Source organism: Caretta caretta, chromosome 5 (assembly GCF_965140235.1).
Source record: "Caretta caretta isolate rCarCar2 chromosome 5, rCarCar1.hap1, whole genome shotgun sequence".
Taxonomy (NCBI): Eukaryota; Metazoa; Chordata; order Testudines; family Cheloniidae; genus Caretta; species Caretta caretta.
The window spans coordinates 102,358,718-102,592,960 of record NC_134210.1 but is presented as its reverse complement, the minus strand read 5'-3'; the positions used below and the strand labels follow the sequence as shown (position 1 = coordinate 102,592,960).

The 234,243-nt window shown below is 41.5% G+C and overlaps 1 protein-coding gene across 4 annotated transcripts; it reads right to left on the bottom strand.

Moving 5' to 3' along the window:
- Positions 1-1,804: 1,804 nt before the first annotated feature.
- SMARCA2 (SWI/SNF related BAF chromatin remodeling complex subunit ATPase 2) lies at positions 1,805-188,997 on the bottom strand. Of its 4 annotated transcripts, none has more exons than XM_048849469.2 (34): positions 188,858-188,997; positions 175,533-175,793; positions 168,668-168,797; positions 153,636-153,965; positions 152,009-152,116; positions 149,951-150,200; positions 135,126-135,252; positions 133,445-133,618; positions 133,010-133,183; positions 129,806-129,976; positions 120,856-120,909; positions 119,499-119,629; positions 119,240-119,300; positions 117,051-117,151; positions 116,723-116,870; positions 114,417-114,580; positions 111,661-111,727; positions 110,913-111,023; positions 107,085-107,327; positions 106,638-106,751; positions 102,625-102,732; positions 101,463-101,549; positions 99,993-100,039; positions 87,816-87,982; positions 83,875-84,038; positions 74,445-74,672; positions 66,977-67,054; positions 53,887-54,105; positions 34,578-34,795; positions 12,295-12,400; positions 11,079-11,180; positions 5,153-5,285; positions 3,487-3,629; positions 1,805-2,716 (listed from the first exon to the last, which is right to left on the bottom strand). In XM_048849469.2, the coding sequence occupies exons 2-34, from the start codon at positions 175,755-175,757 to the stop codon at positions 2,681-2,683; spliced, it is 4,719 nt and encodes a 1,572-aa protein (XP_048705426.1). In that variant the 5' UTR covers positions 175,758-175,793; positions 188,858-188,997; the 3' UTR covers positions 1,805-2,680. The 4 variants fall into 4 exon arrangements, with proteins under 4 accessions (XP_048705426.1, XP_048705428.1, XP_048705427.1 ...); XM_048849471.2 differs by having other exon boundaries at positions 152,009-152,110; XM_048849470.2 differs by lacking the exon at positions 188,858-188,997 and adding an exon at positions 186,944-187,118.
- Between the last annotated feature and the right edge of the window lie 45,246 nt (positions 188,998-234,243).

The window sequence follows — 234,243 nt, the reverse complement described above, 5'->3', positions numbered from 1 at the left end:
CATCCCCAACAGTAATTTTCTGGTCTGGGAAGTACCGTAAGTCCCTTCCTGCAGCTGCTCTGGAGTTCCTAAAGATGTGAGCATCATGCACCTTTCCTGGCCATCCCATGCTGATGTCAGTGAAACGTCCCTTGTGATCCACCAGTGCTTGCAGCACCATTGAGAAGTACCCCTTGTGGTTTATGTACTGGTTGGCAAGGTGGTCCGGTGCCAAGATAGGGATATGCATTTCGTCTATTGCCCCACTACAGTTAGGGAAACCCATTGCAGCAAAGCATCCACTATGACCTGCACATTTCCCAGAGTGACTACCTTTGATAGCAGAACGTCAGTGATTGCATTGGCTACTTGAATAACAGCAGTCCCCACAGTAGATTTGCTCACTCCAAATTGATTCCCGACTGACTGGTAGCAGTCAGGTGTTGCAAGCTTCCACAGGGCTATCACTACTTGCTTCTCAACTGTCAGGGCAGCTCTCATCTTGGTATTCCTGCACTTCAGGGTGGGGGAAAGCAACTCACAGATTTCCAGGAAAGTGGCCTTATGCATGCGAAAGTTTCGCAGCCACCTGGAATCATCCCATACCTACAAGACTATGCAGTCCCACCAGTCTGTGCTTGTTGCCGGGCCCAGAATCGGTGTTCCACTGTATCAACCAGCCCCACTGCCGCCATGATGTCCCAATTGCCACAGTCCGTGCTTTCAGGAACGTCTGTGTCCATGTCCTCATCACAATCATCCTTGTGCTGGCATCTCTTAGCCAGGTTCTGCACATACTGCAGTATAATGCGCGAGGTGTTTACAATGCTCCCAACAGCAGCGGTGAGCTGAGTGGGCTCCATGCTTGCTGTGCTATGGCGTCTGCACAGGTAACCCAGGGAAAAAGGTGAGAAATGATTGTCTTCAGTTGCTTTCACAGAGGGAAGGAGGGAGGGGAGACTGATGACATGTACCCAAAACCACCTGCAACAATGTTTTTGCCCCATCAGGCATTAGGAGCTTAACCCAGAATTCCAATGGGCAGCGGCGACTGCAAGAACTGTGGGATAGCTACCCACAGTGCACCACTCCGTGAGTTGACGCTAGCCACGGTAGTGAGGATGTACTCCACCGACTTAATGCGCTTAGTGGGGACATACACAATCGACTGTATAAAATCGATTTCTAAAAATATACTTCTATAAAATTGACCTAATTCTGTAGTGAAGACATACCCTTAGTCTGGTGTTGAAACATCTCTGAGGAGGATCAGGCCTGACAGATAAGGAGTGCGTGGACAGGGTAAGGCAAAAATATCCTCCCGTGAGGTAAAGGTTTCAGTCCTTCCCAGAGTTCGACATACAATCTTTAAACTCAAAATCTATAGCTGAAATCTCCAGGTGACATATGGTGAAGAAAATGAAGAGACATCAATGGCTGGATTGATTTCTTAGGAAATCAGCGAATTCTATTTGCTTCCACTAGACATGGACATTTTTTAGAAGAAAGGAAACAGCGTGTTTATTTTATTGGGCATTATCACGACAAGCTTTGTCGCTTGAGTCCTGGTTAGCGTTTTGAATTACACTGATGTTTTACGTTATGTTTTTTAATATACTGTATTTCTTTATACAGATATTTCTGCCTAATGCAAATAAGCTCTCTTATTGTTACCTGTTTAGAACAGAGTAGCTTAGGTCTAAATACTGGGAACACTCATGCAACCATAGTAAAAAGGTATTTTTATGGTCTCCTGCACTCATAACACAAGGCACATATTTACAGAGCTAAATTATTTCTTTATTATGAAAGCACCAACACCACATTCTTCAAAATTACTGGAATTTTATTTGCCTCAGGCTTATGACTTGCAACCAAAGACATTGTGCAAAGAAAGCAAAGATTAAGTACACTTTAGGGAAAAGGTGATAATCCACATTGGTAACATAAAAGGTCAGTTTGATGAAAGAAGCCATCCATTACACTACATAGATTGCAATATTCAATAGCATTTTTCAATCCAACTTTTTTTAAAATCGAGAGAGAGAGAGAGAGAAAAGCAAAGTTTACAATAGACATAAATTTTATAGAATTTGAAAAGCATTTTTTTCTCGAGATAGAGCATAAGGTGGAAAAAATGCATACGGACAGGGTGGGGTGGAGGCTAACTATTGTACATTTATAAGCTTTTAAACAATGTTGCATATATGTACCACAGTGTAGAAAAAAAAAACAGAACAAATAAAAACCTTGAAAACTGCCTGATGAAAAATAAAATAACCAGCAGCTTTTCATGGTTTCTCCTGGTTATCAATGCTACAAAAGACATTTTTTCGTCTTTTTGATGCCATTCAAAAGCATCTCATCAAATGATAAAACCAGGCACAATCAAACCATTACCAAGCTAAACCCAAACCCATAGAAATATACTATCAACCGACATTTTTCCATCAAAAGCTTTTTTTTTTCCTTTCTTTTTTTTTTTTTAAATCTTTTGAGGCCCATTTGGTCACAATATGTTACAATTTTTTTTCCTTTTTTACACCATGATATCCTTGTTTGTCTGGCACTATCCTAAAGCTAGTTTATAGAAGATGAGACTACAGAAACAACCCAATGTCTATCTGACAAAATGAATTCACTGGGTATAAAATGACAGAAGGGAATTGGGGGCGGGGGGGAAGAGATTAAACCCTATGGATCACTCATCGTCACTTCCACTTGCTTCTGACTGGTCCTGCAAGTAAGAGACAAAAAAAAGATCAGAGATTTTTTGCCAGCGATTCTTTGGATTGTGATACAATAGGAAGAAGAAAAACAATAGTTAAATTGACAAATCAGGATTGCCTTAGGAAAGGTGCCACAGTGTGTATATTTCTGCTCCATGACATTTCATGCTCATTGCTGTGAGTCTCTTCAGAGGAGGGAAGAGCTGGAGAAAACACAGTGTCAGGAAACATTAGTTCCTTTCTGTCTGCCCAGCAAACTTGTTAAAAAAGTTTGGCAAATGTTGCCCTAGTGTCTTGGAATGAATGGAAACATCTATGGTAAATTCATAATACTTAGCATTTTGGAGATACGGGTGAAAGTGAGCAAATCTTGTGTGCCCCATTTTTGAATTTCAGAAGTGCGAAGGAAAGCCTGAACATCTGAAAAACAAGCTCCAAAACTGCCTGTGTTAAGACACTTCTGTGCCTTCATTATTTAACACTAACTCCTATTTCCAAAGGCTGGTTAAAAGAAAAGTTGTAAAGGTCTCCTTTGCAAGATTCACAGCAAAGTTCTTTTCCCCACTACAGAGGTTTTGTATAAGAGTGTAAGTTCTTTGTGGATTTCTTTCAAGTCTTTTTAGAATTCAGGGGGCCCAATCTCTCTCAAGCAAACTTTGATGCACAAGTTTGCTTAATATTTCTATATACAAAGAATCGAAAGTCATAATAATGGGTAGAATGGGGGAGAAGAGCGATAGCTGCAACTATTTCCACTGCCTTAGTGATTAAAACTTACATTTTCATCTTGATCTTCATCACTGTCATCATCACTCACGACAGGCTTGGCTTTTACCCGGCTTTGCCGCTTTTTGCCTTTCCCTTTGTCCCGGCTTTTCTCATCCTTCTTATTCAGTTTGATTTTCACTTTCACAGATTTTGCTGCAAAAATTGACATGAATGTAACCGCTGTTATTACAGTAGAATCTCAGAGTTGTGAACACTGGAGTTATGAACCTCATTTGGAATTGAAAGTACGCAATCAGGTGAAGTTTAAAAAAAAAACATTTGACAAAAGTAAGGAATCTGTTTCTGTGCTTTTTCATTCAATTTAAGATGGTTAAAAGTACCATTTTATTCTACATAGTAAAGTTTCAAAGCTGTATTAAGTCAATGTTCCGTAGTAAACTTTTGAAAGAACAACCATAACGTTTTGTTCAGAGTTATGAACAACCCCATTCCCGAGGCATTGATAACTCTGACGTTCTACTGTATTTTCTTCTCTCTCCCGTTTCTCATTCAAAATACAGAAATTAGTTGTCTAGGACCACTACACAGCTTCTTAACACAATCTCTCTGTTAATGAACATTCTCTTCCTGTAACAGCCTGAAAAGATCCCTTCCCCTCTGTGTTCTTTATCATGCCTTTAGAATATCTGAAGTAGAGATATTTGCTTGTATTTGTATTTTTCTGGGTAGTTCAATAAAGAATGGCATTTCCTTGAGCTGATAAGCTTCATCCTCACTATGCAATTAAAGGGAGTGGGGTAGCTGCAGGCTGCATTTGGTTCTGGGATCCCTCTCTGAGAAACTCCTGTGCAAGAGAATGCATTTTATTTTTAAAATATTTTTTCTTGTCTGTGGATAGAAAGTATCTGCTTTTAGTTAAAGCCAGGTAGTGCTGCTTTAAATTACACAAATACCAGATAGGGTAATTGGCCATCGTCAGGTAGGTGGCTTTCTGAATAGAGCACTAGGGTCTGATTCCAAAAGATCAACTTATTTCCAAACAGCTGAATCATCTCCTTTTATGTACTGTAAAGTAACTGGTTGTTGCTAAAGGCAATGTATTCTAAGTAATAAGGGTTCTCTATGGTTAGCAGAGCTGTGATCAGAAGATGTGAGAAGAGGTTTGTATGCAAGCAGTAGCCACAGGGACATGCCATTAAAATGGTCTCCACCAGAAGCTGGCAGTTCACTAATCATTTTGGAAGTCATCCAAAAGTATTTCTGCTGAGAGTTTCAACTCTGCTTGGGTCTTCCAACAGAAGTTCTGGCAAGGAGCATATGTTTACAACCAATGTAAACAGAGAAAGAAGAGCACACAAGAAATACTACAAGTTAGTCAGTGGCAAGCTGGTTCACAGTATGGGTAAGTCCTCTCTGGGCAGGTAGGAAAAATGAACATTTCTATAATTTTTGTGGGTTTTGGGTTGGGTTTTTTTTTTGGCCTAGAGATGCTTGAAGTCTTTGGCACAGTTCTAAGAGATGTGGCCAGAACAGAGCAGCCAGCCAACGAAGTCAGGGTTGAGAGAACCAATACAGCAAATTTGGTAACGAACTGTTTGCATTAAAATGGCCAATGGAAGAACGAAAGCCTGTAACCAGTTTCCACATACAAACTGGAACGACTGAATACCAAGTGAAACCTCCTTCCCTCTCTCAGATTTGAACAGGGGACTTACATTCTGACTCTGACTCATCTTCCTCCTCATCTTCCTCATCGTCGTTGCTTTCATCCTCGCTCTCATCCTCTTTGGCAATCTTCTGTCGGGCACTCTTGAAGACTGACTGGAGAACAATAGAATCCTCATAAATCTGCAACATGAAAGCAAACCTATGTCAGAACTGAAAGCCAAGCTTCACCAAAAATTCACAGCATGGAACATTATTTTCTCTGCAAACCCACAGAGAGTGTGGCCCTTTTTTTTTCATGACGAGTAACGAAGCTCGTTGCATGAATTTTACAAGAAATGCCAACGTTGAATTTTTCATGATCCAAATGAAGAAACCTGCCGACAGTGCATCACAAAATACAAGTCCCTCAATGTATTAACTTTTAAATGTCCAATTAGAGGGAAAAAAGTCCATCCTAGTACGCATCCATTTTTCTTTTGATTGTGTATTATCATTACTGCTCTAACTATAGTATATTTCCATTAGATCATAACTATTTTGGAAGCATTCAGAATGAGCCTTCAAAGACAAGCTTCCTAACTATGATCCGAATTATAGTCTAACAATATATTTAATAGTGACAAATGTACCATCCTGATACTAATGATCTTTAATGGTTAAGAAGTCCATTACTAATAGAAAGAATCTGTGCTAAGCAGTTTACTCCTTCCGACTGGATACAAAAAGGCTAAAACATCAATGCTTATTCATAAAAACGCTCCTTTGTTAACATTTCTGAGACTGCTAAGCAACTTTGGTCCATCAGTGTTCATCTTAACCTTGTCGATGAAAGAGAGGAGTACATCATACTTGTAATATATTTATCAGAGTAACAACAAAAATATCAGTCTAAATGGCTTGCAAAAGAAGCACTGAAACTTCATAATCATCTTTGCAAATGAACTCGTATATGCTGCTACACAGAACTTAGGAGTGATGTATATAACTGAATGTATATTTCTACACTAGCTTGGATTATTCAGATAGCTCAAAGGTACTTTAGAATCACAAACAAATTTATCCCGACCAAACTTAATACCAATTACTATAAGATTATATATACAAACGTATCGTGGGGTGTATTTGGTTTACTAATCATAATGATTGAGAGCCTTAGCACTATTACTAGTTCACTGTATTATTTAACAAGTCCCTCTTTATTGGACATAGACAGTTTGTGAGCAAGACAAAGAGCAGACTTTGGCAGCTATCACAACCCCCACTGTTTATGAACTGCATCATGACACAAAAGATCACCAAAGCTACAGAATTCTCCTCTGATGCCTCAAATGGTTCTGATGCCAAGTGGTAAGGACAGCCTGGATCATAATCTGTTATATGGAAAGATAAAATTAACCTTGCTTCAAAACAAATTACTACCTTTGGGCCAAATTCTAAATCCCCTAAAGTCAATGGCAAAACTCCCAGGGAGAGAGGAACCAGATTAACTGATTATAAAGCCAGAAGAGACCAATGTGATCATCTAGTCTGCCCTCTTGTATAACACAGGCCATAGGACTTCCCTGAATTAATTTGTGTTGGAACTAGAACGTATCTTTAGTAAAAGATCCAATTTAAATATTTCCAGTGATGTAGCATCCACCACAGTTGTTCCAACAGTTGTCCTCGCTGTTCAAAATGCGTGACCTATTTCGAGTTTGAATATGTCTAGCTTCAATATCCAGCCATTTGATTTAGTTTAGACCCGTGTCTCCTAGATTAAAGAGCCTTCTATTATCAAATTTCTATTCCCCACGTAGGTGGTTACAGGCTGACCAATCATCCTTTACCCATCTCTTGGCTGAGCTCCTTGGGTCTATCATTATAAGGTATGTTTTCCAATACTTTAAATAATTTTTGTGGCCCTTCTCTGGACCCTCTATCCAATTTATCAACATCTTTCTTGAACTGTTGATACCAGAACTGGACACAGAACTGTTGACACCAGTGCTAAATACAGAAATTACATAACCTTTCTACCCCTTCTCAATATTCCCCTGTTAATACATCCAAGGATCTCATTAGTCCTCTTAGCCACAGTGTTGCAGTGGGAGCTCATGTTCAGCTGATTCCCATGACCCTCAAGTATTTTTCAGTTACTGCTTCCCAGGATAGAGTCCCCTTACCACGCTGCCTGGAGCGCTGGTGGCTGTTGGCGTTACAGCCGCGCCACCCAGAACACTGGGTCAGGCCGCGGCTCTGCAACTGCGCTGCCCGGCCGCCCAGAGCGCGGCGCGGCATGCTGAAGCTGCGGGGGAGGGGGCGAGCCTCCCAGGCCAGAAGCTCAAGGGCTGGGCAGGAGGGTCCCGTGGGCCTGACGTAGCCCGCAGACCGTAGTTTGCCCACCTCTGCCCCAATCTGTAAGTATGGCCTGCGTTATTTGTGTCTAGATTTAACACTTTACATTTGGCTGTATGGAAATGTATATTGTTTGCTTATGCCCAGTTTACCAAGTGACTAGATCGCTCTGCATCAGTGACCTTCCCTCTTCAGTGACCTTCCCTCTTCATTATTTACCACTCCCCGAAACTTTGGGTCATCCGCAAATTTTGTCAGTGATGCTTTTATGTTTTCTTCCACATCACTGATAAAAATATTAACTAGTATAGGGCCAAGAACTGATCCCTGTGGGACCCCCCCACTAGAAACATATCTGCTCAGTGGTGATTCCACATTTACAATTACATTTTGAGACCCGTCAGGTAGCCAGTTTTGAATCCATTTAAAGTGTGCCAGGTTAGACAGTACCAAGTCAAATGCCTACGAGAAGTCTAAGGGCTTGTCTACACTGGCACTTTACAGCGCTGCACCTTTCTCGCTCAGGAGAGTGAAAAAACACCCCCCTGAACCCTGCAACTTTCAGCGCTGTGAAGCGCCAGTGTAGACAGTGCACCAGCGCTGGGAGTGGTAGCTATTCCCCTCGTGGAGGTGGGTTTTTCTAGCTCGCTGGGAGAGCTCTCTCCCAGCACTCTGCCACGACTGCACAAGCCACGTTAAAGCATTGCCGCGGCAGCACTTTAACGGTGCTAGTGAAGACGTGCCCTAAGTGTATTTCATCAATACTATTCACCTTATCAGCCAAATTTGGAATCTCATCAAAAACGTATCAGGTTAGTTTGACAAGATCTATTTTCCATAAACCCATACTGATTTGCATTTATTATATTATACTTCTTTAATACTTTTATTAGTTGAGTCCTGTATCAGCAGTTTCATTATTTTGCCCAAAATTGATGTCAGGCTGACAGGCCTTTAATTATAAAGGTCACCCCTGTCTACCCTGTAAAATACTGGCATAATAATTTTCTTTCAGTTCTCTAGAACTTCCCCAATTTTCCAAGATTTGTTGAAAGTCAACATTAACAGTCCAGGAAGCTCCTTGGACAGCTCTTTTAAAAACTCTTGTATGCCAATTATATGGACCTGGTGATTTAAAAATATCTATCTTTAGAAGCTGCTTTTTAACATTCTCCTGAGTTATTGTTGAAATGGAGAGTATTTAATCATCATCATGACATGAATACATCCTACTTTTTGCCCAAATACAGAACAGAAATATTTATTGAGCACCTTTTCTCTTTTTCTGCATTATTTATTATGGACATTTCTACCATTTCCATCTATTTATGGACCAATACCATTGTTAGGATTTTGTTCATTCCCAATATACTTAAACTCCTCCTTATTGTCTTTAACTGTGCTAGTCACTGAGTCTTCCTTGTGTCCTTTTTTCCATTTGTTGTTATATATAAACAAAAATATATATATAAATTTATAGTTGCTTTAACTCTTCCTCTAAGCTGGGATGACTTTTTAACAGAGTAGCCTTCTTCCTTAATTATGGTTTTTTGGGCCTCTAGTAAAATATTCCTGAACCATTCCCAATTTTCACATTTTTCTCTTTAGATTCTTTCTCCCAGACAATTTGGCTCAAATCCGTTGTTAGCTTTGTGAAACTGGCCTTTTACATATATATATTTTACCGGTTTGGACTTTATTCTGTTTGCACAAAACAAATGTAAACAAGTCATGATCACTAGCATCTAAGCACCACTAATGTATAGATCTGAGATCAATTCCTCTTAATCTGTCAAGAATAAACCTAAAACAGAATTTCCCAGTATTGGATGCAACACTTCTGAGTAAGGAAATTGTTATAATTTTCAGAAATTCCAGGGACATTTTAGTGCTGACAACACAAGACATCGAACATTAGACCCTCACATTGTAATCCCCCATAACAATGCAGCTTTATCAGTGGTGGGCAACCTGTGGCCCATCAGGGTAATCCACTGGCAGGTCACGAGACAGTTTGTTCATATTTGCTCGGCCGCCTGCACCACCCAGTGCCCATGGTTGGCTGTTCCCAGCCAAAGAGAGCTGCGGGAAGTGGCGGCCAGCACGTCCCTGCAGCCTGCGCCGCTTCCCGCAGCTCCCATTGGCAGGAAACGGTGAACCGCGGCCACTGGGAGCTGTGGGCGGCCGTGCAAACGTAAACAAACTGTCTGGCGGCCTGTGGGCTGCAGGTTGCCTACCACTGTTATAGATAGACGTTTAAGGAGCCAGTGTGAATTGGTGGCCGCAGCAGACACCAACTTGTACCCCATATTGTGCCTTATCTATTAGGAAACTGATCCACAAGCATGCAAGATAATTGGCTTCCGAGTTGTCAGTGACTTGGAAACAGGTAATGCTATTTTGATAGAATGCCTTTTGGTCTCCTTTTCTGCCCATCTGATCCTTCCTAAATAGGAAATAGTCAGTGATTAACATTTCAGTCATGAAACTCTTGCCGCTAGTTTCAATAATACTAACTAGGTCGAATTTATGCTCACAAATGAGTAATTCCAATTCCTCTTGTCTCTTACCCAGGACCCTACAGTCAGTGTACAGGCAATTAAAAATTTTCTTCTCTTCATGTCTCTTGGTGCCTGGATTAATTCTCTTCTCAAGATCTTGAAATTGTTCTAAACAAGTGCTCATCTCTTACCCCCATCTTCCCCTTTGTTATTTGTTTAATGCCCTCCTGACTATTCTAGCAAGCCTTATCCCCTAGAAGATTGGGCCCTTATTGTTTTATACGTGAATTTCACATAGAATTAATGGAGTATTTCAGTCTTCTCATCTGTCACCCAGACTTTCTGTATTCTTTCTACTAGGATCACCATTTACCTTTATGTCTTGCATTCATTGGCAGAACACAGACCTATGCATAAATCCATACCCAGCCAAATCCCGCATACTACACCTGCCTGAGATGAGAGACCTATAGAATTGACATAAGTGATCCATTCTCTGGACTTTAGCAATTCAGGGGGAATTCATTAATACAGTCTTTCAAAATGGATGTCCTTCATCAACCAGCAATACCAGTAAGGGAATATCTTCACAGCACAAATGGACTGCAATGTACAGAGACCACAAAGCACATATCTCCAATGGCACTAAGTGGCCATAAACTGGTTTTCCTCAGCAGAAGATTCTTCCACTAGAGGGGCGGGGGATGTAGTGCCCAGCTGGCAATGAATCAGCTGCTGTACAATTCCTCTGCATCCTCGCTGCACTCTAGTGATCCCAAGGTGATAAAAGGATCCTTAGGACCACAGCCATTTAGTGTACATTAGAACAGGCCTGTGACTGTTCTAAACTATGCCAGGGCCAGCACAGAACTGTACCCAGAATCAGGGAACTACAACCAGCTCCTTTGTGGCCCTTTTCCTCCAATTGTGTCCAGTGCATACTATATGCAGAAGAGCATTTGGGCCTTTGCGTCTATCACAATTCAAACAGAATTTTAACAGAGGTCTTATACACAGAGTTATCACTGAGCAACAACAGAAATTCACAGATAAAGCACTAAACACAATGGAAAATAAATGAAAAATACATGTATGCTTAATTTTAACACAAATGCATATGTGATTTCAATCAGACCTGCGATCCCTCCAAGTTGAATGTCTGAGCATTGTGACACAGCAACATGACATCTTTTTCCAAGTCACCAAGGCTACGGTACTTATGGTTACGAATTCTTTCCTATTGTTTTTTATTTATTTTTTTTAAAAAGGGGAAGAAAAAGAGACAAGAAAAAGACAGGACAGTTGGTTAACACTGCATTGTAATCTTGAATACAAATATGAATGCATTAATATTAGAAACCTCTACTAGAAATGTCATAACTATGTGGAGTGACAGATATTGCCTGATTTTATTTATTTTTTTTAGAAAGAAATGTCTAAAATAGGACACAGTTCTAAGCCGTGTAAGGACAAAAAGCAAAGTAAAGTTATGCAACTGCTGTGTGGAGCTGAAGGGACAAAACCAGCAGAGAATCTGCACTGCTGTGTGTAAGAAAAGAGATTAATACCAGGTATCTTCAGCTCACTAGGGAGATGGGAAATGGGGAGGGAATTTGTGGGAGTGCCAGGGGCATGGATACAGTATATGGATACAGCATGGATCCTCCTGGCCACAGAGGTTCAATGGATTGCTTACACTATCTCCCCACATACCTAACAGTATCTGGATGTAGCCCGGCTACTCCAGAAGTTGATTCAGATTTAGAAGGATGATATTCCAGAAGGTTGCCAGTGTTCCACAAGAGGAACAGAGATAGCTGATTAAGAAGGGCTGCTGGCTGAGACTGCGAAGCTACAAGAAGCGGGATTACCAGAGAACCCTGAGAGGAAAAGCTGTGAAACCCTAGGACAAAGGGTGACCTGAGGAACTGTTTTTGTCTCTAATATGCTTATGGTTGGACAAATAAACCTACATATAGGCGACCAGACATAGCCATGAGTGCTTGTTCATCTGAGAAGAAGCCCTGGTGTGTCATGTATGGTGGAGAACAAAGTCACCTCAATTGGCCCCTGAAACAAGGGTGAGGTGGATCTTTGGTGCCCAAGGAAGAGGGGGGAAACTGAGGAAGGGTGCTGCAGAGCAACCGTTGGCCACAAGATTTTGGGCACTCAGGTTTTGGCCATGCATTAGATGGTAATTCCGTGTTTAAAATCTAGGCTTCAGAACATATGCAAATTTGTAATGTCCAAACAGATCACAATTTGGTGGCGATTAAATGGACAGCCCCAATATTTCTACGTCCAGAATGAAAAGGTATGAAGAAATGCCGTCTCCCAATTAAGATGCCTACCTTTATTTTTTTGAAGTCCACTGGCTTCCTAATTAACTCATAATATTCTGGCAATTCTTTCCTAGATGGGAGCTGAATGAAGACTTCACTTAGTTGCCGTCCTGAACTGTTGAGAAAAACAAAGACACAAAGCAGACAATTACTGTAGCTTTGTAGTGAAAGAAAAATGTTCACAATAGCGATCACCAACCATAAAAAATAAGCACGCTTACTTTTCTTTCAAAGGATCAAGGATCAGTTCTGTTCAGAATAATCACCAAGTTCAATCATCATGGATTCGTAATCTGTTACTATCCCATTTTTATGTTTTCGGCCATTGTCACTTTACAATTACAAGAGTCCCTGCCCATTGTGATGTTAGAGGTGACTCAACCAATCACCACTTTTACTCTACAGCTAATGAAACAATTTAATTTGCTGTATGAGGGAGACTACACAGATGGTAGATTATTACTTGGCTCATCTGCCTCACCCATGCAACATAAAATATCCTAAACACATGTAGCCCTTTGCCATAGCACACACCCACCATTCACCACCCACGCAAATCAACACTATCTCCCACCCTCCCACCCACCCTCACTCCTATTTTCCAGAAAGCCAGAAACTTGAGCAGCAAAGCTGCAAGTCATCACTACTATCTATTACGCTTCTGTAGTTATTTGATAGTGAGGTCAGGGTGTAGCAGCTAGTCTTCATAGGACAGTCTTCTGCTAAACCTAAAGCTATATCTCTCAAACAAGTCCACTGCAAGTTATTCTGTCATGGAGCTGGGGAAGCGACCCAGGGAGGAGGACAGCTGGGGGGAAGGGGAAGAGATAGCAGGGCCCAGTCCTCCTTTGATGCCCTGTAACCAATACAGATATCTGAACATCTAGATATCTGTGGTTTTGGGGGTCAGAGGATAGAATCTGTTGGCTAGGGACCTCATGTTCTAAGGGAATGATGAAGAGTAAACAGTTTCTCACCTCTGCTTACTTTTCCCACATGGTCCCAGATTTCTTAATCACAGTTTGCTTTCCTCACACTTAATGCTCTTATATTGTTCAACTGTGACACCCCTCCCCTTTTATATGCTGAATTTGATAGAAAGAAAAAAATAAGAGATATTCCAAGCACAACTTCTCATACCATGGAAGAGAAAAGAGCCCAAGACTCCACCAAGTCTATCAGGAACTTTACCAAGCAGACCTAATTTACCTGAGAAGCACTTAAATACTACAATGACAGGCACTACAGAAAATCTTAATGGACAGAGAGATAATTCTATTCCAAAGGCTTGTTTTGACTTTGCGAGAACAACAGTGAACTGTATTTAGCAGTTGCATGCTAAAGGGTACTAGTCTCACTGTGATACTCAGGATGGGAGGAAGAATTACATACATTTATAAGGGTTATGAACATAAATCCTCTATGTGTTGCAGCCACCTATGGATCCATCCAATGAAAGCTGACTTCTTTGATGAGGACAAAGGGGGTAAAAATGCACCTACCAACAAAAAAGCAACCAAACAAAAAATACCTTTTAGGTTATGTGTAAGGATTTTTTTGGAGGCAAAGTTAGAGAGATTGTAATAAAAGCTTGACTGATGCCTTACTGTGGGGTTACTACTACGTTCTCATGAAATAATATGATGTAATACAATTAATTTACAATTATTTATATACATGTATAAGACCCTGGTGAGGATCCCTTAGAGGGCCTGGGACAGGCTGTACGTGCATATTATGGGCAGCACTAGTAGCGCCACCTATAGTTCAGCCGAAACGGTTCAACTGTTTGAGACTGAGGATAGGAAAGGCTATGTTGTTTTTGCCCATGTTAAAAAATATTCTGGCAATCTCTTCTTTGAAGTGCTTTTCTTCAAAATTTGGTAGGGGGTGGCCTTTGTGTCAGAGGTACCTTTACTGTCCCCATAAATATCCAACCCAATTTGGCCAGGTTATAAACTTTTTGGGGAAAAATCATAGTTTGTACCTGCTCAGTAGACACTTGCCGGAGCTTACTAGCTAGAAACCTTGAAAGAGTCTGTCCTCACTGAGCATACTTGAGCCTCTCATAGTTCCTAGTATTGACCAGACAATACATGCACCATCCCCACAGAGTGATGGAACATGCTCCAGCCCAGCGGTATGGGGGTGCATAAGGACATTCCCTGTAATGGCTGCTCTGGGCTGGGTGCTGGAACTGAATGCAGGGAGCCTGTCCCTTCTGTGCTCTCAATGACCTTCCTGCAGGCTTCCAGGCAGCATGGAGGAGGCAACAATAACAAGATTCAAATGCAGGACCAGCGGGGAAAGAAAGGAGTAGATTGGGACAAGGAGTCTACAGAGACTGGGAAGTGGATTGGTGTCGATGGTGGTGGAGGAATGGAAACGGCAACTGGGAGTTTGGGATGTAGGGAAACTGACATTAGCTGGGCAAGGAGATTGGAGCTGGCATGGAAGGCAGGCTGGTTTGGCAAGGAGGCTGGACATGGAACTAGATGCCTGGGGGGATAACACACTGACATTGGACAAGGAGATGGCCTGAGGGGAGAGACTGGAAATGGCGAGGCAAAGAGACTGGGACAAGGAGCCAGGAAGAGGGAGGGGGAATGGGAGAGACAGATTTGATGAGGAGCGCAGGGAGGGACACTGGGAGCCATCATGGGGAAAGGGAAAGAGCGTGGAAAAGGTGCTTGGAGGAGGAACTGATACTGGCTGGGGAAGGAGACTGAGACAGGTTGGACAAGACAGGGCAAAAGGGGTCAAAGCTTGAGGGAGAATGGTAAGAGTCTGTGCTCCCTAAAGCACACTCCCCTCCAGAGCCTAGAACGGAATCCAAGATTCCTGAGTCTCACCAGTCCTCTGCTGTGAGCAAGTATTTGTGTACTCCACAGACAAAGTGACTCATTCCCTCTGCAGCTGGTCCATATAGAGAATGACAAACTACTAGTGCCATAAGTTACTCTGTTACTCCATTAGCTCAAGTGGTACAGGTCTATGTGAAGGACCTAAAGGTTCCCACCCTGCTGATGTCCCATGGAGGTGTCATTGTGATACCACATGATAGAATTTATAGTTTTTCCAGTTTGTTTTTATACACCTAGGAGGTTACACACACTAAAACCTACGAAATCTTTACAAGTGGCCACAAAAAGTGTATTCCTCATTTTTTTGGGTGCTTGACTTAAAATCCTGGTGTCTGATTAATAAAAGTGCTAAGCACTCAAAGCTGCAAATGAAATTAATAGGACCTGTGCTTTGAACATATAAAATGCTATATAATGCTAAATCATGAAAAATCATGACCTAGTGCAGAGACAGTCAATTATTTTTTGTTAAGGTCCAAATTTCTTGGTCAAGGTATAGTCAAGGTCCAGACGCCAGAGAAAATAATAATAAAAAAATTGCAAAAATGATAAGTAAATAGAAGTATTTTAGGGCCCAATCAAAAGCACCTGGCAGCCGGATTTGGACCGTGGTCCACCTATTGACTACCCCGTCCTAATATCTCAAATTGAGCACCCCAAATTAGTACATACTTTTGACCGTAATCAATCTGTGCCAAAGTTCCCCAACTGTAAAATAGGATAATGTCACTCTTCTCATAGAAGTGCTGTGAAAATCCATTATGGTTTGTGAAGCACTAAGATACTACAGTGATGAGCAGCACAGAAAAGCTCATGAAGAAATTAAGAATTCTGTCCTCAAAGCAGGGTTTGAATAGAGTGCAGTAAATAAGTCCTAAGGCCAGACATTAAACAATGAGGAGAAAAAATACTGAATAGCTAGCTCATTAATTGAGCATAATCCATCCTGTGCGGAAGAAAAAAATAGTATGTGATTACATAATCAAAGACTATTATAATGCATATGCATAAGGGGGCTCAATTAAAGTTGCACAGGCAGCCTTAATACTGGCACATGCCTGTATGTGTGTGTAAAATATACATATACTGCACAGTAGGCTAATTTTCAGAGGATGCAACAAGTTGCTTGCAAAATGGCACGTAGACCAGATAAAAAGCAAACAGAAACCTGCAGTTATATGTACAAAATTACTTATTGTGTGTAAACAACTGTGCGTTTTCACAAGTTAACAAATGTGCGCCATTTTACAGACATACTTGTTATATTCTTGTTTAAAAATCTAGCCTTTTCACTTAATTACTTACACATACACAATACATATATGAGAGAGAAGGAGAGAGAGGGCCAGATTCCTTGTTGCAAAATAATGATAAAAAGTTAATAGCTTTAGCATCAGATGTCACCACAGCCACACAATTACATCATACAGTGAAATACAGTCTTTTAAAGTGCTGAAAAAACCTAAACAGCTATTATTGCTAGCAAAGCATACCTGCTGTTCTGTAATTTAAAAGGTATGGCAAACCGAATTCACAACTCCTACCACTCCTCAAAACTGACATCCTGGATGAGCTCCCCAGAAGGAGTGAGTCTCACTGCTACGTTTGAAATTTTAGAAGCTTCAATAGAAAAAAGTCTATTTGAGCAGAAGCAATGCAGTCCCGAGTTCAAAGTGAAACAAAAGCTGTTTTCATAGTGGATTGGCCCCCACTGTACTTCAGATTCTGACAGCAATTAAAAACAATTTGTAGTGATATCCTTTAAATATAAAGCAAAAAACTACTGAATAATCTGTGTTCTGTTCACATTTTAAACCACTCAAGCTTCTCTCTCACTACTGTACATAAGAAAAGCCCCTTGATGTCTGTGTAGCTTTTGTATGTCATGGCTACATAAGTATATACATAGATGGCCTTATATTCTCTAATTATGAAACTAAATAGTAATAAAGTAAAATCCAGCATTTTGAAAAATAAACCAGGGCAGAATTTTATCTATGGCTTTGGTCATAGATTCTATTTATCAGGCTAAAAATGCAACACAAACAATGAATTCCTTTGCAATTTGGCACAACTCATTACTGAAAATTATTTAAAGCCATGAACAGGAAAAAGCATTAAGGATTGAAATATGCAGCAGATACAAATGACTTAGTCTACTTAGATCAATGAGAGCACAGAGTTTTACCATTTTTTACTGAATCTCCTCTCACAGAAGGATTCCGTCTCCTATTCCCTTTGTGCATATATATCCATACCATAAATGGACAGGTTTAGAATATATTACAAAACACTTCTTTTCTAGAGAAGCCTCAAATGGCCATGCTGTGGGTATGTTGGAAGAAAACTGTTAATTATGAACGACAGACTCCTGTTTTAATCCATATCCCCCCACTTTTATAATTAAAAATAATAACCACGACAGTGTCCTCATAGAAAGCCTGTGCAGTACATCACTCCTGGTTGCCTAGCAACTAGCAGGATACATGCTGAAGAGGAAGAGGGACCTGCATACATTAACAGAATTGACTGTGACAGAAAGAGGAGTGATAAGTTCACTACTACTGCACTAGGCCACCCATTTTTGTCCATGTGGGCACGCATGCAGATACAGATCATATATCATTAAAGCAGCGGTTCTCAAACTTCATTGAACCGCAACCCCCTTCTGACAACAAACAATAGTACATGACCCCTTGGGAGGGGACCAAAGCCCGAGCCCGCCCAAGCCAAGCTGCCCCAGGCGGGGGGCCCAAAGACGAATGGATTTACCGCCGGGGTGTGGGGGCCTGTAATCTGAGCCCTGCCGCCCAAGGCTAAAGCTCTCAGGCTTTAGCCCTGGGTGGTGTGGCTTGGGCTTGAGTCCCGGGCAATGGGGCTCCGGCTTTGGCTTCAGCCCTGGGCCCCACCAAGTCTCATGCCAGCCCTGGTGACCCCATTACAATGGGGTCCCGACCCACAGTTTGAGATTAAACTTTGGCTTTAAAAAAAGAAAAAAAGTCTTTCTGCTCACTGGTTGTTTTATTTCCATTTACCTTAGGAGGAGACTAACCTCCCTTCATTTTTTAATTTGGTTAGAGAGGTGTTTGTATGTTTATGTTTGCAAAGTTATCCTCAATGGAGTTACGTCAAGGAAGGATTAGGTCCTATTTGTACGCATATATTGTGCCAGTTTATTTCTCGTGGCAGTACGTTGCCTGTTCTTTTTGACAATCTCCCTTCCTTGACATGAGAGATAGAAATGATAAGGTATTGACCTATCAAATTCCTCATCATTTCAGATATCTGAAGTTGAGGAAACCAGACAGGAAAACAAAAAAGTTGAAACTGCTCATATTTCTTTGGAGAATTTCACACGTGTTGTCCTGACAGAACAGGACAACAATGACATTCTGTTTATAGTTGGCAGAATAAGGAGTCCTGAATGCTTGCATTGTACCCTGGAAGACCTCAACACGCAGCACAATGTGCTAATTATAGTTGCCTTTCAAGTGTAGCTCTGCTTATAGAGAAGCTGTTCTTATAAAAATAATACTTCATGGTAAGAGCGCTCCTCTGTATTTTATAAACTCCATGCATTAGTCCAGAGAAATAGATAGACTATGCATTTTTGTGAAATAAGTTTTAATTATTTCCTTGCAGACTTTGACTTTTTCCAATAAACAGTGTGCTTTCATCTATTGCTGAAGCAGGAAGTAAGATTTAAGAACCTAAGAACATAATTTCTATTCATTTCCATTGTTGTCATTTGAATATTTGGACCACAATCTTGGTCAGAAGAGCAGACAAAGTGGTTTCGGTTGTGTATTTGAAAACTTCAGAATCCAGTGTGGTTGATTCTGATAGGCTGTTCACATTACAAAACAGCTAAAATTCACTCAAAACAGGTAATACAAGGAAACTCCTGAAGCAACATGCATAAAGTCTTTCAATTTAAATACAAAAGTTTCTTTTCTCCCAAAGCTGAGTCCTGCTAAAACTGGTGTGCTAAAAGCACTAGCAAATATTTTAAATTTTTTAAAATAAAAAGCGGCAGTGCTAAAATGTTTACCAGGTACCAAACACAGGAAGAGTCCCCAGCACAAGCAGGAACCATGGGTAGTGTAGAGAGACCCTACCCTCCAACTTTCATATCAGTCTTGGTAAATGTGGTTAATAACCCTCTGCGGAGAGAAGGAAGCACTATGAAACTGCCAACTAAAGCCCTGCACTCACTTCCACCTGAACTGCACAGGCTGATCATCAATCACAGGAGCCCACTACTTTATACAATGGATGTGTACTGTGGCAAGCTCTGGTAAGAATCCATCCCTGTTTTCTATGACTCTTCTTCTCTAACATGCGGCTGCTAACACACAGTTTCTGTCACACAGTTTTTCTGTCCCAACCACTAAGAAAACAAAACACCCTGATACAATCTAACACAAAAGTAGAAGAAACAAAACATCTGATGTCCTTAGCAAACCCCTCCAAAAGTTAATTTGTCTGTAACATGGGCTTGTAAAAGGGCCTGTTTTTCTTCAAGGACAGTCAATGTCAATAACAAGCTCATCATTAAAATATAAAATAGCCCAGGGGAGAGTTTCAGATTCTCATATTTTTTGTTTGTTAATACACAGAACTCTGCAACCTTTGCCATTGCCTTGCCAATGTAGGAAAAAAAGGGAGAAAAATTGCTCTGAAGCTGTAGCTACTTCCTGGTGACAATACATTTGTGAGATTTTATACACACTTTCTGTAATGGATCGCCACTTCAGGCACACATGTAAGTTACATAAGCTAGTAACAGATGAGACCAACTCTTAGCCACTTAAGGCAGTGTGGCAGTGAGTTACAGCATTCATTTTTCAATTCTGAAGATCATGGTTTAACTCGTTTTAAGTAGCAGGTAAAAAGAAAAAAGTAGACATGTATTAATAAAATAATAGTTATAAACAGCAATGATAAGGATAGCCTACTTTCCATTCACCTACATCACATGTTTCTACATAATTCAGAAAAACTGGCAGTCTTCATTCAGGCAGGGTCATTGCTAGAACAGGAGAGTGTTCCAGTCCAGACAGTACCTGTCATGGACCATGATGTCCTCGTTTTCAAAAGTTTTAACAGACACGACGGAAAAATTCTTCTCTCATTAATACCAGTGTAAATATGGAGTATCTCAACTATTACAGTTGTCCTACTGCCAGTTAACTGGTACAACAAAGCAGAATCCTCCCCCATCCCCCCCACTTCCCTCTGTAACACTAAAAACTAAACATTTTACACACATAATCCTTCATCAAAGGATAGATGAGCTCAAGGATCAGCCTTTCACAGGTATGTAAGTCACAAGTGGCAAAGAGGATGAGGCCTAAGTGAAAAAAGTTTGCCTCATGGCCCACTGCTTGAAAAATCCACTTGCCCATAGCAAGTAGAAAGCTTCCCTTGGTGAGTGTCATCCACTCTGCAGAACACTTTCAATTAAAAAAAAAAAAACAACAACACAAAAACTTCTAGCCCTTATGGTTGCAAGAAAACATTTCAAACGTGAAAAGAGCAGAAACCAGTCCAGTGCTATCTTTCCACATCTGCAGACAGACAACACCAGTGCCTGGGCTGCTGTTCAGAGTCCGGCCAAGCTTCAACCACGTGAAAACTTGACACCAGCCAGTGTGACAACACATTTCCAAAGGAAATTATATACCTACTATTATCACAAATACCCTCTATCGTTATTGCAACTGAAATAAACTAGTTTTATTCACTGTGTTTTTCAGTTTGTGCACTTGACAGCACTTGTGCAAGATTCACTGCAGGTGGTCAGTTGCACATCCTGACTCAAGCACTAGTATGTTAGCGTCCCTCTCACATACACTCTTCCCCAAGCCCTGAAAGAGGATATTTACAAATAACAAAGCAGTAGCGTGGCAGCGGTGTCCAAGTTTGGGTGTGGGAAGGAGTCTTTTTCGCTGAGCCCCAGCATGGGATTGGGTGGGGTGAGGGGGGGGGGGAAGGGTGGTATCAGGAATTGTTCCATGAAAAGGGCTGAAGAGTAGAGGGATCATAGTGGAGGTGCCAAAAGAACCTCTCTTCACCCTTCAGAAACCTGCAAGGGGCATGGGAGCCCCAGGAGCCTTGACGGCGGGCCAAAGGAGCCACCCTCTTCACATCTCAGGCCTCTGCTTGGGGTCAAGAAGCGTGGAAGCCTGGCAAGGGGTTGGTGTTACACTTGATATCTATATATTTGCAAAGGAGAGGGGAAAAATTCTCTCTAAATGGAAGTTTAGAATTTGCAGAATATGGTACAATGCAGTGAAAATTGCCAGCAGACCCCACAATTGCAGGACAGACGGTTTATTTTATTACCTGTCCCAATATTTTTAGTGGATTTCATTGTGCACATTTCACTGAGAATCTCCTTCGTGCAAACTGCCCCAGCAGTAGCTTGAGAGCAGTGCTCTGAGTCTGCCTAGCCACTGCTCACGCTAGGCACAGTGGACCAAGATGATGTCATAAAAGGAGTAGGAATTTATTAACTGATATTCATCATAGATTCCCATAAAGCGTGTTCAGAAGTGATTTCTAAATAACCTATAACTATTTTTAGTTGTTCCCTTCAATCTGTTCCCAATCATATAAAGGCACTAGTCTTCACTGACAACTATGTCCAAGCAGGGTTTCCAACTCGAACTGTAATTTGCCATAGTAGTGTTAAAAAAAGGGGATGGGGGTTGGGAACTTACCTTTCTTACTTCACAGTACTTTAAAAACCAGCAGAAACAAATTTGCTCAAACTTAACTACACTGACTTTAGTGCAGTTATACTAGCTGAAATTTGACTCTCACACATGTGCACACACAAGCACAGGACAACTCAAATATGACATTTCTGTAACAATGCCAATTTAAAGAAACAATAATATTGTGTGTGTGTGGGGCTGTGATGGGAGAGAAGAGATATACAAATTCTTAAAGCAAGAACACCACAAGAGAAACAAAAGCTACCTCACATTTCATTTCTTTTTATGCCAACTGGACCCAGACAACAATTTTAAGGAAAAGTTGGCTTCATTTATTCAAAATACAACTACACAATATATTAGGGGGTTTGTATTCAAAGGCTTCAAAATAACCCAGAGCACTGCTAGCCTCCTATTACATCTTTAGCAAGCTCCACTGGATAAGAGATCTGTTTTTTAATACTCTGTCAGGGGACCAATAACATTATTAGAATTTTATTATGCATAAAGCCAGAGGGGAGTATTTGTGCACTACTCACATCACTCATCGCTGTAATTAAGATGTTCAAATTCTCAGTCCTGCTACTCTTATTTTGGTTTGGCAGAACGTACAGTGAAGGCAGTTGCCATTGATTCACTTCTGGGATGACACAGTTCATGGCAACTGGAAGCCATTTATATCCAAAGGAAATAATAATTAGAGATATTAAATCCTGTATCCATAGTGAAGAGCATGGGGCTTAGTGGGTCTGAGCAGCACAAACACTGAGAACACGTACCTGAAAATGTACATCATCCATATCTGTATTGTTGAATATCTGCCAATATTTTTCTAACTATTTTAAAGTTCAGATTACTCCAAATGGGAAACTATTTTAGATAACAAATACTGCAGTCTGTTACAGTACAGCCTTACTTACATAGAGGATTTGGGAGACATGCAGTTCTCTTTGAAAAAACAGGGTTTCAGATAAGATGGTAATGGTCAGAAAGCCCAGAACACATTAGAGATAACTCAATGGACATGCATGCTCAACAGCTAGCTTTACAGAGGTTGTGCTACTTGCAACTCAATCCCTGTGAAGGCAGCAGGCAAAACTTGACAGCACTCTCATCCAAGATTCTAAAATCTGTGTATTTATACAGCCCCGATAACACAACTGGGATTTATTGGGTATTGGCTGGACAGTTAACTTAGTGAGGGTGCATGTAATGGGACATGGAAATTATGATAACCTGTGTATTCTCTGGTGTCACTTCTCTTCCTTAGCGCTGCTCCCTATTGTCTATGTAGTTAAACCAACACTGAAGATGAAAACAGCAGCTTATTTTAGGGAGAATGGGGTGATTAAAGAGGCAGAGAAAGGGAAAAGCAACTGATTCCTTGGATTATCTTGGGTAGTTAGGTTGCTGCCTGCTCTGGTTATTTCCTGCTTAAGTGCCATGACTAGGCTTGGATAATGTAAAATAATTTATAGACACCCTTAATAGATATTAAAGTTCAAAACAGGATTTACTGTGTTGAAATTTTTCCAGGTTTTGTGATTAATTATTATTATTTAAATCTAGTACTTTCTAAAACAAAGAATTCATACAAACATTTGCCTATGACTTCCACTAAACACTTTGTGTGTTTTGTGGTCCTTTGATGGGTTAACAAAAACAAAACAAATCAAAATGATGTCACCAGGACCTTGAAACAGGAGATGGTGGGATGCTTCTGTCCCTGTATTCCTTCTCTTGGAAATAATGAATCGTTACTCTATATTCTAGATATGAGAAGGGTTCCTATAGGTCAGAAGAACTGATCATTTCTTCTGCCCCAACAGGGAACTCAAAAAAGGGGAAACGCCTATATTGCTAGGTGGGTAAAGGAGTGCATTAGTGAGGCTTAAAGATGAAACCCTTCCCTTTGCCATAAGGGCCAATGCTCATATTACCAGAGCAACAGTTACATCATGGGCAGAAAGGAGATGAACATCCCCACTGGACATTTGCATGGTAGCAAGCTCAGTCTCCCAGTTTAGTGTGCAAACTTCTCAGGATACCTTTGTGAAGAAGGCTCAGTACGCTGCCCTCAAGTGAGTTGTTCTACCATCCTCCAAAGTGCCTCTCGCGGCTTGCTGTGTTAAGTCTGGGGTAAGTTTTGCTTTGAGATGTCCTAGATACTGACCTTAAGAAGGTGTATAATAAGAGAAAAGAGAATTTATCACAGATTTAATTTCTCCTAGTCCTTACCAAATCATCTTAGACATCCACCTGAGTAAGGAGGCTGCGAATCACACAATTGCTCCTCACCTGTAGGTTTTCCATTCCTTCTAACCATCACTTAACCTGCCCTTTTAACTGTCTAGCTTTTAGGACATTTGAACAAGCAGGCAAACATCACAGGTGTTGATTCCGAAACAAAGTAGGAGGGAAAAAGGCATGCTGCCTTCAACTTCATTAAAAAAAAAAAAAAAAAAGGAATATGGCAGAGCAAAAAACAAAAAACCAGAAAACCCAAGTACAACCAAACCCTAAAATAAACACCCCAAAGACAAGGAACAGTGCATACCAAGCAATGCAAAAGAGACATTGATGATACTACAAACAATGGAGAGCAGCTTAAAAAACAAACTGACATTTAAATAGCATTTGATAGTGTCTCTTTATTACTGCAGTACAGGCATTATACACTGCAACGGGCTATTATCCAGCTTAAAGAATTGTATTTACTTCCAATTAAGCTCTTCTAACAGCTAAAGCTCTTCCCACAAATAGAAAGATTGGAGAACGCATTTCCTGCAAGAATGGACGGCTGACAGTAGAAAAATATGAAGAGGGCATTTGGTTTGAAGCACAGGAGGCCAAAGGGCACCATTAAGTATTTACAATAGGTGAAGTAAGGGAAATGACATAAGAAATTACAAGTGCGTGAATGGTATAATTTGTGTTAGTATTTCCATTCTATAATCCTCTCACAAAACAGGTTTATAGAACTCAGCCATAAAAACAATTTGAGGCTAGAAACTGGAATTAGCTGACCAGTTATTAGTCCATGTGCTATTTAAAAAACAAATCACTTTTATAAAATACCACCCATTCCTTCAAGGAGTTATTGCACTTGGAAGCCTGGAAGAGGACAGTGATATCACTTACTAACTTCTATTCACAATACAAAGCCTTTCTCCAAATGTGGTAGGTACATATGCAGAGGTTGGGAATCAGGGAAGGAATCTTGGAAGCCAATTAATGTAGAGAGCAATAGCTGAAATGGAAAGTATTCTCAGGAAGTCACAGGTTTATTCTCTCAGTACATATGCTTAACTGTCACTAAATACACTAAGGAAAGATGTATGTGTGGATAAGGCAGAAAACTGACCCTCCCCACCCTTCACTGCCCCACCCCCGTGTACATGAATCACAGGAACACCCAGTCTTGGCTTGTTCAATGACATTAATAATGTTGAAAAGCCAAACATCACCATCACTTTCATTCTGCCTTAATAATCTAAAACATTTTTCAACCACTTGAAAATATTGTTTTAAAAAAAGATATGAACTACCGATAAAGATGAATAGCTGAAAGAGAACAAACAATAAAAATCCCAAATTAGAGTTCTAGGGAAGTGCCAGCAACGTGTACAATGGAAGGACTATTTAAGTAGTTATTACTTAAATACCGAAATTTATCCAAGTTCTGCCTGGGGCCTCATCCTGATGACTATAGCAGAGGAGCTCTCTGAACCATGGAATAAGAAAGGGCTCATATACCATAAAAACAGCTTTGCGACCCTGGTAAATGGAGGTACTCTCAAACTCTTCACCTATCTAAGCTGCAATCCTGAATCACAGGCACTGGGAATCAGAGAAGGGGGAAACTGAGAAACGAAGTGGCCGGTGGAGCAGTCCATTAGCTGGCTTGGAGTTAGGAGCTGAAGCTGAGTGCTGGCCTACAGGGATTGTGAATGACAAGAAGAGAGGGAGAAGGATCAGAGAACAGTCTGGGTCGGTGCAAACGAAAAATTTTTCACGGAAAAAAAGAGCACTACAGATTTCAAACTGACAATTCTCTTCTCTGACTTTATAAGAGGCATATAAAAAAATGTAGTTAGAATGTCCATTTCAAAACCACTCCTGGAAAGCTCTACACCAAGTGAACCTTTTGCTTTCTTTTTGGGATGGAACTTTTCAACTCCCAGTGTTGAGGATTTATCACTTGTCAAATTTATTCAGAGGGATAAGTAAACTGATTTTGTTTTTCATGTTTTAAATGAATGACACTCTTATTAGCAGTTATCAGTTTATAATACAGTATATTAATATCCTAAAAGCAATCAAAAAGAGTCAGGGCCTGCAGGTGAGGTAAAGAGACAATTCTATTTTGACCCCTGCATGTGCAGATGGAGTTTGGGTGTATAAACACTATTTGCCCAAATGGATTTGTGCATGCAAATGGAGAAGAACTGAACATTCAGAAATGGAAGCCAGCGTCTGTGAAATAAGGTTTTTCATTCCACGCTTCTCTTCCCCCCTACCTAGAATGGGGGTGGCACTACTTACTTACTTACCCTAAACCCTCTGCAAGGTGGAGGAGCAGTAAAAAGCACCAGGCAGTGGGGGACAGCAAACATGATTCCTGTATCCTAGCTCTGATGTGTCTGACAGAGTCTGGGGGAACACAACCCATCAGACACAAGACTGACAAAAACAGTACTTAATTTGTAATGAAAGAGGTGCCGGGGCTTAAGCAATTTTTTTTAAATTCATAATTAATGCAGCAAGCCCTGGCACAAATTAAGCCCTGGACAAAAGAAAGTATGGATTAGTGGAAGGAGTAAGAACAGGGCTACAGGCACATTTATTTTGATGTCTCACTAGTTGGAAGACAGTAACCCTTCATTGTCCACAGTGAGGCCATGAGCCGAGGGGAGAGAGTAAGGAGCTGGTCAAGCATTCATCTAGGGTTTCCTTCACCGTGTACAACAGTTTATGCATGCAGTATGTGGATTATGAAAACTGTATGTGCACAGTGTGGTTTTCTGTTAGATGATGCTCCAGCATTAGTTCTTCTCCACTTCTCCCTGTCCAAGTGTTTTCTCCCAAAGGCAAGGAATGCTCAAACCCAGGAAAATCTAATGAAGTTAATATCAAAACCAGCTGCTCAACTGGCCCATCCCCCATAGAAACCAATGCTTTCTTTTAGAAAGCAAAACAGACCATAGATGTTCACCGGGGAGGGGGGCGGGGGGGGAAGGATGAAGACAAAATCAGAAAGAGGAACACACTTTTCTGACAAGTTGGTTAGACAAGTCCATAACACCACACGTTATCTCAAAAGCTGCTGCCACAGAACTAAATAAAGGGAGCGCACAATGCTACTACACAATCCTGTGACCACTTCCACCCATTTTCACATTTCAACAAATAGCTCAAAATAGTTAATGGGAACAGCCAATTATTCTTTAATATTTGGGAGACTACTCATTCTCCCCATAATGGTTCTGACCCCATGTTTCTCATACATAGAGCTTTGATGCAGGTTCAGACAAATTCTTCTGAGCTAAAACTGCCAAAGGTGATATGGCATGTCAAACTAGACAGGTAATTTTTTTTTTTTTTAAAGAGAACACTTATCCACTGGAAAACAAGCTGAGACCATACTGTAACCTTAAAACTATGTCCGATTGTTACTCAAGCAGAACTACACCCGACGCCCCAAAAATTCAGTTAATTTAATTTATCACAACACTGTAGCCCAGATGTTTCCAAAAATATTAATTTACTATATTCACAAACAAAAACATGTACAAAGGACTTAATGTTGAAATAGTGTTTCAATGAGTCATGCTAATACTCAAAAGTTAGATCACATTTCCTTTACAAAAATTCTACATCTTTAAAAAACCCTACACATTAGACTATCCAGAAATAACCTGTCAAGGGATCCAGCCAGTTCCTCACTGACATGTAAATCTTCACCATTTATTATCATCTTTAGTGACTTACACCACACACTCAAACTTAACTTTGCTCCTTTCTTTGGTCCATAGTGGAAATATGCTGTTGGACATATACATATAATTTTATACACTGTTTACTGAATGTTTAGTCAAGATTTTGAAATGAATACAGTCCAAAGGTCTGTTAAGTTATGGTATGTACTAGTGGAATAGAGGAATATTTTAATGAATAATGACTCTCATGGTCTTATGAAATGTCTTGACTATAGCATTATAATATACAGAAAATGGGCCCCTTGGATAAGAAATGGACTTTTTCAATCTCCTAGTACTTTATTCTGGCCTTTCTACGTATATTTTTGCAAATGTAAGGGGACAATATTAAAGTTAGGTGTACAACGTTAGCCAGCTAGGATGACAGTGACGAATGATTATGAAACAGTGGGAGATTCACTGGATAACTTAACCGCACACTGCCGAACATTCTAAAACACCACTAACCTACCTGTACTGTAACTGCTGTTCTTTGAAATGGGGGGGCTGATGTGTATTGCACTCAGGTGTGCATACACCCAGCACACTGAAGCTGGAGATCTTTGCTCAGAAGTACCAATGGGGAGGTGCTTGTGCCCTTCTGGGCCTCCCATGGTCATTTAAGGGAAGTGCTGCCTCATCCACCTCAGGTCCTTCAGAAAAAATGTCAAGAGTTGAGACTCTGATGCAGAGGGGATGGATGGTAGATCATGGAATATACATTTGCACTCACATCTCAAAGAACAACAGTTACAGTACAACCAGGTAACAGTTTGATTCTTGAGTGGTTACAGACATGTAGTCCACTCAGGTGACTCACAAGCTGTACTGGTAGGAGGTGGGGCTCAGAATCTACTTCAAGAATGGCAGAACTGCCTTTCCAAATTTTGCATCTGATTTAGATACAACCATAAGAGCTTAGTGTTTGGTAAAAGTATGTAGGGAGACCAAGTAACGGCCCTGCAAACATTCAACATAGAAATAACACTGAGGAATGTGATCAATGTTGAATGAGCTTGTAGTCTCCGTGGAGGCGTGATTTGAGCTACTCTGTATGCTGTTGTAATGTAGGAAATTATTCACCTGAAGACTGCCCTACCCTTCATCTGATCTGCATAGGAGGGAAAAAAAAAAGTCAAGGCAATGAATGAAATAGTTTAGTCCTCTCCAAATAGAACATGCATTGTCTCACAATCACCATATGAAGGTGCCGCTCACCTGTGGTTGAGTGTGGCTTAGGAAAGAGTACCAGTAAGTACATTATTTCGTTAAGGTTAAAACTGTGAAACCATTTCAGACAAAAATTTTGGGTGCAGTCTTGGGGCCCATTAAGGCCGGTTGCTCAGTTGCGCTCTTTGCAGATTTCATAGCAACAAGAAAGGCCATCTTTTGGCATAGGAAGGACAGAGAACAGGTTGCCAAGGGCTCAAATGGAGGTCCCACAAGGGCAGCCAGCACAGTATAGAGGTCCCACAAAAGAACTGCCTCTCTCACTGTGAAAAGAGACAAATGAATCCTCTGAGAAATCTCACTACCATAGAGTTGGAGAGGGGTGACTTCCCTTGGATTGGAGGATTGAACACTAACATCACTATTAGGTGGACCCTCACTGAACTGAAAGACAGACCAGAGGCCTGAAGATGTAACAGATACTCCAAAATGTCTGGAATGCGGGCTAGCATTGGTTGAATTTTCCTGGCTACTAACCAAACTGAAAAACATTCCCTCTTGGCCAAATAGATAGTCCTAGTGGAGGGCTTTCTATTATTTAGTAGTACTTGTCAAACAGCTTCTGAACACCATTTCTCTTTATCTATCCATGCAGCATCCACACTGTGAGATACAGACTGCTCAGCACTGGATACCAAATCTGACTCTGGTGCTGAGTCAGTAGATCAGGATAAAGAGGAAGATATGGGAGGTCAGACTGAGAAGGCTGGAAAGCCAACGTTGTCTTCGTCAAGCTGGTGCAATGAGAATCAGTTTGTCATGATCCAGCTTCAGTTTGAGAATAACCTGAGGATAGAGTGAAAGGGGGAGGGAGGAAGGCATACATCAGCGTCAATCCCCAATTCAGATAGAACGCATTGGTTAAGGAGCCTGGACTGAGACCTGATCAAGAGCAAAACTGATGGCACTTCTTGTTGTCTATCATTACTAACAGGTCAATAACCAGAATGCCCCATTCTCCAAAAATGGAGCTCAGCACACTGCTCTTCAGAAACCACTCATGATTCTGTGAGACATTCTTGCTGAAGTTATTCACAGCAGGACCCTCACCCCCGCCAAGTGAACAGCTGTGGAAATCTTGTTCTTTTTGATGCAGTACTGCCAACATTTTATTGCCTCCTGACAAAGCTGGTTGAAGTGGGCTCTTCCCCATTTGTTCACAGAATACACTGAAGTGGTAGGGTTGGCAAAAATGGCTCAAAGTTCCTGGAGATTGATACGAAGGGAAGCTTCTTGTTCTGTTCTCAGATGTGCTCCTCAACATATTCTGAAGACATCAGTAAGTACAGTTCTGATCTGAACCAGTCATTGTGATTCAAAGCAGAAAGAACAGCAGCTAGGGTAATCACCTGGAATGCCATGTATCTGATGTGCTTGTTGAGACCTTGATGATTGAGGCCTCACACTTCCCTTTGATTTGTGGGGGTCAAGAAATACTGTGAGTAGAATCTGTTTTCTTGATGCTGCAGGGGAACATCCTCTACAGCTCCCGAAGCCTGCAGAGTCTGGACCTGTTGGAGGAGCGGTGACTTGTGAGAGAGGTCCCTGAGAAGGGACAGAGTAGGAGGGTGGAAAGGAGAGAGAGACAGAAATTGAATGACATGACCTGATCCCACAGTGCTTAGGACCCACTTGTCTGAGGTTATCATTTTCCAAGCACAGCCTGTCCCCAAAAGGTGGAGATATGGCCAGGAGGTTCACAAGTGGAATGCTGCTCTAGATCTGCCCATCAAACTGGCTGCTTGGCCAAAGGACAGGCAGGCTGTTTAAAATTGGACCGAGAAGGCCTTCTCTTCTGTGACTTACGTTCCTTCCTGGGGAAGTCTTGCTGCTCAGCAGGCTAGGATGACTGTCAAAAGTACAGTGGGAATGGTACTGTTGCTGATCTCCAAAAGAGATGTCATTTATTGTTGAGGTGTAAACCCCCAATGAGGTTTTAGTGGCCCAGCAGTCCATAAATGAGTGTAATATCTCATGAGCTTTGTCATTAAATAAAAACTGACCATGGAATGGTAAGTCCTTTATAATCCACTGGACTTTAGGAGCTATGCCAGAGTTCTGCAACTATGAGGCTCTTACTGTACTAGTGGAGGCCATAACTTTGGAAGATGAGTCCATCACATTCAGTGCTGATTGCAATGGCATCTTGGCCACAAGACGGCCTTCTGCAATGAATGCCTTAAACTCTTCATTGAAGGATTGAAGCAAGTTATCCACAAATTTGGTCATATCTAAATATGATTTTGTAAATTGGGAGGCTAACAGAACCTGCTGATTCACAATAAGCATTTGTAATGACAAAACTGAATACATTTTTCTCCCCAACAAATCCAGCCTCTTAGACTGTTTGTCCTTAGGAATGGACTTGTACCTTCCCTGACAATCTCTCATTTGTTACTGTTACCACGGGAGAGTTTGGGACTGGATGTGAGTAGAAGCTCTCAAAACGCTACATTGGGACATAATCCTGTTTATCATTATGTTTTGCTGTGAGTAGTAAGGAAGCTGGGGTATGCCAAAAAGTCTTTGTAGGTTCCAAAGGTGCTTCATTATAGGGAAAGTTACTCTCCCAGAAGCAGAGGACTGGAGAATGTCTACCAATTTATTCTCTCACACAAACTTGGCCTGAATGCCCAAGGCTGAGGCCAAGCACCTCAGGATTGGGCTCAGGACTGGGACTTTGCAGATCAAGGAACATTCCAGTGGTTCCAAGGAGGCCAGTGAGAATAAGGATATGGCATTGATGGCCCATAAGCACTGGGCCAAGAGCCTCTATCCCTTCTGTGGGAGCAGTGCTAATCTCTGTATTGGTGGTGATACCCAGGATGTCTCAATGACTGAAGAGCAGTCCCTCAAAACCGATGGAGGGGAAAGATGTCCCCAAGCTTGAAAAACCTTCCAAGTTGTCCAGTGGCAATGAAGCTGCCAAAACAGAAGGAGCAAGCAAATGTCCAGACTCACTGAAAAGCCAATAGGCAGGTTGTACTGGTGCCCAGGATGACACCCTGAGTACTGGAAGGGGCATCGCACTCCCATTCAGCACCAGAACAGACCTCTACATCAAAGCTGCTGCTGGCACTGATCCCACAGATGTGGTCTGCACCAAAATCATCGTTGGTACCAAAGGTATTACATGTGCAGACAGGCCCTTTGGTACTGAGGAGGTGGCTGTCTTCAATTCTGCACTCAAAGTTTAGACAGTGTGGAAGATGGTGCTGATGACAGAGAGAATTCTGTGACCAGTCCAGGAGGACTCAGCAGAAAAGCCAAAGCAGCTGAATGCTCCTGAATTATTGGAGCATCAGGAAGAGAGGCAGAGCAAGTCCAATGAGGCCTGGAATGCAAATGGCATGGAGAAGCCTGTGCCAGTGCTAATGTTGTCAGTACCGGACTCAGTGGTCACCCCCCCACGTGGTACCAAAGTTGGTGGTATGGTGTTCAATTGATCCCATCTTGGAACCAGAGAGTGGTCAGACAGCCCACATCAGAGGGCTATGGGATATTCTGGGATGGGTTTCTCTCAATCTTTCCTGTTGAAGCTGTTCCACTGCAGATAAATAATTAAAGAATCATTGGACTTGAACTTTTGTCTTCCATAACTGAGGGGACTGCCCCAATAACTAGGCTAGAGAGTCACTCTCTGGCCCACTATTGAATACAAAGTGGAATGGCTTCAACAGGAGAGATTCACTCAAGAATATCCCATAGCCCTGTAAGATAAGAGATAGGTATTCAAAATACATTTCAGGCAGAGGAGGGACTGAACCTGAGTTTCCCACACACTGGGTGAGTAAGCTAGTCACTGGGCTAAAGGTTATAAGTGCAGTGGTGGGATTTCCTTCATTTTTTCTGAGAAAGGGCTTACACTTAGCTCCAGAAGAGGATTCATGGCTGTGAATCCCAAGTGGAGATAGGCCCCTAACTCCCTTCGAAGACAGGGTTTAGCTCATAGCCCTTTCCTCAGCGTTTCTTATTGGCTAGTGTAGGTAGCTCCCTGCTCAACATGCTGGTTTTTGTGTATCCAATTCCAAGGTGCCTAACTCTCCCCAGGCATTGAACAGGGTGGCTGAGTGCCTAACTCAGGGCTGTGGATTACATTAGGCGGCAGGGAACCAAAATACTAGGCACTGCAACAGTGAGTTGAAGTCCCCTTTGTGAATCTAGCCCTCTTAAATAAGTTTGACAGTGCTTTATATTGCTATAGTTTAAGTTAAATTCCTTACAGATTTAAGATAAATTGATACAAAGCATTAAAATCGAAATCAGAGCATCTACACAAGAGGGCTGCACTTATTTAACCAAATCGCAAAACCTTTGGTTAAATATTGGTACAACTTCCTCAGACAGACACTGTCTAACACACAGGTTCTTTAAGCAATATAGCAAGATCGCTGGTTTTCCAATTCTCAGCCAAAACCAGACATAGGAAACAGAAAAAAAAACCACTTCCTCTTTGCCTTAGGGCTCTTCTGCCTTTCTGTGCCTTCTATTCATATCCCTGCTCCAATTACTCTTTGTTAACCTCTTCTTCCTATTTTAGCATGCGGTTTATATTAAAAAGCTATTTCTATTATAAACCTTTGTAATTTCACTGCAAAAACACTATATAAAAGAAAATAACAAATACAAATCTGGAATCTGTAGGCAAAGCTAGTTTGAAAATCTGAATAAAAAGTGATTCTTATCTTAGGAGGAGGTGTTATGTGAAATTTCAGGGCTTTAGTTATTTGCGGCAGTTAACAGAGATGGCATACTGAATACTAGCTTATAATGAGAAGCTAGCTTCAAGCTCACTGATGGTTGGTTATAGTACCATATAATATTTCTACAGCATATTCTTTGTCAGTTCAAGTGCTCCTCATTCCATCCCTAAAGAGTTTGGAGAATGGTTTTAAGTGCCAACATGAGAACCTGTACTAATAAAACAGTAGCCATGTGTTGGAAAGATTTATATCTAAATCATTAAGGCAAGAGGCTCCATTAGGCTAAAGGAATAGTCTGAGCCATCAGGAAGACTCTTCTTTAGACCCCCTGGCTTCGGGTAGGAGTCAAGAAGTTAGGACTGAAGAGAGAAACAAAAATTAAGAGAAGGGAGACGGTCAGGGATGCAAATGGAGTATAGAAAATGAAAATATTTTGTATCTGGTTTGTGCTATTTGATTATTAAACAAACAAACAAACAAACAAACCCCTGCGGTTTTGCTGGGATTATCTACCTCTGGTTAATGGAGCACATTGTACTAAGAAATACTTCTCTTGTACAGGGCAGTGGAATTTCCAAACAAAGAGATTATATGCCTCTCTTGTAAATAAAATTCTCAACAAGTCCCAGTGTGTACCAATGGAAGTTATGTACATGGAAGACCAGCCCCAAAGTCAGATCATTTTTATTTACAGTTAAAAAACAACACACTATTGAAATCCTAGAAATGGTTTGTCAGCAACCCTAAAAAGACTGGGAAACAACAAAGAACGAATCTACAAAATTAAGAGCTCACCTGTCCTTATAGTTTATCACAGTATCGATAATGGCGTTCATCTGTTTTGTCAGTTTTGGTGGGTTGGGTGACAATTTTTCTGCAGGAGGTCTGCCTCTCCTCTTCTTTGCCTTCTCTCCATCTTCTTTGCCAGAATCCTTATCCACATTTCTTCGTCTCTTTCGTTTTTTAAGACGGACTTCCTCTTCCATTTCTTCCAAATTGCCGTCTTCGATTGCCTGTCAATCATGGATTCAGAAAAATTATATTTAAAAAAAACCAAAGATGCAAAGAAAATAAATCACATTTTAAAAGACCAGTCAGATGTAGACAACTCAACACAATAAGTGTATTTATAAACAAGAGTTCAACAGAAAAATCCGTGAGTGGCAATCAATAAAACATTAAACTTAAAAGTAATTATAAAAACACCTTTACCACAGATGGATTCATATTAAACTGAACCCTCAGTTCCATCTTGCAAGTTACAAGTCCATATCTGAGGGCCTATGCCACTACGCGAGTAAGTACACAGCAAAACATGCATTAATTTCTTTGTTTTAGTAACAGTTATGTTCTAAAAAAGATTTTAATGCGAGTGTTTGCAGACAGGACAGTCCACATTAGGTATCAATGTAAGAAAGTAACACAGCTTTTTCTATACATTCTTTTTAAGTAGGAGCATACTAGATTCAGCCTTCACTTCCAAAAGAATTTTCAAATTAATTTACAAATCTCCTAAGAATTAAAACCACCTCTAAAATGTTGTGTAATTTTCATTCAGTATAATAACAAGTGAGGAGGCAGAAGCGGTGACAATATGATGTTTTATAGTAAAGAGCACTTGTATCATGGCATGGAAAAAGAAAAACAAAAGAACAGTCACAAACAATAAACACTAGTTCCAATTACCTGCAAATGTGTGCTTTTAACCAGAGCCAGCAGCACTATGCAGAGAGATAATAAAGTGTCTACAAAAACAAATCAGGTATAAAGAGAACCTGCTCATATACTGACAGATCCATGTGACAAAACAAGCTGAACTTTTTTTTGCTTTTGAAAAAAACTCAAAAGCCCCCAGAAAACAAACCCCCAATGGAGAGGGGGAGCGGGAAAATAACTCCAAAATATCTAAACATAAATCGGTTATAAGAAAACTGAAATTAGTAAGAAAGTATAAAGAGACTACAAAAAATATTCAAAATCTTAAAATTAGGCTTTAGGATTAATGCTCTCTCAGAACGTAACTGATGTTGATATTTGTCTCTCTTGCCTCTCAATATTGCCTTGAGTACATGCAAATGCTAATCAATTCTTTCTTGTAGCTGAAAGAGCTCTAATCATAAGGCAATTACCTTCATTTTTCCACAGCACCAAACATGGCTAATATTTATGATCATGTGAGTATAACAATCAATATTAAAAAAGTGATTACAGCCCAGACATAATTTCTTTCACTTGTGTACAATGTATCTTGAAAAACGTTTTGTGAACAAAACCTGGTGCACAACACAAAACAACCTGGCATGTTAAAAACGCCAGTGGGATTTCAAAATCTGTTTCCTATGCATCCTCCGATGTGCAAATCCATAGAACAAACATGAACACAGAATCCTGAGGGACAGCCTGAAACTAGGCCTTAATAATCAAAAGACAATTTCCATCATGCTTCCACAGCGTTCAGATAACCATTATGAAGGAGGCTTGATCTGATGAGTTAGGAAGAAAAAGGAAGGAAAAAAAATCTGCACACAAATTCATTAATATTCATTTGGCTAAAGCAGGACACCCACTATATACCACTGCATCTAGCGAAGATTACGAAAAGGAAATTTCTCCGTAAATCTTGGAAGCTAGAAATGCTAATAATAAATACAGCATGCAAGGCTGTCAACAGTTAATGTTATTGCTCTCCTTAAGCACTCAGTTGCACACAGAAATACGGAGAACACCGGCTTTTGATGTGTTACACACCTACACATGCCTGTGATGTAGTTCTACTGAATCTTCAAGACGGCAATGAAAAAGGATATTTACCTTACCACTATCAGCAGGCCGGCTATCGGAAATCACAGTTAGTGGGGATAAAATTAACAAGCCAGCAAAGCAGCGAGCTGCTAGTCTCTTCATCAGCTGATCAGGAAAAAAAAGAGAGCTGGGGAAAGGCTATGTTTTCATATACAAGTAATTTTATTTTACTGAAAATTTAATACTGAAAGAATTGTGGATACTCAAATCTGCTGTTTCATTCTACCTGCTACAAGGCCCGAAGCCTTCTTCCTTCAGCCTGCTTTAATATTGACAACTACTTATCATATTTTCCCTTATTATTCCAGGCATCCAAATAGATTTTTAGCTGGGCAGTTATTGATTCTCGTAATAATTAAAATGCTAACTGAACAATTTCATATATAATTTAAAAACAATGTGCATTTTAAAACTGTACTTAATACACAATGCAATTTTATTGTTCTTTTATGAACAGATAGGTTCAGGTTATTGAGACAGATTACTATGAAAACTACTCTGAATTAAAAAAAAAAAAACAAGGTAAATATTCTAATTTAATTTGCTTTAGAAAATGGGCATTTGTTAAAAATGAATATTTTGCTTCTAGAACAGGACTTTGCTTGCCAATCCTTCCCCCCCTCTGCCCTCTCTTAAAACCCCCCAAACAAAAGCACTACGTCCATCCCAGAGCCTCCACATACCTCACTTACCCTGAGCAACAATTAAAGGCGCAAATGTATCTACTGTTACTTTTTACGGGCCGATATAAACGGTAACGTTAAAAAGAACATTTCAGTATATTTAAAGATACATTTTCAATCCCATCAAAACCAAAAAATAAACACACAAATAAGCCAGCTGACATTTGCTCTTATGCGCTGTAAATCTGTGATTAGCAGACAAATGACAGCAAATTAATAGCCAGTACATCACAAGTCTGCAAATGAATATTAAAAAATTACTTCAGTACTAATGTATAGACATATGTTATTAAAATTAGTTCTCAAAATCATGTGCAAAGACATGTAAATTCAGACACTCTTTCCCTTAATTTCAAGCTGCAGTGCAGGCACCAGGAAACCAGTGTTACACTCAGAACAGTCAAATACTGTCGTTAACATACAAGTGACAGCTAACTTTAATTTACAAATGGTAAATTAGTATCTTGGATTATACAGTAAAATTCAAAGCTAAAATTATGATTTATGCTGCCCAAAAAGTTGAATACAACTACACGTAAGTCAAATATCAGAGATATTATAATCTTTTAAAATATATATTATATATGAATGAGGACAGATTGATTAAACCAGTGCAGCTGACTGAGTTCTGTGCTAAAAAACCTTACTACACAGGGCTAGAGTGCCACACCAAACAGAATGCCCTTCCAAACCTTTACCAGCACGGTAATGAAACAAATCCCAGAAGCAAATCCCCAGTTTCTGACTGATGACGTGTTGCGCAAGAGTGCAAGACACAGCACAAAGACATCTCCCATGCTCAACTGCCTCTGGATTAGTGAGTTAAGTAGAAAGGGAGTCAGGAAAATAGTGTACAAATAAGAGTTTAACACTTTCCTTGCCTAAAGAAAACGAGATGTGTGACTACAATTAAGCTTGGACCCTATTATCGTAAAAGAAAGCTGCACCAAGCTCATGTAGATCCCAACGCTGCAAAGAGCTGAGCACCTCCTGAAAGGCACAGGGCGCTCTTAATTCTCAACGAAGCCAATAGAAATTGTGAGGACCTCAGCAGCTGGGCTCATACCGAGGAAAAACCTTTCACTGTTATTAACCATGTACTTATTACAGCAGGCGGTGCATTTCTGAAGTATATCGGTTCACTGCATACTTATTATACTAAGGCAAGAAACATTTCCTTGTTAGGGAGCCAAGACCCTGAGACTGCTCAGGCACCAGAATTCTAAGGAGATATGATGTTGTGGATGTTGAAAGTGAATGAAAGGGAAAAAACTTAAAATTGTCCTTTATGGAAAGTTTGGCCAGATACTTCTGTCTGGTTGCCTTCAGAAAACACTGTGAGATGTGAGTGCTAGAAGAGTGGGCCTGCCCCCACAAATGGCCTACAAGCAAAATATGGAAGGTCAAACTAGTTTACATTTTGTTTCATCCCTTTGGACACTATGAACATTATAGATGTATCCTCAACATTCACTTAGTTGAGAGTCTGGAAAATTTGAACATGTGAAGTGTGCTGAGAAAAACGGGTGCACGCTTTCACTTAAGTCTTATGGCACCAACAGCCAGTAACATATATAGTCCTGACGCCTTCCTTAGGTCACCTCCATAATATTCAAGGGAATCCTGCTATAACAAGATGCACCCATCAGGCAAAATCAGAATTTAAAAAACAAACACACACCATAGGGAGACTTATCAAAAATATTACATTAAACAAATTAAAAAGTTGTATCTTATAACAAAGTGGGTAATGACAATACCAAATATTTTGTATTTACATAGCACCATTCATGAAAGGCTCTCAAAGCACCATACAAATTAATTAAAACTTAGAGCAGTAATTTTAGGTAGTGGTTAGACTCATTTTAGGTCAAGCACAGATCAGGTAACTTGACTGAAATCACACAGTGAATCAAAGGCAGAGTTGAGTATGAAACTCAGTAGCTTGACTTCCAATCCCTTTCTCTCATCATTAAAGGACACTACCTCATAGGAGATTTGTCATGGACCAAGATACATAGTAACTTCCTTTGCTCTGAGATCACCATTAGGCACAGGTACTAGAAAATTAAGTGGCACAAAAACACATGACCCTAATCTGAAATGGTGAGAACCTTCAAAAGTCTACTTCAGTCATGGCTAAATACCACTGTGATAAGACTCTCTGATAATGCTGAACACACTGATCATCAGGCAGCCTTTTTGGGATTACATGAGAAAACTGCAGGGAACAGTATCTCTTCTAATGTCCCACTCTCATTTACTCTTAACCCTAACCAGTCTCTGCCAGGAATGCTGCTATAGTTGGCTCCTTTCCCTCCAGACACAGTGCCCGACATCTCTTAAAACCACATAAAGAAATCCTGCTGCTATGCTAGAACGTCAGTTGTCCAGTTAAATATTTTCACTGAAGGTGCCAAGTATCAGAGGGGTAACCGTGTTAGTCTGTATGCACAAAAACAACAAGGAGTCCAATGGCACCTTAGAGACTAACAGATTTATTTGGGCAGAGACTTTTGTGGGTAAAAAACCCGGGTTTTTTTACCCACAAAAGCTTATGCCCAAATAAATCTGTTAGTCTTTAAGGTGCCACACCAGGCTCCTTGTTGCTTCACTGAAGGTTTACCAAAGGACAGGCAAAACAGAAAAACTGTCAGGTCCTCAGGCCAAAACCAAAAATCTAGCCTGGAAGCACAGGGAAACCCTTCCTTCCAAATATCGATATGCCAATGATTGACTGGTCCTAGAGATTCCTCTTCTGCTGTGGTCTTAATGTGCTGCTTAAGGTATTTTTTTTTCTTCCACCCCATTAAAAGCTTCTTTTCTCATTTGTTTGTGTGTGGTTTTGTTAATAATCCCAACAACCTCTAGGATGCCAGGAAGTAAGCTGGGGTACTAAGAGGACAATCTAATCCAAGGTAAACCATTGCTGGCCAGGACACAGACCCCCCCCCGGAGTGTTAGTTGACTGACAAGGCACACTAGAGAAACTCTTCATAGAACACCATTTTAAATAAAGCCCCAAAATTAAAACTTTTCAGAGGCCCATCAGAAATCTGATATGATCCTATGTTTCAATTAATAAGAAATTCTAGGGTTTTGAATTGGGACTTAGAGAAAACTGAAGACGTGACTGTTCAACAAGAAAGTGGGATATTAATGGGAAAATATCCCACTTGAAACCCTTCACGGGCTTCCCCTGTTTTTTCTTATTAAGTTTTCTAATTTATAATATTTTAAAACAAAATAAAAGGGTATACCATCCATAAAAATCAGCTATTCATGGATTATATACTTTGGTATATTCTGACAGTAAATGAAACATCAATCAGAAGAGTGTTTCAGAGAAAGTACCCAAAATAGATATTTAAAGTATACATCAATAATCAGATAATATAAAAGAGGTAGGTAGGATCTTAAAACTGTCTGAGTTAAAGGGTAAACCCTTCATAAAAGCAGAGAATGCCTTATCCATGTAAAAAGAAAAGGAGTACTTGTGGCACCTTAAAGACTAACAAATTGATTTGAGCATAAGCTTTCGTGAGCTACGGCTCACTTCATCGGATGCATTCAGTGGAAAATACAGTGGGGAGATTTATATACATAGAGAACATGAAACAATGGGTGTTACCATACGCATTGTAACAAGAGAGTGATCACTTAAGGTGAGCTATTACCAGCAGGGGAGCAGGGGGGGGGGAGGGGGGGAGCTTTTGTAGTGATAATCAAGGTGGGCCATTGCCAGCGGTTGACAAGAACATCTGAGGAGGGGGGGGGGGAATAAACATGGGGAAATAGTTTTACTTTGTGTAATGACCCATCCACTCCCAGTCTCTATTCAAGCCTAAGTTAATTGTATCCAGTTTGCAAATTAATTCCAATTCAGCAGTCTCTCGTTGGAGTTTGTTTTTGAAGTTTTTTTGTTGCAACTTTTACGTCTGTAATTGAGTGACCAGAGAGATTGAAGTGTTCTCCAACTGGTTTTTGAATGCTATAATTCTTGACGTCTGATTTGTGTCCATTTATTCTTTTACGTAGAGACTGTCCAGTTTGACCAATGTACATGGCAGAGGGGCATTGCTGGCACATGAAGGAATACTTCCAACACACCTCTGAACAACATACTAACCCACAGAGACCTTCCTACCAAGACTACAAAAAGAAGGATTCTAGGTGGACTCCTCCTGAAGGTCGAATCGACAGACTGGACTTCTACATAGAGTGCTTCCGCTGACGTGCACGGGCTGAAATTGTGGAAAAGCAGCATCACTTGCCTCATAACCTCAGCTGTGTAGAACACAATGGCATCCACAGCCTCAGAAACAACTCTAACATCATAATCAAAAAGGCTGACAAAGGAGGTACTGTCATCATCATGAATAGGTCGGAATATGAACAAGAGGCTGCTAGGCAGCTCTCCAACACCACTTTCTACAAGCCATTACCCTCTAATCCCTCTGAGGGTTACCAAAAGAAACTACAGCATTTGCTCAAGAAACTCCCTGAAAAAGCACAAGAACAAATCCGCACAGACACACTCTTGGAACCCCGACCTGGGGTATTCTATCTGCTACCCAAGATCCATAAACCTGGAAATACTGGACGCCCCATCATCTCAGGCATTGGCACCCTGACAGCTGGATTGTCTGGCTATGTAGACTACCTCCTCAGGCTCCACGCTACCAGCACTCCCAGCTACCTTCGAGACACCACTGACTTCCTGAGGAAACTACAATCCATCGGTGATCTTCCTGAAAACACCATCCTGGCTACTATGGATGTAGAAGCCCTCTACACCAACATTCCACACAAAGATGGACTACAAGCCATCAGGAACAGTATCCCCGATAATGTCACGGCAAACCTGGTGCCTGAACTTTGTGACTTTGTCCTCACCCATAACTATTTCACATTTGGGGACAATGTATACCTTCAAATCAGCGGCACTGCTATGGGTACCCACATGGCCCCACAGTATGCCAACATTTTTATGGCTGACTTAGAACAACGCTTCCTCAGCTCTCGTCCCCTAATGCCCCTACTCTATTTGTGCTACATTGATGACATCTTCATCATCTGGACCCACGGAAAAGAAGCCCTTGAGGAATTCCACCATGATTTCAACAATTTCCATCCCACCATCAACCTCAGCCTGGAGCAGTCCACACAAGAGATCCACTTCCTGGACACTACGGTGCTAATAAGTGATGGTCACATAAAAACCACCCTATACCGGAAACCTACTGACCGCTATTCCTACCTACATGCCTCCAGCTTTCATCCAGACCCCACCACACAAGCCATTGTCTACAGCCAAGCTCTACGATACAACCGCATTTGCTCCAACCCCTCAGACACAGAAACACCTACAAGATCTCTATCAAGCATTCTTACAACTATAATACCCACCTGCTGAAGTGAAGAAACAGACTGACAGAGCCAGAAGAGTACCCAGAAGTCACCTACTTCAGGACAGGCTCAACAAAGAAAATAACAGAACGCCACTAGCCATCACCTTCAGCCCCCAACTAAAACCTCTCCAATGCATCATCAAGGATCTTCAGCCTATCCTGAAGGATGATCCATCACTCTCACAGATCTTGGGAGACAGGCCAGTCCTTGCTTACAGACAGCCCCCCAACCTGAAGCAAATACTCACCAACAACCACACAACAGGACCACTAACCCAGGAACCTATCCTTGCAACAAAGCCCGTTGCCAACTGTGTCAACATATCTATTCAGGGGACACCATCATAGGGCCTAATAACGTCAGCCACACTATCAGAGGCTCATTCACCTGCACATCTACCAATGTGATATATGCCATCGTGTGCCAGCAATGCCCCTCTGCCATGTACATTGGTCAAACTGGACAGTCTCTATGTAAAAGAATAAATGGACACAAATCAGACGTCAGAATTATAACATTCAAAAACCAGTTGGAGAACACTTCAATCTCTCTGGTCATTCAATTACAGACCTAAAAGTTGCAATTCTTCAACAAAAAAACTTCAAAAACAGACTCCAACGAGAGACTACTGAATTGGAATTAATTTGCAAACTGGATACAATTAACTTAGGCTTGAATAGAGACTGGGAGTGGATGGGTCATTACACAAAGTAAAACTATTTGCCCATATTCATCCCACCCCCCACTGTTCCTCAGACATTCTTATCAACCGCTGGAAATGGTCCACCTTGATTATCACTACAAAAGGTCCCCCCCGCTCTCCTTCTGGTAATAGCTCACCTTAAGTGATCACTCTCGTTACAGTGTGTATGGTAACAACCATTGTTTCATGTTCTCTATGTATATAAATCTCCCCACTGTATTTTCCACTTAATGCATCCGATGAAGTGAGCTGTAGCTCACGAAAGCTTATGCTCAAATCAATTTGTTAGTCTCTAAGGTGCCACAAGTACTCCTTTTCTTTTTGCTAATACAGACTGACATGGCTGCTACTCTGAAACTTATCCATGTATTGCACCACCTACTGGCATAGAAGAAAAGGAGTACTTGTGGCACCTTAGAGACTAACAAATTTCAGCATAAGCTTTCGTGAGCTACAGCTCACTTCTAAGGTGGCACAAGTACTCCTTTTCTTTTTGCGGATACAGACTAACACAGCTGCTAATCTGAATACTGGCACAGAGATACTAAGCACTTGGACAATGGTTTTAAAACACTTATTCAAAAACAGCATGACAAATGCCAGCATCAGGCATGAAGGTACTGAACAAGAAGTTATTTCTTCAGAAAACAGAACTCACATTACCAATTTGGAAGAGGTGGCAGGGGAAGAGGAGCTAGTTTCCTAGCTATGGGAACGCCCTATGCCAAAATATAAGACCACCCTGTTTTTCCACATCAAGTTTATATCACGTCTTATCTTCCAAGCCCAGTGCGGCTTTCCCAATGCCTATACCTCCACTCTTTCCCCTATAGGCCCTTTCTACTTCCCCTCTCCATTTATGTCTTTGTTCATGTTGTCCTCTATGCCATATAATGACACCTCCAGCTTCTTATGTGCCAAATGGCTCTCTTCTCTTTAAAATCCACTTCTGTTACTTGTTCTCCCAGATGATGTCTGCACCCTTTTCTGTGCTTAATGTAATTGTTTGTATATTTCTGAATTCGTTAACTCCTTGGGGCAGTGCCCTTGTCTTAAGTGTTTGGAAAATTCTATTTACATATATGGCACTATATTAATACATCAAATGAGGGGAGTAGTGACCTCAGAAAGTCACCATATTCCAGGCACAGCCAGACAACACAACACACATAAAATATGCTGTTGCCTAGTACTATGAATAAACTTCTAAAGTTCATATAAGGATTGAAAGGATTATTTTAACTGAAATTCACCTAGGTTGCCTTTATTGTTGAATGGCATCCTGCAATGACTAAGTAAGACTGATTTTGCTGGGAGTAAATTAACACAATATTGCTTTAATTCTATCACAAGCAAAGTTTTGATGGATGAACCTAGGCTTTTCTTGCTTCTACTGCTGACCCCACCCTTTTGTGGATAAGCTAAATTGAGCAAAGACATCCCAGATCACGGAATTGCTTAAGAAATCTCCTTCCAAAAACTATGGTAGGTGGGGAGGAAAGAGTTTGAGGGTTTTTTCCCCCTTTACAAAGACAATATTGGTAAGCAAATGCATAAGCTATATCTGTAACCCACATCATCTTCTTCAAGTATGCTGAACTTTTAGAAGTCAAGAAAGCTGAAATACTTCACCCAGGCTATACTCTACCATCAGGTTTAGCAGTTTCAAGACAATAGGACTTGTGCTTCTATGTTGTGTTTGGGGGTTTTTTGGTTTGTTTTTTGGGTTGTTTTGCTTTTGAAAATTCCACCAACAGGTGCCTAAATATGGGTTAAAATCTAATTTTAGGCTCCTAAATTTGTCTTGTGTGTACATAAAAGTTCACAACAACTTTATTAGTGTACTGAAAGTTTAAATAACTTTTCAGTATTAACGCTGAAGCATTTTGCTTTGAAGTGATAAAGATTTTATACCATGAAGAGAAAGTTTTTAACAGAGATACAATATTAGCCCTCGGTGCGCTAAACACTTATGCACAAGCTTACTTTTAAGCACGAGTGATCCCATTAAATCAGTGGGGTTAACATAAATAAAGTTACATACCCACTTAAATGGTTGCAGGATCAGGGCCTTAAATTTTCAATATTTTGGTTTTGTCTAAAACAGTTTTGTAAACGGCAAACAACAAACCCTCTATTAGTTGTGGCACAATAAACAGCATTTATAAGTTAGTTCATGATAAATTTTAATCTTAAATTGCAATAGCACAAGTTTTCAAGTTAATTTTACAAAGCTCAACCTAATTTGATTTTTTTTTAAGTCATGTGATTTAAGCACCGATTTTCACCATGATTTAAATCACTCTACCCTGAGCTAGCAGCTGAAAGAGTCATGCAATATCCATTTAAAATTTTGTCCGAGTTGGAGAGAAAGAATAAGGTCAACGTAAAACTAAGCAAATGTTTTAACCGCTTATTAAAAATAATAAAGTTAAACTCAGTGGACCATTTCATTCTCAAAGAGGAAACAGTAAGAGAGGAATTAATTTAACCACCTAATTGCAACATTCTGCAGTTATTTTGAGGGCTTTCAAGCAATTTAAAAAAATTAATTGCGATTAATCGCACTGTTAAACAATAATAAAATACGATTTATTTAAATATGTTTGGGTGTTTTCAAATATATTGATTTCAATTACAACACAGAATACAAAGTGTACAGTGCTCACTTTATATTTATTTTTATTACAAGTATTTGCACTGTAAAAACAAAAGAAATAGTATTTTTCAATTCCCCTATTGCAAGTACTGTAGTGCAATATCTTTATCATGAAAATTGAACTGACAAATGTAGAATTAGGTACATAAAAAACTGCATTCAAAAATAAAACAATGTAAAATTTTAAAGCCTGCAAGTCCACTCAGTCTACTTCTTGTTGAGTCAATCGTACAGACAAACAAGTTTGTTTACATTTTCAGGAGATAAAGCTGCTCACTTCTTGTTTCCAATGTCACCTGAAAGTGAGAACAGGTGTTCTTGTGGCACTGTTGTAGCCGTCACTGCAAGATATTTACGTACTAGATGCGCTAAAGGTTCATATGTCCCTTCAACCACCATTCCAGGGGACATACATCCATGCTGATGATGGGTTCTGCTCGATAACGATGCAAAGCAGCGCGGACCGACACATGTTCATTTTCATTATCTGAGTCAGATGCCTCCAGAAGAAGGTTGATTTTCTTTTTGGTGGTTCAGGTTCTGTAGTTTCTGCATTAGAGTGTTGCTCTTTTAAGACTTCTGAAAGCATGCTCCACATCTCGTACCTCTCAGATTTTGGAAGGCATTTCAGATTCTTAAACCTTGGGTCGACTGCTGTTGCTATCTTTAGAAATCTCACATTGGTACCTTCTTTGCGTTTTGTCAAATCTGCAGTGAAAGTGTTCTTAAAATGAACAACACGTGCGGAGTCATCATCTGAGAATGCCATAAGATGAAATATATGGCAGAACGCGGGTAAAACAGAGCAGGGGACATACAATTCTCCCCCAAGGAGTTCAGTCACAAATTTAATTAATGCATTATTTTTTTTAACGAGCGTCATCAGCATGGAAGCACATCCTCTGGAATGGTGACTGAAGCATGAAGAGGCATACGAATGTTTAGCATATCTGGCACGTAAATACCTTACAGTGCTGGCTACAAAAGTGCCATGCAAATGCCTGTTCTCACTTTCAGGTGATACTGTAAATAAGAGGACAGTATTATCTCCTGTAAATGTAAACAAACTTGTTTGTCTTAGCGATTGGCTGAACAAGAAGTAGGACTTAGTGGACTTGTAGGCTCTGAAGCTTTACATTGTTTTGTTTTTGAGTGCAGTTATTAACAAAAAAAAAATGTACATTTGTAAGCTGCACTTTCATGACAAAGATTGCACTACAGTACAGGTATGAGGTGAATTGAAAAATATAGTTCTTTTGTTTATCATTTTTACAGTGCAAATATTTGTAATAAAAATATACACTTTGATTTCAATTACAACACAGAATACAATATATATGAAAATGTAGAAAAACGTCAAAAAAATTTAATAAACTTCAATTGGTGTTTAACAGTGTGATTAAAACTGCAATTAATTGCGATTAATTTTTTTGAATTAATTGCATGAGTTAATTGACAGCCCTAGCTATTTTCTGTTAGTCAGATAGTGAGTTCCACATTGCCAGGCCCTTTCTACTGCTGTGTTTCTCAATAAGGAACACTGAGAGAGGCACAGTAGATCTTATTCCTTTAATGATAGAAGTATCCAAAAGATCCTACCACTTTACAGTTAATCCAGTCAGGTGCTGGGTGAAGAACAGACAGAGCAATCCAAGATGCCACAGGCTCAATGGCCTATGAGGAGTTTAAACGGGGTTGCTTCTCAGAGGAACAGAGAGCACAGTGCGATGAAAAAGTCCAGTAGGAGCACCAACGTCCTTGCACTAAGCAGCCAAAAAGGAGCACCAACGCTTTGAGCTCCATCTTGTGATGTCTCATTATGTTTAATCCAGAGGTAACTAAAATGAATGTCCAACACACTAGTCTTCCATTTCTCCACCATTTCTAAGATGTTAGAAGTCTCTCAATTTTAATTACAACATAAAATTATAAAACTAATTTTGCTGATCTTTGGAACAACTCGAGGAGAATTTTAATTCTTTATAAACAAAACCACATTTCCAGGGTACAATAGACAGAACATTCTATTCATTTTCAGTACTTCAAGGTGAGTTAGAGGTTACATTTTTAAGAGCTCTCCCAGTTTTTACTTGCCACCAGATGGATACAATTGGCAAAACCATCTTGAGGAGTCCAGTTTTTAAACGGTGTTTATACATGTTTGCCAGTTGTGTCTCTTTTATTGTTATATACTAGGACAAACAAATCTTGTTTATATTTAAATTACCCAGTAAGGCCTTGATTCTGCAAAGTCTCAAGAATGTACATACTTTTACAAATGTTTGTATTTTTCAGGTTTCACTGAAGTCCATAGGGTTCTGCTTGTGCGCAGAGTCCCACCCACGTTTCCCGGTCAGGAGCCCATGTGTTCTGCTTGGAAAACAAAGGTATAAAGGGTGTCTACTGCCTATTTTGGTCTGCTTTCAAGACTCATCCCATTAAAAAAAGAAAGCCATAGAAGTTGGTACTAATGGTGAAGTAAAATATTGAACGTTTCTCTTTTTGCTACAGACTGAGGCCTTGTATTCACTGCTGAAAGAGTGAAGTTTTTTACCTCCAAGTAACTAATATGCATGAGCTACTCTGAGATAAAAACACAGAAGACCAGGCACTTCAGTTTTCCATGAGATAAACTCAGAAAGGCCAAGCCTGGAGGCTTCTAGTGCTGTTTATCTTGGGGTAGCTCATGCGTGGCAGTTACCTCGAATAGAAAAACAAAAACAACACAAAAAACTACATCTCTCTTTTGGCAAGGCCTGAATGAGTATTTGTGGCCAAAACACATGACAAGCTGCTTAGAAGGTTATATGTAATCTTTGTTAAAAATTCAAATCCAGCCCAGGAAACCCATTACTATTCAATCACTGTTCAGAACCCTAAGAATCGGTAGTGACAGTTCTGATCCTATTACATTATAAAACCCACCACCATAATTATCAGTACTGTTTGCAATCTCAGAGAAGCAAAAGATCCAATGATACAGAGAAAGAGGAAGCCCTCCTGTATTGATCAAGGTCCATTTGCAGACAGAGTGAGGCAGCTTGCACTGCCATTGCTTGTGCTGTCATTATTCTGCAGACACATCTTAATTTCCAATGCCATAAACCCAGCACTTTTCACAAGCACGAAGATGAACTAATTAAAATATTTTTTAGAAGAGTTTTGCACATATATTCTGGAAATCTAGTTTTCAAGTGTTTGTTTTTTCTGACTCAGATCCCAAAATACTATTCCATCTTTGTGCTTTTTAAGGTTTTAACGCAGATTTTCTCTTTATGCAAGTCTGGGAAAGGTTTAACAATAATTACCACTGTTTCAGTAACTGTTTTGAATTTCAGTGTAAGCAATACCATCTCAGTAACTTAACCTAAGGCTTAGATAACTGAGGGTTTCAAAATTTTGCCTGAGAAGAACTGACAGTGAAAATCTTGTCATTGAAACATAGAACTTGTAGTTTCAGTTCACGTTGGCTGGCTTTTGGAAATTCATCTTAAAAACCTTGTTCTAAACAGTATGCAGCTCATTTTGGCTAAGGGTCCTCAATGTTGCTGCTCACAATGCTGTTGTTAAAAATACCAGCGGATGTTTGTTATTGCGCATTCCTTACCCGAGCACCTCCCTGTGGTGTTGTGCAGTGTAGCAGCCACTCAGCATCAGTTTCCCAGTTGCTCTTCCACTGCTCTGCCCAATTTCCAGTGCCCTCTGGCTTTGCACAGATTTAGCCCTCCAGCTAGGCCTCTTACAGTTCTACCCTTTCTGGGGCACTCAAAGTCAGAAACAAGTATACAATAACACAAATTTAAACACTCCCCTTGCTCTGGAAGATCTGCTGGGCACTAGTTTTTAAGTTCCTAGACCTAGCCAGCCTTCTCTCCCAGTAAACCTTCCACATCTGCTCTCCACCTGCTCCCCTCCAGCTGGAGGGTCGCCTATTTTTAAGCCCTTCCCTGGAAGCCTGCTTCCTAATCCAGGGTGTCTTAATTTTGATTAATTGGGCCTTCAGTAGCCCATTAACCCCTTCCTCCCTTGCATGGAGGCTTGTGTGCCCCATTACACATTTATGTCACATTATTAGCCTAATGTTTCCTAGAGGAGAATGTATTCAAGGCACCAGTCGAAACTATAGTCATATTTGTTCAGATATTCTTTAAAAATCTTTGGAGAAACAGACCAAAAATAAAATGGAAACAAAATCCCATTAACAAACCATAAAATGTTTTACTGCTTTTTGTTTCTCCTGAATGGTCACTCAGAACTTCTCTTTCAAGACTTCCCTCCACAAAACCAATTCCTGGGACTCTTGATCTGTTTCCTGAGAGCACAACTTAAATACAAAGCAGTATTTCAAGGCTTGTTTGTTAAGTCCCAACATTTTTGCTTTTGGTACTGCTTCAAAATACTTACTACAGAAGGTATCCAGCAGACAGTTTATTTGCTTAAAAGCCACTACTGGGTGGATAAACTTCTCTGGCTCTCATTCATGCTTCAAACTCACTATTTTCTAATGAAGGAAAGCTCGCTTCATCTAAAGTGTATCATTAGTTTTAATTTCATTGTAACTTAGAAGTAACAGCCAGGACACCTAATTTTCTTTGATTTTCTTGAATTTCTTTCAACTGCAGCTAGACTTCAGTACAAGTAATATAAACAACTATTCAGGCTTTATGCAAACTTGCAAGCCATGGGCTAGCTTAATTTCCTTCCTCAATCTGCTATCGGTAGAACCGTAATGGGAGAAGACCTGAAGTACTCTCCACCAGATCATTCAACATATCATTCAATATTCCCTTCTGCCAGTGGGAAGTAACTCACACCCAATTTCTGCTGCTCTGACAGATTGTAGTCCCACAGGCAAAAGGCTCAGATTCCTATATAGCAAGGCAGGTTTGGTGCTTGTGATTTAGTGACCTTTATCATGGAGTAACTGGTATCCATGGATTCAGGACGCTGGGTCAGAGGGATACATTTTTGAAACACAATTTTTTTGTAAAAAGGTTAAATTCAATCGGATATGCAATAAAGTACTTCACAGCACTCCATTTAGTTTGGAATGCATTTTTCTTCCAGTGCCCTGGGCAAATAATCACTTATGTGACTATTAAGTAGATATTCAGCAATTCACTGAACTTTGTGATACAAAAGAAAGTTATGCTCTAGAACTAGAAAGGAGAGAGGAACAAGGAAGAATGGAAATCAGAAAAAGATTCATGCATAGAGTGTGAGAGGATTCTGCATATAACAGCTTTTACCCAATTTTACAGATATCTATCTTTTATCTCCTATATCACAACCACCAACAAAGCTTGGGTAAAACATTAGGATTAGATAAATATTCAGATTAGATAAATATAAGAGCCATTAGAAGAAAGGCTAAATTGGAATGAATAATGAATATAAGGCAGATACCCCACTGAGCAAATCTGTATTACCTAATCAAAACCACTATAAATCAAATTAAGAGCCCTGGCTACAAAATGGCTGCTGGCCGCTGGCTACAAAATTATACCTTAAAAATACCTTATTCTGACTAAATGTAAAAGTAACCTATACAAAGATCCCACATAAAAATAAGCCCTTGCACAGCCTGATTTAAAGCAAGGGTGATCTTGGGGAGCCACACCCATTGGTGAGGCAGATAAACTGGAGGGAACTATGGGGTATTCTTCAGCTGCCAGTGATTGACATGTCTAGTTCTGCCCCCATACTGCAAGCAGACTGAAGTATTTATTGTAACAGATCTGTGAGAGGGAAGAATGCCATGAATTAAAGACAAAATGTTTTTCTTAATTTAGAATTTACTGGATCGTGAGCATTTTTGGAAAGCCTTAGTGCTACTTTAAAGCAACTTATTGTCCACATGTTCTCATTAGCAAGAAACGGTTGATCCAAAATTTTTGTCCAGTGTGCATGTGATCATGTTACAATGGCAATGCCTTGGGGGTAAAGCTAATTATAAACTCTGGTAGTTGTATATATTTAAAGATTGTCATCTCATCATCTATAATCCCCTAGGTACTCCAATGCACAGATGTAGGAAAACTTTATTGCTCAAGTAAGAGGCAAAATTGAGTGGAGAACACAACGCACCTCTCTCCCTGCCATCCCCCACATGACAAATAGTAACTAGTCAAATCAAAACTTGTAGTAATGAAACACTTGAGAAATAAAATGTATCAAATGTCAGATGATTCAGTTTCCCAATATCCACCTGATGGCAAAGTCTTCTTACCGTGCAGCAGGTGCACAGGTGTTTTGCTATGCCATAAGTCTGTCAGAATAGTCATGAAATCATTACCAGAGTCTACATGTCAGCCTTGCCTTCTAATACTTGCAGTAACTCACTTCCCCAGGTGTGCCCTGTTGTAACCTAACTTTTCAGGTTGCAACATGCACTCCTGAGATGAAATGAAATCTGGGTGAATCTAGGGGAATCTAAAGGGAGGCTAAGATGACATTATGTTCATCTTCCTCTAATCCTCTCAATGTGCAATTGCCATTAGATTTCCTTAACTGCCTAGATTTACACTCATTTAGCAACATCTCCTGTAACTTGCATCCTCTTTGCACACCACTTCTGAATTTGGCTCTGCTCTTTAGCCTCATGTCTCACAATGAAGTCTAGGGGCTTGTCTACATGAACAAACGGTTTACTGCAAAGTTGGATGTGAATCTACCCCACGCTAGCCTGCCATGGACTGACTGTCCGTGTGGACCCTGCTAACACACATTAATAGTTTGTGGAAGTGCTTTGATCTAGTCCTCTCAAGTGCATCAGCAGGGGCCACATGGACAGTAAGTCTACAGCAGGCTAGCTGTGGGGTAGATTCACACCCTAGATTGCTGTGAACTAAGTGTTCATGTAGACAAGCTCTAGCTAAAACCAACATGCTTGGATGGAGGCCATGTAGGTCAGCTGGGTCTGTCCACGTACCTACCTAGTGATTGTACACCACAATCTCTCTTTCCTCTACACACTCACGCTAATTGGTTAGCTTCTGAATATATGTTCATGCTGGCAGTGTCCACTGCTGCTCTTGTCCATCATAGGTGTGCAATTTTGATACTTTAATAGATCACCACCTACTTATTCAAGTACAGTAGGTATGTATATGCAGATTGCTGAGTAAAATATACATTTTAGCAATTCTTTCTGGAAATTCTAGTTGAGAAAAGAATGCTAAAAGTCTCTTACATAGTTTTGGAAACACTTTCTGAAGATTAAACGTCAACTTCCTACCACCCTCAGACAAATAATAACCTACTGAAAGGCTATATGCACTGAAGATTATTAGTGTGTGCACAGGATGATAGGGAAATCTCAAAAGAATCAGAAGTTTGGTGTGAATAACCAGCTAAGTTTGGCTTCTTGAGTCAAGGCTCTCTTGCCTGGACATCTTTCCATGAACAGTCTCTTTCGGAAGTTTTCTGATCTCACTGGAACCAGGAAATGCACAGACACATGGAAATGAAAGCGTGAGAGAGAAGACTTTTCCAAAGTTTTCTAGATTTCTAATTAAGCTCAGTGTGTTTTTGTGTCTTGTTTTATCCCACAGTAATCAATGGTTTGATAGACAACATGAAAAAGCATCTGCATCACTGAAAAATTACAACAGTATGTGAGTAAAAAATAGCTAGATCTATGGCAATAGAATATTTGCAACACAGAGAGGAATAATGATTCCAAGTCTAGCAAAAGTGCCTGGCTCCAGCAACTTAACTTATATTTTTAATTCTACATTCCTCTAACTCCAACTTTGTAATCATCACTGACAAACCCCCACCTCCCCCAAAAAACCAAAACTCCCACAAATACCAGCTGTCAGAAAGGAAAAACATGGCACATACCCTGAGCCACTGTTTCTCTGTGAGAGCATCACTGTAGTCCACATCTCTGCGCTGACGGGACCCCCTCCCAAATATTTTTTCTTCCTCTTCCTCACAGGTGAGCCTTTCCACTTCAGCATCGTCTTTAATAATCCAGGATGGCAGATCATCCTCCTCCATCAAGCGAGGCTTGCGCTTGGGGTTTCGGGCATCCTCTCTGCGACGATCCATGTCCATACGCTGCAAGGGCAGTCAGTACAGTTGTTAAGACCAGTGTGGGAAAGCTGGGTATTTAATACTGTATTAAGTTTTACATAATGTTCTTTTTAAATCAGTCTGACTACATTTCGTCCCCAGTTCTCCATACTTCTATGGAGTATTTAAAACGAGGAATATCCCATACATGATAATTAGTCATGAATCTTTAATTCAGGTTTGTTATTACACAGTGGCTTCTATTTCTGAGGTACTGAGAACCTACAGTTCCCACTGAACTAAATGGGAGGAGCAGATACTTAGCACCCCTGAAAATCAGGTCATAACGGTAGTGGGATAGTTACAGTTTAAAATGCTGTCTCTACTTTTGCACATATTTTTTAGTCTATTATCGCTGATATAAGTGATTTACAAAAACTAAAATTATTTGATAACAACTCTTTGAGGTTTTATTCCCATTTTACTGAAGGGGAACCTATGCCCAAAGCCGCAGAGGGAATTCTCTAAGATGGAATAAAGAAGTTCCTAAACCTCAATCCTATTCAGAGGACACCTTGTCTCTTTGTTATCAAAGCCTGAATGCTATCCACTTGGAATGTTGATAGCTGTTTACTGGAACACCACATACACATTTTAACCCCCACCCCACAGATTATGCTACTTAAAAAGCTAAGAATCCTAGAAGTATCAGATTGTGTTACAGCACTAATGTTTTTATGACTCAAAGAGATGTCTGGATTATTTTCATACTTGACAAGTGATTATTCCATAAAATGGAGTACACTGCTGAGATTTTTCAAAGCTGTTTATGGGATTTGGATTCCCAATTCCCATTAACTAAGTAGATGACCATTAGGTGGTTGCAAAATTTGTGGACTTCATATTTTGAAAAAAACAATAAGAAAAGTTAAAAACGCCAAGATACTGTAACACTGAAAGCTGCTACAGCTGTGGTCACTGACTTGTTACAAACCTTTTTACTCACAAACAATCCATTCTTAATTCTGTTGTGGCTACACACTGTACTATATCTAGTGCAAATTGAAGAGCATCATCCTTTCACAGCTCTAGGATAATCAAAGCACAAGTGATCAAGTTGCTGTCTTGAACCTCCTTACATTGCATGCATTTTAAATATAATTCTATATTACACCGACTTTTCTATTCCCCTTTTAAAATATGACAATTTCTGTATTAACTAACTGGCAACTGGGTTTGAACTGTTGGCAGGTCTGGCAAAGAATGTACAGGTATAATCGGAGAAAAGGCCTCAACAGGCCTGTTTTGATTACTTAGTAGCAAGGATTAGTAAAGTACACCATTTCCATAAGTTGCATAGATCAGCATCCTTTAAATAATTAACTTTTTACCCTTGTAGAAGTGTTTGATTTGCTATTTGCAAGACATGGATTGAAAGGCTAAGTCAAAATGCATATTAATAATGCTTCTTTCCTGAGGGAAAATGAGAGAGGAAAAAAGTTAAGCCACTCTCCTTGAGCCTGACTACAAAAGATTACAAGTTTGGATTCTGTTTCCCCAAAAGTTACTCATAAAAACCCTTGTATTACTGGGATACCTGTGATCAAATCTTCCTATATGTCAGTGACAGACAGATAAAACAATGAATGATTTTACCTTGTTTCACTGTAACTCTGGTACTATACAGAGGTTATACACATGCACCCACAGCAACGTCGATTATGCCTGAAACTAATCTAGTGACTTAAGGCCCCTATGCTGCAAACACGTCCATGTAAGTAAAGTTGAGCATGTACTTGTTTGCCTGATCAGGGTCTAAAACTATCAGCTTCAAAAATATCCTGTATTGCTGACATATGAAACAGGCAGCCTATACCTTCTCTATTATAACTGTGTTGGTCCTAAAAAGGAGCAACAAGGGGGATGGCTCTCATCTGGAGCTTACAACTACTTATTTTTAGCATAAGGATAATAATATACTGCCATTTTGGTTTTGAGGAGGAGAATTAATTAAAATAGCACAAATAAAGTATCAACTCAAACTTTTTTGGGTGCTAGGATCCTATTTCAAAGGATGATTTTAGATTAGGAGTCCTTACTTTAGTTAAAAAATAGTACTAGACACTGCTTTATTTATATTATACTTTAACAAGAAACAAGTTTATATTTTCCCTTATTTTGTTTATCAAGTAAGGCAGGAAAAGTTAAAGATTTGTTGCAACACATTAATAAACATTTTAATGACATAGCTAATTTTCACTGTTGTGGTGCAACCAGAAAATAAGGTTGCTAACACTTGCAGCAAGTCACAAGAAAAGTCAATAATAGCTGAGGGTTAGGGGTTGCCCACAATATTCACAATTGTTAACTATCACTACGCATCCAGTGATATCATTTGATAGGGCCAGAGTTATTCCAATTTAGGTAGAAAACGTCCATTCCCTCTGTGTTGTTTCTCCTCCCTAAATTCAGGGCAGGTTTGGATCTGATTTAGGAGCAGTTGTAGTGAATGGGTGGGTGGGAGGGAATGAAAGAGTTATTTTGAAAGTTAAATAACTGGAAAGAACTGTAGGGAATGCAGAGATCCAGTCATTTAGTTTCACAGACACCTGTCTTAAAGGCTGGTCAGACCTTCAATGAGTACTGCATGTGTGTATCCATTTATTTATTGAAATGGTACACACGCAAAAGCAACAAGACTTTGGGATTATTATTATTATTTTAAATAAAAAGATTTCCGGCTGACACCTTGCTGGCCATAAACTCCAGTTTAAGAACCACTGCCCTAGGCAATTTCTTTAATATCTAATGCCATGTCTGAAAAGAAATCTGACAAAATGCTGGGATTTCTTTTTATTTGTCCATACGTACAAGTCCTTTAAATACCTTTGTGTGACAGAATTACAAGTAAGCACCCAAAAGCAAGAAAGAATTTCAATTTATTACTACCTTTCAACAAGAAGCAAGCATTTGCCTCGAAACCTGCCTATAAATCTTTATGCTGAACACTGAAGGAGGATTAAATGCAATACTTCTTGGCCTAGAAATGGGAAGTGCTTCCTGCTGCTGACTAGGAGATCCAGGTGGAGTGGAGAGGCTTATACTAAATCTGAAAGACCCAACAGGTGAGTCTGTTTGGAATTCATGTCCTGAGCCTCTGGGCAGGCAGTGTCACCTGTATGCGGAATAAGGAGTTGAAAAGATTCTAAAAGGATGGAATTGTGGGATAAAAAGAGGGAGAGGCACTCCATTGATTATCACAGCATACAGAAATGTTTGTAAGACTTGCTACAGTGATAGTATACTACGGAGAAGTATTTATGAATAAGGTAAGGTAAGCTAAGAATATCTCAGACACAAATATCTTGTTTTCTGGTGCTAATGACTTGGCTGTAAATGCCACGTTTAAGAGACTATGATCTATTCTTACTTAATACCAGTACAAAGAGTATTTTCAACATAAAGGCCTGATACTGGGATGCAATGTGGCTGGCACAGATGTGCTGTAGCGTAACTGATTATGAGAGAATCACACCAATGCAGGGGGCTCATTTGGTTTGCTAAGTAGCTTCTACATCCCTGTGCTCCACTGCCAGCACAGGAGGCATGGCCAGGAAAGTAATGTGGCTGCAGCTTCTTTACATCTCACTGATCACTAGCTGTCATATCAGCCCCTTCAGGTTTCTCTGAGTTATGCCGGAGGGCTGGCCTGGCACACAATTGGCGCTAATCAGGGAAGCAAAAGCCACTTTTGCACATCCTTTCCTGGGTGGTTTTGCATGCTCTCCAGCTGCATATGAGGATCTAGACCAAGGAACAGTTATAATCTGAAAATCGAGTGTACAAATGATGCCTTCTTGCTAAATCAATCAGCTCCCATCTCTATTCAGTCTGCTCACATTCATGACAAATACATTACTGCCTTTCACTCCTCTTAGCTCAGCTAAGACAGACAGTTAAATTCTATTCCTTCTTATGTATCAATATAATAGTTTGTTAAATTCTACTTACACCTGTGCAACCCCACTGAAGGGAACGGGATTGTACAGGTATCAGTGAAAGCAGAATCTTTATTACTGGTGACGATGCATGAGAAGGAAACCTTCTTCTTCCCAACTTGACTGAGAACTCAAGGCTGACTGTACAGGGCTGGCAGACAGAAAACAAACAACTTTTTCCTTGTTAACAGAGTACACCTGATATTAAAATTACTGAGAAACATGGAACCCTCATCCCCAATGCTAATATGACCATAACTTTTCAGACTAAAACTGCATTTCAATGTGTCTACCTATAATAGGTTACTTTATTAACAATTAAAAGCATTTCCTATCCACTAATGCTTGCCTTAACACCTTGGGTTTTGAAGGATGTGTTAACTTCATTTCCAGACTTTTAACGCTTAGTGTCAGCTCCTTACTTTCCTTCACAGCGGATAAAAATTGATGAATTTTTGAAAAAGAGAATCTGATTTTTATTACTGAAATCACTTTTTTGGTTTTGTTATTTACATTATAATAAAATTAAATAATAAGTTTTTTTCTTTTTAAAAATGAACTTTAACTGAAATCGGAATTTAATACAAAATATGGTGGTCTAAACTTATTATAACCTCTTAAAATATTAAAATAATAAAAAATGCTGAATTCATAAGCCTCTATAAAAAACTTTGAATAGAAGGCTCCTTTTCTACATAAAGAAAGAATATGGGGAAAACATTCAACTTTTGAGGTCAAGCTTTTATGGCACAGTAGGTCCTATACTATATTATGGTCTTGTTTTGTTTAATAAAAATAAATTTTATATACAAGCAACATCAATAGCATTCCTCAGTGGACACTTGTAAGTCCACTAAGGTGACTCACAAGAAGTACCCACCCCAGGAGGTGGGACTCGGCACCCACCCTGGAAGATGCAGTAATGGCATAATAGTTCATAAATGTATGGATGGATTACTACACAGTAGCTCTGCAAGTGTCCAATATTGAGAAGTCACTGAGGAATGCTATCAATGTTGCTTGCAGTCTCGTAGAATGAGCTAGCACCCTATGAGGGGTTATATCTGCCCTGCACTGGAAGGGGTTAACCTCATACTGTGGGCTGAGGAAGCCATGCCCCCTCACCCTTGCATGCTCCAATTGGAACCACAGTATAAAAGGGAGCAGCCCAGCTCAGTCTGGGCTGACTGCTGAGGAGAGAGGCTGCCTGTTGCAAGCTCCTATTTGGGAGCTGCTGAAGCCCCAGACTGCAGAGGTCAGGTGAGCTGAGACCCAGGCAAATACCAGGCTTCCTACAGAAGCCGTAAGGACCAGGAGTCCTCAGGAGCTTAGCCTGCCAACTGCCCTGGAGGAACAGAGGGCCTACGGATTACGGAGCAGGTAGGAAGTAGCTCCTGGGGACTAGACATTGATCTGGTTATGGAACTGGGAACAGGGTCAGCATGTTTCGGACAGATCCCCACTGACCCAGTGGTGGAAACTCTCATTGCTGATAGGGCCCTGGGCTGGGACCCGGTGGAGTTGGGAGGGGCTGGGTCTCCCTACCCCAGCTGCCAACTCACCCCAGGTGATGGCCCACCCTCTTCTTGGCTGCTAGGCTCTGCTGCCCTGTGCGGAAGGGCGGTCCTACCGGCTCTGGCCACTAGGGCCATACTGCCCGTAATCCAAGGACCATCACCCTGACAGAGTATATCCCTTTGTGACAGACCCACTGAGGAGGTGTAGCTGAAGCTATTTCACATGCAGTCTTCATACAGGATGTTATCTCTGAAGAGACTGCTTGACCCTTTGTGCGATTTGCATATGACACAAGCAGATGAGGTGAAGCAAGAAATGGAGAATTGTGCGAAAGAATTTGCAACTCGTACAGTCCTTTTGTGGATGTTATTGCTACCAGGAACAGTTTTCTGACACAAAAGGGAAAGGAACAAGATGCCAAGGGCTGATCCGGAGGTCCCATCAAAGCCGCTAGGACTGAGTTATGGTCCTATAGAGGAATCAGCTGTCAGATTGGAGGATGGAGACAAAGAAGCCCTTCTAAGAATCTTGCTAGCGTGGCCCTGGAGAAGACCAATCTTCCATGAATGGGGGATGAAATGCCGATATCACTGCCAAATTCACTGTCAATGAGCTAAGTACAAGTCCTGACGACTGAAGGTGCACCAGATACTCTAAGATGTCCTGCACTGAGGCCAGCATCGGCTGAATTCCACAGGTCAGTGACCACACTGAAAACCACTTCCATTTCGCAAACTGGGCCATTCTGGTAAAGGCCTTTCTACTGTTGAGTAGGATCTGTTGAACAGCCACCGAACACCCTCTTCCTCCTCATTTAGCCATGAAGCAGCTTCGCCATAAGATGTAAGGTGTCACCATGATTCTCTGTGAGATGGTCAGGATGGAGAAGGCAGCGTATGGGAAGCTGAATTCACAGTGTGAGAAAGTCAGAGAACCAGCATGGGACTTGGACATGCCGGGGTAATGAGAATTAACTTGGCCCAATCTGCTTTCAGCTTGAGGATGACCTGTGGGATGATCAGGATCGGGGGGGAAAGCATACACAAGAGCTGAATGCCAGCTGAAAAGGAAAGCATCACACTGAGGCCCTGTCATGAGCAGAACAAATGACCTTTCCTGTTGCCCCTTGTAGCAAACTGACCGTTGGCATGCCCCAAGCTGTGAAAATGACCTGGAGAATTACTGTCTTCAGAGACCACTTGTGACTCAGGGAAAAATTTCTGCCAAGGTGGTCTGCAAGATGATTCTGGACCCTAGGCAAGTGGTCTGCTATAGGAGTATACTCTCCTTGATGCAGGACTGACACAAACTGATTGCGCCATGGGAGAGCATCCTGGGGCATGCTCCCCATGGCTTGTTCACAGAATACATCATGGAGGTATTGTCAGTAAGTGTATGGATCACTAATATGGTCCAGAAAAGTGTGGTATGCATTGGCGCAGTGCTCCAGCATGTTGATATGCAGTGAAGACTCCTGCTCTGACCACCCACCTCGAACTATCAGCAACCCCCAGTTTGCTACCCAACCCATAAGGGAAGCATCAGTGACAACAGACCTGTTAGGTAAGTGCCGGACGAAGGGAACACCCTGGCAAAACATGCTCTGGACACATCCACCACTGCAGGGAGTCCAGGACCAGTTGAGGAAGACAGACCAATCTGTCCAGGGGGTGAAGAGTCATACAGTAAACTGTCATGAGCCACATTTGGAGTAGGCAAAGATGCAGCCTTGCAAACTGGACCATCTGTGTGCAAGAGTACATACAGACCAAGAGCCTTAGGCATATCCGAGCTAAGGCTGAGACTGCACACTGAGGCTAAAGTGGAGAATAGCCTGAAAACAGTCGATTGGCTGAAATGCTCTCTAACTTAAAGAGTCTAAGGCCCCATGAACTCAGTTTTCTGAGTCGGAACCAAAACTGACTTTCTGGTGTTTAAGATGAGACCCAGAGGGTCGAGCAAGGGCAGTGTAGCATTGACATGAGCAAGATCTTCCTTGTTGTGACTACCCCTCAGTAACCAGCCTTCCAGATACTGGAAGGTGTGGATTCCTTTCTTCCTGAGATATGCTATCACGATGATCATGTATTTAGTAAAAACCCAAAGGGCAGAAGAGAGGACCAATGGAAGCACCATGTACTAAAAATGGCAAAACTGCCACAGGATAGTAGGTATCCGGAGGTCCAGAGCAGCAAACCAGTCCTTCTTGGACAACATAGGGAGAATAGTCAATAGACTGACTACTCAGAACCTCATGTATCTGATGTTTGTTGAGGCCACAAAGGTCAAGATGGGTCTTACTCTTTCCTTGGATTTGGACACCAGAAGTGACCCTGGTGTACTGGTGGAACCTCCTCCTGTGCTCCCTAAGCCAGTAGTGAGAAACTTGCGCCCGGAACAGTATCTTATGAGAGGGGTCCCTGAAAAGGAACAGGGTGGAAGCGTGAGGGGAGTGATGGAGAGGAACTGGATAGCACAGCCTGATCTGATGTTGCTTAGGACCCTGCTGTCGGTGGTGAGTGAGCCCCAAGCATTGTGAAAGCAGGCCAGCCTGTGCCCAAATAGAGTAGAGGGGGAGAAAGTAGCAGTGACTGGAATACTGCTCTGGACCAACAAGTCAAAATGGGTGCCGGGAGGGCATGTGGACTGTCCGAACCCAGGACCTGACTGTCTTGTCCTAGAGCAGTGATTCTCAAACTTCATTGCACCATGACCCCCTTCTGACAACAAAAATTACTACACAATCCCCGAAGGTGGGACCGAAGCCTGAGCCCCACCACCCTAGGTGGGGGTGACAAAGTCAAAGCTCAAGCCTCACTACCCCAAGCTGGGGTTGGGAGGACAAAGCCGAAGCCCAGGGCTTCAGCCCCGGCAAGAGGCCTGTAACCTGAGCCCTGCAGCCCAGGGCTGAAGCCCTTGGCTCGGCTTCGGCCCCAGGTGGTAGGGCTTGGGGTTCGGCCCTGGGCGCCTGCAAGTCTAACAGCAGCCCTGACGATTGCACACGCTGGTGGTGCAGAGGCCCCATGACAGTAGTCAACAGTGGTGGCAGCGGCAGCAGCAGGAATATCGTCCGCAGCACATATTTGAGCAGCCTCTGCCGCCCCGAGATAATGCGACTACCCCAGAAAAGTAGGGTTGCGACCCACTTTGGGGTCCCAACCTACAGTTCGAGAACCCCTGTCCTAGAGGATCTATGCTCTTTCCTGGCGTAGTCGCATTATCTCGGGGAGGGAAAGGCTCCTCAAATACATGCTGCTGTCGCTGTTGACTACCATAGTGGGGCCTCTGCACCACCAGCATGTACAGGACTCTAGGGTGGTGTCCGAGTCCTTGACGGAATGCGGAGTCTTGTCCGTCTTTCCCACAACAGTGCTGGGCCACGGAAGGGCAAATTCTCTGTGGCCTGCTGCACATGAGGAGCAATGCCTGAATTCTAAAGCCAGGAAGCTCTTCTCAAGGCCATCACTCTGGCCAAACTATCTGCGACATCCAGCATGGACTGCAGTGAAGTCTTAGCCACCAAGCAGACTTCGGTGACAAATGCCCAAAATTCCTCTCTCGATGTTTTGGGCAGCTGGTCTGCAAATTTAGAGATAGCCGGCCAGTTCACAAAGTCATACTTGGGACAGCAATGCCTGCTGGTTAGCTATCCGCCTTTGCAAGGAAAAGGAAGTATAAATCATCAGGTCCATTTGTTTAGAGTCTTTATCCTTGGGAATGGACTGACCACTGCCCTGCCAGGCTCTTTGTTCACCGCAGTTACAACCAGGGAATCTGGGGCCGGATGGGAGTATAAACCCTCAAATCCCTGCACTGGAATGAAGTAGCAGTTTTCCATGTAACTTTCTGCAAGTGGTAACGAAGCTGGCATGCTCCAGAGGACTTTTGCAGGCTCAAGGAGCGCATCATTAACAGGGAGGGCAGACAGCTGCAGGATATCCAATAACTTGTGAGTGTTCTCTTGCAGGAACTCTGCTTGAATACCCAGGAGAGCAGCCACACATTGCTAAGGTCCTGGTACATCCTGAAATCCTCCAGTACCAAAGGGGAGGAAGAACCAGGCACTACTGAATTGCCTGGGAACAAAGATGAAATGGTTAACTCCACGAGGGCTGGATCATGCTTCAGAACTGATGGAGCTGCAAGGAATGACTCTGGTGGCTCCACGAGGGAAAGGCTCACCAGTGCCTGGGCCAGTGCCAGATTGATGGTCACTGCCACAGACCTGGTTGATGATCTCACCTTCAAGCAAGATGAGGAGTGGGACTTCTGCAGGAAGGAGCATCCCACACATTCATGGAGGCCACTGGCATGGATAGGGCATAGGTGGCCAGTAGGTGCCAGGCCAGGGCCCCTCAGCCCGACCGCGAGACAAGCACCAATCCTGGTACCCATAGCGCTCCATGAACAGCCCCTGATGCAGGTCAGGCGATGGAGAGTGAGAGGAAGATGGTTCCAATCTGGACACCAAAGAGTTCTGGCCTTCAGGTGGAGCCTGAAAGCCGAAAGGTGGAGCCAGCCCTGAGTGTGTGAGCAACTGGTCTGACTAATTCGTAGCCCAGCATGATGAGGGAGTTGGTTCTGATGTTGGACACCGTACCAGTGGCACCAAGTATGCTACCAAGTATGCTTCCGGAGTTGGAAGCTGTGTCAACCCTAAAGTTGGCAGCGGTACCGAGCTAACTGATGGAAGCTATGTTTAGCTGTAAATGAACACATTTTCACGGTTATATTAACCAATGAGAATGTACCTTTATTTAGAAAGTAACTGAAGTACAGGTGGAAAAGTTGATTTAAAATTGATTATTTAAATCAAGGCTTTTCACTTGGTGATTTAAATCAGTGATTTAAATAGCCTTGATTTAAATTAACCCACCTTACTTTCCTTTAGAGGTTTTTCGATGCATTAATATAGAGAGCATGATTTAAGCACTAACAATGGCAAAACTGTCATGACTCCTGATCCCCTCCTTATTGGTTGTTTTGTGATGATGCTCAAGCTTAATCCTAATAGAGAGAGCTTCAGAACCTTTCTGAAGTTAGCCATGAATTCAACAATGAGGTTCAACTTGCAATCTGGCTCCTTCCTTCGGGGCTGCTGGAATTAAGAAGCTGTTTCAGACAACAAATCTACTTGTGTTGCACAGTGAAAAAATAGATATTTAAATTTCAGTCTTTATCTCTGATACAACACCACCCACGTCAATCACCATGTATCTTGTAAAGTCAACTACTCAGCTTGAACACAACAGTAGCAGCAGGAAATTGCACCGGGTGTGCAAAAATGTGTATCTGTGATGGAGATCAGGAAGGAGCCATTTAGTTTACTACCATGGTCTGTAACTATACACTTGACTAGCAGTGCTGGCAAATCAAACATTCTCCTCTTGGTTCCTGGCCTGCCAAACTCTTCACACCTGACTCCTATTGTGACAATGTTTAAATGACAGAACTCCTGAACAGACCCATTCTCCCATATATCACTTCTTTCAAGTCTTAAATGCTTCTCAGGCAACATTCAGTAGAGCACAGCAGAGTAGGGCTGGCAGCTTAATAGCAATATGATGCTTTGCCACCTGGGGGAAATGTTGCCCCTGCCATCTGAAGTTTGGTACAAGTAACAATTCACACTTGTGTACAGACTGTGCTTTAAGACACATCCCTGAGCAAGAGGTGGTGTGCAGCTATACTACCCCTGGGATTGTCTCTCAAGCTACTACAGTCCCTCCCAGATTTCCGGATATGTGTCTCTATCTGTCAACACCTTAGAAAATGCAGTGGCCTGCTCCCCCAGTGCGGGAGGGGCAGAGTGCAATGATTCCACCTCCACGCTTCCCCCTTTTGGGTGTATGCTCCAGGGGCTGCATGAACATAAGGTCTGGGATTGTGACAGGCCTTTGCGTGTGAAGGTGTGGAGGCTCCCTTGAGCAATCCCTGCCTTGCGTGCTCACAAAATGGCCAATCCAATAGCTGTGCTTAGGCAGACTTCTTAAATTCTCCCAGCAGCACAGCTTCCCTACTGCTAACAATGATGGAAGTGCTAATGTAGACCAGATGCTGTACCTCTGTATTATCTAGTCCTGCTTAAAGAATTGCTAAACTTTCTCAGTGCAGACAAGGCAAACCGGACCCTTGACATCACCCCGCAGCAACCTCAACTAATTATAGTTGCCAACTGTGTCCACATATCTATTCAGGGGACACCATCATAGGGCCTAATCACAGCCACACTATCAGAGGCTCATTCACCTGCACATCTACCAATGTGATATATGCCATCATGTGCCAGCAACGCTTTTCTGCCATGTACATTGGCCAAATTGGACAGTCTCTGCGTAAAAGAATAAATGGACACAAATCAGATGTCAAGAATTGTAACATTCAAAAACCAGTTGGAGAACACTTCAATCTCTCTGGTCACTCGATTACAGACCTAAAAGTTGCAATTCTTCAACAAAAAACCTTCAAAAACAGACTCCAACGAGAGACTGTTGAATTGGAATTAATTTGTAAACTGGATACAATTAACTTAGGCTTGAATAAAGACTGGGAGTGGATGTGTCATTACACAAAGTAAAACTATATCCCCATGTTTATTTCCCCCCTTACTGTTCCTCACACGTTCTTGTCAACTGCTGGAAATGGTCCACCTTGATTATCACTACAAAAGGCTCCCCCCCCATCTGCTGCTCTCCTGCTGGTAATAGCTCACCTTAAGTGATCACTCTCGTTACAGTGTGTATGTTAATACCCATTGTTTCATGTTCTCTATGTATATAAATCTCCTCACTGTATTTTCCACAGTATGCATCCGATGAAGTGAGCTGTAGCTCACGAAAGCTTATGCTCAAATCAATTGGTTAGTCTGTAAGGTGCCACAAGTACTCCTTTTCTTTTTGCGAATACAGACTAACACGGCTGCTACTCTGATAGAAGAAAAGAGCACCACCGTAAGCTTCTAACATACCATTGGTTAAACTATTATATTTCCCCATGGCAGAAACCCAGTAGAGCACAACATGAGTAGAGCCATTTAAAAATGTACAGTATCAAAAAATCAGAGCCAGAAATAGTGACCAGCTGATAGGCACTGAATTCTTCCAAGGCAACTCTGAATCCTCTTTCCCCTATAGTGTGTGAGTTAGCATGCAGTGGACACTCTTTCACCTTACCACTCTTCAGGACTTACCCCTTTTTAGTCATCCAGTGAAGCTGCTCCCTTTTCAATGGAGATTACGTTCTCTTTCAAATAGGGAGCAAAATAAGCAAATGCTCCTCCCCCTCCCACAATACCATTCTATAGTTTGAATCCCAAAAGAGTAGCAGCTCTAGCCACATAAAATGTTAACAGGAAAGAACTACGGAAGAAGTTGTACTACTTATTGTCAGAGTGCCCTTACCATGAAGAGATCAAATTCCTCTTCACGCCGTGCAATCATCTGATTCAGAGTCTCGTCATCAGGAACTTCATCTTCTTCCTAGTGACAGAGAGAAAAAGATTTATGGACTTGCAAAGCAGTGGCTGCTCTGATGCATCCGTTCTCACCAGGTCAGGGCTGCCGTGACCTTCCTTCTCCCTGAGGATGACACATGAAAAACACTCAAATCAAAACTAAAACTGAAAGCCTCTAGCTGATAGGCCACTCTGAGGAAACAGAGGTTTGACTTCATCAAAGATGCAGGTGGGACTTATTACCATCTTCATAAGTGTAGTATGAAGAAATGAGCAATTGTGCAATCAGGAAATTTTGGTTTGTGGTTTTCCTGGATCACAAGCACAGCTCGTCGTCAGCTCATTTTTTCAGTTAATGTATACATTTCCATTTTGCTAATGTACAATATTCTCTTCATGGACTCCCCAGAGATGCCACTTCTCTCCCATGCTATCTTTGCTGCCTTAGCAAGGCTGAAGGAGGAGAATCCTAACATAACAGTACTAATCACAGAAAGGAACTGGACAAGCTTTGTTTCTTTAACCCAATGCCCCATCACAAGCTCTAACTTTCAGTTTTGCCTTCTGCTACTTGACAAAGATGTTCCTTTATAGAAACGTACAAAAAAACCTCAAACACTGTTCACTGGCAAAATAAATCTAGAATCTAGTATTCCATTCAAAATGGTCTGCTTCTGTACAGTAGAATGTACATGTTTCAGCATGATCAGGCTCTACAGTGCTCAGTCTTCTCTCTAAATATATTTATTGTTGTGAAAGGTGTTGGTGTTCTAAGGCCACTTACTGGCTGACAAGTCTCCACATCAGAACTGGCAACTTTAACAGCAGTCTCAGAGGAGAGGCCACAGACTGAACAGGCCTGGAGCCCAAACTACCCTCTTACAGATGAAGATGGGGCCTCAGAGTTAAGCCGGAAGAACGTTCGCAGAGCACTGCGACGGAAGCTTGAACTGCCCTGCCCAAGCTATACCTGTTCTCCAGAGAAAGGACGTCATTCTCAAGAGCTGTCAACATGGTAGCTTTCAAAAGTGGTATGTTTAAAAATATAAAACTATGTTTACACCTTTATGCACTTTCATGGCTGAGCTAGTAACAACTGCATAGTTCCTTCAACAGGAAGCAGGTGCAATTTCCTTCACAGACCTTGGAAATGCCAGTGTTTAATCCAATGGCATTGCTATAAAAAATTTGTGCATTTAGCAACAACGCTTCCAGTCACAGTTTCCATCTGCAACATCCAGAACAAGGACACTAGCACAGATATACACACTTGTACTGAATGTTAGTTTCGCCTACAATGTCACAGATTGGAAAATGAAGCTAGGAAATACTGTTTGATTCCAACCCGTGATCTTAAACAGCTTTAAGATATTTCCTGCAGCTGGGAACTGCAAACTGTGGCCACTCGGAGCTGTGGGGGGGCCATGCCTGCATACAGTCAACGTAAACAAAATATCTCACGGCCCACCAGCGGATTACCCTGATGGGCCGTGTGCCGAAGGTTGCCGACCTGTTCTAGGCACAAAACCTAAAAGCACCACTGCCCATGGAAATTGCCTCCCTAAGCAAGGAAGTATTAACAGGCAATAAAAAGCATCCCTTCTGCCATTATATATCCACATCTCTCAAATTTATGTTCTTTAAATCAACAGTAAAGTGAGCCATGCACTATAGTGAATAGGGCCACAGAAGTAAAGGGGCAAATAAAATACAAAATAGCTATGGTGGTAAATTTAGGGATACCATTAATAGACAATTACCACACACACCGAGCACAGTGCTTCTGCTGCAACTTAGAAAGGATCCCACATATAGATGCTAAGTGTGCTTAGCACTGGGAATATGAATTAGGTCACTCAAATACATTAAGAAATTGCTTGGTATTTGCATTTTATTAAGTCTGCAAATCCATATCTGCAAGACAAAATGGTTCTGGTGTTAACTATCATCTATATGCAAGACTTCCCCCCCCCCCCCTTTGGTAGTCTCTGTTGAAATAGGAAAATGTCTTTTTTTCATTAAATGTTTCTAGGTAGTTCTAATGGGAGATATGGTGACCAATACAGTGCATGTTGCCCAGTGGCTTCCATTCTCACCTCAATTGCAGTCACTCATAACTTTCCAAAACTTTAATCTTTTGGTCTGAAGTTCTCCATGCTTATTCTCTGCATAAAGGGAACTGTTAGTGGAAAGTCTGAGCAATTTGGGTGGCGGAGGAAGGGGGAGAAAAGAGATGTTTGAGAGTTGGAAAAAAAAATAAAAATCACAAAACGCAAAACAAAAAACCCAACCATACACACAAACAAACCCCTACGTTAAGAGAAATATAAAGTTGCATAGTTAAGCACTCAAACTCAGGATCTACCAAAGACAAACCTTAACTCTGCTTCCACATGTATATGTTACAATAGTTTTGAATTCTACAATGACACACTATTTCTCAAAGTTTTGTTTAATTTTATTGTAGTTTCTCCCGCCATGTCCACAGATATACAGAACCACAAGATGGTCCAGGTATATTCTGTGATGACAGAAAAAGAATCCATGAAAGTGATTTATATGAGAAATATACAGTAAATGGTACTTATCCAACATATGCTACATTTTGCTGGAAGTTTTCCAAGGATGAGATGTTCAATGCCCTGTTTCTAGGAATTCTCAGACTACATCTCATCCCAGTCCTGTCAACACTTAGGCACGTGTGTAATTTTATGCATGGGAGGAGTGCCATTGAGTTTAATATATTTCAGACCGTGAAAGTTGTTGTATGAATATATTTAGTAAATTTTGAGAAACAGTATGTAATCATATAATTCAAGTCCATACTTAAATGAATATGCACAAGTGGCAGACTTTAAGTTGTGTACATAAACTTCAGCATTTCCTGACTTTTGAGTGTTTAATGATACAACCTTATGGTCACTTGGTATATTTTTATGGTAGCATTTTGGGAATGATCCTTGTTAAAATTTTGGGAATGATCCTTGATTAAATACAGTTAAGATCAATATTTTAAAAGATTATTACACACTGACTGAGAAATGCAGGAAGTTTAATGCTTGCTGTGACATAAGCCAATTCATTATGCCACGGTATTGACTTTGGGGGGCGGTCTGAGATTTGTACTCACAAGGAAACATTCAGTACCAGCTTAAAAGGAGAAAAAGCTAAAGTTGATGTCCTACCCAAATGTTATTTTCTAAATCAGTGGTTTTCAATCTTTTTTCATTTGTAGACCCCCTAAAGAAATTTCAGCTGGAGGTGCAGACCCTTTGGAAATTCAACCTGTGGTCCACAGACCCCTACCATAGAAGTCTTAGACTGAAAACTGACCTGACAGCATTTAACTATAAATGTTGCACATGCTTTGCATAGTGTTTGACGCAGCGTGAGAAAGGGCACTAAGCTGTGAGCATCTATGGTAATGACAACACTCCTGGGTTTTGACCTGTAGGTGGGGGTATTCACATACTTTTGATTGACTAGAAAAATGGAATGTCTTTTCTGGGATCTGAAACTTTATTTTCATACGTCACCTTTCACAGACACCTTAGAGATAGCCTGCAGACCCCCAGGGGTCCGCTGACCACAGGTTGAAAACCACTGTTCTAAGCACTTGCACAACGACTTCTGTTAAGTATTGGACTGTAGTTTGGGCTCTTATTAAAACATCCATTCCCTGTACATTTTCCAGATATTACAGTAACAGTGTGGCAGGACGGCATCCACAGAGCATGCCTTCTCGTAGCACAGCATAGCCCTGCAGGCATGCCAACCTCAGTGTCCTCTTGCTTTTCCCAAATAACTTGTTTGCAGCCAAAAGCGTTTAAACTAGTATTTCCCTTCCTAGGGTTCCATTCACTGAGACTTTATAAATATACAGTTTCCTTTGGCCCCTGGGGCCCAAACCCTCCTCCCCCATTAAGATATTCCACAGCCCTCCCTTCTGGGGCTGTACAATGTTTCAAGCCAGCTTCCCCAGCCCACAGTACCCAGGTTCCAGCTCTGCTTCCTGGAGCTTCTCTTCTCTCTCCCCCAGAGTCAACTAGCAGCTGGGTTTTTAGCATGTCCAGGAGGTAGCTCCCTGATCACCACCTAGCCACCATTCACCAGCTTGTCTGTTGATCCCTTAAACACCTATTCCCATGTCAGGGAACAGGATGGACTAGTCCTGACCCCCTTATTCTTTAAAGGGGCCAGACTATATTTTGTTACATCAGATTATCATTTTCCTTCTTAATTATGTTAATACAAGGAAAGACAATTTACTGTTTTGCCCCCCACTTCATCTTCTTTTTTAATTGTGAATTGATCTGAACTATTCCTTCAAGTATTTTTCTCATTATGATAACATACATATCTACATTATGGACTCTGGTAACTACTTCTCAGTCAGTTCTTTTTCTAAGGCTTCCATGAAGCTAGACTGCCATGCTGACACATTTTACAGTGTGTATGCATGCTAACTGCATTTGTCTAAGATTTCTGTTTATGTGCCAGACGCCTAACCCTGAGGGACTGGCAGCTGGTGTGTACCTCACTCTTTTAGTACTAATGCCTAACAGCTGGTCAAAGTGATTATTAATAAAATCAGAATCCAGAAGAACTTCTTTACAGAAAGGGAATCATAATTTAGAACAAAATAAAACAGAAGAACATGCGGAGGTAAGTTTGCAAAAAAGAGTCCACGAGGCAGATGCTCAGCTGGTTTAAATTGTCATAGCTCTATTGAAGCTAACGAAATTATGACAGTTTACACCAGCTGAGGATATGCCCCCATATGTACACATGTTTGGCTACAGTGGAGCACATTAGGGTTAAGTCTGTATGGGCAACTGCTATAGCAGTTATTTAACTGAACATGACTGTTTTCCAGCCTCCTTCCTCCTATGGGTGCGGTCTTTAAAAGTTTATTCTGCAAGACAAACTCATTACATAAGTAACATCATAACATAATAATATTGTTCTGGGCCCAAACAATATTTTGTGAGATTACTAGGTTTGCCCATCCACCACAAAAATCATTTCAACTGAAACTGCAATTCAATTTTTATCCCTCTAATTTTTATTCATAGGCAGCAAGAAAAAGCCCAAGAAAGGGGAAGGTTGGATAATCTTACAAAATTCACTTGAGGGAAGTCTTTGGCATGAGTTGTCAATGAGCGATTTTAATAAAGATTTCAGGCTACCCAGTTATGTTCTAGAGATTCTAGATAACTCAACAAAATACTTTAGAAACACAGCTGCAATCTTCATATCTGTAACTACATTGTCAATAAACTAGATTATTTTAAAAAAATCCATCAAAATTATATAACCTAGCCAAGCATAGTCTTGTGAATGAACTTCTCTACAATTTCATCTCTCTTTTGGCTTTAGATCAATTGGTTCAAACTGTAAATTACATGCCAATAAATTGGAAAATGAATACAACCTCACAGTAAGACTGACTTTACTGACCTCACGATACTGTCTATAACCCAACATAAACAGAGCTCAAGAAGTTCCAGCCTCCGCGCTGTCAGACAGGATTTCCTACCACAGTACTTTACAAACCTCAATTTTACTATTAAGCTTACCCGCTTTTTGCGTAATATTAAAAACAGTTGCAAATAACAGGTTAATAGTTGCTGTTGCGTGACATGTGAGAGGTTATCATAATGAGAAAATGTATGTATTGTGGGATGGTTAAAAAGCTAACGCATGCGTGCGTGTACACACACACACACACACACAAAACTCCTACTGACTTTTGTCTCCAATTTCAGAATTAGTAAGGACTTTAGAATCAGACCCATTATGGACGGGAACCGGCACACTGGTGGATTACTAGTTACTAGAATCATTTTCTGTTAGTAAAAGGAAGTAAGTGTAGCAAAACCAGAAGATATATAGTATCTTCACACAATAACATATTAGGTAGATCATTTTTAAAACAAGTTATTAATTGTTGAATGTCATTTTCTTGTACTAGTTAGGGTCATCCGTCAAACGAAGCATGTCCAGGAACCCTGAACGTTAGCTATGCAGCCAAACCCCAACTATAAGATTTCTATTGATTTCAATCTACTCTACTCATATTAGTTTTAGCTTCTTTGGTGGATGCTGTTGACTGGGTGACTACTATATTGTTACTTCACTGTGAGTTAAACCAAACTATACTTGCACTGTTGAGTTAAAATAGAAAACAAAGGATTATTAATCAAAACAGTGTCGTTGTGTGCAACCCCTTTCATATTGGTTATGTAATCAGTTTGTTGACAACCCCCACAAAAAACCTACTCCCACTTAATAACATACTAGCCTTGTCTAAGTGGTATATAATCAATGTACCATTGATAACAGTTTATTAAACAAAGTCTAATTATTCAAGAAGTAATTTCCCTGACCTTTGAGAAACCATGAGGCCTCCTGGAGAACCATACTTGCATGTTAATGAAAGCATAGACTACAGGAGATGCTCTTTACTCAAGTACAACCCAAACTCAGACGCTAGTAAGAATATTTAAAAGGACAGTCTAGGCTTTTAGAGCCCTACAGTCTCTGACCATGTAGGAGGTTGTTTTTGGTGGTGAAGAAGTCACCGCAGAATGGAATTATTTGAAAAAGTGTCACAGATCTAGTATTTGTACAGAGTTCTGTTAGTGTGTCCAGTGGTTACTAACCTACTTAAAGGGAAGGGTGGAATAAGGTTTCCTCCATTCTGTTGCCGCAATTCAAAAGGGGGCGAGGTGAGGGCAGAGGCAACTTTCTTCTAATTTACTATTACACTTCTATCCATTAAAAGTAAAGTTTTGGAAGCTTTTTGCAGCAACCCATTGGTCCTTGTGGAGGCACTGCTGACAAGGAAATTTACAAAATGCTCTGGAATACAGAAGCTTCAATGTGACAAGGTATCACACTCTAGTGCCCTGCAGAAAGAAGGAGAGCTATTCTGCTGGCTCACCCTGGAAACACATGAAGGTAGGGTTTGTTAATTCTGTTCAGGAACATAGGAGACAGAAGCAGCTATGGGCAGAGGCAGGGTCCTGGATTCAAGAACATGCAAAGCTGCCAGGTGTTCAGCACTTTTGAAAATCAGGCTATTTAGGCACATAACTATGGATTTAGGAGCCTCACCTTAGACACCTACATTTGAAAAGCGTAGCCTGTAGTTATAGGGTGTCTACTTCCCCAACTTCATGAAGGAGGGGAATTAATGTAAGTTACAACCTAATTCTGAATTGAGGTGCTCTGATTAGCATTATAGGTACCCATGTGATAATATGACCACCCAAATGCAGTATTTGGAAGCCAAATTTGCAAACTGGGCCTGGTTTCTTTGAACATGTCTCATTCTTATATTCTAGCCAATTTACTTTGAAAACAACCTCTTCTCTTTTTTGGGCACTTAAACAATATTCCAAGTACATTACCTCATTTTCTTCCTCATGTTCCAATATAGCCTGTAGGAAAGCCCTCCGTTCATGGCTTGAAGATTTTTGATCGAACATGCCGGCTTGAATAACTTTCTGATCCACATTCAGTTTATACTTGGCAGCAGCAAGTATCTTCTCCTCCACACTGTTTACAGTGCACAGCCTCAGGACTCGAACCTCATTCTGCTGACCAATTCGGTGAGCTCTGTCTTGTGCCTGCAAATCCTGTTTGAGAAAAATACACTGCGTTATGTACAGTGCCTCTGTCTGCTATGCAAACCAGCTGTCTGGACAGAGAAAACTATTATCTTTAAAAATATCTGTAAGAATAAAATACATTAGTAGAAATGGGTCTGAACCAAAATCCTGAACTGAACAACGCTTTACCTGCCCCAAATTTTGGGTGCAAAAATGAGGGCAGAAGGGTGAGAGAGTGAAATCCAGGCATGAATATTATACCTTAGAGAGAATACTGTTGAGACAATAGTATGGGCACTGGTAAACAAATACAGTGATGACTAAAGTAGTGCAGTGGCTTAGGCCACCAGTCTTTTACCTTTGGAAATCTGGGTTCAAATTGTCTACATTTGGCCTCAAGTGACATGAATTTCATGGTCTAAAATTAGTTTTTAGTAGACATTTGTCAGCATCTCTAAAGTAGCCTTTTGATGGGCACTAGTCCCAGTCCCCGAGAGAACACAGCAGGTCAAGCGTAGAGGTTAATTTTATTAATTTAGAATTCTATTAAGATACTGCAATCCTATCAGCTTTCCAGAAGTCATAATCTTACTACAGCAGAGTCAGATACAGACAATATTAATGGAGGGCAGTTAATCTAAAAGTGCAAGCATTGTACTATCACAATGTCGTGTTATTTTACATGAAGTAGGCCTCTTAAAATAAGGATTAAAAGTTTTTTTAAAACCAGCCTGTTTCAATCCAGCTGTTCGGGATTGCAATCACAAAGCCCTGCCTAGACATTTTTTGCTCTGGGCACTTTAAAATTAATAGAATGTTTTGAATTAAAAGCATATTTGCAGCCAGCAGCGGACAAAAGTGAACATAAAGTCACAGTATGAACACATTCATGCAATTCATTTATAAACTGGGGATGTCAAAAAGAGGAAAGTGAAAGCTTCCATTCCTATAAGTGCTATGCCTGGCTCTAACAAATATTATTAGTATCTTTCTTTTAGCACATGCCTCATTAAAGTTAACATATTGCTTCCATCCCCAAGAGAAAAACAGAAATTGAATGCAATCACAATTTATCAGTTTGTTTACTTGGCATTCCAGCAAAATAATATTTACTGTTTGTGCATATTGCTACCTGGGTGCTGCACATACAGTGAACTGTACTATAAATGTCACACAACTAACCCAATGGAAATGTGAAACAAGAGAAAGGTACATTTTGCATTGCTTTCAGAAACCCCAAACCAACACACACAAGCTATGGATTGTTCCAAGTTCCTATTCAGGATCTTGATGTCTCTGATCATCCTAATCTTTGTGCATTTGTGATAGTGCTGTTTTAAATAAAGAAAATCTTTTCAGCCTCTCTCAAGGAATCCCTCCACTTAGTTCAGCATGGGGCCCTTCACTAGCTAGCTGTACATATTATGAAAGTATAAATATAGGCTTGTGATTCCATTCACATATAGCCTCTACTTTTAAAAAATGTGTCACTAAGAGACAAGCACAGAACACACTTGCTTCTACTTGCTTTTTCGGCCACCCCGAGGTATTAATTTGAACATCCTCTATCTGTACTCACTACTACCATCTCTAGTTACTATGGCCACCTGTGACAGGATGTATAAACCCCACACTGATGAGGAAGGTGCCAGATAGGCACTGTGTGCAGAGCTAGTCCCACCGCTCTGGCCACATCAATCACGTATGGTAGGGAGGCAGACTTTAAAAAGGAGGAAACTGCAGTCAACTGGGAAGAGAGATCATCCTGAGTAGGAGACTTCAGGAGCAAATCCTGGAGCCATGGGGGAACTCCCATCCAGGCGGAGATCTCCACCCCGACCCTACCCTGGGAGTTCACCGCACTCCCCGTAAGCCTGACAAAGTGAGCCTGATTCAGCAGCCCAGCCAGAATGACTTCTCAAAAACCGCTGTGCAGATGGCCTCTGAAGAAAAAAGGTACTGCTGGCCTTTTTTCCCCTTTGAGGGGCTCTGGAAGAAGTTATTTTCAGGTGGGCTGGATATTTAACTTTCCTTTTGATCCCCTATAAGAAGGGACTGAAGAAGCTCCACAAAGGGAAGGGTCTCTCTTGCAAGAAATAAGGAACTGGGGCCTGTGTATAAGCCACCTGGAGTAAATAACTGGGCATGACCAGGGTCTCCCGCCATCTGGGAGAAAAACATAAGAGGAATCTTTTACACCACCCTTATTATGAATCTGCAAAATTGCTGTAAAAGTATTGCAATTAGCCTCTTGAGAGAGGGAATGCCTTGTACCACTCTACTGCCACACTTCCAGTTGTTTAAAAGACCAGGATTCATGTGCTCCAAAGGCAGAAATTTACTAGCTCCCTCACTAAGAGAATGAGATAGCTACACTGTGGGAGTAGGAGACAGCATCCACAGAGCTCTGACATGGGGGGCTCCATGGCAGATGGAAAAAACCATATCACTTTACTGATTTAAAACAAATCATTATTTACAGGTTGTAGTTTGGTGACTGATTCTTTAACAAAGTGGCATTTGGAGGTACAGAGTCTATTTGTTTCACAATCAAATTTCCCAAATTAAAAGCAGGAAGCCTGCTAAACAACCAGTGGGGCCCCTGGATGATCGAGATACTAAAGGAGCACTTAAAGATGATAAAGTCATTGCAGAGAAACTAAATGAATTATCTGCTTCAGTCTTCATGGCCGAGGATGTTAGAGAGATTCCAAAATTTGAGACGTCCTTTGTAGGTGACAAATCTGAAGGAACTGTCACAGATTGAAGTGTCATTAAAGGAGGTTTTGGAATTAATTGATAAACTTAACAGTAACAAGTCACTGGACCAGATGGCATTCACCCAAGAGTTCTGAAAGAACTCAAATGTGAAATTGCGGAACTATTAACTATGGTTTGTAACCTGTCCTTTAAATCAGCTTCTCTACCCAATGACTGGAAGATAGCTAATGTAACACCAATATTTAAAAAGGGCTCTAGAGGTGATCCCAGCAATTACAGACCGGTAAGTCTAACGTCAGTACCAGGCAAATTAGTTGAAACAATAGTTAAGAATAAAATTGTCAGACACATAGAAGAACATAATTTGTTGGGCAAAAGTCAACATGGTTTCTGTAAAGGGAAATCATGTCTTACTAATCTATTAGAGTTCTTTGAAGGGGTCAACAAACATGTAGACAAGGGGGATCCAGTGGACACAGTGTACTTAGATTTCCAGAAAGCCTTTGACAAGGTCCCTCACCAAAGGCTCTTACGTAAATTAAGTTGCCATGGGATAAGAGGGAAGATCCTTTCATGGACTGAGAGCTGGTTAAAAGACAGGGAACAAAGGTTAGGAATAAATGGTAAATTTTCAGAATGGAGAGGGGTAACTAGTGGTGTTCCCCAAGGGTCAGTCCTAGGACTAATCCTATTCAATTTATTCATAAATGATCTGGAGAAAGGGGTAAACAGTGAGGTGGCAAAGTTTGCAGATGATACTAAATTGCTCAAGATGGTTAAGACCAAAGCAGACTGTGAAGAAGTTCAAAAAGATCTCACAAAACTAAGTTATTGGGCAACAAAACGGCAAATTTAAATTTAATGGCATTAGAAAAGGTTCAGAGAAGGGCAACTAAGATGATTAAGGGTTTGGAACGGGTCCCATATGAGGAGAGATTAAAGAGGCTAGGACTTTTCAGCTTGGAAAAGAGGAGACTAAGGGGGCATATGATAGAGCAGTGGTCCCCAATCTTTCTGTGGGAATAGCATATACCTATTCCCAGAAGACTGTGGTGGGTGCCAGACACCCCGCCGCCAAAATGCCACCAAGAAGCGGCAGCGGCAAGAAGCGCCGGCGCCAAAATGCCGCTGAGAAATGGCAGTGCTTCTTGGCGGGCGGGCAGTTCTCCTGCGGCCACGGTAGGCAGTGGCCTTTTGGCAGCGCGGTGTCCTGCGGGCGCACACAACTGCCCCAGCAGGCGCCATTGTGCCCACTGGTACTGCGTTGGGGACCCCTGTGATAGAGGTATATAAAATCATGAGTGGTGTGGAGAAAGTGAATAAGGAAAAGTTATTTACTTGTTCCCATAATATAAGAACTAGGGGCCACAAATGAAATTAATGGGCAGAAGGTTTAAATAAATAAAAGGAAGTTCTTCTTCACACAGCACACAGTCAACCTGTGGAACTCCTTGCCTGAGGGGTTGTGAAGGCTAGGACTATAACAGGATTTAAAAGAGAACTAGATAAATTCATGGAGATTAAGTCCATTAATGGCTATTAGCTAGGATGGGTAAGGGATGGTGTCCCTATCCTCTGTTTGTCAGAGGGTGGAGCTGGATGGCAGGAGAGAGATCACTTGATCATTACCCGGTAGGTTCACTCCATCTGGGGCACCTGGCATTGGCCACTGTCGGCAGAAAGGATACTGGGCTGGATGGACCTTTGGTCTGACCCAGTATGGCCATTCTTATGTTCTTATGTAAAACAGGAAGCCTCAAAAGCATTTCCAAGCCCTGGTCTACACTAGGACTTTAGGTCGAATTTAGCAGCGTTAAATCGATTTAAACCTGCACCCGTCCACACAACGAAGCCCTTTATTTCGACTTAAAGGGCTCTTAAAATCGATTTCCTTACTCCACCCCTGACAAGTGGATTAGCGCTTAAATCGACGTTGCCGGCTCGAATTTGGGGTACTGTGGACACAATTCGATGGTATTGGCCTCCGGGAGCTATCCCAGAGTGCTCCATTCTGACCGCTCTGGACAGCGCTCTCAACTCAGATGCACTGGCCAGGTAGACAGGAAAAGAACCGCGAACTTTTGAATCTCATTTCCTGTTTGGCCAGCGTGGCAAGCTGCAGGTGACCATGCAGAGCTCATCAGCACAGGTGACCATGATGGAGTCCCAGAATCGCAAAAGAGCTCCAGCATGGACTGAACGGGAGGTACGGGATCTGATCGCTGTTTGGGGAGAGGAATCCGTGCTATCAGAACTCCGTTCCAGTTTTCGAAATGCCAAAACCTTTCTGAAAATCTCCCAGGGCATGAAGGACAGAGGCCATAACAGGGACCCGAAGCAGTGCCGCGTGAAACTGAAGGAGCTGAGGCAAGCCTACCAGAAAACCAGAGAGGCGAACAGCCGCTCTGGGTCAGAGCCCCAAACATGCCGCTTCTATGATGAGCTGCATGCCATTTTAGGGGGTTCAGCCACCACTACCCCAGCCGTGTTGTTTGACTCCTTCAATGGAGATGGAGGCAATACAGAAGTAGGTTTTGGGGACGAAGAAGATGATGAGGAGGAGGTTGTAGATAGCTCACAGCAAGCAAGCGGAGAAACCGGTTTTCCCGACAGCCAGGAACTGTTTCTCACCCTAGACCTGGAGCCAGTACCCCCCGAACCCACCCAAGGCTGCCTCCTGGACTCAGCAGGCGGAGAAGGGACCTCTGGTGAGTGTACCTTTTAAAATGCTATACATGGTTTAAAAGCAAGCATGTGAAAGGATTACTTTGCCCTGGCATTTGCGGTTCTGCCTTTGCAAAAGGTTTCTGGGGAGGGCAGCCTTATTTCGTCCTTCATGGTAGGACACTTTACCACTCCAGGCCAGCAACACGTACTGGGGAATCACTGTAGAACAAAGCATTGCAGTGTATGTTTGCTGGCATTCAACCAAAATCCGTTCACGCGGTGGGAGGAGGCAAAATGCGACCTTGTAACGAAAGCACATGTGCTATGTATGTAATGTTAACAGCAAGGTTTACCCTGAAAGAGTGTAGCGACTGTTTTATAAAATGTGTCTTTTTAAATACCGCTGTCCCTTTTTTTTTCTCCACCAGCTGCATGTGTTTCAATGATCACAGGATCTTCTCCTTCCCAGAGGCTAGTGAAGCTTAGAAAGAAAAAAAAACGCACTCGTGATGAAATGTTCTCCGAGCTCATGCTGTCCTCCCACACTGACAGAGCACAGACGAATGCATGGAGGCAAATAATGTCAGAGTGCAGGAAAGCACAAAATGACCGGGAGGAGAGGTGGAGGGCTGAAGAGAGTAAGTGGCGGGCTGAAGAGAGTAAGTGGCGGGCTGAAGACAGGGCTGAAGCTCAAAGGTGGCGGCAGCGTGATGAGAGGAGGCAGGATTCAATGCTGAGGCTGCTGCAGGACCAAACCAGTATGCTCCAGTGTATGGTTGAGCTGCAGCAAAGGCAGCTGGAGCACAGACTGCCACTGCAGCCCCTCTGTAACCAACCGCCCTCCTCCCCAAGTTCCATAGCCTCCACACCCAGACGCCCAAGAACGCGGTGGGGGGGCCTCCGGCCAACCAGCCACTCCACCACAGAGGATTGCCCAAAAAAAAGAAGGCTGTCATTCAATACATTTTAAAGTTGTAAACTTTTAAAGTGCTGTGCTTAAAGTGCTGTGTGGCATTTTCCTTCCCTCCTCCACCACCCCTCCTGGGATACCTTGGTAGTCATCCCCCTATTTGTGTGATGAATGAATAACGAATGCATGACTGTGAAGCAGCAATGACTTTATTGGCTCTGCAAGCAATGATTAAACGGAGGAGGGGAGGGTGGTTAGCTTACAGGGAAGTAGAGTGAACCAAGGGGTGGGGGGGTTCATCAAGGAGAAACAAACAGAACTTTCACACCGTAGCCTGGCCAGTCATGAAACTGTTTTTCAAAGCTTCTCTGATGCGTACCGCGCCCTCCTGTGCTCTTCTAACCGCCCTGGTGTCTGGCTGCGCGTAACCAGCAGCCAGGCGATTTGCCTCAACCTCCCACCCCGCCATAAACGTCTCCCCCTTACTCTCACAGATATTGTGGAGCACACAGCAAGCAGTAATAACGGTGGGAATATTGGTTTCGCTGAGGTCTAAGCGAGTCAGTAAACTGCGCCAGCGCGCCTTTAAACGTCCAAATGCACATTCTACCACCATTCTGCACTTGCTCAGCCTGTAGTTGAACAGCTCCTGACCACTGTCCAGGCTGCCTGTGTACGGCTTCATGAGCCATGGCATTAAGGGGTAGGCTGGGTCCCCAAGGATACATATAGGCATTTCAACATCCCCAACAGTTATTTTCTGGTCTGGGAATAAAGTCCCTTCCTGCAGCTTTTGAAACAGACCAGAGTTCCTGAAGATGCGAGCATCATGCACCTTTCCCGGCCATCCCACGCTGATGTTGGTGAAACGTCCCTTGTGATCCACCAGAGCTTGCAGCACTATCGAAAAGTACCCCTTGCGGTTTATGTACTCGGCGGTTTGGTGCTCCGGTGCCAAGATAGGGATATGGGTTCCATCTATAGCCCCACCACAGTTAGGGAATCCCATTGCAGCAAAGCCATCCACTATGACCTGCACATTTCCCAGGGTCACTACCCTTGATATCAGCAGATCTTTGATTGCGTGGGCTACTTGCATCACAGCAGCCCCCACAGTAGATTTGCCCACTCCAAATTGATTCCCAACTGACCGGTAGCTGTCTGGCGTTGCAAGCTTCCACAGGGCTATCGCCACTCGCTTCTCAACTGTGAGGGCTGCTCTCATCTTGGTATTCATGCGCTTCAGGGCAGGGGAAAGCAAGTCACAAAGTTCCATGAAAGTGCCCTTACGCATGCGAAAGTTTCGTAGCCACTGGGAATCGTCCCAGACCTGCAACACTATGCGGTCCCACCAGTCTGTGCTTGTTTCCCGAGCCCAGAATCGGCGTTCCACAGCATGAACCTGCCCCATTAGCACCATGATGCATGCATTGTCAGGGCCCATGCTTTCAGAGAAATCTGTGTCCATGTCCTGATCACTCACGGGACCGCGCTGACGTCGCCTCCTCGCCCGGTATCGCGTTGCCATGTTCTGGTGCTGCATATACTGCTGAATAATGCGTGTGGTGGTTAATGTGCTCCTAATTGCCAAAGTGAGCTGAGCGGGCTCCATGCTTGCCGTGGTATGGCGTCCGCACAGAAAAAAGGCGCGGAACGATTGTCTGCCGTTGCTCTGACGGAGGGAGGGGCGACTGACGACACGGCTTACAGGGTTGGCTTCAGGGAGCTAAAATCAACAAAGGGGGTGCCTGTACATCAAGGAGTATTTCAGGCAGGACTGCACGGAGGGTTCCAATAAGAAATGGTGCACCTAAGTTATCGTTGTTATTGGAACAAGGAGGTTAGCCTGGCCTCTGACTGATACATGCCTAGATTTACCTCGCTGCACCTTCTCTGTGAGTGACTGCAGTGTGACCTAGAGGAATGAGTCCCCTAGACAGGGGAGGAGGCAAATGAGTACAAAACAAATCTGGTCTATTTCTTGTTTTGACCCACTCCATCTATCTTTTACATCTTTGGCTGGCAGCAGACGGTGCAGAAGGACTGCATGCCATCCACATCTCATGGCTGCTCGGCAGAAGATGGTACAGTACGACTGCTAGCCATCCCCATCTCTTGCCTGCCTGGCAGAAGATGGTGCAATACGACTGCTAGCAATCCTCATCTCTTGCCTGCCTGGCAGAAGATGGTACAGTACGACTGCTAGCAGTCCGTATCGCCTGCCCGTTCACCATAAGACGGTTCAATAGGACTGACTGCAGGACTAAAGAGAATGACCTGGTCAAGTCACTCCAAATTTAGTCCCTGCGCCCATGTCTGCCCAGGCGCTCCCAGCCGACGCGGCCAGGAGCACCTCGGACACGATGAGGACGACTACCAATCGTATTGCACCGTCTGCTGCCAGAAGGCAAGGGGTTGCTGCTACTGTGCAGCAAAGCCGTACCGCGTCTGCCAGCACCCAGGAGACATAGGGTGACGGTTACCTGAGCGGGCTCCATGCTTGCTGTGGTATGGCGTCTGCACAGGTAACTCAGGAAAAAAGGCGCGAAATGATTGTCTGCCCTTGCTTTCACGGAGGGAGGGAGGGAACGGGGGCCTGACGACACGTACCCAGAACCACCCGCGACAATGTTTTAGCCCCATCAGGCATTGGGATCTCAACCCAGAATTCCAATGGGCAGCGGAGACTGCGGGAACTGTGGGATAGCTACCCACAGTGCAACGCTCCGGAAGTCGACGCTTGCCTCGGTACTGTGGAAGCGCTCCGCCGAGTTAATGCACTTAGAGCATTTTCTGTGGGGACACACACACTCGAATTTATAAAACCGATTTCTAAAAAACCGACTTCTATAAATTCGACCTTATTCCGTAGTGTAGACATACCCCAATTCTCTTTGTACATTGCATCATTGATAAGTAAATAAAAATAACCTGGTGAGGATTCCAATCACTGTCAAAGATAATGACAGTGTCAGCAGCCTGAAGATTCAGGCCCAGGCCTCCCGCCCTTGTGCTCAACAAGAAGATAAAGTACTGTGACCCAGGCTCATTGAACTTCTTCAGCAAAGCAGCCCGATCCTCTGATTTTGTTGTACCTGAAAAGATATGCAAAGAAATCCCATGACACAGATCTTGTACAGAAGTAATCCGCAAAAGACACAAGCTGATGAGGAAGTCATCATTTGAGGGAGGCAAACCACTTCACTTGCCCTCAGCCATCCCACCTGCACTTCACATTGTGTAGACTCATTACTGCACATGTGCGCTTTGGCCAGCTGCGTAAGTGCTAGACTACTGGACAAAGGTTTCCACAAATAAGCAGTGAATCTAACTATACAATGTATTTCAAAAGGAAGCTTCAACCAATCAGCCAGCATTTCATGGCTATGATAAACATAAATATACATATACAAAATCATACATACTTATCTGTCCTCCCTCCACCACACTCTTTATACATTGCTCAGCTTAGGTTGTAAGCTCTTTGGGACACCTCTATGTTTTCTACAATGCCTAGTACAATGGAGCCCTGATTTTGATTGAGGCCCTCTGGACATTATTAGAATCTGAATATTAAATAATCATATGAATGCATAAACATATTTATACTAACAATCTCACTGTTTGCCTCAAAACCAAACTACTACCTGAGGTTTACTAATGTTTAAATTTCAAGGTCTAAAGCAACAGTGCACAATGGGATGAAAATCAACCCATGACCAAAGGCCTGTATGAAACCCCATGTGCCACTTGAGTGCTTAGCATGCATATACTAAGGTGAATTTCACCAAGCCAAAGTAAATCTTGTGACCACTTTGTATGTTCAATAAGCTTCACTCTTGGTTTTATGCCTGTACATCTCTCTCTGTGCCTGAAACCAAAGAGAGAGGAGGAGAGATTTTTATTTAGTTATCCAATACACACACATGAAGAGGAGAAAATCTGTCCCTCGTAAAGTCACAAACTGTTGACCAAAAACATTTGTCATAAAGAAACACAACGTGGATGTGAACAAGGTGATACAGGAAGAGCGGGGGGAAGGAGAGAAAGATGAGATCTACTTTTGAACCATATTTTAGCCTGCAAGAATTTTTTTGCCATGAAACTGAAAATGAAGGAAAACTGGAGTTTATAACAACATTAAAAAAACCGAGGAGTACTTATGGCGCCTTAGAGACTAACAAATTTATTTGGGCATAAGCTTTCGTGGGCTAGAGCCCACTTCATCGGATGCATGCAGTGGAAAATACAGTAGGAAGATATATACACACAGAGAACATGAAAAAATGGGTGTTGCCATACCAACTGTAACGGGACAAATCAATTAAGGTGAGCTATTATCAGCAGAAGGAAAAAAAAACCTTTTGTAGCAATAATCAGGATGGCCCATTTCAAACAGTTGACAAGAAGGTGTGAATAACAGTAGGGGGAAAAATTAGCATGGGGAAATAGTTTTTACTTTGTGTAATGACCCATCCAAACCAGTCAGAGAACACTTCAACCTCTCCAGTCACTCAATTTCAGACCTAAAAGTCAATTCTCCAACAAAAAAAAAAACTTCAAAAACAGGCTCCAACAAGAAACTGCAGAATTGGAATTAATTTGCAAACTGGACACCATTAAATTAGCCTTGAATAAAGACAGCCATTCCCCAGAACAGCCAGAAGGAAGCACCACCTGCGGTGAGTGAGTATCCCATGACACTGTCATTTTGAGGGATGCTGGTGTATAGGGAGGTGACATCCATAATGGCAAGGAAGGTGTTATGAGGGAGGTTGTTCACGTTGCCAGGTTTCTGGAGGAAGTTGGTTATGTCCTAGAGGAAGCTGGCCCTTAGTGTGGTGAGTGTTTTGAGAGGGTTTTCTATGAGATATTCCTTCAATAAGAACGCCATGGCCAGATATAGGTAAGGCTACGGTTTAGTCACAGGTATTTTTAGTAAAAGTCATGGACCAGTCACGGGCAATACACAAAAATTCACAGGCTGTGACCGGTCTATGACTTTTACTATAAATAGCCCTGACTAAATCTTAAGGGGGGTGGGGGTCGCTGCTGCGGGGACGGGGAGAAGTGGAAGGGTCGCTGCTGGGGGGTTGCTGCAACCTGTTCTGCCTCGTATTTAGCTGTGACACTTTAAGCACCCTTCCCAGACCTGAAGAAGAGTTCTGTGTAGCTCTAAAGCTCGTCTCGTTCACCAACAGAAGTTGGTGTAATAAAAGATGTTACCTCTCCCACCTTGTCTCTCTAATATGCTGTCTACCACACTGCAAAATGACAGGAATAAGAGGTATTTACACATGTATGTATTTTCAGCAACATTCTAGCATAAGGAAGGATTAATTCTAAAGTAAGTAGTATACAGTGATGTAAAATGTCACAGCTAAGTCTGCTGTCTTGGATGCCCACAGTATTTTGTTGGGTTTTATTATGTCAAAGATAAAACTGAAGTCAATTGCATAGAGAAAGGATAGTCGTGTAGTTAAAAGCACAGAATGGAGTATTGTTCCCAGCTTTGCCCCAGATTTCCTCTGATGCATTCGGCAAGTCAACTTTTGTGCCTCAATTTCCCTATCTGTACAACCAGATAACATTTTCTTACCCAGTAGGGTATCTTGAGGCTATGTTCATTAATGTATCATTAGATGGAAAGTACTAAAGAAGTCCTTGGTATTAATAATACTTACCCCACTTGAGGGATGAAAAGCTTTGAATCAACTTAAAATTTGATAATGTGAGTACCCAAAAGTAACTTGAGCATTGTTGGCATTGTTCGTTATATTTTCCTATAATTGCTATCTTTCTATGGATATTTTATTTGACTGAACACACTGTCCCATTAAATATTAGAGACACAAAATGGGTGAAGTAATCATTCATTGAAATGGTGAGAAGAACAAAAGATACTACATATCACCCATCCACCCTTTAAATCTTGGGCCCAAAATGGCTACAACACTGCATTAAATATTGTCACATTTGACACTGGAAGCAAGGAAGAGCCAACACTCAACTTGTTAGTAAGAGACAGAGGTTGTTGGTCACTCTAAACATCCTGAATACTGTCATGCTGTTGACAAAAAAAGCATCTTTCTAATTTTAAGTTGATTATTATGCATTTCATCCTCTGAGTGGATAAAACAGGCAATTTTTAGTTTTATGTTCTTTTAATACTACTACATTACATTTCTGTAACAGCTTTCATTCAAGGATCATAAAACACTCACAGACATTAACTAATTAACCTTCCCAACTCTCCTGTAAGGTAAAGTTATCTAGGTATCACTTTACCTGTCACAAAAATACAGCAATCCCAGTGGATAAACACGAATGGGCATTTAAAAATGTAGAAAGTAATTTCTTCAATTGGAATTTGGCCAGAACAGTGCAGTTAACACCCCTACTCATGAGAAAAATGCCACAGGGACTTCATTTCTGACAAATGGTGCACACCTTCATTTTACATCTTATCTGAAAAACAGTGAATTGGACCAGACCTGATGGATCACTAGATTAACTACATCCTGGTAATGGCCTCAAATATGTTCCAAGTGTGGTATTTTGAGTGCATACAGACTAAGTATTTTAATTTTTTATTATTAGGTTAGTGAGCAGAGATGCCAGCCAAGACTGAAGCCCTTTTGTGCTGGGTGCTGTACAAACTGTAGCTTACGGTCCAAACAGATAAAACTAAAGAATGGGAGGAGAAAAAGAAGCACAGAGTGGTGAAATGATTTGCCCAAAGCCAGACAGCAAGATGGTAGCAGAGCCAGGTAGAGAACCCAAGTCTTCTGAATCTCAGTCCAGTGCCCTATCCATTGAATCACACCACCTCCCAGATTATTGTCAGTGCTTTGTTTCCTCTCTCAGCTTACCATCAAGGCGCAGGTAAAGGAAATTTCGAAAAGCAAAATAGTCCTCCATAATGGTCATGAGGGATGTCATTTGACAGAAGAGAAGCACACGGTGATTAGTGGCTCGCAACTTTGGTAGAATACGATCAAGTAGTTCAAACTTCCCTGAGGCCCGATAAAGCTCGGCTCTGTTTAAAAGAAAAATAAAACACAATAAAAACGTTAACAAGCCGACTTCTAAAACTGTGTTTCTAATAATGTTGGCAGGTGTTGAGTTGGAGAGATTCCTTTATCCTGCCAAAGTAGAATTAACAGTACTTTTCTCTCTCTAAAATTGTTATTGAATGAATGCCGAGATTCCAATATATGTTTTCTAGAATTTGTTTTAAAAAAATTGGAGTGGGGGGAATTATGTGAATTTTTAGAAAAAAAGAAGTTTCCCTTTTTTAAAAATTCAAAGCTCATTAAAATTTCAGTCACATCCAGTATCTTCCTTTATATAAATCCAGTACTTTGACTAATTTTTCTTCAAGCAAGAGACATTTCTTGAGTAGGTAATATAGTTTCATAGGTAAATAAGTGCTTGCTGGATCTGCTTTCAGTCACTGACAAGCCTGGAGCCATAGGTCAAATTCACAGGCAATGTGTAAGGTACTATTAGTCTGTCTCCCTTAGTCATCCTAATAGCAACATACCAATGTGTAATCAAGCATAAGTCCAAACTGGTGTAATTTACACTCAGAGGAGCTGGAAAAGGGCTGAGGAAGATGTAAGTTTAAAAAAGGGGCAGATTCCTTTAACCTGAACATCCTTTTATTACTAGACTCCTTTTGTCAAGCCCCTCAGCAAGTGAGTTGCAAGTCAGATTCAGCAGGCTGAATCCAGAGTTTGTGTAAGAGGGGTTTAAGCTACATGTCAGTAAGAGGGTGAGAGTCTAACTAGAGAACCTAACTTAGGTTAACAGCCACAAGATAGACGAAAATGATACACAACTGCCCTCTAAATGTGCCATATAGCTTTAAAATAAAATTTCCAATTAGGAACTGCATCTTTTTTAAGACTACAATGCAGACCACAAGTTACCAGGTCTTTTGTGGCCTGCATATTGGCCTGTTGCACATCTCCTATCTATTTAGGAGGCAGATGAAACCAGTGTGCAAGACAGGAAAAGCCAAATGTCACTCAATACATAAGCAGGAATCACACATACTTTTTGGGACAGGGAGGGAGTCAAGTGGAGAATGTAAATGAGCTCCCCAACCCTTAGGCAGTAGTAAACCATGTTCTGGGTCTGCTCCTCTGCTGGGGATATGCCAGGCATAAACGTTAGTACACTCTTTGTGTTACGATAAAGAACAGTTACTTATCCTAGCCCACTGTGACATTGTACTCTGTGTGGATCCTACTGTAGGAGCCCATGCACCTCTTGCATACAAAACTGGAGTTTTTTTGAATTGGAGTGTCTGTGAGAGACACGCTTGCACCCTGTGCTGACTCATGATTCCATACAAGGGCAAAAAGATGCCATCCTCCCTCAATTCTTTAGCAATCCAAAGCCCCTGTTGTTGGAAACTCTGAAAAGCAGGGATGGAGGGTGGGTCATGGGATCCACACTGATTACATCTCGAAGAACCAGTGTAAGTAGTGTAAGTAAACATTCTTCAAGTATGTTTCAGTGTAGATCCAACTGTAGCCAACTGGCAAGAAGTATCTCCTCAGGAAAGTGGGCATCAGGTGTATTAGCTGAACGACGACTGAAATACCGCTCTCCCAAATTTGGCATGCAGCCTGGCTGCCACGGCAAGTGCAGTCTTGAAACCTGGCTGCACGTCAAGTGTTTAACAAAAGTTAGTGGGTTGCTCCATGTAGCTGCCTTGCAGATCTCAAGAAACAGACTGAAATTGCTGCTTCTTGCCCTGATGGAGTACACCTTGATGTGTGGAGGGAAAGGTTCACAAGCCAGTTGATAGCAGGTGGAAATATGTGTGGTCTACTTGTTGCAGAAAATCTCTGCAACAAGATCACTTAGCCTTTTGAAAAGGAGTACTTGTGGCGCCTTAGAGACTAACCAATTTATTTGAGCATGAGCTTTCATGAGCTACAGCTCACTTCATCGGATGCATACTGTGGAAAGTGTAGAAGATCTTTTTATATACACACAAAACATGAAAGAAGTGGGGTGGGAGGAGGTATTTTTTCATGCTTTGTGTGTATATAAAAAGATCTTCTACACTTTCCACAGTATGCATCCGATGAAGTGAGCTGTAGCTCACGAAAGCTTATGCTCAAATAAATTGGTTAGTCTCTATGGTGCCATAAGTACTCCTTTTCTTTTTGCGAATACAGACTAACACGGCTGTTACTCTGAAACTTAGCCTTTTGATGCACCAGATATGGCCACAAAGAAGTGGGGAGACAGCCTGAAAGACTTGGCCCATTGAGGTAACACAGAAATGATCTGGAATTGTCGAAACTATACGTTGTTCAGTGCTGTTTTGGCAAAGTAATCAACTGATTTAGGTGGCACTTCCAAGACCATCTTAGGGATGAACTTGGGATGTGATTTCAGCACCACCATATCCCCAATAAAGGGCTATTCATAGACTAAGGCCAGAAGGGACTATCACGATCATTGAGCCTGACCTCTTGAACATCACAGGCCACAGAATCTCTCCCACCCACTCTTGTTATAGACCCATAACCTCCGGCAGAGATACTGAAGTCCTCAAATATTGATTTAAAGACTTTAACTTACAGAGAATCCACCATTTACTCTAGTTCAAACCAGCAAGTGACTCATGCCCCACACTGCAGAGGAAGGCACCAAAAAAACCCAGGGTCTCTGCCAATCTGACCTGGGGGAAAATTCCTTCCCAACCCCATATATGGTGATCAGTTACAGCCTGAGCATGTGGGCGAGACCCATTAGCCACACATCTGGGAAAGAATTCTCTGTAGTACCACAGAGCCCACCCCATCTAGTGTCCTAGGATGTGTAAGGCTATAAAGGCTGACTGTGCAGAGGTGATGGTGACAAGAGAGACCGTTTTGATGGTAAGGTAAGGTGCTGAGCACTTCGACAGTGGTTCAAAGGGAGACTCTAGGAGCTTTAAAAGGACAGCATTGAGGACCCATGGGGGAGTTGGATCTCTGACCAGAGGACACGTGTGAAGGAGGCCCATAAAGAATTTTGATATCATAGTCTGTCATTAGGTGTCTGCCAGCCAACATCCAAACCATAAGGTACAACAATTGTGGGTCTGGGTGAAGTATCTTACTCTGGTTCTGAAATACTACATCTGGGAAAGCCAGGCGGTAGATGGGACATTTGTAGCAGGTCTGAAAGCCAAAACTGTCATGGACACCATGGCGCTATCATGATGATCAAAGTCTTGTACTGTCTAATCTTAGCTATTACCTTAGGGACCAGGGGCGTTGGCAGGAAAGCATATATAGTCCTCTAGACCACCATGGAAAGAGGGGTTAGGCTGTGTACCTGGGTTCACTGCTCTCCTGGGGCAGATGTTCAGACTAGGGCTGTCAAGCGATTAAAAAAATTAATCATGATTAAAAAAATTTATCGCGATTAATTGCGCTGTAAAACAATAATAGAATACCATTTATATAAATATTTTTGGATGTTTTCCATATTTTCAAGTATATTGATTTCAATTACAACACAGAATACAAAGTGTACAGTGCTCACTTTATATTTATTTTTATTACAAATATTTGCACTGTAAAAATAAAATAGTAATTTTCAATTCACTTAATTGAATAATAATTAATACAATCTTTAAAAAAGGGAAGAAGGAGGATCCTGGGAACTACAGGCCAGTCAGCCTCACTTCAGTCCCTGGAAAAATCATGGAGCAGGTCCTCAAAGAATCAATCCTGAAGCACTTGCATGAGAGGAAAGTGATCAGGAACAGCCAGCATGGATTCACCAAGGGAAGGTCATGCCTGACTAATCTAATCGCCTTTTATGATGAGATTACTGGTTCTGTGGATGAAGGGAAAGCAGTGGATGTATTGTTTCTTGACTTTAGCAAAGCTTTTGACATGGTCTCCCACAGTATTCTTGTCAGCAAGTTAAGGAAGTATGGGCTGGATGAATGCACTACAAGGTGGGTAGAAAGCTGGCTAGATTGTCGGGCTCAACGGGTAGTGATCAATGGCTCCATATCTAGTTGGCAGCCGGTATCAAGTGGAGTACCCCAAGGGTCGGTCCTGGGGCCGGTTTTGTTCAATATCTTCATAAATGATCTGGAGGATGGTGTGGATTGCACTCTCAGCAAATTTGCGGATGATACTAAACTGGGAGGAGTGGTAGATACGCTGGAGGGGAGGGATAGGATACAGAAAGACCTAGACAAATTGGAGGATTGGGCCAAAAGAAATCTGATGAGGTTCAATAAGGATAAGTGCAGGGTCCTGCACTTAGGACGGAAGAACCCAATGCACAGCTACAGACTAGGGACCGAATGGCTAGGCAGCAGTTCTGCGGAAAAGGACCTAGGGGTGACAGTGGACGAGAAGCTGGATATGAGTCAGCAGTGTGCCCTTGTTGCCAAGAAGGCCAATGGCATTTTGGGATGTATAAGTAGGGGCATAGCGAGCAGATCGAGGGACGTGATCGTTCCCCTCTATTCGACATTGGTGAGGCCTCATCTGGAGTACTGTGTCCAGTTTTGGGCCCCACACTTCAAGAAGGATGTGGATAAATTGGAGAGAGTCCAGCGAAGGGCAACAAAAATGATTAGGGGACTGGAACACATGAGTTATGAGGAGAGGCTGAGGGAGCTGGGATTGTTTAGCCTGCAGAAGAGAAGAATGAGGGGGGATTTGATAGCTGCTTTCAACTACCTGAAAGGGGGTTCCAAAGAGGATGGCTCTAGACTGTTCTCAATGGTAGCAGATGACAGAACGAGGAGTAATGGTCTCAAGTTGCAGTGGGGGAGGTTTAGATTGGATATTAGGAAAAACTTTTTCACTAAGAGGGTGGTGAAACACTGGAATGCGTTACCTAGGGAGGTGGTAGAATCTCCTTCCTTAGAGGTTTTTAAGGTCAGGCTTGACAAAGCCCTGGCTGGGATGATTTAACTGGGAATTGGTCCTGCTTTGAGCAGGGGGTTGGACTAGATGACCTTCTGGGGTCCTTTCCAACCCTGATATTCTATGATTCTAATACAAGTACTGTAGCGCAATCTCTTTATCATGAAAGTTGAACTTACAAATGTAGAGTTATGTACAAAAATAACTGCATTCAAAAATAAAACAATGTAAAACTTTAGAGCCTACAAGTCCACTCAGTCTACTTCTTGTTCAGCCACTCGCTCAGACAAACAAGTTTGTTTACATTTGCAGGAGATAATGCTGCCCGCTTCTTGTTTACGTCACCTGAAAGTGAGAACAGGCATTCGCATGGCACTGTTGTAGCCAGCGTCGCCAAAATATTTATGTGTCAGGTGCGCTAGATTCATATGTCCCTTCATGCTTCAACCACCATTCCAGAGGACATGCATCCATGCTAATGATGGGTTCTGCTCGATAACGATCGAAAGCAGTGCAGACCAACGCATGTTCATTTTCATCATCTGAGTCAGACGTCACCAGAGAAGGTTGATTTTCTTTTTTGGTGGTTCAGATTCTGTAGTTTCCGTATCTGACTGTTGCTCTTTTAAGACTTCTGAAAGCATGCTCCACCACCCCATCCCGATCAGATTTTGGAAGGCACTTCAGATTCTTAAATCTTGGGTGGAGTGCTGTAGTTATCTTTAGAAATCTCACATTGGTACCTTCTTTGCGTTTTGTCAAATCTGCAGTGAAAGTGTTCTTAAAATGAACAACATGCTGGGTCATCATCCGAGACCGTTATAACATGAAATATATGGCAGAATGTGGGTAAAACACAGAGCAGGAGACATACAATTCTCCCCCAAGGAGTTCAGTCACAAATTTAATTAATTAATGCATTATTTTTTTAACAAGCATCATCAGCATGGAAGCATGTCCTCTAGAATGGTGGCAAAGCATGAAGGGGCACACAAATGTTTAGCATATCTGGCACATAAATACCTTGCAATGCTGGCTACCCATGCCATGTGAACATCTGTTCTTACTTTCAGGTGACACTGTAAATAAGAAGTGGGCAGCATTATCTCCCGTAAATGTAAACAAACTTGTTTCTCTTAGCAACTGGCTGTACAAGAAGTAGGACTGAGTGGAGTTGTAGGTTCTAAAGTTTTACATCAGTCTGTTTTTGAGTTCAGTTATGTAACAACAACAACAAAATCTACATTTGTAAGTTGCGCTTTCATGATAAAGAGATTGCACTACGGTACTTGTATGAGATGAATTGAAAATTACTATTTCCTTTATCATTTTTACAGTGCAAATATGTGTAATAAAAATAATATAAAGTGAGCACAGTACACTTTGTATTCTGTGTTGTAACTGAAATCAGTATATTTGAAAATGTAGAAAAACATCCAAAAAATTTAATAAATTTAAATTGATATTCTATTGTTTAACAGCCCTAGTTCAGATACTTGGTATTGAGCTTTGTGGTGAACATGTCTATGACACAAGTCTGCCCCAGATGTAATACTGGGTTTAGAATGGTTTTCAGTATCAACCATTTGTAGTTGGACGCCATATGCCCGCTCAGAAAGTCTGCTAGGTCATTGCTGACCCCTGAAAGATGTAGAACTGTTGGGATCACTCTGTGTTGACACCATGCCCAAAGTTTAATGACTTCCTGGCACAGAGGGGGACAATCGAGCACCCCTTCCTTGTTTGTATATTGCATCCCAGGTGTGCTGCCAAGATTTGCATCACGGAGTTTCACAGATGCGCAGGAATGCTATGCAGGCCAGTCTGATGGCTCCACATGGAAACATCATGGAGAAGAGTTTTCAGATCATCCCAAGACCATGTGTCTTGCATCTGCAGATTGTTCTGGTGGACACCCCAGCCCGTCCTTGATGAGTCCCTGACAAGAGTCATTGTTGGGGAGGGGATTGAGAACTATGCCCCTTTTCTCAGGTTCACCAGGTCTAACCATCAAGCAACGTCCCACAGAACTTGAGGCTACACTGTGATCCTCCTGTTCACATGATGTCTGAACGGGGTGTCTACAGACCTCAGTCACAGCTGTGAAGTCCCTATACGAACTCTTGTCAAGTGGTGTTGCATACGTGCATGCTGACATGTGACCTAAAAGTCCCAGACACAAGCTTATTGCTGTCAGTGGACTTGTATGTAGGTTGTTTACCACTGGTTGTCCTCTGGCAGGTAGACTCTTGCCAATCTGGACTCTATTAAAGCCTCAATGAACTCTAGTGCCTGTGATGCTGTGAGAGACAATTTATCATAGTTTACAAGGAGTCCTAGTTAAGAGAACAGGGACAATATATACGGTAACCCTGTCAGTTTTCTGAACCTGCCCTGATCAGCCAGCCATCCAGGTACGGGTAGGTGTGGATTCCCTGTCTTCTCAAAGGCACTGCCACTACCGCCAGGTATTTCGTGAACGTTCTCAGTGTAGCGTAGACTCCAAAGGGTAGAACCATGTACTGATTCCCAGTGGACCCAACCATGATTTTATGTACTTCCTGTGGCCAGGGTGGATAGCTATGTGGAAGTATTCATGCTGCAAATCAAGAGCCAAAAACCAGTCTTGAGCTTCAAAAGATGGAATGAAGGAGGCAAGTGTTCCCGTCCTGAAACTGAGACAGTGTATGATCTCTAACACCCATCTGTGTGATGTCAGGGCAGACCACACTTAGTTGAATGGAGTGAGGTGGCTTCTGAAGGTCATGCTCTCTCGACTGGGACTAATGTGGCACTCTACCATTTTGTCAAATTTGCTGATGCATCAAAGTAGTGAAGTGTGTTGCCAAGGAAAAGAGAGGCTGGCACCTCTTGTTTGGATCTCAGATGCTTTTTGGCATCATATTCTGTCTGTTTGGGATGGTAAGACAGTGTGCATTGTCTCATTTGAGGTGAAGGGCAACAGGGAGCCAAGGTGTAAACCCCCAGAGTACAGGATAGCTTTGGAGTCCTTCAGCCCATACAGAGCACTGTCTGTCCTCTCACTTCACAGCTGTCAGCCCTCCAAAGGCAAGTCCTCAATCATGGCCCACATATCTCTCATGATGCCCAATGCTTGGAGTCACAATGCTCAGCACATGATCACCAGAAATGGCTGGTATCCAATATTTTCATCATCACCTGCAAAGACATCTTGACACTAACTGGCCTTCCTTAATTATGTCCAAGCATCTTTCTGCTGTCATGAGGGAGCTTTGTGAGGAGGCATGTTAGCCAAATATGACTTCTAACATGGGACAGGGTAACACGGTGTGGCAGTTAGCATACATCCATAGCAAAGCTGAGGAGTACAACATCCTCTCAAACAGATCAAATTGTTAGGGTTCCTTGCCTTATGTGTGTTTTTGCTTGACCTTGACTTCTCTTGCATGATCAATACAACTAAGGAGCCCCAGTTGGGATGAGTGTAGAACTCAACCTCAAAGTGTGTACCTGGTATCTCTTCTCAACTCATTTCACCATGGTGTTACTTCAGCTGATATCTGCCAGAAGGATCTGTCTGAATCGAGCAGTTCTTTAATAGGGAGGATCGTCCTAGCTGGACCAGAGGCTGACAAGACGTCTAACAGCTTATGAAATTTCTCCGGGATGATCCATGCCTCAATCTCCAGAGTTTCAGTAAACTTCACAAGGAGCTAATGAAATGCTTTAAAGTTGTCTTGCACCGGTACCAAGGATGCCACCCCATCTGTTGATGAAGAGCAGATATACTTCAGATTGATGTTGCTCTGCGCCTGCATCTGGCTCTTCCTGGTAGAGAGGAGCCTGTGGTAGGGATATCACTAGGGAGAGAGATATTCCTTTTCCTCCATGCCTACAATGGCAAGCTACCCCTTCCCTCTGCCCCCACAGTAGGGCCATGCTGGCATACCATAGGAGTATGGTTGATTTGCTGGGTGTCGGCCAGTCAGTGCCAACCTCAATGGACTGATCAAGGTAGAGATCTGCAGGAGAAGCCTGCAGGGTTGTGGACCTCAAGGGAGAGGGCTCTCTTCTTGATGATGGGATGAATGTGTCCCGGTGATGTGAGGAGTAAACCCCTTCCTGGGGTCGTTCCAACATGTAAGGTGCTCTTGGTGGGAGAGTCTGTATGGATGCAGGTGACTCAGTACCACTGGTGGGTCACATTCAGCTGCAGTCCTATCCCCTCCATGAGGCTGGGGTCAAGGCTAAGGACTGCATCATTGGTACTATTGGAGTTTGCTGCATCACAAGCTGCTCCTTCCCCGAGCCCTCAATACCGGGCAAGGATTGGTAGACTCCTCCCCAGAGGCTTTGATATTTGCTCTTATGAAAGGATACTGAGCTCCTTCTCAACCTTCTGCTTTAAGCAGTCCTCTCTGTGACTGACTTCAACACCAGAGGTGTTCGTTCTGGCTTCAACATTAATGTTGATCAACTTTGATGTTGGAACATTCCTCGATGCCGTCTTCTCTGTGCTAGTATGAGACACTGCCTAGCAGCTCGATGGCACATTCGATGATGCTGGCTTCTCCACTAGTAGGGTTCTGGAACTCATTTCCTCAGGGTCTGATGAGACATGCATGGATTGTTCCAGAAGATGGGGTTTCAACCTCACATCTCGTGATTTCTGTGTAGGCACCTGCTCAGAATATGCAATTCCCTCAGGCAGAAGAGATATCTACCGTGTCCATTCCTCAGGGGTATTACACCAGTGCAGCATGGGCAAGTTTTGAAGCTGGCAGGTTTTAAATCGGTCATAATAAGGAGCTCTGCACAGTGGGGCATGACCAGTAGAGTTTGGTCTAGATAGGTTGGATCAGTTCATGGCAGTGGCACATAGTAGATTAGAAGTGGTTCTGAAGACTTTGGAAGATACCAAAGAAGTTTAGCCTGAGCTAAGAACTAGTGGGTTGCACTTTTGCCAGGTCCTGTCTTTCTGCCATGGATGGTAAGAAAACTGAGGGAGGGTTATGGCTGCCCCACTGTTCATGCTCTCATACAGAAGCACAAGGAGGGACAGTGTACATGGACTTTGAAAACTCATGGCGATCGGAGGAGGTCCCGGAAGACTGGAAAAAGGCTAATGTAGTACCCATCTTTAACAAAGGGAAGGAGGAGCAACCGGGGAAACTACAGGCCAGTCAGCCTCACATCAGTCCCTGGAAAAATCACGGAGCAGGTCCTCAAGGAATCAGTTCTGAAGCACTTAGAGGAGAGGAAAGTGATCAGGAACAGTCAGCATGGATTCACCAAGGGCAAGTCATGCCTGACTAACCTAATTGCCTTCTATGACGAGATAACTGTCTCTGTGGAGGAGGGGAAAGCAGTGGATGTGTTATTCCTTGATTTACGCAAAGCTTTTGATACGGTCTCCCACAGTATTCTTGCCAGCAAGTTAAAGAAGTATCGGCTGGATGAATGGACTATAAGGTGGATAAAAAGCTGGCTAGAACGTTGGACTCAAAGGGTAATGATCAATGGCTCCATGTCTAGTTGGCAGCCGGTATCAAGCGGAGTGCCCCAAGGGTCGGTCCTGGGGCTGGTTTATCATTCATGATCTGGAGGATGGCGTGGACTGCACCCTCAGCAAGTTTGCAGATGACACTAAACTGGGAGGAGTGGTAGATACACTGGGGGGTATGGATAGGATACAGAGGGACCTACACAAATTAGAGGAAGAATCCCATGCATTGCTACAGACTAGGGACCGAATGGGTAGGCAGCAGTTCTGCAGAGAAGGACTTAGGGGTTACAGTGGACGAGAAGCTCGATACGAGTTAACAGCATGCCCTTGTTGCCAAGAAGGCTAACAGCATTTTGGGCTGTATAAGTAGGTGCATTGCCAGCAGATCAAGGGACGTGATCATTCCCCTCTGTTTGACATTGGTGAGGCCTCATCTGGAGTACTGTGTCCAGTTTTGGGCCCCACACTACAAGAAGGATGTGGAAAAATTGGAAAGCGTCCAGCGGAAGGCAACAAAAATTTTTAGGGGGCTGTAGCACATGATTTATGAGGAGAGGCTGAAGGAACTGGGATTGTTTAGTCTGCAGAAGAGAAGAATGAGGGGGGATTTGATAGCTGCTTTCAACTATCTGAAGGGAGGTTCCAAAGAGGACGGATCTAGACTGTTCTCAGTGGTAGCAGATGACAGAACAAGGAGTAATGGTCTCAAGTTGCAGTGGGGGAGGTTTAGGTTGGATGTTAGGAAAAACTTTTTCACTAGGAGGGTGGCGAAGCACTGCAATGCGTTACCTAGGGAGGTGGTGGAATCTCCTTCCTTAGAGGTTTTCAAGGTCAGGCTTGACAAAGCCCTGGTTGGGATGAATTAGTTGGGGATTGGTCCTGCTTTGAGCAGGGGGTTGGACGAGATGACCTCCTGAGGTCCCTTCCAACCCTGATATTCTATGATTCTATGCTATTCAAAAAACTCCTATCTCACATTCATGAGGCATATGCACAACCAGAGTAGATCCAGACTGACACAAACTCAAAGAAGAATGTTTGTAAACAGATACAGCAAGGAGCAGAAATCCTTTCCACCCTACTCAATCCTTGGGATTTTAGTGGAGGAAGCGATCCTACTCCCAATCACTTGTCTGAAGTTGATGGAAATCACACATACTCATTGCCATGAGCCGCTCCTCTTAATCATTTGCCAGGCTAAACTCCATCAAGTACCCAGCCACTGGAAGTTATCTGCAAAACACGAGGCTCCTTTAAAAAGTCAGCCAAGGAAAAACCTGCTCCTTATTTAGATGTTGGAGTAGACATTGAGCCTGCCCTAATAGTCACAAAAGCCCGATTGGAGCCTGGGAAGTCTCTAGTTACTACACGAGTACCAAAGCAGCTTTAAATTGCTGCTTCCAAGAAGGAAGCATCCCTTTGGAATAAGCAGCAGCCTCTGAGACTGCATAACTGCAGATGATATGAAGAACCATTTAGAGTACAGAGAAAGTTTTTAATTGATTAGGGTCTATAAAATACATTACGTCTAACTGTAAGATTGAATTTGTTTTGCAAACTGCTTAGTTTTGATAACATGACTATTGAAACTAACACAGCATCCTGCCCAATGGCTTCATTACAAATATACAATGAAGAAAAAAAAAAGGATTTACCCATTGATAACACCACTTGAATAGCCCAAGTGTTCAGCAAAGGACTCCTGCAAATAATATAAGTGGATTATTAGACACTGAGATTATACTGTAATCCAAAAACAGCACTATAATTATCTGTTGAATGCTAGGGTTCAAGTCTCATTACCACTCACACACCTTGAAGTCAGCCTTATGGTACAAGTGCGCTGTTATTTTCCACTGTTGCTTAAAATGCATGGCCTGTAGGAATGATTTCCCTCAGTGTGCACTTTACCAGATTACAACTACAGTAGAATTTAATTTGCACTAATTACTGGGAGACTCATTTGGAAATTATTGAATTTTGTGAATTAGCAAGTGAGCAAACAAAAAAACCCAAAATGATAATGTATCGACAAGATGTACTTTGTGAACTGTAGCTTCATGTTAGTTATTTAGAATAATATTTCATAACGTACTAGTACATTTATGTTTTGTAAAAACAACAAAGGTGCAGTAATGAGACACCTTATTGCTGCACGCCTATTAAATTTTTGCCAAACAATGGGGAAAGACCACCTTTTTTGGTGTGCCTTATGAAGGATTAGTAGAGTAGAATTAGTGAGGTTCCAGAGTAAGGGCATTTAAAACCAAAATTTATATTTCATGTTTTAGGCAAGTTTACATATACATGACATATAACTAATGGAATGAAGTCTTGGAGTCATGTTGAACACAGAAATTCCCCCTAAGAAGATGATAGCCCCCAAAAGAACAAGCCCCTCATAAGTCATTTAAAGATGCAGCTGAAAATCTGGTGACTCCTCTCTTCCCAGTTATACTGCTGATAGGCATGCTGTTGAATCCACATCCACCTATGCTGTTATGCCTACACAATCATGTGTGAAAAGAAATCCAGAGAGGAGGAAAAATTGAGCGGACAGATGGACATTTGGCCCTCTGGCTAAGAGCACTTAATTTTGTACCGTGCGAAAACTGGGCTGTAATATATATATTGGCCTTCACAATCACATTTTTAAGGAACTAGCCAGAGCTCGGAAACTGAATCCTGCCAGGCAGATATACCATATACATACAGGTCCCCGACCGTTTTTATTTCTCTCAACTAATAAAGCTGAGATCTGCAAGAACTCTAAAGTTAAGAGGACTCTAAGGACACTGTAGAAATACTGCCCAGCCATAGCAGTAACCAAATGAGTACATTCCCCAAACTTGCCACTTCCAGAACAAGTGACAGTGGCAGGGACTTCCCCGACCACATATGCCTCAAAATTAAGAGAGAAGAGTGTATTTATTCAGTAGTAAGTACCAAATTTTAGAAAGTTTCAGAACCACTCCTTAAGTAAATTGCAAAGAATACATAAAAATTAAGACTTGAATATGGCCTTGGTTAGATTTTCATACATATGTAATCCTCTAACCCTGGTTTTCTATCACATTAGCCATTTATACAGAAAAGACCAAGCAAACTGAACATGACAGCCTTACCTCAATATGCTGAAACATATATGGGTGATTGCATATCTTTCTCAATTGCATGATAGTGTTCATAAGAGTTTTTGCCCCACCTTTTCCCTAAAGGAGGAAAAAATACAAGTCAAATGGCAAAACTGAATTGCTAGTTAATTGAAGACTGTTTAAAATCTGAATTTTTAGGGGGGCATTCTATATTTCTACACCAAAGTTGAAGGCCATCTTGTGCAATGAAATGTCAGAGTTGCACAGGAAACTCCCTGAAGAAGCTATATAGTAAAATGAAGTTGGTTGTCCCCTCAAGTCCATGTGCAACCTCCATTATCAGAGGGGGTGTGGTCTAAAAGAAAAAGGTATGGAAGACCTGAAAGCCATGGAAGTGTAAGCCATGGAAGTGTACTGGGGCCTGGGGTTTGTATCTAATTACAGTGGTCATATTGGGAGGCAATGTTTGTCTGCCATCTAGATTTATGAGGCCACAGACTATGTGATGTCTAAACCCTACAAGTAGGGCATGATTCTGTTCAGCTGTTTCTCATTTCTGCAGTGCCTTCCTTTGGCAGTTACCTGAATCTATCTGTTTCTCTGTCAACCACAAGAACAACACATGGTTCTAAGAAGCTAAAATGTTCTAGAAGTAGCTAATAAGGGATGATGAGTTTTGGGTGGGGAAGGGAAACTAGTACTGGAAATTGGAGTGGGGAGACAGCACTGACTGGACAAGAAGCCTGGGAACCAGGTGGGAAGCAGGAGGATTTAGAGACTCCAGAGGAGTGAGAATAGGACTTTTGGTGTGCTTTTCAGCACTTTTGATAAATAACCTGATGCAGCCCATGGTGCCACAATCCCAGTTATTTTACTCAGGATTCCCTATTCGGTTTCAGCCATTGAGGGAGGTTTTGTAACACTGCACCCAGAAATGCATCTTTACAATTATATATCAAAAACAAGGTTAGGTTTTGCATTGTGACCGGAAAACAAAGACTTTTTTTTTTTTTTTTTTTTGCACAAACATTTCAGTTGTGGGCAAATTCTTTTCCCAACTGACACATCTGCAGTAGGATATCCCAAAAAGTTTACTTATTTTTTTAATAAGCAGGCTGGTGTTGGCAGTCATACATTCAGTAAACACACCGCCATAATGTATTGTTGTTAAGTATTATAGTTCCCGTTGTACCTTCTTGTCTTTCTCGGAGCCATCTGTGAGGAGGATTCCCTTCGCTTGCATATGGCGGTAGAGAATCTTCTGAAGAGCTGACATGTCGCATTTGATCACATATTCAACCTAGTGTGAAAAATAACAGTAAGTAAATGGAGCACAGAGTTTTGCCAGGCTATAATAATGTTAGGATGATTTAACTGCAGGTCTTTCCCCTCATAGGAACACCTGTATCCCAGCAACATCTTACATCTCCCAGGGAGAAAGAGAGAATTGCAAAGTGGTCACCCACACTCTTGGAATCCAGATCCACTCATTTTAATGGTTGTCTCCAAAATTTCTTTGGGTTCCCTGTCTGCTGTAAATTGTTTGGTCTCTCTGAGCATGAGAATTCAATGATGTTCAGCAAAGAAGCCAAAAAGAGAGATTTTTATATTTTCTCTTTTTATAATTGTATAAGGGCTCTCAAAATGAACGACCAATAACTTGTGAATTTTCTTTATTACACTTGCGAAATATTTTTAAAAGATCAGTTGTGGTTGTATATCTGTCACAAAACAAATGAGATTCACATTCAGCCCTAAGTATAATGCCATTTAAGAACGTTTGGATGGAAATATGTATTTTCTTTTCTAAACAGACAGGAAAGAATGAGAGAACTGTTCGCAATTATAGTAAAGTGTGGTGTAAACCCAAAAATTCAACTCAGGTAACACTGGCTGAACTAACTCGTCTTTAGTTTGTTCTGATCATGTATCAGTATCAAAGCCAGTAATACAGATAGGATTTTTCCTACATAATTTTAAACACACACACTTTTCTACAAAATAACTCATGCATAAAATCTGGCTTGGTATATGCTCTCTGTGTTTTTAATAATTAGACTAAAAATCATAATATGCACTCAAAGCCATATTAATGGCTAGAAATCTTGCAGGATGTGATTAAAAGTAAATCAGCAAGCCACCTAATGTTTAATAAACTGATTAAAATATGATTGGATTATTTTCAGCTCAGAGGATCAGGAGGATGAGGTCACAGATGAGAGGAAACTGAATATTCATTTAGTAGCTTCCTTACCAAGAACCTGTCAGACAAGATGGAACTGTCAATAGCCATCTTGTGTCAACAATTCCAATGCACCACACTGGACTTGAAAACTTTTTTTTTTTTTTAAAATAGGGGGATACAACCACAACTCCCCTAAACAAACACAGTTAAGCATTTTATCAATCCCTCTTTTTTAATAAAGCTACCGAATACAGTGGCTCTCGCTGACAGTCAACGGGGAGAAATCTGAACTGCAACAAAAATGTAAATAGTGGGATTGTACTGGTAGCAATTCAGTCAAGTCTCAAATCTGAGTATGTTCCAAGCTAAAATTAATCAAAAATGTTGCAAAGGGGGCTGGTATGAACACTGTATGTTGGGAGGGAGGAAGGCATAATAGCAATAACGTTCACAACACTTAATTAAAGATGTGTATTATATGCCCCTTTCATTAAATAAATTGTACTACTGAGCTGGTTTATATCTTCAAAATGCTGATCCCGATCAATGTTAGTACAATATCACAATAAAAATCATGTAACAAAATATCCCTATTACTACTTACCTTTAATTGTTTTGGGTTTCACTGGGGAGTCAAATATCCCCCAAACTCCATATTTGAAGCCAGAGCTGAATTTTACAGCTGCCCCCTCTGTCTACAGTGGGAAAAACTAAAACCCCAGACTCCTTCTCCCGCACAACTTTCATTTGGACTTGAATGCTGTGGTTCTCACCTATTTATCTTTCAGCATTTGTGCTGTTTGCATTGTGTTCTGATAAGACAGAGATCGTTAGACTGTCGCAGGCCAGAGAGGAAGAGGTTGACTGAAACATCTTCCCCACACTTGCACAGCACTGGCAAGCGCCACTTCGCAGCCAGAGATCCATAAAGGCTCTGACTATTTCTTGTAATTAACACAGTACGTATGGAAATAAATGTGCCAAGAAATTGATCTAACGTAACTAAATACGAAGTCTCCTTGTTGCTGATTATTTGGGAATCAAAGTTCAATCTTGCCAGTTTTTCCATGTACTTCAGTGAGAACAGAACTGGGTCCACAGTAAGCAAGGACCCACTGTGTCACATTTACAACATGAGACGCTGGCGGAATAACAAAGAAAATTAACAGGAAGACCTTTCCAAAATCTTTATGTTCTGTTTTGATTGAATTCATCCATTTGCCTCTATATTTACAGAGTTACATCTTGGGAGGCTGGAAAGCAATATAGGCAGGAGTACCCCTCTTAGTATCTTGACCATGGCCTGGAGAAGCTTGTGCCAGACAGTCACGCCAGAACCGGCGAGCAAAATGGGTGTAATTCAGGACTCCCTTATGCTCCCAGGCTACCTGGCACATATTGTGTCCTCCTGAAGGTTGGCTTCCAGGTCCTGGAGCTCTCTCATCCCAAGCACAGTATAACAATTTGCTAGGGCAGCATTTCTTCTGAATCACATCCTATATGTACAGGTTGCACATAGCGTAGGAAGGTTTATATAGGAACTGCCTGTGACTTTTCTGCTTTCCAGGAGTTTGATCCACCTACCGCATATTGCTACCTAGTTTTCTCTGTGTGTGTGATCATTACTAAGGAAGTAAACGGAGGTTTTACACTCTACCTTGAAATGCCCTTGGTATTTTAATTGTAAGAGCCTAAGATTCATGTTCTAATCAAATTGAGCTTCACGTATTTTAAAAGAAACGTGAGGAAGCAAAGCCAGCCTATAAACTGCTTCTCTCTAATTAAGTCCAGGTTAGTTCTGTCTTCTCAGTAAGGTAATGGAGATAGTAGGCCACATATTGCTAACTGTTGTGAAATTTGGTTGCGACATATCCTCTGCTATCTGCCACATTGATCTTGTGTAATGCAGGAATGGCAAAAAATAGTTTTCAAGGTTCACTTAATATCAGTGCAATGCTGTTCCTTTTTCTCCATCTCTCTCCTCCATTGATTTGACTCCTGAATGTGTTTCAGAGAGCAGAATTTGGGTTGTATATTTCAATTATCTGCCCACTCACACTGATAGAACAGGTTTAGGAGAAGGGAGAAAGTCAAGAGTAATTGATTTCTTTTGCAATACATTATTTTTTAGGCTTAAATTTTAGCTGTATATAACTAAAAAGACAGAAATAGGATCAGTATTTGGCACGGGCTTGGTGTGTCAGAAAGGCACAAATGGTTGGATTCCTGTATCCTCCAAATTCAGTTTGGGATTCTAACAGGGTGTAAACTTTGGCACTTGCATATTTATACAAAGATGAAGTAACTTATAGGGTTTATATATGTCTCTTGTAAAATGTGAAATAAACCCTTCCAACTGCAGAAGGAGCCAAGTTGGATTTTTTTAGTTATCTGGCTCTGAAAAATTCTGAGATGCATGATAACCTGGTTAAAAGTTGTGTGAAAGATTAAAAAAACTCCACAAGACAGCATTGGAAAGTTTCTGACTCCCTAATGCAGAATCAGAGTCTGTTACCCTTACTAACATGGGACTTTATGAGTTTCAATTATTTCAATGCAACTACCAGAGAGAGTAAAAGCAGTAGAATCTGACCCTCAGTAATAAGTCAGGCTGGTTTTTATTAATGCCCTGAATATAAATACTGCGGAAACAAACATTTTATGTAAACCAGTTTTAGCAGACACAGTTAGCTTTAAGCTGTACTAAAACTATATTGTGGACTTTAGTACTGACAGTTTTAGCAAAACTGTCAAACACAGGATTTGGATGAATGACTGAGCACACAGGAATCCTCTGCCAACTTCCGAAGTCCTCACCTGTAGCTTTTTCTTCTTTTAAAGGGAAATCTTAGTTAATTTAAAGATTTTTCTTAAAAATTAACTGGTGGCTCTAGGAAGTTTCCTTCTGTAGGATCACCTGAACAGCTATATTGTATGGTGCTTTTAAAAAAGAAAAACAATTGTACAAAAATCTCAGACACTGGGGAACAAGTTTTTCATGAAATCCTCCCCCCACAAACCTTTTCTGGCAGTTGAGATTCAACCTCTTTCTTCAGTCTCCTCAGCAAGAAGGGTCGTAACACTTTGTGGAGACGTCTGATGATCAGAATAGTCTCTTCCTCGTTTAAGTCCACCTTCACAAATGTAATTATAAGAGTTACTACAACATAAGTCAGCGAACTGTGTCATATTATGACTATGTGGGAGATTATACCTCATTACAAATACATGTGCAATATTTACCCCATGCTGTACTCTTGTATTTTATTATTAAACAGGACTCCGAGTCCAGAAAGAGAAATTTAAGTGAAGAATTGTAAAGTTGTAATGAAGGTAACTGTTACATTAGGATTATAATTCTGTGAGTACAAGGGACAGTTCAGATGCTATTCCTACACCATGGGTTCCATTTTGTTTTCATCCTATTGTTTATTTTCTGATTAGATTTAAGCAAACCATTCCAGTACCCTTTCTCCAGTCATGGCAAATGGAGCATTAAACCACTGTTCAAAGGTACTGCAGCTCTTGAAAATGGTGGGGAGGAGGAAGTTGAGGAGAGCCCAAAGTTCAGGCAACTTGTTCTGCAGTGGTGTCCCAGTCAACAGAATCCGTCTAGGGGCCACGTAGTGGGTGTTCAAGACCTGAGTCAGCTTGCAGTGATGGTTCTTCATTCGATGGCCTTCATCTACTATCATATACTTCCATCGAATCTACAACAGGAAAAAATTCTGGCCGAGTTAGTGAACTCAGAAAAGCGACCCTTTGACATGGAGATGAGACACTGCCAGAATTAGTGCTAAGTGCTTCCCACCCGCATTGAACAGGAAAGAGAGGCTGAGTCTTGGCTATTTTAGCTTTAAGGGTAGTTCTTGTTAGGGATAGAAGTCCAATATAGTGTTATCCAGGCAGAAGTGACCTTGTACGTAATGGAGGAGGAACAAACGGAGGCTGAGGTACAACTCTATCTGAGCCTGCAACTGCTAACAGCTCATTCCCCACATTAGGATCTTTCACCGGGTGGTGTCCTTACGAGACCCTAATACTGTAGGGTCAGGGTAGGAGTTATTAGGGGAAGAGGAAAAACCAAGAACTCTAAATGAAGTCATCACAAGTAAAAACTCAGAAGAAGCAAATATACGTTTTCAAACAGGCACATAAGACAGCAACAATACACATTCCTTTAGTTCAGCCAAATCCTTCCATCTAACTTAAGTGTGAGGAAACAAAACAGGGCAATGTAACCAGGGCCATTTCAGGCACTGCAACTTCTTAATGAAGGAAGCCAGCAATGGATGTCACCCCAGGAAATTTCAGCTCCCACCACGAAAGATTTAATGCAGAGTCAGAGCAGATGTTGAAACATGGAGACCAATGCCATCTACAGCCTAAGAGCTGAAGACAAGGAACAAAGGTGGGCAAAAAAAAGGAGAGAAAAATACTGCATGCACAATACAAACTGTTGGGATTTAGTATTAATTATTTTTTCATGCATTCAGAGATGTACTAGGTGCCTCCCCAAACGAGTCCAGGCAGCATCTATGCTCCAAAAAGCATGTCAACTACATTGAACATGACAAGTCAGAGTCTTAACAAAAGAGTGAGAGGAAGGGAAAGGAATGACAGAGTGACAATAAGATCACCAGGTCTCTCTTGTTGGTCTGCTTATGTATATCGAGAGTACTACTAATACCTTAGCTGCACATTTTAAAAATACATCCACTACCACTGAGGCATCAATATTCATGTCTGTTTGAGAGTTTTTAAACAACAACAACAATACTTAGGACACATTTAGATTAAGAAAACTGGATCCTTAGGTGATGTAAATTTTCTGGATATAAAATTTAAGGCATAAGTTATTATGTGGCCACAAATAAAAACCACCACACAACCAGAAATTTTGTAATAGGGGTCAGTCTCTGCCCAGAAACACAGAACTGGAATAGCAGAGGTCACAGACTAAAGATCAGGATAAATACTATTAAAAAGCGTAGAGAAGATCCAGGGACTCTGCTTTACAGAACAGAGAAACAAATATGATCACACCTTCGGGGGAAAAAAAGAGTTCAAGACAGTTGGTAATTTTTTAAAGAGACGTTATTGTGGGTCCAAGAGCTAACTACACCAATGCGTAGGAAAGACAGTAGTATGGTAAGAGGCCACCCTGGTTTAACCAGGAGATTATCAATGACCTAAAACTCAAAAAAAAAAAGACATACAAAAAGTGGAAATTAGGTCAAATTACAAAGGATGAATACAAAACAATAACACAAGCATGTAGGGACAAAATTAGAAAGGCACAAAACAAGATTAAACTAGGTAGGAATATAAAGGGTAACAAGAAAGCATTTTATAAATACATGGGAAGCAAAAGGAAGACTGGGGACAGCACAGTCCCATTACCAAATGAGGATGGAGGACAATATCAAAAAACTGCAGCAATGGCCAAAGTGTTAGATGCCTCTTTTATTTCAGTTTTCACACACACACACACACACACACACACACACACACACACACACACACACACACACAAAAGATAGCAGTGATTGAATAACTAACATAGTGAACATCAGTTTAAATGGGACAGAATCTGAGGCTAAAACATGAAAAGAACAAGTTAAGAATTACTTTGACTAATTAGAAGTCTTCAGGTCAGCAGGGCCTCACGAAATGCATCCTAGAATACTTCAGGAACTAGCTGAAGAGATCTCTGAGCCATTAGGGATTATCTTTGAGAATTCATGGAGAATGGGAGAGAGACATAAGAAGTGGAAAAGGGCAAATATAGTACTTATCTATAAAAAGAGGAATAAGGACAATGCAGGGAATTATAGACCAATCATTTTAACTTCAGTATCCAGAAAGATAATGGAGCAAATAATCAAACATTCTATTTGTAAGCACCTAGAAGGAAATATGGAGCATTCAACACCGATTTGTCAAGAACAAATCACGTCAAACCAACCTAACATCCTTCTTTGATCGGGTAACAAGCCTCGTGAGTGGTGGCAAATGGTAGAAGTCATATATTTTGCTTTTAGTAAGGCTTTGATACCTGTCTCATATGACCTTCTCATAAGCAAAACTAGACAAACATAGCCTAGATGAACCTACTATAAGGTGGGTGCACAACTACCTGGAAAGAGTACTCAGAGTAGTTAGCAATGGTTCACAATTGAGCTGGAAGGGCACATTGAGTGGGGTCCTGCAGGGATCGGTTTGGGTCTGGTTCTATTCAATATTTTCATAAATAACTTGGATAATGGCATAGACAGTACACTTTTAAAGTCTGCTGACAATACCAAGCGGGGAGGGGTTGCAAGCACTTTGGAGGACAGGATTAGAATTCCAAACGATGTTAACAAAACTGGAGAAATGGTCTAAATTAAACAGGATGAAATTCAATAAGGACAAATGCAAAATACTACACATAGGAAGGAATAATCAATTGCACAAATGCAAAATGGAAAATGACTGCCTGAGAAGGCATACTGCAGAAAAGGATCTGGGGGTTATAGTGGGTCACAAACTAAATATGGGTCAACAAAGTAATACTGTTGGACAAAGCAAACATCATTCTGCAATGTATCAGCAGGAATGTTGAAAGCAAGACACAAAAAGTAATTCTCCCACTCTATTCAGCACTGAGAAGGTCTCCACTGGAGTACTGTGTCCAGTTCTGGGCACCACACTTCAGGAAAGAGGTGGACAAATTGGTGAAAGTCCAGAGGGGAGCAACAAAAATGATTAAAGGTCTAGAAAACATGACCTATGTGGAAAGATTGAAAAATATGGGTTTGTTTAGTCTGGAGAAGAGAAGACTGAGGGGGACAGCGGGGGGAGAGAGACACACACACATGATAACAGTCTTCAAGTATGTAAAAGGTTGTTATATGGAGGAGGGTGATAAATTGTTCCGCTTATCCACTGAGGAGGGGAAAAGAAGTAATGGGCTTAAATTGCAGCAAGGGTGATTTAGGTTAGCCATTAGGAAAATCTTCCTGACTGTACATGTCATTAAGCACTGGAACAAATTATCTAGGGAAGTTGTGGAATCTCCATTATTGGAGGTTTTTAAGAACAGGTGAGACAAACATTTATCGGGGATGGTCTAGATAACACTTAGTCCTGCCTCCAGTGCAGGGGACTGGACTAGATGACCTATCGAGGTCCCTTCCAGTCCTACATTTCTATGATTTCTATGGGCAACGTAATAGAAGTTTCATGCAAGACACAATCTGGTGACATGGAGGAGGGTTTGCAGTTAAGAGATGACAGAAATTAATTTTTACCTTAGCAAGAATGTGTTTGTCTTTTATTATGTATTCGTAAGTAGTTAAAAGAACATTAAATTTTCCACTTCGAAGCTGAGGAACAAGTGAGCGACGCATGGCAGGTGTCCCCTGAAAGTGAAGAGAAAATAAAATAAAGAATGAAAAAATAATTGTTTATAGTCCTCTGCTATTTCTTACAGTCATGGGAAGTAGAGAAAAGGTGTTTGTATGAGTGTGCTAAAAAGCAAAATCAAACAATGTATTGACATATTCCAGATCCCTTCAGAATGGTTTCCCCAATGAAGACCACGGGAGAGAGAAGAGAAGAGAAAAATTACAGTAACCTCATACCAGGAAACTAGCTGCTGGACTGCAAAGCTCTGTTTATATGGAAGTAGCAGCAGTCAATCTATCTAGTCTCCTTGGTAACTGCTTGACTTTATAGGAACAATTGAAAATACAGTAGTCTAACATGAAAGTATTCAGCAATATACAAACTGTGTCTTATTTATCATTTGTATTACTCTCTTCAGAAACCTTGCAATATGATAATTAACAATTTTCTTCTGCATTTCACTATTTGAAAGTAATTATGGTTTATTATAGTAACCTGTTTGGGATGATTAACTGTCACTGTTTAGTACATGATGCACATGACAAAACTTTACAGCCAAACAGAGTTTACAGATTAGCTTGGGAAATGTGGAAGAGGAGGGTCTATTTTTCACTCTTTCAATGTTATACAAATAGAGAAAGCAAATCAAACCTTGTAAGAAATTTTCACCACAGAAGGAGCCCATTTGTCAAATTCATATGTCCAGTTAGATAAAGTCCTAGGTAAGAAATGAAGAATATGAACAATTTAGTATCATATCTAATTATGTTTAAATCTAAGGTATTATTTATAACTTTGTCACCTTAATACCTCTTTCACAATGAAAGCTGAGTCCCCAACAAACTTCTTACTTACTTCCATATCTTTGCCTTGAACATGTAGATTGAATATTAAAAAGGAAACATGCAGATTTTGATACGCTATATGAGCCATCTTCATTTGAGATGTGAGGGAAGAACTGATTTGGGAAAAATGTCTAAGTCTTATTTAGAAATCTGTTTTGGCCCTGATTCAGCAAAGCACTTAAGCACATGCCTAACTTTAGGTTCATGTTAACACACCAACTAAAAAAGTGAGAATAGATGAATCTGCACAGAAAAGATATATCTGTCATCTCATGCTGCTCAGCTGTAACAAGTAAAACTTGGTTTCAGAGTAGCAGCCATGTTAGTCTGTATCCGCAAAAAGAAAAGGAGTACTTGTGGCACCTTAGAGACTAACAAATTTATTTGAGCATAAGCTTTTGTGAGCTACAGCTCACTTCATCGGACGCAACTTGCAACTTCTCAGATATAGCCCCACAAAGCCCAAGGTAAAAGGTATCAGTGCTGTTAACTTGTGATGATGCGCTATTAGCATCCAGCACTACTGTTGTGTCAGTCAGCCACTTATGTACCTTCATTTTTGCACTATGTGATTTTAACTATACTAACACACTGAATAGTCTTAAAGAAAGGCTAAAGGAACTGGTAAAATACTTCAGGTCTCAGCTCCTCCCCTTTATAAAACTTAAAAAAAGACAATATCAAGTACTTTAAAAACATCACGTTTCGAGTCTCCATTGTACTCTTGAAAATCGATAGTACAACTTCCTTCCCCTTGGAAACCCTGTATTAGTAACAGGGCTCGCTCTCCAGTCATGCATTTCTCTTTATGTTTGATCCCGGCATCACTAGTGTCAGTAGGATTGTGCACATCTCTGGAAGTTAGTTAATGGTTGCTGCAGCAGAGCCAGAAGGTGGGGCACTTCAAAGTAGACCACATAAGGAATAATAATACTGTGCTAACACCTACAGACCCCAAACAACTGGTAACTTTCTTAGCAACCTTCTAATTAGAATGCCAAAGCCACTCCACAGCCAGTTGTAAGATATGTATCACTTAGGGACAAAACAACACTACAGAAGTTTTACAGTACTCGTGTCAAGGTTCCTTCCCCACTCTGAACTCTAGGGTACAGATGTGGGGACCTGCATGAAAAAACCCCTAAGCTTATTTTTACCAGCTTAGGTTAAAACTTCTCCAAGGTACAAACTATTTTACCTTTTGTCCCTGGACTTTATCGCTGCCACCACCAAGCGTCTAACAAAATATAACCCGGGAAAGAGCCCACTTGGAAACGTCTATCCCCCCAAAGTCCCCCCAAGCCCTACACCCCCTTTCTTGGGGAAAGCTTGATAAAAATCCTCACCAATTTGCATAGGTGAACACAGACCCAAACCCTTGGAACTTAAGAACAAGGAAAAAGCAATCAGGCTCTTAAAAGAAGAATTTTAATTGAAGAAAAAGTAAAAGAATCACCTCTGTAAAATCAGGATGGTAAATACATTACAGGGTAATCAGATTCAAAACATAGAGAATCCCTCTAGGCAAAACCTTAGTTACAAAAAGACACAAAAACCGGAACATACATTCCATTCAGCACAACTTATTTTATCAGCCATTTAAGCAAAACAGAATCTAACGCATATCTAACTGGATTGCTTATTAACCCTTTACAGGAGTTCTGACCTGCATTCCTGCTCTAGTCCCGGCAAAAGCAATACACAGACAGAGAGAACCCTTTGTTCCTCCCCGCAGCTTTGAAAGTATCTTGTCTCCTCATTGGTCATCTTGGTCAGGTGCCAGCGAGGTTATCTTTAGCTTCTTAACCCTTTACAGGTGAAAGCGTTTTTTCCCTCTGGCCAGGAGGGATTTAAAGGTGGTTAGCCTTCCCTTTATATTTAGGGCAACTTGATAATGTCTCTTTAAAGCAATCTGTTTCAAGAAACCAACAACCAATTCCTGCAGAGACCAGGGTAGAGCACATTCAGAAAAATCACAATAAATAAAGGGATGCTGTGCAGAACCGCAGGAAAAGGGGGCAAAATAAGACAAAGAAGAATACACTGGGCAGAGGCTGGAGATCAATGGTTAGGGACAATAAGCAACTCCACATCAGACAGTTACTTATACTATAGTTACAAGAAAATCCAGTGTCGTTAAAGGACAACTACCTAATATTTGGTGGGGTGCCTTTTAAAGATCTAATAATAGGCTGCAAGTAGCACTTTAAAAACTGAACAGGGAAAACTGCAGCATGTAATATAAAAAAGAAGAAAGGTACATTTCCTCTTTTGTTAATCATGTCAGGAATAAGTTACACTGAATAAGAGACACTATACAGTTGCCTGCTGAGTGGACAGCAAAACTAATGGAACCAAGTGTTTTTATCATCCATCTGGTCATCTTCACAATGCCAGCCAATCACTGTGGCAAAGTAATCACAGGCTAGATTCAGAGTACATACTCAATGTAGTCCCACTGCGTGCTTCATCTTACCATTAAGTGAAAAACAAGTGCGTGCTGCTAATGAGCCAATTTGCAATGCATAGAAAGATAATAGTGGAATGAATTTCTTTACTTACGAAAGGGGAACAATGATGAGATAGGGGCCATTGAGTCTTTTGTGCTCCATCAGATAAGTGATGAGTGCAATAGTCTGTATGGTCTTTCCTAGCCCCATTTCATCAGCTAAAATTCCATTCAAATTGTTATTATAAAGTGAAACCATCCATTCCAGGCCCTGGATCTGAAATGAAGAATAATCGCTTCAATTATCTGAGAGCTGCACACGTAATTAATCCTAGTGTTACTGAAGTCAGGCTTTCACTTCACTTACTGCTTTGGTGCTTGGTTTCCTTCAACAGTGGATGCACTGGGAACCACCAGCACATAATATCCCATCATATCTGCATGAAAGTCACGGCTGATATTTAGGTCCAATATGGACCAAGCTTCAGAGTTTTGTTTTGTACAAGCAGAAGATTTTTTATATTATAGGCAGAGTTGGTAGCAATGCCTATAGTTGAAGTTGCCTAATACTTTCCATTACAAGATGCTGTTTTTCATTTGCTTACAACTAGAATCCGGTGTTTTTTGCAAATATGAAATAACATAAAATAAAGAAAAACATATAATATGAAAAAAGTCTGAAAAACTCACCTATAGCATCAGCTGCTGCCCTGTGGGGCGGGCCTGGCTCCCTACTCCAGGTGTTGTGAGCCAGCACATAGTCAAAGCTCTACTCAAGGTTTGTCCCAGCCACTCCTCCATCACGATAGCAGAGGGGAAGCTGGGCCAAATCTGAGTGAGTGCATGCACCAGGTCACAATGCCATGCACCCAAAATTGGTACAGCTGCCCCTATGTCACCATGACACAAGGGCGGTCAGGCCAAACCTGAGCAGCACTGAGACCCAGTGTGCCAAGTCACAATGCCTGGGCTGGCTTCCTCCTTTTCCCCGTGGGTGCTCAGCCCCAGGCCCCGCCCCCACTCCACCCCTTTGCCCAAAGCTACACCCCTCCTCTGCCTGCCCCCACTCTGCCCCCTCCCCCAAGCGTACCCTGTCCTGGCTCCTCCCTCTCCCCCCAGCACCTCCTGCATGCCGCGGAACAGCTGATCATGGGAGGCAGGAGGTGCAGGGAAGGAGGGAGAGGAATTGATCGGCGGGGCCACCAGCAGTGGGAGGAGTGCGGGGAGGGAGCTGGTTGCCGGTGGGTGCTAAGCACCCTCTAATGTTTTCCCATGGGTGCTTCAGAGCTGGAGCACCCACAGAGTCAGAGCCTCTGGTGGGGAGCCAGGCCCCGCCCTGCAGGACAGGATCTGCTGCTGCGACATGTGTGTGAGGAGGGCTCATTTTGCAATACCAACCCACAGGGCCTCTTGCTCTCCTTCCACAGGGACAGGACCCAACTCCCCCACCACATGGCTAAAAAGGATAAAACAAAATCAAACAAATTTCCTGAAAAATAAAATGAAAAATTAGAAAAATATATAGAGTTTCAATCGCTGAAAAGTTAGGATGTGTAAGAATTAAGGTTGCCCTTCCTTCTAGTGTTCTATGAACACTTAAAAAAAAAAAAAGTATCTTCACATCATCCTTGTTTAGATAAGAAAGTATTATTCTCCATTTTTCAGGCAAGGAAACTGGAGAAAGAGCCAAGTGGTCAGATTGAAAACAATGCTGAGCACCTGCAGTTCTCAGTAATCTGCTAGGGAACTACAGATACTCAGTGCCTCAAAAAAAAAAAAAAAAAGCCACAAATGACTTTTCAGAGGCCACAGGGAGTGAGTGGCCACAGGCCACGCAAAGGTATCCACCCCCCCCCAGTCCTATCCTCAGAGCACAATTCTCTCCATAACCAAACCAACAGCATCCAGAATAAAGAGGTTTCTGGATTCAACTGGTTAGTGCACTGAAATATTAGGGTGGCATTTTATAAAAAGTATGTCACTAAAACAATAAGCAAAAACCCAAACTGGATCACTACTGTTCTCCAATGAAAATGACAATTACAGGTACACTTAGAGCTGATATTATTATACAGGTGACATGTGTGACTTTTCCATTGGGAAGGCAGAATACAACCTTCTTTTCCAGACAATCATTTTCTACCCAAATGGAGATCTTGCAATTCAGTGCAACACAAATCTGATCCACTCAGAGATGAAAGCAGCATTCATTCCTACATACCTTCCTAACGTCGCATAAACTTTTAAATATTATATTATAACATGCTTTACTCAATAAAAGTATATTATACAAATACCTGGCCATCATTATGCAACAGTGCAAAAGTCATGTATAAAGCAAGGGTTAAACTGCAGAATTATAGCTGGCCATAAACTGGTTTTTACAGCTTGAGAAGGAAACTCCAACTTGGTTTCTTACTTGATAATGTTTTAGTGATCCATTAATAAGAAGAGCAGACTGTTTCTCCACCCTCTCAGCAATTGCATGAGCGACTGTATAGTAGGACTGAGACCCTCTAGCACTATATTGCATGCTGTATTCATCATCCACATCTTGTTTGGCTGTCCTAGAAGATAGGTAAAGAAGAGTTATGATGTTATTCACATTATACCAATTTGTTCAGTGCTCTGAACCGTCACTTTTTATTCAAGTGCTCTTAATAAAATTAGGTAACGCAGCTAAAGTTAAAGACGGTGTAAGAAATCCACCTCCTTCCCCCACAGAAGGCATTCTAGTGTATACTCACTCAATGATCTGCTTAGCATCCTTCTCAGAAACCTCTTCACTGTTAGGATCCAGAAGTATTTTCTCATCCGCTTCTAATCTACTTGATTCATCATCATCATCCTACAGAGGAGACAACAGAAAAACAGGAGCGGGGACAGAAAAATAGAATAGTAACATTTTTCTTGGTCATAACATCAGCCAGACCTCACTCAGGTTTTTATCAACAGTTTTCACTGGACACCGCTTTACAACGAAAGAAATCCTAACAAGAAAGAGTTATTGGCATCTCTTCTCTTCTGTCAACTGCAACCTTCTTGCTGTGATGTAAGTGAACCAAGGTCAAACTGCAAAACACTTAGAAAACGAATTTTCCCATTTTAATTCCATTGTATTTGAAACAGCTCTTCTTTTCCTGTTCATTGAGAAGATCATATATATACTCTTCTTCAAAACGTACTGAAGATTCATAACATACACTCTATTCATACAAAAAAGCCAATCAAACTGACAAGATCCACTAGGTCTGAGCTGTTTTAGTGTTTTGATTTATTAAAATTATCTTTAAATAGATTAAACTTTTTGTTCCTTATTTATTATTTATCTTCTTTCCAATTAATATTGCAGATGCTGATAAATGGATGAAAGGGTTTCAGATCTTATTGTGGTTTCTCCAAGAATCTCGGTTCCCTTTGAAGTAATGCTATTTTGTAACAACTTAAATTCTTAGCAGCTAAAGCAAATATCCCTATGCCTCCTGTATGCAAACTACTTTTAGAATGATTTCTCCCTTTCTTTCTGTTTGCCACAAAACTGTACCAGTACTGTACACAGAGAGTAGAAGATCTTATCTAATTCTACATCTATATCTACACTACACTACACTCAGGGCCCAGTATTTGGAGGTGCTGACAGCCTTTACCACCCTACTAAGGTCAACAGGCGTTATCACTGTCAGCACCCCACAGAGTTAGGTCATTAGGCCTCGATCAGCAAAGCCTTACACACATGCTTAATTGGCCATATTGTGACTTCAGTGGGACTACTCATAGCACATAAAACTAAGTAGGTGTGCAAGCCTTTGCAGGAGCCACACCTTAGTGTGCATTGTTAAATCAATTGTAAAAACATACATTATTTTAAAAGGTGCACAATGCAATTCTATTTGCAACATGTGAAGAAATATCAACTAAGCATAATCTTTGCATCTTGACATATTTAATTTAAGACTCTGCCAATATTTTCTGATTCTAGATTAAAAGAGGATAAAAACAATATTCGAACAACTAACATGCTGAGTGGTGAGTGAAAATTCCACCATTCTCACCACTGCTTCAGCCCACAGACTAAAAAGAAAATATTTAGAATTGCCCCCAGAAACACATGCGGCTTATTTTTAAGTATTTAATTTAAAAAATAAATAAATAAAACTACTCTAAGGTGAATTTCTCTCTGCTCCCATCATCCCATTTGCAGTAATTGCAGTCGCATTGGCCTCCTTATCCCTAGAGCACACCCAAGATCTGGTGATACAAGGTAGACAAATTAACATATACAGACAAGTCATTGCTTTAATCAGCCCCCTTTTACAAGTCTGTTGCCTGAAAGGTCACAGCCAACCACTTTCATTGAAAGATTACCAAGAAAAAAAAAAGTGGGCTAAGTTGTCAAAAGCTTACATGTAGCTACAAAAACCAAGATCTGTGTATGTCTTCTACCAAATGTTTTTAATACAGTTTTGCTTATTATTGAATCAAACACTTGATTACCACAAACAGCAAATCTGTCTCTTCTGTCCTCCTCTCCCAAAGTTGATAGCTTTTTAATAATAGAAGGATTAAGAAAGTATGTCTCTCAATAGAATTACAAATCTACGCATATGGAGATAAAACAGATTTGACAGATACAAGATATCAGTTTATTCAGAACAGAGTCACCATATCTCCTGTCATAGAATATTGTTATCAAAAGGAATCTCCTTGTTTGTTCTGAATCATGATTATAAATAACCAGAAATGGAACACATACTCCTCTCTCCTCCTGTATTCCACCAAGGGCTAGTTTTTCTTGTTGGCTTAACAGTCCTTCCAATTGTTTTCACATGTAGTTCCTTTCCTTTATGAGATTTTTTTTCCCCCTCTGCTCACTAGAGAGAAAAACAAGGTTTCCCCCTCGTATGCTCTTAGACATGAAATAAGTAAGTACACATACCTCCTCCTCATATTCAGAGTCACTCTCCTCCTCGCTGTCAGACCTAGGAGCAACTTCATAGCTGGTCCAGAAGACAAAAGAATAGGCGTTTAGAAAAAAAACACCACTCAGATTCAATATGTTTCCAAATCATTTTATAAAGAGCTGAATAAATTAAATGAAATAAGGGTGGGTAATGAAACAATGTTTCTCTTGTTATTAGTATCAACAGAAGTGAAAGTAGTCATTAAAAATCCTGTTAGTTTGTTTAGCTACCTACCCAGGATTCATTTCTAACCAAGCATCCAGCTGACTTGCTTTTGGAGCTTCTGGTCCAAGAAGAACTTTGCCTGTTTCAGTGTGAGTCACTTTGACTGGAAGGTCACTCATCTGACTGCTCTCATCAATGGGCTAAAAGTGAAAGCCAATGTCACAGTGTAAGACATCTGGACTTTCTTTCCCACAGAGACAAAGACAGCAAACAAGAGTTTGCAAAGTTAAAGCTTCAAAAGAAAAACAAAGAAACTGAAAACCACAGCAAAAGTGTCTTGGTCAGCACCTGGGCCAACAGTAGGTCACAATATCTCCACAAGTATCAAGCAAAGGCATATCCCAATATTAAGTGTAACTGAACGAGGGGACTATGGAGCCAGAAATATTTACTGGCTTCTCTGAAGAGTTTAGTGTCCAAAGAACATGATGGGAGAAGTTTTCATTTACAATTATTTCTGACAGACAAAGGAGCCATCATGACACAGCACATTTGATCCCATACTAGGAAGGGAACGGATGTGCTTGTCCGATGTAGGCTTATTTCCTACCGATGCGATAATATAATGTGCTATGCTTACAACCATATTTGACAAATAAACTGTGTACTACACAAAGACTTGGTTCTCAAGAAATCCACTTTTACACATAGATGTGGACAAGCTGAAAGGGATTTTCAGAATACTCAGAGATATATACAATGCTCCAAAGACTAGGCTTCAGATCTCTTTAAAAAATGGCTTGTACGGGAGGATAGTTAATCTGGATATATTTTCTCCTGGTTATAAAAATGGATCTTTTTAGGCAATTAAGGGCATAATTTAAGAAGAAAGTTATAGTGACAGTGCATCCTATCTCATCCAAAATCCCTGCTCCAGGTACCTGAATGGAGTGGGCCACAAGTCTAGAATACCGATTAGTCTATTACTGCCAGTAGGAGCCATAGCAAACTTTGGGAAAAATACAGGAAATCAAATTACTTTATAATAAGTTAAAAATTCTCAAATAAATGCTAATTTTACATTTTGATGTTCATTTAAAATGACCAGATCATATTCTATAAAGATAACCTGGGATGACATATTCATCATAATTCTACAGTATGACTTCCAAACACACTTTACTTATACTGTGAAATATTATAAACTGTGTCAATGTGTATTCATAAACTATATCTGCAAATACACATGAGCCTGATCCTCCGACCCTTACCAATGCAAGTAGTTCCATTGTACTTAGTCCCTTGAAGTTAATGTGATTATTTGGGCAAGTAAAGGTTCTGGGATCTGGCTCCCAACCAGCAATAAATAATGTGATTTATTTAGTAGTATCTACTCCTTTGAGAAAAAGGCTTTTAAAATTTTTACCTCTCCATCAGGACCAAGATCAGATCCCATTCCCTCTGCATTCTCTTCTGCCTTCTGAAATGAAAACACAGACAAAAATGTTACATTCAAACTAAGATGAGTATAACCAAGCATGAACTATAAAATAATTTTCATATGTTTTGCTGTTTGTTGCTCCTAAAACAGCTTTGGCTTCCATCCTGGGATCTTAGCAAGAGCTATTTCAGTCTGAAAAGTGACTAGAAATGGTATTGTGGGGTTTCTGTTAATTATGTCTCAATAATTCCACATCAGAGTCACTCAGTTTACAACAACAAGACTGTAGGGCTAGCAGATAGAAAAACTGATTCCCAAGTCAAACTGGAATCTACTCTTCCCATGCATCACCACCAGTAATAAGCATTCTGAAAGTCAAATCATGCCTTAGGTTATGCCAACTAAAGGCAACAGGGCAGCATGAGGGTAAGTGAAAGGCATGATTTTCCCCTGCACTTAGAACTTGGCTAACAATTCTATTCATGATGTGCAAGAAGAAACAGAATCCAGCTCCCCCTCCTGTTGCAATGTTGGCTGTGCACTGCTAACAGGAGTATAATTTTACTTTTATCACTACAGAAAGCAGATTTGACCTAAAATGCACAGGAAGAAGGTCTTTTTAGTAAAAATGGCTATTTTGACAGTCACTCTTTATAGGCTAGCACCATACTTTAAGTAAAGCGTTTGTTTAGATGGCAATGTGGGCTAAAACAAGAAAAGCTAACTTTTCTTTAGTCTCTAAGGTGCCACAAGTACTCCTTTTCTTTTTGCAAATACAGACTAACACGGCTGCTATTCTGAAATCTATAATTATAAAGATAGTCAAGATTTATCTATCCTTCTGAACACTATGTTTACCCATCGTATCCTCAAATCAAGCCTGTTTGTTCAGCAGATTCTGGTGTCTCAAAGGAGTAGAAACTTCGAAGAAAGAAATAATGGTAGAAATACCTAGCTAATACCATGTGGGGCAAATTCTGCTCTCACACCAGTGTAAAGCCAAGGTAACTCCATTGACTTTAGTTTGAGGTACGTTAAGTCTGGAAAATCTAACCCCTAAATCCAGCTAGTCAATGTGTTGACAGTAGACAAAGGAAATATATATGCACCCACTGGTGGGAATCACATTTTCTGCATACCTACATGCATTTCTTAGACTTCAGCTTCTTCTCCCTTCTTTCCATAGAGAAAAATAATACCATTGCTTTATTCTTCTCAATACGGCAGAAGTACGGAGGGGTGGGGGTGTCCCTTTCTGACAAACTATTTTTGTGGTGATTTATTTTCTGGATGCTGCGAACAGTTTTTTCCCCTTGGATCTCCATCTTTCTATACCATTTCAGGGTTTTGTTTTTTCATACTGTGACTGCCAGCAAGGTATCTGAATGTCTTCAGATTCACTTTTATCAGTTGATGTCTACATAAAATACTCTAAAGTGAAAGTAGCAATGCAAACTTATATAGATGAACTATTGGGGCAATTCTCTAAGAATCTTGCATATATTTAGGCTTGGAAGGATCAGATTTTTATTGGTAAATGTCGATTTCACCCCACGTACAGAAACTGATGAAAAAGTATTTCCACTGATAACTGATATTTACAGGTAGGCAAAGTAAGAAAGCTCCTTGAGAACTTTGTTAGTTTGATAAGTAGATCTACTTAGATAAGGATATCTACTTTGTATATTTCAACATATGATATTGACAATTTGTGTTTTAACAGCTATAAAGCTTTAAGTTTTTGAATCTCAACATCTACTATCATTAAATAACTTTTCTCTGACCCTCTTACACCCATAATTTCCTGAAACTGGGAAAAATTAAGTGAATAAAAATAGGAAAAAAGCGGTTAAAACCCATAATTTTGTGCAACTGTGAATTCTTAAATTGATAAAAAAATATTACAAATACACTGATGTTATGTCAAAATTATTTTAAAAAAAAAATTGAATTCTGCCAAGCCTACATATATTAATTAAGTAGCATGATAAAATACTTGAGGGAGGGTGAGGAATGGCTGCAACCAAAGTAAAGTGTCTGTGTCTCTAAGCTTCATTTTGTCAGACTGATTTGTGAGTAGGATAACAAATTGTGTCAGTTGTGACGGTTGTTGCTTAAACAGACCAGGTGATTAACACTGATTTTGTATAAAGTAATCTACCCCCTAAATCCAACTAGTTTAGGATATTAATTCTTTTCTGAAAACTATCCTGAAAAAGGCAGTAACCAGCAATTTGTTCATTCATATATCAGATCTTTCTCAAATAAATTAGGTAAAGGAAGGACAGTGTAAAGATTGTCATTATAACCGTGATATACCCATCATACCTGTAACTAATGCTGCTAACCTTGGATATAGCGTTTTGTCGCCCTCAATTTTAGTTCTTCCTCTATTGAGGAACAGTGTACTTCAGAAACTTCTAAAAGGTTTTAGAACTGGTTAAGCATTGCCAGGGATGTTTGGAAACCTGTGTCCCAGGGGTATGATTGTTATGTAAAAGAATTAGGGATAGAGCAAAGCCTTTGAAAATGTAGATTTGTACACATCCACTGCTGCACACTCCTCTGAAGTTCATGCCTTGAGGACAGATCCAAAGGGGCATACTGCCAAACAGAATATGCTAATCTTCACACAGATGACCTAGGAACTCAAGGGTTTCATTTTTTTAAAAAGTCACTCATTCCTCCCTTCCTAAGCTGGCAAAGATAAGGGGAGGTCACTTTCAGAACAGTGGAAGAGGAGTCATGCCCTGTGAGTGGCTCAACAGCAATACCTGATGACCAGACAAGAGCAGTATTAACAGAGGTCTGGAGGGAGCTCAGTTCAGCCCTCCTGGGCAGTGGCTATTTGTGTTGACAGGAAGAATGTGAACGGCGCACAAAGAGTAGAGTTTACAGAAAGCAGGGAACAGGGTGAGTCATGATAGCATTAGGATGACTCATGGAGGCACAGGTTTGACCTGGACTGCTCAAACTGCACTGGTTGACTAGGTTCTCCCCCACCCCCTTGAAACAGTGTATTGGGGTACACCTGGAGTGGAAATGCTTGATGGCAACTGTGTGACGAAGATGAATCAGTAGATTGGAGTGGATGGAAACAATGAAATGGAAAATTTAAAATTGTGACTATGTTATTTATGTAGCACCAGAAATTTGCAAGTGCTCTACAGACAACAAGATGACATGGTCCCTGTGCCAATGAACCTACAATGTCAAGAGACAAATGCACAGATTGGAGGGATGGAATGCAATAAACTGAAAAGTGACACCCCGTGAAGTTAAACATGAGTTTTGCCAACCTACATACATTTCCTACTGACTACTGAGAAACATTTGTCTGAAGTGGGACCAAGCTCTACAAGTCTCTCTGGACATGTTTTAAGGAGTTACTGAGAGAAAAGAGAATCAAGGAGTGGTTGCCTGGCATCAGTGCCTGCATGGAAAAAGAGATGGAGACCAGAGCGAGAGAAAGGCAAAGATGGTGGTTAAATGCATGGCTTGGGGGGAATGAACAGTGTGAACAAAAAGAGATAAGAGCAGACATGTAGATAGGAATCCATCATCTTACCTAGGAAGAAACACTTTAATATTTATATGGGCTTGATCAACTCATTAAAGCCAATGAAAAGAGACCCACTAACTCCAACAGGAGGCCTTGCACAGCAAAACAAATGATCAGTCACTAAGCCTCAGCGTCATACACTGTGTAAAGAGTAGTTTGTGCACAAGAGAGCAGAGCCATTTACAATAAATGGTTCCCAATGATTTGGATGCTGAGTGGAGGAAGCAATATGCAAATGCACTGGAAGAAAAATTTTTATTACTAGCACTGTGCAAATCTATTATTTAACATTTATATTGTGGTAGCATCTAGAATTCTCAGCCACGTCATTGTCCCCTTGGGCATAGTAAAAACATATAGTAAATGAGAGCCCTACCTCTCAAGACCTTGCAGTCTAACATAACAGGTAGATGAAACAAGCAAACTAGCAAGATGAGGTAACACAAACAGGATTTTTTAGCATAGACTATCTGTGTGCACAACTTGTAGCCAATCAGCAGCAGTAATTATAACTTAACACATGCCAAACTATTATCAGATGGCAAAGATACGCACATTCAGGATCAATAAATTACAGCCTACTTAACTAGAAAACTCTCCAGACAGGGACAGAAACATCAATGGACCTAAAAGAGGGTATTCCACATTGGTTATTCAGTTATGCAACAGACAAATAGAGAATTACTTGAGGGGCGATGACAGCTATATAGAACTGAAATATTTTTTCTTCAAGTTTAACCAGAACGTCTTGGGGGGGGGGGGGGGGAGGTAGGAAAAAACAAGGGGAAATAGGCTACCTTGCATAATGACTTAGCCACTCCCAGTCTCTATTTAAGCCTAAATTAATAGTATCCAATTTGCAAATGAATTCCAATTCAGCAGTTTCTCGCTGGGGTCTGGATTTGAAGTTTTTTTGTTTTAAGATAGCGACCTTCATGTCTGTGATTGCGTGACCAGAGAGATTGAGGTGTTCTCCGACTGGTTTATGAATGGTTATAATTCTTGACATCTGATTTGTGTTCATTTATTCTTTTATGTAGAGACTGTCCAGTTTGACCAATGTAAATGGCAGAGGGGCATTGCTGGCACATGATGGCATATATCACATTGGTGGATGTGCAGGTGAACGAGCCTCTGATAGTGTAGCTGATGTTATTAGGCCCTGTGATGGTGTCCCCTGAATAGATATGTGGGCACAGTTGGCAACGGGCTTTGTTGCAAGGATAGGTCCCTGGGTTAGTGGTTCTGTTGTGTGGTATGTGGTTGTTGGTGAGTATTTGCTTCAGGTTGGGGGGCTGTCTGTAGGCAAGGACTGGCCTGTCTCCCAAGATTTGTGAGAGTGTTGGGTCATCCTTCAGGATAGGTTGTAGATCCTTAATAATGTGTTGGAGGAGTTTTAGTTGGGGGCTGAAGGTGACGGCTAGTGGCGTTCTGTTATTTTCTTTGTTAGGCCTGTCCTGTAGTAGGTGACTTCTGGGAACTCTTCTGGCTCTATCAATCTGTTTCTTCACTTCTGCAGGTGGGAACAGAACACCACTAGCCGTCACCTTCAGCCCCCAACCCTCCCCCCCTCAGACGTTCTGGTTAAACTTGGATTTATGCTGGAAATGGCCCACCTTGATTATCATACACATTGTAAGGAGAGTGGTCACTTTAGATAAGCTATTACCAACAGGAGAGTGGGTTTGTGTGTGTGTGGGGGGGGGGGGGGGAGGGGTGAGAAAACCTGGATTTGTGCTGGAAATGGCCCACCTTGATTTTCATACACATTGTAAGGAGAGTGGTCACTTTGGATAAGCTATTACCAGCAGGAGAGTGAGTTTGTGTGTGTGGTTTTTGAAAAGGGGGGGGGGAGAAAACCTGGATTTGTGCTGGAAATGGCCCACCTTGATTATCATACACATTGTAAATAGAGTGGTCACTTTGGATGGGCTATTACCAGCAGGAGAGTGAGGTTTGGGGGGGGGGGGGGGGCCAGAGGGTAAGAAAACCTGGATTTGTGCTGGAAATGGCCCATCTTGATTATCATATGCATTGTAAGGAGAGTGATCACTTTAGATAAGCTATTACCAGCAGGAGAGTGGGATGGGAGGAGGTATTGTTTCATGGTCTCTGTGTATATAATGTCTTCTGCAGTTTCCACAGTATGCATCCGATGAAGTGAGCTGCAGCTCACGAAAGCTTATGCTCAAATAAATTGGTTAGTCTCTAAGGTGCCACAAGTCCTCCTTTTCTTTTTTCTTCATATCTATGGCTCAGAACTTCAGTGGGTGAAGTGGGACTAGGAAACAATGTCCATCCTTGACAGCGAGTGATATGGACTGTTTATAAAGAGGTGCTTCTCAGCTGATCTCAGACATCAATGTGCTTACAGAGCAGATGTCTCATTTACTATTTCATAAAGTAATGCCTCATCTTAGCTACGCTCCTGGTTATTCTGGCTCTACTCTACATGCTAGTGTCTTCACAATACAAATGGAAAGCTGTGTACATACAAAAATATGAGAGGGCAAAACACTGACACTCATGTATTTAATACTGAAGACATATTCTGTCTACATTACATATGTGCTTGGAGTATTTGAGAAAGTCAGCTATAGTCCTAAACAAAGGACTACATCATGAACGTCACCCGTCTGTTTTCCTACCACTTGTACAATACGAACTATCTATAGAACTTGAAAAAATCTTGGGCTCCTATCAGAAGCAACTCCACTGAAAGCGAGTGGCCCAGTTTTGCGCTTGTTCAAGAGACCAGAGCAGTTCAAAAGGAGCTATTCCAGACAAGTGCAGAATTATAGCCAGAAGAAAAATCCCAAACCCTATTTCCCCAAGAGCACAAAATGGATTCTTCATAACCAGTCTGGCCCCTTGGGTAAATAGGCTTCATTTCCTAATTATAAATAGTGAGGCTAAAAAGGAGGAGAAGTACTTCTGCACCATCCACTTTATCAGTGTTCACCTCTGGGAGCAAGCCTAAAGGACTCTTGTCTTGCTCCTATGTAAGAATGGAACACTTAATTATGTTTTTAATTGATTAAACCGTATTTTCAATTGATTAGGTAATACAAGAACAGAGGTATCCAAAGTATATGGCTGAGTAGCACAATGACAACTTGCTGGGTGGCTGTGGGTCAAACTTAAGTAACATATGAAATCATAGTTATAAATCAAAGCACAAGCCATATTTATTAGTACTCATCTCTCTCTTGATAGATGAACAAAATGGCTTGATGGCAGAGTTCACTAGCATTAAGAAGCTGAAAATGATCAGGGTAAAGCACAAAATTTTACTGTTAATTTTCCCTTATGTTTTGAGTGGGGCAGAACACATTGCATCAGATATTTATGGTCTGTCTGGACACAATTTTTCAGCATTAGAGACTTATGCATGCACTGACATCACCAGAAGATGCTCTCATCTGAGCACAGACTTACACTAAGAAAATACTGGAATAGGTTCATTCACAGACACAAAAGAGTGTCAACAGAAATACGAGGGAACATTATGTTTATACCAGTGTATAAGCCAAGCACACTGATGCTGTGTGATAGCTGTAGGGAGAATTAGGGGTGTTAAAATCAAATGCTGCTCTTGCCATAACTGTAGGCCAAGTACCCTGAAATGAGATTTTTATTTTTTTTTATAAGATATTGCCTCCCTCATTTTGGAGGACTGACCGTTGGCCCTTTCTGTATTACAACATATTCTTAAAAAGAGGCACAGCTGACTTTTTTTGGAGGGGGCTGGAGGAGAGGAAAGGGTACTTTTGAGGTCTGTCGTCCTTAACATGGTCCAGTTATTATAGATTGGTGTTTGATACTGTACTTAACATGCTCTTACTCTACATGGAGAAACCTAAGCAAGCATTTCAAATTCTGTAAGGTTAAACAGCCAGGAAAATTAGCAGGTGCACTCTTTGTTTATGCAGAACAAGCGAAAAAAAGTTCTGAGCCATTATTTCTTCTTCTCTCATATTAAGCAGACTCATCCCATGAGAATTACAGATAGACATGACCTAGAAGGTCATCTTGCCCATCCTTCGAGATATGAAAGGAACTGCGGTGTCATGAAAGTACCAAACTATTATTTAACGACTTCTCTTACAGAATTATTTTATTAAGTAAATAATATTGCTTAACTCCCACCCATACTCTCACTGACTAACAAAGAAATGTTTCATAGCATCCAAAATGAATTTTAAAAAGGCTTATACTAAATGGTAAGAATGCAGATAGAAAACAACACTATTTCCAGGCTCTCTCTATTTGCACAAAATGGGCATAAACAAAACGATCTCTCTCTGGCTCTGTCCACTGCCCCTGTCAACTATGTATAGGATTGAGCTGAGTTCAGAATTGGAAGGTTCAAGATAACTGTTTGGAGGGCAAACTGGCTGACTGCAGGTGTCAAGAAGGAATAATCACTTTTTGTGCCTCCAGGTTAAACACCGCACAATTAGCAAGCGCTTCATGGTGGTGTTTTCAGTCTCTCTCTGATGCACATTATCCACTGCTAAAGCCAGGACACCTGACACTATGACAAATCCTATGTGACTACAAGAGACATGGTGGGTAGGGTAATATCTTTTATTGGACCAATTTCTGTTGGCATCTTCTCTCACCTTCCCAATCTACAGAATGTAAGAGACATACACTTTATTGCTAATTGATAGTAGGTTGGCTAATGTTTGCTTGTTGAATGTTTATCAATAAACCAAGTTTATAACCCAGTGAAATTTTCTAATCTTTTGTCCCTTCCAATCTATGGAATTATTCATGTTGATTATTAAACTGACACTTAAAGAGCTAATTCAGTATTTGTATAGCATAAACCACATGATTTCTTATGCCAGACTTTTGGAACAAAAAATTATACTCAATTAATGTTAGCAATTTCATAGTTCATAAAATTTCAAGCACGCTCATATGCATAAGACCAATGCAGAGTTTAGCTTAACAGAGAAGGTTCAGGGGTGACTTGATTCCAGTTTATAAGTACCTATATGGGGAATAAATATTTAATAGTGGGCTTCTTAATCTTGTAGAAAAAGGTATAACATGATCTAATGGTTAGAAGCCCAAGCCAGACAAATTCAGACTGAAAATAAGATGTATATTTTTAACCATGAGAGTAATTAACCATTTGAGCAATTTACCAAGGGTTGTGGTGGATTCTCCATCACTGACAATTTTTAAATCAAGACTGAATGTTTTTCTAAAACATGCTCTATTTCAAAAGGAATTATTTTGGGGAAGTTCTATGGCCTGTGTTATGCAGGAGATCAGACGAGATCATCTTCTGGCCTCACCCAGCAACAGTTACACTAAGGGGAGGGAAAGGTATTAGTTGTTGCTCAGTTTTCTACTTGCCTTCTTTCTTCTCCTCCTCTTTTTCTTTTCTTTGGCAGCTTGTGCTTGCTTATGCTCCCACACCAGATTAGTCAGGTTGGCCACATACTCATCTGTCTGCTGCAGCAAGTATGCCAGACGTCTGTCTTTCTTCTGGTCAATCAGCTTACGGTAGCCTTCTTCATCTTCAGCCTACCAACACAGAAAAACAACATTCATGGTATAGACACTTACAGAGAAGAACCACTACCATTAGCACTGGAACTATAGAAGTGTATTTGAAAGGTCTTCGACTCCCATTTTTGAGGTGCAGGATAACTTGAGGACCTTCTACAAAAGAAATGGGTCAGGAAGGGAAGAAATGTATACATTTTGATACATTGAATGGGTAAAGGCCCTGGGAAACTCACAGCCTTATAGAAGGCTGCAAAGATTTTCAAAGGCTCAAACCACAGTTAGGTACACAACTCCTACTGAAAGGTAATGAGAGCGGGATGTCTAATTCTGAACTGTGCCTTTAGAAATCTCACCCAATATAAATAATAATCTTTGGGTATTATGAATTAGGAGGAGGATTTCCTGCTAGCATGTTTTCAAACATGACCATTTTCCTATTCTAGACATGATCTTTGAGAGGAGAAGAGATCTTTAAACAGATTTACTTTTCAAAAGATAAACTTCTTGGTATATAGGGTGAAAAATAAATAAAAATTGCAACAAACATGCCATTGGGCTACAAACATGAATTGGGCTACATTTCACTAGAGGAATGAAATAACTACATAGCATAGGCCTGACGGACACAAACTTATATACATAGTTATGGGTCAGAGATATGAAAAAAACCATACCCCCAGCAACACAGCTATGCTGATTAAAAGCCCAGTGTGGACACAGCTAGGCTGACAGAAGAGGGCCTCTCTTGGCCTAGCTAACGTCATTTGGGAAGGTAGTCTTCCTACCCCAGCAGGACTCCTTCAGTCTATGCTAGGCGGCTTTGCCAGTATAGCTATGCCAGCACAAACTCTGTAGTGCACACACAGTCCAAGTTGCTCAACATGCAGTTGTGTCCTCACAAGAATTCAACTGTGAATTTGGTAAGCACTGGGGTAGTAATACCTGAAGTGCCTCTGACAGCAAATCTGACAGAAGATGATCCTCAAGTGATTTGTCTTTGAAAACAAAGATGACAACTCACAGTCCACAGGCAGATGAACTCAGCAGCAAGCTGTGGATATTAGTGTTCTGGGCATGTCTGAAGGTACATCAAGATGGCATGCTGCTCCTCACTTTTATTAGCAATGATTTTGGACCTACATGCTCCTAACATACGAACTCTGGACTGACATCAGCTCATTCACCTCAGGATGTAAGAATATTTTTAAAACAGCAAGAGTACCTTTTTAAACCTACATGTTTTATTTCTGATAATTAACATGGCAACAGTTTGAGCAGCTAGATTACTGGCAATTGTCTCTACTTACTGCTAGTCTAAAGGATCTCTATAATGTAGATTGGTATATAACCTTTAGAAAGGCCTCAGGGCCAAAAGATTTGTTCTTTTCCTCTGCAAATCCTTCATTTGTATTTTGCATGTACTTGTATTTTTCATGTAGTGATTTAAAACCAATCTAGTTGGCCCTTATAGTTGGTAGTGACAGATTTTGGACAAGCACTTAGGCTTTGCGCCACATCTGCACCCAAATTAGACATTTACTTGCTCTTTCACTAGTGTTGTGCCTTACGGAAAGTGTGTCACTCATATGCTTGTAAAAATTGAGAATAACTAGTTTCCCAGTCATTAGATTTACTGTTGGTAGATCTCAGTGAATCCTACTGTTAAACAGAATTAGATCACAAAGTTACCAGATTTCTACTAATACTAAAAAGAAAATATTAGCCTACTCTAAGGTGATAACCATAACCAGCTAACACACTTCTAAATACAACTTGCCTTGTCTACGTTTGGTGCAAAGTCCTATGTAAAATTATCTTAGTTAAAATGTGTTAATTAAGATGTTATAAAAACACAAGCTATTTTCCTAATCTAGATATGCCTGCCGATCACTTCGACAGCACTCTGAAGAGACACAGTAACATGGGAAGCCTTCCCAGCACACATTCCCCTCAAAAGAAACTATAAGTAGTATTATTGGGAGGTGGTGGGGAGGAGAGAGAGAAGAAGAAAGATACTCTTGCTGCTAGCTTTCTTTGGACCATAACTCCGACGATTAATGGTCGGCTGGAATTAGTGTCGCTCTTAGCAGAAAATACTGTATTTATCATCATTGCTTAAATATGTATATTTTAAAAAGCCAGACTGGGCAGAAGAAACAATGTGAAGAGAGGAGAGATAGTTACTGCTATTCACTGAAATAACCTTTTTCCCTTTAACTTTTCTACAAAAATAATTTACACAGCAAATGTATTCGTTGACACATAAATCATAATCAAACTAAGTTCCTGATGAGTATTGTAAAAAACAAAAGTATAGGCATAAATAGTTATTGGAACTATAAGGAAAACATTATAACAAGATCCATGGTCTTCATGTGGTGAATATACTAATGAACTTTGCAATATACCTGCACTGTTGTAAAAAAACTTTTGAAATATGAAATTAGAAAGATTAGGTGATTTAATGGAGATTACAAAACAGCAGTTATACTACCATGAGCAGATTACTAGTAATGACAAATATACACATGGGCGGCAGTATAGTTACAAATATTATTTGAAACCACAAACGAAAGTAAATATGGCTCAAAGTGAACAAAGTCAAACAAATAACGTCACTACCACGACTATAAAGCACATACAACTAATCTCCCAGGTATGTTTAGATTCATATTAGTCAAAATCTAATTGATCAGAGAGCCCTTATCATGCAAAGGAAGTATATGAGTCCTTGAAAGTATATATCAGGTATTAAACAGATACTGAATTTGATCTTAGCAAACAGGCTGTTTGGCAGTCAAATCTGAAGAGTGCAACATTCAGTATTTAGAGCAAAGTTTGATCAGCAATGCCCAGTTACAAAGTAACTTACACAGCAGCCTTCCTAATCCTCAGAAGCCCACAAATTTGTTTTTCCTAACTCTTTCCAATAGTATAAAAAATATGCTACATCTTAATCTACCACATTACCACCACCCCACTCTCCCATTGTTAGAATTGTTACTGTAGAGCATGCCAGAGTTGGCATTTTACCAAAAGACCCCTTACCATCAGTCTTCTCATTCTTTCTTTCTCAATTCGCTCAGTTTCCTTCTTCTGCTCACGCTCAGTATTGGCATGCCAAGTTGCCACAGCTTTAGAAAGTTTCTGAATTTTCCCAGCCACAGACCGGTGGTATTCTTTAAAATCTTTAGCATGCTGCAATATGCTGTTCAGATATTCCTAAAGAAAGAAAATAATAAATCAGCTGAGACATCGTAGTCTAACTGACAGAACACAGGATTTGAAACTACGAACACCCAAATTCTGGACTCTTCCGCTTGCTTACTGTATGGCCTCTGGTAGGTCATGTTTTTGTAATCTGGGATCCCTAAATATAAAACAGTGATAGCTGGCCAAGCAAAGCAAGGTCTACCACTTAACTCAATGGCATTTTTCTGTATCTGGAATACATTAATTCTGGAGTAGCGGAGGTTAAAATACCTGGTGTTTCTGTCTACGTTTTCTCTCCTGTTCTATTTTCTGCTGTTTCTCAAGCTTTTCTGTCATGCGGGCTTCCCTCAGAGTCTGGCGCTTGCTGCGCTTATAGGCTTTGGAGTTCAGTGCTGTCTCCAGTGTTGTGTCACGGCGCATGCAGGCCACCACCTCTTGTCTTAGCTACCAGCAAGAAGAGACAAACTTAAAAAACCCATCATTCTACACACACACAGAAGAACAATTTTAGTCATCAATACAGCATACGAAGGTAGAAAGTTAACTTTTCATGGGCTCTTCAATCCTGCTTCTCCCTTTCACTTTCCATTGAGATACTGAAAAATTGGATCCTGAAATCCTCAGTTGCAGCAAGAAGGTGATCATCATCCTAAAAAGCTCTTCATTCTTTGTAGGATCTTCCTCTTTCCACGCAGAGGTATGAACGCCACTTATATAAGCAGCTCCACAAGTGGTGTGTCTGACATTAGGGGTCAAACATGACAGATATCACAATCCTTCCTCCCTCACAAGCTGGTGTTCAAAATGATTGTCCTGCTGGCACGGAAGGGCCCAACCAAGATGAAAATCCATTTTAACAAAGTATGGTAGAACAAGATGACCTGTGTGCTGTTTTAAATCAGGTGTTGAACGTGGTTGACCCCACACACATCCAAGGGACATTCATTTTCAACATCAGATTGGGGAATGGCGGAAGCAGCAGGGAATTACTAAGGCTGAGAGGGGCAGAGCCACCCAGTTCTAAATGCACAGCATGAATAGCATGCTGCTTCTTAGAACTGGCTTCAGACAAGGTTCTACCATAAAGGAATCACTAGGGCAGTGGGGAGGAGGATGCACCTAGCCTGGTACACGTACTACTAAACTGTACTAGTCCCCAAGATTTCTCCCAGGAACCAATTTTGCCTGGCCAATAGGGGCAGGGTCAAGAGCAACCAAATGACACCCCTGCTGCTCTCAGGCCAGCTGAGAGACCCAAATGGCAAGGGTCTAGGGAGGCCAGCACAGCAAAGCCCCTTTGCAAAATTCTTATGCTGTGCCTGCACCCAAGATCTGAGCAAACTTATGACTTGGACATGCTCTTGTTGGGCCTCGCTGCACAGCCTGCACATTACCACAGGCCTTTTGATAATAGGGGTCAGTGTGAGGAACACACAACAATCATACACGTGGATCACTGAGAACATGCAACTGGGTCTTAGAAAAATTTGACCCACTAGGTTTTGAGACGATCAGAAAAGAGGCACTTCTTTTGATTTGTATTTGTATTTGAACAAGGGGTTGTGGACTCTCAGCCTATCCTGTCCTCCTTTTTTATCTCAGTTTGTGCCATCCCCATGATCTCCCTGAAAGACGAGATCATACATTTGGATTTTAAGGACTACACTTCAGGATTAAACAGGAGGTGGGGAGGGAAGGAGCGGGAGGGGGGAAAGAGAGAGAGAGAGAGAGAACACATACATCTTCAGTAATAAAGGACGCAAAAGATACTGATCATGTAAGTTTGATGTTTCTATGAATAGCGTTTTTCAGTTAAGTTTGCTCAAATATTGACATTCCTCTTTAAACTCAGTACTTTCATAAATGTCTATTGCTAACACATCCTGTGCTGAAGAAAGATCACTTTCAATTGTGATCACGGCAAAAATGTCCCTGCAGCAAAAGGCATTACCTGGCGCTGAAAATTCAGTAACCTAAGTGCCTTCAGCTCGACTGTAGCTTTGGTTCGCAGATCAGGAGGCAGAGAGCCAGGTAAATTCTCCAGTTCCTGGATTCTGTGAGCAATTCGAGCCTGAAGTCTAAGATGATAAAGGATGTGGGAAAGATATCAGGAGAGATCTGTCAGTAGTTATCAATATTATATGGTAATATCAGCAATAGATCTCATACACCCAGTCAATTTCTAATACCCATCTATTCTGAATTAACATGCACTTCTAGGAATGGAGAAAAAAATCAGACTTACATTTACTCTGCAGGAATACCCTTGATACCAAACAATGAAGACTCTCTTCCCTCCTCTTAATTTTAGCTATTAGTTGTACGGGAACAGCAACTCAGCACATTTATTCTACTCATGCTTTCAAGCACTTTGTGTCTGCAGGCCAGTTTGTTAAGCACAAATAAAAAATGTTATAAAATGACTGGGTGTTATTTTAGGTCTCTTTAAAGTGTGATTGCAGTCAGAATAGTGATTGTGTAAGAATGCAATATTCTTATTTAGCGGAACTGTTTCTTGTTGGTGATCAAAACCCTACGTGCTTATTCTACTGACAAAATTTAAGTTTTCACTTTCTTTATTCTTTAAACAAACTGTTGGCATTGCAGAGCTATTAGGATTCTATTCTGGCTCACTCACCCCCCACAAAATTAATTTCCAGTTGCAAACTCTTTTAAGACCAACCATGGTGCACAAGCCAGAAAGAATACAGCTTCACTTTCAAATTCCAAAGTGAGTTTGTAGTGCTGGTAGTTATATAATCTTTGTAAACTGGTGTTTTGTTTTGTTTTACTTGTAACTCAGCATATTTGATCAGGCAGTCAATGACAAACAAACATGAACCCCAAAATGCTACTTTTAATGACACTATGTATGTGTGGTTTAATATTCCTTTTGGCTTTTAGGTACTTTTGCAATACAGTGCTGTCTAACTTCAGTGTAATTTCAACCATGGAATTCTTACAACGAGATTAAAATGGACTATAACCAATAACCAGTGAGAATTTCTGAATGAATTCTAAGTGGTCCAGTTGTTAAACATTTTGGGCCATGATCTGCATTGCAATGCAAGTGAATCAACAATAGGAGCCAGAGGAGAGAATTTCTGTCCCCATTTTTTACAAAGCCATGGAGATGAGAATTTATCTAGTCTACCCATGCTACACGTGACATACACACTTCTGGAGATTTATAAGGGAAGTCTGATTACATAAATTAAAAGGCTGATCCTACTCCCTCCTGAAAAGGATAACAGACTCACAGCCAAACCCATACTATCACTCATCTTCTCTCCATCACAATATAACACAGGTAAGAAATTGATAATAGCATTAATAGACTAGTTGGCAACATGGTAAATGAATTTGTTAAAGCAAAATGTTAAGGATATTGGCCACGTCATACCAACCAAACTAGAGAACTGCTTATACCTAAAAAGGCAATTGTAACTTATGCTTTTTAAAGCCACATACACCACCCATTCCTATTCCACATCACCTCTGCTCCAAAATAATACATAAGAACAGCCATCCTGAGTCAGACCAATGATCCGTTTAGCCCAGTATCCTGTCTTCCGACAGTGGCCAATGCCAGGTGCTTCAGAGGGCATGGACAAGACAGACAATCATCAAGTGATCCATCCCCTGTCATCCACTCCCAGCTTCTGGCAAACAGAGGAACTAGATAAAAATGGATTATAATCAATAACCAGCAAGAATTTCTGAATGAATTCTAAGTAATCCAGTCATTAAATATTTTGGACCGCAAGCTGCATAACAGGTGATGCAACCAGCCCCACGTATGATACTTTACAGGCACACTGATGTAAAAAGGCCTGCTTATCACTGCTCCTCTATGATACTTTACAGGCACACTGATGTACCACTAAAGTCAGTGCAAGTTTTACCAAAGATTTTAATGAGAGCAGGATTGGACATATTGACAGGTCAATTTTCTGCAGGTCCCAGTTTCCATGAAACTTAAGCAAAGCAAAACAAACAAAAAAATTTTTTTTGATGAAAGGTTTTTAAGGAAAAAATATTCTGCTGACGTGTATATAATCTAAACACTGCAATATTGTGCTAATACAAAAAAAAAACAGAGTAAATCTCCTCCCACCTTTTTTTTTTGGTCACCTAATAGTTGCCTGGGCAATTTTTCATTGTAGTAGTACTATACAACGCTATGTAGACGTCTATGGTATTTAAAAATGGAAACAATGAAAACAGTATTGCATAAGGAAGCAGCTACAGTGGCGATATAAATTAATTCTCTGTTGAAGAGTGAATTTACAGAATGAATAATCTATTCATAGTACTGTTCTGCATTACCATGCTATAAAGCTGCCATTCATAAATATGTCACCAGAGAAGATTTCTTTTTAAAAAAATCCCTTTAAGAGATCTTAACTAGTCCCTTTGCTGTATCTTGTGTTAAATTAGAGTGGCAGACACTCACTGAACTTTAACATTACATAGGGAAGTAGTTGAGATATTTTGAGGGCCTTGAACACTGGACGGTGTTAAATTTACCTTTTGTTACAGTAAATTACCACAATCCACAGAGTTCACTGACCATTAATCTTGCACTTTCATTTCTGTGGTATAGTGAACCAACCCTGGTAGTCTGTCCATTAGAACAGGAGGGCAGATGTCTCAGTTTGGAAGGCCTGAAAACAAGTAATCTGTTAGATTACTGGAGCTATTGGGATATACAAGAGCAATGCTGACCCCAAAATACCTGCTTCTATATGAAATGGACTAGAATCATACAAATGGTAACCGAGGGCACATGAAATTAAATTGGCCCTGGCAAAATCACTCTGTGCAAAGCACTACTGCACGTACATTCCTTAAAGAAGTTACCAGTTAGAACAGTGATCTGTATTTTAAGCACTGCTCCTCTACATACTATTTTGTCTCAACATCAATAGGATGCAATACGTAGTCTGAGAAAGAGATACAAGATTTGAAACTTCCTGAAACAACAAAAAGGCTGTAATACTGCATAATTGCAGGAGATTCATTTAGTGTCCTCAAGAGTACAGAAAATTGAAGCTGAATTAGGTCAGTCAGGTTTTTCATACAGATTGAACAGTAAATCAAGAGGAGTTACTGTTCTGGCAAGAAAGAGTTCCATTAACGGCAATAGATATTTGTTCAGGTCCAGAGGAGAAGTTTATGATTCCTACAGGAGAGTTATTTGTTCAGAAAGTAACACTGGGAGATTTTGTTCTTTCAAGTAACAATCTGACACTACAAAAATCCACATTTTGTACAACTCTATCTCTAACTGGACTTGGTGATTGTGAGGGAATTTCAATGCCGTTACAGATGCAAAACAACTTGAGAAGTCTAGTGGCTTCCCTACCTCCTGCCCTTATAAAGGAGGATTAGATTGACTACTGCACATCCACACAAACTAGCAGCTGACTGATGCATAAAGAGACTTAGGGCTTCTCTACACTTAAAATGCAGCAACAGAGCTGCTGCAGCACTGTAGCACTTGAGTGAAGATGCTGCCTACATTGACGGGTAGGTAATCCACCTCCCCAAGAGATGATAGCTAGGTCGATGGGAGAATTCGCCCATCAACCTAGCGCTGTCTAATGCGGGGCTTAGATCAATTTAACTGCATCGCCAAGGAGTGTGGATTTTTCAAACCCAGGAATGGCATAATTATATTGACCTAATTTCCTAGTGTAGACCAGGTCTATAGTTCTGAGAAGTTCAGAGATGCCTGGTTCTTATCCTCATACTGATGAGTCCAGATCATAGCTACGATTTTTCTCAATCTCCCAGTCCCAAAATAGCTGGAATGTTTCTGCTGAGGCAATCACCTATGAAACTGTTAAAGCCAAATCTTACTTTCTTTGGAGTCAATATGACTTCTGCTATGTGTGCAATGACATCTATTGTTTTGACTTACTCAGTAAGGCATCTGAACAGTGTTGTCTGCAGCCATGAGGGCTAAGGCTTGATCTTATGCTCAGTGAAGTCAATGGAAAAACTCCTACTGAGTTTGATGCTACAGGATCAGGTCCCAGATGCTTAACTTTTAGTTTAAAACACAAGCTTAAAACTACAGAAACCAACAGGGAAAGCAGAGAACTGATACCACAGAGTATTGACATGCACCAGCTTAGCCAGACCTCTAGATGCATCTTCAATTTACTGAAAGGTAAATACTAATCTGCTAAATCTTTGAGTATTTGGACTACTGCCCTGCTTTCTGACAAGTGAGACCCAGAAATGGGGCCAGCCAGTGCACTTAGGTGGAAACACAATTTTTCAAAAAATGGTTTGAGCAGTTATCAATGGATGCCTCCCAATGCACCTTCTCTGGAAGGGCTGTAGTAACCCATGTCTCAAGTAGGACACAGGAATACCACATTGGATCAGACAAGTGGTCCATCTAGTCCAGTACCCCATTTCCAAAAGTGGCTAATATCACATGCTTCAGAAAGAGTTTACATATATCTCTTATACATTTTATTTTTTTTAAAAAACCAATCCTATCTAATGTAACTGTGAATGTTTTCATTATCCATACCATCTTCATTTTCTTGCATCCCACTAAGTTCTTGGCCTCACTGATATTTTGTGGTAATGAATTCCACACACTGGGGATTTCTTGGTGGCTTTTTGTTTGTCTGTTTGTTTTTTGGGGGGTGTTTATTTTTTTTAAAAACACAGTACATAATTTATTTCCTTTTATTAGTTTTAAATCTGTTCTCTTTTAGCTGCATTGACTGTCCCTTGTTCTTGCATTACATGAGAGGGTGAACAAAAAACACTGATTTACCGTCACTGTATATTGCTAATGATTTTGTATAACTGCAACTTGTTGGCAGAGTTTCTCTGTTGACTTTCCCTGTGACCAGGTTGTTGGAACAGTAGTGAGACACTGATTGATTCAGACCAATTCTTTCTGCCAGGCCTGGCTTGTTAGCTGCACCCTAGATGTAAAGGGGGTGGGAGTGGCTCTTTGGATATTTGCTGATCACTTTCTTTGCTGCTCTCTGGGCCTGATCCTATTTTGATATATTCTGTATATTTAGATAGGTTGAACAGACTGAACTTATTCCAGGTAAAGTGTGCCGTTATATAAATTAATGGCATTATAATATTTTCATCATAATTTTCTATCCCATTCTTTAAATATTCTAATGTTGTCTGCTTAATGTGGTGAAGTTTAAGCAATTTTCACTGAGCTGTTCACAATGATACCCAGGTCCTTTCCCAACACGTAGGAATAATGAAGAGAAAAAGAAAAAAAAGGAACAGTGTCAGTTCGCTGGTAATTATTTTTCCATGTATTGCAATATTAACTTTTAAAGAATTTTATGGCAGACACTTTTCACCTAAAGCAAATGCATCGAACACTTAGACTTTTTTGGACCATGCTCATCTTCTAATCCCTCAAACTGATAAAAATATGTTGAACTATTCCTCTCTTCAGGGGAAAATGCTAAAGGCTATTAAGTCATTCATTGATAATAGAGGGTCAAGAAGAAAAATGCCTTTTTCAAGTGCTTGAAGGACTTACTAACCCTATTTAAAGGAACATTTAATTAATCTCTGCAGTTCAGCATTTTATCTTCATCTAATCAGAACATGGCTATCGCATTACAAACTGAAGATAGAGATCTCCTTGCAAAGTAGGTGATACTTACCTCTCCCTCACCAATTGAGGGTAACTGTGGAAATTGTGCCAGATCACTGCAGGCTGTAGGAAACGGATACCAGGCAGCAAGCAAGAAAGCTTTATAAAAGGGAGACCCTTTTCAGACAATAAAAGGACATAGTTTGACATAGTTTGCAGCGATCATAAATTAAAGATGCTGGAAAGTGCCATTTTTTTTAATTAATGCTGGTGGGGAGGAGAGCCATTCCACCTAGTGGAACAACATTAAATTACACTACACATTATTAGTTTTAGACATATTTATTAAGATTAAAGTAGCACTTTCTTTCCAAGGAAGTATTAAAATGGAGTTTTATAAAAGCATGTCATGAATTTACCACTTTGGCCATATATCAAGTAGCACAGCAAATTTAAAAGTTCAACACTTAGTAGTAATTTAAACTTTTTATAGCAATGAGTATTTTAAATATCCAAGTTTCTTTTAATCTACCATTAGTCACACAGGGATTAACAACAATTATACCCCTAATTTCATCTCACAGCAACATATGCTGCAAGAGCAGCTAGGCACAACCAAGTGAATTCAGGGGCAACATCAATTCTAAATTTTCTTGCTTTTTTGTTGATTTAAGCTAAAGCTTTTTAATGTCAAAATGTGGTGCTTTTGGGGGAGGAAGGGGAAATCTATTAAATGTAGAAAGTCTCCCATTGACATGTCATCAGTTTCCAAGGCTTCTTCAGTCTCAACAATATGTTAATAGATCTATTACTGCTCCTCCATCTGTAGTTGTCCATTTAACAAATGGCTAATGGAGAAGAACGCCATGCTGCACCTTTAAGTCAAGAAAGACGTGCACAGCAGTACACATCTTATCCTGTGCAACTTTGGAGGTCTGCAAAAGCACTCCATCAACTTCTCGCAGGGTGCACATGTGCCGAGGTGCACTACCCACACATACTTTCAGGTCACTTTTCCCTAGGCAGTTACATTAGCCATGCATGTGCAGTATGACGTTCCTTAGTGTTACACTTCACAACCTAAGCAAGGAGAGCCCGTACCTGAGCCTATTGCACAGATACAGTAGGCGATTTTCAAAGCTTATAACTTGGTTACACCACAGGAACATATCCAGTAGGAATATATTACCGACCATCTGACCAGGATGGTGATAGTGACTGTGAAATGCCTGGGGAGATGAGAGGGGCTATTAAAATAAAAAACTCATTAATAATGGAGGATTTCAACTATCCGCATACTGACTGGGTACATGTCACCTCAGGATGGGATGCAGAGATAAAGTTGCTTGACACCTTAAATGACTGCTTCTTGTAGCAGCTAGTCCTGGAACCCACCAGAGGAGAGGTAATTCTTGATTTAGCCCTAAATGGAGCACAGGATCTGGTCTAAGAGGTGAATATAGATGGACTGCTTGGTAATAGTGACCGTAATATCAGGGGTGGCCAACCTGAGCCTGAGAAGGAGCCAGAATTTACCAATGTACATTGCCAAAGAGCCCCAGTAATATGTACTGATTATATACATATATGTATTTGTGTGTATAGATATATATATGCATGCACATAATCATAACATAAGTTGATCATGTATATTTATTATACATTTATAATGTATAGTTAACAATAATAACTTAATCTTTTACTTAGTGGGACTTCTGGCAATCTTTGCTTTCAACAGTTCCCTTGAAGTTTGGTTTTTATTCAGCTGTGCTCACACGCAGCAGTTCTCTTAAGTGGCTGTCTGCCAAAACGGATCGGAGCTTGGATTTCACATATTTGAGTGTCGAGAAAACAGACTCACAAAGATAGGTCGAGGCAAACATCGAGATTAATTTTAGGGCTGCACCTCTGATGTTGGGGTATTTATCCTCTGGTACAGATTTCCAGAAAGTAAGGGTCCCCTCTGTCTTCTGAACAGATTTCAATCTGTAATCTTCTAACAGTTCTATTATTTCCATCTGGGATGTTTCTTCGTCAGTGACTAAACAATCCGCGTCAGCACTAAAAGGGTCAGTCAGAAATCTGATTTGAGGTCTTTTCTGCAGCAAATCTTGGAATCTTTCCTCAAAACTGTGCTTAAGATCTTTAATCACGCTCGTATACCTAGTTGTGCTCCATTTTAGGGGTTCTGCTGCATCTTCTTTTGATCTGGCTCGAAGTTGTGACATTGAGGGAAAGTGTCAGCTCTCCCTCAAGCATTTGTCTGGGAAACAACTGCAGTTTGTTCATGAACGCAAATATGCCTTGCACTAGATCAGACAGCAACTGGAATTTTCCTTGTAAATCCGCGTCTAGTTTATCCAAATGCAGCAGCATGTCTGCAAGAAATGCCAAGTCTAGAAGCCATCCAGGATCTGTAAACTCGGGTGTATTCTGTGCTTCTCCTCCATAAACAATTTTACTGGTTCCAGGAGCTCGAAAAAATCAAACTGCGCAGTGAAATGGCAAATCGGCAGGGAAGTCGTCTTCATCCAATTCTTCAATTACATTTTGAAATGGTCTGTGCTTGAGTGTATTTGAAAGACTGAATTTCACAATATGCAAGACAGGTTTCATGATGTGATCAAATTTGAGATTTTTAGACACCAGTTGCTCCCGATGAATAATACAGTGAAATGTCCAAAATTCGGGAAAGCTCTCGTCAGACTTACAAATCCCTACTAATCCATTTGCAGTTCCCCCAGGGACGGAGCCCCATCCATTGCAATGGCAGTGAGCTTCTGTAAAGGAAGTGGCTTTTCGCAACTACCAACTTGAACACCATGAGCAGAGTTCAGAACCTTGTGGGAATTCTTGATTCATATGTGCATGGCTCAAAGCGAAATGACGCTGAAAGTTTGAAGATTTGAACTTTGAGACACAAGCCTGGCAAAGAAGACACATGGCCTTACCATTATGTTTAACGAAAAAGTACTTATTCTCCCACTCCTGTTGGAAGGCTCAATTTTCATCTGTGTATTTTCTTTTCTGTTTGCACTTGCCTTCCATTGTAAGATGGTGTAAGAAAAATTTAGATTAAAATTTTCCACACCAGCTAGTCACCGTGTGCTTTATTCAAGGAGACACTGGGGCTGGCAAGGGGATGCTGGACCACTGGCTCTGTCCCAGGCCCCACTCTCTACTTCACTCCTTTCCCCAAGTCCCCACTTCCACCCCGCCTCTTCCCACCCCCTCCACCAAGTGAGCTGTGTCCTTGCTCCTCCCTTCCCCTGCGAGCCTCCTGCGCTCCTCCTCCCCCTTCCCTTCTCCACTACCCCCCCCCAGCCTCCTGCATATCAAAAAACAGCTGATCGCGGCAGGCAGGAGGCACAGGGGAGAGAGGAGGAGGCGCTGATTGGGGGGGGGGGCGCTGGCGGGCGGGAGGCGCTGGGGGAAGAAGGGGGAGCTGAACACTCATCATTTTTCCCCAGAGTCAGCTCCTATCAGGAGCCGCATATTATCTTTCGAAGAGCCACATGTGGCTCCGGAGCCACAGGTTGGCCACCCCGATACTATAATTAAATTTAACATCCCTGTGGCGGGGAAAATACCACAGCAGGCAAACACTGTAGCATTTAATTTCAGATAGGGGGATTATACAAAAATGAGGAAATTAGTTAAACAGAAATTAAAAGGTACAGTGCCAAAAGTGAAATCCCTGCAAGCAGCATGGAAACTTTTTAAAGACACCATGATAGAAACTCAACTTAAATGTATACCCCCAAATTAAAAAACATAGTAAGAGAACCAAAAAAGTAAAAAAGCAGTGAGAGACAAAAAGGCATCCTTTAAAAAGTGGAAGTTAAATCCTAGTGAGGAAAATAGAAAGGAGCAAAAACTCTTGCAAATGAAGTGTAAAAATATAATTAGGAAGGTCAAAAAAGAATTTGAAGAACAGCTAGCCAAAGACTCAAAAGTAATAGCAAATTTTTTCTTTTAAGTACATCAGAAGCAGGAAGCCTGCTAAACCACCAGTGGGGCCACTGTATGATCGAGATGCTAAAGGAGCACTCAAGGACGATAAGGCCATTGTGGAGAAACTAAACGAATTCTTTGCATCGGTCTTCACAGTTGAGGATGTGAGGGAGATTCCCAAACCTGAGCCATTCTTTTTAGGTGACATATCTGAGGAACTGTCCCAGACTGAGGTGTCATTAAAGGAGGTTTTGGAACAAACTGATAAACTAAACAGTATTAAGACATCAGGACCAGATGGGATTCACCCAAGAGTTCTCAAGGAACTCAAATGTGAAATTGGAGGACTACTAACTATAGTTTGTAACACATCATTTAAATCCGCTTCTGTACCAAATGAGTGGAGGATAGCTAATGTGATGCCACTTTTTAAAAAGGGCTCAAGAGCTGATACTGGCAATTACAGTCCAGTAAGCCTGACTTCAGTACCATGCAAACTGGTTGAAACTATAGTAAAGAACAAAATTGTCAGACACATAGATGAACATAATTTGTTGGGGAAGAGTCAACCTGGTTTTTGTAAAGGGAAATCATGCCTCACCAATCTACTAGAATTCTTTGAGGAGGTCAACAAGCATGTGGACAGGGGAGATCCAGTGGATGTGGTGTACTTAAATTTTCAGAAAGCCTTTGACAAGGTCCCTCACTAAAGGCTCTTAAACAAAGTAAGCTGTCATGGGATAAGAGGGAAATCATGGATTGGTAACTGGTTAAAAGATAGGAAACAAAAGGTAGGAATAAATGGTTAGTTTTCAGAATGGAGAGTGGTAAACAGTGGGGTCCCCAGGGGATCTGTACTGGGACCAGTCCTATTCAGCATATTCATAAATGATCTGGGGAAAAGGGGTAAACAGTGAGGTGGCAAAATTTGCAGATATAAAATTACTCAAGATAGTTAAGTCCCAAGCAGACAGCGAAGAGCTACAAAAGGATCTCTCAGAACTGGGTTACTGGGCAACAAAATGGCAGATGAAATTCAATGTTTTTAAATGCAAAGTAATGCACATTGGAAAATATAATCCCAACTATACATATAAAATGATGGGGTCTAAATTAGCTGTTACCACTCAAGAAAGAGATCTTGGAGTCATTGTGGATAGTTCTCTGAAAACATCCACTCAATGTGCCGCGGCAGTCAAAAAAGCAAACAGAATGTTGGAAAATCATTAAGAAAGGGATAGATAATAAGACAGAAAATATCATATTGCCTCTATATAAATCCATGGCATGCCCACATCTTGAATACCGCGTGCAGATATGGTTGCCCCATCTCAAAAAAGATATACTAGAATTGGAAAAGATTCAGAAAAGGGAAACAAAAATTATTAGAGGTATGGAGCATCCACCATATGAGGAGAGATTAATAAGACTGGGACTTTTCAGGTTGGAAAAGAGACGACTAAGGGGAATATGACAGAAGTCTACAAAATCATGACTGGTGTGGAGAAAGTAAATAAGGAAGTGTTATTTACTCCTTCTCATAACACAAGAAATTAATAGGCAGCAGGTTTAAAACAAACAAAAGGAAGTATTTCTTCACACAATGCACAGTCAACCTGTGGAACTCCTTGCCAGAGACTGTTGTGAAGGCCGAGACTATAACAGCGTTCAAAAAAAAGAACTAGATAGGTTCAACAATGGCTATTAGCCAGGATAGGCAGGGATGGTGCCTCTAGCTTCCATTTTCCAGAAGCTGGGAAAGGGCGACAGAGGATGGATCACTTGATGATTACCTGTTCTGTTGATTCCCTCTGGGGTACCTGGTGTTGGCCACTGTCGGAAGACAGGATACTGGGCTAGATGGACCTTTGGTCTGACCCAGTATGGTCATTCCTATGTTCTTATGTTCCACTGAAATATTCAGATACTTTTCTACAATGAGGGCTATATGCCAAATTTAAAGTTTTGGTACTTGATGTCTGGAGTGTAGAACTGGTAAAGAAGTGGCAAGAATCTTTTTTATGATAAGGAAAGTATTTTTCCATTCTCTTACTACCAAAAAAAGATGGATGATCTGGTTTTTACTCAAACATTTACAACACATTTAAACTTCAGGCACAGACCAAACTAAATACCTGACCATTTCAGAGACATATCAGCAACTACGATGGGTTCTGAGAATGGGAATGCTTATACTACCTTAACTATAGCTGTCATGTCCTGCTCCCATTGTGCAAAAAGGCACATAAATTTGATACTGTTAGATAAAGTGTACCAACAAATTTACTACAACAAAACAAAATCCGCTGCAGCAGTCAAGAAAAAAAAAAACAACACAACTCAGCCAGCCTGCCACCTACCAAAAAAAAAAAAAAAAAAAATCCTTTCCAACCTCTCCTCATTCAGGGCAGCATACCCTCAGCCCTCTCCAAAAACCTATATAATATGTCTTTGCAGCTTGCCCGAAAGATACAAAGTGAGGGTATTTCAAACCAAGCAGCCATACAATGGATAAGATGAAGCAGTTGTTCAAGGTTCCTAACGCACTCTTCTGATCCTTGCACAAGGACTAGTCACAGTCATATTCCTTGCACTCCAAGCTTAAAACCTGTGTGGAGCTAGAACCATTAGCCACCCCAAAGGCAGTGAATGGGGGAGAATGGGATCACGCCCCCCTCTTCCGAACTTCTACCAGCCAACATTGTTGACTAGCTGTGAAGAATGCATGTCACACCCTTCATGTCTTCCCATTCACATTGGGGAGTTCCCAAGGCACAATGCCTCTCTGAGGTTCTCTAAGGTCCTGCTGGGGTCATGTGACTACTCAGCACCTTCAAGACAGGCCAGAGCCTTAAAGACATGGTTTGAATCCAAAGAACACTATACTTTAGCCTTGAGGTAGACACAGTCTGTTAATGCACTGCTAAGAGATCCACATTCAAACCCTGGATTAATTCAGGAAAAAGAATAGCTATGTGATCTCCTGTAGGTCCCCATTTGTATACATCCCTAAGCCATACAATCCGGCACAAATAGCAATCTCTGATCCTGGAAGAAGCAGGGTTAGAAGAGAAGAAGCAGTTACAGATGAAGGCTGAGGGGCACCATCAGTCATATATGAAAGTGCGTGTGGCACTGGCCCATAGGATTCCTGGCTCATGTCATAGCTATATCCCCTTCCATAAGAACAAAAGTTAAATTGTACTAAGCTTTGTGTATCATATATATTTTCTGAAAATGCTGTTACACTACAATAACCGTACACAATGAAACAGGTAAGGCCGTTCCAAGTTAAGGTAAAAACGATGCTAGTGACTAGGGACTCAATCCAGCAAATTGCACACTTAATTGAAGCAAAAGCTTGACTGTTTTGATGGATCAGGGCCTGAAAAGAGAGTTTCAAAAGTAGTACAGAGAGTGTACCTTTAGGCCTGTTCTTAATCATTAGTAAGATACTTTTTGCCATTACAAATGTGTCATATTATGCAAAGTACTACAGATACTAAGTAGATCTTTGAGCAGCATCATAACTCTTAGTTGACAGGGCAGTTCTGTCTTAGAAGCTTATTTACAGCATACTGAAGTACCTCTAAACATCCTTCAAGGCAGTTAAGATGCAATCATGCAGAATCATGCCAGATATTGTCCTCTGCAGGGTATTCCTAGGTAAGACCTTCCCCATCTCTGCACAATTTTCTAGTTTTGCTTAGGGTACTGTAATCACACTACCTTGCCCACCAAAACTGGGCTATTTGAATTTGATCATTTTGTCTCTCAGAAAACAAAGCTTGGAACAAAGCAAATCCTGGAACTGCATCACAAAAGAGGAGTTATGACACTCTGGATAAAACTAAGTTACCTACACTGTAATGGTCTCTTCTAAGCAAAACATTAGAGTCCAAATCATTTTATTGTAGACATCTCACCCACTTACTAGCCGCCCTTTCTAGCACACTGCTGCTAAACATTTCATATTCTATAAAAGTTCATCTCAATCATCCTCCCTCAGAAATTTGTAAAGCTTGAGCACGTTCCTGAAACAAATGTCATTAGATCCTGCTTCCCATTTCTATTTCCTTAGGCCTTTACCTTTTCAGTAATTGGAACATAGGCACTGCCATTCCAGATTGGACAAATGGAACATCTAGTCTGACAGTGACCAATATGAGAGGTTTAAGAAGAAGGTGCAAACCCCTATAAAATGGGCAACTGTATAACCACCACTGTCCCAAAGGGGAATTTTTTTCTTAACCCTAGGTAGGCCCTGCAGACACCTGCCTATCACGCTGACCAATACTGTCACATTGTTTCCTTGTACTCCCCTGTATGTTGGTCTGTCTGCACCTATTGTCTCTTGTCTTAGATTGTAAGCTCTCGGGGCAAGGGACAACTTTTATTATGTATTTGTACAGAACCTAGCACAACTGGGTCCTGGTCCATGACTGGGGGTTGTTGGTGCTACAGTAACACAAATAATTAAATATTAATAATTAAGTATGAAGGTTGATATGCTATTATAACAGACACTCCTGGGTCCTCACCACTTTTTAGTCAGGACACTTTTATTTAAGAGCCTAAATATGAGCATAAGGACCTCATTTTTGGTATTTTTTAAAATCTTTGTTTTGGCTTGCTTGCTTGTGCCCTTTACTTCCTGGTAGATCAGCCAACTCACATTACATTGGACAAACTTCCTGTTTTTTATTTGGCTATTTGTTCTTTGATTTCCATCCTGGCCCTCCTAATTTCCATTTTACATTTCATCTGTTAAACCTTGTTCCTTTTTATTGGAATCACTTGGGATGGATGCCCACTTATTGGAAGATATACTTGAGTTCTTGGCACTTAAGTATCCCCCTCCTCTGCCCCTGGATTCCAGCTGTCTTTTTTCCCCTTTGTTTATAATTCTGAATACTTCTTGTGATTGATAATCTTTGCTAAAATAGCCTCCATGTTGATTCTAAGGATTTTAGTTTCACAACCTGAGTCCTTTTGGTCCTGATCCAGCAAAGCACTTGAGCACATGTTTAACTTTAAAGTAAACTTTAGAATCACCCTTTAGTTTGATGTCTCTATATTAGTTTTCACTATGGCCCCTCTCAAAAGAATGATTTTAATTATGACCATTATGAGCCACAATTGCAAGAGAGACCAGAGCAAGTGTCCACAAATACAACACTGAAGCATGTGTGGTTTAAGTCTCATGTATCCCTCTTTACCTGTATTCACGCTCCTGGAGTATTTCAACAGGATCCAGTCCTTGTGGCTTCTGGATGGGGCTGATACGGTTCTGTTTTTGCTGCAGCTGGACGATAGGTGAAGGCTGTCCAGGGGTTTGCTGTGGTACAGAAGGACCAGGCATGGCTGCAGAAGGCTGAGCAGCAGGAGGGGCAGGTGAAGGCCTTCCACTAGGAGGTGGTACAGCAAGCTTTTGTGGGGTACTGGCAACATTCATATCTGGGCCTTGACCTGCAAAACAAGTAATGTGGCCATGTGAAAAACAGAGCAGCTTTATTTTGAACATAAAAACCTGCAGCTAGGCACCTGAGGCAAACTTTCAAAGTTAACAAAAATACACACTGAGATTGGTTTCAATTCCCATAGAGGAACAATATCCCGTAGTATATATAGAATATACAGAAAGTAATCCAAAAATAGTAATGGCAACTGAGAGTTTATTAGGGCTATATTTTCATTTAATTTGGGGGGGGGGGTGGTTTAAGAGTAGTGTTTGTATCAACAAGAGACTTCTAGCACTGGGTAGATCTAGGCAGAGGGTCAAACTCTGCTCTCTTATGTGGGCACTGTCCCCATGTAGAATATGAAAATACACCCAGGAGCAGAATTTGGCCAGCTCCAAGAGCAAGCTTCTTTCCACAGCTCTGCCAGAAAAAAAGTTAGCAGTATTCATTTTATTAAAACATCCACTTTTATATACTCTACAATATCTTAATATACTTGTAAAATTACATTTTTTAAAAAAACACACACTACCCCAGATTAAGATAGTAATATTAGTAAATATTTCAAGTATTTGGTACTTGGTTTTTCTTCTGAACTGTAGCACTCTCCTTATTTCAAAAGTTTAATGCATCACTTAACATGAAAGTAGCATCTAATAGAGATAGATAGGGAGTTGCAGTTTATGGGCCACTGTGCATGGACGAATAGTTACTGATTTGATGGAGATGTGGGGGAGAGACATTGAAAACAACAGACATCTGCAACAATAAAGCTGTCACTGTATTTTTTGAAGGGGTGCGGAGGTTGGTGTATAATAATTCAATTGATGAAACACAATCTCAGAATCTGTCCTCAATCCCAGGATCAGTTTTCTTCAGATCCAGGATCCGAAACCCATCTGGAGAAAATGGCTCATCTTCAGGGCTCAGTTTGTTGGAGCACTCAAAGGAATGTAACGCTACAATGGATTAGACAGTGGTATTTCGTATCTTTTTTGAAGAGAGCGATAAATGTCATCTGACGACATTTCTTTTTAGGATAGTGAACCATCATTTAGTCCCCATTTTCTCCAAGATTTAATTCTCTTTAAGTACTGACACAGAATAAGGACCTTTTTAATAGGATAAATCTGTATCATATCAGTGTCTGCATTAAAAAAAAAAATTAATCTTTGAACAAAAATGTTCCAGACAAAGGAACATTTACTATTAAACTGATATTCTTAATTCGTCCTATCACCTTGCTTCTTTTACTCCAAGTTCAAGTTTCAAAAAACCAACAACCGTTTTTAAATGTATTCCCAGAATATCGGATTATAAAGCAGATTATCTAGAAGAACAATGTAACATTGTTCTCTAATCCTTGAAGACTAACTTCTACTTTAAAATTTAGTATATTTTTTTAAAAAGCAAGCCTAATTTTATCCATTGTGTGAAAACTTTTGTTTACAGTAGCCAGAAAAATGGTCAGAACAGCTTGCTGCAATTAAACATGCTCAGAATGTAACTACCTATTTATTAGGTTTTATGCTTGTCCCTCAAACAGCTTATATATTTCATTCTGATTGTAGAGAGGGGTTTCATGTTCAGGCTGCCTAACAGCAACAATAATTTCATCTGCCCAAGTCATTCACGGTCTGATCATTTGTAGGACACTCCTTCATATTTATGTGTGAGGCAAAGTAAAGGTTATGCTATTTCTTCTTTATGCCTTTTTATCTCCCCACTTCCTTTCCTGTCCCTACTCCCAAAGCCCTGCCTACAGAGTTTAACCTTAACTGTGTAGTACAAAATTATTGTTGTATTCTCCTCTACCTTCTGCCCAAGGTTTAGGGGTCATAGCAGCTGCATGTCCTGGCACTCCTGAAGCAGGTCCTGGCCCAGTTGTGGGACCAGTAATTGAATGCACCCCAATACCTGCAACTCGACAGAGAAAAGAAACATATTAAAATACGCAGCATTCCTATGCTCCACTTCTATGCTCCAGAAATCACTCCACTTTCTGGCACACAAGTCTATATATACAAATACAGCCCACAAGTCTATATATGCAATTAAATACAGATTTAAGTGGATTTCTGCTGTGTGAAAAAGAAATGTAATGAAGTGCATTTAAATCAAATCTACTAAAAAAAAGACTGGAAGACAAAGCCATGTGCATAGAAATAAAGTGACCAGCAGTGTTATTAAAATTGTTATTAACAAGAAAAATAGAATCATTTTAACCCCCGATTTTTAACTAAAGAAAAGTGATTTGGGATCAGTTTTACTTGACTAGCACTTAAGGCAAACACAAACATATTTCATCCACAGATAGTTCATGGAAATCTTTAACTCTTTAAAAAAACTGCATATTTTGAAATCTGTTCTTGCTGCTTATTCCCTGCGTAAAATCATAATCCTCTGTTTGGTAGATACTCTGATGTCACCAACAGAGGATTACTTCTTAAGGTGGGTAATAAACAGCAGGAGGAGATTAAGTGTTAAAAACAAAGATTAAGTTTTCATAGCCCCTAGTAACAAGAGAGAGAGAGATACAAAAGCAATAGATAAATGATATTTAAAACGGTCTCTAAATAATTTGGTATTTTCTTTTTCATAAGGCATCATCAAGTCTTAAGGGCTTCTAAACCCAAAAAGTGATGTATAGCTAAAAATACATACAGGTTACTTCCATAAGGATACAGCTATTATGAAAAAATGTGCATAAACTTGGATGGATAAACTTTTTTCCCAGGGGACGAGGATGGGAAGGGTGGTCATGATGGACCATCACCACACATTTTTCCTGTATGTGAATTACAGACAAAACAAAAGAGCCCACACCCCAAACTTGAGGAGTTTTAAGCAAAGACCTGTTCAGAAAATGCAAAGGGTGTTTAAAGGTTCACAGTTTAAGAAACAAAAAGCATGCTTCTGTCTAAGAAGTGTTTACCTACTATGTTGCTTGTAACATCTAAGATCACTATGACAGAAAAAAAGAAAAAAATGTTTATATTTTTCAGTTTACTTAGTGCATTTCTCAGTACTCTGCATATGGCCAGTTTCACTGTTTCCCTTACACAGTCAATTTCTCCTGTTTTTTGTTAGTCAGTGTTTATGTACAGGGTGGGATATAAGCACTTAAAAGAGAATAGTAAAAATGTGATGATTTTTTACCACCACAAAAGGTAGAGGGTACCCAGGGCAGCTGAAGTACATAAAAATACTTTTGTCTCAATTTTTTTTAATTGACTGGATTTCAAGTTTACAGTGTGTTTTTAATGCAGTGGTTTTATGCCACTCTTAGTCCAACTTATATAAAGCTGAAGCTCGTTGTTCATACTGAGGCCAAAATCTGGCCCTCACATGCATGCACACACCACCACTGATGCTGAAAGTTTTGCATTGGTGTAACTGATGGCAGAATATGACCCATGCTTCATAGCCCACATTTACTTACCAGGTGGTCTGCTGTAGTTAGCAGAAGCCTGTTGCTGTTGAATCCCAGGCAATGTCCTCTTCCCTTGAACAGCAAGTTGCAGATTTTCAGGTAAAGGCTGGCCTCTAGCTAACATTTTGTAAGCTAGAATCTGAGCCCGAAGCTGGTGCAGCTGGACAGGGCTAAAAGGTGAAGGACCTCTGTTGGGTTGGCTCATGACCTGTGGATCTCCTGGTATCATGGGTCCTGGTTGACTTGGTGGCATGTGGGGTGGAGTTGGGCCCCCTCCAGACATTGGACTGGACACATGTTCTGGTGCTCCCAAAGGAGATGGGTGAGGAGACATATAACCTGGAATAGTCAGGAGGATCACAAATTTACTTTCGCAATTAACTAAGTCTTATGAGCCACAGAACGTCTCTTATGAAGACCCAAATCATACACATTTTCTCATTAGTTATTATAGCAATAATATTTTTTGTGAAGACAGAAATGGTGATCTGGAGTTCCTTGGAACAACTAGAAGGCTACCAGAACTAATCTTGCACCAGGTATCATGGTTCTTTTCAAATAATAACTCCCACGTTTTTTGGGTAAGGCATCTAAAACCAAACTGTCCCTCTTAAACCCAGTGCCTCCAAACAGCTTGGGAACCCCAACCACATGATGGGGCACTGGCTCACTGAAGAGGTGGGGGAAATTTTCATCTGGCAGATTTTTGCAGTTTGCCTACTACACAGTTTATCCAGATTGTAAGTTTATTTATTTTGATGTATACATATCTCCCCTGAAAAGAAGCACTTGCCCATTACTCTAGGCATTCCTTGACAATATCTTCGAAATAAAGCTATAAAAAAAGACAGTTCTTAAGTCACCCTTCAGTAATTAGCTACAATTGCGCCACCTTATACTGATTAGTGGCTGAAGTTTGACTAAATAATACTCAATATCCTTCACTATCTGGACATTGGAGAAATTGTAAGAGCCATTTCTGAACATAAACATTTTTTGAAAAAGCCAGTGGAGGTGTTGGTGCTCTGTGAAAGTTCTGGTAAATAAAAGCACAGCGCTAGGGAAAAGGTGCAGATCTTGTGTATTTTATTCCCACCTGAGTTTATCAGTGTGAATTTTGATTGCATCGTACAAGTATTATTTATTTTCATCTCTCTGCAAAGTGGAAAAGTATCACTAAACCCCAGCTTTCCTATATGTAAAACAATGGGTGGCAGAGTTTGTTTGATTTCATTGGAGTGAAGCACTTACCCTGCTTATGCTCTTTTGAAAATCTCACTAGGCTCCCCTCTGCATCTTTAGGCACCTAAATACCTTTGAAAATATGGCCCATGATGACCAGAAACAATTTGCCAATTCTCTAACTACCGTTAATACTTGGTGTAATAGGGTGAGTTGCCAATGGGCAGGAATGCCTGGGGCTAGGCCAGCCCAGATTACAAAATGCCACATGAAAGGAATCTGGTGATTACAATATAAAAGGCAGCAGAGGAGGGGAGGAGAAAGACTGTCAGAAGCAAGCAGTCTGGCAGTGAGTTGGGGAAGCTCAGGATAGGAGGCTGTGTGGAGCTGGTGGAAGCAGCAGCTGTGAGGAGCATGTCTGGCACTTGCAGAACCCTAGCCAGGCAAAGCCTGTGACTGGGAGTTTAAGAAGGGAAGACAAACAACATGGTTGTTTTGAACTCCTGAGTTCTATTTTTGACAAACTCTCTTGCCACCCTGAGGAGAACTGGTGAAGAGTGAATCAAAGGATTTGAGCTTAGAAGGTCAATGGAGAGTGAGTTCTTAAAGGGACCTGGAGGAAAGGGAAGTAAAGATGGGATGACCCCAGGAGGGGGTGCTCAGGAGGCAGTAAGTAGTCAAACTGCTACACTTCCTTCGTTTAATAAATTGGTTACTTGTAAATACAAATCAGGTTTTGCTAAACTTATTTTTTTCTTATGTATCAGTACATTTAAAGAACACAACAATTTTAAAATGCTGATATTGTACATTTTAAATGAATTCCAAATTTCTGTCCAAATGCAACTTGACACAAACCCTGAGGAAAAAAATATTCTAGTAAATAAAAAGCTTCATTCACCATTTAAAAACATAAAAACTAAGACCGGGGTAGTCAACCCATAGCACGCATGCCGAAGTCAGCACATGAGCGGATTTTCAGCGGCACTCACACTGCCCAGGTCCTGGCCACTGGTCCAGGGGGCTCCGCTGCCGGCCCGGGGTCCCAGCCACCAGCCCCCTGCCAGTCAGGGTTCTGTCTGCCGGCCCCGGGTCCCAGCCACCAGACCAGGTGGCTCTGCAGCCACCCCCAGCTGTGGCCCACTGCCTCCAGCCTGGGACAGTGAGGGGTGCAGACAGGGGCAAGAGGGGGCCCAGCTCAGCACCCCCACCTTAAAAATTGTTCCAGAGCCACTGTACTGGGATATTTTTAAGTCCTGATTTGCTGCTTACATCACTATCACGCCATGTGGAACAACGCACTGCGTTTGACGTTGAGATTAGAATGTACATCCAAGAACTGGAATCAGAATTTTCTGACAGATTTCAAAATTTCCAGCGATTTGGCCCAATGCTTTCTTTTCTAATTAAACCTGAAAAGTTCAATGAAAGCGACTTGGATTTGTCTGTATTTCAGTGGATGGGTGTTGAAGATTTCAAAATGAAGCTCATTCAATTAAAAAGTTCAGAATTGTAGGCATCAAAGTTTGGAGATCTGCGGAGTACACTTGAAGCTACCAAGAGAGATCATGGGGCCTCTATTCTGACCTGCCGGACGTCCCTGCCAGTGAAATTTAACTGTTTGAAGAAAATTACGTTTGCAATGCTTTCAGCATTTGGATCCACATACTTGTGTGAACAGGTATTTTCACACATGAAATCTGTCCTCTGTCCCTCTTGCAGCCAGCTAACAACTGATCACTCAGAAGCCTGTGTGCAGCTTAAAGTATGCAAATACGTGCCAGACACTGGAAACTCAGCAAGGAAAACCAAGGGCAAGGATCACACTAAACCGATAAGATCTGCATTTTAACTTAATTTTAAATGAAGCTTCTTAAACATTTAAAAAACCTTATTTACAACAATCGAGTTATATATTATAGACTTATAGAAAGAGACCCTCTAAAAACATTAAAATGTATTACTGGCACGCGAAACCTTAAACTAGAGTGAATAAATAAAGACTTGGCACACCACTTCTGAAAGGTTGCCAACCCCTGAACTAAGACTCTGAATAAATGCATATTAAAATTTGTTTAAATAACTATATATGGCTGTAGATTATCCTGCTGCTTATCAAAAAGAAGTAACAAATTTAACGTAAAGGCTATAGATGGTTGCAAATCAAGCTCTTTTAATAGTTATACCAATGAGAATGAACCATTCTTTAGGAAAATCACTGAAGTACAAATGTGCAAAACAAGATTAAAAAAAAAAAAATCAATGATTTCCTGCTTGCCGATTTAAATCACCACTTTAAAATCAATGCACCCTACCTGTATCCGATTAACAACAACGTAGTAATACAAATAAATGTAATAGACCAGAGAGATGGACTTTGAGGAAAGTCTGGATGAACTGAGTACATAGCTTATCTAGATTACAAGATACAACGGATATGTGCAGATATGTGAAAGGTGCCAATGCCGAAGGAAGGAAGGAATTCAGTATGGGCTGAGGCTGTGTCTATATTGAGTTCTTTCTTAAAGTTTCCCATTGTCATTCTAACAACTGCGCAACTCCACTAGTTGTAGCAATGGTGGGTACGTTAGTGTACATTGGCGCAGGCATGGTTACCACTGTGTCATCCACATAACATGGTGATGAAAATGCTTCTGGGCCACTGACACTAGTCCTCCCATCCTGGCTATCTCTGATGGGACTGCATCAGTGCTACAGCAATGGCAGACTTTTACAAAAAAAGCTCACTGCAGATCAGGCTTAGGGTAAAGGGAGTGTTGCTCTAGGAAGTAATGTGATTACTCAAATAAAGGGTTAACTTTGAATGAATAACACTTCACCCACCACTGAAATGCAGCCACTTTGGTGCAGAAAACCGGTGTTTCACAATACACAACAATACTACCTAACAGCTTAGAACATGTGGTGCAGAATGCCTTAGGGCTTGGCTATACTTGTGAGTTAGAGTGCATTAAAGGAGCCGGGCAGGGGCGCACTAGCTCACTATCCGTCCACACTGGCAAGGCACGTAGAGCGCTCTGACTCCGTGGCTAGAGCACTCCTGATGCTCCACCTCGGCGAATGGAATAACGTTTGGTGTGCCCCCGCTGGAGCACCATGGCACCAGTGTGAACACCCTGGTCTGTTAGTGCACTCTGATCGGCCTCCAGAAGTGTCCCACAATGCCTGTTGTAACCATTCTGGTCATCACTTTGAACGCTACTGCCCCGCCCTCAGGTGACCAACCGTCAGACCCGCCCTTTAAATTCTCTGGGATTTTGAAAATCCCCTTCCCGGTTGCTCAGCCAGGCGTGGAGTGTTCTCAGCGAATCTTTCCAGATGACCATGCCTCCACGTGCCAGGCGATCCCCAGCAGGGAGCAATGACGAGGTGCTGGACTTCATCAGTGTTTGGGGGGAGGAACCTGTCCAGTCCCAGCTGCGCTCCAGCCGTAGGAATTATGATACCTTCGGGCAGATATCAAGGAACATAATGGAAAGGGGCCATGACTGCGACACACTGCAGTGCAGGGTTAAAGTGAAGGAGCTGCTGAATACCTACCACAAAGCCCAAGAGGCAAACTGCCCCTCCGGTGCTGCCCCCGTGACCTGCCGTTTCTATAAAGAGCTGGATGCGATACTTGGGGGCGACCCCACCTCCACTCAAAGTACCACCATGGATACTTCAGAGCCCAGTTCAACAAGGCAGGAGGAGGAGGAGGAACAGCAATGCGGGAGCGAGGGTGCTGAGGCAGAGGAAGACACCCAGAAATCCCTAGATGCATGCAGCCAGGAGCTGTTCTCAAGCCAGGAGGAAGGTAGCCAGTCGCTGCGGCCGGTGCTTGGGGAAGGACAAATACCAGGAGAGGTTCCCGGTAAGCGGCTTTTATTTTGGGAAGGAAGTTATTCAGTGTGGGCTCTTGGGGTGAGGAGGGCTAGGGTTGAATGCATGCCTAGATGCGGAATAGGGCGTTGATGTGCTCTCTCACATTGAGGTAATCGGCCTCAGTGATCTCTTCAAAGGTCTCATCCAGAACTTTCACAGGTTTCCTGGGAGAGTCACTGTGGTCCTTGTCCCAGTAAAGCTAACTTGTCCACCCCACTGTGCCGTGAGGGGCGGGGGGACCATTGCTGCACACAGGCAAGCTGCATATGGGACAGGGCGGAAGTCGCATGGCGGTAGAAGACCCTCCCTTGCTTCCCTGGTCATCCTCAGCAGTGAGATATCTTCCAGGACCAACTCCTGTGGAAAATGTGAGAACAGTGTTCAGTATAGGAGCCCCCTGCTGCTGTTGGCTCTCCCCAAGGCACAGATCCCCAGAGGACAGTACAGCTGTGAAACAATCAGTCACGCTTGACCCTGTGCTTACTCACCATTTTGGGGCTCCTGTGGGTTATGAGCGCTCACTTTGGGACGGGCAAATTATGCTGTTGTGTAGACTGTGCTTGCCCTTAAGTATGGGGGAATCATTGCTCTGTCTGGCGTGAACAACGCTGCCTCTGTTAAGTGTTCCATTTTGCCTTTCCAGCTGCAACCTTGAGATCTCAGCCGTCCATGTTATCACCGGCCGAAAGACTCCGAAGAATCAGAAAGAGGCCACATAGAGGCAAGGAAGACATGTTGCATGAAGTAATCCAGCATTCACGTAATGAAAATCAAAAAGCGCAGGAGTGGTGGGACAGTGAAAGGAGGATCCGCCAGCCGAACGAGGAGCGCCGGCACAAAAGCGCGGTGCTCCGGCAGCGAAGCACGGATCGGCTGATAACCACAGTGGAGCGCCGAGCGGACTTGATCCAGGTGCTCGTAGCCATGCAGGTGGAGCACTACCGCGCTCCCCCCCCCCCCCCCCGCAGCCCTTGTCCCAAAACTCTTTCCCCTTGTGCCCCCATATCACCTCCCACCCGCTTTCCCCAACATCCGGCTTTTTACCACCACCCGCTGCCTCCAACACCTGTAGCTTCACCACCCAGCCCTGAAAATTACGACCCTTACCCACTGCACTCAACCCCCATCACTATGCACTGTAGCCATCCTGAAGTGCAGCACTCATTGCACAGCACTCCAGCCAGGAAGGCTGAGTATGATAACAGGACATATGCAAATCTGTGATTGTACCGTTCCCCACCCCACCCCCTTGACCTGTCTGTTTCCCAAGCAGTTGTGTTTCTTTTCAATAAATGGATTTTTTGCCTTTAAAAATATTCTTTATTATTGCATGCAGTAAAAGATACCTTAGCCCAGAAAAGAAACAGCACTGCAAGTCAGCGCAGCAAACACAGATTCCTACTAACATTGGAACCACTGCACTTCACTCCCGTGCAAGGCACCAGACATTACTGGTGGCTTTCAGCTTCAAATTGCTCCCTCAAGGCATCCCTAATCCTTTTAGCCCCGCGCTGGGCCCCTCTAATAGCCCTGCTCTCTGGCTGTTCAAATTCAGCCTCCAGATGTTGAACCTCCGAGTTCCATGCCTGAGTGAATCGTTCACCCTTCCCTTCACAAATGTTACGGAGGGTACAGCACGCGGATATAACGGCGGGGATGCTGTCATCGGCCAGGTCCAGCTTCCCATACAGAGACCACCAGCGGCCCTTTAAACGGCCAAAAGCACACTCCACAGTCATTCTGCACTGGCTCAGCCTGTTGTTGAACTGCTCCTTGCTGCTGTCAAGGCTCTTTGTGTAGGGTTTCATGAGCCACGGCATTAAAGGGTAAGCAGGGTCTCCAAGGATCACAATGGGCATTTCAACTTCCCCTACGGTGATCTTCTGGTCTGGGAAAAAAGTCCCGGCTTGCAGCTTCCTGAACAGGCCAGTGTTCTGAACGATGCATGTGTCACGCACCTTTCCAGGTCAGCCAGCGTTCATGTCAATGAAACGCCCACCATGATCCACAAGCGCCTGGAGAACCACAGAGAAATACCCCTTCCGATTAATGTACTCAGAGGCTAGGTGGGCTGGTACCAGAATTGGAATATGCGTGCCATCTATCGCCCCTCTGCAGTTAGGGAAACCCATTTGTGCAAAGCCATCCACAATGTCATGCATGTTACCCAGAGTCACGGTTCTTCTGAGCAGGATGTGACTAATGGCCCTGCAAACTTGCATCAATGTTCGACTTTCCCACTCCAAACTGGTTAGCGACTGATCGGTAGCTGTCTGGAGTTGCCAGCTTCCAGATTGCAATAGCCACTCACTTCTCCACCGGCAGGGCAGCTCTCAATCTCGTGTCCTTGCGCCGCAGGGTGGATCATAAGGAGTAACTCGACTACCAAACGTGATGTGGTGGTGAGACTCGTCAGCATACTCCTCAGCAGTTCGGGCTCCATTCCCGCAGACCGAAAGGGAAGACAGAGTGCGCAGTACAAAAAACATTGAAAGATGGCGCCAAATGTGGACGGAAGCACAGGGATTGCTGGGATGCGAACCAATGCATCACGAGCCATTGGGACAGGACCCAGAATGCCCCCCACCCCCTTCCCACAAGCCACGGCGCCAGAATGGGAAGAGGTGCTCTGTGGGACAGCTGCCCATAATGCACCACTCCCAATGCTGCTGCAAGTGCTGCAAATGTGGCCACGCCAGTGCGCTTGCAGCTGTCAGTGTGGACAGACTGCAGCGCTTTCCCTACTGCGCTCTCCAAAGGCGGGTTTAACTGACAGAGCTCTACACCTGCAAGTGTAACCATGCCCTTAGCCAACTAAAGCTACAAGGAGAATTTTTGGTCAGCACCATATAAGTTTTCCCAACTGGAATGTGGCCAGGATACTGGTGCTAACACTGACTCTTGTGAAACTGCTGAAGGACAGGGGTGGAAGTCCCAAGAGTATGAGTCATTCAAAACTACGACTGGAGAAATACAATGTAGGGGATAATCTTACATTGGGAGGCAGATGGATAATGTGACCTAATAGCTCTTTTCCTATCTCTATATAAGAAATAAAAGGATCACAAAAGAAAAATGTAGCTAATTTAAGAATAGGGCAGGTGAATAACAATATTCTCTGAAGTGCAGGTAACTTGGTGAACTAAGTTGTTCTAAATCTACCCAAATTTAGGTTAACAAAAAGACCAGCACATTCTGTGTAGAGACTAAAAACGTAGATGCTAAGTCCTAGCACCTTAAAAACCCTTTGGTGCTTGTGACCTAGGCAGTCCTGTGCTGGCAGCAAACAGGGGCTAAACAGTTATAAATCTATTCCCAGGAACTTGCCTAGTCATGCCCAGACAGGTATGTTTCCCCTGTGATCACCATCTTCGGTATTTCACTGAAGGGGGCCATATGAGGTCTCAGCCAAAAGCTAAGAACTCGCTGGTTGTCGTGACTATTTCAGTATGTACACAAAATATTTAAAGACTTATGTAACATAAAATATTGTTACGAACCTGCTGGAGGTGGTTCTCAAAGCTAACTCAATCAAGAGTGGGAACAACTGACCTCTTTTGACCCACCCCAGTCAAGTGTTCATAATCTAGACAATGTATGAGCTTGGACCTTTACAAAGCACAAAAGAGCCCAAGACCAATACCTTGAACTGGGGAAAAGTCAAGGCAAATTTAAGTTAACAAAACACCCTTGTTATGAAGGACACATGGTGGTGTCCATTAAGAAGGTGATACTCTGCCAGCATGAGTGTCATGAAAAGTGGATCCTGGCTCTCTTGACTGTACAAGCACCGTATGGAGTGACCATTGGTTGAGAAATACCTTATTAGACAGGAAAGGAACTTGTTAATAAGTATAGGCTCTAGACTGCATTTTGTATTTATCTGTAACCATATGTTTCCAATCCTTATACTTCTATTTTCATCTTAAGAGCTGCCAAATAAACTTCTATTTGGGTTACGATAAACATGACTAAGTGCTGTGTGGTAAGGAGAGTGTTGAACTGATGTGAAGCTAGTGAACTGTAGGGCACTGCTTCCATGGAGGCAGCAAATCTGTGTGCTGTGTGGGTGTCCAGAAGATGAGGGACTGGGCAATCCAGCATAAAAAAGTGGGCTGTACAGACAGGCGGGAGGGACATGTGCACCAGGGCCAGAGCAGAACTCTAAGGGCTAACTAGCTCCATAAAACTTAGCCACAGGTTATCTGGGCTCTGACCCAAGGACTCACTTAGGAAGCCAAAGGGCTGGGGTGTGCAAACTGCTGGCCTGCACAGTGAAAGAGCGGGGCTTGCAGAGTCTGGAGTGGGGCCCTTATACTGTCAGCAGCTGGCATCTTTGGGCAAGTTCCTTCCAGTACGCACAGACATGGCTCCCTTGCACTATAAGCAAGCAGTAGTGATTCACCCTGTATCCCTTGGGTAATGTCAAAAGTGTCACAGTGCTTATGTTTGCACTTGAGTTATTTAATCAGCTGTGAGCAGGGCACTTGAGAAATATTCTCTTCTACTGGCCTAGCTTTCACTGACACCAGGATAATTTTGTATATGGTGTTCAAAATCCAAGGCATGCATAGTTTGGGTGTTTCAGTCCATTCTTTGCCTTTTGACTTCTCTCCCATCAAAAAACCACAATTATTTGAATCCTCTCGATGTCTTCAGGTTTCCCCTGACTCCTGAGGGGGAAGGGGTGGAGAAGAGGTAGGATTGGGATGACTTAATTTTGATTCTGTACATATCTCCGCTTAGCAGTTTAACAATCTACAGCAAAATCCAGTACATCTAATGCTAATATTAATACTGTCTGCTTACATTAACATACTGTGCTGAATGTTGTTGCTAATGCAGTCTAAGTTCAGTTAAATGTAGCTGTTTATATAATTTCATTTAATATGAAGCAAGATAAATGCATTTTCCCTGTTATATTAATAAGTCAAATAGAACAAAAACAAAGCTACTGAGATTAAACAGAAGCATCATGTAAGCACAATAAGTTCAAACCTTCAAAAGCAAATCACCAATCTGAAATACTACGGAAACAAACTTAACTTTAGATAGCAGGAAAGGAAGGGGGAACTGTGGGGGAAAGAGATACCAATTCAAGAGTCTTTTTTCCCCACCAAATTAATGTCAGATTTTTGTAAAATCATCCTGTCGCAGTATGACTGCATTAAAAATGTGACAGTCTGTCTCAGCTAGTGAGATTTTTTCTGCATGACTAGCATTCCACTAAATCGAAGGAAAAACAGAATCTAAATAATGAAGCTGCATAACTTATTTTTGTAATTATCTTTAGTTAAAAAAAACCCCAGAAGAGCAAATGCCTTTGAGACAGTGGATAGACATTTATCAGCAGGATGACAAAGTAGTTGCAGATTTAGCTTTTAAGAATGGTTTTGATTTGCTCATCAAAAATACGCAAAAAAGGCAGTTTTCCTTGTTTCCTATTGCAATAAATGTTCCTCCCATGATACTGTACCAAGCTGCCTTGAAAATAATCTTTGCTGGCCAATAAATACTCTGGACTTCATTTCAAGACCGTGCTCTCAATGACATGCTTGCATTAGGCATATAATTGCCACAACTGCACATGCAAGCAACCTGTTATGTTTCTAACCATCCTCCTGCATCTGCATATACCTAATTATTTACACAATTCTACCAATTGCATACTATAATTCAGTGCAGAATTATATATCTTTGAAATTCAGACCTTCTCTCCATACTCCATTGGCATATTTTCTGAAAGGCTTTTCAACTAACAAAATGCACTTTAAAAAAAATCCCCTGTATTACTTGAAGTTTGGACATTTAAACTAGTCTAGTTGGAAATAAATGGTCTGTGTGTGATTTGACTGTAAACTCCTTTGGGTAAGGACCACATCCTATGTGTTTGTCACTGTTCACATTCAACAAATACAATAATTGTCGGAGAAGGGAAACATTGGATAAAATCTATTTATTTTCCACTTTCAAAATCTGAAACATGTGGTATATGCCTGTGTCTGAACACTTACTCTCTTACACTCCCAGTTTGTGGTTATAGATTTTAAGGCCAGAAAGGACCACTATGATCATTTTAGTTGGACCTCATGCATAGCACAGACCAAAAACTTCATCTGATAATTTCTCCAACCCCATGACTTCTGTTTGGGCTACAGAACATTTTTGAGTGACATCCAAGTCTTAATTTAAAGACTACGTAATGGAGAATCCATCACATCCCTGCACAAGGTCTTCCAATGGCTAATTACCCTCACTGTTAAAAAAAACAACTGTGCCTTATTTATAGTAAGGCTTGGAGGAATTAGATTTATCAGTAAATGTCAGTAAACTTCAACTTCTCTATACATACAAACTGACATTTCCACTGATGACAGAAATTTACAGATAAGCAAAAAAATGCTGCTTAAGAACTTAGTTTTGATTGAAGAATATTTACTTTGTATATTTTGACTTGTGATATTGACACATTATATCTTAATGGTGATAAAGCTTTTACTTTTTGAATTTCATGTGCCATTACATAACTAAGCTCCCCATAACTTCCCAAAATCGTAAAAAGAGAAAAAAATTGAAAAGCTTACAAATAAACATTGATATGTCAATTATTTTAAAAAAACGGAATTCTGCCAATCCTATTTACAGTATGAATTTGTTTGGTTTTAGCTTTCAACTACTGAATCTCATTATGCTTTTTTCTGGTAAATTAAAGAGCCATCGACTACAAGAAATCTCTTCCCCAGGTAAGTACTTGTAGACTATGATCAAGTCACCTCTTAGCCTTCTCATAGACAATGTAGATTAAGTTTTTTTCCAAGTATAAAGGCATGTTTTTCAGCCTTCAGGTCATTCTTGTAGCTCTTTTCTGAACCCTTTCCAACTTCTCAATATCCTTTTTGAAGTGCTGACTTCAGAACTGGACACAGTATTGGTCACACCAATGTTGTATACAAAGGTATACCTCCTTCTTTATATTCCCTGCTTATATATCCAAGGATTGTTTTTGCCCTATACTTTGCTACAGCAGAGCTTAATTTCAACTGGGTGCTCTCGCTTTATTCCAGGATACAGCCTCGCCCTCCCTCCCATCTTGTATCCCCCTACATTAACCTGCTTTGTTCCTTGATTTAGACAGCCAAGTGCAAGGTCACATGTTGTTCAAATGAGCTCACCTTACCAAGCAATTCAGATTGGCCTGTATCAGTAACCTTTTCCCATCATTATTTATCACTTCACTATTTTCAAATTTTACTAGCAATAATATTTTCTTCCAGATCACTGATGAAGATAGTGAATAGCATTGGGCTGAGTGGGACCCCACTAGAAACAACCCATTAGAGGACAACTACCCACTAAAACAGCCATACTGGGTCCGATCAATGCTCCAGCTAGCCCAGTATCCTGCCTTCCAACAGTAGCCAATGCCAGGTGCTTCAGAGGGGATGCACAGAACAGGCAATCATTGTGTGATCCATCCCGACATCCACTCCCAGCTTCTCACAATCAGAGGCTAGGGACACCCAGAGCATGGGGTTTCATTCACAATTAACATTTATGAGCTAGCAATTAGTCAGTTTTTATTTTTATTTTGTGTAGATATTTTTAAATCAGTGTCACGTGGAACTAAGCCAAACTTTTGATCTCATCAAAACATCAAGTTTGCTTGACAACACCTATTTTCCATAAAACCATGCTGAGTGGCATTAATTATGCTACAAAACTTTTTACTGACTATACCCCATATCAGTCTTTCCATGGTTTTGCCTGGGATCAGTGTCAGGCTAATTGGCCTACAGTTACCTGGGTTCATTTTGTTTGCCCTCTTTTAAAGATCAGTACGACATTAGCTTTTTTCCAGTCCTTGAACTTCCCCAGTCTTCCAAGATTTATTGGAAGTCAACATTAATGGTTCAGATAGCTTCTCTGCCAATTTTTAATGCTCTTGGGTGCAAGTTATCTGGTAAAGCAGTTTCATGCACACCTCAAATGCCTGCTAACTTCAATGGACATTTTGAGTAAAAGAATACATCAGATCACATGATGTATGGAATAGGTGGCCTGTAGTATTTCAGGGACCAAAGCTAGAAAATGATGAAGGAAAGTGGACATACTTGCTTCAGAACCCTTAAAATATCCTCAAAGGAAAGTACAATGAAAATGGACATTCTTCAGATCACTTTAACCTCTCCAGTATTAGGACCAAGTATAGAAATGTAAGACTGGAAGGGACCTCAAGAAGTCATCAAGTCCAGCCCCCTGGGCCAGGGCAGGACTAAGTAAATATAGACCATCCTTGACAGGTCCAACCTGTTCTTAAAAACCTCCAATGGGGGGATTCCACAACAAACACTTACACATGTTGTAATAGTTCCTATTGACTTCAGTGGTACATGTGCTTAAACAAATGTCAACATGATTTTCAGGATTGGGTCTCTATTTGGGAGGATACCAAATTAATTCTAACTTAACCAGCTACTTGCCACACAACTTCTGGATAAAATGCTATTAGCTAATACGTATGTTCTTACTGCCTACTTAAGTTCAAAGCCTGCAGCCAAATGGTCAATGAAAAAAAGAGATACTTCCCCCGCTACTTGTTAGCTTCCAAAAATCTTACTGTGTCACCCATCTGGAATCCTTCCCCCACATGTATATGAGGCACTTTCTACCACCACAATCTTCTTTTTGTGGAGGTGAAGAGAGAGGACATGTAAGCAAAGAAAGTTAAAGAAGTTCATAGGAACAGATTTAAAGAGGATTTCTGAAATAAAGATGGAGTGAACAGCTTAAACTGCCAAGACCAGAAGTTCAGCATTCTGTTTCCCCTGTGACATACACCAAAAAGAGCAGAAGATTCAGTCTGACTTAGAGAGTCATTTTTTTGTCTTGTCCATTTGGTCTATAAACACTTCAGCACAGGGACCATCTCTTATGTTTGTACATTGACTAGCACAATGGGGCCCCAATCCTGATCTTGAGGCGCTACTGTAATACAAGTAGTTGTATGACACATTATTAAGCAGCTACGGTCCTAACAGGTGTTGCCAACTAAATCACTGCATACAGCTGCTTATATAATATGTCCCCCTTTAACATGTAAGCAGAGTCTCCTTTCTCTGTTACAAGTTGATGGGGCTGGAGGAGTTGGCAGGGCTGAGGGAAACCACCATAACAGCCTCTAAAATCAAATGTTGGCAATACCAAGACAAACTCTGACAAAAGGCAAAATGGCCCCCCAAGCAATTTCATGAGCACTGCCAAAAAAAAAAAATAATAATAATAATAAAAAAATCAATAGCGTATGGACCCACTTTCTGATCAAGTACAATTTACGGGGTATTTAGGTAGGACCACTGCCAGGTTAGAAGGGAGAGGTGGGTGTACAAAACACACCAACCATGTTTTTTGTCCCTTGGCTCTTTTCCCAGCACAACTCATAATGCAGTGCTTCTGCAGGTCTTGGATGAAGCTAACTTCCATTCTGCATGCCTGTTGTTGAACACAGATTTTCTGGCAACTGCCTATAACCAGTTCTTGACAGAATTTGGCTTCATCTGGTAGATATTAAAAGTTGTTCCAATATCTCTCTCAGGTATTATGCAGCACCCATTACCCAAGGATCTTAGGATCTCCCAATCTCCATGAGGTAGGAAAGTAATACTACCCTACTTTACAGAGAGGAAGCTAAGGCACAGAGCCTTAGGGACATGCTTCAGGTCACACAGGAAGCTGTGGCAGAACAGTGAATTGAACCCACTGCAAAGTTCCAAGACCGTATCCTAACCACTGGACCCCAGTATGTATCTTAGGTGAACATTCAAGGGAGCAAGAATTTTAAGTAGTTTTCAAAAGGTCACAATTCATCATGTCAAAACAGGCAAAAAGAAAACTGGGAAACCTATCACAAGGGAGTTGTGGCTCTGAATGTCTTCTAGGGAGCTGAAAAACATATCACATGAATAACATGTATCAACCTTGGCTATGCTGATCCATTGGACTCTGTGGTGGGCCCATTCCAGGGTGAGGCGGTCTCATACTTGCACTCTTCATGGAGCTACAATGCATGTCTTCAACCATTCCTTTTTCATGCAAGCCATCAATGGACTGCAAAATTAAAAAGAGATTTATACAGAGATATTTCTTTATGAACTTTCAAACTAGTAAGAGAAGTTAAAAGCTTACATAAATATATAAAAAATAGACTAAAATGAGTAAAAACCTCTACATTTTCTTACTGCAAAAGGGTACAGGCGGACTCTTCCTGCCCTAGTCTATTCTAGAGGTAGACCTCTTGGGACAAGAGACCATAACTCAGGGATGTTGGTTGTTGAAAGACCCCCTCCCTACCTCTCTTTCTCTTTCCCCTTTCAAGTATTCATTGAGACATCTGGGCAGTTCCAAGCACCACAAACTGAAGGCAAGTAGTACTTGGTACCATCCAATCAGAGAGTTGATCTCGGTGGTCCTTGTTTATAAAGCTGGGAAACAAAGGCCACTTATGAAAGTAAACTCTGTAGCTCAGGATGGAATAAGACTAATTATTTTAACCCACTCTCTTCCTTTTAGTCACTGCTGTAATGGAATATCCCAAATGTCGTCTCTCTTTGAACATGAAGATTCCACTGCAGAAAGCAACCTCTTTTTTCAAATGGTGGCGCCCTCAAGAATCAGTCACTCACTCACCTTCACAACACTTCTCACCTGTATTTGGAGGGTGAGCATGGCCAGGGTTCTGGCCCCATCCCAAACTGGCCAAGACAGGGAAGTCAACTAAGGGTCAGAGAGATAATGCTAGGGGAGAGACTGTAATAGGGGATAGAGGAGAAAAATCCCTCTTTTTTTAAGCTCCATGTCATGGAAGAAAGGCCAAATCAGAGATAAGGGGCTTATGAGCAAAATTAGACATTTGAAAGCAGGAAATCCAACAGGTCACCAGTCAAAAAGATGTATTCCAATCTTTAACTGCATGTGCAGGGCTTGGGGTGAGCAAACCTTTTCAGAGATTCATAGATATTAAGGTCAGAAGGGGCAATTACGATCATCTAGTCTGACCTCCTGCACCATGCACAGAATCTCACCCACCAACTCCTGCAATAAACCTCTCACCTATGTCTGAGCTATTGAAGTCCTAAAATCATAGTTTAAACACTTCAAGGTGCAGAGAATCCTCCAGCAAGTGATCTGTGCCCCATGCTACAGAGGAAGGCGAAAAACCCCCAGGGCCATTGCCAATCTGCCCTGGAGGAAAATTCCTTCCCGACCCCAAATATGGCGATCAGCTGAACCCTGAGCATGTGGGCAAGATTCACCAGCCAAATAGGCTGGCACCTTGCTCTGTCCCCCACCTTCCCGGAATGAGAGAGAGACTCTCTTTCCTCATGGGCTGAACTCCTGCAATTCTTGTAGGAGCCACCCTGGACACAGCTCTTGCCATCTGCAATTTTTAACTCTCAAAATGTATATGGATTTGTGGGTAATTTTTTTTTTTAATTTGAGAAAAATTAACCTGAGGGAAAATAGACTACTGAAAAAGAATGTAGGAAAAAAGTGCAGTAATCTATAAAGAGAGAAAAGGAAAGAAAAAGACAGTGTAAGCATGTCTTTATAGAAAAACTGCTTTATATACAATGTGTTTAATAGAGCTGGCCAAAAATAGTAATATTTTCCACACAAAAAATGCAAAGGAAATGAAGCCACTTTCATTTCACTTACATTTTCACATAATTAACCCTCACCTGAAAATGGGATTTTAGGAAAAAATGACAGAAGGGAAAAAAAAATTTTTTTTTTTTTATTTTGAATCAAATCTCTTAATTTTGAATGAGGAAAATATCTCTTGCAAAAAAAACAGTAGTTAAAGCTATGTTTCATTAAAAAGCTTGGGAAAAAATTCAACTAATCTTTAAGTCTAAAAATCATTTTTGGCTGTTTCTAGCAGAAGAGGGGGAAAAAAAACACAAAGCCCCTCTCCATTCTGAAGTGTGCAGCCCCTTCCCATGCTATGAAGCACCCTCTTCTGGTTTTGGAGAGTTCACCAACATTGAAGAGGACACAGTTCTAGTTGTAGGTAGTCCACATGTTGCATACAGTTGCTACATTGACCCGTGTAGAGTTGGAGCCAAATTCATCTCTGGTGCAACTACATTAGAGTCAGAGTCACACTGTGGTTGAATTTGAGCCACAGCATTTTGATGCTGAAGAACCAAAGCTCTAGTCCCAACTTTTCAGGTGGACAAAACATGATTTATACCGGAAATTGGTCTCATCTGCAACACTTGGGTCCATTACAGCATATACTCTGGCGTGACTCGAGTGATTTCACTGTGTTATGCTAACAGGCAGCAGCAAGGAAGGTTCCGTGACAGTTAGTAGGTCAGTTAAGAAGAGAGAGCAGAACCAAGGGCCCTTTGAAGAGGTTCCCTCCCCATCCCTAATTTAAAAAAAAAGTACTAAAACACAGAAAGAGAGGATTGGTACCAGGGGAGAAACAAATGTATACAAATGAGAATGCCCCTATGTCAATTACGGAGTGGGGGATTCACCTGGGGAACTGCAAAGTAACTTCATAGTTAAAAGGATGCTTTGGGGTAAAGTGACCCAAAGATTTTTATTATATTTTTTTTTGGTAAAAGAAAAGCTTTTACAAAACCTAAGGCCAACACAAATATTTCCACAACTTTTAAACACCAGGGCAGGGGGAAATCTACAAATGACAGAGGATTTGCCCTGAGTGAATGTAAGAAAACCAAGCATTATGAAAGTGAAATTTACTAGAAACTGATTACCAACACCTGTGAATCTGATTGGTCTATTTTTTAAGTTGTCCAAACTATGAGAAGTTAAGATTAAAACAGCATGAACATTTTTAAAAGGTTAGTTTCAATTATGGTGTTCCTAACGTAAATGAGAAATTTGTACTTTTAAGTACAGTTTTCAACCTGACAGCCTCTATTTATAGAGCAACCCTTAAGAAAAAGTCCTAGAAAATGTAACAGGAGAAGAACCCAATTGGGGTCTACAAAAGTTAAGTAGAGTTACATATCTTTTCTATAGAATCATTTTATAGTTACATAGCAGGAATATAACCAACTCCATATAATGGTTAAAAAAATATCTTACAGAAAGGATCTCTAACCCTACCTCACTCCTACTGGTCCCATACCCATTAAATTATATAGACTCTTTTTTCCACAAGGAATTTGTTAAGGAAAAGAGTACATCCTATAACAATGTAATGGTGCTACTCCGCGTTTTGGGGATGGAGATAATATTTCACTAATTATCATAGAAAATAATGAGCATTAGAATTTAAGGCTTTTATTAAATGATCCTTTTTAAACATAGTCACTTTCCATTGTTCTATATGGATAAGCATTTGTGGGGACAGACTGTATGTCACAAATTGTTCTTCTGAAAACTGGGGGAGGCCTCAATTACATGCAGGGCCACATGACATTCCCATTTACAGAATTCATATTTTAGACAATGACTAAGCTTATGTAATATGTCTTAATTACACTGCCTTTATTGTATGTTTAAGTAACCACATTAATCCACAAGTTACACTGCATCACAATTACCTGAAGATCAAATCTCCTTAGTTTACAAATGAAGAATTTTTTTTTTTCCTGACAGACCTGCAGCCTCAGCCTGGGATCTGAGAGTCAAGCTGAGTTATTTCTATTTATACACTGTCACTAGTGAATAAATTTTCTGCAGGCTAAATGTTGTTCAGTTATATACGTGCCATCAATGTAATTGCACTGGAATAATTGAGGGCATAAATGGAGAACAATGGCGATGCGAACGTAGCCCTGGCCACTGGGTCTTTGCCAACAATTTTGTTGATCGTATATGAGCCAAAGAAGAATCCATTTCACTCTTCCAGAGGTCTGATTCTTCAAGGTTGACAGTAATAAGTTATTTTTTCCCCACTGTTCCAGATAAGTTAGTTTATTGTATCAGTCTTAACCATAAGTATTATATGTAAATTATTGATTTATAGAAAGAATAAGTTTTCTTGTAGGCAGGATTTCTAGTTGTTAGAATGCATAATTGTTATTTTTCATATCAGCATTGTTATTAAATATACAAACTGTAAGAGTTATGCTTTATTACCACCAACTTAAATAACTGATCAATATTAACATGTGCTTTAATATGTTCTTTTAATTTAGTATGAGGGTTCTATTATTCATCACAAGTTAATGACGTGTCCAAATGGCAATTGTATGTTTATATTTTATGTGTATAAGTATTTTTTTTTTTAATCTCCACATAGGGATGGGCCAGGCACACGTTCTCCAGCAGCACATTTCTATGGCACTTTTTCTCACTAGTAACATATTGTTGCATTTGATCATAACTGTGAAGAGTCATGTTAGCTTACACAATACCAACCACTACTGACTGGTATCACAAATAGGTGACATGATGCTGAATTAGCTGGCACAATGCTGGATATGATATTCTTTTGGAAGTTTTATCCCAGGTCCTAAGTGCCTAAGGAGCCCAAATCTCACTGGCTTGCAGTGAGACTCAGGGTATGTGCACAAATCGAGAACTGTATACGGGCTAGCAGTCTACCCAAGCTAGCTCAGATCTAGCCAGCATGACTAACAGTAACAGTGAACACAGTGCAAGGTTTCAGAGCAGGTTAGTGAGCCAACTATGTAGCCAGGAGATATACCAGGCTTACACTACCCATGTTGAAGCCCATGCTGTACTGTCTGTACAGCTATTGTTACCAAAGCTAGCAGGATTTAAGATAGCTCAGATAGGACAGTCTTGGCTGTTTAGACATCCTCTACAGCTCCCAAGTGCCTAAGTCACTTTTGAAAAATGAGACTTAGATGCTTCTGAAAATTTTACCCCTGGTCTGTGCCAATCAGTCACCATTGTTTCAGCTATCTAGACTCTCCACAATCATGATCACACACACAATAAAATTTTCTAGCAAAGACAAGCCTAAAGATGCCTGGGACAGCAGATCTGCTACTGTGGTCCAGAAGAGAAAAAACAACAGAAACTCCTTCCTCTCCTGTGAAGTTCCTGAGCTCTACAGAAGAGGAGAGCATGGAATTTGTGTGGTGAATGCTCTTTCAGCATTTTAAAAAGCCACTACTAGGCGACCACGAGGGGGTTGGGGCAAATTTAGAAGTTAGAGACACATTGTGAACCAAAAAAATCGATGGAAATGGAATCTGTAACTGCTCTTCTACTGAACTGCAGATGCTTTCCCTCTTTTGTGTGCCTCAGGATCTCTCAGGAGACAAGCAGCAATCAGAGATGGGGGGAAGCTAGGCAAGCAGCCCAGGAGCCCTTTGGAGTTCAGCAGGACACTGACAGCAAGGGGCACTACATTGACACTACAGTCATTGACACTACAGACACAAGATTGTAAACAGTGTTTGTGGAGAGAAACAAAGTAGAGCTCAGCTAATTTAATGCTTCAAGTTTTATGTGCATAAAATGTAAGCACTGAACTGACTAAGCCCTACATCAGCTTGCCTCTTCAAACATGAAGATTTCAGAAGGTTTTACAATCAAGGACGCTCCAGCAACCAGTGACCTGCCATGCTCTTAAACTCCACAGGGCCCTGGCCCCGGGGTTTCTCTCCCCCCAGGTGGTGTTTGTTTTATGAATGTTTTAATGACAGTTTTTCATGCCAAAGATTTTAGCCAATGTCATGTCCTTGTTGATAACTTTAAATGGCATCCTCACTGACAATGATCCAGTCAGCATGAAAGCTGATAACTTCACTTCAAAATGTTTTTCCTTCAAAACTATCACATGCACTGTCATGAGCATCCAAACATGGAAATTGGGGCAGCTGAAGAGGTTTCCACTTCTGGAGAATTTAAAAAAAAATATTAAAAGTTTTCTTTAAAGGGGTAACTTTTTAAGTTGTAATTTGAAAACTGTTCTATCTACCCCTAATTGAGAGCACAATTCTAATTCCCCTCAGAAAGAGTGACCAAAATAAGTCATACTTAAAACATTTTACAGGAGCAAAACATAGGGTCTCTATATGGGAAACTATGCCTGACAGGTGAAGCTTTATTGCAACCTTAATGCCATAATAACTTTGCTGCATAATTAGAAGTTGGAACACATGGGAGAAAGTTTCAGGAAGAAATCTCAGACACAAATATTTTCAGACAGCAATGATTGAGCAAGGTATTTAAGCATATGTATAACTATAAGCTCATAATCCCCACTGAGGTCAGACTAGTCACCTGCTTTAAGTTACACATACATTCAAGTGTTTTAATGAGCTGGAGTTTATGTAAGTTAACTTGGAAATAAAAATTTTCATCAGTGTGGAAGTTCTTTAAGCATAAGCCCTTAAGAGGCAAGAATTCCATTTTCATGAAGTTTCCTTCTGCAATAATAAAACAAAAAGGGAGAAAAATCCACTAAAATGCACTATGGAAGCAAAACATTTCCAAATGGACTTTTAAATAAGGAGTCTGCTCTAAGATGTAATGTGTGGTATAATTAGAAAGATTGCCAGGCTGGCCTTGTGATGCTCCATATTTATTCTCTAGTAAGGACTCTACCATGTCAAAATGTGTGCTGTTTACATGTCAGGTGACTATTTGTTTAACTGCCAGCAACCGCAGGCTTGAACTGATGTCTGAAAAAAAAATAAAAACATGCTCTGCGCAATCTGAATTGTGCATCATCTCCAGTAATAAAGATGGAATCAGACTTTAGTTGGTAGTTTCACTGGTGAGCCACAAAATAGAATACAGGGCTGCAGACAATATAAAAGTATGCTTTTATCAGTAGCTGTAACTCTGAGAAACATAGTGCTCACTTGCAGATACAATTACCTTGTGCATTTGGTGCATGCCCTCCTGTGGATAATCAGTGGGCCCCATGCTAGGCATTGAATGTGGAACACTAGGTGGTCCAGGACTCGGTCCCATCATGCTGTGTACTGAACCTGGAGAGGGTCCTGGTCCTGGGCTAGGTCCTAGAATTGGTCCAGGTGATGGGCCTGGCCCCGGGGAAGGGCCAGGATGAGGCATTGCGCCAGGATCTGTTGGCGTGGACATCTATATTCCGTCCCTTTTCCGATCAACAGAGCAGCTCTAATTTCAAAAAGAAACAAAACAGTATTTCTTACATAACATGAGGGTTAGTGGAGTATAGTCAGTAAGAAAGTATGCTTGATAAAACAATTCTTTTGACTAGCATCAGACACACAGGTGACTTGTCATCAGCAGAAAATGCTTCAATGATCCTTAGTGTGATGCAGCAATTTGCCCATCCTTCAGAAAGGTCATTGGAAGACTAGAAAAATGAGACAGTTCAGGCAGGTTCTGGATATATTTATAAATCATTCACAGAAGCAAGGTGGATAAAAATCAGCAATTTTTTAAATTAAAAATTGGATTTTATTTATTTAAATTAAATACACGTTTATTAAAATGAACCTATTTACAATTTAATTTAAATTGACAATCTATTACAATCATTTAAATACAAAAATATCAAGCAGGTTATGTTTGCTGCCAACATTTAAAAAAAGTAAAAATACTGAACTGATCAAAGTCACTGGCTAAGCACCCAGAGCCATAGTTTGTTGAAGTGCTAAACCAGCTTCTGACAGCAGTAGCCTCTTCTGCAGGTGCAGACAGAATATTTTCTCCAGTTTATTCAACTAGTTCAGTTCAATGACTAGTTCCTTCAAAGTTAAGAAACCAATTTGAAGTTGAAAAATTAAGAGAACTTGTTTTCTCCTTCCAGTCTATAAATAAAATCTGAGTGTGAAAGGATGAGATCTACTAGTTCTAAAATTTTCAAGGACAGGGTGACTAGAAACAATCAGTTCAATTCACAAACTACAGATAAGTTTTGTTTAATAAATCAGTTAATTTTAAATGCAAAACACATTTTCATAAACTTTTCTTTTATGCATCCAGCACATTTAAGGTACTTTATGTCATGAAAAAATGTGCATTTTAAATTATTTGGATGGAAATTCAAATTTAAACCTTGACACAAAATGATTACCTTTTTATTTACAGTGATTTACTAGATACTGCACCATTCACTATTTTCTAACAAGTATAAAAATTGTAAAAATAATATAATGTTAAGTGACATAATTGCTCAACTAAATGTGTATAGATATAGATTTATCCTTCCGATTAGCAAAAGCTGCACTAAATTCAGTGTAACGTCATACTTAGTTGTAAATCAACATGTTTGAGCGGTTATCAACCAATAAGAATCAACCTTTAGGAAAATAACTGAAAAGTACAAATGCAAAACACAATTAAAACTGATAAATTAAATCAATGTTTCCTGCTTGCTGATTTAAATCATAATTAAAATCAGTAACTTAAATCAAAATGACTTAAATGATTCCATCCTGCACAGAACAGCGTATTTGATAGGCTACAGGAAACAACACCTGGAGAATACAAATATAAGTAACTTAAATCACTAACACCAATTTATATCACATGGAGTTAGAGGGAAGATTGTTAAAGGCACGAAGGACACTTAGGGCTCGTCTATACTAAAATCGCCACATCTCTCCCATCGGCATAGTAACTCCACCTCCCCGAGCAGCGGTAGCTGTGTTGGTGGGAGAGCTTCTCCCGCCGAAACAGCACTAGCCACACTAATGCTTAGGTTGGTGTAACTTACATCACTGGTGGCGGGGTGGTGGTGGGGGTATTCACAACTCTGAGCAACATAAGTTCTACTAAAGTAAATGCTAGTATGTACAAGCCCTTAGGCATCTAACTCACATCTGTGTCTTTTGAAAATCTCTCCCTACGTGCCTCAGAAGTGATTGGGGTGAAATTCTTACTTATAAAAATAATAATGCACAAAAAATTAAGGATTTTATGAATATAAAATCTTTACATTAGACAGATTTAAAAAAAAAAACCACACACAAGACATTAATTTAGGACTTTTATTACCTCAGTGTGCAATAGTGATATCAAGTGAAATACACAAAGGACAGACTACTCTGGAGCGAAAAGAGAGTTGTAATTCACTTGAGGGGTTCTGTTGATGTCAGAAACCATGAGAATGCAGCTCATATGACTTATAAAATGACAAGAGCCCAGAGAATGAATTAGAAGCCCTCAAACTCGCTGGAGAGCCAACCATTTTATTTATTTCTGTGTATTTAACAAAATAAATGGAAACAGGATACAAGTTGGGATCATTCTTCATCTCTCTCACACTTAAGAGTTTTGTCAGTGTCCAACATTTAGAACTTTTAGTTCACCAGTGTCAATGAAAGACTCATGTAATGCAAGAACATGGATGTCCTCTAAGTCAATGAAAGGAAATGATAGGTCATTCCCTTTCATGGTTTGCCAAGAAATAATAATAATTAACTAAAACTACAACAAAAAAAATTACTTATTTCTAAATGAGGTGCTTTAAAAATAATAATTCTTGTTTTACCGTATGGCATCAAAATACAGTAGAGTTAACAGAGTTCTGCAGAAAGAGTGGACAGGTCAGGGGACTGATAATGGGACACAGAAACTTTCATCTCCCAGATCTAGAGCCAAAGACATGCAAACTAAGCCATAACACAACCTCATTATCCTCTAGTGGCTGTTCAGTGATGTATATGAAATAAGTCATCTCGACCCAGTTACTAGAGGACAGGTGTAAACCATCATCATAACTGGCTTCTCTACTGGTTCTGCTAGTTGGTTGCCAAGGACTGAATGTACATAAAAAAGAAAACTACCCTACAGTCATTCCACTAGGTTAGACAGGAGGCCTGAAGGCAAGGCAGGATGGGGATGGATACACTGCTGGCTGTTCTCTATTGCTTCTGTTCTGTGCACATGGAATTTGAAATTTACAGTATTGACAATCTTGCTCCTTTCAACAAGCTGTGTGTTCACAAAACCAAATATTGCAAATAAGAAAAAGGTCTTCTACATTGAGAGCATTCCCTGATTTCTCCCCATTAACCTAGGTGTTGTCAGGAGTCAAAAAACTTTTCACAAGCTTTTATTTATAAACTCTCTACTGTTATGTTTCATTATTTATTTATTTCTCTACTTTTAGTCAAGGCAACAAATTGGAACAAGTGCTGTTGAACTCACTTAAAATAAACTATCTTGGGAGCCCACTCCTTGCAGAATGAGACAGTGATACCTCTGAAGCTTTACTCTTCAAAACAAAAGATAACAACAGAACACCACAGGGCCTAATTAGTCCCCCTGCAATCCCTTGGCATCCCCACAAAAGGAATCATGTTTTTAAATGATCGCAACTGTATACAGCTTCTCAGAGGCCTGCAATAAGACTGTTCTTGGAATCAAAGACATTTCCACACAGCAAAAAGAGTTTTTAAGGGATATTTACCATGCTGAAATGTAGAGCAGCATTACAAAGACCCTTTTATAGTTGTCCCCCTATATCATGGAAGTCAAACACATTTTAACAAGGTAAAACCTAGCAGCATCACCACCATTAAGGCTGCATTTAACAGAAACTATGCAATCAATGTGAAAGTACAATAAATATTTTCATTGCACAACATCCTGAAATCCAATATCTCAGGCATTACTTGTACCTAAACCTGTTCATTAGAAGAGATATTGAACACTCCCTTTATATGCACATTTATTTCAAACTTAATTTTGAGTTTTCATAAAAATTAACTGGCCTCAGTTACAGCTTCATGTAAACGGCAAGGTAATTTATATGTACATTAGAAAGTTCATGTAAGCGAACTTGGAAGATTTAACATTCATTTCTAATGAGGTACCAACTGCCTAAGCTATAAAAACAATCACTACTGGGGTGAATCCTGCCTGCCTTACTCCAGATCAAGCCCTTTAGTTTTATTTCTGTTAAGAGGGATAAACTCACCCAATCTTCTAAGATAACATTGTGGAATCTTCTTAAACCAATATATTCAGAGATTTTATTTTACAAAGAACACAATTCTTCTATACCAAGCAGTAAATTATAAGAGCTAACTTCTTGGAGGAATGTAAAAAAATTAAATGACTATGGCTATGAGTCAGCAGCAAGTTCTGCCTGAGGGTCCACAGGATTTAATAGAGGTGGTGGTCCAAACTATTTTCTGCGTCAGAAGTGGTCTACAAAATGAAAAAGCAGTGTGCCACTCTATAAACCAGAGGAGTTTATACTCTATTCTATCAAATGAGGATCTGTTAATAAGGCAGAACTGTAAAAAAGATTATGGCTTAACAGGTTTCAAAAATATGTGGGGTATATGTTTAGTGGGATCATCAAAGGAGCTTAAAGAGACTTAGGTGGCCAACTTTAAACTCCTCTGAAAAAATCTCAGACTCAATTCAAAAGCAAAATTTCACCAAGAGATACCAACTACAATGTTGGCAGAGTGTGGGTCAAATTATGTCCAGATTACAGCAGCATATCTCTGGCTAGCATTTGGCCATGTGTATTTAGATAAGTAAACAAAAGAACACTGTCATAGTCAGTCTTGGTCAATTAGTTTGGACGGGGAATTTACTTACTTACAGAAATGAGAAGAGCATTTGCAATAGTGTTTTAAGAATTATATTAAAAAATCAACACGTTTCCCCTGACCCATATAGTCAGAACTAAGTGCCCAATCTTGCAGTCCTCACAAGCCAAAATATTACAGTGGCTTCTAGGAAAGTTTGCATCTGTTTTTGAATTGAATCCCTTTACATCAAAGAGATAGTTCCCCTGAGCCAATGGCTCATCAGGTGGAGATGAGTAAGGCACTTCAGTTTCATAACCAACAGTACACCAGCTAGTGATGTGGCCAGCATCACATCCGACTGCCTTCGGCAACCCTAATGGATCAGTTACCTATTTTGCAGCTATGTGAACTGGAAGTGGCCTTTCAGTGTGAGATTGAGTGAGACACAAACCCACAACCTTCAGGATTGAAGTCAAGCACCTTAACCACTCAACCACGATACCTTTGCATCAGGGTCCTCAAATTCCTACCAGGGAGAGCACAAAACTGCATGGACTGCAGACACAGGAAGGGCTCTGCTGGGTCCATATGTTTGTGGGAGAGAGAGTCCCCCTTGTGTATGGAAGAGGATAGAATGGCATGTGGCATCTCTCCGTATGCGGACCGAGGGAGAAAGCAATCTGGCTTTCTTTCCCACACCTATATGGGCCTAGGAGATCCTTTTCTGTGTCTGCAGTCTATACTGGGGGAGCAGGTGGTGACTGGGCTCATCCTGGGGAAGCATGCTATCCTCCTTCCTGATATTACATTATCTGAATCTGCCACAGGCAGACCCAGGAAGGACTTCATGTCAGTGTGGCTCCAATTAAGCTACATGGGGATGGGAGATGAGGGAAAGCCCATGGGATCCAGAGCTAAGGCAAAAGACCTCCTGGGGATCTGCTAGTTTTGTGACAAGATCATACAGCCTTTTCTGGACCAGTCATTGTTGAATGGGGTGCAGAATGTTCATATTCTGTAGAATTTGAATGAGTTATCAGGGCCAGATAAATACCTTGACCACAAAATGTTTGACCCTACTGCTTTGTGTGTGTCCAGAAGACTTCACTGAGGTGTTTGTAACACGGTGGCTGGGAAAGCCTAGGGCAGGGGTTGTCAATTATTTTTTGTCAAGGTCCAAATTTCTTGGTCAAGGTATAAGTCAAGATCTAGAGAAAAGAATAATAATGATAATAAGTAAATAAAAAGATTTCGGGATCTGTTTAAAATTGTCTAGTGGTCTGGATTTGGCCTGCAGTCCGTCTATTGACTACCCCTGGCCTGATTACAGGACACCTAGGTTGAGTCAAGTGATCCCAATGCAAAAGTCAGCAGGAAGCCACAGGGGTGGGGGTTCCTACAGTGAGAGAACTGCAGAGTGAAGCTGCAGGGAAAGAGGGTCTCCTCCAGTGGTCCCTGAGGAAAAGAGAGTTCCTCAGGATGAAGGGGCTGTGCCCATCTTAAGCTTGGGTGGAAGATACTGTGTGTGCGTGTGAACTTTGTTAATTTAATAAAACATCCAGGCCTTAAGAAGGGCTCTGACTGAAAGAGAGAGCGTGGAGCTTGTTACAGCAGCCCTGGTAAAGGGGAAAACAAGGGCAGGGCACAGCAGAGGCACCTCTAGCCACAAGGGGGGCACACAGTCATCCCTGTTACAAGTGCTCTTGGTTGCTAAATATTACTAAACAATACATAAAGAACAATGCAGAAGTTTCATTGGTATTTGCGTGCCCACTGGTTTGATTTTTAAACACCGATAGCAGCTGAGCACATTGCAGAATGCATACAGAACCACATTAAGTTAAATAGTCCACACCGAATGTCTCAAATAGCTCTCACCCCCTAGTGCCCTAACCAAGCATAAACCTGGAGTTACTCATATTAAGCAAATGGTTGACCAACATATAGGTGTTTCATTATGCTCTGAAGGTAAAAAAATCTGGTGGACCAAAGTAAAAAAAATCCTTAGCCAAGAATGCCTCTACCTCCAAATCCCCAACATATCTGTCTGCTGATCTCATTTGGAATGATGGCCTTTGAGGTAGCCAGATCTAAACCATTTAGGGCTTTATCTATTAGAAACAACACTGAATTACTCCAGAAGCAGAGTGGAAGCTACTACAGTTCACAGAATAGAGGTGTAGTATGGGCTTGTAAAGTGTAGTATGCAATCCACTCTAAGGGCTTGTCTACACATGAACTTATTCTGGGATAAGGTAGGGTATGAATTTAAACCACTATAGTTGTTATACTGGTGTACCTTCCCAGGTAGACACACTTATTCTTGTACAAGAGAGCCTTTTTCCAGGTTAGCTTATGTGGCTTTCTAAGCAGTTTAAGCTAAACCAGAAAAAGCCACTCATACCAGAATAAGTGTCTACCTGGGGAGTTATAACATCCTGGGCAAACAAGCCCAAAGAAGGCATGCTTCTATATTCTACCCTAGGTGACGCTCTGAGGTGGCCTTTAACATTAACCATAGATAGTGAACAACGTAGTATTACCACCTAGAGTTAACAGAGGCATGGGTGCTTGTTGCTGTTCCACATCAGGGAAAGGTTGCAACATCTTGGCTAGATCCAAATGAAATAAGCAGAGCATGCCAAAGCTATTACATGGGTATCCAAGAATAGTTGGGCACCCCAAAGGACCCAGAGACACCACTTTTTCATAGGACAGCTATACTCTAGCAACAGACAAAGCAACCACACATATTTTCAATCCCTCTAGTTGTTGCCTCTCACCAGCAAACAGAACCTTGATCTTTTCCAGAATGAGTCAACCTAGATTGGGTCTCATCCAGATAACGCAGAGCAAGGAATCTGGACCATGAGGATCTCATGGAAAGACAAAGCAGAGCTGAGTGACAGCAGCATGCTGACAGCACTGTAGCCCAGAGTGCCTCACAATGTTAGGATGTTACAATATTCTGATGTTATCTATTGGGATATAATGACCATTCAACCCATCTCCAGATTGAAGTCATGGCCAGCAGGTGCTTTTAAAAGATACAACAGAAAAGCAGGATACTTTGTTACTGAAAGCAGAAAACAGGGGTGCACCCTTTCTGTGACAACAGGGAAAAAAGAATTGCATTACTAACTTTTCATAACATTTGCTTAATTTTTGTAAGTAAAAAAGTCACATTGTATAACTGAAACCAAAAAATTCCGAAAATTCAAATCAGGAAGTAATGAAGGCAACACATTATAAAATAAAATGAATGAACCATGATTAAAAATAATTCCAGTGAATTATGCATCTGTTAAATTCTTATAAAATACCACAGCATTAGACAACATCTAATAGAACACTAATATTGTTGTTTAATCACAAGTGAGCAATTCTGTGAAAAAAGGGTACACAGAACATTACAAACCAGTAAAGGTGAAGGACCAGATCATTAACTCATGGAAACAAGTGTATTTTCATTTATGTCAGTGGAACTAGACACATTTACACCAGCTCAGGATCTCGCTTCACATATTTAAGTAATTCGTGATAAAGAACACTTTTGGAAGGCAACCTGCAGTTTGGAGTACAAACCAGAGGAGTGAGAAATAAGTCCCACTGAACTGCCTATCCTGATGCTAACTAAGATCAGGTCTCAGAGTGGTAGCCGTGTTAGTCTGTATCAGCAAAAAGAACAAGGAGTACTTGTGGCACCTTAGAGACTAACACATTTATTTGGGCATAAGCTTTTGTGGGCTAAAACCCACTTCATCAGATGCATGCAGTGGAAAATACAGCAGGAAGAGAGAGAGAGAGAGAGAGAGACACACACACACACACACCATGAAAAATGCGGATTGCCATACCAACTCTAACGAGACTAATCAATTAAGGTGGGCTATTATCAGCAAGACAAAAAAAAACTTTTGTAGCGATAATCAGGATGGCCCATTTCAAACAGTTGACAAGAAGGTCTGAGTAACAGAAGGGGAAAAATTATGCCCAAATAAATCTGTTAGTCTCTAAGGTGCCGTAAGATCAAGTTCTCTCCCCAACAAGTCTGCATGTAGAGTTAGTAGCACTCTTCAGTGCTACACGTGTAGATTGTACTCTGTTTAGGAGGACTGAAGACTGACTCAAGGCTTTGCTGATTGGTTAGGGATTAAATTACTATACTGTGACCTTTTCTACAGGCATTAATCACAGTTATTGAATGTCCTCTTCATGTCAGATTCTGAAGAACACCAACTATCCATTATGCGGTGGGAGAGGAAAAACAAATCATTGTATTATTTAGGGGCACAGATTGACCTCGTCTTCACAGGGGGGGAAAAAAAAGGTGTGTTCTTAATCCAAGTTATCTAACTCAAGGTAAAATCCTAGTGAAGACAAGGCAGTTTGTAGTTTTCATATGAATATCTAACTCACACACTGAGCTACCTGAGTCAGGTTAAGAACACACCTTCTTTCCTAGTGAAGACATAGGCTGTTTGAGGTGATGTGTACTCCCCCAAATATTTTTAACATTATAGTTAGATACCCCAGGCTTTGAAAATCTGGTTTTGCAATAGCCCCTTCTACCCTACAAGGATAAAAAAGAAAGAAGATGGAGGGGGAAGAGAGAGACTTTTGAATGAGGAAGAGGGGACTTTAAATGTGTCAGACAAAAAAATTCCATTCACATCCCCAATTTCATTGTCATGTCATGTTTGCAAACTACCAAACTTGTGTGTTAAAATGAGGGCTTGCTCCACAATGTTCCATTCTCTATTTTATCTTGCTAATGAGTCATAAACTTCTGCCTGCCACCATTTTCATGACAAGTGATCTTTATGTCACAATCCTGTGTTTATTACTTCAGTGGGGGAATCAATCAGAAAGAAGAAATTGCACTGAGGTGGGTGGAGGTCTAGGAGGCTCTCTTTTCATGCAATCCTCATCAATAGCAGCAAAAAATACACAAAAACAGTGTTTAATGATTTGTGGCAAGCATACTCATTTGCTCTCTAGTGACAATTCCCCTTTAAAAAGGGATCACATCAATATTATTAATCAGGACCATAATTTGAGAAAGAGTGCAGACATTTTTTTTTAAAGTTATTACTGTACACCTTCTGATCTTAAACTTCAAACAAAAACTGAAAATAAGATATTTTCGGATATTAATTTTAGTTAGACTTCTGTCAAGAATATATTAAATAGAATTCCAACATTCACAATATAAAAGTGCTAGCAGGGTTACTTCTTTCTTGTCAATCTCAAGCTCAGGTATTGGCCAAAGCACTTTTCAAACTTGACGAAAAATGCTCATAGACCACTTTAGAAATGAATAAAAGAAAAAGATCTAAGACTGCTTTGAACACATTCTTGTGGAGCATATTTTCTATGAAATACCATAGTAATGCCAGTCCTGAAGCTGAGACATAACTCATAAGAGAGATACTGTATTTAACAAAGCATTACCTTCACCTCTGTCAAGTCCACATGTGTCTCACTATATGCCTAACTTTGAATTTATTTAAAAATGCTCATTACTGGTATGATCTTTTTGCCTCATACTGCTGATTGTTACATATGGGCATAAAACCTGTCTCTAATCCTGTCCTTTTGGTACATCATTTTTTCTCTTTGATTTACAAAGAAAAAAAGTCAATGAGAATAATAGGGCAATTAGGTTCCCAAAGAGAAAGTGTGCCTTGATTTGCATAACAATACACTAACTCACACAGCAAAAGCTGCCCCACCTCCTAACGTGTAATTGGTATATACTACCGAAGGAATGGAATTCTGGCTTAACATTCATTGTCCTACTCCAGACCTCCGGGGTTAGTGGCTGGAACTAAAGGATACTGAAGTAAAGGGTTGTTGTTTTTTTAATGCAGAGGAGAACAATGCTGTATATGAGAGACCTGGAATATGCCTTTTTAAGAAAAAAAAATGACCTCATTATTTAGTTTGCTATAATTTTCAAACCTTTGTATCTAACTCTTCATGCAAATTACTAACCAGTTATCTAAAATCTTAATCAAAATAACTATAAGAGAATGGAACCCTCTCAAACGTTTGTAAATTTTGAGACATAAAAATGAAAGGTAAAACTGCAAGCACAAAGGAAAACCAGCTCAAATACACTCTACATAACAACTAAGATTTAATCAAAATATGCATTTAATAATAAATTTAGTGGCATTGATTTTTTTCAACCTAATTATTTATTGTAGTAAAAACCTAATTCACCAACATCTCTTTGCTATTCTGTAGTATTTGTTATAACACTATCATTTTGTTTGGAAAAACAAAAACCAACAACATTATAAATTTCCTCTTCTCTGTTTGCGAAGTAAAAGCTTTCAAGAGTTAATCTAACGTGGAGTGTGGGGGAGAAGCACCAAGCATTATACACACATACAAACTTCTGATTAAAAATATGAAAAGGAATCCAAACTGAACTGTCCCCCAACCCTAGAGCTTGAGATAGTTGGAGAATACAAGTTTTCTCACTCGGGTTTTCTTCATTAAATAGTAAGCTTTTGCCTTTAAAACCCCACAGTGAATCTTCCGGGAGTTTTGCATAGGCCTCAAGTTTCTATCTGGCAACACACATCGGTGCTTCAAGCCACACACAGAAAAGACACAGGCACTAGCAAGCACATTTAGTAGAGCCATATTTTCCCTCCTCCCTTTCTGGAAAGTTTTAGACCCGATCGACAAGACCTAAAAATCCATTTTGCAGGAGCCAGCCCCATTTCCTTCTCTTACTTTACAGAGCAATGGCTGCAGTCAGAGCTTTCCCCTGCTGGGTTAAGAGACCTTTACCTTAATGAAGTGGCACCAAACAACAGATCTAGGCACGCACAAGGGGGTTTAGAAGCCAGATGCGCGGACTGAGAGCATGTTTCATGGCAAAGCTAGGCCTGTCTCTCCCCTTCTTCCCTCCGTCATCATGTCATGCTGATCAAACATGTCTGTGTGTGTGTGAGAGAGAGAGCGAGAGTCTGTATTTGGCGGCTGTGACTTCCTGATTCTCTGCTGCTGATCACACACACTGGGGGGGGGGGGAAATCCCCAGCCACCACTAAACCTCGCCTCTTCCTCTCTCCAAGCAGACACAGAGAAGCTAGTTCAAGCTGCCCTCCTTCTCCTGCTCGACTCACTCAAAAGCACAGCGACCATGAACAAACTGCAACATTTGCTGCTAGCTCCCCCCCACTCCTTCACTTAATCGTCAACAGAAAACTTTTTTTTTTTTTGGTAACCAAAAAAAATTCCCCCTCCCATGGTGTAGCGAGGAGGCTCCCTTCTCCCCACCGAACACAAATGTATGCTAACATGAATGTGCATACACAACGCCCCCCACCCCCAGCTCCCCCCAAAAATGACTGACACATTTTTCTGTGCATACCGGAAATAAAATGTTTTTTGCTTTGAAGGTGATTATAAAAATTGGAAGCGCATGTTATGCCACTCTCTGCTTCCTAGGCTGCTGCAAGGAGGGGGGCGGGGGGGCTGCAGAAGAAGGGGGGGGGAAGAGAGAAGCTATTTTAGGAAGTGAATCGCGACACCTTTCAGCAGAAGAGGAGCGACTGACTAAAGCGTTGATGTTTTGTTTCTAATGGCATAGAGACCCTGTGACTAAACTATAAGGCAACAGGACCTGCAGCCGCAGCTCGTGAAGTCCCGGCCCCAATCTTCTTTTCTACCCGCTCTCCCGGGTGTGTGTGTGTGAGTAATGTTTGTGACAGTCAGCCAGGGAGATTATCCGGATCATGGCCTCCTTGGCTTTGCTGGTTAACGCTGCTACTCTAACAAGCATTCCCCCCTCCCCCCAATCTTTTTCCTCCTCCACCCCACCCTCCGCCACGTCTATTTAAATATTTGCATTAAAAGAAAAGGACCCCCCCCAGGCAACAAAGCCCCTGCAAAACACCTACAAACTGCAACGCTTGCCCTCTCCTTCCCCAGGGCAGGACACAGTGAACTTCAACATGCACCACTCAGCTGCAGCCGCCCTCGCCACATGCACCAAATCTAACCCTCCTGCCGCTGCCGGATCGGGGAAGGAGGGGGGGGAAATCTCCCTTCCCCCACCCCCTCTTTATAGCCACCAAAACACAGCCAGAGCAGTCAATGGGGAGAGGAAGAGAAGACCAGCCTAGCCTACCGACCCCATCGCAGCCACTGAGCTGCTCCTGGGGGGGGCTGTTGCTTCTTGGGATCTATTTCTGTCTCTGCTGCTGCCTGCCCGGAGCCTTTTTAAACGCTCGCTTCAGCAGCACCACCAAAGGTTGCGAGAGCAGCTGATTACTGTTATTTATTGCTGGCTCGGTTCTCCAGTCGCCTCCTCTAAAATGCAATAGATTGCAAGCAACGTCCCCTGTCCCCTCCTCCGCCAGGCTCCCTCTCGGTGCAGCTGACTCCGAAGTCAGGAGCCGGGCTTAGGAAAGGTTTTAATGATTATTTCCGAATTATTTTGATCCAAAACTTACTTCTCTCCTCTGGGGGAAAACGGGGGGGGGGTCGTGACTGGTCCCTGGGGGCGGTAGCGATGCTTGTTGTTGTTTTTTTTTTAAGGGAGGGGGGAAGGTGGCTAGGTGCGTGCGTGTCATCAAATAATAACTCATTCTTTCCCAAGGAGCCTGACTAATGGTGCAGGTTCCGAGTGCGTTAGCAGGAGGCGGCGGGGGTGCAGGGGAGAAAGGGGGTCAGAGGGGAGTTATAAGTTATATTTACCTTGCTCCAGAAACGTGGCGCGCTGGAGGTCTCCCCTCTCCCTCTCTGAGTGACCCAGAGTACAGCACCGGAGAGAGAGGGACTAGATTATGAATATGACTTCATTGATGACAGCCATTCCCTCCTCTTCCTAAACTCCTGCCCCCAGACTCCTCCCCCTGCTTCCCCCAGCCCTGCACCACGGCTCAGGAAGCGGCGCTGCTACTGGCTCCGCTCGGAGCGAGCTCCCGCCTCGCCGGCAGAGAGGCCGATCGCATTGGTGGCTGGGGCCTGTCACTCAGCCTGCTGCCAGAGGCGGAGGAGATGTACAAGAATGTGGGGAGAGAGGGAGAGCGAGCGATGCGTGCGTGTGTCTATAAATGTGCATGCTACAGCCCCCCTCTGGTTGTGCCTGATTCAATAAGGGGTGCAGGGGCAGGCCGGGTTTCCTGCACCGTTCCCCTTCGCTTGGTCTGTTGGCATCTGTTTGGCTTGGAGCAGAAAAGACTGACGGGCTCCAGTGTGAGAGACAGGGACTGTGTAGTAGGAATCGCGATGATAGTAGTTTGGGGGTAGGTGAAGAAGGTGCTGGAATTTAACTGTGCCTGCCAGTGCACGCCTGCAGAGAGAGGGGGGGAGGTGAGGGTTGGGAGGAGAGATCTGAAGGCTATTTGTTGTACCTGGTGTTTGTTTGTTGTTAAAGGGCACCGCCAGGCATTGTCATGCATGCTGAAACTTTTTATTCCCTTCCTAATCTGTGATCATAGACCTTCCTTTTGTGAAAAGGGGAAGGCTGCAGAGAACATTCCAGCTAAATCTGTCTGTCAATCAGTTGGGCTTTCAACTTCCAAATGCCTGTTAATGAAGATGTAGCACCAGCCGTGATATACTATTCTTTACTAAATATTCCTTCAAGATGACATGGGGGTTGTTTTGTCATTGGTCTGGAAAAAGCTATTAAACTGTTCATCAGATGTAATCTGCATGTAAAAAGGCTGCAACTGTGCTAGGAGGGAAGTTGGGGGTGGATCTGGTTTTTAGAGACAGGAAGAGTAAATTGTGTAGTTCTGTTAACTCCCCTCTCTCTGTCTGCCTTTCACCCTTAAAACTTGCAATACTTGCTCCCTTATATGCTGGTGAGATAACTTAATTATGTAGGTGGTGTTTCCCCTTCCCCACACTTACCTGGTCCGCAGTCTAATGCAAACCTACAAATCTATCACAGGTTTCAGAGTAACAGCCGTGTTAGTCTGTATTCGCAAAAAGAAAAGGAGTACTTGTGGCACCTTAGAGACTAACCAATTTATTTGAGCATAAGCTTTCGTGAGCTACAGCTCACTTCATCGGATGCATACTGTGGAAACTGCAGAAGACCTTATATACACAGAGACCATGAAACAATACCTCCTCCCACCCCACTCTCCTGCTGGTAATAGCTTATCTAAAGTGATCACTCTCCTTACAATGTGTATAATAATCAAGTTGGGCCATTTCCAGCACAAATCCAGGTTTTCTCAACCTCCGCCCCCCGCCCCCCACAAACTCACTCTCCTGCTGGTAATAATCACATTCACCAATGTGATATATGCCATCATGTGCCAGCAATGCCCCTCTGCCATGTACATTGGTCAAACGGGACAGTCTCTACGTAAAAGAATAAATGGACACAAATCAGATGTCAAGAATTCTAACATTCATAAACCAGTCGGAGAACACTTCAATCTCTCTGGTCACGCAATCACAGACATGAAGGTCGCTATCTTAAAACAAAAAAACTTCAAATCCAGACTCCAGCGAGAAACTGCTGAATTGGAATTCATTTGCAAATTGGATACTATTAATTCAGGCTTAAATAGAGACTGGGAGTGGCTAAGTCATTATGCAAGGTAGCATATTTCCCCTTGTTTTCTCCTACCCCCCCCCCCCCAGACGTTCTGGTTAAACTTGGATTTATGCTGGAAATGGCCCACCTTGATAATCATACACATTGTAAGGAGAGTGGTCAGTTTGGATGCCAGCAGGAGAGTGAGTTTGTGGGGGGGGGGGTGAGAAAACCTGGATTTGTGCTGGAAATGGCCCACCTTGATTGTCATGCACATTGTAGGGAGAGTGGTCACTTTGGATAAGCTATTACCAGCAGGAGAGTGAGTTTGTGTGTGTGTGTGTTTTGGGGGGGAGTGGTGAGAAAACCTGGATTTGTGCTGGAAATGGCCGACCTTGATTTTCATACACATTGTAAGGAGAGTGGTCACTTTGGATAAGCTATTACCAGCAGGAGAGTGAGTTTGTGTGTGTGGTTTTTGAAAAGGGGGTGGGGTGGTGAGAAAACCTGGATTTGTGCTGGAAATGGCCCACCTTGATTATCATACACATTGTAAAGAGAGTGGTCACTTTGGATGGTCTATTACCAGCAGGAGAGTGAGTTTGTGTGTGGGGGGGCAGAGGGTGAGAAAACCTGGATTTGCGCTGCAAATGGCCCAACTTGATTATCATACACATTGTAAGGAGAGTGATCACTTTAGATAAGCTGTTACCAGCAGGAGAGTGGGATGGGAGGAGGTATTGTTTCATGGTCTCTGTGTATATAATGTCTTCTGCAGTTTCCACAGTATGCATCCGATGAAGTGAGCTGTAGCTCACGAAAGCTTATGCTCAAATAAATTGGTTAGCCTCTAAGGTGCCACAAGTACTCCTTTTCTTTTTGCAAAATCTATCACAATATTTCTAGAGAAAATATCTGTTTTTATGCAGTGTTAGTAGTGAATACATGAAAAGGTTGTTTGTTTGTTAAATTTTTGGGCCTGTTATTATAAACCCTGACTAATGTGGATGCTTGACCCTTAAAATTAAAAAGAAAAGGAGTACTTGTGGCACCTTAGAGACTAACCAATTTATTTGAGCATGAGCTTTCGTGAGCCACAGCTCACTTCATCAGATGTGTACCGTGGAAACTGCAGCAGACTTTATATACACACAGAGAATATGAAACAATACCTCCTCCCACCCCACTGTCCTGCTGGTAATAGCTTATCTAAAGTGATCAACAGGTGGGCCATTTCCAGCACAAATCCAGGTTTTCTCACCCTCCACCCCCCCACACAAATTCACTCTCCTGCTGGTGCTAGCCCATCCAAAGTGACAACTCTTTACATAATCAAGTCGGGCTATTTCCTGCATAGATCCAGGTTTTCTCACTTCCCCCCCACCCCCATACACACACAAACTCACTCTCCTGCTGGTAATAGCTCATCTAAACTGACCACTCTCCAAGTTTAAATCCAAGTTAAACCAGAATATCTGGGGGGGGAGGAAAAAACAAGAGGAAACAGGCTACCTTGCATAATGACTTAGCCACTCCCAGTCTCTATTTAAGCCTAAATTAATAGTATCCAATTTGCAAATGAATTCCAATTCAGCAGTTTCTCGCTGGAGTCTGGATTTGAAGTTTTTTTGTTTTAAGATAGCGACCTTCATGTCTGTGATTGCGTGACCAGAGAGATTGAAGTGTTCTCCGACTGGTTTATGAATGTTAGAATTCTTGACATCTGATTTGTGTCCATTTATTCTTTTACGTAGAGACTGTCCAGTTTGACCAATGTACATGGCAGAGGGGCATTGCTGGCACATGATGGCATATATCACATTGGTGGATGTGCAGGTGAACGAGCCTCTGATAGTGTGGCTGATGTTATTAGGCCCTGTGATGGTGTCCCCTGAATAGATATGTGGGCACAATTGGCAACGGGCTTTGTTGCAAGGATCAGTTCCTGGGTTAGTGGTTCTGTTGTGTGGTATGTGGTTGTTGGTGAGTATTTGCTTCAGGTTGCGGGGCTGTCTGTAGGCAAGGACTGGCCTGTCTCCCAAGACTTGTGAGAGTGTTGGGTCATCCTTTAGGATAGGTTGTAGATCCTTAATAATGCGTTGGAGGGGTTTTAGTTGGGGGCTGAAGGTGACCGCTAGTGGCGTTCTGTTATTTTCTTTGTTAGGCCTGTCCTGTAGTAGGTAACTTCTGGGAACTCTTCTGGCTCTATCAATCTGTTTCTTTACTTCTGCAGGTGGGTATTGTAGTTGTAAGAAAGCTTGACAGAGATCTTGTAGGTGTTTGTCTCTGTCTGAGGGGTTGGAGCAAATGCGGTTGTATCGCAGAGCTTGGCTGTAGACGATGGATCGTGTGGTGTGGTCAGGGTGAAAGCTGGAGGCATGCAGGTAGGAATAGCGGTCAGTAGGTTTCCGGTATAGGGTGGTGTTTATGTGGCCATTGTTTATTAGCACTGTAGTGTCCAGGAAGTGGATCTCTTGTGTGGACTGGACCAGGCTGAGGTTGGTGGTGGGATGGAAATTGTTGAAATCAGTGGGGTGGGAGGAGGTATTGTTTCATATTCTCTGTGTGTATATAAAGTCTGCTGCAGTTTCCACGGTACACATCTGATGAAGTGAGCTGTGGCTCACGAAAGCTCATGCTCAAATAAATTGGTTAGTCTCTAAGGTGCCACAAGTACTCCTTTTCTTTTTGCGAATACAGACTAACACGGCTGTTCCTCTGAAACCTTAAAATTAAAGCAATTTGATGATATTAAAAGTCTGATGTATTCCTTATTTTGTAATGTAATAGTCTGAATTAGGCATTCCAAGTGCAGTTCAACTGTTTGGTTGGGGACTTTATTTTCTGCCCTGAAGTAAAATCTTATATTAAGAGAAATTTCACAATTAAAATTACTGACTATATAATTGAGCAATGGTGTTTGAAATGCAGGTCCTTTATTGGTCTTAGTGATCAGCTGTAGTAGTTAAGAACCTGAAACAATGGGACTGTACCACGTGCTCCATATGGATTAAGTGACAGGTATTGTTTACATGGGTGGACTTTTGCTGGTAGTATTCAGATCAGTACTGGCCTGCCTGATTATAATGCTGGGTATACAATGCTAATTATCGCTGATTCTGTGTTTTTTTCCAAGATCTTATTACTTGATCATTAACTTCAGCTCCTTAGCTGTTCATGAGTATCAAAATGATAAAAGATAACTGCACCAAAGAGAATCAGTATTAAGCCTCAAATAGCCAATAAAAAAGTTGTTCCTCAGAAGAGGAAGCTGGTATTGTCATAAGCTTCAACATTGCCTATACAGAAAAGACTTACTTGGGAACAAAATTAGTGAAATGGTAGTGCACAATGCAAATGTGAAGCTGTAAGTAGGTAGGAGAAAAGCAAGGATAAAATATTCAATAAATGTACATGTTAACTTTATTTTAATCTAATTAAAATGGGACATCAAAATCTTTGCTTTGTGTCTCTGACCATGATTTACAATCCAGCATTTTAGAGATAACAAAATTAACACCCTTGTGAGGAGGAGAACACCACAAATGCAGTGGACTGGTGTTTTGTTTCTGCCCTTTATCTCTGCAGAGGAGAAAACAAGTCTTGCCTGGGGGGAAGCTCACATACAAGACAGCTCACCTGCATTGGCCTTGAACTCAGGAGAAATCAAAACAAATGGTCGTTCTTTTCAGTAAAAAAGATACAAAGAGGGCAAATAATATGAAATTAATCTTCCAGGCACAATAAAATGTTCAACTGATGTTAGGGGTAAATGCACTGATTACTTTTGTTTGTGAGAATTCATACAGCAGAAGATTTTATTTGAGACTATGGGGACTCCCGTATGTTGGATGGATATCTGATACCATACTAACATGGGGAGAATTAAAAGAATTCTTCTGCCGATTCGGCCTCAAAGAATTCTTTCACAACAGTGATGACACCACTCACAATTACCATGTCTGCACCAATAGTCATAAGAGAAAAGAGTCATCTGACTGGACACCCCACAGGAGACAAAACTACACTTGCGATCCTTACATTGGTTGCCCCAAGAAAAAAATTGACTGTGAAATCCTTAACGAACATCACATCCACAACAACCTCTCCACTGGTGAGAAGATAGCTATACAGTGCCTGAAATCCAACCACCAGACAGTGATCAAACCAGTGGACAGGGGGGCGCCATCACAGTCCTTAACCACGATGTCTACATTGACGAGGCCAACTGACAATTCTCTGACACCATCTACTACAAAGAACTCAAACAAGACCCCACACCACAATTTATCCAGAAATTTAAGAATATCATCAAATACTCCCACAACCAACTCCAAGAGAAACTACACCCTCATCCTCCACGAACCCAACCTATGATGCCAGGGACCTTCTACATGCTTCCCAAAATATACAAACACAGTAACTCAAGCAAAGCCGTCATATCTAGTCATGGTACTCTTACCAAGGGAATGTAGGGAGCCGTAGAAACCATCCTCAGACCACTCACCAAACAAAGGGCCAGCTTTCTCCAGGACGCTACCAACTTCCTCCAGAAACTGCAACATTAAAAACCTCCTTCAAAACACTATGCTTGCCACCATGGATGTCACCTCCCTAAATACCATCATCCCTCACAATGTCTGCATCGCTGCTTGCCTCAAATATTTACAAGATAATGGACAACACACAGACATCCATCCCAAACACATTGCCAAGCTTGTCCATTTTGTCCTCACCCATAACAGTTTTACATTCAACAACAAACACTTTGTCCAAACCATGGGAGCAGCTATGAGTATGAGGATGACTCCCTAAGATGCCAACCTCTTTATGGCCACCTTGAAGAAGAATGTAATACATCATTAAACCAATGATATACCCAAGATACATCAATGATATTTTCATCCTCTGGAAAGATGACTTAAACGCCTTCACAGATTTCCATCACAACTTCAACAACCACCATCCATCCATTAAACTCTCTCTAGAACATTCCCACACAAGCATCAACTTAGTGGACACCACGATCAACTTCAGCAATGGAACTCTACAGACAACTTTATACAAAAAACCTACAGATCACCACACCTACCTACACAGATCCAGTAACCACTCCAAACACACCAAGACATTGGTTATCAACAGCCAGGCACTCTGATATCATGGAATATGCTCCAAGGAGAAAGGCTGGGATCTATACCTTAACACACCTAAAACCACCTTCACCAAACAAGGACACTCCACCTGAAAAATAGATGGCATCTTGGAATGGGCCACCTACACACCCCGAGAGAACCTGCTTCAATACAGAAATAACCCCCCCTCAACCGCTGACCACTAGTTGTTACCTGCCACCCTCTGCTGGAACCCATACGGGCTATCACCAGAAATTACAACCCATATATGACGGGGACCACCTCCTGAAAGAAATCTTTCCTGAACCTTCAAACAACCCCCCAACCTATCCAAGTTCATCATCAGAAGCAAACTCCGCACAGACTAGGACCCAATAACTCAAAGCAGCACCAGACCCTGCCAGAACAACAGATGAAAAACCTGTAGACATATTTCCACTGCTGTGATCAGCACCTCCCTCGCGCAACACACCATTCAAGATCCATGAGTCCTACATATGCCTCTCACAGCATGTGCTGAATCTCATCCGGTATGGATGGCCCAACAACAACCATGTATGTGAAACAAGACAATAACTACATTCTCAAATGAACTCAAACAGAAAAATAAGACAGAAACACCACATCACCTGTGGGTGAACACTTTTAACAAAGCGATCACTCTATATCTGACCTCTCCATCCTCATCCTCAAAGGAAACCTTCACAACACCTTCAAAAGATGAGCCTGGGAGCTCAAATTCATAACTGTGCTAGACACTAAAAATCATGGACTAATTAGAGACACTGGATTTATGGCTTATTACAACAATAACTAACTAACTTCCCCCTGCGGCCCCAATTTCTCCTCCCCCCACCACCAGCACTCGATCCACCCCAGGACTAGAGAGGTGTTAACAGGCCACTTCACCTTGAATGGTCCCTTGAAATACATGTTAACTACTTACACTAAACAATCTGTTCCATCTTGTATTTAGTTGAGACACTCTGAGTACATTTCCCACACCTGACGAAGAGCTCTGTGTAACTCATAAGCTCGTCTCTCATCTACAGAAGATGGTCCAATTTCAACATCGCCAATGGCAATCCGTCAGTTGGGAAAGAAAGTCCCTGCTTGTAGCTTTCTGAACAGTCCTGAGTTTTTAAAGATACAAGCGTCAGGCACCTTCCCTGACCAGGCAAGATTAACATCAGTGAAGCATCCCCGGTGACCCACCAGTGTTTGCACAACCAGATAGAGAAGTAGCCATTTCTGTTGATAGACTCTGGGGCAAGGTGGTCTTGTGTCAAAATAGGTGCATGCATGGCATCTATTGCTCCACTGCAGTTTGGGAACCCCATTTCCACAAATCAATCCACTATGTCCTGTATATGACCGAGAGTCACAGTCCTGTGTAGCAGGAGATGATTACCCTGCATACTTGCATGACAACAGTGGATTTTTCAACTCCAAAATTATTTCCCACTGACCAATAGCAATTCAGCATTGCAAGTTTCCACAGTGTGATTGCCACTTGCTTCTCACTGTCAGTACTGCTCTCACTCTGGTGTCCCTGTGTTGGAGGGCTGGGGAAGCTTAGCACACAGATCCAGGAATGTGGCCTTTCACATCCAAAAGATCTGTAGCCACTGTTCATCGTCCCAAACCTGCTTTACAATGCAATCCCACCAGTCAGTGTTTGTTTCTTGGGCCCAGAAGTGGCATTCCACCATCTGCAACTGCTTAATGAATGTCAGTGACAACACTGAATTGGTTTTTGCTATGTCCTACAGCAATCTGTCCACCACAAAATAATCATGTCCCCCACTACTGCGGTTCTTTCTGCAGCTCTGCAAATGTGTCCTGTGCTTGCTACGCTCAATAGTGCAGAGCTGTGCAGGTTCCATGAGTCTGTCAGAGATGGCAGACAGCAAGGGAGGCTGTGTAGATTCAAGGGATTTTTTAAAAAGGTATGAAAATTATGGGACATGGATGACATTATGAGATGGAGAAAGTTGCATGATGGGAACTTGACCCCTTGCTCCTCGTCAACCCTGTGTGATTTTTTTCTGCCCCACCATGCATTGCCAAAACTTACCAAAAGACAGTGCACTAGACAGTTGCACGCTGGGATACCTACCCATGGTGCACTGCACTGTATATTGACACAAAAACTCCTGGTGAGTATGTGCAACACCAACGCAAGGAGCCAAGCGTGCATGTGCGCAAATGATATACTAACTGTAGTGGCTTTATGCTGATGTAACTTGTGGCGGCTAACGTTTGTATTGTTGACGTGGCCTAACACTGTGCTCCCTGGGAATAAGAAGGAACAAGCAAAACTGAGGGCTGGTCTACACACAACCTGGCACCAAAATACGTAAATCTGTTTTAATTCACACTTTTTGTCATTTTCTTGCAAGTCTGTGTATGGATACTCTTATTTCTGATTAAAAATAACTGAAAGAACAAAAGGCATGAATTAAAATTGACTTAGTTATTTCAGTGTAAGTTTGTGTGTTGGCAAACCCCAATCAGGAGAGCTTAAAATTTGGCCTATGGAAATGGAGGAGAGTTCTGATTGTAGATTGCTGTCTTAAAGACTGAAGTTTATAATCACTGAGGTAAAAAAGCCATGAAAAATTTACGACACAGTCAACTTCAGAGGTACTGTCTGCCTACAACTTGCTTTTCATGCCCTGTAAATTGCTTACAAGTAACATTATTTTTTTTTCAAGTGGAACATCAGTTATACAGGAAAGAGTCTCTTGTCACCCCAAGAGATTATTGTAATGGAAGTGGTAAACCTATTAAAAACAGTGAATTTAGAGCCTCTGTAAACTGGTGCAATGCCATTGACTTTAATGTAGAGATGGTCAGAATTTCTTTTTCCAATGAAAATTTTGACTTCCAGGTTAAAAATAAAAACCTGAAATGTTTTGGCCAAAACCTGAAATAGTTAAATTCCAAAATGCCACTATGGTACCTCATGGGAGTAATAATTTAGGTGCCTCATACTCCCATTCTGTTTTATAGGCTGAGCTTTCTGGTTGAGCAGTATCTCTGGCGATGCATCTTTTGGTGAGGTGAATCAGTGCATCATGGGATTCAGCCATAGTGCATCATAGGAGATGAAGTGAAGTTCCATAGAGGAAAATGAGGACATGAGGCAACCAAACTACAACTCCCATGAGGCACTGAGATGGCATGTCTAATTCATGTTTGGGTTCTGATAAAAAAACTTTTTTTCTTGAAAAGCAGCTATTTCTCATAAAATATTTAATTTAGTCAAAAACCTAATTTTCCATTGAAAAATAATTTCAATGGAAAATTTTCAGCCAGCCCCACTCTAACAAAGTTACACATATTTGCATCAGGCTTGAATTTTGCTTTATTGCCAAAATCATCCCTAGTGTAATTCTTTGGCCCAATGATCTGGGAGGAGCATTAATTCATTTTTTGCTGTGAATTACCAAATGACATTTTGGTATCCAGCTGGCACCCAGTAATCATTTGTTACATTTTTACTGAGTTCTACTTTTTTCTAATTATAATTAGGTAATTCCACTCTCCCGCTACTCTCCAGACTTAATGAGCAGATCTCAAAAACAGCTATTACCAGCAGGACAGTGGGGTGGGAGGAGGTATTTTTTCATATTCTCTGTGTGTATATAAAGTCTGCTGCAGTTTCCACGGTATGCATCCGATGAAGTGAGCTGTAGCTCACGAAAGCTCATGCTCAGATAAATTGGTTAGTCTCTAAGGTGCCACACGTACTCCTTTTCTTTTTGCGAATACAGACTAACACGGCTGTTACTCTAAAAACAGTTAAAGTGCCAGACAGCTATAAGCTAAAACTTAATTCAGAAAACTTCTATCTCGCTGAAACCAATGCACGATAGGAAGAAAAGGTGAAAGCACTTCTTACTAAGTGGGGTAAACACAATTATTCTTCATCTACACCGGCAATTCTTGGGCAATCTCCCACCATTGTTCTAGCACTTATGCAGGCAGCAGTAGGAGTTCTAATGTGTCAGGCCACAAACCTTTCAATCACTGTGTCTTCTAACACCCGCTCGGAGCAGTGTTAGCAGGAACAGCACTAAAAATGCTAGTGCTTGGTTAACACTAGTGCTCCCACCGTTGCTAGCACAATTGGAGCTGCACGGATTGTACTGCAACAATGGAAGATTTTAAAATTGCCAGTGTACACAGTTTGCACATAGGGCAGAAAAAGGGCACGACTGTTGGATTCGGAGGGAAGAGAAAACAATGAATTCTTATTGTATACCTTCAATGGATATGATGATTAAACATGCACAAGGCAAAGATGAAACCCTGAAGGCCTAGTCTTCCCCTGAGTTAAACCTGAATTCAGTGGGGCCCAGCCAGTGAAGGGAGAATCAGGCCAGTAATGTTTGAATTAAATAAATCAATGTGCAATTCAGAATTATGAAATGAGATGGACTTACTTGCATGAAGTGGCTATTGTGGGCTTTGGAAGGAGTGACAGGCAGCTTAAATCTGCATAGATCAAAGTTACACATGAGCTGGCCTCCTGATATGTGGCAGTTTTGTGACTGTCCTGCACATCAGGGTGACATTCAAACAAATACACAACATAGAAAAGTGAGATGGATTGCTACACACTGAATGCATAGAATGTGCCATATACTGCACCTTTGTTTTGCATACATTTCACCCTTCTTCCAGACTGCCTTTGGGAGTCATGTGCTATGCATGTTTGCTCATCTAGGTTTAATGGCTGGGTTTTCAGCACTTGCTTTTGTCCTTGCATAGTTTCTTATCTGTATGTGTTTTTCTCCACATTGTGCCTTCTTCCAGTTTTCAAGTATGAATCCATTTATACAGTCAGATCTGTACCTTCATCAACATTGCCCATGTCAGTGTTACTGATATTACATATTTCTGATGGTAGCTCCCAAAGTAGAACTAGTATTATTTAATAACTAATGTTCAGCTTATTAGCAGTCTAACGCTTGTCATTCACGTAAGAATCTGAGCCCAAAAAGAATATTGTTTCTAGTTCTGAGACATACAACTACATTTATCCCAGGTATAAACCTGCTTAAACCAATAGATTTAAACTAGAAATTGATTTGGCCCATAATATATAACCTTTAACCAGGATGGCTCAGTAATTATTAGTTAACACAGGTCTTACAAACAGTGTGTGATGCTGGTCCTCTCAAACAATAATCAGTTGCCAATGCAGAAATGAAATGCATACCTGCTAAGTGTGTATTTTCTCCTATTTAGTCCACAGCACCAAAGGATGGGACATCCTCCCACTGGGAACCTGAAAACAACAACACTACAGGGAGAAAAATTACTGCAGATCCTGCTGACTGGAGAGAAGAGGGTAAGATAAAGATATCTTTGTGTGTATGCCTTATCATGTTGGGAGACCATCATATTCTACAACGACAGGCATGCTATAACCTAGATCGATAAGTGGTAACTACAAAGAAACCTATCAATAGGACAGGGCATTTCCAACCTTCTTCCCAAGAATTTCTTGAGCCAACAGTAGGATTTGTTTACCATCTTCCAACCTCGCCATCTTTTTTCAAAGAGGACAGCACAATAAATCAAAGATAGGCCAGAAACTGTGTTTGGAAGATTGATTGGCACATTCTCTCCAAACCAGCTCAAGAAAAATGTTTTATGTTAAGAGGCAGAGTTTGCTTACCCCCACATAATATAAATCTATTATCTATTAGATTTATATCAGCATTGAACTTTAGAGGAGTTACACTGGTTTAACTATGGGCTAGTCTTCACTGGCAATGTTAAAGCACTGCTGCAGCTTCAATAAAATTTGAATATTACCCTACTTTACCTCATTATGGGTTTTGTGTTGATTGATTAGTGCATGGACTTTTTCTTCTTTTCTATGTAGAATGTCTTGGGGCAAGGACTGGTTCTTCCTCTACTCTCTTGTACGGTGACACGCATACTGATTGTGCTCAATAAATAAAAATATTTGTGAATTGCTACATAAATGCAAGGTATTATAATCTTTAGCAGTTAGCCCCTGGAGTGTAAGCCATTATTCTGTGTTTGAATCTAAGCATTAAAATGGTGAGGGGAGGACAAGCATTGATCAGATTCTGTGTCTTTACTCAAAGTAAAAGCTATTCAGACTACTAAGGGAAAAGGAGAAGTTTTGAAACTTGTATAGACATTCAGAAGCCTGTACAGACCAGTAGAAGACCAAAATGAATGGCAGAAACTGGTGGAAAATAGTGGAAACTGAGGATGTAGAAGGAGAAAGAAAGAAAGAAGTTCTGTATTACATGGCACATCTGAGGAATGTTCTTGTGTATTGTTTATTCTAACAAATATATATATGGGAAAGGATGGTGTTGTGATGAAGGCATGAAATGGGAGATGTGGATTCTACTGCCAGCTTTGACACAGACTTCCTGTGAGAAGTTACTAAACTCATCTCCACCTCAGTAGAACGGGAATGGTATTCCTCTGTGTCACAGCTTTGCTAAGTTGTAAATCTTTCCAGAGTGTAAAGCACGTTGTGAGCTTATCATGTTCAAAATATTGGCTCTTGATCCACCTGTTTCATATAGCGGAATATACAAGATGTCCAAATGTAGAAGTCTACAACCTTTTTGCTCCCCATATTGGTAAATTTCCTATCACAAATATGGAAGACATGAATATGTGACCTAATGCACTTTTTTGGAATATAGCAGAATACTGTCAGAGCAACAGTTTAATACAAAAACTGCTCTTAGTGTTGCAGGCACATGGATTATTACACTTTGTGGAGCTGAAAGTGCAGAATCAGGTCCTTAGTTTGTACAGCCTTGAAATAACTCACTTCTAATTCAAAAAAAAAACAGAGCAAGATGGAGCTAGAAAACTACAGGTGTTTTAAAATGGTTCTGTTAGAAACTATCAGGATTAAAATGAGTGCTCTGCTAAGAGTGGAAAGGATTTTCTTGCTTTTCCTAGTTTGTGAGAGGTAGATATTGTTAGGGAAAAACCTCTTACATTTGAGAATGTTACTGATTCCTGGAAATGCCTGACTCTAAGATTCCTGGTTCAGATGGCTTCAGTGAAGATTTTAGTCTGAGTTATGTGTAGAATAGACTGCCAAGGGCAGCAGCAAAGAAATGAAGCTATGATTCTATTCAAAAACAGGCCAGAAAACAGGATCTGGGAAATATACATTGTAAGTTTGTTACACAATGCAGTTGTGGTCCTCAAGTTTTTAAAAGATCATTCAAGTATTGGGAGAGAATTTAGAAAAGGGCAACACCATTCCTGTGGGGTATGAAGGGGAGATGACACAGTGTCTTAATTATAACATGCAAATATCTAAGGGGTGGGGGTGTTATACAAAGACCCTGGAATTAATTTGTTTAGGTTTAAAGATAAGAGCATGACTCATTGCCATGAACTAAAATAGACTAAGAACAGATTGTGGTTAGATATTGGAAAGGGCTGTGTCAACTAGAGATTTAAATATAGTGGTGCCTGCTAACATCAATAAAAATAAGAGAAGGATAGATTTAAAAAAAAACTATTTATTTGTTTAGGAAGTATTCATTAACAGCTTTACAATCCTAGCCATGTAAATATCAGATACAAAACGATAATAATTTCAACAATGAGCTTTTGTTTAAAGAGACATACAGTAAGATATTCATCAGAACTCTGCATATTAGGATGTTACAATATTGCAGAGTGAGCATCATTACAACACCTATCTATAGTTTCTAGTGATTTTATTAAACCAAGATAAATCTCTGACAACACATTTAACACACCAGGCATGTCTATCAAATGTTAATATTCAAAAAAATTGGACAGGTGCGCTGTTTTCTTTTTTCCTTCTTTCTTTTTTTCCCAGATGAATGTGCTTCATCTGAGTATTGAATAAATGGTAACCAAATGTCTGTGTATCCATTTGTCCTCTATTTTGCTGAATAGGTAATCAGTGCATTAATTTTTCTGTAACAACCTCCCCCGATATTTTTGTAATAATTCCTTAGATAGGTGTACTTTTAGAAACATCATTTCTGGATACAGTGTTCAAATGTGCCATGAGGCAGTTCATGGACAGTAATGTGAATTCATTGTTTCATTTACTATTGTATATATACACATATAAATATATATTAACCTCACAGCAAATAATAGCTTAGTGCAAGTTGATAACTTAATTGGTTAATAACATAGGGAAAGCATCCTGATTGGTTAATTATTACATCACACAGTACTTTAATATCCTGTGCTACAAAGAGCCATAGGAGACACATTAAATAGCCACTTGCAGCTCAGATAACTTCTTTCTACAACTCTTCCATAACTTGCCTTATATATCTCGTTAAATATAAAGGTCCAGAATTATGTCACCTACATACACTAGTCTTCACTTTAAACATTGACACTGAAATGCTGGTCAAGGTCATGGGTGCTACCATAGATACAATATGTTACCCTGTCAATTGTTCAGCAAGAAGAAATAGAGCTGATAAATGTCCATCTCTATTGTATCAATGGTCCAGATGCAGAAGTGGAAGTGCTAAACATGTACTGGTTAAACCCACAAGTTACGTTTTCAAGGGTGTAATTTTAAGTGGGACAAGGTGGAACAGAGCTTGCAAATATAACCCAGGTACAATACAAGTCCTAACCACCAAGGGGAAGGGGGCAGAAAACTGGGATTAGCAGGCTAGAAATTTTGCACAAACCAGTTTGCACAGTGTAGTAAGGAAGCTGATCACAAGCACAGCAGAAAATGCTTGTGACAGGCAGGGAGATAAACTCAGAGGAATCAAGACAGAAAGAGAAAAGGGAATCCTGACAACTGCTGAAGTCACTACCAGCAGGAACCCCATAGAGAATCACACAGAGCAACACAGACACATGGGATAGATACTATATAGAAGAGAGGGCATCAAATATGTTGTTGCCATTGAAAATACATTATATAACTGAATCATTTTCATGTTAAATACACAGACTCCACTGAAAAAGATACATTAATCATGGGACAAACCCTGAGTTCTTCACTCTGGCCCTTATCCTGCAAGCTTATCTGCACGGGCAGACCCTCACATACACAGCTCCAGTGAATTCAATGTGGTGGGGAGGAGTCTGCTCACATGTATCAGTTTCCTGGTTCCCTCTGTACTGCACTCAGTCCTTAAATCATGCAAGCCCCCACTTAGGCCAATGGCCTGGTTTGTACTTGCTCAGAGCCGGGGGAAGACAGGTCTAAAAGAGGCAGATACCCCAACAGTATACACAGATACATTTTCACCACTACTGTATTTTCTGCTGTTTACTGCTAGAAGCAGCTGCGGTGCAGAGCTGGGTAGGTACCACATACCTTTTTCCTCCCCAGCCCCAGAGTCTAGCAAACCTGTGGGAAAAGGTAGTGATGGAGCCATACTGAGAAAGAATGGCACTGTAGATTGTTCCCCACTCAACACACCTCAGGTACCCACAATTTCTCTCTCCTTTGCCTGAAGTCCCACCACCATTTTGATCTTTCCTCAAACATACAGTTTGTGTCATTCAGTGTGTCTGTTTGGTTTGGTGCCACCACTTAGGTCTGCTGGCTGAGGTCTCTTGCTCCAGGCAAGGAGAGCTGGACCTGGAGGTGACCTGCCTGATGTTGCATGACCTGGGCTCAGGATATCTAAAAGTTTGACTAAAGCTCTGGTTTGAAGACTATGGTCAACAATTTGACTCCTCTGGCACAATGAAAGTTTCTACAGCAAGGATAGCACTCATCAGTAGACAAGACAGAAGTTTCCTGAGGGGTGGTCTGAGACAGTGAGACAGTCCCACAGGAATGAAGGACAATCATAAACTTCATCACCTTCTTCTTCAAGTGGAAGGTTCATTTTATTGGATCTTGCCTTCTATAACATAAATGCATAATAGGTATATTTTAAAAAACAACTGTCCTCCCTCCAAAAAAAATCCTCAATCAAACCAAACAAAACCTCCGAACAAAAATAGCCTACCAAAACAAGCCACTCCACCGCACACAATTTTCACTGTAATGAAAGGATGAGAGAACAAACAACATATGACAGATGTTAGTCATGTTGCTTAATGCACTACTGGAAGGTGCTCAGATACTAGTTATGAGCACAGTCCAAGAACCTATATAGGATACAACAGAATCTGGCCTAGGTGCCATGACAAGTAAGAATAGTTCTGCATTTCGGTTCAGGTCCTAGCGCTGGCCTTCTTTCACACATTTCTAGGACTAGTGTGGCCAGGTTGACACAAGAAGGTGAAATTTGCCACTTCCATTAAAGGTAAATGTAGTCCCTAAGTGTTTCTATGTGTATATAGTATGTGAAGAATAATCATTTGTATTTACAAAGTGCCATTCAACCAAGGCACTCAAAGTGCTTTATATCATTAATTAAACCCACAAATCCCTGTGAGGTTGATGGGTATTATCCCAATTTTAAAGGCACAGAGAGGTTAAGGAAAGTGTTAAGGAAACAGATATAGAACCCAGAAGTCCATTCTAAATCCTGTGTTCTAACCACTAGAGACACCAGATCTTTGTTGATATCTTCCTGGCAAATGTCTTCTTGGCAACTGTCATAATTGCATGAAATGTGTTGCTATTGGGGGAGGGTGTTTTTATGCCAGATGGTGGTAGAGTGTTCCACAATATAGCCACTTTGAACAAACGAAGTAACAGAAATTATGACATGTATGTTTTACATATTGATTTTCCTCACTTGCACTGTTCAGGGTAGAGTTAGCAAAAACTTTCTGCACCTGTTAAAAGGGATATCTTCAAGACATTTAATCGATAGATCAAAGCTGTTTCCCATTGTTAAGAATGAATTTGTGTTTTTAAATTCTGTTGATGTCACTCATCTATTTCCATTTTAGTAAGGTATTCTTCTGTTTCAAACCTCCCAGGACTGAATAATGAAAATAAATGAGTTCTGTTTTTAAGCTATCCTGCAAACACCTTGTTGAATAACTTCACACATGTATGTTAAGTGTTTGATGATGGCCTTTAGATTCCAAATATAAACAATAATATTATGAATGTTGTTTAGATCATTAGGTACATAACAGCTTTGTTTATGGATAGAACCTATATCAAGACTGGTTTATAAGTAACTGAAGGAGGAAGCTCATTTTTACAACTAAAATACTGTACAACCAACTACTTTAAAGGTATGTCGAACTAAGAGACAATTTCCTTTTAAATCACATGGAAATTGTTACGCACCTTCCAGCTGCATTAATTTTTACATAAAAAAGTTCCAATAGGCCCACCTCCAAACTAGCTATGGCTGCAGTGTCAGTTTGTGCCCATTTGGCATGGCAGCTGAATTGCTGATCAGAGAAATCTGACTATTTGTCCTGTTCCATGAAAGTCAATTTTAGGTTTTCAATCTGTACCTTTGACTATCACTCATGATCCACTGCCTTCAGTCAATCACAACTGCTCTTGGCATAATATAAGCCTAAAAACAAGAGACCAAATAATGGCTGAGTCACCTCTGTTGTGAGCAGCAAATCACTCTTTTGCTGATTGGCCACCTGCTTTAGGTTCAGATTATGTCATACCAGGAGCTGCTCCAGCTGGCCAGACATTGGGGAATATGAGCTGTAGTCAAGGATACCTGCAAAGCATTGGGAGCTGCAATGAAGAGAGTTTTAAGAGAGAGAGACAGAAAAAGACAAATCATGAAGAAGAGGAGAGAAAAAAATAGAGGCACAGTGCTAGTTTCTGATCTCAGTGACACTGGTGTCACAGATCAGAATCTGGCCCAAGGATTGTTGATGAAAGGAGATCAGAAGAGAAGGTGAGAGACAAGCAGAGGTGACAGAGAGGGGAAGAGAAAGAGATAATTAATCATGTCTCAAATGCAGACTTAATGACTGCTCTGCTATAACACTTTTAATGCCTCTTACTCACCCAAGAGTGCAAAATTAATAAAATCCTTCAAACAAAGGACTAGCATTTCTGGAATAGCCACTGTTTTAGTGCTTTTCTGTAGTGACACACTCGAGGTGCAGGTCCACCGAAAGAGTAGCCGGCATAAGCCTAATGCAGAATGGAAGAAAATTTGTCTCTCCTTGCCCTTGGCGTGAAATTTTACAATAGTGGAGTTCCTCTACTCAATCTCTAAAGATTTTCAAGGTTGCTTAACCTAATGTCCAGGAGACATGGATAATTTCTGCAAAACATTACTGCAAAACATTCGTACAACTTTTTCATCTTATTCATTTCAAACATATGTGTGTTCCTTATGAGGCAAGGTTTTCTGCAAATATTCATGCATTTGAGCTCTAGTGGCAGGAAATTTTAGGAAACAAAGCCTATGGTTGCATGTGTGAGTATTCACGGAATGCACATTTTTAATTCATCAGTATTTTCACTGGAAGTGCTTGTGCTCCATCCAGACATGGTGAATAACAAATACATTTGATGAAATCTGAATCTGCTTGTGGATATCCTGTGAACCAAAATAGTAGTTAAATGTGTTGAGTTATTTGTTGCAAATTATTCACCCAGATTGGCTGTATACCACATTCTTCTGTTACATGAACGTTTATTCCCAATGAGTTTATTCAGCTGTAGGCAGTCTATCGAAGTGGCTGGAAGAGGCAAAATCCAATTTACATTGTAAGGGTTAAACCAATGGCCAACTTTGTGTCTGTGGACACAGTTAAAGGAAAACTGAAGGTCAATGTAATATTCTAGTCACTATATTGAATTTGGAAGGCCATAGTTCTCTAAAATGGGGCCTAAAGTTTGTCTCTGAAATCCTTATTTAGGTATGTGAATAAGTGGCCTGATTTTCAAAAGTGCTGGAAATCCCAGAATTTCCCATTGAAATCAGTGAAAATCAGACCTCTTATCTCATTTCCGTAATTTCAGTGCATGAGGACCTGATTCTGAAAACACTTATGCACATAACGGTATCTATTGCTTATATTAGAGTAACACCTAGAGACCTCAGCCCATTGGTCTAGGCACTGACAAATACATAGTAAGAGATTGACCAAAGGGCACAAAATAAACAAATTGGAACAGCTGATTTCTTTTTCTAATAATTTCTGACTTGACAATCTTAGATGTTACTGAAACCATAATAGGTACAAAGAAAAGGAGTACTTGTGGCACCTTAGAGACTAACCAATTTATTTGAGCATGAGCTTTCGTGAGCTACAGCTCACTTCATCAGATGTTTACCGTGGAAACTGCAGCAGACTTTATATACACACAGAGAATATGAAACAATACCTCCTCCCACCCCACTGTCCTGCTGGTAATAGCTTATCTAAAGTGATCAACAGGTGGGCCATTTCCAGCACAAATCATCTGATGAAGTGAGCTGTAGCTCACGAAAGCTCATGCTCAAATAAATTGGTTAGTCTCTAAGGTGCCACAAGTACTCCTTTTCTTTTTGCAGGATTGGAATCTAAATGAAGCAATTCCACACTTAGAAAAACAGGAATCCCAATGGCTAATTATTTGAACATACAAATAATATATGTGTGAATATAGGGCCCAATTCAACTCCTATTGAAGGGTCTGATTCTGTTCTCACACCAGTATAAATTAGGAATAACTGCATTGAAGTCAATGGAGTTATACAGGTGCAAAAACTGGTGTAAGCGAGAAGAGAATGGGTCTTTTCATTGATTTGGGGCCTTCCACTGACTTTGGTAGGAGTTGGATCAGGCCCAAATCATTTAGTAAATATTTATCTAGGTATCATATTGTACCTTTAGTATTGTAACTGATCATTGCTGTTTTCCTTTGTGTATTCAAGTTGTGCAAAGCGAGTTGTCCAGCTTTACAGACACAAAATAAGCCCTGTAGCCATTCTGTTGCCTGAAATTGTAAAGTTCACTTTTCTAATTTGGAACTATGTACTTTTCATATTTCTACTGAAAGACCAGGGTCCCCAAGGAATCCTGAGAAAAAAATGTTTTTTTATTGTGTGTTTAAAATATTTTTTAAATGTTAGTGTGACTCTTTTGAGCCAGGTTTTATAAAAATTGATTGCTTTTTTGTGTTGGTTTGTTTGCTTCTGATTTAATTGTGCTTACCTTATCACAGATAGTGCTGTTTCCCTTTCAAAAAGATAAAACACTGAGGCAGAGTTGTGCTGTACATGTCACATGTATTGTTTATACAGAAACGTGTCCAGGTATCACCCTTAGGTGTAGAAGTTTGCACTAAGGTATCAATATTAGCACCAACTTACCATATATATTGCTAGTCAGCTTCCTAATAATCTCCATTACAGAAGGCTATTCTTGCAATGAGTGTCACTATGGGCTCTATTCTGCTCCTATTGAAGTTAACAGCATTTTTTTATTCACTTACATGGGAATAGCATCAAACCCAATATCTGATCATGAGAGGTGCCGAACCCTTTCAAGCCCCATTACGTCACTGGGAGTTTGCCGGCCCTCACTTAGGCAAAAGTCCCATTCAATGCAAGTGTGGTTTTGTTTTTAACAGACGAATGCGTGCATTATTTGGGCACTATGCAGAACACCCCTCCCCCCCCCCATCCCCTCTCTATATTTTGAAGTGTATCATCAGAAGTACATACCTCAGCAAGTTCTGAGTTGGAAATGAAGCCCATTTAGCATCACTTCAGTCCAATACACCCCTCTTAAATCAATTTCAGAGATAAGCAGCAGGAACAAAGCTGATTATACAGTTTCACATGTAAAATGCTGGTGTTTTCTAGGTTGTCATCCATATGAATGCCTAAGAGGATGCATATCAACGATATATGTCCGTAGTTTCCAAATGGTTACATTTGCTGACAAATACTCTGGTAAATCCACCTATGTCTCTGATTAAGCATTCTTTGATATGCTGCTCCAGTGTGAAGATCCCATGATACACAGATTGCAGCCGGTGATCATGATGCTATATAAAGAGGTCTTAGGATACATGATGAAACCTTCTGTCATTACTGAGATCAGAAAAAATCCTGCCACTGATGTAACAGCAGCAGATTTTCTCAAGTATTATGCATATTTGTTTATTATGCATATGTTATATAATCCAGTGCAGATTAATTTGCTGCTTCTCAAGTAGAACCTGAAATTTACCATACTATATGCTGAGGTAAGAGGATTGTATCAGAAGAACCTAGAGGACATGAACCAGAAATTCCTCCTTAAAGATTCTCTGCTCAAGACTTTGGTTGTGTTTGCCCTGCTACAAAGAATGGAATTTAGCATCTCCAGGACAGAAACTCCCCTGGAGAAAGTGCCTAATATCCTGAAGAACAGACTGATGAAGTGTTCATATTATGCCACTTCCACTGACCTGTCTACTAGAACGTGCATTCTCTCTCTCTCTCTGAAAAATGAAAATGGATACATTCTTACACCAAGCTTCCTATCTGGCAGAGCCAGTCACCGAGCAACCACAATTTAGACTGCTGCCACAGGTAGAAAGATATGTTTTACTTCTCCCACATAATATTGCTTTCTATGCAAGCATATTCAGCATATTCAGAAAGTGCCACATGAAGTCCACAGTTCCATGGGGAAAAGGGGGGAGAGGGTGGAAAAGGGGGAGAGGGTGGAGAGGCATGTTGTCTCCAGTTGTCTCCAGTGCTTATGTAGATCAACCCTCTACTGCAATGGCAGAAAAACTCAGGGCACGTCCAGACTGGCAAAGTTACAGCGCTGGCAGTTACAGCGCCACTCAGAGAGTGTAGAAGGGAAACCGCTGTTGTGTGATCACACTGACAGCTGCCTGGGCAATAGTGTGTTCAAACTTATGGCACTTGGAGTGGTATTTGGAGCGGTGCACTCTGGGCAGCTATCCCACAGAGCACCTCTTTCTCTTTTGCCGCTAAGACTTGTGGGAACGCAGGGGAGGGGGGATTGCGGGGCATCCTGGGTCCTGTCCCAATGCCCCATGATGCACTGCTTCGCATTCCAGCAATCCCCGTGCTTCCGTCGACATTTGGCGCCATCTTTCAAATGTTTGTGTACTACAAGCCCTGCCTCTTCGGGCTGCAGGAATGGATCCTGAACTGCTGAGCAGTATGCTGCTTGCTCTGACCAACTCGCCACAAGTGGCAATGGAATTATTCCTTACATAGGTGGCGAGTTATATGGGCCCATGGTGCCCATGCTCCATCAATATTCATGAAGGTGGGCCCAGCTCCACTAATGTTTGCGCCATGGGTCAGCAACATGAGGCACTCTCACCTCGAGGGCAGCTCCTCCACCTCCCCACAAGCAGCTCCCCCCGTCCCCGGAGTGGCTCCGTGCTGCAGAGAGGCCCCAGCGCTGACCTGGCTCCCAGCCCATTGGCCGGGAACCCCGGCCAATGGGAGCTGCAGAGGCTGTAGCCAGAGCTGCCTGGCCATGCCTCCACAGGGAGGGGCAGCGAGCCACAAGCAGAGAGAGCCCCAGGAGTCTGTCACTGTTAAAGACACACAGACATACCCGGGGGGGGGGGGTTGTGGGGACAGACAGATGGAGCCGGGGGCGGGGAAAGGAGCAGCAATGGGCACCCTGGGGCTGGCATAAAATACGCAGTACAGAGGGGTCTTCCTGAGGGGTCTATAGCAACACCCTCCAAACCTCCCCCCCTGCAGAGCAGACCCGGGCAGCGGCTGACTCCATCCATCACTCCCCCCCACCTCACAGAGACCCACATAACCCTCTGCCCCCCCAAAAGGCCCCCAACGGCCCCTGTGCCCCCATCACCCCTCTCCAGAGAGTCCTCCCCTTTGTGCCTCCAGAGACAGCTCCCCTCCCCGTTGCCTCCCCTGCTCCAGAGCTCCCTACAATCTCCCCCTTTGCCTTCCTCCTCCCCCCCAGCCCGTTGGCTGGCAGGCTCCCAGTCTATCAGCCAGCACGGCCAATGGGAGCTGCACCTGAGGCGGGGGGCCTGCTTGCAGATGCAGACCTGCCTGGCCATGCCTTCACAGCATGGGGAGGGGGAGCCACAGGTGAGCAAGCCCCAGTCATCATCATCACAGGCACAGCAATTCTCCAGGTATTTAATTTCACTGAGGCAAGTAATTTAATCTCCTCTTCCTTTCCAGACAGTTTGTGGCTTTTCCTGTAAGAAAACTTACAATTTCTTTACAAAGAAGTCCATGTATAGTTTTTTCACTTGAGAAGTATATTTTCTGGTTGTTCATAAGCTCATTTATTTTGTTAACTCGGTTTCATAGGCAATTTTAAAAGTCACTTGAATTGTACCTGTTTTTTTCCATTGGTCCAAAAACACATGGAAGATGTGCAAATTTTTATTTCTGTGGGCCAAACCACCCTGTGTAGAAATGTAAATGTTGGAGCTAGAAAAGCTCTGCAAGGGTAAGGGTCCCTTCAGGAAATTGTCCTCAAGTCATTCATTCTTCTGGGCATTCCAGTCTATTGTTCCCTCCTATAGTGATAGTGATCAGTGTTTCCACCCACAGTAGAGAGGCAGAAGACTGGGTCCAACCTCTTTCCTTGTTCTCGGTCTGCTCCCTCTACCAGCCCCTTGGTCTCCCTTGGATTCCCCCTACCATTGCTAGCTCTGGGTCTTCTTTCTCTGGAGCTTCTCTTGAAGTAAAGTCTGTCATTACAGGTTCTTATCTCTATAATGTATTTAATTTTGATGTATTTATTAAGTGTTAGTTAATGCACTATGGGAATCCCCTTCAGCACTCTGTATAAATCGATCCTCTTCTTTTCATATGTTTTGCCCATAAGGTGTTCTGCAGCCCTAGGGCAGCCAGCAATAACCCCTGTGCCTTTGCAATGTGGTGAGAGAAGGGGACCATGGGTTCCCTATTTATGTGATTTGCAAGACGTGTTATCATTACTCAAGGTACTAAATGTGTTTAAATGAAATAAGTGCCTTGTAAAATCCCAAAGCAAGCTCATTTTCTCATATAATCTCATATACAGTATGCACACATTTTTCATTAATTATATGAGTTGAATTTATTATTATTATTGTTATTGTTATTATTAGCCAGGTTACTGGGGGGGGGTGTTTCAGTGTGGCAAAATGTGTGCTATTTTATGGGTTGAATGATTGAATGACATAATATGCCCGCCACCCCAATGTCCATCACTAAGTCCGATAATTTTATCAAGTGTTCGTCACACAACATGGTGGTGCCTACCTCTGCCTTGTGCTTCAGGGGGTCAAGGGGTCCAGGGCGGCCTGGGGAGTTAGCGGGGGGCCTGGCACTGGCAGCAGCGAGTGACATGGTCCCAGCCCACTCTGATCCACCTCACTGGCTCCCAGCATTGCTTAGAGGCGGAGGCTTCGGGGAAGAGGTGGAGTGGGAACAGGGTGGGAAGAGGCAGGGCGGAGCAGGGTTGCTTGCTGCTGTCAGCACCAGGCACCCCGCTAACCCCCCAGACCACCCTGGAACCTGCGTCCCCCTGAAACGCGGGGCCTCCCGAAGCGGTTGCCCCAGTCTGTCCTATGGATGGGACGGATCCACTTGGGCACCACCAAAAATTATACAAACCTGCCGCCCATGGTTCCTTAAACTACAAAGGCAAGAGGAGTGTGCCATTGATCTCGCAACGCATAGTAGCTACTACAGTAGATTGCTTGTGGCATTCACGGAGGTGCTGACCACAGTGGAACGCCACTTTTGGGCTCAGGAAACAAGCACTAAGTGGTGGGATCACATCGTGATCAATGTCTGGGATGACGAGCAGTGGCTGCAGAACTTTCACATGAGGAAAGCCACATTCATGGGACTGTGTGATGAGCTCTCCCCAGCCTTGCGGCGCAAGGACATGAGAATGAGAGCTGCCCGGTTGCTTGAGAAGTGCGTGGCGATTGCACTGTGGAAGCTGGCTACTCCAGACTGCTACCAATTGGTTGCTAACCAGTTCAGAGTGGGAAATTCAACCGTTGGAGTTGTGTTGATGGAAGTGTGCTGGGCCATTAATAACATCCTGCTCTGAAAGACCATGACTCTGGGCAATGTATGTAACATTGTGGATGGTTTTGCACAAACGGGCTTCCATAACTGCGGAGGGGAGATAGATGGCACGCACATTCCAATTCTGGCACCAGATCACCTAGCCATGGAGTACATTAATTGCAAGGGGTATTTCTCAATGGTTCTCCAGGCGCTTGTGGATCACCATGGGCGTTTCACGGACATTAACACAGGTTGGTCCAGTAAGGTGCATGATGCACGCATCTTTCGGAACACTGGCCTGTTCAAGAAGTTGCAAGCAGGGACATTCTTCACGGACCAGAAGATCAGCATAGGGGAAGTCGAAATGCCCATAGTGATCCTGGGAGACCCCACCTACCCCTAAATGCCGTGGCTTATGAAGCCATACACGGGGCTACTTGGCAGCAGCAAGGAGCAGTTCAACAACAGGCTGAGCAAGTGCAGAATGACTGTTAAGTTTGCATTTGGCCATTTAAAAGCCCGCTAGCGATGCCTGCATGGGAAGCTGGGCCTTGTCAATGACAATATTCTTATGCTTATAGCCACGTGCTGTACACTCCATAATATTTATGAAGGAAAGGGTGAAAGCTTCACTCAGGGCCGGACTGGAGAGGCTCAGTGCCTGGAGGCTGAGTTTGAACAGCCAGAGACCAGGGCTATTAGAGGGGCACAGCGTGGGGTCATAAGGATCAGGGATGTCTTGAGGCAGCAATTTGAAGCTGAAAGCCAGTAATATTTGTTGCTATGCTCAGGGTTGCAGTGCTTGTAATGCTAGGAGGTGATTTTTGCACATGATGCAAGAAGGGGCCTTAACATAACTGTATGTTGCTTTGCAGTGCTCTTTTTGCTTTTACTTAATAGAATAAAGATTGCTTTCAAATCAACACAATTCTTTTATTAAAAGACAGTAGCTGGAAGAGAGAGTCAAATGAAAAAATTCATCAGCAGGGAGATGGGGGAAGGGAAGGTCTCAATAGGCAGAGGGGTCCTGGGATGGCTACAGATTTGTGTATTTCCAGGGATCATACCCAACCTTCTCTTTGGAGTACAATGCAGTGGGTGCTGGACTTCAGCAGGGCCAAACTGCAGAGGGATGGGTGTTGAGTGCAGTGGGTAATGGGAGTACACAGTGCTGGACTGTGTGGAGGGAGGAGTGGAATGCTACGGGTAGAGACTGGAGCCAGGAGGTTGATAAGAGTGTGTTGGCAGCGTCTTGGGGCAGCATGGGAAAAAGTTTTGTGACAGCAGCTTCAGGGGAGGGCAGGCATGGAGCTGCTCGGTTTGAAGAGCTAGTATCACCTGGAGCATGTCCACTTGGTGCTCCATAACATTTAAGAGCTGCTCTCATGCTCTTTTCTGGTTTGCTGCGTTCTCCTTTCGGTCCCTCTTCTTGCTGTCCCGCAACTCCTTCAATTCCTGTTTCTCGGCAGCGGAGTGCATCATAATCTCATGGAGAAAGTCCTCCTTAGTTCTTCGTAGCTGCTTTCCAATTCTGCACAGCCATTCTGCCACCAATAACAAAGAGGAAGGCTGGGCTCCCAAGGTCATCTCTGTGAAGTTTAAATGCAACATTTTACAGGAGCAGTATTGTTTGCCACACAGACAACACTGATTCAGTGCTTTAAAATACAGCCAGTACTCACACACCTGTAACTAACTGGCTGACCCCAGGCAAGCACACATGAGCCACAAGACCCCAAAATGGTGAGTAGCCACAGGGGTAGGGTAAATCACTCTTCCTGGACCCTGCTGTACACTGGGCATGTGGCTCCTGGGGAGAGCCAGCACTATATGGGGGGCCTGATAATCTTTCCTGTCCCCACGCTTTCCACAGGATGTGATCATTATGGAAGATATCTCACTGCTGAGGGTGAGCAGGGAATCAAAAGAGGGTCTTCTCCAAGCCTGCAGCTTCTGCCCTGGCCCCTATGTGGCTCACCTGTGTGCAGCAATGGTCCGTCCCCCTCCTCTCCTCCCCGTGATGGCAAAGTGGCGCGGGAAAGTTACTGTTAATGGGGCAAGAAACAAAGCAGCTCTGCCAAGGAACCTGTGGCAGTGGATTGCCCAGTGTCTCCAATTCCATGTGTTCATGTCTCTTCTTGATCCAAAAGAAAAAAATCAACAGCATATTAAAAGTTTGTCCTTTGATGCACGGTAAAATTCTCTCATTGCTGGTATTGTTACAAATAAAGTTCTTTTAGCTAGTCACTCTGGTCATCATATTATTTTTACTTAATATGCTGCAAAGTTGATCAAATATTATTTGGAGCCCAGAAAGCCAACCACACTGAAGCCTTTCTACTCTCAACTTCACCCTGATTGGAAATAAGCAAGAAGAGTTTGCCTTTTGGAATTTATCAACTACAAGTTCCCAGAAAAAGTGCAAGATGCTTATGATGTACGACATATGTTTATACAGCTCCCAGACATCTCCAGGCAGTAGATTTATGCACTAACGTTCATAAATAAACTGACCATGAGCCACAACTCACTTGTTATTTGTAGCTCCTGTGGCTTATACAGGACTTGATTTGCAGAGAGTGTAGGTTCACTTATGCAGGTCAGACTATTTTGCTTTTTTAGTGATCTGTATAGCATTCTGTGTCCCATTAAGGAGTTGTGTGACTTGTGTTGTTAGTGGAAAATGATTGCTATTGTTTTATAAACTAAGACCAAAGTACTTGTATGATTTAAATAATTCTAATTCTTCTTCTTAGGAACAATAATAGTTTGACTACAACAAGGTCATATTTTATACTGTCGCAGGAATCCCATTGTTAACAATGTTGCAATATAAACTGCTATACACGTTTCAGAGGAACAGCCGTGTTAGTCTGTATTCGCAAAAAGAAAAGGAGTACTTGTGGCACCTTAGAGACTAACCAATTTATTTTGCTCATGCTCATGCTCAAATAAATTGGTTAGTCTCTAAGGTGCCACAAGTACTCCTTTTCTTTTTGCTATACACGATGTCCTATATATATCCTACAACTTGAAGCCCTTAATGTTTTTCAACTTTGCCCCTCTCAGACTGATTTGAAAGTCAGAATATATCATATGCATACGTGTTGTTCCTTCATGAGTGCATACATGCAGCTCCCATTAACATCTGACAGTTCTGTGTGAAAAGCAAAGAGCCCACCATGCCCAACACTATAATTTTAGTCCCACTTATAAGATGTAAATTCTCTTTTGTTACCTGCCTGTTACTGAGAGTCCATAACATCCCTTTTTCTGAATATGCCCTGCTTTTGACACCTGTTTATCTTCACCTAGTATAGCAATGGTTGAGAATGCTAGTATAGACAAGGCCTCAAGCGGTTAACAGTGTTTAAGCGCCATGTTGCTGAAAGATGTTCAGAGTAGGTATATACAAAATGGTGGCAAAGAAAGACAAGACCACCAGAAGACAGTGATGCCTTGTCCACACTAAGGCCTGATCTACACCTAAAACTTAAGTCTTCTGTTGACCTAGCTACTGCCTCTCAGAAGGGTGGGTGAAATACTGCGATGGAAAAGCCCCTTCTGTAGTTGTGTAGAAAGTATGTGCTAGAGCAGGACAGCAACAGCACTGTAGCTGTGCTGCTGTTGTGTTTGTAGGGTAAACATAGCCTAGCACCACCACTGTTGCTCCCACCCGTGTTAGCAAGGCTGGGACATTTGTCAGAAAAAAGCCTAATTTAGACAGGCTTAAGTGCAAGCAGATTGGCAGCAGCAGCATGAGGAAAACAGTGCTTACCTTTTACAGCTAATGCAGTACAACAGTGCGGTATTATAAAATGGGGACTTTTGTGTTGAACTACTACAACTGGTGAATGCTGAATCTGGAATAGTTTGTTATTATAATAAAATAACAGCAGAGTATTTATTAAGATAGCACTTGGCCTTTCATTCTGCCCTTCTTGAAATAGCAGAATTCTACTATTTTGTCTGTGGATGTGCAATCTATGGCATGTATGATTATCCATAAATGTGTTGCACTTGTATTTTCTCGGTCGCTCCACCTTGTCACAGGGGTTTCTTTAATCTCTGTGCTCCAAAATGAGAGAAAGGAGGAGCTTGCTTGCTTTCTTCTCATTAGGAAAAGCACAGAATACAGATTTAATTTAAGATTTCAGCTTCACAACAGCACAGAGATTTTGACAATAACTATTCAGGTGCTGCAGAGTCAAGGCTTGCTTCTGTACAGTACGTACAGCAGAGTGATACAGTATTATTTATTCTAATATTGCAGAACTGCAAAGGTCAGAGCATGAAAAACCAGGTGGTGCTAAAACTGCAACATTTTGTTGTGACTCTAATGGAGCCCATTTTGTGTTCTAAAAAAGATGTCAAAAGAATGACCAGTTGCTGAACAATTGACAAATAATATATTAGCTGAGTAACCTGAGCCACCAGCTTTATATCCTCAATTACTGAGAGCAATACAGTTTTTTCTTGATTTAAAAAATGGGAATATATTGATAATGTAACTCTAGGGTCCAATCCTAAAACTTCATGCAAGTAGAAATGTTAGTTCTAATAACACTACTCCCAGGAATAAGTGTGGAAGGGTGCTGCTCTCAGTTACATTGGTCTAAATTTGAGAAACTGGCATGCCTAGAATAGACTTTGGTCTCCAAGATCAGACCCATAATGTGCTTGAAAATTTTCCTGCTTTTTTCCTGCATCGAAATATAAATCTCCTGGAAATAGGAATAATAATTTGCTGAACTCTTGCACTAAGGTGCTGCTACCACCAACTGGTTAAAGATTTTTTTTTCTTTAGCAATCGCAGCAGAGAATTCTGGAGTTCTGTCATATTGGCATCTGATTCTGTAAAAGGGAAAGTGGAGAGCAAGGGAGTCTATTGCCTAAAAAGCAGAAACATCTGCTGGAGTTATTAACAGCTTTTTGGCTGAGTTCAGCAGCAGGGCACCTTGTGGTTGATAGATTCTTCCCTCAGCAATTCAAAACAATGCAGTTCAAGCAAATTTCTCATCTTCAGAGAAGCAGCCTAATGAGGCACAAACTAATTTTAAAATAGTTTCACTTTTAAAAAATGGTCAATTGCAATAAGGGCAATCAGTGGACACCTTTGTTACCACAATTAGTTGTTAGTTTGCCTGTGTTAACTGCCCTTAGGTTTACTTGTGGCTGTGTAGCTAACCAACATTTTAACTCACTTCACATTATTTATGAAGTTTACACAGATTATCAGTCTGTAGATATTGGCAAATTTCTTCCATGCCCCCATTTCTCCCTCTTCCTCCCCCCCATGCCCAAAGAAAGAGAGATGTTTGAGCTCAGAACAGAAGTGCAAATTCACGAGAGGCTCTGGGGGGCAAACATTGCTGGTTTAAGGCCTCCCTCCTGAGAACCTATTTAAGCTGAGCTGGCAAACTATTCAGATGAAAACCTGTAGACTATGATTCTTTCATCTCCCTTCTGTTGTTTGTGGCAGTTTGGGCGGTACTCAGGGGAACGTAGGGTACATGCACAAACAAGCTGTAAAGTAAAACACTGGCAAGTCTGGGGGTGGCACAAAATAGTTGTACTGCACGCTGCAATGCATCCTCAACAGAGATTTGGATTTAAAAGAAGTCTCAAATAATGGCTAAGGTGTTTGAAAATGACCAGTGATTTTGGATGCCCAGCTTGAGATGCTTTCCCATAGGGTCAGCCTCAACCAGCTAAATTGAAGTAAATTATGTTAACCTGCATCTACACTCGGCAAAAGCTCTAAGGTGGGTTGGATTCACTAAAATGTGTTCGCTAAGCACAGCCTAACCTAAACCAGTTTCCAAGTCTGGAAAACCCCCAGGGATGTGGGCTGTTAGTATCCTTGTACTGAGTCATATCTAGTATTTGTTTCCCATTAGAGTTCAGTCCCGATCTCTGGATAGCAGGAAAGACACTTTAAGAAGGTATGTGTCACACAATACCTATGTACATATTGTATCTTCGGTGATGTGACTGAATCTCACATACCAGGGACTCCAGCCAGAAGCAGCAGCTACAGAAGCAACTAAACTAGGGACAGCTGCACTGGAGAGGAGGGGGTAAAATGAGGCCCAGCTGTTCCCACTCTCCCCAGCAGCACCCTCAGACCCAGAACCTTATGGAGAAGGACCCCCCCACACACACACACACATTCTGGGGAAAGTAGGACTCAACTGGTGCCCCCTCCCATTCCCTGTGGCTTTGGAGAGAAACTGCAGAGAGGAGCCAGCCAATGACTCCAGCTGGTAGGAGCAGCTGCAGAAGCAGCAAAGGTTTGGACATTTTCAGAGAACTTTCTACAGTTCTACTGGGAATTTCTTTGCCCTGTGCTAATTGGCTGTTTGCTCCAACCCTCCCACACAGAGTCAAGTTTCACTCCACACCTACCCGTCTTACTCTCTTCTTCCCTGCCATGCCCCCATCACTCTTCCCTTCAATGGCCCTTCTTTCACTTTTCTTGCCATTTAGTTTATCCCCTCCCAACTAAACGTTGTTCCCCACTCCCTGAAAAAATTGTGGAACTAATATGACTTTGATGTGTGTTCCCTTTGTTTATGAGTTATAGCTCTGCCCACACCCTGTGTCTGTCTTGTCCAGGTAGCCTGGAAGCTCTTTGGGACAGGGACTGTCTACCAGTCTATGATTGTACACACCTAGCACAATGGGGTCCCATACTTGATTCATCCCTAGACACTACCGCAGCAAACGTGATTCATAATAATATAGCAGGGCATAAAATAGTGTGCACTTCAGCATATTTTGGGTACTAATAGACATACATGTGCAGTAGTTTGTTGAACATGTGCAGTCATAATATTAATTTACTGCTTTTGCGAAATCTCTCGTGGATTAGAGAGTATGTACAATACCTTGAGCTACTTTAACCCCAGCACAGGGTACCCAGTAAAAGTGGATACATGCAGGTCATGTCCCAGTCCCGCTATCTGGGATGTGCATCTCCTCTGAACATGTTAACACTTACTTTCCTTCTTCAAGAAATCATGGGCTTTTTATGAAAACTGATTTCAGATGGAAACTATTGACAAAACATTTTAGATAAAATCAAAACTTTGGGGTTAGTGTGTCTCAGCATTCATTTTTTTAAATTCTGAAGTTTTATGTAAATTATTATAACATGGAATAAACAAATAATGCAACTCATTTGATTAGCGACCTACCGACCCTCATAGTTCATGAAAGCTGGTAGGTTGACAACCCTGCAGACAAAAGTCCTTTATTTATCCACAGAACAGGCTACTGCACTGGCAGTAGCTCTGTAAGTATCTGCATGCTGCCCTGCCAATGTGATCCTACTCTGGCTCTGAAACTCATCTCTAGAAGTGAAAACACAGCTCAGACACTGTGTCTATTCAGGTCTTGGCCTCTCTAGTAAGGCTGCCAAAAAGGTTGCCTTTTAATGCAAATTATAGACTTTAAAGCCAGCAGGGACCATCATGATCATCTAGTCTGACCTCCTGTAACAGTGTTTTTATGATGTTCGTTAGAAATTGGACTGAGACTACCAAACTCATTTCACACATGTCCCTGAACAGCTATCAGATGGCAGCAACTCACAGTACTGACCTGGGCTAGATTCAGACTAGTAGCTCAGCAACAAAAGGCTAACTGATGGTGTACAGATACCACAGCAACGGGCATTTTATAAATAGACAGGTAGCTAACCAAGCCCCTGAGCTGTCCAGTTGCCCAAAGCTATTGATGCTTTGAACATTTTGGTAAACATTATGGGGTAGATTTAGGCTTGTTGTAAACAGTAGGAATAATTTCACTGATGGGGATAGTGGGCCAAACACCTTTAAAGTAATTGGAACTGCATCTGAGTACAAACATTTAAAGAGAAGCTATTGGGTAGAACTAAACTGGACAAATTAAACCTATTTGTTGCAGTTACGATAAATGAACTGGAGACATAAAGCTCTCTAACTTTACAGTTTTATTAGGGTGTGAAAGTTGGAAATGGCTTGGGCACTGGTGAATCCCTGATGAAAGCTGCAGTTGGTTAAAGAAAGGAGTCTGAAACAGGACAGCAGGGTCAAACGAAATTAAAACCAATTACAAGCTACTGGCATCTACCAGTTCCTAAAAAAAACAGTTACTCACCTTCTCGTAACTGTTGTTCTTTGCGATGTGTTGTTCATGTCCATTCCAATCAGGTGTGTGCATGCCGCGTGCACGCCAGCCGGAAGATTTTTCCCTTAGCAGTGTCCATAGGATCGGCCTGGGTGCCCCTGGCATCGTGCCTTCATGGCGCCTATATAAAGCCCTGCCGACTCCCCACCCCCTCAGTTTCTTCTTGCCAGCTGCTCCGACAGAGGGGTAGGAGGGTGAGTATTGGAATGGACATGAACAACACATCTCGAAGAACAACAGCTACGAGAAGGTGAGTAACCGTTTTTTCTTCTTCGAGTGCTTGTTCCTGTCCGTTCCAAGCAGGTGACTCACAAGCCAAAGTTCAGGAGGTGGGGTAGGAGCCATCCACTAATTGGAGCACAGCTCGTCCGAAGGCCACATGATTTCTGGCCTGTTGAAGGATCGCATAGTATGTTGTGAAAGTGTGTATAGAGGACCAAGTTGCTGCTCTGCAGATTTCCTGTGTGGGGACGTGTGCCAGGAATGCTGCTCAGGAGGCCTGAGCCCTGGTGGAGTGTGCGGTGATCGGTGGAGTGGGCACCTTCATCAAGTCGTAACATTCCCGAATGCATGACGTGAGCAATGCTGTCCAAAGCGTCTCGAACCGGTCGATAAACTGACACTAGCCATGACTGGAGTGGGCGAAGTCTGAGACTGGCATGCTGTACTACATAGGTACAAGCAGCCATATGCCCCAGAAGTTTCAGGCAGCTTCTTGCTGTGGTAGTGGGTAACTGCCTAAGGCCCCATATGCAAGCAAGAGCGAGCGATGTTCCAGCTAGCCATCACCAGTGGTAAGAAGGAACTGAGGGGGAGGGGAGTCTGCAGGGCTCTATATTGGGTGCCATGAAGGCGCGACTCCAGGGGGCACCCAGGCTGACCCTACGGATGCTGCTAAGGGAAAAATCTTCCGGCTGGCATGCACGTGGCACGCACACACCTGATTGGAACTGACATGAACAAGCACTCAAAGAAGAACTATCAGTTTTACAATCACTGCAGAGAGAAATAAGACCCATTTTCCCACTTTTATCTTTGCTTTGACTATATTATATCTGTGATTATGTAAAGTATGTAATTAGTGATGGATATGTTGAAAAGATTCATATATTTGTCTTGTGGGTCAGAGTTAAGGTTATTTTATTGTGTACAGCTTATCCAGTGTAACTCTTCTGTATTTTGGCCCAAATTCAGCAAAGCATCTGTTTTCAGGATAGCACTTAACTTTAAGCATGTGCTTAAAGCTCTTAAAAATCAATAGGATTTAAGCATATACATAAGTGCTTTCCTGGATTGCGGCTTTTATGCATTCAGAACTTAGCATGTGGAAGTGATAAACCAGTTGAGCTATAAGCCAGTAGTTAATTTACTCATGCAAACATAGAACTTTAAGCAGTTTAATAGGATCTACCTTTCTCTTGGAGTGCACTGCAGAGCAAGGCAGCTCCATAAGGTCCCTGAACTCCCTGGCTCCCTTATTTCTTATCATCTGTAGGTGGTGAATGATAAGTCAGTCTTTACACTGCACATTCATTGACAGAGATCCCATCAGGAGTGAGAGAAAATGTTAATAGTTTTTTTTGTTTCAAATCCATTGTTTTTCAAACCAGTGCAATACTTCCAAGTTTTCAAACACTTGAATTCCTGGGTAAGAGGGGGCTGAAAAACCATGAGACGATTTGTGAAGAATTTTAAAAGTAGTCATTTCCAATCACAAATATCTTGAAAACTATGTGCTTTACTTAGGTAAAAAAAAGACTTGTTCTCCCCAACATTGTACACACATGTTTTCAGAGGGAAATGTTTAAGGGAGGAGAAAATACCATTATTATTTATATCATATTACATTAGTACTCAAAGGCCCCAGTTCTTCAACTGGAGCCATGCAGATGGACCTCTATACTTGTGTGGAACCTTACTGAAGTCAATGGGGATCTGCTTTAGTGGATCTGGCTGCAGCGTCAAGACCCAAATGTGCTAAGCTCTGTACAGATATATAGGAAGACATTCCCTGACCCAAAATACTTACAATCTACAGCCCCAAACACAAACTTTAAGCCTGTGACCAGTGATGTCAATGGAGCTACTCAGACAGTCACATGCATAGAGTTTGCAGGATTGAGGCCTAAAGAGATAAACAACAGAGGAAAGGTGCAATATTCAAGCAAACTGATCAGGGTGAGGATTGGCAGGCCATCTTAGTTCCATTTTATATCTCTGTAGATATATATTTACACCCTCTCACACAAATGAATTATTCCTCAACTTGCTTTCTGGTTAGACATCATTACTTTTGTGTGTGAGCTTTTTTCCAGAAAAAAGCCTAGTTGCAAGTTTAACTATTGAGTTGTGCCCAACACGTCCATAATGACAGCATGTAATAACAATTATATTTCTACTGGATTGAAATTTTACAATATTCAGGGCACTAACACATTTACATTATTAAAGCCTTTTAATATTTTACCGCTTATTGACATTTACCACTCTGTGGACAAAGAGTAGCTGGGAAAACAAACACTCCTTGCCCTCCTCTTTTTGAAAACAAAGCTTGGAATTTTTTTACTCTAATTTATTATAAGACACAATTGCTGAGTGAGCAAATTCTGGGATTTAACTACCTTCTTCAAGTTCTGGAGAGAAGCCAGTGGTATTTACTTTAAGTACAGTGCAATCTTACCATAATAAAGTACTGTATAAGAAACATTTCCCAATAACTGCTTACATTAGTGTGTTATGCAGTTAGCCATTAATGCACTACCTTGGGTGCACTAGATCATAGAAAACACTAAAATTTAACTATTTCCTTCTTGGGGAAGCTAAGATATCATTTTACCCTTATTCTGCTTCTTGGATTAATGTGCTTTAGTCTACATTCTGTCAAATTGCCACTGAATGCAGATAATACTGGCACATAAGTACAGTAAATATGCATTTCAGCACTCTAAAGGAAAGGTAACGTATGACTAGCTTAGCATGGACTACAAATATTAAGTACAGGAAATACCTCTTCAGAGCTGCAGACGTTGCTTTGTCAATATCTGTGATTATTTTCATATGGTATGCTAGGGTTGCTAAAGCACAGCTGCCACATATCAGACAGTACTAGAAACAATCTTAGGACAACAGGGTGGTTAAATGGCAGGTAAATGGATTATAGCAATACACCAGTGACGCTGGATGGCTTTCATCATGGAATTCAAGTTCAGAGTGTGGAAAATAGATCAGGAAAAAATCAGAAGCCGTTTGATAGTCACTGGTTTTAAATCATGTGTTTAGAGCGGAACTAGAAATATAGGGAATGTCTGCGCTACAACTGGGGTGTGTGATTGCAGCATATGTAAGCATACCCAAGCTAGCTTTAATTTAGCTGGTGTGGGTGCCAATGTCAGTGAAGGTGCGGCAGCACAAACGTCACGGAGACTAGGTGTCCAAGTACATAGCTGGCCTCCCTGGGTAGTCTGTATTCAGGTGGTTCACCTCTGCTGAACCCTGGCTGCCACAGCTCCAAGCTAACTGCATTGTAGACATACCTTCAGATGGAGTTTAAGGTTTTTCTTTTGACCTATAAAGCCCCAAATGGCCTGAGACCTGCCCACCTGAGAGACACACCTTCCCCTACGCCATACTGCTGCAGCTGAGATCAGATGATGCACTTCCATTGAATTTGCTTTATAAAAGACAGGGCTGCTGGCAGAGTAATTTCCGCTTTGCTTTCAGTCCCAGCCCCCTTGGCCTCTAAGTCTGTAAAATCACTTCTTTCTGATTACTGTCTTGCTCTCCTTACCCCCACACTTCATTCTTGACATTCTGTGATTTTAGCAGCCACCCTTTATTAAACAGCTTGAGCTAAAATCAGTGCTACTGTGAAAATTTGGAACAGCAGCTTCAAAATTCCTCCCTGTTGAAAGTAGACAGTTTCTATTCTGATAAAGATATGTCTGCTTACTTCAGGGGTGGATTTGAACCTGCGGCCCTATTCAGGATAGCATTTAAGCACATTCTTAACCTTAAGTATGTGCTTACATCCTTCTTAAGTCAACTTCTGAAATCAGCTGCTAAAATTATGTCACAAGTGTAGTGGAAAATAGGCAAGATAGGTTGAGACTGAAGTCATTTTAAGGACTGACACTGTGCAACCTGCCATGGTTATAAATGCTGTGGTAGAACAATACAAATATTTTCAGAACCCGTTCATTTTTCTAAGCATTGTTTGAGGACCAGAAAAAGAGATTGGAGTTGGATCAGGCAAACCAGTGCTTCCTTGGTAATTCTGCTTATAGACAATGAGCTAGATTGTGCCCTTGGCAATCCCACCAGCATTGTGCGTGAGGGTCAGGTGGAAAGAAATCAGATAGCCAGTAATGGTGGCCAGCTCAGCTAGAATTCCTCTTAGGGACTCCTAGGCAGCACATACCTGCATGACAGCCACAATAGAGGGAAGATGGGGTGTCCTCACTGATGTGAGGCCAGCTCTGCTGGAGAGCAAGAGGGCATAGACTTGACCTCAGCTGCTTAGCTTCAGCAGCTAGCACTGATGAGGGCACTAGGGTGGAGCAGGGCCTGCATTCCTAATCACACAGTGGCTGGTCCCTGAACACCTTCCCCTCCTTGTGCATTCACAGAGCAACCAGATCTAAATCTGGCCGCTGGTCTTGTGAGTTTTAGTTTAAGATGAGCTTTTTCTGCCAATGCATTATTGGATATGCATAATATATTATAAAATATCAGGATGGTATTTGAAGACACTTTATGAGTAATAAACCATCTTTTTTTTTATAAGGATAATAATAATATAAACCTTTGCTGTTAACATCCTTTCTCTTTATTACATTTCATCGGGTTAATTCACAATGGTGCCTCATGATTGCTTTATATTCCTAACATTTTAAAACGCAGCACACTGGATCAGGTATGACTCTGACAGTGTGACAGGTGCCTGTGTTGGAATTCCTTCTGTTTTTACACCACCCACAAAATGATATATTCCTATAAGTGAACTCTGCAATGCTAGATTTTCTATCAGCACACCCATACCTGATAATGTATTGTACAACTGCTTTGGATATGGTAACAGTTTATGCAGAAAGTACTGGATTAACTTAATCATATCCACAATAAGGAGGGATAACATAAATGTGTGCTGGATATTATTACCAGTAATTATAGCGGTACATGCGATACATTTTGCCTGCTGCTCAATCAGTTATTCCCGCAGTACAGGTTTTAACAAAAAGAAACTCAAATTGTCTGAAGATAACCATAAATGAAGCACTGCTATCAACAAAGAACTTGCAGAACCTTAATTAATATTTAGAGTAAACAGCAGGAGGGATTTTTCCACATAGAGTTACTATCATACATGTTCTTTCTATTTCCATTCCAGCTTCTTTTTTCCCCCTTTGGATTGGTACTGGCATCATTCCCTATAATATATTTTCTCTCTATTATTGTGTCCTTGGCCTTATTAATCCATCATTTTATGTGGCCCTGCTTTTCAAATGTTAGAAATGAGCTCTGATATTTGTCTTGGCTATCAAAATAAATAGGTTCTGAAGAATTGCTCAGAATGCTTTATTCATGGATCCTTCTACATCTTGAAAAGTAACCTGGTATAGCTGCTTTCTCCCTGATTTAATTGTTCTTTTCATTTTTCCTTCATCTACAGTTCTTACAGAAATATACTGTCAGGGTTCCTTCCCCACGCTGAACTCTAGGGTACAGAAGTGGGGACCCACATGAAAGACCCCCTAAGCATATTCTTACCAGCTTAAGTTAAAAACTTCCCCAAGATACAAACTTTGCCTTGTCCTTGAACAGTATGCTGCCACCACCAAGCGTTTTAAACAGAGAACAGGGAAAGAGACCACTTGGAGACATCTTTCCCCAAAATATCCCCCCAAGCCCTTGTCACGGAGTTCCTGGGCGATGCTCTGGAACTGCTCCCCATGAAGTCAGTCAGGACTCTGGGGTAGTCGCCTTTCTGTGAGCAGCCTGTCTTCAGGACACACAGCTCACACAGCTTCCACCTTCCTGGATCTGATCTCGGAGCATTCAGCATCCTCTGCCTCTCCGTGCGCTTCCCACAGCGAGTCCGCTCAGGCGGTGCTCCTGGGGAAGCCAGAGGGTCCTGCACCCCAACTTCGCAGTCAGACGTGACTCTCAGCCAGCCAGTAAAACAGAAGGTTTATTAGACGACAGGAACATGGTCTAAAACAGAGCTTGCAGGTGCAGAGAACGGGACCCCTCAGCTGGGTCCATTCTGGGGGGCAGTGAGCCAGACAACCACGTCTGCACTTCACTCCATGTCCCAGCCAGCCCCAAACTGAAAAACCCCTCTAGCCCCTCCTCCTCTGGGCTTTGTTCCTTTCCCGGGCCAGGAGGTCACCTGATTCCTTTGTTCTCCAACCCTTCAGCTCTCACCTTGCAGGGGGGAAGGGCCCAGGCCATCAGTTGCCAGGAAACAGGGTGTCGGCCATTCTCTGTGTCCAGACTCCTGCACACACATGCCCTCTAGGGCTCTGCAATGATCATACACCCTTACCCCACCACCTAGATACTTAAGAACTGCCTAGGGGAAACTGAGGCACCCCCACACTATTCAGAGGAAACATTAAGAACAGTCCCACTTCGTCACATCTCTCCCCCCTTCGAGATCGAACTGAGCGGGGTCACTTTAGCCGGTGACCTGGGGAAGTTCGAAGCCACCAACGTTCCCATGGATGCCCCAGCATCTCTCCCATTCCTTGGTAGGAGTTACACCAGGCCCTTCCAGTTTCACGCCCTCCCTTAGGTCAGGGGTGGTTGATAGCACTCGCAGGCCGCATGTGGGAAGGTTTATGCAGCCCATGCCCTTTGGCCACCCCAAGAATGTCTCCCCATTGACCATCACCTTCTACTCCCACTGGAGGTCCGGGGGGCCTGGCCCCAGGAAACTCCACACAGACATATAGGTTGGGGTCAGGAGTGGGAGCCTGTCCACATCCCCAACCACCTGGCTGACGGAGTCTATGGCCTTGGGACCCAGCAAGGGAGCTAGACACCGGGGCTTTTCCGCAGGGTCCCCTTGGTTCAAATCGCCAGCCTGCTCAAAGGCAGTGAGGTGGGCATCCACACACCCCCCCCTCCTTAACCAGGGGCAGCAATTTAGTCTCGAGGTTCCCTGCGGAACTGGCCCCCCGGGATCTATCCCCACTCACCCCGGGGAGGTCCCCTAGGCCTCTCCGCCCCACCACCGCCAGTTCATGCTGCTGCTGCTTCTGCAGCTCTTTCTCGGGCTCTCGCTGTCTCCCACGGTCCTCTTGCTCTCTCAGACTCAGCTGCAATCCCGTCCGTCTTGATCCCCCGATGGGGAACCCGATCATGAAGACCCTCGTCTGGTCGGGGACAGGAGTCTTGGCGATGCCTGGCTCCCGCTTCAGCTGCTCCCAGATCCTGCTATAGCCCCAGTTGGGGTCAGGAATCTGTTCCTTAGAGCGGTCATCCTCCTCCAGCTGCACGATTAACTCTGCTTTGGTGAACTTTCCAACGCTCAACCCTCTCTTTCTGCACAGGGTTACAATGTCCTTCTTAAGGAGACGGTGACAGGCCATCACTCCGCTCCTCCCAAGTTGTTGTGGACTCACAGGCCCGTGTGTTCTCAGCTCCCCACGGTTTCCAGGGAGAACCCCTAGTGTGCCAGCCCTTCTCAAGGTCACCACCTCTTTGCCAGGGTCGAGCTGCAGACTCCTCCGCCCCTGAGACTGCTCACTGCAGTCCCCAGGGGGACCCCATTACTGCACAGTACTTCTCGCTGGTCACACACTCCCAGGGGTTAACCGCCCCCCGAAACCGCTCCTTTCTGAGCCTTCAGCAGGCCTGGTCCTCGGCAATCCCCCTTCGTGTTACTGCTCCCCAGTCACTTACTGCAGGAAGCGCCATCCACAGGGTGCAGTACATCCCACCGCTGCCACCAGTTGTCACGGAGTTCCTGGGCGATGCTCTGGAACTGCTCCCCATGAAGTCAGTCAGGACTCTGGGGTAGTCACCTTTCTGTGAGCAGCCTGTCTTCAGGACACACAGCTCACACAGCTTCCACCTTCCTGGATCTGATCTCGGAGCATTCAGCATCCTCTGCCTCTCCGTGCGCTTCCCACAGCGAGTCCGCTCAGGCGGTGCTCCTGGGGAAGCCAGAGGGTCCTGCACCCCAACTTCGCAGTCAGACGTGACTCTCAGCCAGCCAGTAAAACAGAAGGTTTATTAGATGACAGGAACATGGTCTAAAACAGAGCTTGCAGGTGCAGAGAACGGGACCCCTCAGCTGGGTCCATTCTGGGGGGCAGTGAGCCAGACAACCACGTCTGCACTTCACTCCATGTCCCAGCCAGCCCCAAACTGAAAAACCCCTCTAGCCCCTCCTCCTCTGGGCTTTGTTCCTTTCCCGGGCCAGGAGGTCACCTGATTCCTTTGTTCTCCAACCCTTCAGCTCTCACCTTGCAGGGGGGAAGGGCCCAGGCCATCAGTTGCCAGGAAACAGGGTGTCGGCCATTCTCTGTGTCCAGACTCCTGCACACACATGCCCTCTAGGGCTCTGCAATGATCATACACCCTTACCCCACCACCTAGATACTTAAGAACTGCCTAGGGGAAACTGAGGCACCCCCACACTATTCAGAGGAAACATTAAGAACAGTCCCACTTCGTCACAGCCCTACACCCCCTTTCCTGGGGAAGGCTTGATAATAATCCTCACCAATTTGTACAGGTGAACACAGACCCAAACCCTTGGATCTTAAGAACAGTGAAAAATCAATCAGGTTCTTAAAAGAAGAATTTTAATGAAAGAAAAGGTAAAAGAATCACCTCTGTAAAATCAGGATAGAAAATACTTTACAGGGTATTCAGATTCAAAACACAGAGGATCCCTCTCTGGGCAAAACCTTAAAGTTACAGAAAACAGGAATAAACTTCCTTCTTAACACTGAGAAAATTCACATAAAACAAAAGATAAACTAATCCACCTTGCCTGGTTTACCTATACTGGTTGCAATATTGGAGACTTGGATTAGGATGGGTTGGAGAAGATGGATTTCTGTCTGGCCTCTCTCAGTCCCGAGAGAGAACAAACACGTAAACAAAGAGCACAAACAAAGCCTTCTCCCCGCCCCCACAAGATTTGAAAGTATCTTGTTCCCTTATTGGTCCTTTGGGTCAGGTGCCAGGCAGGTTAGCTGAGCTTCTTAACCCTTTACAGGTAACAGGATGTTGCCTCTGGCCAGGAGGGATTTTATAGCACTGTATACAGAAAGGTGGTTACCCTTCCCTTTATATTTATGACATATACTGAAGGATGTTTAATTGTTTCCATACTTGTGAAGGAGGGAAGGCTCTGGGGATGTAGTGAAGGGATCTACCAAGTAAAGAGTGTCAACATGTAGGCTGTGTGAATGCACACGAGTGAAAACACACATGAGCACACATACACAAACGGTGGCAGTTCATGCTGGTCATAGACGATGGACCAAATTCTTCTCTCAGTTCAACAGGGATAAATCTCCACTCAGCCAGCTGAGTTACTCCAGATTTATATTGCTGTGTAACTAAGAGAAAAATCTGTCCCAATATAATATTAAAAGCAATATTTCAGTCATGAGGTTTTCTCACAGCTGTTGAAACTGATCTGATAGCATTTCATCTTTCATCCCAAAGAAGGGCTTACAGCCAGAAATTACAAATCCTAAAGGCTGTTATTAAGCTGATGACCATAGAGTAATAGAAATAGCAACATTGTTCATTACTGAACTTCAGAGAGATAATTGACATTATTTTTGAAGACTGAACCAAAAAATTATGCTTATATCTATTACACCCTGTGGTAAGAAAGAAGTAGACCATTTCAGAATGAGGCTGAAACCTCCCATTAAATCGGGACTAGGATTCCCTGGTCATTAATGGATAGGAATGTTATTATAAATAAAATAAAATAAAGACCCAGGTAATAGCTGCTGCATCTTTTTGCAAGGCAAGCTGATTCATGAAAATCAGTCATGGTGGGGCTGGGAGTGAAGTTAATTGTACAATGTGATTTTCATTGCTAAGAAAAGAAGCCTGCTAGTGCCTACTTCAGCTAAAGAAAAATAGGGTAGGTAGTAGAAAAAAATTAAAATTCATGGAAATAGTGTATCCAAACTATGGTTACAAGTCATTTTGCAAGGCTTGGGAATCCACACAATTACAGTTTTGATCCACGCTGTAAGTTTACCAGTGAGGCAAACAGATGGACATGAGCTTACATCTGGAGAGAGAAGCTAAAATAACCACTTTCAAATATAATCCAGACCAGGAAAATGGACCTGGAAGTTTGAGCTAGACCCCATATTAAGAATTAGGTATCCCAAATGAATAGTGCACCCATAAATAAACTAACAAGATTTTTGGAGAGTCAGAGGAGACAGGGAAATAAAATGTACAATGATGAAATATTCATAGCCTTACATTTTTTAGAGCTCCAATATTTCTTCCATGATTTACACTATTTTTTGCATGCAGAAGTATGGGATCTGCTGCAAAATAATAAAGACTGTATTAGAATGCAACTGCTTCTGTGTCATAGAGCAGAGAGGATTAATCAGAACTCCACAATAACTGTAAACAGCTGAGAATACAAGTAAATATAGGTAAGAAGCACTATTTCATGCACTCCATCAAAGACATATTGAAGTGGGAAAGCTGAGGAATAATTACAAAAATGACAATGACCATCACAATTCAGCATCTTATACAGACCAATGATTACCCTGAAGGTTCTTGTCTGTTGAAACTATCTGCAAGTGTGAACAATGGAAAAATCAGTCTGGCGCATGGAGAACAATGTTGCAATGCTGCAGATAAATAAGAATTGGACTCAAAGATCTTTGGGATTATGTCTTAAAACACTATTTAAAGTTATTGTACCACATAAATGTTAAATTAATAGTGGGCAATTTAGGAATGCATGTAATAATAAATAATAATAATAAAACATTTTCGTGACAGTAACTGTGCTAGCCAAGTCTCTTGCCTACCTGACCTTAGCACACTAAGGATGGTGGTTTACTGAAAATACATAACTATAAGACAACAGCACACAAGACAGTGTGGAGCGTACTGGGAAACCTACATGGCTTTGGGAAGACTGTGAATGAATAAATAAGCTGAATTTCAGGTCAAGCTGAATTTCCTTCTGAATTTTAATTACTGGAGCAATGTGGCTACATGTAACAGTACTTCTTCAATATGTTGTTTTTTTTTAATAAAATTATTTGATATGTGTATGTAACAATTGCCTCCTAAAGTCTGAGTTGTCCATCATATTGAATATTATGCACGGAGGGCCAGATTCTGCCCCCTTATTCA

Excerpts from the sequence above, each read along its gene's own strand:
- SMARCA2 (XM_048849469.2), bottom strand. The coding sequence starts at position 175,757 with ATGTCCACGCCAACAGATCCTGGCGCAATGCCTCATCCTGGCCCTTCC. Across the intron at positions 120,910-129,805 it reads AGAGGAGGAGAAGAAAGAAG|AAGGCAGAAGAGAATGCAGA; the intron begins GCAAGTAGAAAA and ends TTTTCATTTCAG. Across the intron at positions 106,752-107,084 it reads TTGCCATGACTGGAGAAAGG|GTGGACTTAAACGAGGAAGA; the intron begins GTACTGGAATGG and ends ACATTTGTGAAG.